General features: G+C 50.1%; 7 protein-coding genes across 18 annotated transcripts in view; 4 read left to right on the top strand and 3 right to left on the bottom strand.

Annotated features, from left to right (window-relative positions):
• The window catches only part of CRYBB1 (crystallin beta B1), a 31,637-nt gene extending 23,648 nt beyond the window's left edge, over nt 1-7,989 (top strand). For all 3 annotated transcript variants that reach the window (XM_084649007.1, XM_084649009.1, XM_084649008.1), the window contains 4 exons: nt 511-629; nt 5,717-5,849; nt 6,632-6,774; nt 7,643-7,989. In XM_084649007.1, coding sequence (XP_084505133.1) covers nt 511-629; nt 5,717-5,849; nt 6,632-6,774; nt 7,643-7,823 — 576 coding nt within the window. In that variant the 3' untranslated portion in view covers nt 7,824-7,989. The remainder of the gene's footprint in view (nt 1-510; nt 630-5,716; nt 5,850-6,631; nt 6,775-7,642) is intronic.
• A 3,373-nt stretch (nt 7,990-11,362) lies between these two features.
• TPST2 (tyrosylprotein sulfotransferase 2) lies at nt 11,363-58,330 on the top strand. Of its 5 annotated transcripts, none has more exons than XM_084648714.1 (7): nt 11,363-11,474; nt 44,449-44,516; nt 49,013-49,944; nt 53,394-53,592; nt 54,840-54,890; nt 56,494-56,540; nt 57,858-58,330. In XM_084648714.1, the coding sequence occupies exons 3-6, from the start codon at nt 49,097-49,099 to the stop codon at nt 56,521-56,523; spliced, it is 1,128 nt and encodes a 375-aa protein (XP_084504840.1). In that variant the 5' UTR covers nt 11,363-11,474; nt 44,449-44,516; nt 49,013-49,096; the 3' UTR covers nt 56,524-56,540; nt 57,858-58,330. The 5 variants fall into 5 exon arrangements, with proteins under 5 accessions (XP_084504840.1, XP_084504841.1, XP_084504839.1 ...); XM_084648715.1 differs by lacking the exon at nt 11,363-11,474 and adding an exon at nt 11,543-11,560; XM_084648713.1 differs by lacking the exon at nt 11,363-11,474 and adding an exon at nt 11,948-12,085.
• Nucleotides 58,331-58,911: 581 nt separating this feature from the next.
• On the top strand, nt 58,912-69,789 carry TFIP11 (tuftelin interacting protein 11). The gene is made up of 13 exons (XM_084648917.1): nt 58,912-59,040; nt 61,020-61,222; nt 61,942-62,095; nt 62,769-62,925; nt 63,474-63,601; nt 64,165-64,317; nt 65,080-65,589; nt 66,244-66,350; nt 66,579-66,747; nt 66,977-67,220; nt 67,577-67,719; nt 68,094-68,259; nt 69,322-69,789. The coding sequence occupies exons 2-13, from the start codon at nt 61,026-61,028 to the stop codon at nt 69,675-69,677; spliced, it is 2,484 nt and encodes an 827-aa protein (XP_084505043.1). The 5' UTR covers nt 58,912-59,040; nt 61,020-61,025; the 3' UTR covers nt 69,678-69,789.
• An 862-nt stretch (nt 69,790-70,651) lies between these two features.
• On the bottom strand, nt 70,652-76,650 carry SRRD (SRR1 domain containing). The gene is made up of 7 exons (XM_084648924.1): nt 76,481-76,650; nt 74,899-74,939; nt 73,647-73,909; nt 73,474-73,572; nt 72,867-73,018; nt 71,580-71,625; nt 70,652-71,134 (listed from the first exon to the last, which is right to left on the bottom strand). The coding sequence occupies exons 1-7, from the start codon at nt 76,606-76,608 to the stop codon at nt 70,952-70,954; spliced, it is 912 nt and encodes a 303-aa protein (XP_084505050.1). The 5' UTR covers nt 76,609-76,650; the 3' UTR covers nt 70,652-70,951.
• Nucleotides 76,651-76,686: 36 nt separating this feature from the next.
• HPS4 (HPS4 biogenesis of lysosomal organelles complex 3 subunit 2) lies at nt 76,687-98,482 on the top strand. 3 transcript variants are annotated; one of them, XM_084648920.1, is made up of 15 exons: nt 76,687-76,732; nt 77,677-78,403; nt 79,619-79,709; nt 80,591-80,734; nt 82,570-82,677; nt 83,778-83,894; nt 84,031-84,125; nt 87,016-87,088; nt 88,179-88,215; nt 88,984-89,080; nt 89,713-89,821; nt 89,963-90,652; nt 94,021-94,153; nt 94,642-94,750; nt 97,018-98,482. In XM_084648920.1, the coding sequence occupies exons 2-15, from the start codon at nt 78,363-78,365 to the stop codon at nt 97,187-97,189; spliced, it is 2,016 nt and encodes a 671-aa protein (XP_084505046.1). In that variant the 5' UTR covers nt 76,687-76,732; nt 77,677-78,362; the 3' UTR covers nt 97,190-98,482. The 3 variants fall into 3 exon arrangements, with proteins under 3 accessions (XP_084505046.1, XP_084505044.1, XP_084505045.1); XM_084648918.1 differs by having other exon boundaries at nt 89,713-90,652; XM_084648919.1 differs by lacking the exon at nt 76,687-76,732 and adding an exon at nt 76,794-77,273 and having other exon boundaries at nt 89,713-90,652.
• A 5,170-nt stretch (nt 98,483-103,652) lies between these two features.
• On the bottom strand, nt 103,653-118,510 carry ASPHD2 (aspartate beta-hydroxylase domain containing 2). 3 transcript variants are annotated; one of them, XM_084648923.1, is made up of 5 exons: nt 118,404-118,510; nt 111,752-112,891; nt 107,584-107,697; nt 106,967-107,062; nt 103,653-105,482 (listed from the first exon to the last, which is right to left on the bottom strand). In XM_084648923.1, the coding sequence occupies exons 2-4, from the start codon at nt 112,635-112,637 to the stop codon at nt 107,001-107,003; spliced, it is 1,062 nt and encodes a 353-aa protein (XP_084505049.1). In that variant the 5' UTR covers nt 112,638-112,891; nt 118,404-118,510; the 3' UTR covers nt 103,653-105,482; nt 106,967-107,000. The 3 variants fall into 3 exon arrangements, with proteins under 3 accessions (XP_084505049.1, XP_084505048.1, XP_084505047.1); XM_084648922.1 differs by lacking the exon at nt 106,967-107,062; XM_084648921.1 differs by lacking the exon at nt 106,967-107,062 and having other exon boundaries at nt 105,379-106,558.
• A 15,594-nt stretch (nt 118,511-134,104) lies between these two features.
• On the bottom strand, nt 134,105-281,696 carry SEZ6L (seizure related 6 homolog like). 2 transcript variants are annotated; one of them, XM_084649065.1, is made up of 17 exons: nt 281,552-281,696; nt 193,016-193,753; nt 190,796-190,929; nt 172,997-173,189; nt 171,539-171,724; nt 170,363-170,525; nt 168,590-168,756; nt 164,178-164,372; nt 162,742-162,880; nt 150,824-151,020; nt 148,815-149,009; nt 148,269-148,460; nt 145,982-146,176; nt 144,164-144,196; nt 143,419-143,533; nt 142,880-142,982; nt 134,105-139,391 (listed from the first exon to the last, which is right to left on the bottom strand). In XM_084649065.1, the coding sequence occupies exons 1-17, from the start codon at nt 281,646-281,648 to the stop codon at nt 139,362-139,364; spliced, it is 3,072 nt and encodes a 1,023-aa protein (XP_084505191.1). In that variant the 5' UTR covers nt 281,649-281,696; the 3' UTR covers nt 134,105-139,361. The 2 variants fall into 2 exon arrangements, with proteins under 2 accessions (XP_084505191.1, XP_084505192.1); XM_084649066.1 differs by having other exon boundaries at nt 143,419-143,530.
• Nucleotides 281,697-282,728: the final 1,032 nt, after the last annotated feature.

Raw genomic sequence — 282,728 nt, 5'->3', positions numbered from 1 at the left:
AGCTGGGGTGGGATGGGGCTTCCTAACTGAGACTCACTGGAAGTCCCACCACATCTCTTCAGGTCCCTGAAATATCACAGGGTTAAGCTGAATGGTTGTAAGTAGTCAGGGGAAAAAACAGAAGCCATAGCCCACCCTGCGGCAAGAGAGAGCAATTCAAAACAGGACTGACACGATAGAAAATCCTTAAGCCTCTGACAGCTGCCAAATGTTGCAGACACCATGCTGCTGAGCTTCTCGGGGCCGACCCGAGGGAGCGCAGTTAGGTAGTGGTGGCTTGCACCTGCTCCAGGGGCTCAGTGCACAAGCTCCATCCAGGTAGAACATGCGGGCCGTGCTGCAGCTGTTCCCGTATGTCCTGGCATTCGGCTGACGCCGGGGGGGAGCTGACGCTGATGGCCACGCAGCAGCTGTGGGAGAGCCAGCCAGAGACCGCTACCTGCCGCTAACCCCCAGTGGGCGGCTATTTCTCTTGCCAGTTCTGAACCCTTTTCCTCTGGCTCCCTGCAGATCGTCATCTTTGAGCAGGAGAATTTCCAGGGCAGGAAGATGGAGTTCACAAACGAGTGCCTGAACCTAGGCGACCGTGGGTTCGACCGGGTGCGCAGCGTCATTGTCAGCACTGGACCGTAAGTGACGCAGCCAGGGCAGGAGACACAAGAGAGGCTCTCAGAGGGGTCAGGCAGGCAGCGTTAATGGCAGGGTTCAAAAGGCAGCCACTGTGCTAGGAGGCACAGCTAAGTGCTCATAGCCCTGCCGCTGACTTCCATTCACGGGTATAAAGAGTCTACGCAGTGTTATCGTCCGCTGCTGGGAACTGAGCACCTGGGATCTTTGGAGTCAGACTGTATCCACTGCATCAAGCCACATTTAACATTGCCACAACCTGCCATTATAATTAACCTCTTAAATACAACACTATGCAGTTCCTGGAGCCAGATCAGGTAGCACAGGCCAAGGCAGGGCAGGACTTGGAGGCCAAGACTGTCAGAAGTGGCTGGTGATTTAGGATGCCTGGCCTGAAACAGCTTCCTAGGCCTGACTTTCAGAGGGTGGATGCTCAGCGCTTCCTGAAAAATCAGTCCCCCTGAAGGTGCCACCCAAAATGGAGGCTATTCAGCTTTTTAGGAAGTCAGATTTGCCCTAGTCTGTAGCAGTGGAACTGGGGGGCGTGTGGGTGTGTGCTGGGGTGTATTTTGCAGCTGCAAATCCTGGCTGTTCGCTCTGTGCTTTCATATAGTGAAAACGAGTGCTCCCCCAAGGAATCTTTTTTTTAAAATTACCTTTGAACCAGGAAATAATGTAGGAGACAGACCCTGGACTTGGGGGCTTTCAGACACATCTGTGTGTGTCTATAATCCAAACAGCTCTTGTGCAAAGAAATGAAGGCGTGCAGGGTCATCCCTGGGGAATGGAGTTCCTGACGGGCTCAGAGTCGTCTGGAGTGAGTCTCGGTCAGAAAAGGACAAAAAATGTACCCTGCAGAAAAGGGAAATGGTCCCTTCTACACAGAGAACTGTGCAACTCACCAGAGGTTGAAAGAAGCTATTCCAGAGAAAGGGGCAAGCATGCGGCCCAGACCCCCACGGCTTTACTACCATCCATTGTATTTTAGAGGGACAGTCATAGAATCATAGAATCAGAGAATATCAGGGTTGGAAGGGACCTCAGGAGGTCATCTAGTCCAACCCCCTGCTCAAAACAGGACCAATCCCCAATCCCCAAATCGTCCCAGCCAGGGCTTTGTCAAGCCTGACCTTAAAAACATCTAAGGAAGGAGATTCCACCACCTCCTTAGTCACATCCCTCTGCCAAAGGTTAACCAAGACTGCAGACTGCCTCTGCCCAGCGGCATTAGGTGGTGCTTAACTTGGGGGATTCAGGCATTCAGCACCACAGAGCCTTCCCTGCTGGCAGTTTTACAGCAGCACTAGTTGTCACCTGAAATGTGAGGAGTTAGGAGGGGACATTACTATGTCGTCATTTTTGTTATTAATACTGCATTACCCTTTAGTATCCCTGTGAACTCCAAGAGTATTATGAAGCTGGGTCAAGGCAAACCGCTCAGTGCCCACCAGGGAATGGTTTGGATTGATTCCTGCAAGTGACCTTGAGGGACAGCCTGAACAGGAAAGGTTGAGTTCCCTGGAGGCGCGTCTAGTTCGCGGTGACCCAGCACCTTTCTCATTTGGTAGCAGGTTACACTCACCAGGCAGGGGGAACTGATGACACCAGATGCAACGCAGGGGAGATCCAGGCATGGAACTGCTCCATCGCTGTGTCCTGGAGCTCTGCATGGCATGTGCTGGCCCTCTCGTCCTCTCTCCCAACAGGGAACTGGCCCCCTAGCCACGGGGACCAGATCCTCCTGCAAGCTCAGAGGGTGCCAGAAGCGTGGGATAACATTTCTGGGGTGAGAAGCACTGAGCCAGTAGAGAGTGGTGGTGCCAGGCTGTGCAGAGATGGTGAATTTAGCTGCCACATTGGCAGACATTAAAGCTGGCATCTTAAAGAGAGATATGAATGTGGAGTGGCCTTTGTCTATGATTCCTAATGACTAAGAAAAGGGAGTCCAACTGGTCGTCTGAGAAGCTATTAGGTTCCATTTGTAAAACAAAGAGCACTGGCAACAAAAAGAAAGCAAGGGGAACATTGCCATCAGGCGCTGGTACCATTAGCCATAAAATGAAAGAACGCTGTAAATGTAGGGTAAGCCAAGGCAAAACTACCCAAGTTCTTGGAATAGCTGCTCACCCAGCCTGTAAGAGAGGCAACACCAAGCTAGTGTGGGCGTGGAAGGGGAAGACCTCAGGGCAGCCCCACATGTAATGTTAAAAGCAGCAGTGAAGGAAGGATGAATAGGTGGAAGTCACGGGAATTGCAGTAACCTTTCGGTGAACGCCAGTCGCTAACTCTACAGATGGTTGATCTTGTTATTAAAGGAGCATAGGGACTTCAGCTGACACAGACTGTGATCACCCCAAGCAATGCCATTGGAAGGGTGTTTTGGTTTCAGTGAGGCAGTCTGGGATGTACAATATTGTACAGAGGAAGAGGAGACCCCAATAGGAGACAAGAGGCATTAGGAGTCGGTTTTTGGCTGACACTGGCATGACCTTTGATTCGCGTACTTTGATTGACAGATATAACACACATGATGAATTTATCCCTCCTCTGAAGATGTAAAGTGCTGTGTCAATGCTCAGTGTCGTTATTGTTGTACTGGACAAGCAGGGGAAGAAGCATTAAGATTAAGCTGTAACCTGAACACCATGGACATTTTGGAGGTTACAACACTCTAGGCTAAAGCAGGATTATGACTAGGCAGGATGCAAACCAGAGGTGGAAAAGCGGGTGCAGAGTGTCTGGTGCTTGTTTTGGAAAGGCAGGAGAGCCCCTGAACACCAGTATTTCATGAGAATAGCAAAGGAATGCATCACTGCCGATGTGCTTGGCATTTGCTTCAGACATGGCCTTAGGAACTACAGACCTGACCTACAGAGACTAGAGCCCACAGCCATATTGAGCAACACAAAGCAGATTAGTGTACCAGTGAAGCTGGCCCAGTATCTGTTTGGTTGTCATGAATGACTCGAGATTCAGACAGTATAAAAGCAACAGTCTGTAATGATGCCTGATGCTGTATTAAGCCTGCTCTTTATCAGCTCCCTGGAGCCACAAAACTCCCAGTGCCCCAGCACGACCCAACCCAGTGATTTCACCTGCACCAGTGCACAAACCATAGCTGCCACAGGTTCTGCGCGGCTGGGGGAGACATGCTGAGCTGGCATGGCCTCGGGGTGAAGATGGCTACATCACCCATGGACTGTGGCCAGCATCTCCCAGGTCTTTTGATGGAGTTCTGAGGAGCAGTTAATGAACGGACCGAAGTGTTGCAGCAGCTGTTATGTCTGGGCAGGAGCTGAGCAGCTCAGCAGATCTTCTGCAGGGGGCTTGTGGGGAGCAGGAGGAACTGGGGTGGGAGGAGCTGTGTGCCGTGCTAGGGAAGCTGTGGATAGCTCCTCAGGTAAAATGAAGAGAAAGTGAAACGCAATGGTGAAAGCCAAGATCCAGGAGAGTCAGCTGAGGAGGTACAGCCGGGCCCTGTGTATCACTAACCGATGAAGACAAAGTGCTTTGCAGACTCCAGTTAGATCCAGGAGAGTCAGCTGAGCGCGTACCAAGAGCACTTTCAATTGCAACCTGCGTCCCTGGGAAAGTGAAATGCAATGGTGAAAACCAAGCAGCCGGCCTGACCACGCACCATCCACCGTGGGGATGGAGCTGTCCCAGTGTGTGGGCCTCAGGAAGCAGACTGCACAGTGACAGCTTAAATGGTCCTTCCCAGCCTGCGAGGGGGGAATCAGCCTGGAAGGAAGAGCCCCAAATAGAACTGGGTGGGAATAAAGCAGAGCTAGGAAGGGTAAGATGGGACGTGCGGGGGAGCTGTAAGAAAGGTGTAAATGGAGCTGTTTGCAATTCAGCCCCCAAATCCATAGATAGGTGCCCGCGTACGAGCACTGTGAGCCTTGAGCCTTGGGATCACGAAATGTAGACGGCCAGTGGCAGTAACAGCCCTGGGCTGTTTCATGTTATTCAAAATGTGTTATGTCAGCGGAACAGGCCAGGAGCTGCTGTGTCCTGGCATCCAGACACGTGCCTGGTCTGATGGCCACTGGCACAGTAAATCACACAAGGCAGCCAGGATTACACAGCCCCTAGACCAGTGGTTTTCAGCCGTGGTCCACTGCTTGTTCAGGGAAAGCCCCTGGCGCGCCGGGCCGGTTTGTTTACCTGCCGCGTCCGCAGGTTTGGCCGATCGCGGCTCCCACTGACCACAGTTCACCGCTCCAGGCCAATGAGGGCTGAGGGACGGGCGGCCAGCACATCCCTTGGCCCGCGCCGCTTCCCGCAGCTCCCATTGGCCTGGAGCGGCGAACCGCGGCCAGTGGGAACCACTGCCTAGACACTTGGCCTCCCGTGCGGGACAGTGCAAGAGGGAGGGTGGGTAGAGACACTTGGGTCATTTATCAGCTCGCAATATGCTGATACTTCCTGCTGACTGACATGGACTGAGTTCCACCCTCCTGGGCCCGCAGAAGCAACGGCTGCTGACATCATGGAAGAGAGGCTGTAAAGTCCGTGCCTGTAACAAAGGCTAGGGAAGTGCCACCGTGGGCACCATCCCTGGCAGCGGGCCCTGCGGCAGTCCCTCCCAGTTCTATCGCAGCGTGCTGCGTGTCTCTGGCACCCTGGACATCCCACTGGGTGCATGGCTAGTTCTTGGTTATTTTGACACCTGTGTGAGCATAATGACAGGTTTCAGAGTAACAGCCGTGTTAGTCTGTATTCGCAAAAAGAAAAGGAGTACTTGTGGCACCTTAGAGACTAACCAATTTATTTGAGCATGAGCTTTCGTGAGCTACAGCTTATGCTCAAATAAATTGGTTAGTCTCTAAGGTGCCACAAGTACTCCTTTTCTTTGTGTGAGCATGTCCTTTAGGCACGCAGGCAAGAGAAGAGATGGAGGCAGGGAAGCGGGAAGATTAGGAATTCCCAGGCGAGCTCAGCTGCTGGCTGGCGATCGAGTCTGAACCCAGGACCCACTGCAGGAGACGAGACAGCACCATAGTTATTTCTAACCTGTCTCTTGTGTGTAGCTCTGGGCCTGCCCTCTGCTGCCTTCCTCATGTTCTTCCCCCACCCCTCTCCCCAGCTGGGTGGCCTTTGAGCAGTCCAACCTGCGCGGAGAGATGTTCATCTTGGAGCAGGGCGAGTATCCTCGCTGGGATACCTGGTCCAGCAGCTACAGGAGTGACTGCTTCAGGTCCATGCGTCCCATCAAGATGGTAAGAGAGACTCTGGAACTGGAGTCCAACTGGGCTGCTTTCAGGAGTGCAAAGAAAACATGCATGGGCTCTGGAGATGCCCTGTGGGGGTGGCTGGGTTCTCATGCTGGTGAGCGGGACCCCCTATCACAGCTGTGCCCCACAGCTGTCGGGGATAACGGCTCTGCCACTAGGAGGAAAGCTTAGCCTGTGCAACCCAGCAGCCCACCTCCTGGAGGTGCACAGCCTTGAAACGCACCTGGGCCAGTGAACCGTGCTGCAGGGCCGGGGAGCGGGAGGACTGCTCCTCGGCCCCTGTGGGTGATCAGCTGGCACCTGCGGCCAAACTGGCCTCTGGCACTTTCAGATCATTGTTGTTTGGTGTGGTCACGAAGCTGCTCACTTCATAACCTGTTCAATGCAGGCAGGGGCTAAAGCAAGGAGGTGTGGGGAGCACAGGTCCATCTTCTCTGCTACAAGTGAAGGTAGCTCCCCCTCTCCCCAGCTTGGGTAGCAGCGCTCCCCACAGCTCCCCTCCCCAGGGTGGATAGCCGTTCCCACCCGTCCCCCTCGGCTTTGGAGCAAGGAGGCTCCCCTTCCCATGACAAACCCCTGCGTGTTGGGCTTTGGACCATGTAAGTCATTTCTATGGCTGCTGCCTGGCTGCTAGTCCAGCTGCCCTATGCTGGGCTCTGAGCCCCCGTGGTTACGTCTGGGATCAGAAGGGCTTGAGGCCACTGGTGTTTTGGCAAGTGAGCGTGGATCAGCCTGGTGAGCTGGTTCTACCCTGCTGTATTCCCCAGGTGGCTGATGGCTATAAAATCTCCCTCTTTGAATCTGCTGACTTCAAGGGCAACAAGATGGAAATCCAGGAAGATGACGTGCCCAGCCTCTGGGCTCACGGCTTCTGTGACCGGGTGGGAAGTGTGAAAGTGTCCAGTGGAACGTAAGCAGACACACTCCCCCTCTGCCCCACACAGGCCCCAGGAGCGTGGCGTGGGGGATCCACATCCAATCTCTCAGCCTCTGTTTGCTCATCGTATGTTAGAACCAACAGAAGAATCCTTTGACGGGTTTCCCTGCTGCCAGGAAGGGCCAGTGACTCACACTGGGCCCCCGGCAGGCAAGCCTCTCCTCTTAGCTTTGGGGAAATCCCTGTACAGTCTGGAAAGGGATGTGGTGCCAAGAGCAGGCCTATATCCTCCCACAACCACCGGGAAGGCCAGGTGGGCAACTGGTTCCAGAGTCAATAAGCATTCCCAATCCTGCAAGGGGCAGGACCCTCAGTGCCAGGCCATGCTGAACGCAGGGCTTTCTGACCGCATAGCCCTGTCCGGGCACAGCTGAGCCAGGAGAGCAGAGGAGGCTGCTCAGGGCAGGGTGCACCGGGCACCCCTGCTCTGCATTACTGAGAGCATGACAGCCACGGTTCTCCTGCCTAGGAACAGGAGAGAGGCGTGTGAGGGGATCCTCTAGCAGAGGGCAGTGCCCTCACATGGGCAGTGCAGGACACTAGACTGTCACACAAGTGTGAGCAAAGCCCACTGGTGGGTGAAAATTCATATGTTCGAATGCTTCATGTGAAACACGTACCACATGTGGCCTTTGCTCACACTGGCTCTACAGCCTGGCGCTCCATGCTGCCCACCATGCAAGGGCCAGGGGGGCTAAGGCCCTGATATTTTGTGGCAATAGACCTACACCTGACGTCTTCTTATTTAAATACTGGCCCACTGATCCAGCTGAGCCCCAGCACCCGTGTGGCCTGTAATATCCTACATCTCTGAGATGCTTTATTTTGGCTTTCCCTAAAGCTGGGTTGGATACCAGTATCCTGGCTACCGAGGCTACCAGTATCTGTTTGAGAAAGGAGACTTCAGACACTGGAATGAATGGTCTGCCTTCCAGCCCCAGGTCCAGTCTATCCGTCGCATCAGGGACATGCAGTGGGATCAGAAAGGCTGCTTCACCCCCCCTGACGCTCCTTCGAACTGAGCATGCTCCCTGCTAGCTAACAATCCTCGGCCATGTAGCACCTCGACACCCCTGCTACTTTTTGTGAACAGCCCCCATCTCTCCTCTCTCTCGCATCCCCTTTCTCGGCACTTTCCTTGTATACTGCACATTTATTGGCTGTCCTGTACATTGTGATGCAAAATAAATCAATACAAAAAATCAGACAACTACTGCAGCCTCGGAGCCTGTTCTGCACTGGATTGTTGTCGGGGCACTTCCTAGCCCCTCTAACTTTCTCACCCTGTTTAAACTGCTCAATGCTGTGAGCTTCAGTGCTGGACGTTTGGGGAGGGAGGCGGTGGTTCTGCAGACGGTTGAGGTTTGAGGGTGGGGTTTGCTCTGTGCTGTGGGGAAAAGATGTGAACAAATTGGAAAAAGTCCAGAGAAGAGCAACAAAAATTATCAAAGGTCTAGAAAACATGAGCTGTGAGGGAAAATTGAAAAAAACTGGGTTTGTTTAGTCTGGAGAAGAAAAGACCGAGAGGGGACATGGTAACAGTTTTCAAGTACATAAAAGGTTGTTACAAGGAGGAGAGAGAAAAATTGTTCTTCTTAACCGCTGAGGAGAGGACAAGAAGCAATGGGCTTAAAATGCAGCAAGGGTGGTTTAGGTTGGACATTAGGAAACACTAGGGAGGTGGGGGAATCTCCATCGTTGGAGATGTTTAAGAGCAGGTTAGACAAAAACGTGTCAGAGATGGTCTAATACTGAGTCCTGCCGTGAGTGCAGGGGACTGGACTAGATCACCTCTCAAGGTCCCTTCCAGTCCTACGATTCTATGATTCTATGAAATGAGCAAAATCCCCCATAAAAACCTGAGTGTTGTAGATGTTATTGTAAGTGATAATGACAGTGCTGCCTGGCCTCTAGCGAGTGTTGTTTTTAATAGCAACAGGATTTCCTGTGTTTGCTAAAACAAACATGAAAGAATGGTTGGTCCAAAATCCTCCTCTCGGAATGGCAAGCGCTAAAGAGAGCTGCCTGGTGATATGCACCCTCTGAAAACGCTCACCAAGTCAAGTCAAACTCGCTGTGCTGTGCTGAGCGGCTGATGGCAACAAGCTGTTATCACTCTGCAGCTCTCTGGTCATGGCCAAATGCTGCCTGGAACGTACAATGGGGTGAACTTTTCTGGATCCCCCAACCTGATGTGTTAGCGAGTTTCTCCCTCTGTGCATCACCCACAGCTGTTCCCTTCCACTGCAGCAGCAAGAGCGCACTTGGTGTTCGTAGCTGGATCCTCAGCTGGTGTAAATCAGCATAGCTGTATTGACAACAGTGGAGTTATGCCACTTCACACCAGCTGAGCTTCTGGCCCACAACCTGCAGTAACTGGCTGGGCTGATTTCGACTGAAAACGATAAATAATTAACGGAACCACTAATCATTAGAGTTAGTCAGAAAGCATTCTGGTCTCCAAGGAGTTTTCCTCCTCTGCACTTTTTATTTCTTCTCCAAATGTTCCCCCCCGCCTTCTGGTGCCCCATTTCCCCTTTTCTAGGGAGCAGCAGACAGTTCCGGTTCCTCTTTTCTGGTGTTTATTCTCTTCTTCACCTTCCTCCTTAACTCATGTTTAGCTGGGACCCATTCTCCTACCAAGTCCCCATCCAATGCCTGGGTCTCTCACTTGGGTTTCTTCTGCTCAGCCAATCTATTGTTTCTTTGAGGCTAAGCTCTCTCCACTCCACCACCCCCTTGCATTTCTTTGGCTTTTCTTCCAGCTTGGGTCCCTTGTGTTTCTGCTTCTCATTTCTGGGGCTAATTTCTGCCCTAGCTTCTGCCCAGTGGTGGCTGTGCAGGCTGCCAGAGCAGGGTGTAGCCCTTCCTTTCCCTTGCTGCACAGCACCATGGGTTTGTGGCTACTGAGTCTGCTTTTCCAGCATCGCCTCCTCTCCCCTTTTGGTGTGCTTTGTGCAGTGACCTCTTCCTCTTCTCGCCGGGGGGCTTTGGAATCCCTGCTTACCACACTTCAGAGCACTGAGTTAGCTCACTAATCCCAGGGGAGGTAGGTGAGTAGCGTCACCCCCATTTTGTAGAGGACTGAAACACCGGCGCCGGTTGTGACTGGTTCGCGGTTACGTCGTGAGTCAGTGGCACAGCTGGGACTGTCACCATTTTCCCTTTTTTTCAGTTCCTAGGGGGCTTTGATCTCATCGGAGCCATACAGCGCTTTCCCCGCCTGTGCCCAAGCCCTCCTCAGCCGCTCACACGCTGCATGCCAGCCGCACAAGTCTGCTTTTCTGAGAGGTAATTGCTGTCGCCCCTAGTGCCAGCAGAGCACTTAGAAGTTCGACACTTGGAAGCAGGTGGCAAAGAGTGAATTTGTCCCCATGACACAAAAGGGACAAGTCTGCAGATGGGGAAAGGAAACCTTGTTAAATCGCTGCACTTACGGTGTACGAAACCCACTGGAGAGCGACAATCCTCAGGGCCGGTACTGATGGTACAGTACGCTCTGTGTCTTTGGCAACCACCACTTGGACAAGGGGATTTAGTTATCAGATGTCATTCCTCTTCCCTTTTGACTGTACGTTCCAAAGGCAAGATTTAAACAGTTGCGGTCTAGGTGGTTTGATACCAACCGAGGGCAATACCTGAGGCAGTTTTTATGTTAAACTGACTTCACTGTCTAGTGTAGACCAGGCCTAAAACTCCACTAAATGACACCTGGCTACAAGCTTCACTGATTACGTCTCAACCCATTCAGCTCCGCAAGGTCCGTCCCCAGGATGAACGTGGCGTAGAATCCAACCTGCGACGGACTGTCCGACATAGGCTACGGCTACACTAGACAGCGCACCGGGGTGCAGCTGTCTCTCTTTAAGTCTTCTCGTGGAGCCGCTTTAAGCCGACGGGAGAGAGCTCTCCCGCTGATTTAATTAATCCACCCCCCATGAGCAGCGGTAGCTAGGTGGTGTGGACACAGCGCTGTCCACCCCAGCGCCTAGGTCAGCGTAACTTATGTCGCTCGGGGCGGCGGGTTATTAGTGTAGTTCTCGCCGGAGTCTCTTCTTTGGTTGATCCGACGCCCTGGTCCGGCACCTGGGACACGATGCAACGCGGCGTGAAGGATGCCACGATCCCGCTGTCTGGGGAACGCCTGCGCTTCGAGCGGCTCGAGGAGGCCGCCCTACGCCAGCTCTGGTACGCCCAGCGCGTTAAAGATAACGGGCTAGCTGCCCTGACTACGATCCCGTCCCAGACGCTAGCCGCCTCCTTGGGGTGGCTGCCCGCTCCTGCTGCCCCCCCACCACAGCAGCTCCATCGCTAAGCGCCCCAGCTGGATCCGCCAGGGGGCTGCGTAGTCTCCGGCTGGAATTCACCCCGCCAGCAGGGGGGGCTGTGTGGGGGGCCCACCCCCGCGGGGAAGGGGCAGGCTGGCAGCAGGGGGCCGGGTGGGCCCTCCTGCGCCTGGCAACGGCTGGTTTGTAAATAGTGCCCTGGCCCTGGGCTGGGCGGAGCGGGGCCGCCCCTGCCACGGCCCCTTGCCCCTGGCCGGCCCCGGGCTCCGGCGGTAACCAAGCCCGCCTCCCCGCTGCGCCGTGCCCCGGAGGGGGGCTCAGAAAAGGTTAATTCGGCCCCGGACACCCCCATTGTTACGGGCCTGCTCTGTATCCGTTAGCTAAGGGGTAAGGGGTCAGTACGCGGCTCCCAGGAGCGGGAGCCTGGCTCCTGGCGGACCAGGAACACGTGCACCCGTCCCCGGCTCCCTCAGGTAGCTCCCCCCGCAGCGCTCCGCAGCCCCGCGGGCGGCGGCCCGGGGCAGGCAGCGGCGGCGGCCCGGGGCAGGCAGGGGAGGCGGCCCGGGGCACACGCCAACCCCTGACGGCCACAAGCCCGGTCCTGCTGGTCCGCGGGGCGGGGCGGGCGGCCGGGGCGGAGGGCTGCAGGGAGCTCCCCGCTGGCGCTTCTCCCGTCCGCGGTGCAGCCGGGCGGGGGGCACAGGGCCGACGTGCCGGTGCCGGTGCCGGTGCCGGGACGGGCGCAGCGCGGGGCAGGCTCGGGCCGGGCACACGCGCGCGCCCCCCCCCCGACCCCCCCGGCTCCCGGGAGCTGCACGCCCCGCCCCGCGCGCGCGCAGACACGGCGGCGGCGGCGGCCCCGGGCGCAGCCCCCGCCCCTGCGGGCCCGGCGGAGGCGGCTGCCCCGGGGATCCCGGCCCCTCGTGCGCGTGACGTCGCCGCGTCTCGCGCTGCTCCGGGACGGCGGCTGGAGGCTCCGGGAGCGGCCGGGCTGGGGGGTGAGTGAGGGAGGGGGAGCCCCCCCCGCGCCGCGCCCCCTGCCCTGCGCGGAGCCCCCCCTGCGCCGAGCCCCCCCGCGCCCCCTTCCCCTGCGCGGAGCCCCCCCCTGCGCCCCTTCCCCTGCGCGAGTCCCTGCGTCCCCTGTGCGGAACCCCCCCCCCCGCGCCGCGCCCCCTGCCCTGCGCGGAGCCCCCCCTGCGCCGAGCCCCCCGCGCCCCTTCCCCTGCGCGGAGCCACCCCCCCCGCGCCGCGCCCCTTCCCCTGCGCGGAGCCCCCCCCTGCGCCCCTTCCCCTGCGCGAGTCCCTGCGTCCCCTGCGCGGAGCCCCCCCCCACGCCGCACCCCTTCCCCTGCGCCCCCTTCCCCTGCGCCGAGCCCCCCCGCGCCCCCTGCCCTGCGCGCAGCTCCTATGCGCCCCCCTCTGCGCTTCCTCTCCTAGGTCCGTTTCAGTCCTGCCCGGGCCGGGGCAGCCCCTCCGCCTCCCCCTTCTCCCCGCCCGGCCGCAGGGGAGGTGCCCGGCGAGGGCTGTCCGCGCTCCGCCGCCTGGCGCTGCCCCCTGCTGCCCTGCCCTGGCAGGGACCCTGCCGGCTGCTGGGCTCGGGGTAGGGCCAGGGCCAGGGCCCGGCTGGCTCAGCCCCGGGGCTGGGTGGGTGCAGGTGTGGGGGTGGGTAAGCGCTCCCTGTGCCTGGCAGTCACTCCTGGGCAGCACTGGTATGGCCCAGCCTTAACACGCCCAGTTCATGTGCACGCAGATCCACAGCACCCGGAATGAGGGCTGGGAATGGGGAATGCTGCACAGTTCCCCTAAATCTCCTGTGCCACAGAGGCCATCTCCCCCTCCTCCCCAAACCAGCTACGTTCAGGGTTTGTCTGAAGTGCACAGAATCAAGGGCGCTGGCCATGCAGGCTGAAGTGTCTACGTGCCTCCCTATTCCGGGGCTTTCAGACCGCGGGAGAGCATACATCATGCATGCCTTTTAATACTTCGGCACGGGGAGGGAGGATGAAGGGGAGAGCCTGATTGGGAATTCACTTGGTTTTGGCTTTGAGGGTTTAAATCCGTACTGTAACGTTGGTATTTTTTCTGACTGACAAATTGTGGCATGCAGCAGTGTTCTCTTTGCTGCTTTTATTAACAGCTGATGCCTAGAGTGAGCAGAGGAAGGAGTGGCAAACGAGAGTAATGTAACCTCAAAATGTGACAACGCAGTTCCCATAATTCAGTTTTGGGCTGTTGTCCAGTGTTTCTCCATTGCCTTCCTAGTAGCATATAGACTGTGTCTATAGAAGCAAACGTGGTAGCCGTAACCCAGAACTGCTGGTAGCAACAACGGATACAGTAGTATAGACAAGCACAGGTGTTTTATCCGTTGTCTGACCTGACTCTTATGTAATACTCCCTTCAATTTCTTTACAATAAAAAACATGGGCGTATGTGCTTCTCTTTGAAGCCCTAACAGCGTTCCAGTACAAAATCCTGATTTGAACAGGAGGCGAGAGGCCACTTAATCTTTTGGTGTAAATGTATGTAAAAGTGCGGGTTGGTGCTGTGGTCACTTCTTTCTCAAATTAAGTTTGCAGCCCCAGCTTCACACATTCGCTGTGGGTCAGGTTGCAGACTGATGCATGTGCAAATGAGCAGAAAATGACTGACTAACTTTTTTAGAACAGGATGATCTATACTGGTTTACCAGGCCTCAGACCAGAAATCAGCAGTCTGCCATTCTCTCCCCACCTTCTGCTTTCTCAAAAGAGACTGAGATTCCTTACTGACTTAAGCTAAATTGGTATAAATTAACTTCAGTGTGTCCACACAAGGGTTTGCTCTGGTATAATTAAAATATTTTTTAAAAAATTAGCTTAACTGGTGTAACTTGTAATATAGAGCCAGGCCCGTACTCTCCAATCCTGCAAACATGCTTAACTTTACTTATCTGAGGTTTCAGAGTAGCAGCTGTGTTAGTCTGTATTTGCAAAAAAAAAAAAAAAGAAAAAAAAAAGGAGGACTTGTGGCTCACTTCATCGGATGCTCATGAAAGCTTATGCTCAAATAAATTGGTTAGTCTCTGAGGTGCCACAAGTCCTCCTTTTCTTTTTTACTTATCTCAGTAAAGACTGCCCACAGTGCAGTGAAAGCTCTTCCTCACTTCCATAGACACAGGGAACTCCCACGCCTCTTGGGATATGCTTCTAATATGGCAGGAACTGAGACGCTGTAAGACCTGTGCCAAAAAGCCTCAGCTTTTCCTTTTCCTCCTAAGTCTGTGTTTTGGCTTGGTTTCCTTCAGTGTTCCTCCTGTACTGAAGCTTCCTGTTCCAAAGAGCAGCAGGTCATCTCTGCCTAGAACAAGACTGGGCAGAGAGACTGGAGTTGTCTGAAACTGACCAGCATCTCAGGAGACAGTAGGTAGATTCAGCCAGTGCTTTACTTGGGCTCTTATTTAAATCTCAGTTTTATACCAGGTGTCTTTGCTTCCCTAATGTCCTTGGCTGGGGTATTGACAGATACCCCCTTGTGAGTCTTTGAACCTGATTGCCAGGGCCTGGCTGGAAATCCAGTGATGGTATATTTCTGAAAAAAGAAAAGGAGGACTGGTGGCACCTTAGAGACTAACCAATTTATTTGAGCATAAGCTTTCGTGAGCTACAGCTCACTTCATCGGATGCATATATTTCTGGAACATTTTACAATCTGTGATCTAAGTGGGGCCTATTAGAATTTCTGCAGAGAGGCTGGAAATTCTTACCTTATGACTCTAGTGTGCAGAGTGAGAGAGCCGAAAATGTGGGGTGTTACCCTCCAAATCACCCTTTCACTCTGCTGCCTCGGAGCATTGCCATTTTCCACTGGGAAAAATCTCTTTGGTTTTGTGTTAAAGCGTGTTGAAAAAGCGTGGTTTTGTGTTGAAGCGTGTAAAGCATTCACCTTCTGATTTGCCCTCGTGTGATGGATAGTGGCTTTCTAATTAACACTGCCTTGCAGTTTGCTTCTCCCATTCCCTCCCCTTCCCCCCGCACACATATGTCTGTGGACACTTCCCTCCTTTCTTGGTGGCTTTGCCACTTCAGAGAGGAGAGTGCTTGTGTACAAGCAGGCATGTTAATAGCTGCGGACTGGCAGATAGGAGTCTGAAGGGCACCATCGCCAATAACTCAGTCTCTGGTGCCCTTTACTATACAGGTTTCAGAGTAACAGCCGTGTTAGTCTGTTTTCGCAAAAAGAAAAGGAGGACTTGTGGCACCTTAGAGACTAACCAATTTATTAGAGCATAAGCTTTCGTGAGCTACAGCTCACTTCCTCAGATGCATATCGTGGAAACTGCAGTTTAATAAATTGGTTAGTCTCTAAGGTGCCACAAGTACTCCTTTTCTCTTTACTATACAGTTCAGCTAACTAACAAGCATAGCCAATTAATGAATATAGCCTGCTGCTGCTGCAAATGGGGAGGGGTGATTGGCTGGCTCTCTAGGACTTGGCAGTGAACATACGTACCTGTAGTGGGGTAGGAGGGTTCCTGGAACGTGTGTGATGTGGTAGCCCAACCAAAACTGCCTTGAGTAACTCAAGATTTTATGTAGAAAGATACTTAGTTTTGCAATTGATGACCTGCCGGTAACCCTCAAACTTCTGTTCAGTGAAGGTGGGATGGTGGTTTCTGAATCTCCGAAAGGTGAAGGAGTAACTCCCTTTCCCTTGTTGGGGGCAGGTTATTTCACATGCTGCTTTTTTCAGAGTATCAGTGCATCTTCTGACAGTGACTGTTCTAACTCTCTGCTCAAGAGGGACAGGGAGATGAAGTTTGACAACAGAAATTTGACTTGGTGGAAGTGCCTGGCCCATCTTTATCATCCTAAATCTGCAGGTACAGACCACATACCCACACTTGGAAAAATGGTTCTCTGTGTACTGAGCAGAGCAGCCCAAAGATGGCCCGGGTTTAAAAGACTGGATCTAGCAGATCTGTGGGACATCAGCTAACTCTCTCTCTCTCCTAGTACGAGTTTAAGAAGCTTCATGCTGAGAAGCTTTCTCTAGGTTTGGGCTGCGCTCAGTGCTATGGCCCATACTGAGTTGCTCCTGCGGAACAAAGCTTCTCAAATATTTGGTCTTTGTTTTTCCTCCTGCAGTGGAGGAATGCTCTGTCGTCTCTATTTCCCTCTTTCACACACAGACTGTTGACACAGGGCAGCTTGTGTGCTGTGCCTTCGCATGACTCAACAGTGAACATCTGAGAGGTGTTTTAACACTGAACATGCTGCTTCCCCCTCTGTTTGGAGCTCTTTCACCACCCCCAGCCACTTCCTCCCTAAACCTCTCACTAAAACTGTGCCTGCATCTGATGCTCGCTCTCTGTTTGGGCAGCATCTTGCAATGCTGTGTAGGAGGGAGGTAAGATACAAATTAAATATCTTCCCTCCACAACTTCAAGTTCCTGGTGTGTGTGGCGAGAATTACAGCCCTTCTGTGCCACATTCCCAGCTCTTTTCTCTGGTGATTGCCTGTTGGTCACGGGGAATATTCAGACCTATGGGCCTGCACTTTGTCACAACAGTCCCCTGTTGCTGTAGTCACTTTCCTGTCTAGTCTCTAAAAGCTGCTTCACAATTTGAGTTCCCTCTTCTTTTCTCCACTCTAAGCCGGTTACACATACTTTGTGCCATTTACTTGATTTACCCCTCCCCTTCACACAACGGAGTTTTGAAACTTGTCAGAAGGGGTTTCGCATGAGAGTGGTGACTTAGAATCATGTGGAAAGTCGAGGAAGACTTCTGATACCCTTTTACCAAATTCAAAAACAAATTTGTGGTCACTTTTCTGTGACTGATGCAGCAGTCTAGGTTAACTCATATGAATTCTCGCCCAGATGAAATGGTCCATGAAAAGCCAGCTTTGACTAGCATCTTTTGAATATAATTTGCATTCCTGTGGCTAGCTACATCTGTCATCCCACAAGGGAACAGAAATAATACCATATAGCCTGTGAAGGGGACCAATGTGGCCCTAATTTTGAAGTTCAGATATTGAATATTTGCAACAAACTGCTTGTGACCCATTCATATAGGAAAACAAGTGCCATGCACATTTGGGAGTGACTTCCCAGATAACTAATACTTAGGAGAATTTCACACTCTGCTCATGAACATTTTGTAAATGGAGGTGAAGTTCAGTTAACAAATGTGGTGGTCTGAATAATCCGCTCAGCCTGGATACTGCTAATGGCTGAACAGTTTTAAAGAGAAAATATTTAAATATTATGGTTTAGAATTTTTACTCTGTCACTTCTGATGCTCGGTAAGCTGCTGCCATTACCCCGGCACTAAGGGGTTTTTATATGCCATTGCGAGGAAGAATCTGATAAAATGCACTATCGGAGGGAACGGCTGGTAACTGCTCTTTGGCCCCTGAATCTTTTTGGGTGATTTTAGCACTAGTGCCATAGTCCTGTGGACTGGTACTGCTAGGGGATGATCTGGGGGAATTAGAAAAGGGCTGCAGCTTTCATTGTATTGTCTGCAAAATGTTGTTTTTGTTTTTTTTTAAAGTCTGTTCAGGGCCAATGTATGGAGAACAAGTAGTCCTCCTACATGATTGGTAACTGTGTTATTTTTGCCACACTGATGGTAAAGGGTGGGAAGAGCTATTATCCATTCCTGGGCTGACAGTTTCTTCAATAATCTCTTTTGCTGCACTGGCAAAGCCCAGATGGCCTTTGGAGCATGTGTGAGGCAAGTAGTCAGGGGGAACTTAGTTCCTGCTTGTTGCCCCATTGGTGCATTTCTCCGTCTTTGTTCACTTCACTTCTAAAGGGCTCAAGTCTCTACCAAGGAGCAAGGATTAATCCAAGAGCAGAGAGAAATGATCAGCTCTGTAAAGCAGTGGTTGCTCTTGCCCTCCTCCCATTTGGAAGGTAACCTGCTTCTCTCTAATGAATGGAGGAGGCTATTCCTGCCTTATCCACCCTTTACAAGGTGGTGGCCCTGTGTCGGGCCCTGCATTGCTGAAGAAGGACTTGTGCTGTGGGGACAGAGTTTTTCAGTTTTTTGTACAGAGCTGGACACGTGCTCTTGGCTCAACAATTTACGGCCCGGACTCTCTGGAAGTGCCTGGGGTAACTCCCAAGCTTGTGACAGCTCCTTTGTTCCCTTCTCAAAAAGAAAAGGAGTACCTGTGGCACCTTAGAGACTAACCAATTTATTTGAGCATGAGCTTTCGTGAGCTACAGCTCACTTCATCCCTTCTGTGTTCTCCAGCCCTCCAGGTGCAACGGCTGCATTTCCCCCGGGAAGTGGAGTTGAGGAGAGCTGAGTTCTGCTCCTCTTCTCTTTGAATTCCTCGGGGACCCAGTTTACTTGGGACCCATCCCCTCAGGCCCAGTGTCTAAGGGAGTGGATTCTCTTTAAGAGCCCGCTCGCTGGCTTGGTTTGAGGGCACTGAAAGGCAGCGTAACTGTCTGATTCTGCAGCTGTGACTGAGTCCACAGAGCTCCTTTGGCACCACCCTCACCAGGACTCGGACTGCGGGTCTTTCCGTATCCAGAAACTCCTGATTGCATTTTAATTCTTAAAAATCCCGTTGGTGGGAGCCAGGTCCAGGCGGGCCAGGCCGGAGACTAAAGTTCAGCAGCGTCCACGTGGGAAGTTGTGGAAGGGTCAAAACAGAACACGTGCCCTTGTTCTATAGACGCGGTGCTAGGGCTGGATTTCACGGAGCACTCCTAAGATGAAGTTTGAACCTCAGGGCACCTGAGCTCCTCTTTGCTTGAGGTCGCGTCTCCTTTTAAGCGTTGCCTATGTTTGTTTTGTGCCTCTCAGCTTCAGTATGTTTTTTGCCTCTCTCTCCCTCCCTGTAGCAAAGTGGGATTGTAACATCTTGAGGAACCCCGAGATAGCTGTTCTGGTGTGAAAACAAATCCCGCACCAGCATGCCGAGACTTAACACATGAGGCAGCTTTAGTGACAGCAGTTGTAATGAAGGGGGCAGGGATGGGTGGGGGACAGGATGTGGAGTTTCGCCACCTCCAGGTTCATCAAGAGACACTGATTGCTATCTGACAGGGGCTGTCTTCCTGAGTGTTCCTGCCGCACTGTTTCCTTTCAGGTCCCGGAACATATCTCTTGCTTGCATCTGAGTCGCTTCCTCTGCCATTATCGTTTTATGCTATAAACCATTTGCGGAGAAAATTTGGTATGAGACTGCATACTCAGCAGCTGCCTTACTGAGTGCGTAGGTGTTCGCGTCATGCTAGCGGCTGTCCTTGTCACCACCTCTGCTGGCATTTTCGGGGGAGATGCCCGGATTGAACTCCTGGCAACAGCCCCTGCAGCACAGGGCTTGAGATACTTCTGTGAGGAAGGTGTTGTGCAGCTTGCCTTGCTGCTGCCCATGCTGCACCTGACTGTCGGTTTAAAGCACTGGTTGTGTTTTAAGGAACAGGTGAGGCTAGAATAGCTTAGAATCAGAGAATATCAGGGTTGGAAGGGACCTCAGGAGGTCATCTAGTCCAACCCCCTGCTCAAAGCAGGACTGATCCCCGACTAAATCATCCCAGCCAGGGCTTGTTATGGACATGCTGAGTCTCTACGAAGTAGATGCAGGGTTACGTGAAACATGAGGAAATCCAATAACTATCCAGAACTTTTTTTTTTTTAGAGAAAGAAAATAAGCACTCAGCAGGCCGTTTTATTTGGCACTGCACAGATGAATCTTCAAATGGGCCCATTATTCCTTTAGGAAGCTTGTTGTCCACATTCAGGGCTTAATAGAATGTCTATTTGTGCACGGTCCCTATTTATTTTTTACTTTTAGGTTTTATAAGCCTTGAAATATAGGTAATTACCTACAATGCAGGGCCTTTCCAAGGAGCTGGCTATTCACTGCTCTGCATGTTTTGGCACCAGGAAAGCTTGCAAAATTGCACTCTGCACTTCTTTTAAACACCTGCCTTTGTTTAATGGTCTACCAGTTTGGAAACTCGCCTCCTCGAAGCCAAAAGAAGCATAGTTCATCTTGATTGCCAATTCTAGGACTTCTGTGCCAACCCTAACCTGTGCTTGCATAATGTGGAGTGGTTTACAGAAACTAGAGTTTTGTTGTATGATAAAGTGGAATAATAGCGCAGAGGTGAGGCTACATCTCCCTAGCCCTGGATTATGCAGAAGTGTATCCCTTCTCTGTGTGTATCCTTTGATCAGCTTGCTCCTTGTCCCAGGCTCTTACAACATGAATGACTGATAACAAAAGAAGATTTTGCTGCATTAAGCATTTGTGCCTAGCCCTGGGGTGCTAAAAACAAGCAGCTGGTGTCCAGGTTGTGTTCATGGCCAAGTGAGTTCAAAGGAAAACCTGAGAACCCACAAGTTGTTGTAGCACTGAGACATTTCTCAGTGGGGAGATAATTGCCAGCAATTTGGTTCAGATTTGGGTCCAGGAGAGTTACAGACCAATAACAACAGCACTGTAATCACAGCGACAGAAGGAGCTGGGATTTCTCAAGGGCTCCTGTTCTGCCGTGGCTCTGGAGATGAATCGTGCTGGCGAGAATGTAGCTGTGCCAGGAGCATGGGATGAAAGGGTTGGACTGGATTAGGACGTGTCCTGCCTTATTGTTTTTTCTGATAAATGCAAAAATGGCAGGGGTAGGAGTATGAAGATGGGCCCCTGTGGAATCCATAACTTAACTCCTCACCGTCTCTCTGCCTGGAGAGGAGGCCGTTCTGCACAGCAGGGTGGAGGCTCCTGGGTGAAACCTAACCCTGGGTTCTCAGACTTTTTCTTCCTGGGGCCCCCAACACGCGATAAAAATTCCTCGGCCCGCCTGTGCCCCAACAACTCTTTTTCCGCATATCCAGTAACTTCCTGTGTTAGGGGGTTAGCGAGCCGGGCCACTGCCCGGAGCCCCACGCCACAGGGGGCCCCAGGAAGATTTGTTGCTCAGACTGGCGCTTCAGCCCCGCGTGGTGAGGCTCGGGCTTCAGCTTTCTGCCTTGGGCCCCAGCGAGTCCAGTGCCGGCCCTGCTCTCTGGCTTATATCCCCTGAAACCTGCTCGCAGCTCCCCAGTGAGAACCACTGACCTAAACTGCAAGTTGTGAAACCCTTGGTGTGAATTTTTTTTCTTTCTCTTCCCTTGGAGGAGCAGAAAGCTGACATTGCCTTGCCTCAGAGGAGTTCGTGCCTGGGTGTTTAGAGCCCCCCGACTGGATTAGAAGGTCATGTGTACAAGTGGGACTGTCGTCCGTACACAGTGTTGCAGCACCCAGTTCTGGCATTTCGCTTTTTTCTTCCAGATATTTCAACTCTATCCTGACGCTGCTTCTGCAAATTTCCTGAAGCTGAGCCCGTAGGTAGGACGTTTAAACATCCTGCCATTATTCATCGTTTGGGTTCCTTTCAATGAATTCAGGGATGTTTTGATCTGAGATCATTGATGGCTAAAGCAGAGATCAGGACTGTTAATGAAAATTCAGTATATTTATTTCATAGCCTTTTGAGAAAACCAACAGTCGGTGTGTCTAACCACCACTGTTTTGCCTGAGTAACTGACAGCTCATTAAAACTGCGTTTGTGAAGACAAACCCCATTCAATAAAGGGAAATGGGTGTTGTGTTAAATGTCACTCCGTTCAGAGTTCAGTAAAATTGAACAGAATGCAACAATAATGTAAGGCCTAGAAGTAAGTACATCTTTGCTCATCTGTTCTGGTCACAAATCCAAATGCAGAGCTTCTGGCTGAATAGTATTTTGATAAATGATTATTTGAGCGCTTATTGTTCACTGTGCATTTCCAGTGTGCTTGGTGCTGCATAATGCTTAGAGGAGGGACAAGATCCTTTCCACAAGGGCCTTGAAGTCTAACTGGACACATAATGTCTCTGATATTTTTTTCCCCCCGGAGGTGCTAAGCGTCCACAGCTTCTGCTAGTGAATATCAGGCCAGGTGACCAGAGGAAGGTCTGCTGTGTGCATAGAGGTGTGTGGACACGTCTGTGAATTTCTGGTGGTGTTCCATGCCTGCCTGTTGGATTCCGGTGGTAAATGACACAGCAAAAGAGCCAGATGGCTCTCCCCACAATGACGCTTCAGCACATTCTCGCGGATGTTCATGACATTCCAAAAGCACTAAAACGTGACGGCGATTAGCTTTTACTAGGTAACCAAAGCTTAATTGAGCGCTAGAGTAAGGGCTCAGCCAGCTTCGCAAACTGTCCTGCAGAGGCTGGTTCTTTCCACTCCTTCTGCACATCAATGCAGCCACCTCTAAGGTGCTGATTAATAGCACCCAGGAGCACTGCAGCAATTTGGGGCAGACGCTGAAGAATAAATGTTTGCGCGCACAAGGAGGAGGAAGTCTTAAGGAGGCAGAATTCCCAAACTGCAGTTTGCCAGGACTTGCTGTGTGATGTCTCTGCGCAGCCTTAAAACGGAGATAATGATACTGACCTTTGTAAAAGGCTCTGCCGTCCATGGATTTGAGGGGTTTACACCCCAATACTGACGACAAATGTCAGGATTTTTTAAATGACCACAACTGTCATTGCCTTGTTTTTCCCTTTGGTTCAGTATCCGGCACCCTCGGTAACAGAGCGCCCCGACACTGGAGATGCTAATAGGGTTAGGTGCATTAGCAGATCTGCAGTTCCAGGCTGTACCAGTAGCTGACAAAGGGGTCTTTGAGCGGTTGCAGTTTGCTGCCTTGGGAAATAAAAGATTTTGTTGTTTTTCATTTAAATTTGTCTCTTTGGATTTTCTGTTACAAAAACAGCCCTTAATTTGCAATTGCCAGCTCCTGCGCGTACAGATAAGGGAGAGCTGGTTCTTAGCACTTGGAATGTGGATTTGAAAAAGCTTTTGGCAGAAATAAGTGGTTTTATCTAGCAGCCTCTTTGCCACACACAGGTGCAGAAGACAAACTTTAGCCTTCCATCTGTGTGGGGAATGTGTTGCGGTTAAACCACATTAAACCATGATTTGGGGACTTCAGTAGCTCAGACATAGGTTAGGGGTTTGTTACAGGAGTGGGTGGGTGAGATTCTGTTGCCTGCGTTGTGCAGGAGGTCAGACTGGACGATCATAGTGGTCCCTTCTGACCTTAAAGTCTATGATTCTATAAGGTTTTGGGGAGCAAGGTAGAATTTATACCAAAAAAAGCTAGTAAATGTGAAGACCCTTAATGCTGCGTATAAAGATGACTCAAATGAGGCTTGTCCCAGCAGCCAGAGGTGTGTGTGACAGGTGGTTCCTGTACTTCCAGTCATTTTTATTTTTAGTGTCACATACGTTATTGGCTCAGGCTTAGTGTAAGAAAACTGGTTGAGTCGTCGTCCTATGTTCTGTTTGTCCCACAGAGGATTTTTGACCTGTTGTGTTAGGCTATCCAGATGCACAACTCTTGCTGTTCAACCTGACGGACGTTTCCAGACTGCGTAGTGCACTCGTGGACTGTCCAGCATGTTTCTAGTGCTAGTCCTTGAGTCACTGCTACTTCATTTCTGTCTGCTGAGTGTTTTAGGGAAGGGGGCGGGAAAGGAGAATTTTAGTGGGGGAGATTGGTTTACCGTACTTTACTCTTGAGTATTTGTATACCATAGAATCATAGAATATCAGGGTTGGCAGGGACCTCAGGAGGTCATCTAGTCCGACCCCTGCTCAAAGCAGGACCAATCCCCAATTACCGTCACTCTTTTTCCCCTCACCCCGTAGTTACCATGTATAAACTATTTCCCATGTACTGGACTTGTGATTAAGTGCTTAATATGGGAACTGCAGAAACAGAATTGTCTGAGACTTTATTGCGGTCAGCATCTTTCTTCATTATTTGTTGGACAGTTTCCATTCCGCGAATCAAGAAGCTAGAAAAGCTGATGTATTTGTTTGAGGGGGAGGAAATGATCAAGTAGGAAAAAGTTTTAATTGGTATTACTGTGTATAGCTGTTCGTCAGTGCCCTAAACAGAGAGCTCAAATCCAGAACCCTGAATATTGTCAGACTGTGCTCAAAATGGTCCGACCGAGATAACTTTACCATTGATTGATTCCACCTTTCTTTGGTGCCCTAGAGTCTGCCCCAGTTTCATACACACTCTGTCAATTTCAGCATGGCCTCTCTTGGTGTGTTCTCATTAGGGAATGTAATTTGAACTGGTCAAAAGGTTTCCTGGCAGAGGTACTTGTCCGTCTTGGAGATGCTCTTGTTCTGGTCTGTTGGTTCTTGTCATGCCTTCATCAGTGTAGTACCTGAGCACCTTCCAGTCAGACATTGTGTTGTGGTGAACATCTGTTACGTGTGGTTTGCTGGGTCTGATGGAGAGGATTGTGTGTGCAATGGAGTGTTCCGTTTTGGTAGGATTTGGGGGGCTTATTTTTAATGGCCATGCTACTGTGTGTGTTAGCGAAGGCTGGTTGAAGCGATGCATCTTGCACTGGGAGAGGAGATGTTAGTTTTGTGATGGTCCTTAATTTCTCGAGGAGTTCATTCCAGTCTTGGCACGGCCCCTGAGCCCTGGTCTACACTAGGACTTTAGGTCGAATTTAGCAGCGTTAAATCGATGTAAACCTGCACCCGTCCACACAATGAAGCCCTTTATTTCGACTTAAAGGGCTCTTAAAATCGATTTCCTTACTACACCCCTGACAAGTGGATTAGCGCTTAAATCAACGTTGCCGGCTCGAATTTGGGGTACTGTGGACACAATTAGATGGTATTGGCCTCCGGGAGCTATCCCAGAGTGCTCCATTATGACCGCTCTGGACAGCACTCTCAACTCAGATGCACTGGCCAGGTAGACAGGAAAAGAACCACGAACTTTTGAATCTCATTTCCTGTTTGGCCAGCGTGGCAAGCTGCAGGTGACCATGCAGAGCTCATCAGCACAGGTGACCATGATGGAGTCCCAGAATTGCAAAAGAGCTCCAGCATGGACCGAACGGGAGGTACGGGATCTGATCGCTGTTTGGGGAGAGGAATCCGTGCTATCAGAACTCCGTTCCAGTTTTCGAAATGCCAAAACCTTTGTGAAAATCTCCCAGGGCATGAAGGACAGAGGCCATAACAGGGACCCGAAGCAGTGCCGCATGAAACTGAAGGAGCTGAGGCAAGCCTACCAGAAAACCAGAGAGGCGAACAGCCGCTCTGGGTCAGAGCCCCAAACATGCCACTTCTATGATGAGCTGCATGCCATTTTAGGGGGTTCAGCCACCACTACCCCAGCCGTGTTGTTTGACTCCTTCAATGGAGATGGAGGCAATACGGAAGCAGGTTTTGGGGACGAAGAAGATGATGATGAGGAGGAGGTTGTAGATAGCTCACAGCAAGCAAGCGGAGAAACCGGTTTTCCCGAAAGCCAGGAACTGTTTCTCACCCTAGACCTGGAGCCAGTACCCCCCGAACCCACCCAAGGCTGCCTCCTGGACCCAGCAGGCGGAGAAGGGACCTCTGGTGAGTGTACCTTTTAAAATACTATACATGGTTTAAAAGCAAGCATGTGAAAGGATTACTTTGCCCTGGCATTTGCGGTTCTCCTAGATGTAGTCCTAAAGCCTTTGCAAAAGGTTTCTGGGGAGGGCAGCCTTATTTCGTCCTTCATGGTAGGACACTTTACCACTCCAGGCCAGTAACACGTACTCGGGAATCATTGTAGAACAAAGCATTGCAGTGTATGTTTGCTGGCATTCAAACAACATCCGTTCTTTATCTCTCTGTGTTATCCTCAGGAGAGTGAGATATAATTCATGGTCACCTGGTTGAAATAGAGTGCTTTTCTTCAGGGGACACTCAGAGGAGCCCATTCCTGCTGGGCTGTTTGCCTGTGGCTAAACAGAAATGTTCCCCGCTGTTAGCCACGGGGAGGGGGGAGGTTTGAGGGGGTAGTCACGCGGTGGGAGGAGGCAAAATGCGACCTTGTAACGAAAGCACATGTGCTATGTATGTAATGTTAACTGCAAGGTTTACCCTGAAAGAGTGTAGCCACTGTTTTATAAAATGTGTCTTTTTAAATACTGCTGTCCCTTTTTTTTTCTCCACCAGCTGCATGTGTTTCAATGATCACAGGATCTTCTCCTTCCCAGAGGCTAGTGAAGCTTAGAAAGAAAAAAAAACGCACTCGCGATGAAATGTTCTCCGAGCTCATGCTGTTCTCCCACACTGACAGAGCACAGATGAATGCGTGGAGGCAAATAATGTCAGAGTGCAGGAAAGCACAAAATGACCGGGAGGAGAGGTGGCGGGCTGAAGAGAGTAAGTGGCGGGCTGAAGACAGGGCTGAAGCTCAAATGTGGCGGCAGCGTGATGAGAGGAGGCAGGATTCAATGCTGAGGCTGCTGCAGGACCAAACCAGAATGCTCCAGTGTATGGTTGAGCTGCAGCAAAGGCAGCTGGAGCACAGACTGCCGCTACAGCCCCTGTGTAACCAACCGCCCTCCTCCCCAAGTTCCATAGCCTCCACACCCAGACGCCCAAGAACGCGGTGGGGGGGCCTCCGGCCAACCAGCCACTCCACCACAGAGGATTGCCCAAAAAAAAGAAGGCTGTCATTCAATAAATTTTAAAGTTGTAAACTTTTAAAGTGCTGTGCTTAAAGTGCTGTGTGGCATTTTCCTTCCCTCCTCCACCACCCCTCCTGGGCTACCTTGGTAGTCATCCCCCTATTTGTGTGATGAATGAATAAAGAATGCATGAATGTGAAGCAACAATGACTTTATTGCCTCTGCAAGCGGTGATTGAAGGGAGGAGGGGCGGGTGGTTAGCTTACAGGGAAGTAGAGTGAACCAAGGGGCGGGGGGTTTCATCAAGGAGAAACAAACAGAACTTTCACACCGTAGCCTGGCCAGTCATGAAACTGGTTTTCAAAGCTTCTCTGATGCGTACCACACCCTCCTGTGCTCTTCTAACCGCCCTGGTGTCTGGCTGCACGTAACCAGCAGCCAGGCGATTTGCCTCAACCTCCCACCCCGCCATAAACGTCTCCCCCTTACTCTCACAGATATTGTGGAGCACACAGCAAGCAGTAATAACAGTGGGAATATTGGTTTCGCTGAGGTCTAAGCGAGTCAGTAAACTGCGCCAGCGCGCCTTTAAACGTCCAAATGCACATTCTACCACCATTCTGCACTTGCTCAGCCTGTAGTTGAACAGCTCCTGACTACTGTCCAGGCTGCCTGTGTACGGCTTCATGAGCCATGGCATTATGGGGTAGGCTGGGTCCCCAAGGATACATATAGGCATTTCAACATCCCCAACAGTTATTTTCTGGTCTGGGAAGAAAGTCCCTTCCTGCAGCTTTTGGAAGTTCCTGCAGAGTTCCTGAAGATGCGAGCATCATGCACCTTTCCCGGCCATCCCACGTTGATGTTGGTGAAACGTCCCTTGTGATCCACCAGAGCTTGCAGCACTATCGAAAAGTGCCCCTTGCGGTTTATGTACTCGCCGGCTTGGTGCTCCGGTGCCAAGATAGGGATATGGGTTCCGTCTATAGCCCCACCACAGTTAGGGAATCCCATTGCAGCAAAGCCATCCACTGTTACCTGCACATTTCCCAGGGTCACTACCCTTGATATCAGCAGATCTTTGATTGTGTGGGCTACTTGCATCACAGCAGCCCCCACAGTAGATTTGTCCACTCCAAATTGATTCCCAACTGACCGGTAGCTGTCTGGCGTTGCAAGCTTCCACAGGGCTATCGCCACTCGCTTCTCAACTGTGAGGGCTGCTCTCATCTTGGTATTCATGCGCTTCAGGGCAGGGGAAAGCAAGTCACAAAGTTCCATGAAAGTGCCCTTACGCATGCGAAAGTTTCGCAGCCACTGGGAATCGTCCCAGACCTGCAACACTATGCGGTCCCACCAGTCTGTGCTTGTTTCCCGAGCCCAGAATCGGCGTTCCACAGCATGAACCTGCCCCATTAGCACCATGATGCATGCATTGGCAGGGCCCATGCTTTCAGAGAAATCCGTGTCCATGTCCTGATCACTCACGTGACCGTGCTGACGTCGCCTCCTCGCCCGGTATCGCTTTGCCAGGTTCTGGTGCTGCATATACTGCTGGATAATGCGTGTGGTGTTTAATGTGCTCCTAATTGCCAAAGTGAGCTGAGCGGCCTCCATGCTTGCCTTGGTATGGCATCCGCACAGAAAAAAGGCGCGGAACGATTGTGTGCTGTTGCTCTGATGGAGGGAGGGGCGACTGACGACACGGCTTACAGGGTTGGCTTCAGGGAGCTAAAATCAACAAAGGGGGTGCCTGTACATCAAGGAGTATTTCAGGCAGGACTTCACGGAGGGTTCCAATAAGAAATGGTGCGCCTAAGTTATCGTTCTTATTGGAACAAGGAGGTTAGCCTGGTCTCTGATTGATACATGGCTAGATTTACCTCGCTGCACCTTCTCTGTGAGTGACTGCAGTGTGATCTAGAGGAATGAGTCCCCTAGACAGGGGAGGAGGCAAATGAGTACAAAACAAATCTGGTCTATTTCTTGTTCTGACCCACTCCATCTATCTTTTACATCTTTGGCTGGCAGCAGACGGTGCAGAAGGACTGCATGCCATCCACATCTCATGGCTGCTCGGCAGAAGATGGTACAGTACGACTGCTAGCCATCCTCATCTCTTGCCTGCCTGGCAGAAGATGGTACAATACGACTGCTAGCAATCCTCATCTCTTGCCTGCCTGGCAGAAGATGGTACAGTACGACTGCTAGCAGTCTGTATCGCCTGCCCGCTCACCATAAGACGGTTCAATAGGACTGACTGCAGGACTAAAGAGAATGACCTGGTCAAGTCACTCCAAATTTAGTCCCTGCGCCCATGTCTGCCCAGGCGCTCCCAGCCGACGTGGCCAGGAGCACCTCGGACACGACGAGGACGACTACCAGTCGTATTGCACCGTCTGCTGCCACAAGGCAAGGGGTTGCTGCTACGGTGTAGCAATGCCGTACCGCATCTGCCAGCACCCAGGAGACATAGGGTGACGGTTACCTGAGCGGGCTCCATGCTTGCCGTGGTATGGCGTCTGCACAGGTAACTCAGAAAAAAAGGCGCAAAATGATTGTCTGCCCTTGCTTTCACGGAGGGAGGGAGGGAGGGAACGGGGGCCTGACGATATGTACCCAGAACCACCCGTGACAATGTTTTAGCCCCATCAGGCATTGGGATCTCAACCCAGAATTCCAATGGGCAGCGGAGACTGCGGGAACTGTGGGATAGCTACCCACAGTGCAACGCTCCGGAAGTCGACTCTAGCTTCGGTACTGTGGAAGCGCTCCGCCGAGTTACTGCACTTAATGCACTTAGAGCATTTTCTGTGGGGACACACACACTCGAATATATAAAACCGATTTCTAAAAAACCGACTTCTATAAATTCGACCTTATTCCGTTGTGTAGACATACCCTGAGAAAGCTCTGTGTCCTGCCCCAAGAAGCTTTACCATGGGGCCAGAGGAACAAGAGTTGTCGACTATGGTCCTTATCCTAGAGTTGCCGGCTTGTTTATGTATCTTGGGCCCAGACCATTGAGCACCATGAAGATACGATCTGAGACCTTGAAGTTTACTTTTTGTGTCTTGTATTTCTCTGTGGTGTAGTCTATATTCTCCTTCATTATTAACAGCTCTTAATCATAGAGCTGTGAAATCTCCAGTAATTATACAGCATTAAAATAGAATGAAATTGGGCTCTTAGTTCTTTTCTTAAATGACTCTTGCCTCCGTCTCATCTTCCAGGGCAGAAACAGTACTGTAAGGAGTGAATGCTCTAGCTGAGTGCCATGCGGTGAACCTATTCCTAGCACGCTGTCCCTTTTCACCTTTCTTGATAGCTATGTATTCAGCACTTGCTAATCCTAGAAGCATAACTCTTAGAACTGTTAATCTGAAGCTTCCGTATTGGTTTGTATTTCTCATCCAGCTGACTGCACTTGAATGCATTGTTTTGGCAGCGTGGGTAAAGTCTCAACATAGTTAAAGGTGCAGCAGGACTTAAGAGTTGAGAAATTTCAGAGTAGCAGCCGTGTTAGTCTGTATCCGTAAAAAGAAAAGGAGGACTTGTGGCACCTTAGAGACTAACACATTTATTTGAGCATAAGCTTTCGTGAGCTTCATCGGATGCATGCAGTGGAAAATACAGTGGGGAGATGATATACACACAGAGAACATGAAACAATGGGTGTTACCGTACACACTGTAACAAGAGTGATTAGGTAATTCCCATCCCAGAAATAATTTGTTCTTGTGCCACTTTTGATCAGGCTGGTATCCAACCGCTAGGAAAGCGGATAATGGTTGCAGAAGAAAGGCTTTTGTATGCGACAGCAGCACATCTGTGGGGTTGCAGCTGTGTGTAGACACTTCCTGTAGCGACGGAAGGTTTTTTTTGTGGGGGGGGGGGTCAGTGTAGTTAATCCACCTTTGGCTAGGTCAGTGGAAGAATCCTTCCGTCGATCTAGCCTTGTCTATACTGGGCATTAGGTAACCTAACTACAGTGCTTAGGGCATGAAATTTTTCATGGTCGTGAGCAATGCAGTCTAATTTTTAGATGTAGACCAGGCTGAAGACAGAGTGAGCTCTGCAGGAGAACTGGATGAAGTGCAAAATCTGTCTTTCTGGGGAGATTAATTGGAGCAGATAGAGTAATCCAAGGGGAGGTAAAGGCAGGGAATGGAAAAGCAATGGTACGTGGAAACATCTGTTAAACCCTGTGTAGCCTGAAAACTCAACCTGGAGGGGAGTTTGAGCAGCTTCACCCTCACAGAGCAGAGGCTCATTAGCACTTTAAAGAAACTGCAGAAGAGGAGGAAGGAAATGGCTCAGATCAAAATAGAAGGAAACAGTTTCCCAAACCTTAGACCTAGTTTACACTTAAAATTAAGGAGTACTTGTGGCACCTTAGAGACTAACCAATTTATTTCAGCATAAGCTTTCGTGAGCTACAGCTCACTTCATCGGATGCAAGTGAGCTGTAGCTCACGAAAGCTCATGCTCAAATAAATTGGTTAGTCTCTCAGGTGCCACAAGTCCTCCTTTTCTTTTTGCGAATACAGACTAACACGGCTGCTACTCTGAAACTTAAAATTAAGATGGAGATCGCTCTGGTGCTCAAGAGGGTGAAAAGTCCACACCCCCAAGCACTGTAATTGTGCCGACCTACGGAAGAGTGTGCCGTGAAGTGGAGTTCCTATAGCAAAGCCAACCCCCTTCCATCGCTGTAGTCTGTATCACACTGTCTGGAGTGGTTCATGGCCGGGGCAGTGCCTACTTCAGGGAAAACACCCCAAACTGGGGGTATTTTCTACAATTAAATTTCACCAAACTACAAATGTGAATTCCTGGATTACTGTAACAGTCTCACCATGGAGTCACAGTCAGTCTCCTTGGGCACTGCATCTCTCTTGCCACCTAGGCAAGCTGGACTTATCGATAAATGGTCACTTACACCAAAAATTGCAAAATATTCAGGTTGTTCTGAGTCCCAAGAGACCAGTCACTTACCTAGATCAATGTGTACCTCAGCTGTCACACCAAAGACAACACTGGTAGCCAATCCTGTAATAAACCAGCAAAAAGTTTATTAACTAGGAAAAAGGAATCAGCGTTACTTACAGGTTAAAGCAGGTAACATCTGTGTACAAATGACTTCTGAAAGGTGGCAGAAATGCACTAATTTGTCAGCTGTCTTTTCAGGGCTAACCCATGACAAGCAGCCTGGCGGTCTCTTTGCTTATGTTTAGGAATCTTTGCCCCTCAGAGTCCAGGCAGCATGAAAGAGAGACAGTCTCTTCTTGTCAGGAATTTTTATCCTCTCCACATGAGTCCAAAACTGATTGGATGAGTTCATCGTAGGTCTCCCCTTCCTGGAGGGAGTTAGGAATGCAATCAACAGGGCCTCTCTCCTTTGATGCTACACAATGCCTCATCTGCCTGTCAGTGGGCCCTCTTGATCACTTTATCTTAATTAATGCTTCTTATCATGTTTGGTGAGTTACACAAATACTGAGATTTACAATGCAAACACTCAATACAGCTTGATACCCTTGCAGAGGTTATAAATGAGATCAATACATGCCGCATCCTACAAGCATTTTATAAAGTCTAAACACATTCCTATCAACTTAACATCTAATATCTGTGTTTAACAGTGCTAACACACAGGTGAGCCAGACTGGTTTCCAGCTATGAATTGGTCAGTGTTCAGAGAGGCCTAGGGGCCTTAGCCTGAGCCGGCACCTGGTCTGCCAGCATCACAGTCTCTGTGCTGTGGGGTTACAGTGGCATAGCTAAGCTCCATGGCTATGCCTCTGTAGCGCCAGTGTAAACAGGCCTTTGTTTCTTCATATGGAGTCGTTAGACTCCTACAGCTGTAACATGCACACACCAGCAACGCCTGCATTTCCCCAAAGTTCCCTTGAGCTCAGGTTGCCTGGGCAGATATAGTTTAAAACCTGATGAGAAAAATGGGGACAACGTAGGAATTACCATGTTACAGAAGAATGGCCACACTGGGTCAGATCAGTGGCCCATCCAACCCAGTACCCTGTCTTCCGACAGTAGCCGGGGCCTGATGCTTCAGAGGGGATGAACAGAACAGGGCAATTTATTGAGTGATCCATCCCCTGTCGTCCAGTCCCGGCCCCATCTTGTCCTGTCACACCAGGTATCACACAGGAAGGTACAAGACTCACATGAGATCCGAAGGATGGGCACACACAGCATTGTCCTTGGCTGAGGGGCAGAGTAAGGGGAGGGCCACCTGCAGTAGGTTTGTGCCTGTTTGTGTTAGTGGCTGCAGGTTCTGCTCTCTAACCCGGAGGGGTGCTGTGACAGCATGCCGTGCTATGACATGGCACGAAACCAAGACAGTGGGGAGCTGAATATGGGAGGGTGAAGAGAGAACGTGGTATTTGACTGTGCGGCATGCAGCTGCTGTAGGATAAAATGAGTATGTTCCCCCAGCCCTTCGATCGATGGGTGTGTTCCAGGAGGTGGTGTGACATCAGGTTTAGTCTCATGTATTAATGTTCTATTTTGTAATCGTTATTTGGAAAAAAAAACAAAAAAAAACCTAAATGATTTAAAATAGAAGAAAAGGGATCACTGGTAAGTCCTGGTTATTTGAAACCAGGGTTGACTGGAAGTCCTGAATTTCTCTCTAAAATCAGAGTGTCTTTTTTTTGTGTGTGCAAAATTCTGATTTTTGGAGATAGTCCCCCAGCCCACTTGGAGAACTGGGCTTGACTGTCACCAAAATGCAGCAGAGTCGGTAGTCCTCAGCTAATAGATACTTAGCTCCTGTAACTCAGGCATTTCTGTTTGTAAGAGGCCCCATTTCTGATCTGTAATCCTTGTTAGCCAAGGATAGCGCTTTACAGAACAGCTAGCGTACAGTAGCAATCCACGTGCCACAATTGGAGCTTTTATAGCAAGTACAGAATTGGATATTGTTGCATTTGGCAGATAAGATTTTATCCTCAGAGAATTTTGCTTGGCAATTTGGTGGAATTTTGCTTGGCAGTTAACTGAGCTGGAAGCTACATCTGGTAGGCAGGATACCGGGAACACGTCTGGAGAGGCAGGATTCATGGTTGTCCCCCCCACTAGCTGCTGCACAGATCAGTGACTTTTCTTGCAGCTTTTAATTCCTGCTCCAGGAGGCTCATTCATAGAAGATCAGGGTTGGAAGAGACCTCACAAGGTCATCTAGTCCAACCCCCTGCTCAAAGCAGGACCAACACCAACTAAATCATCCCAGCCAGGGCTTCCTCAGAGCCCATGCAGACTCCGTGGGAATCACAGGAGCACTTGAAACATTGTATGCAGCCTGGTTTGCACTTAACACTTATATTGTCCTGGTGACATTGGTCAGGGGTGTGAGAAAAACACCATTGTGCCTTCTAAAGCCCCAGTGTAGGCTCAGCTATATTGACAAGAGAGTCCTTCTGTCAGCATAGCTACCATCCACTGGGGAGCTGGTATCCTGACCAGACAGAAAAACTGCTTCTGCTGGCATGTACAAGGGTGCTATGTCAACCTAAGCATGCTGGTACAGGCTCCGTTATGTAGACCTAGCCTAAGCCTGTGTCTACACCATGGGGAATGTGGGAGCGTACCTATGCCAGCATAACCCTGTAGATGCAGCCTGTGCTAATGGGAGGGATTTTCCTTCTGGGTAGGAATACCACCTCCCCGAAGAAAATTAGCTACGTAGGCACAGCTGCGTCTGCACTGGGAACTAGGTCCGCGAGCTACATCGGTCAGAGGCGTTTTTCTATGTTGACCTCACTTTTAAGAGTTCACCAAGCCTAAGTTTTCATCACCATTGGAGCTGTGTGTGTTGGGAATGGACAGGGAGGGGAGTGGTCCCTCGCTCCGGATAACTAACCCACAAAGCCTTTAACTCCAGGGGGGCTGGGCTGTTGTTTTGACGTGCCAGTGGTTTTCTAAAGAGAGTTTCCTTGCAGGTTATTCTGATTCTGTCCATGTCAGCTGCTGGGTTTTTTTTTCAATAGGTTCCTTCTATAGGGAAGAGTTCCTTTTCTATTTTCTTTCTCTTCTGACTTTGGACTCCTCTCATAAGGTGTCCGTGCCTCCTGAAACCTTTCTTTGCAAAAGAGATGATATTTCTAAAGTTCTGGGCACAAGATTGTCACCTCTCTCCCCCTCCCCTCTCCCCCTTCCCTGACAGCTGTCCATTTCACAATTTGGTTGCTAGACCTTTCTAGGGGATTATGGGTCAGTAAGTGAATTTGTGTTCAAAGGGAATATGACAAACTTGAGGTTGGCATGTTGAAATCTTACTCAGTGCTACAAGGGATGGGGAATGCCTCAAAAAGAAAAAATGAACCTAACCCAAATTTCTGCTGCCTCACTCACTTTGAGTGCAAGGCCCTGGAAGTATTCCAGGGGAGCTGGCGGGGCGCAGGATGGGTGGAGAAATTTCCCTTTGTCTTGGGCACACGATTTCTGTAACTGCTGGGAGGTCACGCATGTTGGCATGCATGAAGTTGAGACAGTCTCCCCGAATTTCCTGCTCCAGGAGGTTTGTTCCTTGGATCCTGTCCATAGACTAAATGCTGGAATCTCAGAAGCAGTTGGATGGACGTTTTTAAGAGTCCGTGTGTGCTCCCCATCCACCAGAAGCTGGGAAAGGAAACGTTTGAGGGACCGATGCATCTTGGCCTCAATGGGGAAGGCAACGTTCTACTCTGAGGCTGGGAGTATTCATAACCATTTCCGTAGCATGCCTCCCCTGGTAGCTGAGTGTTTGTGGTGTCAGGTGTGAACAGCCAGATGTCCTAGCCATCTAGGACCAGCTGGGACCAGCCTGAGATGTACGTAGAAAGCTTAAAATAAAATAAAACCAAAACTTAGCTGTATGTCCTGCTTCTCACTATGTAGAAGGCACCCAGTGCCCAACATGAGGCAGAGCTGGCTCTTCTGGGAACGTTTAAAAAAGGAAAAAGAAAAGGAGGACTTGTGGCACCTTAGAGACTAACCAATTTATTTGAGCATGAGCTTTCGTGATGCATCCGATGAAGTGAGCTGTAGCTCAGGGAAGCTTATGCTCGAATAAATTGGTTAGTCTCTATGGAGCCACAAGTCCTCCTTTTCTTTTTGCAAATACAGACTAACACGGCTGCTGCTCTGAAACCTGTTAAAAAAGGAAGAGACCCCAGTGGCTGTGACCCGTGTTCATGCAAGAAACAAATTAAATCAAACCGCTGGTTAGGGGCCACATCTAGCTGTGCTAGTCAGTGCTTCTGTTCAAGCGACATTGCCTGAGAGATGCCGGGGCAGCGAGAACTGGAAGCTGTGCCACACTGACGAAGCACCTGTAAAAGAAGAAACGGGTGGGGGAGAGTTAAAGGACATCGTACACAAATGCAGTGTTTGGTTTTATTTCAGCAGAGCAGGGGATGACAGCTGATTCCAGCGGTTTGGCTCTGCTGCTCCAACAGCGGGTCTCCCATGGGCTTTTTTAACTTTAGGTACTTTAAAATGAATAACCTGGTTTGAAAGAAGCGCATGCTTACAGTCAGCATTCTGGAGGGCAAGTGGAAATCAGCATGCTGGAGCCATACTCTGAACACGCGTGATACATGATAAACTAGTGTCACTCTCTTCACTTGGAACAGGAGAAAATAAAGTGGAAAATGCTGCAAATTGGTGGGTTTTTTATTATTTCAAAAACGTTTTAGCATTGAGAAGGATAATAAAATGTTTTCTAATCACAGCAGCCCTGAGGCAATAAACAAACAGTACATTTGTGCTGTAAAATGTCTGTCAAATCTTTGTTGATTTGATTTAAAGCCTGTTACAGCAGCCTGGCTTTGTTTGTGCATCCCTGACCAGACTCTCTTGGGAGCTTGGATAATGCTCTAAGAGTACTCATCTGTGAACATTCTTCATGGCTCTGGGTTTTACCTCTCAATATTTCTTAGCAACAGACTCAAGTATTTGAAGCCTGTGCTCGCTCTTCTGTAATCTGTAGATCAAAGCCATCAAACCTGTTCTTGCAAAGTATTTAAAAATGGAGGTAAGCCCCTCCATATGTCCCAGTGTCAGAGGTTGTGCTTGAGGTTTGAGTTCCACAGAGAAACAATCCTAAAATCTAAAATACCTTGAGCCGCTGCAGTTATGAACCAATGCCTTCCACGTGCAGCAAGATGCAAGGCTGTTTCAGGTGTGAAGTTGATATTGAAAAGCTGCTCAAGTATAAATATGACCAAAGGGAAATAGAACACGAGAAATATCCTGAGGTTATTGCATTGTTTAACATCTTCTGTCCCAAAGTGTTCCAGAGCGCTTCACGGATTGTGGACCCAGTCCTGCAACTGGCTATGAACAGGGAGCCAGCGGCCTTTGTGCAGAGCATTTGAAGGATATGTGTGGCTCCAACCATCCCTGAATTGCAGCCATCTCTGGGCTGTAACTCTGCATTGGCTTGACTGCTGTATAGTGGTGTTATGCAGTTTAGGACAAGAATTGAAGAGGAATACCTCGTAATGGAAGTTAAAGGAGGCGTTTTAGGTAGCTGGAGTGTATTTACTTGAGTTGGAATTTGGCTAGGACATCTTTGAGCAATGCTTTAAAGGAAAAAAGATAGAAGAAATCAGAGCTGTATACTGTCAGCTGAAATCTGGTTAATTTTAAAGTTAGGCTGTTTCAGGGGCTAAACAGGCCCTTGAGCCTCCTGATGATTTTAATGGCTTTACGATCCGATTTTTCTCTCCAGTCTGTGGTGTGAAAGATGTACATGGAGAAGAACTGTCTATGCACAAACCAATGAGACTGACTAGCCACAAAATACTGTTGAAGGTGCAAAGAAGACAATCTGGGAAAATAAAAATGCTTTGTCAACTTAATGGGGACTTTTGAAGGTGAATAATACAGATAGGCAGCCAAATCCCATGAAAATTCTGTCCAATCTGGGCATCTAACTCCGTGAGGAGACTCAAGTGTTACATGTAGTACGATACACTTTTTGTTCAAGGAGATGGCCTGAAAGTAATTTTCTTTCTGGAATATTTGAACTTCGTGGGCTTTCCTCTTTGTAACTTGATTCTGTGTGTATGAAAGCAGCCTTGTGTCAGTGAGCGGCGTTCTTGCAGTCCCTGGGCTCAGTTAAATCAGAATGAAAAGCTTTGTACATCTCTCCGGCAGTCTGTAAGAAAGCGAAAACGTAGCTAGTTGAAGCATTTGTTGGGGGTGGGCCGCAAACATGCTCCTGGTCATTCGCTGTTGGGCAGTGGAGAATTCAGAGCTAACCTCTCTCCATGTGTGTGGAGAAGGGATTCTCCAATCTCAAAACCAAGGTCCCAGCCCTGCCATTGACTAGACAAGGGTGTGCTTCTGCGTACAATTTCACTGCTGTCATGGCGGGGGGGCCCAGTCAGTTGCAGGCGTCGGGCTGTAGCACCATTTTCTCAACCAAGAATAGACCAGGTAGGGTTCAGGGTATTATCAGCACAGCCAGGCGCCCCTGTGCCCAGAGTGGGGAGGGCAGGACAGGGCGTTGCTAGTTCGGCACTCCTCTGCCGGGCTCGCTGCATTTTGCATGCAGCATATGCAGGCGCCCTTGGTGAAGTTTTTCTGCTTTTCAAATCCCCTGTTGAGTGGTGTGGCCAGGACTCAGATGGCCCATTGAAATCAGCACAGAGATTTGAAAACAAAACATGCGTTTCTACTGCCTGCCTCCTGTGTCCCCCACTCCACCTGCACTTCACTCGGCTGCCTATGCCCCTCCCTCCTAACATCCTTTTGTCCCTTTTCTTGCTCACCTTTCCTCTCTTCTGCTCTGAAAACCTTTTCCTTGTTACAAAAACAACTTCTCTTTCTTCATTCAGGTCTCTTGAAACAAGCTTTATATGGTTAATCCACCAAAACGCGAAGGGGGCCAAGGGAACAAACCTATCTGCAGCAGTTCAAGATTAGACCTTTCACTTGCGTATTGTGTGGGTTCCCTGGGGTTGAAACAATAGATTGAGAGCTCCATGGGGCACAGACTAGTTTCCTCTGTGCTGCATGCAGATAGCCCTTAATGAATTTCCCAGCATCTGAGACACCCTTGAACAGGGCTAAACGATGTTTTAGGGGTAGTACTGCCCTTCAGAAGCAATTAAATTATGTTTAACAATAACTTCTCTGTGCACACAGTGGTGTTGTAGCCATGTCGGTTCCCAGAGCAGCTTTCAAGCTGTTCTTCAGGTCTGAGAAACTGTGAACTCGCAGGCTTGTCCCTCTCACCAACAGAAGTTGGTCCATTAAAAGATCTCGCCTCCCCCACCTTCTCTTTCTAATAACTTACCTAGTGCTTGTCATTTTCAAAGTGGTTTACAAACACTAAAATGATACATTATCTTTTCCAACCATACAAAACCAGATAAAATTAATAGGCACCAGGTTGAATACAAACAAGGGGAAGTAATTTTTCAAACAACACACCGTTAACCTGTGGAACTCATTGCCATTGGATGCTGTAATGGCCTAAGTATAACTGGGCTCAGAAAGAACTAGATGAGTTCATGAAGGATAGGTCCATCAATGGCAGTTAGCCAAGATGGTCAGGGAGGCAACAACAAGGTCACTGTGATCCTGAGCCTCTGACTGCCAGAAGTTGGGAGCAGAAGCCGGGTGGCTAACTCCAATTGCCCCGTTCTGTATGCTAGGCCTGAAGCTCTGGTACGGACCCCTGTCAGAGGCAGGACACTGGATTAGTTGGACCATTGGTCTGACCCAGGATGGTAGTTCTTATGTTCTTATAGGCAGTGCAGGCAGCAGTGTTTATAATTAAGGTTATCTGATGCTTTCCATTCTAAGACCCTGTTTTCAGTTGCTTGTAACTTTGTCAAACTATAACCGTTCAGACTGAAATTTTCCATTCTGGGTGTTTTCACAGTCTGAATTATTTGGGATGTTTCGGTTAAAATAGTTCAGCCTTTCCAGAGAACAAGGTTAGAGAAAAATACATTGTCCTGTCCATATTAAAAATAAGACTGGCTGTAAGATTTTGTTTTAAATTTTATTTTGAGAAGATCTAGCACTTCCATGCTACAGAGGAGGGACTTGACATTTGGCAGGGAGAGTCACCCTGGTGCCATCTCTATCCAAATTTGCCCAAAGGTCGGCCAAGTTCTGAGCTTCTGAGTAACCACAATTTGCACGCGCTTGGTAGGGATTTGTTTGACAGCGACAGTCCCTGAAAGTTCTCTCTGCACTGCACACGCTGGTGACTTTGAGAACTGTAATTCTGACTGGTCATAGCAACGGTGGGTGGCAGGGCATGTGAGTTTTGAGGTGGTGATAGCTATTCCTACTGGAGGTCCTGTCTTCACTACACCCTCCACCTCTAGTGGTCCCAGAGGAGCTGTGTTGCTGTTGAATCACGGTTATGATGTTTGTAGATTCAGCCTCATGGATTCGAACAGTTTTCGACTTTGTAAATGGATGTTTGTCCCCTTTATTTTTTTCTGGTTCTCTCTCTTCATCGTGCAACTCTCTAAACCTGAAGGCCTTTGCTGAGTGGTGGCTCTTGGAGTTCCCGGAAGAATGTCTGCAGTGCACCTGTTCACCGTCCCCTGCAGAAAGCTGCTCCTTGCAGCTCCGGGGGCCTTTCAGAGACAGGCTGCAGCTCCCTCCCCAGATCTGCCATGCCACTAACAGTGGCGGTGAGAGTTAATTACAGCCCATGAAAGCTGTAGGTTCCACTCCCAGTCCCAGATCTCTGCTGCTAATTTTTGTGGCTCATGCAAAGGAACGAAGGGGTTTAGCCTGGGTAGGTGTGGGGCAGGCCTCTGCACATCACTTTGCTGAACAGCCACCGCCCGGTCCTGGAGCCCCTGCTGCTATTCTAGTGCTGGGCTCCCGCTGTGAATCTGGGCCAATGCACCCTGAGCCACTGGAGTCTGGACGCTGACCCTTCTCAGTGACAGGCCTGAATCCTTGTCATGTGCCTTGGGACTGGAAATGCAGATAATTCTCTCCGCATCTCAGCCCTGCTCGGCCTCAGGCCCTCTTATTCTGTTTCTTTGTCAGCCAGAATGCACCCTACATTCAAACAGTTTTAACCAGAGTAGGTCTTAGGTCAGTTTATGGAAACCCAAACGTTAGCCCCTTATGTGCAATTTCTCTAGCTGGAATATCCTCTCTGGAGGGATTTTCTCTTTATTTGCACAGAATCTATAATAACAAGTTTCAGAGTAACAGCTGTGTTAGTCTGTATTCACAAAAAGAAAAGGAGGACTTGTGGCACCTTAGAGACTAACCAATTTATTTGAGCATGAGCTTTCGTGAGCTACAGTCTCTAAGGTGCCACAAGTCCTCCTTTTCTTTTTATAACAACAAGGTTTCCAAGAACAGTAGATGTGTGATCCACCTTGGCTGCAGATGTGTGGGGCTTGTCTACTACACAAACAATTCGTTCATGGCAAGCCCCCACTAGTCTGCTGTGCACTAACTGTCTGTGGACCCTGCTGATGCACATTGACAATGCGTTACACTTTGATCTAGTCCTCTTCGAAACAGATTAGATCAAAGTGCGTTAATGAACTGTTAAGGCAAGTCAGCAGGGTCCATGTGGACCAGTGATTCTCAACCAGGGGTACATGTACCCCTAGTGGTATGCAGGGGTCTTCCGGGGGGACATCAACTCATCTCGATACTTGTCTGATTTTACAACAGGCCACATAAAAAGCACTAGCGTAGTCAGTACTAACTAAAATTTTATACAGACCGTAACTTGTTTATGCTGCTGTATATACTATACACTGACATGTAAGTACAATATTTATATTCCAATCGATTTATTTTATAATTATATGGTAAAAATGAGAACATACGCAATTTTTCAGCAATAGTGTACTCTGATACTTTTGTATTTTTTATGTCTGATTTTTATAAGCAAGTAGTTTTTAAGTGAGGTGAAACTTGGGGGTATGCATGACAAATCAGACTCCTGAATGGGTACAGCAGTCTGGAAAGGTGGAGAGCCACTGATGTGGACCTCTGGTCTGTGGCAGGCTCTGGTGGTGAAGATTCATGCCCTAGCTTGCCGTGAGCTAATTGTTTGTGTGTGTCCCTCCGTTCTGTATTACTGATTCCATTTGTGTTGTGTAACAGCGCCTCGCGGGCAGGGTGGGGGCGTGTTTCATGCACTACGTCCCGTCACTGTCACTTATGAGCTATTGTGTGCATTTAGTCACAAGCCACTCAGAGTTCACCAAACTAGTTAGTTATATATAATATTAATAATGTACTCCAAAGCCTCTGCTGTTGGTTAGTAACTGTGACAATCAGCTTTCCCCAGACCTAGGAGTTATTTGCTGAAGTTGTCTGCCCTGTGTTATGCAGGAGGTCGGGATCCCAATGGTCCCATCTGGCCTTGGAATGTGTGACTACGATGATGGGGCACAATACTTGGAATTTGGAATCCTAGCACTCAGTTGCTGGAATAACTGCTCTCTGTGGCTGCTGTGTATCTGAAGGAGAAGTAATTAGGGACGGTGGTACCTGAAATTAACGAGGCAGTATAACAAATCCAATTTCCAGCACTAAGTACTTGCAAATCCATGTAGCCAGAAGAATAAACATCTCCTCTGGAGCATGAATAATCTAAAACTCCATCTAGTCACGATGTAAATAAAAATTGTGTAATCTTTAATAGCTGGGACGAGCCGCGTCTCGCGTTCTGGCAAGCTGTTTTTTAATAGACAGGACCTACAGTAGAGCTTACTCCTTTTATTTTAATTTTGTTCTCAGTGGATCAGTGCACCAGCTTGTCTCTTCTGGAGGGCTGGGTAAAAAGTAGATTGTCATATGTGGAGAGCGGCTCCACTCTTCATGGCTCGTTGTCCCCCTCACACGGCAAAACTGTCAGGCTCTTGCAGAGAGATCTGGGTGGAGTTCCCCTGCCAGGCTTTTAATTAGCCCTAGAGCAGAGGCAGAGCTGACTGCCTTGTTCCACTCACACATCCTACAAATCGTTAGCAGTAATCCAGCGCTTCTGTACTGGCCCAATGCTACAGATACCGTCAGTCCGTTCTGTGAAGCAAGGAATGAAATCCCTGGTGCACAGGGGAAACTGAGGCAAAGAAGTGCCTGCCTTTCAGTGATGCTGAGTGCCCAGAACTCCAGTTGAAGTTAATGGAGCTGTGGGTGCTCAGCACCTCTGACAGTCAAGCCCCAGATCTCGGGGGAACCTGTGTCAATGTCCAGTTGGGAAGGTGAGGTGCTGCACTCCGACCACGAGGACCTGCAGGGAGCTGTCTATGTGATGGGTCGGTGTGTAGTGTTACCAAGTGTGCTCACCAGCCTATGGATGAGTGCATCATCGCCACCAGCAGCAGAAACCGAGGCCTGTCGTGTACGTGGAGAGCTCTCCTGGCGTCCGTGCTTAGCTCTGCAGCAGAGGGTGCTCCAGAAATACTGTGGAGAGAATCCCGTCGGCGCTAATCCTGGAGCCAGGTGGAAATCCCCTTCCAGCCTAATAGGCCTGGTTGCTGTGTGCAGCCAAGTGGTATGTGCTGCTTTGTGCGTTTTTGCTCCCTTCTGTCTCTGCCCCTTCTCCACAGACCCTCCAGGCCCTTCACCCGAAAGGCGACTGGAGCCTGCCTTGCTGGTGGCCTGCAGAGGCACCAAACTTCTTGCAGCAGTTACGCTGGTATTGTTTTTATCCCTGGTTCAGAGCCATCTCCTGGAAACAGCATGTTGTTGTATGGTATGCAAAGAGGAAGCTAACAGTTGCAGATGCAGAAGACAGGGCTCCTTGGAAATCCAAGGGAGGGGTACGTGTGTGCCCCGCGTGGGTGCCTGTTTTGTTCCAATGTTAAGATCACTTCTTGTGGGTCTGCATGCTGCAGGTAGATTGTAAACGCTACTGGGCCGCAGGGAGTTTCCTGTGCTAAAATCAGTTTCACAGACAACAGGGTGAAGGAATCAACCTTGAGCAAAATGTGGAAGAGTTTGTCGTCGCCAGGGGAATCTTGAAGCTCGCTTTGTAGGGACCTTTGCTGATGTTTTATTTTGCTCTGGGGTTCACATTCCCTTGACTTCGCTTTGAGTGTTATGCTCAAAGGAGCCTAATTTTCAAAGCAGAGCTTTCTCAGAATTGCAGATGACCTCAGTCAAAGCCGAACACTGAGCGCAGGTTTGCCAGAAAGGCTTGTGAGCCTCCGCAGCACTTTGGCTCTTGCCTGATTTCAGAGTTTGTAATGAAATGGGAGAGCAGGTGCTGTGCAGTGTCCTCTGGAGCAGGTGGCATGGTTCTGTTTACCAGTTGGGACTCTAATATAGTCAGTCTGCCATCCTCTCTGGCCTCACACATCCTGCCTGCTTCTGCCTGGCTCTTGCTCTCTCCGTCTCAGGTCTTGGGAAGCCAGCCTCCTCCCTCATTTGAGAGAGATTTTCATTGCTTTTTGCTTCTCCCTCTGTCTGTGCTCCAAGACTCTCCCTGAGTTTTGTTGTAATTCACCCGATGGACTTTGCGAGGTTTCCTTTCCCTGGGATGAGAGGAATATGATGCCAATGTCGCTTCATGGGCTCAGGGTAGTGATGCCAGGTGCATAGTCTTATTTTTAAGCCTTGTCTGTAGCTGAGACAGCCAAGTGACACTGCCAGTGTTAAGATATTCAGGCTGGTTTCTGCCAGCCAGTTGCTAGGTTTGGTGGAGACAGTGAATGATGAACATAACAGTTGTATCTCGCGGCTGCATGTCTTTTGGCTTTCAGGTAGACGTTAAAAGATTACTGATCTGTGTGTTGATAGATGCTGTTAAAACTGCAATATGGAAAACTGCACCCTGAGAATGAGCATTTTATTTCTAACCATTCCGATGAATATCAGTTATCTGTAAACAAATCAGCATTGTGGGGTTTTTTCTCATTAGGTATTCATCGGCCATCTGTATTGCCGAGCAGAGATCGGCCCACGGCAAAATGAATTTACCAGGGAAAGGTAAGTGTATCAAAAGAGGATCTGTCAGAGCAGTGGGGCCCTGCGTGACGTATTGGGAGTGAGTTAATGAATATTTCATGTCTGTGTCTGCACAGCCACTTCTGTTTTATTAATATTTTACCACTCTCAAAAACTCCTAGAAGCGATTACTGATCTTGCTGTTATTAATACCTAATCAGAATGCAAAATAGGGGAGATTTTTAATTGCAGGGATTTTTTGTGAATTTGGGTTTGTATTGATCCTTATTGCTACATTGGCCACAGCTCAGCTGTTCCTCTGCATGCTGCATTTTGCTTCCTTTAAAGCCGTGACTAAATTCTCAGTCTGGTTGAAGATGGAGTTTCTGGCTCTCTGGATGGCACTCCATCTTCGTCAATGTGTCCCATGGGTCAGAGCACCAGCCGTAAGCGTGCTGGGGTTTTACTGAGCAGCTGAGCTCTGGTGAAGCCTTTAGCTCTTTGGTTTCTGTTGATGAACTTTTGTCCATAGGCTAGTAGGATTTTAAGTCCCTGGATCCTGTGTGGGAGGGAAGAAGCCGGGGAGAAGACAGTAACTGAGGACTTTTTCATGGATGTTAGGGCCAGCGGGGTTTGTGCCGTAATCATGTAATCTCACCATCTGCATGACACGGGCCATAGAATTTCATCCAGCAATGTCTGCAGTGGAGGGAATTGATCTTCCCGATGATGGACGTTCACACCAAGCCCTAGAACCTGTTGGTGAATGCTGCCGCAGAAGACTGCAGAAAGCAGCTCGAGCTTAGTTGCACCTTTGACCTCGCATTAGTGAGCAGGCTCACTTGTGTTTGTTTAGGAACTCTGAGTTTAGGGATGTTTTAGTGACCCCATCTACTAATAAAAAGAAAAGGAGTACTTGTGGCACCTTAGAGACTAACCAATTTATTTGAGCATAAGCTTTCGTGAGCTACAGCTCACTTCCGATGCATCCGATGAAGTGAGCTGTAGCTCACGAAAGCTTATGCTCAGATAAATTGGTTAGTTTCTAAGGTGCCACAAGTCCTCCTTTTCTTTTTGCGGATACAGACTAACACGGCTGTTACTCTGAAACCCATCTAATAATAGGTATTACTTGGGGTAGCAGTCTGGTCTTGGCAACACCCCTTTGGCTGCCCCACAGCAAGTGTACCCCTTGTTACCATTGGGGAAGGAGGGGGAGAGAGAAGTGACATGTTCCAGACACAGATGGAGTCAGCATCAGATCAGGGCTTAGAACCTATGGGTTCTTGTTCCCTAGTCATGTGCTCAGACAGCAGGCTGTCTGTATGTCTGTCACCCTGAAGCAGATAGATCCAGTATTTTAAGAGCTCTTTTTTCTTTTTAAATGGCTAGCAGGCAAGATTAGAGGCCAAACAGTCTCTGTAAATGCTGCATATTTGCCATCTGCCTTGGCAGTAGTTGAACAAGCACATGGATGGGCAGGAGGAGAGCTGAATAACATTTGAGATCACAGTCCCTGAAAGCAACTTCGTCCCGCACCCCTAGCCTGGCTCGCCATGCTGTCTGCACAGTGGAGGGCCAAGAACATACTCCGGGCTGTGCAGCAGGTTTCACTTCAGGATTCTGGCATGTGGCATGTTCTGGCTGGTCAGTTTTCCTGGAATCCCGTGTTTGTGGTGTCAGATTCACAGCACTCTACCCATTTCAGGTGCCCAAATGAGCCATGTCCTCACCTCTAAGTGACCTTGACGAGCCAGTGGGGCTACAAGGGAATCCTGGTAGGAAATGTTAACCATAAACCGTATTTGCCTGCCCCATTTAATACAAACTACCATCCTCCCTTTAAAATCATTTTTTTTTTACCTCTGCTTAGACTTTTGAACTACATCCCATTACAGTCCAGTTAGTCTGAATTTCTGTCCATTCCAGCTATAAAGGCGGTGGAGACGAGAGGCTAGTGGGCATTTTAAATTGCTTTTGGAGATGAAATATATTAAAAAGTCAAATGACCAATTCATCACTTCAGAGACATGTAACTCGATTGTAAAGTCCCTGGGCCCAGAACTGCTGCTCTTTGTACAGTACCATGCACAGTAAAGAGGAGCAGCGTGCCGGACACATAGAATCATAGAATCATAGAATATCAGGGTTGGAAGGGACCCCAGAAGGTCATCTAGTCCAACCCCCTGCTCAAAGCAGGACCAATTCCCAGTTAAATCATCCCAGCCAGGGCTTTGTCAAGCCTGACCTTAAAAACCTCTAAGGAAGGAGATTCTACTACCTCCCTAGGTAACGCATTCCAGTGTTTCACCACCCTCTTAGTGAAAAAGTTTTTCCTAATATCCAATCTAAACCTCCCCCACTGCAACTTGAGACCATTACTCCTCATTCTGTCATCTGCTACCATTGAGAACAGTCTAGAGCCATCCTCTTTGGAACCCCCTTTCAGGTAGTTGAAAGCAGCTATCAAATCCCCCCTCATTCTTCTCTTCTGCAGGCTAAACAATCCCAGCTCCCTCAGCCTCTCCTCATAACTCATGTGTTCCAGTCCCCTAATCGTTTTTGTTGCCCTTCGCTGGACTCTCTCCAATTTATCCACATATTTCTTGTAGTGTGGGGCCCAAAACTGGACACAGTACTCCAGATGAGGCCTCACCAATGTCGAATAGAGGGGAACGATCACGTCCCTCGATCTGCTGGCTATGCCCCTACTTATACATCCCAAAATGCCATTGGCCTTCTTGGCAACAAGGGCACACTGCTGACTCATATCCAGCTTCTCGTCCACTGTCACCCCTAGGTCCTTTTCTGCAGAACAGCTGCCTAGCTATTCAGTCCCTAGTCTGTAGTTGTGCATTGGGTTCTTCCATCCTAAGTGCAGGACCCTGCACTTATCCTTATTGAACCTCATCAGATTTCTTTTGGCCCAATCCTCCAATTTTCTAGGTCCTTCTGTATCCTATCCCTCCCCTCCAGCGTATCTACCACTCCTCCCAGTTTAGTATCATCCGCAAATTTGCACACAGCCAATGCCCTGCAGAGTGTGAAAATGGACTGCTCTGTGTGGTTACATGGGCCACTGTTACGTGCTTGCTTTCATTAAGAAATTTTTGAGGAGAAAATATTTTTCTTAGGCAGTGTTTTGGATTGGCAGTGAAATAAAATGCACAGCGATTCCCTTCCTCTCTCCCATGTTCAACTTCTGTCCAAATCCATGCATTGCAAGGAATTTACCCGAAAAGCCCTCTGTGACCTAGGGGTGGGATTGCAAAACCTGCACTAGTGGGTTCGGCCGGGAAAGGGGGAGGGATGGTTTGCCAGTTTTAACAGGAGCTTTGTGGAATCAGCAGAGCAAGAGACAGACTTGCAGGAGCAACAATCCTCCTGCCTGAATCTCCTGCAGAGAAGTCGGGTCTTCACGGCAGAGCCAAATGAAAGCTTCAGTGTTTCAAGGGGAAACTTTCTTTAAGGTCGGTTTCTGGCAGGGAGGTATTCATATTGGCAATGCTTGCTGCTAGTGTTTACACTAAACCTTCAAATAAGTAGTTTGTTTAATAATTAACCCAATTTGATGCTCATTAGCCATTGCTTCTGCTGAAGCAAACCCACCAACCTCCTGGAAATCAAATGGGAAGAGTTTTCTCATGTCATAGCTAATTTCTAATCAAAGTAAACAAATGTATACAGGAAACTTCTTGTTTATGGAACTGATAGAAGGGTTGTGTTGTGTACTTCAGTGAATATGTGTAATACAACAGAGGGAAAACTGCAAGAACGGATTGGGGACACATCTGGGATGGAGGGCAGTAAATCAGTCTGTCACCTTGGAGGTTGATGTTTTCTTGGCCTTCATGAGAAGGGAAAAGCCTAGCTAAGCCAAAATGCCCCCGTCCATAAATACAAAAGCTCTGCCATTGAGCTAGTAAAGAAAGGCTGGCGCTTTTGCTGCATTCCCACTCTTCCAGAATTGCTCGCATGGAATACCCAGGGCTTGGAGGGTTCTGTTCTGTTTTTACTTCAGTTCTTCTCTGTTTTGATTAAAATACTTGCTTCAGAGCAACACATATTTAATAGAAGGAAGTAAATGGGATGAAGATAAGCCAAGGAAATTTGTTCTGGATGTTTTGGAAATACTTCCCAAAGGGTTTCCTGGATATGTTATTCTTAATTTCCTCTGCTAAACTGCTGCACAGCATTGCTGGTAAACAGGTACCTTCCTCCCCAGCAGCAAGGAAAGATCTCTTTACGCACAATCTGAAAATCACTTTGCCATTCTTTTGGGGATGTAAGATGGTGATAAATCATGAGGTTGATTAGACCCTGAAATGGTCTCTCAGGAGTTGTGGTGGAAGCTGGAGTTAGTTCCAAGCAGACAAGACAAATGGCTTGGTCAGGGCCAAGTTGAGGTGATCAGTAGGTCTTTGTGTGATTGATTGGAGGCTGAGGCTCTCCTGGTGTCAGGTGGTTCAGTAGGAGACGGGCCAGGTAACCAGATGTGTGCCCCTGACTTCTTTGAACATGTGCTGTTTTCTTTGCAGACGCGCATGGGATTGGCTGCTTCCTAAGTGAAAGCTGAAGGCAGAGGACCCTTCGGTCTCCCAGCCTATGTGCAGAGGAACAGAATGCGGATCACCATGCGGCGGGTGTTGCTGGGGCTTGGCTTTGCTATTGCCCTGATGGTGACTGTGCACGTTGGCCAGCAGATGTTGGAGTGCCAGGAGCTACTGGGCAAGGGCTATGGCAAGCGGAAGCATGGGCTGATGAGACCAGAAAATGAAGAACTGGTCGTGGTGGACTCCAGTCGCGTCGAGTACCGGTACAGCAAGGAGATGCCTCTGATATTTATTGGTGGGGTCCCGCGGAGCGGCACGACTCTCATGAGAGCCATGCTGGATGCGCATCCAGAAATCCGCTGTGGAGAAGAGACTCGCATTATTCCCCGGGTGCTGGCAATGCGCCAGGCCTGGTCCAAATCTGGGCGTGAAAAGATGCGCTTGGATGAAGCAGGAGTGACGGACCAAGTCCTGGACGCTGCCATGCAGGCATTTATCCTGGAAGTCATAGCCAAGCATGGTGAGCCAGCCAGATATCTATGTAACAAGGACCCCTTCACGTTAAAATCCTCTGTCTACCTTTCCAGACTCTTTCCCAATTCCAAATTTCTGCTGATGGTTCGAGATGGCCGGGCTTCTGTCCATTCCATGATCACAAGGAAGGTAACGATTGCAGGCTTTGACTTGAACAGCTACCGAGACTGCCTTGCAAAGTGGAACAAAGCGATCGAGGTGATGTATTCCCAGTGCGTAGAGATTGGGCGGTCCAGGTGCCTGCCAGTCTACTATGAGCAGCTAGTGCTGCACCCCGAGCACTCCATGCGTGTCATCATGCAGTTCCTAGACATTTCCTGGAGCGACGCAGTGCTGCACCATGAAGAGTTAATAGGGAAACCAGGCGGAGTCTCTCTTTCCAAGTGAGTGTCTGTATGGCCGCTGCTTTCCAAAGAGACTCCTGCCTGGGCGGAGCGGGTTCTTGCCAAACCTTCTTGGGGCCCACCTTGTTGCTTATTTTCATGCCTGGTTTCCAGGAGCAGAGGGATCGATGCACCCAACTCTGCTGTAGCGTATTTGTGTGCGTCTAAGTAAAGAACTGCGTGAATGTCACAGTGGCGGTGTCCCTGACCGTGGTTAGCTGCGTAGGTGAGGAGTTTTGAGAATGGTGACATCTCAGTCGTCCGACTTATAAATAAGGGGATGATTTCAGGCTCTGCTTTGGCAGAGTCCTGTTGAAGGAGCTCCAGTTTTGGGGTAATCTGTGTCCCCTTTCTCTTTTTCTACCCATTCCCAAATATTTCTTTAAACATTGGATTACATTCCAGCGAGCACTGAATTGTTTTAGGTAGCATGCAGCTGAGTTTTCCTGACCTCCCACTGCCTCTTGCCCCACATAGTTCTGACGTGATCATGGGATAAAGAAGTGTGTACACACAACATGCGTGTTTAAAGCGATTTCATATTTTGAGCTTCTTGCTGCAGTTGTTTGTAGTGATCATTTTGGCTACTTGGTGACCTTAGACTAACCTAACCCAACCTCTAACTGTAAACACGGATATATAGGAACTAGCTAGACACGTCTGCCTTCTAACCGTCTTTTTCTGTTAGTTTTCTCCATCCAGAACGGGGAGGTGGAGGAGAAAGAACCCGCTGTATGGTTTTTCTCTTTCTCTGAGCAAGGGAAGGGGGGGACGTTGTCAGGCCATACTTTCCTCAACACTAAGGTTATGTCTGCACTGCAGTGAGACACCCGTGGCTGGACTGTGCCTGTGAACTCAGGCTAGTGGGGCTCCGGCTGCAGGGCGGTTTAATTGCGGTGTAGACATTCAGGATGTCCTGAGCGTTGGGACCCTCCCACCTCGCAGGATCCTAGAGCCTGTCCTCCAGCCCGAGCCCCAGAGATCTACACTGCAGTTACACAGCCCGTAGCCCGAGCCCCACGAGCCTGAGTCAGCTGGCACTGGCCAGCCGCAAGTGTCTCTTTGCCGTGTAGACTTACCCTAAAAAGTTCTTCCCAAAGAGAGAGTAGCAGTGGAAGCTGACTGCATGTGATTTGTGATTCAGTACCCTTGTAAAATGCTGTTTCACGCTAGTCAGTGTTTTACTGGGTGTAGTTCTCTGAGTCACAGTTGAACTGATGCCCCAGTATGCCCTGCTGTGTAACTGAGGGCCTAGCTACTTGAGGGAGGGAGGGGTGGGAAGAGTGATTAAAGTCCCATATTAGTTAAAGACCCCAGAGGGGCATTAGGGCCTCAAAGAGCACTTTATTTTCCAGAATTAGGGGCTCTAGCCCAGGTGATCAGTCCCAAGGCAAGTCACTACATTGCTGATGCTAGTGAATGGGGGGTGTTGGACCAGTGGCTGTTGTGAATCTGTAGAGCCTCTTCGAATCTGGCTTTCCGTGGTGTGTAAGGCGTGAACATTGCAGATGTACCATGCAGGAACTGAGCGCAGCTGAGCAGAGGGAGTGCAGAGGATGGGGAGCATGCAGTTCACTCAGGGCTAGAGCTTTTCTCCTTTACGGCCTTGTCTTTCCTTCGCTATAAACCCTCCCCAGCCAAGGAATTGTGGTTTGTGGTAGCAAGGGAAGGGGAGAGCAGCTACTGTAGTAGATGCAGGCTTATTTCTTAGGGGAACTGATGGCCTCTGTTGGGCTTCGTATCTTTAAAAATCTGCTGAGAGCAAATAGTCCATTAACTTACTAGCGAATAGCTCATTAATTTACTAATGCTGCCCAGTTCCCGGGGTCTCCTTTCCCATGACATCTGTGTGGCAGGTAGCCACAAATTCCTTTGATTTTTCTCCTGTAGTAACTGGGGTGAGAGGTTTGGGCCGTAGGAATGCCTGTCCCTTCCGAACAGTTTAGAAATCAGTGACTGATCTCCAAGGCCTGACGGGGAGACAGGTTGGGATTGGAGGCTTTATCTCGAGAGCCTTAGGCGCCCTGGATCCTTCATGGTCTGGTGGCACCTGCCGCACTCCAACTGCAGCTTCTTCTCGTGCCGTGCCAGAGATTTACGTGTCCTGAATAAACAGAACTGTCTCTGGGGAGGGCTCTAATTTTCATGCAAATTATGTAAATCTGCCTAATTACAGGACGTTAACTTTGCTGTCTCAAAATGTAAAGGGACAGTTTGTGCAGTGAGAGAGGCTGCTCTGCCTTTGACTGCAGGGGCAGACTGTCGCTGCGGAGGGCATAGCTCAGACTGGCAGCAATGCACCGATTGCAGTGGGGGACACGCTTTCCCTCGCTAGGGGAAACAGATGCAGATGATCTAACACAGAAGGCCCAGCAAGGTGGGCAGGACAAACAGGAGCGTCCCTAGGCCGGGAAGAGTGCCCAGGACTTCTTAGGCCACCTCAGCAGAGAGTGGGCAGCACAGCATTTCCCCTTCAACTTCTGTGGCAAGAGGTGGCACTTCGGGAAGGTTGAGGATGGGGATATATCAGTGACTCCGGTTCCCACACGGCTTTGCACTTGGGTATTGAAACACGTGGCGTGGTGTGTTAGTGTTGGGTCTTTGGCCCTGCAGCTTCACCATCCTAATGATGGCACTGGTGCTTTACCGATAGATAGCTTTGAAGCCTCATAGAATCATAGAATATCAGGGTTGGAAGGGACCCCAGAAGGTCATCTAGTCCAACCCCCTGCTCAAAGCAGGACCAATTCCCAGTTAAATCATCCCAGCCAGGGCTTTGTCAAGCCTGACCTTAAAAACCTCTAAGGAAGGAGATTCTACCACCTCCCTAGGTAACGCATTCCAGTGTTTCACCACCCTCTTAGTGAAAAAGTTTTTCCTAATATCCAATCTAAACCTCCCCCACTGCAACTTGAGACCATTACTCCTCGTTCTGTCATCTGCTACCATTGAGAACAGTCTAGAGCCATCCTCTTTGGAACCTCCTTTCAGGTAGTTGAAAGCAGCTATCAAATCCCCCCTCATTCTTCTCTTCTGCAGGCTAAACAATCCCAGCTCCCTCAGCCTCTCCTCATAACTCATGTGTTCCAGTCCCCTAATCATTTTTGTTGCCCTTCGCTGGACTCTCTCCAATTTATCCACATCCTTCTTGAAGTGTGGGGCCCAAAACTGGACACAGTACTCCAGATGAGGCCTCACCAATGTCGAATAGAGGGGAACGATCACGTCCCTCGATCTGCTCGCTATGCCCCTACTTATACATCCCAAAATGCCATTGGCCTCTGCTGTATGAGCTTTGTATCCTGAAGACGCTGAAAATATCTGAGCTACACGCGTCTCTCGGGCACTGAGAATGAGAATTCAAATGGCAATAACCCAGCTGCCGGCTCCTACGTATGAACACAACATACATCCAAAACCCAAGTGACTGATTTCTACTCTCTTTTCAGGATAGAAAGATCAACAGACCAGGTTATTAAGCCTGTAAACTTGGAAGCTTTGTCCAAATGGATCGGGCACATTCCAGGGGACGTATTGCAAGACATGGCCCAGATAGCACCAATGCTCTCTAGGCTTGGCTATGACCCATATGCAAATCCACCCAACTATGGGAACCCAGACCCCTTGGTAATCAACAACACCCACAGGGTGAGTATTTCTTCTGTCTGCTTAGCATGCTGAGCGTCACTGGATGATGGTGGGAGTGACACATGTTACAAATACGAAATAGCCACAGAAATGTGGATTTACTATATGTAATACTGACTTACATACCTCTGCATTTATGCAAAGCTGTTAGCGCTAGAAAACGCCAGTCTCTCCCTAGTGGAAGACCTAGAAATCGGTGCTTCATTCCGTAGCTCACCCCAGACTCACTCCAGTCAAGGGGAGGCTGGGTGCAGAAGGAATGCAAGGTCATGTTCTGGGACAGTGCTCCTACTGCAGCTGTGCTAAGGCCAAAGAGACATTCCCCAGAGGATTTGTGTGTGCTGCTCTGGAAATTACAGCCCCTGCTAGGTGGTGCTGCAGAGCCACGAGCTGGTTACTAAATGGAGGGAATCTTCTCATGTCCTTGTTTCTGCTTGGGCCCAGGTCAAACTCTCCTCCCCCTCAAAGGCAGGACTCCAGGAGGACCAGGCAAGTCCTGGACGAGGAGAACTAGCTCAGGGAGCTGCTATGAGGTGGTGCTGATGGTTTATTGCAGTAATACCCAGAGGCCACAGTCATGAATGGGGTCCTGTTATGAGATGCACAGAACCAAGGGCAGACTCTGTTTTCATGATCTAGGTGGTTTGGTACCATCTGTGTGCATGATGCATTGAAATACCAGCCCCTGGAGCTGGCTTGATTGGCTGCTCTGATTGTGGCACTGGCTTTGAGGACTGTTCCAGTCCCTGCAAGCCATGTTAACAGCAGTGGAAAGTGGGATGAGAGGCTCTCCCAGGATCCAGACCCTGCAGGATTCCTGAGTAAAGTGGAGCCCTTCAGTTTTTGTCAATGTGAACGTGGAAAATGGTCATTGTACAAAAGATCCCTTCTTAATGCAGTTTTTAAAAAATTCCCCCTTGGGTGAGAAGGGAGGGAGTGCAGCACAGCCCAGAGAAACCACTTTTAGCAGAAGTCCTGAGGACTGCACCGCAGCCACTGTCCGATGCCAAACGCCATCTCTGTGCTGAAATTGTACCTCGGCCCACAGCGCTAGCGATCTGCCCAGGAGGGCAGAACAAAATCACTTCACACACGATGCATACGCCAGGCTATTGCTCAGGCCTTTGAGGCTTGCTTCTGGTTCAGACACGCTATGACATGCCAGGCAGCTAATGAGGCAGAAGGGCTGCTTAAGCATCAGCTAGTCTGTACAAAGTGGAGTCACTCTGGTTTCATTCCTTCCATAGGTTATGAAGGGGGATTTTAAAACACCAGCCAATCTGAAAGGGCGTCTTCAGGTGAGAGCCCAGTGACTTCTCCAGGTTATACCTTCATTTCGGATGGATTCGTGGCATGTCTGGTCCCTCACATGAGTGCACAGAGTTGGGCAGCAGCTCTGTCCTTGGGATACCTGACTCACTTGCATCTCCTGCTTTAGCCCATCCAAATCTCCACTGCACAGTTGTTCCTCTCCCGTCGTGCTGATCATGTCACGCCAACCCTGGATCCTTTCACTGGTGTCCTGTCTGGTTGTATAAAATTTTAGCTGCTGGTCATCACTATCCAAGCCCTGCATACATTCATGCCCGCCCCTCCTTCCTGCTAACGTTATTTTCTCTCACTCTTGGCTTCTTGCTTTCTGTGGGGTGTCTGTGCATTCATCTGATCCAAACACTGCCGCTGCCTCTCGTCCCTCCGGACACGCTCTCTTCCCTGAGGCCCCTGACTCTTGACCTGCTGTTCTGTGTCTTGCCATGTGTGGAGTGGGAAGCGGGGGGAGGGGTGTCTAATCTAGAGAGTGTAAACGTTCCAGAACATGGCTTCTGGTTCTGATCGTCCTCTCAGTGTATAATTGTTTCATGTGTCACTAATCAAACTGCTCCCTTTGCACGGGTGTACAATCGGGAAGCACTTTACAATTTTGTGCAATCACACTGGCACTAGAGGTGAAGGTCAAAGAACTTTAAACCCTTTCCTCTATCCCCCTAGAAAATACTGCTTAAATAGATAGGACACAACAATATAAGGAAGGACTTTTTCACATAATGCACAACTGTGGAACTTGTTGCCAGCAGATGTTGTGCAGGCCAAAAGTAAAACTGGGTTTAAAAAAAAAATTAGACAAGTTCCTGGCGGATAGGTGCTGTTAGCAGAGGTGGTCAGGGACACAACCAGATGCTGTGTGTGTCCCTAAGCCTGTCACTGCCAGAAGCTGGGCCTGGACAATGGGATAGATCACTTGATAAATTACCCTGTTCTATTCATTCCCTCTGAAGCACCTGGCATTGGCCACTGTCAGAATACAGAATACTGGCCTAGAAAGACCATTGGTCTGACCCAGCACAGCCATTCTCATGTTCTTATGACACATGATAGCCTAATGGTCAATACACTAGGGCTGTGTCCAAGTAAGGGGCATGGGAAACCAAGACTCTGCCTGTTTAGTATGGGAACTGTTAAAGTAAGCAGTGATTTCGGCTGTCACAGTAGTATGTGAGGAGAAAGGCACCTCTCAGGTAGCCAGCATTAAAAGCATTTAGAGATTCACAAGTGAAAATCATTGCTTTGAATTGCCAGATTCAGAAACTAGTGCAGCCTGCCATGGATGGGTGTAACTGTGCTCCCTGCAGGAACCACCAGCTGCAGGTACTGAATGGCTGTCAGGTGTAGTCCCATGTAGAATGCATTGCAGTGATGAAGATCTGGGTCACTGGGGAAGCCAAAATATCACAGGAGAGGTGGTGATTTCCTGGCAAAAGTGCACTCTCAGCCACTTACGTTACAGCATTGCCTCTGTCTCTGAACTGAGCCATAATCAGCTCACTCTCAGAAGTGCGATGGGAGAGTCTGGGTTTTGTATGTGACTTAATACTAATCATTGCTTTTCTTGGATTATTTTAGGTGACTCAGAATACGTCTACTTCTCACTGAAAATTAATGATTTCCAGGTAGGTACTTGTGCTTCAATTGGAAATCCTGCAGATCTATTTACATTGCTCTGGGCCTGGGGTTTTGCCTGCATAATTTTTAGTGCCTGTTGCTCAAGGTGTGCTCCTGAGACATATCAACTCCATGTTCAGTTAATTGCTCCAATTTGTCAGAATAACGCTGGTACTCTGCCAGATGGGTTTCAAAACGTGACTTCTTGCGTTTCCTGTGAAAACAGGTTTATTTGCCCAAAGTGTAAATGACCTACTCGGTAACATCACCAGCCTGTAGCACTGCCGAGAACATGGAAATGTCCACATGAACTGAGCAGTAGTTCTGTGGTGCAGGAGGAAAAGCTCTGATAACCCTCTAGGATGTGCCATTGACCTCCTTGGATTAATTAGAAAAAAAAAAAAAAAGTCAGACTAGTTTGTAATTAAAAAACAAAACAAACAGAACACCCCTGTAGTTCTTGCTTTCCTCTCTTCCCCTGAAACAAAGCTTAAAGGTCTGTGTTTTTACACAATAATCCCTACGCTGTCTTGTAAACACAGTTGTGAGCACTTGTAAAATCTAAGGCCATCTCTACACTTACAAGTTGCCAGCAGCACGGCTGTACCAATTCCGCTTTGCCGCTGTACGAGCGCTCGTGTAGCTGTGTTATGCTGATGGGAGAGAGCTCTCCGGTCGGCATAATAAAACCAGCTCAACAAGCGGCGGTAGCTGTGTTGGGGGGAGAGCGTCTCCCATCTACGTAGCGCTGTGCAGTGAGCACTTATGCCATCAAAATATGTCACTCGGGGTGGGGGGGGCGTATTTTTTCACTCCCCTCAGCGACAAAAGTGTTGACATAAGTGCTGGTGTAGACATGGCCTGACATTTAGAATGTCCATTGAATTGGAAATGTTGTCTTGCTCTGAGTTTGAGACACAAATGAACATCACATTGATAATGATTGTGATAAAGACGACAAAAGCATTGAACAGGAACAGAGGGTATATTAGGCCTGGTCTACACTCACAGCTTATGCTGGCATAGCACTGTCAGTCAGGGGTTTGAACCCTCCCCCCTCAGAAACGGAGCTACGCTGACAACAGAAGCAGCAGTTTGAGGTGTTCCTACGATGGCGGCGCTCCTCCTGTCAGTATATGGTGCATCTACACTGAGGGAATAGGCTCTGCCGTGTAGATGTAGCACCAGTCTTGGTTCCTGATTGGGAGTTTGTAGGTCTCTCACAAAGTCATCTGTAAGAGCCCTGGGTACAAATGATCATAGATTTGCTGTATTAGGTATATAGCTCATCCCTCTGACTAAAATACCTTTCTTCCCCCCCGCAGGATGTTGCAAGTGTCCTTTCATTGCCCAGCAGAGAAGGAATTTGCAAATGCAAAAGTGGAAATCTGTTATCCAAGCATATTGCTTGCTAATAATATTGCCAAAACGTGACTGCTGTACAAGGAATGTATTTGCATTTATTTGCAAAGGTCAAACATTTCACACTTCAAGTACCAGTTGTCTACCTTTTCTGAACACTTTGTGAAAAAGAGAAAAATCTCTGGAAATGAATTTTCTGACTGAACCTTCGAAGTGCATTGGAAAGAGATTTTATATTCAGTTACTTGAGGACTTTTTAAAGTTACATTAAAATTGTCTTGTAATTTTGTTCTCTAATTTGAAACCAGAAATAGGTGTAATAACCGCGTCGAGCCTTTGTTGTACAAGTGACAATCGGAGACCTGCCTCCTATCATTCCTTCACTCGTAACGTACAGAATCTATTGCAGAGTTAATATATGAGGCCGTTCTGTTTCCGGCGTGGCTCAGTCTGCTTTATTTCCCGTGATGCGAGTGGTGTCCGGTGCAGAAGAACGGGTCCTAGGCGTGCGGGCCCGAGCCCCCGTACGGCAGCTCGCTCTCCTGGGGTGTCCCCGTCCTGTGGGCAGGGCTGGGGGCGCGCCGAGGGCAGGGGGCTGCCGGGCTGGCAGGGCCCAGCCGGGTTGCTGGATGCCTGGGGGGGGAGCTGGGCCTGTGGGACCAAGGGGGGCGGGCGGGGGGTGTTGGGGGGGGTGCAGGGCCTGGGGGACCCACCCTGGCGAGCAGCCGGGCGCCCCCCAGGCCTGAAGGTGCGAGACCACGTGCGGGGGCTGGGTGCCCCTGGCTGCCCATGGGGCCTGGCAACCCCCTTGCTGGGGAGTGAGGGGCCTGGATCCCTGGGGGCGGGGCAGAGGCCAGGGGCGGGGCCTGGGGCCAGGCTGCGCCGCCTCCCGCCGCAGTCAGCCACTACCAGCGAGAGGCGAGGCCATGACGGGCCGCTGTGTGGGCCGCTCTGCCGCCGTGTCTCTATGGTCAGGGGCGTGGCGTGGGCAGGCGCAGTCGCTGCGCGGCCCCGGAAGTAAAGGCCGCGGCTTCCTGTTTCCGGGTCAGCAGCGCGGGTCGCTTTGGAGCGTCGGGGCCGAGTGCCAGCGGCCCGAACCGGACTCGTCCGAGGCCTGTGCCACCGCGAGCGGAGCCCGCCCTCGGGGTAGGCGCGGTCCCTTTCCGCGCCCCTCCCCCTCCCGCTGGTGTTCTGTCCTCGCGCTGCCCCCTGCAAGGGCCCCTTGTCCCCCCGCGGCCCCTGCGCGTAACGGGGCGTCACGAGCGCCCTGCCCCCCCGCCCCGCTGTCACCGCCTCACGCCCGGCCCGGCCCCCTCCCCCGCTGTCACCGCCTCACGCCCGGCCCGGGCCCCTCCCCCCGTCACTGCCTCACGCCGGCCCTGCCCCCCCCCCTCCCCCGCTGTCACCGCCTCACGCCCGGCCCGGCCCTGCCTCCCCCCGTCACTGCCTCACGCCCGGCCCGGCCCGGCCCCCCTCACTCCCGGGTTACGCCGGCCCTGCTCCCCCGCCCCGCTGTCACCGCCTCACGCCCAGCCCGGCCCCCCCCACCGCTGTCACCGCCTCACGCCCGGCCCGGCCCTGCCTCCCCCCGTCACTGCCTCACGCCGGCCCTGCCCCCCCCCCCCCCCGCTGTCACCGCCTCACGCCCGGCCCGGGCCCCTCCCCCCGCTGTCACCGCCTCACGCCCGGCCCGGCCCTGCCTCCCCCCGTCACTGCCTCACGCCCGGCCCGGCCCGGCCCCCCTCACTCCCGGGTTACGCCGGCCCTGCTCCCCCGCCCCGCTGTCACCGCCTCACGCCCGGCCCGGGCCCCTCCCCCCGTCACTGCCTCACGCCGGCCCTGCCCCCCCCTCCCCCCGCTGTCACCGCCTCACGCCCGGCCCGGCCCCCTCCCCCGCTGTCACCGCCTCACGCCCGGCCCGGCCCTGCCTCCCCCCGTCACTGCCTCACGCCGGCCCTGCCCCCCCCCCCCCGCTGTCACCGCCTCACGCCCGGCCCGGGCCCCTCCCCCCGCTGTCACCGCCTCACGCCCGGCCCGGCCCTGCCTCCCCCCGTCACTGCCTCACGCCCGGCCCGGCCCGGCCCCCCTCACTCCCGGGTTACGCCGGCCCTGCTCCCCCGCCCCGCTGTCACCGCCTCACGCCCAGCCCGGCCCCTCCCCCCGCTGTCACCGCCTCACGCCCGGCCCGGGCCTGCCTCCCCCCGTCACTGCCTCACGCCCGGCCCGGCCCCCCTCACTCCCGGGTTACGCCGGCCCTGCTCCCCCGCCCCGCTGTCACCGCCTCACGCCCAGCCCGGCCCCTCCCCCCGCTGTCACCGCCTCACGCCCGGCCCGGGCCCCTCCCCCCGCTGTCACCGCCTCACGCCCGGCCCGGGCCTGCCTCCCCCCGTCACTGCCTCACGCCCGGCCCGGCCCCCCTCACTCCCGGGTTACGCCGGCCCTGCTCCCCCGCCCCGCTGTCACCGCCTCACGCCCAGCCCGGCCCCCCCCCGCTGTCACCGCCTCACGCCCAGCCCGGCCCCCCCCCCCCCCGCTGTCACCGCCTCACGCCCAGCCCGGGCCTGCCCCGCCGGCCCTGCCTCCCCCCTTCCCCCGTTATCGCCTCACGCCGGCCCTGCCCCCTGCCCCCCCAGCTGTCAGCGCCTCACGCCCGGCCCGGCCCTGCCTCCCCCAGTCACTGCCTCACGCCGGCCCTGCCCCCCCACCCCGCCGTCACCGCCTCACGCCCGGCCCGGCCCGGCCCCCCTCACTCCCGGGTTACGCCGGCCCTGCCCCCCCGCCCCGCTGTCAGCGCCTCACGCCCAGCCCGGCCCTGCCTCCCCCCGTCACTGCCTCACGCCGGCCCTGCCCCCGCCCCGCCGGCCCTGCCTCCCCCCTTCCCCCGTTACCGCCTCACGCCGGCCCTGCCCCCCCCCCCCCCCGCTGTCACTGCCTCACGCCCGTTTAACGCCGGCTGTGCTCTGCCCCCCTAGAGTGTCCGTCTCACGCCGGCTGTGGCCCCCCCGCCCCCGGTCACCGCTTCACGCCGGCCGTGCCCACCCCGGTTGTTGCCACCTCTCTCTGGACCCCCACCCTGTGAGCAGCTGCTCGCTCTGACTCTCCGGGCCTGTTGCTCTCTCTCCTAGGCCATCATGTCGATGTCCCATCTCTACGGCAAAGATGACGATGGTGATGTGGAGATGGAGAAATTTGAAATCACGGACTGGGACCTGCAGAACGAGTTCAACCCCAACCGGCAGCGCCACTGGCAGACCAAGGAGGAGGCCACCTATGGCGTGTGGGCTGAGCATGACTCCGACGACGAGAGGCCCAGCTTTGGAGGCAAACGGTACGGGCAGTTCCCAGTGCCCTGCAAACTCTGGCAGTACTGTGAACAGACAGAGTCTTCTCTTTGTTGTTAGCGTAGCTGATAAGCTACAATAACCGTCCAGATGAGATACTGATTCCTTTGTGTAGTGCCAATAGATTTCTCACTTTTAATTCGGGTCTTTTCTCTGTCAGTCTGCAAAGAACTCCTAGAGGAACTCCTTTATGAGTCCTATAGGGTATTTGATTTTGTAAGTTTTTCTATGAATGTAACTCAGTCACTTGATGCATAGAGCCTGATTCAGAAGGCAAAACTCTCTAGGAAACTGTGCTACTGTGGCCAGTTTGAGATTGTAATGGCTTTGGAGGGTATCTGTGTGAAGAGGGGAGAGGTTAGTATTTAGTTCAGTGTGTTATCAAATGGACTGAATTCTTCATATATAGTTTGGTTCCAAGATTTGTTTCCTTATTGCCCAGTTAGTAAGAGGTTTGTGAGGGAGATCACCAGTGTGCTAGGTTACAACTCAATAGAGAGAGCCTTGCACACGCAAAACCAACATTTTCCATAACTGAAATATCAGAAGTTTGAATTTAACAGCATTTAATGCTATTTCTTAACACTGAGTTTATTTTAAAATCAGGAAAAACTGCATCAAGGTGTTTCTGAGTGTGTGCACTTCAAGTTCTGATTCAATGGAACAGTATTACTGTTCATGACTGTGAAATCCCTTTTTTGTGCAGCTCTCGGGACTACTCGGCCCCGGTTAATTTCATCAGTGCAGGCCTAAGGAAAGCTGCAGCTGAGGAAGTGATAGAAGAAGATTCAGATGAGGATGAAAAGCCCGTTAAGCAGGAAGAATTCCCTAAAGAGTTTGTACCAAAGAAGTTAAAAACAGTGAGTTATTCATAAGAGTACCAGACCTCTTTAAGTTATTTACAGAGTGCCAGCCACGGTGTGGTCTAGGTACTGGCTCAGTAATACAGCAGCTGAGAAGGGAGAACAGTGGCTGAGTAAGATCACAGAGCCACTTGTGATACTGGTTTGCAGTGGAAGGAGAAGTTTCCCTTAGGTTTTACTTGTGTAGTTTGATGGATTGCATATGTTCTTGGGAGCTTCACTCCTCCCCAGGCCTCTTAAGCCCCTTCCCTTCATTGATACTCATTTTGAGATGAATGAGGTTGAAGTACATGAATGTCCAGATTTTGCTTCCACCCATCAATTAAATATTTTTGCAATTCTTTCTTTTCACAGTACTAAATGTGACTAGCATAAGCAAATTATCAATTAAATGGATTAAAAATAAAAATCCATTTTTCAACTGTTCAGATGCAAAATATCAGGAACCAATTTATTTCCACCCATGATAGAGCCTTATAGATCAGCCCATAATGGGAACAGGGCTACAAACCCTCAACTCTAGCAGTGAGCCTAGGGGCTTTCTCTCACAGATACTTAGAAGAGCAGCACAGAGTGCAGGCTGGTGAGGTTTCATCTTGAGACAGATGGCCAGGAGCTTGGTGATTATATCACTTATCTGGTATTGGTTTCTTTTCTTTTTTTTTAACAGGGTGGCAATTTCAAACCCAGCCAGAAAGGATTTATAGGAGGGACCAAATCTTTCATGGACTTTGGCAGCTGGGAGAGACACACCAAGGGAATAGGGCAGAAGCTTCTTCAGAAAATGGGTTATGTCCCTGGCAGAGGGCTTGGAAAGAACGCTCAAGGTACTGTGTGTGTTCCCCAAGAGTATGGGTCTGAGATGAGGATTCTGTAAGGAAATTGCAAACTTGGGTCTTGTTTGCCCACCTCTCCTTCAGACAAGTTGGATCTTCAAGATCAAATCCAGTTGTATTAGTTTTAAATAATTGCAGCAGTAATTAGATAAAATTGACGTATGGTGGGAAACTGCACAATCTCTGATTATTTAGCATGAGAAGGAGACAATAGGAGGGAGATTAAATTAAAAGGCAGTCAACTTGGAACCAATCAAAGGAAATGCTATTTTGTGCAGTGTTTAGAATTCGTTAGCATCGGTGGTCAGAGGAACATGCTACAGCAGGTTTTTAAAAGTGCCTGAAAATGTTAGGGCCACTAATAACAATGTGTAACTGTGCAAAATACTGGCACTACGGAAGACAGAATGCCAGGCTGGATGATCTGTGCCAGTTCGATAACTCTCTTTCCTATGGTAACCTAGTTACAGCTTTTCATGTTCCAATGGTTAGATTCCCCTTCCTAGCTGACATTCACTGACTCTTCTGTAACTCCCCAGGTATCATCAATCCGATTGAGGCCAAGCAGAGGAAAGGCAAAGGAGCCTTGGGAGCATATGGCTCCGAACGAACCAGTCAGTCCTTGCAGGACTTCCCTGTTGTTGACTCCGAGGAAGAAGCTGAAGAGGTATGACTCTTAGTCTGTCTGTTCCACAGGGGTAAGGGCTTACTGTGTGTTGCAGACCCCTATCGCAATGTTATGTGAAATCAGGCTGTAGTACCAGGGCATTCTCCCATGTTGGGGAAGCCATTCAGCTCAGTTGCGTGCAGGAAGCTGAAGTTACATATTCCATCCCTCTTGTCGTGTTTTTTTTCTCCCTATCCCTTGAAAGAGAGACCTACGCTAATGGCTTTGCCCTTGCTGCTGGAATCTCACTTGCTAATGCGCCAGGACTGTAAAGTCTGTTTGTTTGGCTGGGCTAATGGGAACATTTGAAGGTGTTTTTTCCCTCTGTCCTGGGAATAAGATCCAGAAATGTACTGGTTAGGACCATCTGTAATATGTTTGACTCAACCACAGAATTTCAACCAGTAACCTGCCATTCAGCTTTAATCTTTGCCCATTGTTTTTCTGTACTGCATTCTTTAAGGGACCTGAGCTGAAATATTCTTGTGTAAAGAATCCTGTGACAGACTTGCATGGCTGGCCAGCAACCTGCACCTCTGGTCTGACTTTGGCGTTTTATTTAGGAATTTCAGAAAGAGCTCAGTCAGTGGAGGAAGGATCCTAATGGAGGCAAGAAAAAACCCAAATATGCCTACAAGACAGTAGAAGAATTGAAGGCCAAGGGCAGGATTGGCAAGCAGCTCACAGCTCCTCAAAAAGAACTATCTCAAGTTAAGGTAAGACCAGTATCCAAAGCAATGATATGTTTAAGTCTCTGGGAAACCAGCATCTGCCTAAAGTGCATCATCCTCATTATCATCCACACAAGGCAGAACAAAGATACTCAGCAGAAAATCTACAGACCAGGTGGCAATGTCTTGCTGTCCCTCTTAGCACAAGTGCTGTTTCTGCTGGTACTTAAGAATCATTGGCAAACATAACAGAGGTGAGTCAGAAGCTTTGGTTATGGACAGGCTAATGAGAACCAAAGTCTCAGCCCTCTGAGGTACAGTGACTGGACTGGTCCTTGGTGTAGCCAGTGAACTTCTGCTTGTCTGAAATCACAGTTCTTGAGGTAATAAAGTTGCTTAAGACTTTCCTCCAGAGGCAGAGGGTTGAGAATTTGGTTCTCATTAGCCTGTATTTACAGTCTTGTGAAACGGTAGAGGGGAAAACATCATCCTTTCTCTCCAGATACAGGAAGATAGAAAAGGCCTTTTCTCTGCTCTTATTTCTGCCTCCCAGCTCCTAATTTCCTGCAACTCCAAATTCTTAGTGAAGCTATAACTGCATGGAGTTCAGTTGCTTTTGAGAGGGACCCAAACTGCTGCATCCCCAGTTTTAGTTTTCTCGCTCAAATAACTTGGTTATGTTAATAAGAACCGGAAGCTGCTGAATTATCAGGATAGCTTCCATTCTCAATCCTGGGTAATGGGTTTCCTTCTAATATTAATATGAACTATGGCTGTTTAGACCTATTTGTTTTTGTTTCTTGGAAGGTTATAGACATGACTGGCCGGGAACAAAGGGTTTATTACAGTTACAGTCAAATCAGCCATAAGCACAACATCCCAGATGACAATCCTCAGCAGCCGCTGGGCAAAGACTCCAAGCCCCAAGCATTTGCCTTGCCAGAACTGGAGCACAACCTGCAACTTCTCATCGACATCACAGAGCAGGAGATCATCCAGAACGACCGGCAGCTGCAGTACGAGAGGGACATGGTTGTCAACCTGACCCATGAGATACAGAAGATGTCTGAAGTCCTCTCGCATGAGGAGACAGCAATTAGCAACCTCAGTAAGGTGCTGGAATTGGTGGAGGAATGCGAGCGGCGAATGCAGCCCAACTGTGACAATCCACTTACCTTGGATGAATGTGCAAAGATTTTTGAGACCCTCCAAGATAAGTATTATGAGGAATACAGAATGTCCGATCGAGTGGACCTGGCAGTAGCTATCGTCTTTCCTCTCATGAAAGATTACTTCAAGAACTGGGATCCCCTCAAGGTGAGTGCTGGGTTTGGCTTCAGTATTTTATCAGTTAGGACTGAAAAGATTTTTGTAGTTTGCTTTGATTGAAAAGTTGACTAAATGACCATAGGAAATCTTTGTTCATGGTAAACGTATGCATACAAAATGTGGGGGTACTCTTAACCTGCTAATAAAAGGAAGGCTGCTGACCGTACTCGCTAAAGCTGAAGGCCAAGATTTTCTAAAGTGACTGGAGCTTGTGGGAGTCCCAGTGTTTGGGTGCCTACCTGGTGGTGCTCAGAAGAAACAGTAAATGGCAAGACAAGTCTTTCTTTTCACGGCATGGGAAGTCTGCCTAACTTGGCAATTAAAGGGTGTGCTGTTCAGAAGGTCATGCCATTTAGCACGTGATAGATAAAATGTATAGTATCGTATCTGTAGTATGTAGCTTTAGCTTTTAAAAATCTTATTTCTCCTTGCCTTGGTGTCTTTCGTTTATATTAAATCCACTGCAGGGTTATACCCTGGTGGGAGACTGTCTGCCACATCTGCCAGCTTGCTGTTTGTCTGGCAGAGGGGAGGCAGGGAAAAAGTCTCTCTCCCTCAGCACATTACCGCCCCATTGCTTTACATGCTCATGGGCAATCCATGAAAGAAGTAAATGCTGCCCTGGCTCATTTTTCTTTTCAGGATTGTATGTATGGCACAGAAATTATAGCCAAGTGGAAAAGGCTTTTAGAAAATGATCAGTTGTTATCACACAGTGGACAGGACCTAGCAACGGATGCTTTTCACAGGTAACCAATAAACCAATGGTACTTGTATGCAACACCCTCAAATGATAGTCTCTTGGGGATGGAGAAGAGTGGGTGGAAATGCACTTTCCAGATGATGCCCTTTAATGAGCTGAAGTGTCTGTTAAAATCCAGCTGTGAAATGTAAACAAAGTAGCCTTTTTAATTCCTTGAAGTCCTCTATAAAAGACAAACCAGGCTGTAGCTTAATCTTGACTTTGATTTTTCCAGGCTCATGTGGGAAATGTGGATGCCGTATGTAAGAAATATAATAACACAGTGGCAGCCGAGAAACTGTGGCCCAATGGTAGATTTCTTGGACAGCTGGGTGCATGTTATTCCTGTTTGGATATTGGATAATATTCTGGATCAGCTCATCTTCCCCAAGCTACAGAAGGAGGTAAGATGAGAGATCAGTTTACACTGAAGCCACGCTCTGAACCAATGTTCAAACCACAGTGAATTGCGAATATTTGATAACCTTTTCATTTTGGAGCCTCAGGACAGCATTAACAACAGTGGGATGCTTTCACTCTAATTTTGTGTGCATTTGGCAGAGAGAGGCTCAGCTGCTTAGGAGTCACTGGATAGATTTATTTCTATTGCAGTAACTTTTTATTTGTTTCAAGGTTGAAAACTGGAACCCTCTGACAGACACTGTCCCAATCCACTCTTGGATTCACCCCTGGCTTCCACTGATGCAGTCTCGATTAGAGCCATTATATTCTCCAATCCGAAACAAGTTGGCAAATGCACTGCAGAAATGGCACCCCAGTGACTCCTCAGCCAAACTGATCCTTCAGCCCTGGAAAGAAGTGTTTACACCAGGATCTTGGGAGGCTTTCATGGTCAAAAACATTGTGCCTAAACTAGGTGAGGCAAGCCAAAGAACAGAGTCTCACAGCCCCCCTGATGCCATCCAAACTGGTTTAAAGTCTCTCTAGCCTAAAGTAAAACTCAGTGTACTGTTTTAAGTTGTATGCTTCTAGCAGAGAGTAGCACCCAGTAGAGATTTTGCATACTTGACTTTTTGGATCCAAGGATGGCTTCTGTAGCTATTCAGATTAACCAGACAATTTAAAGAGTTTGAAACCTGTTAAGCAGCATCTTAAAGGCCTCTTTGACCACTTAAACTGCTAGCTGAATAGGTTGACTTACTTCCTGCAGTTTACAGCAGCCAATCTGCCAGCAGAGCAGTTCCAGTTCTGACTTCTCTCTTCTCTCCCCAGGGATGTGTCTCAATGAGCTCGTCATTAACCCTCACCAGCAGCATATGGATGCATTTTACTGGGTGATCGACTGGGAGGGGATGGTCTCTGTGTCCAGCCTTGTTGGACTTCTGGAGAAACACTTCTTCCCCAAATGGCTGCAGGTGTGTAGTTAAGAGACTAACCAGTGAACTGTTTGCTTTAAAGAACAAGCCAATGATAAGGTGGTGGTGAATGACTGTGAGGGACTTGGCTCTCTGGCTGTTGCCCAGTGAAATATTTTATTTGTTAAACTCAGAATTCCAACTCCTGCCCAGTGTATATTGCATGGCAGAAATGGCTTGAACGTTAAATGCAGACATTTCTTAGTGATGGCTCCGTGTACATCAGATGGAGACTGTGCTTCCTTAGCAGACACAGATTTACAGTCCCTTCTTGTTAGTATAAGCAAATTGAGAACCAAACTAGTTGATACCAGGGAGGCTTTGATCCATGTTTGTGCCACCCAGTTGAGGTGTGGTTTTTGATTTCTTTGCAGGTACTCTGCTCCTGGCTAAGTAATAGCCCCAATTACGAAGAGATCACCAAGTGGTACCTTGGTTGGAAGTCTATGTTCTCAGACCAGGTGTTAGCACATCCATCGATCAAGGACAAATTTAATGAAGCTCTTGATATCATGAACCGGGCTGTCTCTTCCAATGTCGGTAAGTAACTTGTTGCGAAGTCTTCACCGTTTCTATCCTATGTAGTGCTTCCCAATACAGCAGTACTTGAGTCTTGTGTGTGTGTGTGTCTATTCAGTCAGAACCCCTGCTAACTGGAATTTCCATAGATCCTGCCACCACTCATGCAAAAATGCTTTTGCTTGCTGTTTCAGAAGTGTGGCGCTAGACTGCAGTTCTGATATCTGCAGTACAGCTTGTTAGCAGCTGACAGGATTGTGGGGAGAGAACCAAACATATAAAAGGCGCAAAACTTGAGAGAGGAATAAACTGTCCCCTAAACCTACTTTCCTGTTGTGTGTGTGTCCTGCCCCAGCAGTGAATCGACTTCTTACCCTGCTTCTTTGAAAGTTTTATTGTACAGTGCTGTGGGCCCATGGCACAGTACAGAAGGTAGTCCACAGAGTCATTTTGATGGCTGCGTTCTATTCCTTTAGTAAAATGATGAACCAGATACACAGCCACAGGTGTACATTGCACCAGCCTGGGAATTCAACTACTCTGAGAAACTCCTAGCATAGTACTCAGAACTGCCACCAAGTGACATAAAGCCTCTCCCTTTGGGTGTGGAGTTGCTGATTGATGTTGAGCTCTTTAAGGCTACTGAACTGCCTGGCTTCTCAGCAGTCACTCTAACCTGCTACTAGACAGCTGGTCTGATTGCAGGGCTTGGGTTTGGACATAGCATGGCATGTTTGCCCAGATTCCCTCCGTTTCTAATGGCATTGCAGTGGAGCAGCTTCCTCCAAGTCTCCGTGTCCAACCTGTTCTATACACTCTAGTGAGGTTCAGTGACAAAGGATTGTTTTAAATCCTGCCATTTGTCATAGTTCAATAGAATTGAATCAGAGAATGTTTCACCTGAATATCCTGCTATCTCTTTAGCATCAAATACTGTAACAAATGTACAATAGCATTTAAGACTGCCCCACTGGAGTGGGTGTATGCTGCATCCCTAAAATTCAGCATTTAGGTTCATCATTGTATCATGTTCAAAAATGGATTGGAACCTTGCCTTCACCTATTTCACTCTTTCCCAAACAGGTGGCTACATGCAACCAGGTGCTCGGGAAAACATTGCCTATCTCACTCACACAGAGCGGAGGAAAGACTTCCAGTATGAAGCTATGCAGGAGCGGCGAGAGGCTGAGAACATGGCCCAACGGGGCATAGGCATGGCTGCTAGCTCTGTGCCAATGAATTTTAAGGACCTCATTCAAACAAAAGCAGAAGAACACAATATCGTCTTCATGCCTGTGATCGGGAAGCGGCATGAAGGAAAACAATTGTACACATTTGGACGAATTGTGATTTACATTGACAGGGGCGTTGTGTTTGTACAAGGAGAAAAGACATGGGTGCCAACCTCTCTTCAGAGTCTCATTGATATGGCTAAATAAGGATCCTGCTCTGTGCCAGGAACATTGTACATAGTAAGTATTGTCAAGATTCCCCATGCTAACAGATGTTTAGTGTGACTCTTACAATAAAGAGGTGACTTGACTTTGTAGATCTGATGGACTTTCAGCTCTTCTGTAGGATTTTTTTTTAACAGTCCTGTTCCGTCACAGCACATGTTGGTTAAGTTAGCGTTTAAAAGGTGCTGTTGAGTGAAAGATACAAGCAGTTGTCACCCTTTTAAACTAGACTAGCAATCTCATCAACTATGCAAAAAATGTATTAAGAGTTTCCCACAAGGTAACAACTGCACTGATAAAACCCTCAAGAAAAATGTTTCTGCAATTTGCTTGGCTGATGAGATCATGCTTCCTGAATTCCAATTCAATGTGTGGGTAACCCAGCCTTTCTTTCTGGTTTTAGCTTCACCCTTGCACTGGGAATTACACACGTCTGGAATCCTACAGGGAAAGACTTATGATTGGTAATGTCAAACACAGGCCTCAGAGTGGGTGGGTGATGATGCTTCAGGACATCTGCCTGGAAGAACTTGCTCAGTATCTCTATACTTGTATGTATCTCTATACATATTAGTGATGAGTTGTTTAAGGCCTGACTAGAGGTACTCAAGATCTGGATCATCATGCAAGAATGCAGTCAATAGCTGACTTTCCATGGCAGTGAAAGCCCCCCTGTAGTCCAGGGCTTCTTGATGCAGTATTTTTAACAGTGGTTGAGAACCCCTTAACCTATCAAATCCTTGAGAGAGCGAGCATCTCATTCTCTCTGTTCCGTAGTGGGTCAGACACAACTGAGAATAACTTGCTGATACAAAATACAGATCTAAACTTCTACCTCACTGAAGGCCAGGCTTGTTCTGGGGAGGTTACAGAAAGCAGGCCCAGTCTTCTAGGAACTGGTCAGTTGAACACAGACTGTCACTTTTTAAAGCACAAGACACAGGTGTTCAGCAAAATGAAAAAAAACTAGTATGACTTTATTTAGTGAATAATTAAGAGTGTAAGCTAAGGTACAGTTTTCACCTTTTAAAAAAAACCTGTCACATTAAGCTCTGTTTGCAGAGACTGCTGCTGCCTTCAAGATTTCTGGCTAAATATGTTAGCCAGCCCACACTTTATATTGATAGTTGTGGTAAGTGAGCTTAACATCTCCTTACTATAAGTGAATGCAGCCCTGTAAAAACAGGCACAAACTCCAGGGTGTAATTAAAGGATCCATTTCAGTCTGGTCCTAGCATGAAACAACTTCATTTGTCCTATTTCCTGATAATCTCCAGGTCATCGCATTCATGGTACATTGGCTCTTCCTGAAACTGCCAGGCTTCTGTTGGGAGCTCCTTGAGTTTTTGTAAAGGAAACCAGTGGATGGAGGTGTCGTTAAATATATCCATATACTGAGGATGAATTGGAAATGCAGCTTCCTCTGTCCCTTTTAAAACCTAGACATAGTTGAACAGCATAATTATGCAAGATACAATAGAACATAATCAATCTTGGTAAAATATGTGGAAACTAGAACAGTTGAAACTGTGGGAAGCCAAGCTAAGACCTTGCATTCAATGTGTCATCCAGCACTTAAACAGCTGAGCTAGGCTCCTGCCAGACCCCTTTAGCTCTAGCACAGTGGTTTTTTATCTTTTTTCCATTTACAGACCCCTAGACATTTTTGATGTGAGGTGTGAACCCCTTTGGAAACCTTAGACAGTCTGTGGACCACCACAGGTTGAAAACCACTGTTCTGGCATGCGAGAACCAACAAAAGGGACTATTACAAAAATCACATTTGCTTATGTAATTGTTCTCATTAATTTATCATCAATAGCTAGAGACTGAGGTGACTATCCACTACAATACATTCATGTTTCTTAAAATAGTAATCTGTACCTTTGCTATGTACAAATAATCTCGCTCTAATATTCTTGCCACCAACCTAGAAACAAAGACAAACATTAGTACTGGAACCAATTGACTTTACTGTTGATGTGTGTTTTGGAAGCATGTTGTATTAAGAGACAAAATGAAGTTCGTTAACACACAAGGCTGAAGTTGTACAGAACATACAAAATGTCTATTCCAAGGAAAGCACAGACGCAGCCCTTAGCATCAGGCTTAGATTTAGAAAGATGGAGTCTACCTCACTACTTATTTCTATGCACATGTAAAAACTAGAAAAAGCAACTGGGCTTGTACAAGGGGCAATTTCAACCACATTTAAATATTGGTTTTTAATGAACACAAGTTATTCTGAGGTCTGCTCAGGCATTACAGGAGTATGGAGAGAGAAAAAGGACAGCGTCACAGAGAAAGTCAGCAATACAGCAGAGGTTGGGTGTTCAGAAGTGACATGTCACAAGTTTACAAGAGCATGGTCTTGCTCTCCAGCAGGTGATCTTAGCCCATAACCTTTCCACTGTGAGGAGTAACAAAGGAGTGGTCTAGACATCTAGCAACTCCAATTGGGAAGGTTGAGGTAATGTAATAGTAGGATAAACAATTTCTTTATCTGCCTTTGAGATGCTGCTTGGATCTTGCAAAACTGTCTGTTCCGAGGTACAGTGTAGACACTCTGACTTCAATGGAGGAGCCTGTTCATGCACACACTGAAGCCTAGTTCTGTTCCAGTTGAATCAATGGCCATATCCCCTGAGCCAGAGGAGCAAGGTTTAGCTCTCTGTGGCTAAAACTGGTTTATAACAACACTTCTGGTTCTGGTTTCAATCACAGATACATATTAATCTTTCCCAGCTGTGCCTGTCCACAAGCAGAAAAGTGAAATGTATAAGCATTCAGATCTTCACCTAGCCCAGACTCAAGAACAGGAAGCTAGAAGCCTCCCAAATTGTCACTGCTCTACAGAAAAGAGCCTCTCACCTCAGCATTGCTGTAATCCGCAAAGCAATGTGCATGGAAATTTAATTGACACAATCTCATCTAAAAGGCCACAGACTTGGCAGCAAGTCAAAGCTTTGTTGATAGAGTGAACCTTAAAACTTTAAAGTGCAGAAGACATTTGTGCTGATGATTTTAAGTTCTGCATGAAAAGACAGCTCCTCCAGCATTCGTGAAGGTATCACAGAAGCAGGTAAGCATAAAAGATTACTGCTGTAGTGAGAGTTAGTGAATGAAATTCTGCCTTAGATGTGAGGACATTAATCATTTTTGGGTACCTACCTTTCCTCAATCCCTTTAAAACTGTTCCCAATAATGATCATTTTGGATAGCGCATCTACAGACCAGTTACTCCAGAGCAGATTGTTATACAAAGCTTTTCCACAGTGGATCATATAAAAGATGGTGAATTCATGAATGTGGTGTTTTCCCTCCTGCAGATAAACAGCATTCCTTAAGATTACTCACAATCAGCTTCCCTGGTTCTGTAAGCCCTAGGGCCCATGCCGTGGCACTCCAAAGGCCATTTAAAAGTGCCCAGCATTGTTTAAGCCCAGCACATTTCTTGGCTGGCTTAACGTTCCAACCCATCTCCCAGGGCAAAGTTGGTGCCATGGGAAACATGCCCGTTTCACAGAAGTGCTACAGCAGACTGCTGCATAACTAAAACGTGACACTTACTCCCTCTATCAGAGCCATAAAAGGGCTACACGAGAAACTCTGCGTTGACCAGACGAAAATTAAGTGAAAGGCAAAAACCCTGCAATACGTCCACAACAAAGGCACATGTAGGTTTGACTGTTTTGATTTCTCTGGAGTGCTCCTTTTTCTGTTCATGGGGTAAACATGTTACTTACATTTTAAAGATCCCAGCCTTAATCCACCTTACCTCATTCTCCAGGACAACTGTTACACCAAGCTCATTGAGAACTTCAATTTCCAATTCGGAAAATAAAGGATCAAAAATGTAGCACTGACTTTGGGGAACCTGCAAGAAAGAAAAAGTGTTAGAAGTTACAGGGACAAGTACCCAGCTATTTAAACATACGGTATAGTTCTTACCTGTAACTTCTCCAGTAACAGAAGCAAGAATGCTAACTGGTATCGAGAAATGACACAAGAGGAAAAGTTTCCAATGCCATAACATACACACCGCAAGTGGCCCCTTTTGCAAGCTGGCTCTCCTGAATGCGAACTGGCTTCCATAACTGACTGATGGGATGGTTCAAGTTGTAGGTTTTCAAATGAACACAGGACTTCTGACAGAGAGCCTGGTGTTTTTTCCCCTTGCTCTACGCATTTGCTGAGGGATTCTTGGATGGCTCCTAGAGAAAGTGAAGGTCAGGCAGGCATCAGAAATGCAGATGTCGGAGATGTGCTTATATGGTCTTCCTGTTCTACTGTACATCTTTCCTGTTCTACTGTACATCTTTCTGTACATCTTTCCTGTTCTAGTGTACATCTTTCAATCTCACATTTGCCGCAGAGGCAGCATACTCTGTTCCTGAAGGAAGCCCCACTCGCTGCTCTGCTGGGACCAGCCCAGTTCTCCCTGGTAGAAAGGATACTGGTGTGATTCGCTGTTCGGGAAGTAGGGCACAAAATAGATGGATGGGCAGCAAGTGGGGAAAACCCCTATAATTTCCCAACCCAAAACAGTTTGAATCAGTGGGTATGTTAGCACAGCTCTGAACATCCCTGTAAGAGCAGATGCAGAATAGAGCCACAAGCAATAACTTTAGAACAGAATATTTTGCAAATGGTGTTTAATCCCATTGGGGGGGCATTTATCATGCTTTTAGTCCCTTTGCTCATCTCCAGCTCTTTAAAATCATGTCTATGGTGAACCTTACGCTTGGGATAAAGGCGGTATCGCTTTGGCTTCTCAGTTGCGTCCATGTTTTATTATTACGGGGCAGCCAAAAGCACGGTAGGCACTTCACGCCAATGAGGCAAGTTACAGACCCTGGCCCGCAGAGCTTGTGGGCTAAATTCAGAAGTGACCCCACAGATGACAGAGTCACACAGGAAGGGCAGGGGCAAGGCAAAGCAGCAGTAAGTAGGGCCCGGGCTCAGTCACTCCGACTGGTCCTGCTTCCGCCCCGTGTCACCACCAGGCCAATCGCACCCGAGCCATCTCCCATGCTCCGGGGGCCACCCCATCAGAGCAGCCAGCGGCGGGCTTGGGGCGGGAGGGAGCCCTGGCCTGCTCTCCCCGTTCAGCCAGCAGTTCCCGCGGCAGCGTGTTCTCGCCAGCCAGCGAACCCCGCACCAGGCAGTGCGAGAGCCGGGCCAGCCAGCGGCTTCTACTTACTGTGACTGCGGGCCCAGAACGGGGAGCTCAGCAGCTCTTCGCTGGGGACGGGAAACGCAGCGGTCACCTCGCGGCGGGGGCAGGGGGCGGCCATGCGGGGCAGGGGGGCCAGGCCTGGGCCGCGGGGTGAAGGGAGATTCAGGCTGAGCTGGCGGGGACCCCCCTGTGTGCCTGGGGGCCGCTGTGTGGGGAGTGTGCGGAGGAGGGGGGTCCCCGCCGGGGGAGTCTGGGGTGGGGTCTGTCCCGGGGCACAGGAAGGGCTGCATGGCCCAGGGGCGGGGCCGGAGCCCGGGATGCGGGGGTGGTCGGCCCGGGATATTGGGGGGGGGGGGTCGGTCCGGGGACGGGGCCGGAGCCCGGGTTGCGGGGGGGGGGTCGGCCCGGAGCCCGGGATGGGGGGGCGGAGGGGGTTCGGCCCGGGGGCAGGGCAGCAGCCCGGGATGGGGGGGTCGGCTCGGGGGCGGGGCCGAAGCCCGGGATGCGGAGGGGGGGGATTGCCCCAGGATGGGGGGGCAGCAGCCCGGGATGGGGGGTCGGCCCGGGGGCGGGGCCGGAGCCCGGGATATTGGGGGGGGAGTCGGCCCGGGGGCGGAGCCCGGGATATTGGGGGGGGTTCGGCCCGGGGGCGGGGCCGGAGCCCGGGATATTGGGGGGGGGCCGGCCCGGGGGCGGGGCCGGAGCCCGGGATATTGGGGGGGGGTTCGGCCCGGGGGCGGGGCCGGAGCCCGGGATGTTGGGGGGGGGGGTCGGCCCGGGATATTGGGGGGGGAGTCGGCCCAGGGGCGGGGCCGGAGCCCGGATGGGGGGCGGAGGGGTCGGCCGGGGGGTGGGGCCGGAGCCCGGGATATTTGGGGGGGGGCCCGGCCCGGGGGCGGGGCCGGAGCCCGGATGGGGGGCGGGGGGGTCGGCCCAGGGGCGGGGGGGGCCGGAGCCCGGGATGGGGGGCGGGGGGGGCCGGCCCGGAGCCCGGGATATTTGGGGGGGGGGTCGGCCCGGGGGCGGGGCCGGAGCCCGGGATATTGGGGGGGGGCCGGAGCCCGGGATATTGGGGGGGGGCCGGAGCCCGGGGGCGGGGCCGGAGCCCGGGATATTGGGGGGGGTTCGGCCCGGGGGCGGGGCCGGAGCCCGGGATATTGGGGGGGGGTCGGCCCGGGGGCGGGGCCGGAGCCCGGGATGTTGGGGGGGGGGTCGGCCCGGGGGCGGGGCCGGAGCCCGGGATGTTGGGGGGGGGGTCGGCCCGGGGGCGGGGCCGGAGCCCGGGATGTTGGGGGCGGGGCCGGAGCCCGGGATATTGGGGGCGGGGCCGGAGCCCGGGATGGGGGGCGGGGGGGCCGGCCCGGAGCCCGGGATATTGGGGGGGGGGGTCGGCCCGGGGGCGGGGCCGGAGCCCGGGATATTGGGGGGGGGTCGGCCCGGGGGCGGGGGGGGCCGGAGCCCGGGATGTTGGGGGGGGGTTCGGCCCGGGGGCGGGGCCGGAGCCCGGGATATTGGGGGGGGGTCGGCCCGGGGGCGGGACACGCCACCCCACGGCGGGGGAAGGGTTCCGGGGCCGCTGATGACCCGGGTTCGGCCCCGCACTCACCGGGCCTCCCGGAGCCGGCGCTGCACCGCCCCGCTGTGCCCGGCCTCGCCCCCCGGCCACGCGCGCTGCCCGCGGGCCCGGCCTCGCCTTAGGCGGCCCGCGCAGCGCCAGGGCCCGGCCTTCTCCATGCCTGCGGGCCCGAGGGGGCGGGGCACAGCTGTCCCTGCCCGCGACCCGTAGGAGCGGGGCGGGGCGGTCACGTGCCGGCATCATGTGATCGGCGGGCCCAGCCCCGGAAGTGGCTTCGCTCAGGTAGGTGCTGGGCGCTGCGGGCGGCTCCGGGGGGTGGGGCCCGGCGCGGACCCCTGCGGGGCGGGAGAGCGGGACGCGGCGCGGAGACTGGAGCAGCAGCGGGGCTAATGCGGCCCGGGCCGGGGCCGGGTCAGCGCCCCCCCCACCCCCCTCTCGTTCCCTTGGGAACCCGGCGGCCTCGAGACTCGCTGTGACCGCGCGCCCCGGCTCTGCGGCGGCCGGGGGCCGGGCCCGGGGGGGCCTCGCGGGAGCGCCCGGGGCGTTCGCCCTGTCCCGGCCGGGTCCCCGTTCGGTGAACGCCGTTCCGCTCCCGGAGCGCCCTGCGCGGCTTGCGGGGCCGGGGACTGGTCGTCGGGGCGCCTGCGGGGGCAGGGTCCGGGCCGCGGCACTTCCCTTGCGCGCCTCGGGCACGAGGCCCGGCCCGGCCCGTGGCTGAGAGGCGGTAATGAGGGGCAGCCGCTAACTAACGGGAGTTGGGACGAACCTTCTCCTGTGAGCAGGCTTTGCTCTGAATCGGATCCTGGCTACTGCTGTACACAAGGTAGCAAGCCAGATGGGCCGTGATTGATCTGCTCTGCTCTGTCAAATCAATCCCTATGTTCCTGTTGTTAAGGTGGAAAATCAAATTTGGTTCAATTAAGTGACCAGTGAGTGCAGCCCTTAGATTAGCTGATCCATCGTTTTCCTAGCTCTTTGCATTTCTGTTAGGAGCTTTTCTGTCTGATTGTCAGCAACATGCATGATTAAGCCCGGAAATAACCAGAGGATATTCCAAGCATATTAAATGTAACTTTGCTGTTTAAATGGAAGGCTTGTTTCTGTCCCATGTCTCACTCATGCACAAGTTAGTTCTGTTGTTGAATGCTTGTCAGCTGCTGTCTGTAAGATCACGGGTCAGTCGAGCAAAGGCATCCAAGCATTAATCCATTCATTCTTTACTCTAGGATTAGAAGAGCAACAATCAACACTGGAGACCACAGAAAACCATTCAGCTTTGTATCACAAAAGCAAGGACTTAGTCAAGGAACTGTATCTTCAGCAGAAGATCCCTAAATGGGAGCTCCTGTGAGAGTAATTTCTGTGTAGTGATGACTTTTTGAACAGATAGCCACTTAAATACTAAATAATAAACTTGAAAGAACCAGTGTAGAGTCTTGAGATCTGCTTACTGTAGCTCTTTGTTTCTGATGACCATATTCATGCTTTCTGTAGCTTTCTGATTCATTGCAGGCACTAAGATGGTTTTCCTCATGTTTGGAAAATTTTCATAAGGTAGCTTTGTTGGTTCAGTCTCAGAATTGATTAACACAAGTTTTGCAGAGACTTTAATATTGCCTAGGCTCTGCAAAGTTTCCATGTAGCTGTTGTGGGATAAACCTCCAAAATGAAGGCACTTTGGTGGATTTACTCTTCATGAAAATAAGCCACGAGGATCACTACTGACATCAGTATTTGAACAAAATCTCCAGTATATTCATCACCTAAAGCCAAACCCCACTGAAGTCTCCACAGTCTGCGTTTGTGGAACAATACATTTACTGCTGAAAAAAATGAGCTGTTTGCATCACTTGCTTTGGAGGAGAAACCGCTCCTGAGGACGAGAAGACATGATTAAGATAATCTGATGTAAATGGCCAGCCCCATTTTATCAGAACCTAACTCAGCTTCTTGGTGAGTAGCACTCATTGTGCAGGTTCTAGAGCTGCAAGGGAATGTTGCATGACTGACACGGAGGACAGAATGGGCCTCTCAGCAACATGCCAACAGATGTGCATGCACATCATCTTAGCACGTTTGAGCCCTGTATAGTGCCCCCGTGGCATCGGAACTGGAGAGAGACTCCCTAAGGTGTTGGTACAAGAATCCCCCAGTCTCTGGCGAGTTGCTGCAGGGTTGCAAGCTATGAATTGTGGGCTCTAAGGTGCTTGTCCCAGTAATATGTGAATGCCACATAAACGTTGATTAATTTTATCCTCACAGGGACATAATTGTCCCCATTGTACAGGTGGGAAACTGAGGCAGAGAGATTAAATAACTGGCCTCAGGCGTCATAGGGCATCTGTGATAGAGGCAAAGATGGAATTGAGATTTGATTCCTAAGGCAATGCCCTACCAACTTTGCTATCTCACTGGTGGGGCATTCCAGAAATGCTCAGGAATGCTCTGAGAGCCCAAGTTTGGTGGAGAATAACTTGTGTCCTTTAGCTTCACCTTTTGAATTGTGCAGTCCTCTTGTTCCAGACTTCATGTGGTTTAGTTAGCACTCTTTGTAGCACTCCTGCTTGCGGTCTATTATGAACAAAGTTTATGACTGGAACATGCAGCCTACAATGAAAACAGTAGCTAAAAGTTGTCTAGTAAATCAGTAAGGACCCAAAACTGTTAAGACCATCACTGGTCAGGAGGAACCTCCCATTTTACATGCTTTTTTGCACATGTGGAGTAGGTTCAGCATGAACCAAGAGCCCATGAAGCTATTGGAAACCAGTCCAAGCTGCGTGTAGTTGAGAATTTTTCCCAAATACATAGTGATAAATGCTCTGTGCTATCAGACTTGGAAAATAGGCATGGATTTGTGATCCTTCTCCTCTAGGCTTAGCCACGGGTTTACTTTCATCTGTTTTAAACCCAGAAAGTTGGGAGAGTTTAATAGCCCAGATCCTTGGAGTCTTCCTTCTCCACCCTGATTCCATCTCCAAAATCAGTGCGTGAGGCTGCATGCAGGAATGATGTACGTCTGCCATTCCTGGTTCTTTAAACACTTGTGTATTGCACCATAAAGAGCAGAGCTCTGCTTGAGAGAATTGGGGGGTGGGAAGAAATATCATTTTGACTTGGCTGGGAACAGCAAACATTTTCCATTGTGTCAATACTTTGGTTTTGCAGGTGGAACTACTTTTTCCTTTATGATGGTTCAAAGGTAAAGGAAGAAGGGGATCCCACAAGAGCTGGCATTTGCTACTTTTATCCCGCTCAGGTAATGCCTGCTTTCCCCCTCAATTGTCTGTCTGCACACAATTTTATATATAAAGTACATGCAAAGCCAACCTTCTGTTCTTGGAATGGTGGGGCTTGCAAATAGCAGGATTTGGTTAAATTTGTTACTTTGATGTTTATAAAAGTGTCTATTTTTCTTTGTATTTTTAAGGCACCTAATTAGAGCCATGTATGGTTCAGCTCTGCCAACATATCTCAGTCTTGATCCACAGCACTCCTTGTTTTCCAGCCTTAGGCTCCCATGGGTGCACCTTCAGTGCAGTAACAGACCAGGACATGGCCGCAGCTGGCCTCGGTCAGCTGACTCGGGCTCATGGGGCTGAGGCGGGAGCCTGGGTTCCGAAACCCAGGGACCGGGGGGGGGGGGGGGGTCTCCGAGCCCAGGCTTCAGCCCGAGTGTCTACATGGCTGTTTTTAGCCCCGCAGTCCGAGCCAGCTCACTCAGGATCTAAGACTCAGAGCCACTGGATTTTATCGCAGTATAGATGTACCCTATATGGCTCTGTGCAGCCCACCTTATGCTGTTCTTTAGCACTCTGCTATTTTGGTTATGGGCCTCTCCATAATGCCACATTCTGTGGTGGTGATATGGACAAATATCCCCTAGGGATAAGACGGCTAATTCTTCTTGTTCTCTTGGTAGGGTTACTTGTGCTTAAATAAGACTTCAGTCTCAGTGACTGGGATGAAAAGTCAGCACATTGTGCATGGCATTATCAAGCCTTTGTTCCATATAGTGTAGTAAACACTGTCGGTTACTTTATCATCACCAGTTCCATCCTGCTGCCATGTAAATGTGGTGCCTTTCCAGCTTGCCAGGAATGCTGCAAAATTCACTCTTCCCTCCTCCTCCTCTCACAGACTCTCCTTGACCAGCAGGAACTGCTCTGTGGACAGATTGCTGGAGTGGTGCGTTGCATAACGGAGATCTCCAGTGCTCCCCCAAGTCTCATTCGGCTGAGAAAGCTCAAGTTTGCAGTAAGGGTGGATGGCGAGTATCTCTGGGTGAGTTGCAACAAACAGGAGGCACATGAGGAGCTCGAATAGTAAGAGAAAGTATCTACTATTGTATCAAACTAAATACTTGTATTGTTTGATAGGTCCAGCAATGGCTATTAGCCAGGATGGGCAGGGATGGTGTCTCTAGCCTCTTTGCCAGAAGCTGGGAATGGACAACAGGGAAGGGATCACTTGATGATAACCTGTTCTGTTCATTCCCTCTGGGGCACCTAGCAGTGGCCACTGTCGGAAGACAGGATATTGGGCTAGATGGACCTTTGGTCTGGCCCAGTATGGCCACTCTTATGTTCTTAGGGCAGGGGTGGGCAAACTTTTTGGGTCGAGGGCCACATCTGGGTGGGGAAATTGTATGCAGGGCCAGGACAGGGGGTTGGGTTGCGGGAGGGAGTGCAGGAGGGGGTACAGTGTGCAAGAGCGGGCTTGGGGCAAGGGATTGGGGCAGAGGAGGGGTGTGGGGTGTATGAGGGGGCTCAGGGAAGGGGGTTGGGGTGCAGGAGGGGTGCGGACTGCGGGAGGGAGCTCAGGGCAGCCTGTTAGGGTGCAGGAGGGGTGTGAGGTGCAGACAGGGGGCTTAAGGCAGGGAGTTGGGAGGCGGGCTGCAGGAGGGGTTCAGGCTCCGGCCTGGCGCCGCTTACCTAAAGTGGCTCCGGGGTGGCAGCGGTGCGCACGGGGGCCAGGGCAGGCTCCCTGCATGCCTTCCCTGGCCCCACATAGCGCCACTCTGGGAAGTGGCCAGCACCATGTCTCTGCACAATCCCTGGGGGGGCGTGGGGGCAGGGGCAGGCACAGGGCTCTGCGCACTGCCCTTGCCACACCTCCAGGTACCTCCCCCGAAGTTCCCATTGGCCACAGTTCCCCATTCTCAGCCAGTGGGAGCTGAGGGGGGTGGTGCCTTGAGGCAAGGGCAATGCACAGAGCCCTCTTCTTCTCCCCCCCCGCTGTCGTGCGCCCCTCCCCCCCCCGGCCTCCAGGGACGTGGTGTTGGCCACTTCTGAGAGCGGTGCAGGGCCTGCGGCACCATGGGGGGCAATCCCGTGGGCCGGATCCAAAGCCCTGACGGGCCAGATCCGGCCATGGGTCGTAGTTTCCCCACCCCTATCTTAGGGTGCTAGTGGCAATGACCTGGCAGCATTCAGCTGAGACCTGCAACTATAGGATTCAACAGCTAGAGAGGATTTGTGAACTAGCTGAAAACAGAGCTCTGTGGAATGTAGCTTGTAACAAAGCGCTGGGATGCTCGTTCCCTGCTGCAAAGCTCATTGGCAGTGATGGTGGACTTCTCGTTTTAGGGGCATATCTGGTTTCTCTGATGTGATGTGTTCACATGCTCTGAGAACTGGCTTGTTCTCAGCTCGTTCAGTGGGCAGTCCCACTCAGGTGGGGTAAAGCCCCGCTGCAGGAAGCTCTCCCGAACAGGCAGAACCCACCCCCCAAAGCCCCCCCAACAGTCTAGTTACTTTCATGGATTCTCAAAAGTTTGGTGCACTGCCTTGTTCCCTGGTGGAGGAAGTGGAAACCTTCTTCTCGAGTTCATTAACTAGCGAACTGAGCCTTGAAGTATTCCGTTTGGGGAAGATGTTCTCGGCCATTTTAAACATTAAACTAGAGGTCAGGCCCCTGAGATTGTGAGGGAATGGGTAGTATGTGTCTTCAGCTCTGGCTTTCTACCTCTGCTGACAGGGACCCCCCTTGCTTTCCCCAGACATATGGCTACTTATGGGGCTTCCCAAACTGAGTTTTGGGGAGTGCAGCAGCTGTTCACATCTCCCATCACCTGGCTGCTTCAGGAACCTTTTTTTCTGTAACCTTGTGTGTTGAAGGTGCTGGGCTGTACCATTGAACTCCCTGATGTCAGCTGTGGACAATTTCTGGATCTACTGATCGGACTCTTCAGATTTTACAATGGACCAGTGTGTCATGCTTACATGGTAATTGCTGATTAACTGTGTTGGGTGTCTCTCCCTGATCAGGATGAGGGCATGGACCTCTCTGGGAATGGCTGAGGCCTGCCCAGTTATGTGGAGGCTGGCATATTCCCTCTGGCCCGCCTGCCACCAGTGCAGCTCTGAGATCACAGGAACACGAGCTGGGAAAGTCCTTAGGTACCATCCCCACAAGGCAAGATCAGTGCCTAGAATCTCTTTCCTATGTTGTTGTCATCAGCGTCCCAAGTGATGAGGCTCCTCCCGCTTCCCTTGGGAGACGACCCCACATATGACCTCATGGGAAGATTCCTTGTGTTCAGCCTGAAGTCTCCTTCTCTTGTTCCCCCATTCTGTCTCCACCCCAGTGTACATCATTCCTATTGCTCCTTAGAACTCAGGCCTCTCAAATAACAGGTAGGTGGTTTCCATTCCCCTTAGCCTAGCTACGCAGATCTAACTCTTTGTTCCTCTAGTCTTGCTTCGCTTCTGCATATCTTTCTGGCTCTTAGATGCCTTCAGATTTGGGAATGGTGTTCCCAGACCTGAATGCAGTATTCCAGAGGCATGTAGAGAGAGTCTGGCAACTTCCTGCCCCAGGACAAACTGCTGCTGCATGCCAAGGTGCAACCGAAAGTCACGTGCAGTCCTCTTCCTGCCATCCATGTTGCACGCTGGACTGCGAGGGTGAGCTGGATGATGTCCGAGCTCTCTCTTCCCTCTGTCTGTCTAGTGAGGCTCTCAGCATCCCATCCCAGGTTGGAGGGGTCTTTCTCCACCTGGTCTCTGTTTTCAGTAATGTAGAGCACAGTGCAGACAATTGAGATTGAGGGCTAAGCTGCAGGGTTTCTATGGAATCTGGCCTGTGCTGTCTGCCCTCTCTCGTCCAGCAACATTAAACCCTCTGCAGGCTGGGCTTTTGCTGTTGGGCAGACTGGATTCTGTTCCTGATCTTCATTTAGTGTTTTGGCTGAAGCTTCATTGAAGAGTTGCTGCTTAGAAACACGCTTCCCTGAACTAGTCACACCTAACCAGCTTGAGCACTCTGGATCCTGTGTCCACTCCAGCCATGCGTTGTCTAACCATGGGGATTCTTTCTACTTCAGGTGTTTTCTTGGGAGGAGCTGAGCACACGGTGGGACAGGTACATTGAACATATTCAGAAAAACACCAGTGACCTGCACAAGATCTTCAATTCCCTTTGGAACTTGGACAAAACCAAGGTAACTCTCCTGATCTCTGCAGGCTTCAGCACTCAGTTAGTTTGTTATACTGAGAAGTGCCCTAGATAGTTCTGTTTGCTCCTTGGATTATTCCCTGGAGTTTGATGGTTTTGATTGTGTTCCTCTCCCTGCACAGGTGGACCCCCTGCTGTTACTGAAAGCAGCTCTCATCTTGCAGACCTGCCAGCGTTCACCTCAAGTGTTGGCAGGTTGCATCCTCTACAAAGGCCAGTGAGTAGTCAAGGACTTCCAAGCAGTCACTGTGATTGTCAGCTCTCAGACAGAGTCGACTGCAGGCAATCCCCTCCTTGGGCTGTACAGTCCAGTGCTGCTTTCCCAAGCTCCCTTGGGGAGAGGAAGCAGAGAAGGGTAGCGGCTGTACTTCCAGATCTGTCCTCCAGTTACTAACGGGGACATTACTTACTATATACACTCTCCATCTTCAGGTATTTTTCTAACTGGGTAGATTGTTATCCCCAAATATACTTGGGGAAGCAGAGGCCCTGAGGGGTTAAGCCTGGGGTTTCAACAGGCACCTAACTCCTAGTGAATTTCAATGAGATCTGAGTGCCCAACTCCCTTAGTCTCATTTGGACAGATATTCAGTGTTTCAGAGCAAGTGAGCTCTTTGAGGCAGGGACTTTCCCTATATGTTTGGACAGCATCTCGCACAATAAAGTTCTAACCCAGTTAACGTTTAGGTGTTACCACAATGTACATTTTAAATAATAAGCTAACAGTGGCATAGCTGGGAAAAGAATCCAGGTGTCCTGACTCCCTGGCATGCTCTGTCCACTTGATCTAGATGCCTGTTTTATTACAAACATCACGTGACAGAAATACCTTTCACGTGCCACTCAGGGTGGCTGGGGGACAGGCCCAACTAAAAGCCTTTGGGATGAACTGTTGCTGCTGTTCCCCTGCTCAGTAGGTGACATATCTCCGAGAGGCAATGCTTTCCAAATGCCACAGTCTGCAAGATGCTCATTTAAAAGCCTCTTACACCTGATTAAATGTACCAGCATTATCCTTTCCCCTTTCTTAGCCTGCTCATCCCCTGCCTTGCCAATAATGAGTGAGTTTGCTTAAAATGACTGCCTTGCTGGCCAGGCGACACTATCCACACTGACTGTAATGGATGCGGGAGAAGGGAGCCTGCATCCTCCAGGAGAAATGCTGGCTTTATTCAGCCAAAGATTATCTGTAGACAGTTGAAGACTCTACACCTGTGGCACTGTGCCAGAGCAAAGAGAGCCTCTGGGGAGAGAGGACATCCTGCAGAGCCAGGGGATTAGGGAGTTCCGGCATTTCCTTGTGACAGAAGTCAGTAGGTCCTTCGCCAGAAGCACTCAGTGTCGTATGTGTCAGTGACACATCTGGCAAGAGGTGGAGACTTGCTTTGCCGTGAGTGCATCTGACCAGGTCCGAGTGAATGATCTCGGAGCCAGGTCATCCTTTTTATAGGAGTGGTTTCACACACACAGCAAATCACACGGGGTGATGTTTTGTCTGTAGTTCTTAGCATCCAGGCAACTTGTTGCAAGTGCAAAACCCGTATGGGAGTGGAGGTCTGGCTTGAAACGGTCTTATGTTCATGTGATGTGTCCTGCAGGCATGTGTGAGTTGCACAGAGCCTGGGTGCCCTTGAACTCCCCATGGTGGTCCCATCACTGACGTGTGCCTCCGTCTTCTCCAGCATATTGATTTTTCTCATGGGCAGAAACTCTTTTCTTGTGCAAAACTCCTCTAACCAGAAAGACTCTGGGCCACTTGGCCACCAAGTTCCTTGCAACATCTTCTAGGAATCCCCAAAGAGACCCCTGGGAACTCGTAAGCCTCACCCCAATGCCACAGAGAGAGAGCCTTGTGTTTGAGTCAGACTATTCCCTCTGCAGAGTCTCTTGCAGAACCTGCATCTCTGTTGGGGATAAGTGAAGGGACCAGACTGATCCTTTCTCTGGACTTGCTTGTGTGCCTGCAGGAAAGGCCAGTGTCACGACTGCAGTAGTGCTGGTTTTCATGCTCCTTTCCTCTACCAATACCCAGCTCTGCGGTGGGAGTGGCGAGGGCTTTGCCTGCACTGGGTTTTATTTGCCTTGGATCACTGTTACTCTTCACTCACCAAAACCAGGCCCCCAATGAATGGTAAATACCCAGCAGGCAAGTTTGCTTTTGCTGATCTGGAGTGGAACTGACCCAATGTTCAGTAACAGCAGACTATCCCTAAAGGGCTGCCCTGCCCATCTGTCCATAGTACTTGACATTAAATACTCCATCCTCTCACCTGCCCACCAGACAAAATGTTCCCCAAGAGCAGGCAGCCCCTGCTCTATTGTCTTGTCTGGTTTTGTCCTGGAACCTCTGCCATGGCCTGTTAATCCACAGGGAGTTGTCTGGAACATCTGTGTGTCATGCGATGTGAGGAGGCCCTCAGTGCAGTGGACAAACAGACACGGGTTTGAAGCACAGGGGGTGCTGGGTAGGACTGTGTATGTAATTACCTAGAGTGCTCTGTCCGCTCACAGGCACATCCTAGCAGCACTGGGATCTGGGCCCTGCATGCAGACCTGTACAGGTGTTTGTGGGAATGCAATGAGTTCCTGTGTGCTTTGCCAGGGGAGCGTGGTTTCCCCTTACTCGTCTCCAGGAGGTGCCCTGGGACTGGCAGGAGTATCTAAGGGCCTCACAGATCCATGGGCCATTACTGCTGCCTGGAGGTGCTAGTCTGACCTCAGAACATACTTGTCAGTGTGTGATGCAGTTCCTCTTTTCAGTTCCATGAAACCCCTTGGGTTCAGCTGGGGTGTCTGTGTTTGGAACCTGCTGTCAGGGTGGGGCAAGAGCAGAGCATAGCTCCCCCCCACTGAGTGTACTGGGGCTGTGAGAGTGAGAACCACAGCCCTGGAGAGTTGATACAGTGTAGGCTTTGGATCCTACTGGGACTGCATGGGTATGAAACCGGTCTGAGCAGCACCTGGAACCCTGCTCTGAACATCTGTGGCTGCCCAGTTTGAGTGATATCCTGCATCTGCCTGCTCCATTGAACTAACAGGGAGGGGGTCCTGAACTTCAGCAAGTGACTCTGCTCATGGCTGGTTGTGTTTGTGTTCCACCCTGCTAGGATTGTGAGCACGCAGCTTCCACCTGCTCTCACTGCCAAGGTTCTCCTTCAAGGAACAGAAGCTGCAGAAAAGGTATGTTGTTAAATGCAAGCCCAGCAGCATCAGTACCCAGTCTGCGAGTTACTTGCACCATAGATCCAGCCAACACTTCATGCTGATGTTAAATGGTTCTACTGTGTAATGAAATTCAAAATTCCTGTTCACGCTCAGGAGTCAAGTCAGTGCTGCTGTTCTTGGGAGCTTTTTTCCTGTCAATATTTTGGCTATTGAATTCTCTTCAAGATGCCAAAAATGATCAATCACCCTGGGATTAATCTGGCCAAAGATTGCTGTTTAGCAGCATGCAGAATGAATGAACATAAAGATCACCTTTCACCACCACTTACATTTGCTGAAAAATTAAATGCTTATTATGTGATTTCAGTTCTTCTTCCCAAGAAACAAGGGGGAAATGCTCATTGCTAATTCCATACCCATTGTTCTTAAAATAATAATGGGAGCCTGGAAAATGTCCTTTGCTGAACTGTAAACATGTGGCCTAACACAATTTGATCTATAAAAATATATTCAATAAATAGACCTATTACTTGTTCTGTATAGTAACTTCTTAGGAGAGTATCCCAGCTCTTGCATCAAAATAACGCTTAACCTTACCCTGCATCTTATTGATCTGTTACACTGACTGTTTAGTTGTCTTTAGTGTTTGCTGTTCATGTGTAATCCCTTTGTTTACTTCTTCTGTTTGTTACTAACTTCATACTTTGTTCAAGAGGCGTTATGCTTGCAGATCTGTGTGCAGTTGCATTACGCCACTGGATTGGGAAAGCATCTGTTGCATCTGCTTTGACATTGGTTCCGGGAATGAACAAGGACTGTGCCCTGCCATATTTACGCAGAGACAGTCAGGGCTAGGTTGTGATACTTTTCTGCATCTTGTGTCATATTTTGCTCCCTGGGTAGCTCCACTGAGCTCAGCATGGCTCCCTGAGGAGTAAGTCACTGCAGAACATGAGTAGCCTTAGCACAGTATCAAGGCCTGATCCAGAGTTCACTGCAGTCAGTGGGAAGATCCCCCTGGGATTGGGCCTGTGTGAGCGCCTGGTGGCTAATGTTGAACACAGTCTTACTGTAGGCCAGTGATAACTGTGTGTTTTACTTTCAGAGCGTACCTGGAGGTGGGGAGGTGCTGCAGGAACATGGTAAGCCACACTAGTCGCACACTGTAAATGGGGAACTGCATCGCAGGAGAATACGGCCATTTCTGGGCCTGGTTTCCCTCAGCGAGCCCGATTTTACCCTCTACTGCCATTAAAACATCACGGGGCAGATCTTCATGCTGCTTCCATTGAAGCCACAGCTAAAGTTCCAGGTGTATCCATTTGGGTAGGACAGTTGCCCCACAAAGTGTGTTAAGTGGGTATCGTGAGGTGGATCTAGGCACTATTTCCTCATCTAGGGGCAGGTTCTCCCACAAATTTTGTGGACTCCTTAACAGCAGATGTTTGTAACTTCAGTCCCACACGGTGGTGTGTGTTGACTTGGTCAGTGACGAAAACATGAAAGCAGAGGGTGTGTAAAGGTTGGGGCATAAGGCAGGAGTTCAAGTTCTGAACAGCGACTCGTAACTTCTTGACTCTGTCCTTAGTCCCTTTGTTGAGTTAGACCTGAGAATGTCCAGCTCGTGTCAGACAGCTCTTCCTCTGCCCTCTCCTCGCATCCTCTGCTGTGTCTCTGGGACAGTCAGAAAAAGTAACAGGGTATTTAACTGTGCCTGGTGTTGTTTGCTAAAGTGATCAGGAAAAGGCTGCCTGGTTAGTCCTGTGCCATAGCCTGCACAACCAGGCTGCAGGCCTTGGCCAGAGGCCACCTTCCTCTCCTCCTCCAGGAGGTCTTTGCACTGATGGAATCTGGTGTCTGTACAAACATTTTAATTCTCGCTGGGTCTGTGTGTGGTTTTGCTCTCGCAGATCCCGCATTGCCTCAGGATGTCTGCATTCTCCCAGTTTCCCTAACGGACGGTGAAGCCACAGCACTCCGAGACTTTCCAGTAGAGTGGATGACTAGGTAGGAAGTGAATTTGTGATGCAGCAAAGGGTCTTCTCAGCAGCTGAGACCATCCTACTGCAGAGCCAGGGCTCACTAGCTTCTGCTGCCATCTTCCCTAAGAATAACAAGAGCCCCAAATAAGGGGGTACTGTCGAGTTGTTAAAACTACCATCGTCTGATGCTTGTTGGGCTGGATAGCTCTAACTGGCTGGACTCCACCCTCTGAGGAAAGGGCTTGAGCTGCTCTCTGCTGCTGTACTCTATGTAAAGCAAAACCACCTCCCCGCCTCAGACTGACTGGCTGGCTGTGCTGTCACCTCTCGGCCCACTGTGCTCTGAGTGAAGCCTCTGTGCTTTGTGCTTGAGTGTAAGGCAGCCGCATTCCCAGGGCAGGTGATGGGACTGTACTGCTCTGCAAGTCCCTCACTCTCCACCTAACCTTACAGTGAGGATCCTAGAGGTTCGAGGTGGGCACAGCCTATGAGATCAGCCAGCCCCTCCGTTACTGGGGCAGGATTTAATCTCCGACGGAGGGTGGATCAGGTTTTGAACAGGAGACGGTGGTTTGTTTTTCTGATCGTTCCTGGCCCGATTCCCCAAGTGACTGCTACTTACTGGTTAACCGAGTGTCTAATCTTGTCTCCTGTTAGGTTGCCCACATCTCCAGCAAACCCTAAAGGATCTAAGATCACCCTCCACTCACGGGCATTCTTGGATTCAGCCCGGGTTGATGAAGCCCGAGGCCAGCATGGCCTTGTGGTGAGAGAGCCCCCCCCACAGGCCTGGTGCGCTGCCAAAGCAAAAGATGCTCTGAATCCCCCAGATGGAGCACTGAGCAGCCCAGGCAGCAAAAGCCCGGTGTTGAGTTCTACCCCGCTGAAACCATCCCCTCTGTTGCAGAGAGAGCTGGGAGCCCTGCCCAGCAGTTCCAAACTGCCCGCTGCAGAGCACGCTCGAGACACAAGTGCGGCCCTGGGGTCCTCTGACTTTCCAAAGCCTTGTGCCCTGGGGCAGGAAGGTCGAAGCACTACGGAACCTGTAACCAGCTCTAACACTAGTGAGCGGATGAAGTCTGAATGCTGCAGCCTCCAGAGGCGTCACACAGCCAGTGGCAGCCACTCCACCTGCTGTCCTTCCAAAAAGATGACGACAAGCTGCTCAAGCAAACGTGACAATCTGTCGAGTGTAGACTGTCAAGACACTAGCAGCCAAAACAGAACCTTCAAAAGAGGAGATGGAGCAACCAGGGATGACGCTTCTGGGCAGGAGCCTCTGCCCGGTGCCGTACAGTTGGGGAAGAAGTTCCCTGCTGAAGATTGTGGTAGGAACCAGTTTCCTGTTGCTGAAGTCCAGGAGAGCCTACGCAGTGGCATTGCAGAAGGCCCAGGCTCTCCCAAGAGCAGAGAGAACAGTTTGCCTTCACAAGTAACTACTGGGATGGACTGTCTAGCAGCAGTAGATTGCACAGTGTCGGGCAATCAGGCCAAGCTGGTTAAGATGATCTTGTATATTCACAGAATTAAAGGGTTAGTGCTCTTGCTGCTGGCGGAGGAGCAGTTTAAGGATGACCAGGGGTCCATTGAAGATGTGGTAAGTAAGAAAAAGGTCGCCTTTTTAAATTAGGAAATGTTTCTTACACTTCCTGTCTTGTGGCAGTGTGGATGGTGGCCAGACCTGAAGAATGGGAGTTGGACTCCTGAATCCTGTTCCCAGCTCTCCCATCGGTTGCTCTGTGACCTTGGAGACGAGTCCCTTTACCTCCATGTGCTTCAGCTTCCTCCAGCCTACCTCACAAGGGTCTAGACCTTCGTTAATTAGTGTTTATAGATGAGCAAAGTATGAATGTTGCTGTGACTGAGTAGTTGTAACCTCTGACTAAATAGCCAGCCCTACTCCAGTGTCCCAAGCAGAGTTCACAGGGTGGCTCGTGCAGGATTCCTGGTCTGTGCTCCCCTGGAGGGTTTAACCACATGCCAAGTGCTCACGCAGGCAGAGCAGCAGCAGAGAGCTAGCCCTGCTTCTGAAGTTTAATTCCAACCTTCCACGTTACCGCTTGTGACTCCAGAGATACCAGTGAGTTGTGTGTCTGGCGGCAAGTCCATCGAAAAAGAAACAGTGTTTGAATGCGTGGCTGCTCACAGCCCCATGCAGCTGGCTTCCTTACCCATGGGGCCTGGCAGGTTGGTGTCATTCTACCGGGGAGCTGTGGCATGTGATCAGAGGGCATCATGAGGGCACTCGGCGTCACAAGGTGGGGTACCAGAACCCAGTGCTAATGCCTTTCTTGCTCCCTCTGCTGGCTTTGGTTAGTGTGCAGCGTCCAGTGGTGCTATGCAGTGAAATGCTCTGGGCTGCTGGGGAAGGACACACCAGCTGATGCCATTTCCCTAAGGCATTAGAGTTTGCAGAGCTAACATCCAGGCTGGGCTGCTCCCTTCCTCAGGGACCTTGCCCATGAGTAATACCCTCATTTCTTTAGCTATCAGACTCAAGCCCAGACTGTTAAGCCAGCTCCCAGCATCCACTGCTGTTTTCATTCTGAATTGGGCAGGACTCTGAGCTGTGCTCAGTAAGATGCAGGACTTGTGACCTTCTGGCTGTCACCTTGTAAACAGGGGTGCCCCCTCAGTGCAGTAAATGAGGAGTGACTCACTAAGAAAGGGACATGCTGGAAAACCAGCCAAGTGGTTGGCAAGTGCAGTGCTAGCTTTCTCTGTCTCAGGCCAATTCCACCCCACCCATGGCACCTGGGCCCCGCTTCTGATTCCCATTTGCCGGGGGTGCTGTGGCTCTGCAAGCTGGTACTGCGGTTCTGCAGATGGCTCTGAGGGAGTGTGTGTTCACCAGCTCTGCAATGCCTGATCATCTCCTGCTTGGCCACAACCCGGCTGGCTGGAGACCTCTGTCTGCTCCACCCTGCCTTCTGGTCTGTTTGTCTCGCTCTTCAGTGAGAGAACAGCTGAAAGGGAAATCTGGCCCAGCTAACCCTGCCAGTTTGTGCCTTGTTTTTAAATTGCCACTTGCTAGCTGAAGAGACACCTGGCCCACTTCTCCCCTTGGAGTCCATGCAAAAATTCCTAAAGCAAGAGATGGGGCCCATGTGGGGTCCAAAGTGCTTTACCCACAGCATTAGAGCCTGTGATTGAGTGGGAGGCATCGAATAATCAGTATCCCCATATGCACTGTTTAAGCTGGGTGGGTTGCATTTCTGTTGGGCAGTAAATACGGACGAGTCCCTTTCCCTTTCTGGCTCTCCTGCAGTACCGCACTGCTATTATGGTTGGGTGGCGGATGTTGTAGAGAGCTGTTCACCAAAGCTCTTCCTGTTGGAGTTGAATCTTTTAAACACTGGGTCTGATCTTAGGCTTTGCAGTTGCAAGAGCTTGTTTTTACACTGCCTAAATTTTGGGCCAGACCTGATGTGACGGAGTCCCTTTGGCTGGACACTTCCTCTAGGTGCAGGATACTTGTTGGTCCCTGATGGCAGACACACACCCTCCCAGCTGTTGTTTTAGGTGGGATTGTGGTCTAGCAGTTACAGCAGGGGACTGTCAGTCAGCACTCCTGGGTCCTAGCGTTGGCTCCATCACCCTCTCTGACCTTTGGCAAACCACTCAGCCTCTCTGTACTGTTTATCCATCTGTATAATAGACTAACCGCCAGCTCCCAGGGGCAGGAAGGCTGAATGAATGAATGCGTGTATAGCTCTGTGAGGCCTTTGAATGCAGACACCAGAGAAGGCCAGGGCATTCTAATCACGTAGCTTGAATAGGCACAGGAAGTGTGAACCATCCCATTTCAGTGGGAGGGTGTTTCTGTGACACAGACCCTCAGGGCAGAGCAGAAATTGTCATGCAAGGTCTGTCTCTGTGCAGACAATTGGAAGCATCTTTGGATTTATCCCTTCATTCTGTTGTACAGAAAAGAGAACCTGTTCTGAGACCAGCAGGGTCATGAGTAGAGTTGGTATCACCAGCATGGTGAATTGAGGCTTAATCCTCCCTGCAGCTGAGGAAAGAACAGGGATAGCCTTGGGGATTAGAAAACTAACCTTCCTAGCATTTGACAGGCAGCAGACTGCAGTGGGAGATCTTGTCCACCCGGCCTCATCCAGGCAGTTCAGCCTGTCTGGGCACCCCACTGTAGTAAGAGACAAAGAGGTCCTCCTGTGTCTTGTTGGGCAGCAGTCCCATCGGCTAATGCCCAGTCTGAGGCAGTGTGTTCTTGGGATCAATTGTAGCCTGTGAGTTATTTGTAGAGGATCTTCGTCTGGGGTGCTGTGGTTTGAATGGAGTCAGGGGCAGAAGGGCTGTTTCCACAAGCCCATCCAGCTCAGTGGGAGGAGGGTTAAAACCCCCTTTGAAGCTGTGAAAAGCTCCGTTGTCTGGAGGGAGAGTGGGGGCAGTGGGACACCCAGGGGCAGGGTGCATCTACCACCTGGCTTCTGCAATTAAACACAATTCAACTGTATTACACTGTAACCCACCTAACACTAATTTTCAGTTACAGAAGCAAGTGGCTTCTGCCATCCCAGTAATCAACAGGCTATTCGGTTACTGCTACAAAAAGTAGCAGACAGTGCCTTCTGAAAATGGGAGCCCCATAGAGAAGCACTGGAAGGTAGTAAAGTCACTGAGTCTTGCATCCTCCCATTGGTGAATTGCAATTGGTGCTTGAAAGGCCCTTTTCCCACAGTGGTGTCCTTTGCCAAACCCCTTGTGTCACTGACTTGTGGGCCAATGAATGGACGGAGATCCACCAATTAATACCAAACAGCCTTGAGGTGATAACGCTTCCAGGGGTTGGCAACCTGGGCTGGATTAGACCCAGCATTTCGGTCCTTCTCGCCATCCCTGGGGTCGTTTGCGTGTCATCCATGTTTGTTGTCCGGGCGGGTTACAGCCCTTGTTAAACAGGGAAATCCGCTCTGATGCACGTTTGTGTTGCACTGTTTGCAGTATCACAGCAGTCTGGCTTCTCTCAATGGCCTGGAGGTTCACCTGAAGGAGACTTTCCCGAAAGACCATTCCTCTGCAGCCAAAGCCACCTACAGCTTTACTCACTATGACTGCATTCAGAACGTACTCACAGGTGAGGGCTTGTCTTCTTGGTTCTAGGGCTTGCTGTTTTGCAGTATACCCAGAAGAGGAGTTAGACAGGAGAACGAGCTTTGCTTTAAGTTTCATGCGTTAAGATCTCATGCTCCAGACATTTGCCTGAAACACTGTTTGCAGTTAGCACAGCCCCGGCTCATCCATCCTTCCTTCAGAAACGGCCTGGGCTCCTGCTGGGTTTAAGATCCCGCTGGCAAAAGGCTCCACCCTGTCGAGCCTCTTGGATCATAGTCTCTTCAGGAAATTACTTTGGCTTTATATTTGTGCAGTGCTTGAGGACTCTGTGAGCCAATAACATACCTTCATCCCCATCATGCCAGCTTTGAGTCACACGGGGTGTTCCTTTGGCTCTATTCTCCGACCGCCCCAGCAGGGTGCAGAAATCCAGCATCCTCTCCTGCTGACCCAGCTGGGGCAAACTACCCTGCACAGGCAGCTTCCTAACCTATCCCTCCTCCTCTGCAGCAAACCTGCCCCAGGTACTGGGCGCTCAGGATCAGCACTTCCTGAGAGCTGCTAGTCTCATCCACTCTGACTTCAACCAGCTCCCGACTGCTTCTGAAATGACAATCAGGTAAGGGCTGCCTGGCACCCCCTCCTCTCTTCAGCCATGGGAGCCGCTCACTTCCAGAGGTGATAGGGTGAGGAGGAGAGTGGGGAGCACTTCAGAACCCGCTTGCATTTTAGATGAGGAGCTTGAAGCTACTTGTCTGCAAGAGGTACAGTCGTGCTGGTTGGAAATCCCGGCCGACGAGCTCTGTGTAGGACCCAGGAGAGCCAGGCAAGGGAACCTTACAAACTCTGTTCTAAGGCTCATTGTGTTCTGCACACTCTCTAATCCTAGAGCTGCCTCTCACCAAAGGCCAGTCAGCTCAACTCATTTCCTGATGTTCAGTAATTAAACACAGGCCATTTGATTTGCTGCCCACAAGTAGGGCTGGGTGCTGTGTATCTGGGCCTGATCTTCCTAGCAGAGTGAGTAGTGCCAAGGGTTTGGATGAAGACGTACTGCTAGAATGTTGCCAATTCCTGGCACCATAAGGTTCTAAGCTACAGCTTTAAATATAGCTCTTCCTAGTAAACTTGTGTCTTGGCTTAGAGCCAAAGGCGCCGGAAATTGGCAGTCTAGTTTTGTTTTCTTGCATGGCTTGTTGGGTTGGAAACAAGCTGTAATGTGTCTGACAAACTAAATTCTGATGCTGCAAGCCAGATGGTCTTATCGCAGTCAGAGCCTTTCCTATTGTCACGGTCACTGCCTCCACCCCGTTCCTTTAACTGATCCCAAGGAACTGGTTCCGTTTGTATCCACACCAGCTGCTTGGCCTTCACAGCCATGCCTGCACTTCCATGGCTACTCTGCTGCCTTATCATGTTAGCGTTCAGGCGTCCTGGGAAACTCTGAGCAGCTCTCCCTCGCTGCCGTGCCCAGAGGGGATGCACGCAGTGACAGCAGGAGCACACGTAGCAGGAAGGAGGAGAATCCAGGCTATCTGTTTACACAGGCCTGGGTCCACACTGCAACAAACCAACCCCTGTGTATTAGATGGTTTTAGGCAGCAAACTGTGAGCCAGCCTAAGCCTCTGACGGGGGACCTGCTGTGAGCTGCCATGGCTGCTACCAGTGTGGTCAGTGCGTTAAGTTGATACACTGGCGAGGGGTCAGAGAAGAGCCATGAGAATGATGAAAGGGTTAGAAAACCTGTCTTCTAGTGATGGACTCAAGGAGCTCAATCTGCTTATCTTAACAAAGAGAAGGTGAAGGGGTGATTTGATCAGTCTGTAAGTACCTCTGGGGGTACAACAATAAGACTCCTCAGTGTAACAGCGAAAGGTAACACAATCCAGTGGCTGGAAGTTGAAGCTAGACAAAATCAGGCTGGGACTAGGGTGTAAATGTTTAGCAGTGAGAGTAATTCCCCACTGAACAATTCACCAAGTGAGAGTAGAGTCTCCATCACTGACTATGTTTAAATCAAGATTGGATGTCATCCTAAACGCTCTGCTCTAGGAATGATTTGGGGGCAGGTCTCTGGCCTGTGCTGTACAGGAGGTCAGACTAGATGGTTCAATGCTCCCTTCTGGCCTCTGAATCCAGGACTCTATTATTGTGGGGACAGCATGCATAGAGAGAGACATCATTAGCTGGCTACAGACCCCATGGAGAGAGGGGCTGCCACCTAAAACTGGCTGGCTGAGCTGTCCTGCTAGAGTTTGACGTGCAGGTGTGAGTCAGATCAGCCTTGGGGCACAGTGTCCCCTGGAACAGCTGCTCGACATCTTCATGCTGGCAGCTCCCTGCTTCACGGGTACTGTGGGGGGAGCCACTCCCAGCCAGCAATAGGGACTCTGCCTCCTCCAAAGTAGGAGGCTGATACATGTGCAGAGTGTTTATCCATCAGCCCTTGGTGTCCTAGGTTTGCCTACCAGCTAGCCAAGTGAATGCTTAGGAGGGTGAATATCTGGTGTAGCTGTGGCAGTGGAAGGGTTAATCCCAGCTGACTGGGTGGGTTGGGGAGGGGAGGTGGGTCTTTTCTGGGAGGAGATCAAGACCTGTCTGATGGTGGGGCACCTTGTCAGCCTTTTGTTTTCCCAGGGTTTAGTACATGACATTTGTTGCTCACGCTGTCAGACATAGGTGCACCCTGCTCTTATGAAGTGGTCCAGCAGGAGGAGAGCCAGTTGGGGTGCCCATGCCTCTGAGAGCACCCTTTATTCTAGTCCTTGGAGCTGGCAGTTTAGTGTCACGCTCCCATGTGTTCTAATGGAACTTGCGAAGACCATCAGGGTGCTTATTTCTGTCTCCCAGAGCCCTGACCTTTGCTTTCCTTCCTGCCCCAATAGGAACGCTTCCACTGCCGTCTATGCCTGCCAGAACCTGGTCCAGGAAACGTACTTCCAGCAGCTGGCTGCTCCACTGCGCAACTCAGGGGTTCCCAACCCTCATGACAGTGCGTTCAGCTTACCAGGCAAGGCCAAACAAAAGCTGCTGAAGCACGGGGTGAATCTACTCTGAGCGTGGTTTGACCACCTGGAATGGCCTGTCCAAATCCAAGGCAGAAGAAGCTCTGTCTCTAATAAGCTAAAATGCCAGGACTTTTATTCCATGCCAGCTGCTCTTTAAAGAACCTGGGGGCACAAAGCTTTATTTGCGTGTCGTATCCTTGGTTGGTTAAACAGTGCATAACCTGGAGCCGCTGAGTGCTTTGCCCTTGGGATGGTGTTCTGTATTGCCAGGTAACCCAGCATGCTGTGTGCTTGCTATGGGGCCACTTTGCATTGTCGAGGTCTAGTATGGTAGGAAATGGTGACTGTTTCCAAAGAATCAAGGAGGCAGATTTCACTGGCACAGTGCTGCTCAGGACTCACTGCTGATGCACCTGGCGTGCCTTGACTGAAAGCGAACAATTTGCTTGCTCTCAGTTGCACAGGGTGACGGGTTGCTGTGCAAAACCTGCTTTGTGAGCGGTCTGTCGCTGATTCTCGCTGTGGAATTCCTGTGCCTACGCTCCTAGTCAGTCAGACTTCGAATTATTTACACCTCTGGAGCTACAGAAATGATCCCATCACCAGGTAGTGCCTCACCTTGAATTAACAGTGCTCTGCATATTGTCAGACTAACAGGAATAGAAGGAGAACTAACAACTGTCTTGCAGTAATACGAAGCACTTAGGTTTTTATCACAGCAATGTCTGGGAGGTCTCCTAGTCCCTCCATCTGTCTACAGCATTCCTTACTTTGGTGAGCTGCTTAACACTGGCCTTCCAAACTGCCCACCAAGAGCAGAAAACCACTGTAACCTGTTGTCTCCCCGCAGCATCCCTGCCTTTCATGAGTGCCATTACGATATCCATATACAGGCCTGAATACACTGTGCTCACAGCCTGTGGTGCAGGGCCCGGGCCTGTGCTGTATCTGCACCCAGATCTTCGGTCTGTCTCCCACTCCTCCTATGGAGACACTTTTACTGCCAAAGCTGACCTTACCTCCTTGCTTTCTTGCTACCCTGGATTCAGCTCTACTGTATTTGCAGAGCCCATTAGCTGATCACACAAAAAAGCTTTACAGCTCCTCACAGCTGCCATCTTTGCTGAAACAAACTGAATTTCATTTTTGGCAACTTTATGGATTGCATCAGATTAGCAATTAAGGCAGCGTAGACCTGAGCCAGGTGATTGATACCTGTCATCTCTCTGAGACCATTTTGTGTATTTCACAGATTGCAGCTGCTCTGTGTATGACCATCTATGTGGCAGTTGAAATAAAGTAAAATAAAGAGGAGTCCACAGGACTCATCCATTCACTACTAGTCAGAAATGATAGAGTCCTATTTATTGCACGATCCTCTCACTTGTGACTTCTAACACTGGGGGCTGGCTGGCTGGCTGACCAGTGGGCTCCCACAGTACCATGTGTATCCAGCGCTGCTCTCCCGTTCTGTGCAAGTTAATTAGGTGCAGTTCAGTGGCGTGTCTCCACTGCTTAGACACCACCCAAAATCACCCTTTGGTGGCCTTTCCTCTTGAAGGCGTGGCAGAGGAGTGTGGGCAGCCCAGCACTGTATGGCAGTGGGAGAGGACAGAGGTGTTACTGGCCTGGTGTGGGCTGCAGGGCAGGACTGAGGTGCAGGAGCAGAGCTGTGCTGGGAACCTTGCTCTGGCCAGTGCTGTTTGCTGTCTTCCCCCTCTGAGCTGGGTAGGTAAATGCTGCCCTAGTGACTCTCATCCCAGGCTCTGGCTCTGCTAGAACACTCATGGTTTCCAGTGGGGTCCCCACCCCATTTTCATTGTTGTCTGTTTACAGGGCATCTTTGTGCAGGCCTTAGCGGGGTGGCTCAGTGAGCTCAAGGAAGATTCAGCTCCTGGCTTGCTGGGTGTGGTGGAGTCTGGCCCCCACTTTGTCAGCAGAAAAGCATTTCAGCAGACAGGAGGGCAGCCAGCTAAGTGTGGCCAGGCTTCTCTGCTCCAAACGCTGCCAAGCTCCCCACGAATGCTGGTCCAGTAGCTGAGAGTTGTAGTGGTAAGTGCCCTGTGTAGAAATGTAAGCAGCAGCTAGTCTGCTGTGGTTCCTGGCATGGGCTGAAAAGCTGATCTTCCGCATGCAGCGACAACTGATGTGAAAAATCGGCACAGTGCCACGGCACTGCTCCCTGCACTGCAACCAGCTTGCATATTGTTCATGTCCTGGAGCCAGAAAGAGCACACTCCACCCTGCAGGTGAGCAAGGAATCCTGTCCCTGTCTCTGCCCTAGTGCAGTGGGCAGTGTTCTCGGACATTCTGGCCCAGGGGCTGCTGCCTGTACTTAGCCAGATGGTGTCCTGACGCCATGCAGACATTGGTTGCTGTGGGTCTTTCCACAGCCTTGCTGCTCCCCAGCAAAGTAGCCAGATTTTCTCTGAGGCAGGGAAGTCTCGGAGTCTGGCCGAAGCAGCTGTGTGACAACAAGCTGAGCTGCTAGGGGCTGCCGGAATACTCCCTCGTGCCCCCAGCGTGTTACAGGGAGATTATGCAGCCTCCCACCCTGGGAGCTTTGATCAGTGGGTGATTGAGATCTGTGAAGAGCAAGGGAACGACGCCCCCGTGAGGGGCTGTGTAAAAGGCCTGAGTAGGGACAGACGCTAGGTAGCTCTTCGTAGACTCATAGACTTTAAGGTCAGAAGGGACCATTATGATCATCGAGTCTGACCTCCTGCACAACGCAGGCAACAGAATCTCACCCACCCACTCCTGCGATAAACCTGTCACCTATGTCTGAGCTACTGAAGTCCTCAACTTGTGGTTTAAAGACTTTGTGGTGCAGAGAATCCTCTAGCAAGTGACCTATGCCCCATGCTACAGAGGAAAGTGGAAAAACCCCCAGGGCCTCTGCCAATCTGCCCTGGAGGAAAATTCCTTCCCGACCCCAAATATGGTGATCAGCTGAACCCTGAGCATGTGGGCAAGACTCACCAGCCAGACACCTGGGAAAGAATTCTCTGTAGTAACTCAGATCCCACCCCATCGAACATCCCATCACAGGCCATTGGACACATCTAATAGAATCCTAGACTTTACGGTCCGAAGGTCATTATGATCATCTAGTAATGAAGCAGAAAGTAAATACACAAATTTGCTGTCTTCAGAAATCGTCTGCTACAAGCTGCTGTGCCATCTGTCAGCCACGCTCCCAGCTGCGATGCCCTTGTTTTCCGTTACTCCTTACGTCTGGACAGTGAGGCCCATCCCAGGCATGTGATTATGGAGAGGGCATTTGTCTCAGGAGCAGCCCAAGGCTGGGTCGTGTCGTGTTGGAGTTTGTTGTGCTTCGAGAGAACAGTGGTGTTAAAAAGAACCCCTAAAAAGCGGCCGCTGTGAGGGCAGAGCGGGTCCGAGTGCATCGCAGCCTGGGAGCCCTGCTACCACGCCTGGCGCCTCCGGAGCCAAGTGACGTGTGGGACTAGTTGCCTATGTGCTTTTGATCATTTACTCTTCAGTCGCAGATGCTTGACCAGCAATGCGGCGAGCTGCTTCCTCAGACTTCCCCTACCCAAGGCCACTGATGGACTTGGAGCAGGGGGCTGGACATGCTTCCCCAGATCGTTTTGGGAAACCCTTCCCTGCAAGCTGGTGGCCCTTTCTCTGAGCGGGGAGAACAGAAATCGGGGCAGCTGGCAAGTTTCCCCCATCTTCTAGCTCTGCATCTGCAGCTGACTGCGCTTGTGGCTGTCGCTGAGATGCTCCGCTCCGCTTCAGGCACGTGCCCTGGTGTTGCTGTAAGTCATGGGCTGTGGCATCTGGGTCCTACCCAAATGGGAGCTGACTAGCTACACACCACAGTGGCTTGGCCTTCAGAAGAGGCTGTGAGAGGGTACGTCGCTCTGGGTGTCATGTGGCAGGGTGAGGCAAGCCATGGGCTCTTGGCTCTCCGAATGGTAATATGCAGTGCCCAGGGGTCAGGCACTGTATAAATGAGTGTGACGTGCTCTTGGTAGAATGAGATGGGCTTGGTTTGGGTCCTTGCCCCTTGGGGAGTGGGCTCAGTCTGCAGGCTTTCTCCTGGCCCGCTCTGCAGCTCAGACACAAGGAGCAGTGGAACCTGTCTAGGGAGCTAGGCCCGTCCCTTGCCTAGAGAACTAAAATGCATGTCCCGGGTGGCTTCAGTGGGTCAAGTGGTCAGTGATGCAGTGAGGGGATGTGACTTTCCACAGTCACACAGCAGGTGAGTGGAAGTCAGGAGATTTGGCATTCACTCTAACCACTGGATCTCAGTGCCTCTCTGAGCCATCTTCTTGCTCTGCCAGTTCACAGCACAGTACCTGGGCTACAGTTTACATCGACTTCAGGGCCTGTGGACTTCACGGCTGGTTTCCAACAGGCATGGTGTTGGGTCTAGTCTGTGCAATTGACAGGACAGCCAGGGCTGGTGCACATCTGAGTTATTAAATTTAACAGGCACAGGCAGACTTGCCAGTGATGTCTCTGAGTGTGCATCAGCCCTGCTGGATTCCAGTTGGGTAACTGCGTTCTGCCTCCCTCTGCTCTTCCTGCGGTGTCAGGTGGATACTGGTACTTGTATTGGTGGTGAATAGCTCGATATAGTGGATGCTGTGGAAATACCCAGGGAATCCTGAATAGTCTCATCCGATGTGGTGGTGTGCTGCTCTGTGTTCTACCCTAGAGCTGCCTGCATTTTGGATTACAACGATTCTCGTGTCTGTTCAGACCTTTTGGGGCACAGGCGTTGGGTGACTGTTGAAGCAGAGCTGCTGTTCACCCTCACTGTACTGCTGGTTAAGCTTCCCTGTACCTGGCCATTTTCAGCCTTGAGTGTGTATCGCCATAGTTCTGCCAGGGTCTCATTCCAGCTGGGCGTAATAGCTCTCTGAGCTGGGGGGTTGGGGGGTAGCAGGGGGTGCTGGACTGTACCATGGCTGCCCAGGGAGCTCACACAGCTCTAAGTGGGCACTGCTGATGTGGCACTTTTAGCTGTGGCAGCCACGTACAGGTGGGCCCTCCACACGGGCAGCTCTGTCCTGAGCCCCAGGTCCTGGCACAGGCTGCCCAGCCAGCGCAAACACGAGACCTGTGAAAGCGAATACTGGGTGCTCACGGCTGCCCAGCTAGGCACGAATGACCAGGTTCGAGCTGAGCTGTGGATAGTGCCCAGTCGTGTCAAGCTGATTACAAGCTTCCCCAGCAATCTGAGGGCCTTGGGGCAGCTGACTGTGGGTGGAGCCCACTCATGCTCCTCCATCACGCACAGGGCGGGGTAACGGCTTGCATTTGGGGAATAAGTGCTGTGGGGGGTAGTAGGGAGGGGAGCAGGGCAGCCTCCCTGCAGCACATGCTCCCCAGCAGAAGATTCTGGGGTCTCCCAGCATTTGCTCCTGAGAGTCACTGTGGCTCGCAGTGCTGGTTTGGGGAAGGCTGAGGCAGCCCCAGCTCCAGGAGTTCAGAGGGCGACACGCTCTGAGTGTGTCTGGGCTGGTGCGCGGGGGGTGTCCTGCCAGAGGATAACCAGGTGCAAATGAGCTCCGATGAGCTGGGGCAGAAGCAGTGAAACAAGATTTATTTACTGCAATACACTGAATTACAGAGCAATAAATCTGCTTCTTGCCCTGGGCCCTGCTGCCATTTCCCACAGCCCCCCGAGGGAATTCCGGGGGCAGGCTGCGTTGGTGCTGTCCTGCTTCACACGCACATGCCTGTCCTGGCACTTAACTAGCATCGCACTGGGCTTCACGGCCGCGGGGTGCTGGCAGCGGGATCTGACGCTGCATGTGGTGGTCTTGCGCCACAGCATGTCGAGGAGGGGAGCTGCGCTGGCCCTGCCAGGAACAGCAACCCCCCCTTGTGACTGCCCCTACGGCCATGTTCTTACCCTTGCCGACATCCTGCATGTGGAAGGGTTGCAGTCAAACATCAGCTCTCTTCTGCACTGATGGGGTGGGGCGGTTGGAGATTTTCTGGCTCTTCCAAAAACCAACTTCTCTGAAACAATTGGTGCTAATCTGAACAGTTCTGTGCCAATCATTGGCATCTGGTCTTAGAACCAGCATGCTGAAGGGTGTCTGCTCTCACCTGGCACACCTCCCATGGAGCTGCAGCGTTGGCCCTGCCCTGTGCTTTACAGCCCATGCTCCTCTTAGCAGTGTTCGGTATTTGAACTAAACCAGTCTGTTTCTTCTGTCCTCTGCCTGACAGCTGCTCTGTCCTCTTTACAGCCTCTCAGTATAGGTCTAGCCCTGCATGGTGGCCTTTTCTCAGTCCTAGCCACACCTGCTTCCCTGTAGTCTTTCCTCCTAGAGCTTCTGCTCCAAAGCTGGTCTTGCTGCTCTCCTTAGTACATTACCTCCCACCTGCCAGCCCTGCATGTAATGGGTGTCTTAGCAGGCCCAAGCTGGCAACATAGCAAGGATCCAAAGTCCCAGGTCTTTACTGCAAACCAGCCATCTCAGTGGCAAGTGGAGGAAATCCCCTACCCACACACACACAGCCTGTTCCATTTTTCACCACAACTGTTTATTGATAATCTTCCTTATGTACTGGTACAAATGGCACCAAACTGTAACACAGTTACTGTGTCAGCCTGCTTCCTTTGTAATTCTATCACAAAGTACTCAATGTGCGTAGAAATCATGCACGTTATGTATTCTTTTAAGAAGATATTTGTGTAAAAATACTTCATGTATTTGAAACTTCTGCCTTATCTTGCAATTTAATCACTGAAAAATCTGTGTAGAAAACTCATTTGAACTCCTCCAGCAGTTTCCCTTGTACATCATTCAGTAGTGAGTAATCCAGGGACCCTCATGGACTCATTTTCCTCCTCCAGCAGTTACCCATTATCACATTTGCTTTCTAGTCAGAACAGTAAGTACATTTGGCTGTATACATGACATGCTGTGTTACACATTATACACCTGACATTAGCTCTGTACTGAGACACACAGACAATTAGATACTCTCCAAGAAAAACACAGTTTAGCTGGTGGACACGACTCTTACAGGTAGGCAGATGGCTATTTCCCTTCTGCTCTAGAACTAGGCTAAGTTATTAAATACCACCTGCAGAGGGCAGTTTGACGCTCTACCATTCCATGCACTGAGAGAGAAGACTGAGAACCGGACACAGACCAACTTCCTTGGGTGCTTGGGCAACTCATGCGGTTACTCTCTACTTTCATACAACTCATCCCTTTGCCCCACTGCTGAGGCCCCAGTAGCTGGTGTGTATATCCCAGCCCAGGGCTCTGAAAGTGTAAGGTAACAGCTCTATGAGGGGTTTAGGCCAATTAACAAAAACCTTTGGTCAAACGTAAGGTTCAGGTTTTCTGTGTAACTCTCCTTAACAGCGTCTGCCTGGGGCTGAGCCCCTTGGTCACTAACAGCTCAGCTGAAAGCACCAGAAATGCTGTTTTGTGTGTTCACAGCCAATCTGACCAAGCAAGGGCTTGCGGCAGCAGCCTGAGGGACAGACACCTTCTGCTCAAATGCACTGGAGCCGTCATCCCAGCCCTAAGCATCCACCTGCCGTGCTATTCGCACACAGAAGGAAAATGTTTTTAAAAGCCTCTAGCCCCACAGCCCCAATGCCATGTGCTAGCACAGAGCTTGTGTTTGCAAAGCACCATCATGCTCTTCAGCTTCAGGTTTGCAACGGGTCTGAATGCTCTCTGCCCCAGAGCAGTTATTCTGCACAAAGGAGCAGGGAGACCACCATGCTCCTCGGCCATTTCCATCTGGCTGTCTGAGTTGTCCACACGGTGACCGTAAACAGTGACAAAGACAGGCTGAGCACAGCACTTAGCTGACTTTTTTGTTTTTTTGGTGACCACAAGAAACGTTACAGTATTACATTCAAACAAACACCCTTGATTTTGTTACTCTAATTCTGAACGCTGTAAACACAGTAGCAACATAACACATAGTACAGTGGCACCGCATCTATATCACAGAGTGAAAATAATGCACTCTCATGGCAGAAAGAAATCCCTGAAGCAATGATGGAAAGAAAGAGACTGTAAGTTAATGCAAGTTGGAAGCTTCCATTTACAATAACCCCGGAAAGGGGAAAACCCAACACTGTATGTGCTATGAGAAAGGTTTCCAGTGAGGCAGGCTTCCATGGGTGGAGATGGAACAGCAGCGGGGCTGCATGAGGCAAAGCCCGGTAGGCCAGCCACCTGCCCTCAAACCCACTATGGCAAAGAAGCACAATCATCGTCCTGGAGCAAAGATAAAATCAAGGGCTTGGCGCTCGGCAGCTGCAACATTCGGGTGCCACAAATCCACCATAAAGATCACACGAGGGCCCTCTTCGGGGGAACCTACACAGAATACAAGAGCCCCAGCCATGAGGCACGAGCAGGGTCCCTGTGCTGGCTTCAGGAACCCCCATGCACACATCTCCCTTCTCATGTGCTCAGAACAGCGACCTGGCAGGCAGCGGGGCTCTGCTCTTCTGACTAAGGCTGTCAGCACGCTGCCCTGCCCTGGGACAGAAACGAGCCTGGAGCCCGCCTGGGAAGTACTGCAGTGGCATTCACAGTGCAACAAGGAGGGCTCTGCCCCTGCCCCACAAGTCTGTACCACAGGGCCCCTAGCCCTGCCCGCCACCCCAGACCTTTGAGAGGGTCTTTCAGCCAGACGGAGCCCCAGAGCTTCAGGCTGATGGTTGTACAACGCCCTCCCCCCCCCCACTCCGCAGGGGTAGGTACGTCAGCCACTTGTACAATGTCCAACGGTGCCACAGAACCATTGGGAACAGGACGTGAAACTCTGCCTGTCCATGGAACTACATAAGGCATGAATGAGGCAGCATGTAATGACCCCCTCTAGACTGTGGCCAGAACGCTGGGGAGAGGGGGGTGTCTATTCCATGGAGGCTTCTAGCACTGGGCCCCACTGTGTCCAACCCACAGGGACAGGAGTTATTTACTGACAGTTGGCCAGGCTCTCATCTGAAACAGAGCCCTGCCCGCAGCACAGTGCCCCCGCTCCTGCCCCAGGTGGTGGAGTGGTTCAGCATTTTCCCATAGCTGCAGGAGAGTTTATATGGGGAGCAGCACCCACTTTCCCCAAAGTACTCCCTGTGTAAAACAGCATGGCAGCTGTTCCTATGCCATCAACCACTCATACATGTTAATTCAGCAGAGCTCCCCTAAGTGAACCAGTAATGAGAAGCAGCTCTACCCAAGTGAAGGGAAAGGGACATAAAACAGGTACAGGGCTCCTATCCCTTCCCCTGGGGCTGTGAGCAGCATGAGCACGAACCAGGCCCGAGCAAGGGGAAGACAGTTGCAGCAGCAGACCCAGCCGTATTTCCTGCTGCACCAGCCCAAAGTCAGAGGGGAGGAGTCAGAGGGCATCTGACCCGAGGAGGAGATGGATTCAGCAGGAACACCTGTGCCAGAAGCAGGAGTCAGACCAGACCAGACCCGACCCAATCCACAAGGAAACTCTGCTTCCTGCTACCAAGCGTGAGTACTTGGGAAATGCCAGAAGATCTGGGTAACTGGTTGGGGCAGAGCGTTCACTGAGGCTGGGTGGGAGGTAGCAGATAGAGTCTGAGCTTCCCTCCCTGTATTGAGGCAAAGAGACTACCTGGCACAAAGCATATCAAACACTTCCCAGCATTTGTCACAGCCTAACTTGTCGGTGATGCTGTCTGTTACTGTTAGTTGCCATAAAACTGGCTTGTGTGGCACTGGGTGGCTCCCAGGCAAGGAACCTTGCTCTGGGGAAGTGGGGAATCAGGAGACAGTTGCCCTTTGCATTTATATTGTAGCAGCTTTGCAAAATGTCTGCCCACCTGCGGAGCAACATGCTGGTTTTCATGCTCCCCATCACCATGGGAAAGGCAGCGAAGGAGGCCTCAGGCTTGGGCTAGCAAATGCTTGTGACAATTCTGCAAGGTTGAAATAAAGTCACAAACGCCACAAAATCGAAGCAAACACAAGTCAGGCCAAGCAGCTGACTGCCAAGGTGGAGTGGGCCAAGGGCTCTTTGGAAGCTGCGTGTGCTGTCTCTCCAGGAGCAGCTGGGGGTTAGTGATGTGTAAGCCACAAAAGGCTTGGGTTGGATAAGTACCTAACGCCTCTCTGAGGGAGGGGGCTGGGTGCAGAATCTGGAAGGAAGAGGCCTCATTGAGATTCCTAGCCCCTTCTGGTTATTGGCTGGGACCGACCTCCTGCCTTTTTCAGTGTTTTGAGTGCTAGGAGTACAGGGAAACAAAGGGAAAGCCAAACCATTGACCCAACCCTTTCCAGGCCTTGGAGGAGGTTCTACTGTACCTGCCCCAGCTTATCCCTCCCTTACTGGGGTTGGAGGAGCCTGAATGTAAAGGCTGCGGATAGCCGAGCGAGGTGAGGTGGCAGGGGCGTGTCTAGAAGCAGTGAGCCTGGCAGGAGCTGGGCATGCTGTACTTGCCTTCGTGAAATGCAGTGTGCAGAAAGGAATCGTCAAACAGGAGGCATCGGCCTTCAGCCCAGCACTGGGGCTCGCCGCCCACCACCAGCTCGCAGTTGCCGGGAGTCTTCAGACCTTCAGGTACAAAACACGGGAGAGAAAAGAGGACACCTGTGGGTCAGGGGAGCTGTGTCTAGGTGGTTAAACCATCCCTTTTCTTTAGGGACCAGGTGAACCCTTTGTCTGAGCTGTGGGCCAAGCCCTGGAGTACAGCTTTCTCCCAGCCCCATTGTAACCCTGCTACCAGGCAGCTGTGGTTTGCATCTCCAACCCCCCTATTGCATCACTCTCCCATCATGCTGAGCTTCACCAGCCTGAAGCCAGAGCTGCAAGGTGCAGTACATTGTCACAAGCAGCTGCCCAGCGCAGCCTGCCCCTGGCGTTTAATGGCCATGTTAGCAAACCGCGTTTCAGGAGAGCTTGTGATGTTCTTAAGGAGGGAACTGACTCCCAGGGATGAAATCCGAGCAGCGAGCTGCATGTGGGTGGTGAATGGTGATGTGGCTTGTACTGCAGGAAGGGCTGGAGAGTAAGGAGCCGCTTCCTTCTGTGTCCCAAATGTGTATGGCTCTTAGCAGGGCTGGAGCTGAGCCAGAATTCTGACAGCAGTAAATGTTGACAGAAATGCTGCACTCGATCTGCAGTGCTTGGAACTCGGGCAGGTGCTCAGGGCACACGGGGCTTCCACATCATATTCCAGGTCTGGCTCCCCACCCAGCTCAGCCAATGCACTTCAGTCCTGGCCTGCACCCACACCCAGCTCCGCAAGGGCACCCCTCAATCCAGGGCCTGACAGCCATACAACCCTGTGTGGTAACTGCAGGCTCGTTGTATATTCAGTGCCTGCCATGAATTAGCTTGATACCACAGACTCATTTCTTTGTGGGGACCTGGGGGGATCCTTGAGGCTGCACGGTGCCCAAAGGCACAGGAATCCTGGTGCATTTCTCTGGCTTTGGATCTGAAGTCTGAGGGAAGCAGAGATGTTCTGCACTGGACTGGGACTCTCGAGAGACCTGGGTTCAATTTCTGGCTCAACCACAGACTCCCTGTGTGCCTTTGGCCAAGTCATTTAATCTGCCTGGTGGCTCGGATCCCCTCTGTACCATGCGGCTAGCAGTGCCTCACCTCCCGGGGTGCCGAGAGGACAACATCCAGCAATGCTTGCCAGGTGCTCAGATACTATGGGGACAGTGGCCTTACATATACCTAGATGGTAGAAATACAGGCCGCCCCAGCTACAATGGATGTTATGGACTGACCAATGCCACTGAGAAAACTGTACTTTTATGGAGACATTAATACACCAAGGACGCCCAGCAAGCAGCTGACTCCTTGTGATTTGTGAAGGGAACGTTCCTCATTCCAGACTGGGGATCAAGCTGCTACAAGGGGGCCAATAGACTGTGTATAACTGGGGGGAGACAGAGGGTTCAGGACACTCACGATTCTCAAATGGGAACATATGGCATGTGTCCGCTGCTGCTCGGAGCCCCAGGCATCCCGCACACCCACAGCAGGAGACTGACTTTGGTGCCAAAAACATGTGGGTACAGCAGGGGCTCCCAGCCGCCCAGGAGCATGTTTATGTTTCTTTGATGTATGTTTCAGAGACTGCAAAACAAACCCTGGCTCCCTCCACACATACTGTCCTGAGCTGCAGAAGCTCCATCCAAATCCTCTCTGCAGCAGAAGCTCCATCCTAGAAGATGGGCGAGGAGGAGAGTTGATCATTGCATGCGCACTGGGTTAGCAATGTCTAGCTGACACCCTCGGGGCTGGAGGGGACAGGCTGAAGCAGTGCTTGAAGCCTGAAGAAAGCCCTGCTCCTGGACTTGGGCATCCAGGGACGAGAGCCAGGGAACCTGTGCCTAGAGATGGTGCAATAAGGCAGTTCAGCAACAAGCTCACAGTAAACAGAGGTTTAGCTACTCCAAGGGCAGGCTCCTTGAGGCAGGGCACACCGGGGTGCTGCAGCAAGGGTCTCATAGAGGGCTTTCAATACACCAAAGTCTCTGCTCTCCACTGGGGGAGCTGGGACCTTAGCACTAAGGCAGGGAAAGAGCACTCCGGGGTGCCCTGCCGGGCTACCCCCCTTCCCTGAGAGGTTCTGGGCAGACCAGCTTACACTGCAAATGGCCCTGGACTTGTGCACAAGTCAGATGAGCTAAAGTTGAGAAGCCTGGAGGCCAGCCCAAGGCAATGCTGGGCATGTGGCTCCCGCCCTGGGGGCGCAATGAGGCATGGAGTCCACGGGCGAGGCCTGACAAAGGAAGGTTCTGTATTGGCAGTAGCCAGGCCCCTCGCTGTGACTCCACCTAGGACGCTGCTGCTCTGACTTTATGGGAGGGGATAAACAGCCAGCAAGGCTGAGCAGGTGGGAGCCTTGGCGGGTGGTGTCGAATAGGTGCATTGCTCCTTCTGTCCCGCTCCTAGGTGCCTCGGCCAGGCCTGTCCAAAGGAGAGGAGATGGGGACGTTGATGGAGAGCTCTGCTTGTTCCTCCTCCCCAGGCCAGACTCAGCCAGCTCCACGGCTAGCCGGGGGAAGGGGAGCATGGCTCTAGCTGACCTGGTGAAGCTCTGGGGCTAGAGAGCTGCTTCAAAGCTTGCCTCTAGCTTAAAAACAACAAGCAAGTGCCAGCGAGTGTGTGCCTTGCGGAGGTGGCTGGCCAGTCGTGTAGGGTGTGCCAGCAGGGCCACAAGCAGATTCTTCCCCCACCACAAACATTATTGTTTTCTATGTTCCAGAATCCTGGCTATGCGCAGCAGGGACACTTTCCCAGCCAGGCTCTCCCAAGGGCTAGAGGGCTCCCAAGAACTGACAGGAATCCAGGCTTTCAGCTCCTTGAGGTGTAGGTACTGGGCTCTGCTTGGAGACCAATCTGCAGAGGCCAAATGGTGTCTGAGCCTCTCCTCCCCTTGCTTTTCAAAGGGATGGCTGATGTGCACAAAAACAGGCTCCTGCAGCTTCAGTTAGAGCTGCCCCTCCTGAGGCTGCTGCTTGGAGGCAGACCCTTCTGCATGACAGTCATCTCACAGCAGCAAAACCTGAGTCACTGACAGCAGCCCGCCTCCAGATCATAGAGCTGAGGGAGGAGGGGCACAGACTCCAAAGCGACTAAGATTCTGTTCTCCTGGCTCAGGAGGGATGGTATCTAAAGCAATGCTTCGCCGGTTTCCATGCCAGTTCAGAGTCCCCTCATGGTTCAGGTGGAAGCAGCTGCAGTGTCTGGGGCAGCCCAGAAAGGCCCCGTCACTTCAGAGTGTCCCAGGCAGTGAGCGCGTCCCGCCTGCCGAGCTTGCAATCAAGCTAAGTGTTGTCTGCCCATGCCATTTTAAAAGGTCTGGGAAAAAATGTGGTATGGGGAGAGGAGGAGAAATCCCCTTGGCTGCTGAGCTAGAGGTCATGGAGAGCTCCCAGCAGAGTGAGGTGGCTGGAGCCCTTCCTGCATTTTGCAGGGAAGGTGCAGCACCCAGTGGGAGCTCTGGCGTAATGTTCCTATTGTGCTTAAAAAAAAAAAAACAAAAAAAAACAGCAAAACACCAGGATCAGCTCCTGGAGAGACAAATACCAATGTCTGGCTCCTCGGTGGCTCTGGGTGTCGTGTGCAATCTGAGACCAGGCTCAGAGCTAGCAGACAGAGAGAAGCCGTGCCTCGTGCAGGACCTTCCATCCATCCTTACAGTTGCTCTCACTGGTTCAGGAGTGTTTGCAGGGACACTCCTCACCCAGAGTCGCTTCTTTATTGCCCAGGTTCTCTGACTCCAGTTTCCTAAAATCTGAGCGTACGTTCCCTTCCTTAGCTCAAGGCCACTGTGCCCTGAGCTGCATCTTCTGAGACTGAATGATTCCCTCCTTTCCCTTTCGACTGCGATCATGACCCTTCTGACTATCCTAGCTTAGGATAATCCTTATATAATTTTTTTACCCTTCATAGGATGGTCTCTAAATCCTCCTTAAACTTTGATGAGAACAGACTAAACCTGTCAGGATTTGAACTCAGTACCTTGAAAATACAGCAGACTCTTCACTAAATTCCACAGCCTTGGGAGAACTAACATCAGTTTTAGCAACAAAGGAGGAAGAAAAATACCTGTAACTCTTCTCTGCTTCTGCTGGATACATACCTAAATGGCATCGTATGCGGATGTTGGTTGGTCCATAGTGCTCCCCAATGACCGTGCCAGGGGTCAGCACAGAGATGCACACGTTCCCAAAGACATTGTTGCCAATGCAGGTGCGGAGGCTCCCAAGTAAGCGATACGTCCGTGGGCATTTCCTGCAGTTCTTGGGAACGCACGTGCCCTGGTTCACCAGGTAAAAGGTGAACCACTCCCCGCTGGGCGTGCTGTTCATCTTCCATCCTTGCGGGAGGCTGCAGTTTGAGAAAGCTTTGTAGAGGGTCTCAAATTCACACAGGATGGTCTGGAAGTTGCGTTCCAGTAACTCCACGTCGTGTTTTTGAGCATCCCGTGAGAAGTAGGGCATTGTCGGTAAGTCTGGTAAGAAGAAGACTTCTGGCTTCTGGATGGATGGTCGGCTGTTTAGGTAGCGCCCTTGCTCTCGGATGCCCTTGTGGATCCTGCCCATGCCGGACCAGGAGTAGCGCTTGGCATATTCCTGCAGATTGTGATAGAGTTTCTGGTTAAGCCCGTCGTTACGTGTGCAGCGCACGCACTCGGGGGAGTGGCAGTAAGCGTACCCATTCTGTAAGCTATTGGCATCGGAGCTCTGCATGAGGGAATTCACAGTGACATATGTGCGGGGCTGCTCCCTGCCAACGTGGTAACAGTACCAAACAAACAGGACCAAGAGGCAAGCAACAGCAGTGAGTGCACTGGTGTCACAGTCCCGGAAGGACTGGATCCCTGTAGCTATGAACTCCCGGAGTCCATCCAGTGACCAGCTCCAGTCCATCAGCCACTCCAAAGACATTTTTGTGAAGCTGTTCTTAGAGGTGTATAAAAGGGCCAGGTGATCCGTCCTCACGGTTCTTAAAGGCACCCACACCATGCAGGTTAGTAGGGGCACGGAGGGAAGGGCTTGCCATGGGGAAGCATAGTTGTACCTGTTCCCTGGACGCTTGTAAGCACTGCATTAGTGAGTGGCAGGTTGTTAGTGTTCACATCTACATGTTTGACAAGGCCTGTGCCTCAGAGTATCAGGAAGCCCTACAGTGCTGCTATCGTTAGTGATGCATCAGCTGTGGCATCCCTGCCAAGGTTCTGAGGTTATTCATTCTCAAACGCAGCGCAGACAGGCAGGGTCTGAAAAAACAAGAACCCAGATGGGCATTAGGGCTTTTTCAGTCTGGAATTACTCACTGTATTTCAGATTCAGCATCTGCTTGCTGTTCTGAGGAGATCCGCATCCCATTCCAAAAGCTGTAGGAACTCAGCAAAGGGGAGTCATTTAAGTGAAAGTATTTGGACCAATAAAGATTGAACAGGAAACGAGGCCCTTCCCCAACCCTGCCGAGTATCTTAATCAGAAGATGGACACTGTCTTATGCTGTGTTTCCTCCATCCCTCCCACCCCCATTTTATTCCATGAATCTCAAACAGGATGTACACCCGGTTGGGGGAGCATCAAGTGATTACCCAGCCAAGCCTCTGTCCCTTCTCTCCTTGCTACTCGTGCACATTCTTCCATTCTCTCCTAGAGCCCTGTGCACTAGCCAGTGCTGCTCCCCCTGATCCTTGCCTCCTGCCTGCTACAGCATCACTTCTAAAATCTGGTCCATTCATAGCCAGGGGAAAAGCTGGGAATGTTCTTTTAACAGATGTATCTCATACCACATCACAGACTACACTTCAATCAAAAGGCTCTGAAATGACTCTCCTTCCAGGGAATAGAGTGCTTTCCACTGAGAACAGATACCACCACTCGGGTTGTTACTAACATCAGAATCCATCTTGGTGGAAGGCCAGCTTTTCTCATTTTAGACACACACAGTGGAAATGAGTGCCCCCTGCAGGGCAGCAGGGTGAGGGACGCCCTGGAGCATACAGCGCTCCTTGGCTCTGTATAGCAAAGCAGTGGATTGAAGTTACTAGAGAGGGGAGCTCCTCCAGGACCAGAGGGTCTGTTCAGACAAGGCCCCGGACGTCTGTGCTCTTGAGGAAGTATCCAAAGCTGTAATCTGCAGAAGTCCTGAGGGTCTTTCACAGGATCCCAATACTGCCTGCTTTGGGCAGGCTCAGAAATGCCACGGGAACAGTTCCTCTCTGACAGCTGGGCACTGCCGTGACTAGCAGACACCAGAAAGGGCAGACGCATAAATTGGTGAGTGTGGATGGGTGTGAGGGGTGGAGGGTTTTTTTTCCCCCTATCTAATTAACCAAATTTATTTAAGTCCCAACAAGGTATGGGGTTCGCTGTGCACTCTGGGCAAGGGTTCACACCAGCTCTTGTTCTACCAGAACTGGGTCATAGGAACCTCATTCCCACCTGCGTGGTAATCAGACTTGAGACCTATTTTGTTTATATCTTATTTGAAAAATCTCAATTTCATTCAATTTCTCTGAAGCCATCCTGTGTGTGTGCCCATAGCAAGTCTGTGCAGCCATCTATTCTTACCCCCATTCTTCCTTCCCCATTTTCTCTGTTATTCACTTGTTGCATTGTCTTTAATTAGACTGTAGGCTCTTTGTGGCAGGAACTGTCTTATTATACACAATATTTTATATAGCACCCCACACTGTGAGGTGGTGATCTTTACTGGAGCCTCTGGGAGTTGCCACAATATACATAATCCTGGACTGGGGTTCTCTCCACTTCAGGGTTAGAGCAAATCCAGGGCCCACTGTGCCAGACTTCCCCCAAAGTCCAACCATTCCGCCAAGCAGAAGGTACTATTCCACTCTGTAACTCTCTCCACCATAACACACAGTTACTGGCTTAGGCAGGCCGATCACCGATAAAGCAAATCACAGTTCCCTGCCCTTTCAACAGCAGCTCCTGTTCAGTAAATGGAAGCTGAAAAGGTGCAGAGGTGCATTCATGGAAGGCCATGCTCCTTCATACTATTAGACCAAGGTAGAGGGGCAGCTGAGAATTATTTTGGCAAACCAACAAAGAACCAATGTTTTTAAAGGTCAATACCTACAAAGTTCCAGTCCAGATGGCTGCTCTGTTCCTGCACTTTTGTCAAGGATCTTTTGAAAGCACCTGACAGGAAAATGGAATGGAGAATTTACAAAGTGGATTTGAGTGTAAGTGTTCCTTTAACAGGAGAGAGCTTCTCTGACTATCGCATTGGTTTGCTCTGAATTCTCTCCCTGGGAATCTTGGAGCAGGAAGGGGAGGGGGGGAATGAAGGCAAAAGCTCAGCTGGGGTTTTTAAATATGTGGACGTTTTCAAAAATGTAACTCCTATTAGTGGAAAGGAAGTGCGCTAGCAGAGCAGAGAATGGACATGTGTATCCACTGCAGTTAGCCATTTAGATGCCATAAAGCAGTTGGAGGATAAAGTGGCTGATAACTTTACTCAACTATACAGAGATGATTTATCTTGTAATAGTATTTTCTGTACAAACTATGTCCCCCAAAAGCTTCAAATGTAATAGCTACCAGTAGAGGTACAGAATGAGAAAGAGAGAGAGAGAGATGGGCTGTCTGAAAATATTTTAAAGTAGATGGAGAGAGAGTCTGGCAAAAGCTGCAGGGGAGAAGGTTCTTGCACAGCAGTGGTGAGACAGCACAAACACCCTCCTGGTCCTCTGTACTGTTCTGTGCAGAGCAAGTTCTATGTAAAGCACAAACTGCTTAGTCCTTGGTGAAATGGCCTAGCAGGCTAAGTGCTTTGGCTGTGCAGTGATGCCGTTGCTGTGGTCCTGGCAGGTCGGGGCATAAGGCGGAGGCAGCTCTCTACCAAACTAGAAAAGGGCACTTTTAGAACAAGTACATTTGCAAAACTAACTTTTCCTCCCATTCTGTTCCCCAGTTTTCACACTGCTGTGTGCAGCCATGGGGCTTTAATGGGAATTCCTCAAAGTGCATACGGCACCTTCCGTAGTGTCTGCAAAGGAACGGTGAATTGTGATGGGCTGGAGAGGCACTTGTTGTATCCCTTTGAAATACTGACTCCTTGAACACAGGTCTTGGCTTTAAATCAGTAATTGTGTTATGGGGCTCCCTGGGGTGTGTGGTGAGCCGGTGCACTTGGCAAAGGAGGGATTTGTACTGAAAGTATTTTTATGTTTCAAGGCGACTTCTGCAGAAGTTGCTGGTTCAAGGTGACTGCAAAGCAATTCTTTAATACATGGATTGATAAAGTTAATATCCCAAAGGAGGCAAAGGGAGGAGGTGTCCATCTGACTGCTCCAGGGTGATCACCTGGCATACTCATGCCCATGGCCCATGGCAGCATACCCCACCCACACCAGCTAATGTCACAGTCTGATCAAATGGGGAAGGTCAACAGAGTTAAAAACACGTCTCTACCTGGACTGATACAAGTGCCTGCTCCATCCATCAGAGAGCACTACCCCAGTGCGGACATCACCCAAACCAGAACCCACGGGCATCACTCTCACCACAGAGAAAAGTCATCCGTAGCCCTGCCCCTCAAGGATAACTCTTCAGCCACACCCCAACAAGCATCCGGCTCAGCAGGAAATGCCTTCAGAACCATTTCCCAGAAGCGTGTGTGCCACTGGCAGGCCAGGAGAAACCCCCTTTCCACTTCAGACCAGGGCTTGGGACCACTGAAGCAGAGTGACCACACAGGAACTATTGCTTAAGGGGCAGGTCTGTTTGCAACGGTTTAGCCAGTTTGGCTGGATGCATTCAATGAAACTGAAACTCTTTACCTTAATACTGAGTCTCAGTCTATTAATTAAAGGCATCTGGTGGCCTGGAATCCAGCAGCTTCAGCATCAGTTACTAATAAACTGCAGAATCAGTTCAAAATAGAGACAATCAATTTAAAATTACATGGAAGCTGCACACGTTGTAAAATGTAGCTTTGCTGTCGTAGATGATGCGCAGCAAAGATGTTACATAACGAATCAAGGCAGGATTAGAGGCTGCAGAAAGTTAAACTAAAGGATTCTTACTCGAGCACTGGGCAGTTTTTAAACAACAGACTGACCTTTGCACCACGCATGGTCCCAACCTTGTTGGGTTCTGGATCTGATCGCCACGGAGCAAAGAGAGCGTTTTGTTGTCATTTGCTGTACGGTCCCAGGCCCCGCATTTGAGGAATCTTCTGTTCTCACTGCAGGGAGGGAAGCTCCTCACCATAAACAAGTGTTGGGGAGAGGCAGGGAAGGCTGTCTGTTACCACAATGTTGGAAACACCAGGGTTGTTTTTCAAAATGTCTCTATTGTGCTGGTGTCATGAAGTGCCCAGCCAAGCATGGGATGATGGGCCTCAACAAGACATATGCGGATGGCAGACACATTCACAACTCTCCAGTCTCAAGAACAACAGCTCAAAGGAACTCTCTTCTGGGCTTTCCTCTGATTTACACCCGCAGGGCCTGTATTAAGGCCCCATTAGCATCCTGCATCTACTGCAGAGAAGCAGACTGACACCTGTCTTGTGAGCTGCCAGTCTCAGGCACCCACAGCTCTGAGGGAGGAATGCATGACACGGATTCACGAGCATCACGCCCAGTCCCAGGCATGAAACTGCTCTGGTACAATGCAGGGTTACAGCAGCCACCTGCATTCGTGGGGCTGCGTGCCATGAGGCGGGTCACGACCCTGCCCGGGTGCCCTGTTAGCAGACATTGCAGCCTTCCTCACCATGGGAATCTGAACTCGCAGCCTGGGTGTGAGCGTCCGCCTCCTCCTTTGCTCCCTAGCATTTGTCGGCCAACCTGCTGCCCCACTTGCCTGCATCTCTCGCTGGAGGCACAGGGGCTAAGTAGGCAAACAACCAGGGCAGCCCCAGCTCCCCGCTTCTCCCTCTGCCTCGGGCAGAGCACTGGACCCCCCCGGTTAACACCCGAACAGGGCAAGCCACCCCTTGGCGCTGCCGGGTATCCCTCGGCAGCCCTGACCGGCAGGGCTCCCTGCCCTAGGCACCATGCCAGAGACCCTGGGGGCACAAGCACCCCCTCCAGCCAGGGTCCCTGCCCTAGGCCAGGGACCCTGGGGGGCATGGACACCTTCCTCCAGCCAGTGCCCCCCATCCTAGACATTGTGTTGGGGGGTCCTGGCAGGCATGGGCACCCCCCTCCTGCCAGCGCCCCCTATCCTAGGCCCTGTGTTGGGGGGCACAGCCCCCCCTCCAGCCAGCGCCCCCTGCCTAGGCCCTGTGCCAAAGGGTTCTGGGGGGGCTGACACACGCCCCTCCAGCCAGCGCCCCCGGCCCTAGGCCCTGTGTTGGGGGGCAGCCCCCCCTCTCCCGCCACCGGCCCTAGGCCCTGTGTTGGGGGGCAGCCCCCCCCTCCCGGCAGCGCCCCCGGCCCTAGGCCCTGTGTTGGGGGGCAGCCCCCCCCTCTCCCGCCACCGGCCCTAGGCCCTGTGTTGGGGGGCAGCCCCCCCTCCCGGCAGTGCCCCCGGCCCTAGGCCCTGTGTTGGGGGGCAGCCCCCCCCTCTCCCGCCCCCGGCCCTAGGCCCTGTGTTGGGGGGCAGCCCCCCCTCCCGGCAGCGCCCCCGGCCCTAGGCCCTGTGTTGGGGGGCAGCCCCCCCTCCCGGCAGCGCCCCGAGCCGGCCAGGCCGCGGGCCGGGGTGACGGGGGACGCTGCCCCGAGCCCTACAGCCGCGGGGCCGGGGCCGGCTCCCCGCCACCCCCCGGGCTCCCCGCGCCGCGGGGCCGCTACCAACCTGCCGCCCGCGGCCGCTCGGCTCGGCTCGGCCCCGGCCCCGGCCCGCTCCGCCGCCAGCGCGGACCACAACTCCCGGCAGCCCGAGCGGGCGGGGCCCCGCCGCCGCCACCGCCCCGGCCCGGCCCCGCCTCCCCCCGGGGCAGAGCCCCTCGGCCCCCCCGTTGCCCCTAATCCCCCCCCGCCGGGGCAGAGCCCCTCGGCCCCCCCGTTGCCCCTAATCCCCCCCCCGCCGGGGCAGAGCCCCTCGGCCCCCCCGTTGCCCCTAATCCCCCCCCCGCCGGGGCAGAGCCCCTCGGCCCCCCCGTTGCCCCTAATCCCCCCCCCGCCGGGGCAGAGCCCCTCGGCCCCCCCGTTGCCCCTAATCCCCCCCCGCCGGGGCAGAGCCCCTAATCCCCCCCCCGCCGGGGCAGAGCCCCTCGGCCCCCCCGTTGCCCCTAATCCCCCCCCCGCCGGGGCAGAGCCCCTCGGCCCCCCCGTTGCCCCTAATCCCCCCCCGCCGGGGCAGAGCCCCTCGGCCCCCCCGTTGCCCCTAATCCCCCCCCCCGCCGGGGCAGAGCCCTTTGGCCCCCCGTTGCCCCTATTGCCCCCCCCCCGGTGCAGAGCCCCTCAGCCCCCCCGGTGCTCCCCCCCGGGGCAGAGCCCCTCGGCCCCCCCGTTGCCCCTATTCCCCCCTCGGGACAGAGCTCGGGCCCCCCCGTTGCCCCTTATCTCCCCCCAGGGACAGAGCTCGGCCCCCCCGTTGCCCCTTATCTCCCCCCAGGGACAGAGCTCGGCCCCTCCATTGCCCCTATTCCCCCCCCCCCCGGGACAGAGCTCGGCCCCCGCATTGCCCCTATTCCTTCCCTCCCTCCGGGGCAGAGCTCGGCCCCCGCATTGCCCCTATTCCTTCCCTCCCTCCGGGGCAGAGCTCGGCCCCCGCATTGCCCCTATTCCTTCCCTCCCTCCGGGGCAGAGCTCGGCCCCTATTGCCCCCAGGCCTCCCCAGCTCCCCCAGGGACAGAGCTCGGCCACCCCTTTGCCCCTGTTCCCCCCCAGCAGAGCTCGCCCCCCCCCATTCCCTCCATCCCACCCTCTGGGGGCAGAGCTCGCCCCCCCATCCCCTCCCCGTGGGCAGAGCTGGGTTCGCATCCACCCAGTCACCTTCAGGGTAGAGATCAGCCACGTTTCCCTATTCTCCTACCCTCCCATGGTACAGGCCAAGCTGCTGGGCTCCCCCTGTGACGCTCCTTGCCCATGATAGCGAGTCCCCCAGAGGAGCAGGAGCCCAGCCCCGTGTAGGGGGCCCCCCACAATGGCTTTTCCACTGAGTGGGCCCCCTTCCCTCAGGGACACAACCCCAGCCTCCTGGCTCCCAGCCCATCCCCTGGCTGCAAGGCGCTGTCCCCTCTGGGGCTGCAGGGAGCCATGGGGTGGAAGCACCACAGCATCCAGGGAGGAGTCGCTGTAGGAATCCCCAACTCATACCTATGCTAGGAATGAAGCTCCAGCAGGGCCTGGGCATGTGGCTTGGCAGGTCTGGGCAGAACAGTGCACAGCAGCCATGTCCTGTATCAACCATGGCCTGAGCCCCAGGCTGTAAATGGACAGGAACAGGGTCCCGCACAAGGGGACCTGAGCGATGGGCACTGGGAGCCAGATGGCCAGAGTGGTTACTAGGCCCTTGGTGTCACCACATCATGGGCAGCATTTGATATTCCTGAGAGTCTGTGGGGCCTAGCCTGGGACTACACTTGCCCTGCACATGTAATGCACTGGAGAGGTCTTTCTAGTGCCTGCCCCATGTAGCATGTAAGAGCTGGCAGGGGATGTTCAGTTGAACTAAAAGGCAGCAAATTCAAAACTGATGAAAGGAAATACTTTCACTGTGTGTGTGATTCCACTGTGGAACTCACTGCCACAGGACGTAGTCAAGGTCAAGAACTTTGCTAGATTCAAAGAGGGACTGAAGGCTATCAAGAATATTCAGCATTGTAACAGTTAATTCTAACAACAGAGTTTTAAAAGGGATATAAATCCTGCTTTAGGGTGTAAGCCTATTTCTAATTCTTAGGGGCTAGAAGGGGACTTCCCTAGTGAGTAAATAATCCCACATGTATCTACTGCAGGGTTCCTTTCTCCTTCCTAGAAAGCACTTCATGCCAGTCACTGTTGGAGACAAGATACAAGAGTATATGGATGATAGGTCTGATCCATTCTGGCAATTTTTATGTTCCTGCTAGCTAATGTGCTTCCTCCTTTATGTCAGTTCTCAGGTGACAGAGGTCTGTGCTGAAAGGCCTGAGTTCAAACCCAGTGGATGATGCCTGGTGGGTGGGGGATGTCATGCATTCACTGACAATCTAGCAATATTCTAACTTTTGAGTCCTTCACTTATGGGAAATTCTTGCTCTGAATAGACTCCTAAGGGTACGATTCCAAACCCAAGTACCTGTCAGAATCTAGTGCTTCAGCATGGGACCAGCCAAGCCAGTCCATACAGGAGCTGACCCTTCTCTGACAATTGGGGAACACGTGGTAGGAAAAAGGTGAAGGACAGGGTGTTGCCTGAAGCATGAATGGACAATCCTGGTACTTTTCTAGTTGAGCTTTCCCCAGACATGCCAATCCCCACCTGTCCCAGTTATGGAGCTAGCTGCCCCTCTGCCCCTCTCTGGTCTCTGAGTGCACCCCTCAGGTGTCGGGCCTGGTGCCTTCACCTCTCCTGGGCTGGAATTTTGGAATTCTCCCACCCTTAGACCAGGCCCGGGGTCAGCACCCTGTAGATCCAGCATGCTTACCCAGCCCTCCCACGGAGTTCTGGCACCTGCGGTTCTGGGTGGCTGTGCCTAGTGGTGTTGATGGTCAGTAGACAGCTGTCTGACACCAGAGCACTGTATATTTTAGCAACAGAACCAAAGCACTAGAGAAAAAAGGATTTTAAAACCAACTATAGGCAGGTCTATCGTACGTAATGCTTTACCTTCCCCCGACGTAACCTAGCTTCTTCAGACGTGCCAGCAGATGCTTGCATCCTACTCTGGTTCTCCCAAACAACTCCCCTGGAACAGCTTCCTTCTTAAACTGCCATAGTCCTTTTGATCTCAACTGTTCCTAGGCTTTGGCCCTTCTGGAAAAATTAGTTTTGCAGGTTGGCTAGGGAGGAGGTAAAATCATCACACAGCTAATGGTCTGGGCACTGTTGCTTGACAGCCCTCAAGAGTTTGTGGAGAAGTGGCCTTTCTTTGTCCTTGTTTTTCCTTACAGCCGCCATTAAACTAAACCACTGTGCTTATCCCGCAGGAAACACCCCAATCGCCAGCACAGCAGACAGTCTTCATACATCACAGAGCAGACCGAAGTCTGGGGCACCCACTCGCCGCGAGCCACCTGAAGGACACTCGTGACATTTCCACTGGCAGTACAATCCACAGCCTTGCTCCGCGCAGGGACTCACGCCGGCCAAGGGAGACAGGGCGTGGGGAGCATCTCGCTGCAGCCTGAGAACGCCCTGGCTCTGTGGCGCGCTGATGGTGCCCTCTAGTGAGCCGGCCAGAGAGGACAAGGAACTTGCTACTAGCACCTGTAAAGGAGCCTGACTGCAGCTCGAGGGGTGGCAGCAGCCTGTGGTTTTCAGAGCTAGGGTCTCAGCTCAGCGCCCTGGGCGTGATGTGTTAGTACTTAGGAGGCTGTTGTTTGCATTGCATGGCTTTGCTACAGCACACCCCCTCTTTCTTTCAAAGGAGTTTACCATGACGTAGCCAGGAGTTAAACCCTCCTCAGCCCCAGCTCTTGTTCAGTCACTGCCCCAGTGCACCTCACCTCCACCGGCTGCTGTTTTCGGCCCTGTTTGTGGGTGGCTGTTATCCATTAAGCTGCTGGGGAAGTATGGGGGAACAAGTTCTCCCCATGAGGCACATACACAGCCACTGTCTGAAAGGCAGCCCCAGGGTTTGGGGCCTCTGTTTTGGGCAACCCAACTTGAGACCCCTTGGACCTGCTCTTCAGCAGTGCTGAGCACCCATAACTCCTGCTAAAGTCAGGGAGAGCCACAGGTGCTCACTGCAGCACCTTGAAGAAACAGGCCTAGCACCAAGGTGAATCCCGGCCTCTCTCGGTGGCTGGGAGCAGTACTGGCCCCTGCCCTGCTGAAAGTGGCTGGCAGCTGAGTTCAGTTAGTAACTGGTGGCTGCTAGGTCACTCAGGTGCACTTGGTTAGCCTGAGCAGCACTGCCAGCCATTCAGGCTCCAGTTGCTGCAGCTGAGAAGGGGCTGGGAAAGCAGATCCAATTCCTACAGTGCAGAACGTAGCTATGAGAGGGTGGCTGGGCCACCTGAGACTTCCTTCTTTTAGCTAGAAATGGAGCTAGCCCTGCCCTCTGGGTACCACCTATGCAATGCTTGCTGAGGAACGAGCTGATTGGGGAGGAATGGGGGGAGGAGCCTAATCATGGGGGCTGGCAGTCACAGGGCTGGTTGCACCTTCTCCCCTATGCCTGGGCTGTGGGGATTACTTTGGGTCTACGGGGTTGTACTTTTATTTGCATTTGGGGTTGCTGGGCAGAAGGGGAAATAATTAAATGCTTCAGGGGCTGCGTTAGAGAGAATGACTGGAAACGCGAAATAGATATCACTGGGCTGGATGATGCCGAGGGAAAGCATATGACAGTCCAAGTTATGCTACTGAGGGGGTGGTGGGATTGCTGACTATGGCAATGCATTGGGGGAGAGTAGTGGATGAATATAACGGCGGGGAACGACCTTTAGGCAGTCTTATCAGGAAAAGCTTTGTGAGCACGCAAAAGAGTGAGTGCAAGATTATTCCATAGACTGATCTCCCGGTGGAGTGGTGGAGTCCCATGCTTGGCTCATACTCATCCCCCTCATTACAAGAAGTGGGGTTTTCAAAGTACCTCTGCTAAAGACAGCAATAGCTGCTGCTCTTCTGCAGAGAGCTGCCCAAGCCCCAGGCAGTCTATCCAGGACACCCAGCCTCTTGCATGGCAAGATCTAGTTTTCAGTCAGGAGGCAAGCAGCTGCCAAAGATTAATAAGGGGTAAAACCACAAGGTGTCCAACGTGCAGGAGACAATGAACTGTCCTCAGCCCCGGCTGAGGGGGACCTGGTTAAAGCAAAGGAATTGTACAGGGGAAGCATCTGCTGAATGCCTCTCTGCAGTCAACAAGGAAGGTGTCCTCCTAAGCTAAGGCTTTTGCTGACACGGTTGACAAAACCAGCCACCTGTCACTCGGGTCTCTTTACTCGTTCCCTTTCCCTCAGCTCCCCACAAAGAGTCCCCCCCCCCCCCGGTGGCTCTCGGGGGAGTGGGGAAGGATTCAGCTGGGTGTCTCTGTGGGCCAGCGTCTTGCTGTTTCTATGCCAGGTTCTGCTTTTTCGGTGGAGACCCCAGGCAAGGAGGAAGACGGGTACCACTTGCTCTAGGTAGAGCAGCTGGGTCCAGCCTGGTGCAACCGAATTCCAGGGGTTATAAGCAGTTAGTTATCAGTTGCCATAGGTATGCAGGGCACATATAGCTGAGACCTTACATAGCTTACCATGATCTCTGTACTAATGCAACACAACCCTTTTGGAGGACAAAAGGTCCCAGGAGATCTCCCATCAGCACCAGGCCTGTGGGGGACTCCTGTAGTCATGCAGTCACTGCTCCTGGACCCAGCACAGAGCCCTATCACCTACAAGATTGCTGGCAGATAAATGCTCTGAGATTCTCCGCTTCAGGTGAAGTGTGATAGAGACGGAGAATCCAGAGGCCAATCCCCCTTTTTGCTGGTGTCAGAACAAAGGCTAAGCCATGGCGCAAAGCAGGAGGCAAGAGATTACCTCCTGTGTCACGTCACCCAGGAGAAGTGAGAACATAGATATTTTTTTCCTTATTCCCCTCCACCCCAACCTGTGAGTAAAAATAACCCTAATTTGCCTCCCCAGGGAGCGTTCCATGTTGAGCATCGGTTTCATTTCCCACTCCAGCACATTAGTCTGACAGCTGTTAAATGAGGTTATCATCTCATTTCACATTACAGCCTACTTTAAATGCCCAGCTCCAGCACGCAGGATTATTGTATTAGACTCGTGTGTGGGAGGCGCAGGGGGATGCAGGCAGCCTCAGGTTCGCTTGGCAGTTTCACTGCCAGCACTTGCCACTGTTCTGTGCCCGTCTGGTGTTGGCCCCTTGGCTGTGACCAGAGCCTGGAGTGCTCTGTGGTTCAAGTTCCCTGCCTGTTCTTCCCTGGGCAGCCCGGGGTGGGCAGGGGCTGAGAGAAGGACCCACAAATGGGTCAGTGTGCAGGCCTGGGGCCTGTCCCTTGGTCAGTAACCTAGCCCCTTCTCTTCTGTGGCAGTGAAAGAGGCCAGACTGGGCCAGCTCGCCTCCCGCCCGTCCCCAGCACTTCGGGAAATCAGGCCCCAAAGCTTTCCCTCGGAAAGAGGCTTATCGTGTCACCACGGACACCAGCAAAGCTGGGACGGGCAGCATGTGGCAGAGCTGTGCACGCCCTTGCCTACCCCGTTCCGGTGCCAGCGAGTGGGAGCCGGCATGTGGTGGTCTCAGCCTGGCCTTTGTGGAGTGACAAACGCAGGGCGGGCACAGAGCCACACTTTCCCTTCTTCTGGCCTATGGGAGGGGAGTGGGGTTTAGTGGTTAGAGCACAGCTACTGCCTGGGCTCTCTGCGCTGACTCCCTGTGTCCTCGGACAGGTTGCCTGGGATTGCTTGTTTCTATGCTAGGGATGCTAAAGATATCCTGGCTCTGCCAGCCTGAACGCTGGTCGGAAAGGGCACTGGAATCCTGCCACTGGCACCTGCTGGGTTACGTGTCTCACTGGGTGGTGCCGAGGAGGCATTACTGGGTCCCAAGGCTTTCTGCTTGGAATGTCCCATCCTTTGCACTCGGCTGGGGACCTGTCTGGGCTTGGGGTGACTGTGGATTGTGCTCTCACTGCGCGGGGATCCTGGTTCTGTGCTGCACTTCGTCAGGGTGTGCGGGGGAAGTGACACTGCCTCCTCCTGTCACATACGTAGCCCCAGATCCCACCTGGAGCTCTGCTGGTGTTTAGCAAACAAGCCCGTTTTGCTCTCAGACTTTTCCAACATCCACAAACTCCTTTCCTCTGCCTGACTCACCTTCTGAGTCAGTGGCAACAGCATCAGGCCCTTTCCCCTCCCAGCAACTGGGTGTCACCTGCCATCCCAGAGAGCGTCCTGCAAGGCCCCATGCTGCTCACAGGGCTCTGGAGCGGGGGCTGCTGGTGGCTTTGCAGCTCTGCAAGCACAATCAAGGTTGCTAACCCGTAAGGTGTCAGGCTTCTTGCCCCAGCCACAGAGGGTGGATTTCAGGTTACAGTTTAAAAGTCACTAACTCCTGAATTTCCTAGGACACATTGCCAGGGCCCAGCCATTCTCTGAGGTGCCATCTCAGAAGGTAATTGACTGAGCACCAGGGAATTTTCTGAATTAGTGACAGCAGACAAAGAAATTAACCTATACCAGAGCTTCTGAACTGCATGCAGACTCTTCCAGCGGCATCTGGTGTTTTACCCACCTCTTGCCCCTCCCAGGTTGTCTTGTACGGTCTAGTCTAGGCCTGGTGGGATACGGAATTGTAGAATTCATTGTCCAGTCTGCTAGTCAGATCTAGATCAGCTCATTATTTGTTTTCAAGTAGCATTCATGGGGCTCCAACCTGGATCAGGACCCCGCTGGGTACTGTATAGATCAAGGTTCTCAACCTATTTATCATTGTGGGCTGCAGATGCAGCTCTCTCTGTGTTATGCAGGCCGCATCCACACTATAGCTATACTGCCTGTATGGCCCTGAGGATGTCACACAGGCCACAGCTGTGTGCTGATTGGGCCGCAAGTGGCCCAGGGGTTGAGAACCACTGGTATAGATATGTAAGCAGTGTCAGGATGAGCTCCACCCTGACATCTGGTGGTGAGGTGTGGCAAGTTGTGGAAAAGAACTTCAGGGGCAGATCTCATTTGCATAGGCACACCCACCACGCCTAGAATGAGACCATAGCTGCCCAAATGGTCACTTTGGCCCCTGTGGGATCCCCAGTGTCTCTGTTATTGGGGCAGGAAGAATAAATTGTTATTACCCTGATTATGGGAACTGTGCTTGGAACTGTACGTGGCCTTTTGTTACGATGGAGGGATTCACCATCATCTAAGTAGCACTCGCTAGGCAAGGGTCATGGGTTCCAAAACTGTGTGAATGGAGAGAGGCTGGGGACAAGTATTAATACTTGGTGGCATGGGCCCCTTGGTGAGGGCCTTACATGCTGATTGTACTTCCTCCTCTCTCCACTGTGGAATATCAGAGCTAATTTTGATTTCATTAGAAGTCTAGTTATAGGCTGCTGAGCTCACTTTGGGCTGACAGTGCACCAGCACTGGGGCTCCCCTACTATAAGCTGAATTCACCTAAGAGCTGAAATCACTGAGTGTTGTGTTAAGTAGTGGGGGAGCCTGAAGATATATTGTGGAGCAGTTTGCGGGACGGCTGGTGAAGCAGTTCGACGCGGAGCAGTGTGTGGATGGCAGGAGCTGCTTGTGGGCCGTGGAGCTGAGTGAAGGAGTTCGTGGGGCGGCTGGCGGAGCGGAGCGCAGCTGAGCGAAGGAGTTCGTGGGGCGGCTGGTGGAGCGGAGTGCAGCTGCGCGAAGGAGTTGTGTGGGGCGGCTGGCGGAGCGGAGCGCCGCTATGGAGCTATGGGGCGGTCAGCTTCAGATCACGTAAGGTGCCTCTTACCCCCGTCCCATTTCCACCCAGGTTGGGAGGTAAAGCTCCGCCGATAAACTTTCGAACTCTGGGGCTGCCCTGACCAGGGACAGAGACTTTTGGGGCATTGGACTTTTGGGGTTGCTGGACTCAAGAACCAAAGGGAAAAGGGCATGCCCCAATTTGCCTGGGGTGGGGTTGTTTTTGCTCATGGGTTGTGTTATGAATCCGGTTGGTGGTGTTTCCCCAACATAATGCCACATTGTTTCTCTCTGTTATTAAAAGACTTTTGCTACACTCAGACTATGTGCTTGCGAGAGGGGAAGTATTGCCTCTTGGAGGCGCCCAGCGGGGGTGGTATATATTTGTCCCAGGTCACTGGGTGGGGGCTCGAGCCGGTTTGCATTGTGTTATTGGAATGGAACCCCTAGATATTGAACCCGGCCCTTGTTGCTGCCAACTCTGACGGGCAGAAGGGTTACAGATACATGGGAAGACACTGATCCTGAAGACCTTACGATCTTATTTAAGCCAAGACACAACAAGTAGTCTTAAAAAACAAAAGGAGAGGTGGGCTGGGTAGCGGTGATAAGGACACATGGGGGCAAACGTTGGATGCGACCTGATGAGTCTGAGCCAATTTATGCTGCTTTGTAGCTACAGCATATAAACAAGTACACCTTGTCAAAGCCCCACGCAGCCTGATCTTCCCAAGTGGCCTTCATGCCTCATGGGAATGTCCTGGATGGTCTCACCATCATAGACTTTGGGGCCATCCACCCCAGGTATCCATAGGGCCCGGGGGACTCAGCTGTGGATCTCGGCACTGCTGCATGGAAGAGGAGCAAAGGACAGGTTGCAGAATTGGTAGCTAATGATGCTACGTCCTTCCAGCACCATCATCAGAGCAGGGAGAGGAGGAAATAGGTCTCTGCCATCATTTTGTAAATTCCAGATAAAATGTGCAGATTGTGTTATCTGTAAGTATCTGTTCCCAGCTCAGGAGATTGCTGGGGGGTCAGCAGCAGAGCCGTGGGCAGGGGATCCAAGACTGGAATAGCAGGGGGGCTGTGGTTTGGGATTGAGGTGCATTGGCAGAATGGTGTGTGGGAGCCGAGGGCTGGAACAGGGAGAGGTTTGCAGAACGTGTGAGTTGGGATTGAGATGCATCTGCAGAGCTCTGTGTGGGAGGCTCCTGACTGGAATAGTGGGGACTGTGTATTAGGATGGTGATGCATCAGCAAAGCTGTGGGTGGGGGAGCCCCAGGACGGGAATAGTAGGGACGGCCCTGCCTGGGGAATGAGCTGCATCATCAGGGCTGTGGGTGGGAGCCCATCTCTGGCATGGCAGTGGGGGCTGTGGGTCAGGACTGAGATGCACTGACACAGATGGACTCTTGCAGCTGATGGGTCAGCACGTTAGAGCTGAGGGGCTGGGTGAGCAGAGAAATGGGCCTTGGACCAGAGCAATATGCTGCCCCTTTGCAGATTAGCACTAAATACCCAACAACTCGGAGGGTTGTAAACGCTGGAAGAGGATTATGAGTAATTATAAATGAACTTATTTGGCCAGTACTGCTTTAATGCTGTATGTAAATCCAAATAAATAATGCTCTTGCCAAGCAGCTCTGACTTGGCGTCAGCCCCTCTCGCTGGCTGGGAAGCACAGCCCAGCCAAGGCTGTGATTTCTTAGGCCCTACTGATGTAAGAATCCCATCTACTCAGCTACACTCACTGCTGGGCCCTGCACACAGATCCTTCCCCCATCTTCCTGGCTTGCAGCACGCAAAATGCAAGGAGCCCAAGCCTGAGAGCTTGCTCACAGACACCCCTGGATGCAGGGGGAGTATCCAGCCGCTTCATATGGCCAGGGCCCGGGTCATGACCTGGCATGAAAAGGAGCAGGAAAGCAGTTAGCTAGAAGGTAAAGGCAGGAATCTGGGCAAAAATGGGCCAGCAATGCTTTAAGCCCCTTAGTGAAAAGGGGGAGAACCTGCGAGCTGGCTGAGGACTAATGGGGGTGAGCAGTGAGCTCCCTGCGGTGTGGGGCACTGGGAGGAGTAGCACTCTTGGGTTAGATCCAGGTTCTCAATTCATGGGGCCCTGTGCAGCACCCAGCAGACGATGGGGGCTAGGGGACAATCCGCTCATCAGGCAGGAGCAGCGTGTGGTCCCAGGGTGAGCAGAACACCTGCGTTCTCAATCCCTCCGCCTCCCGCAAGGGGCTGCAGAGCCGTGCAGAGGTGGCTGCAGGAGCCGGTGTGTCGGCCCCCTCCCCATGATGGCCACACGGCCTCCGCCAGCCTGGGCTCGTTTGCACCAGTGATAAGGTCAATCGATTTCCATCTGAGTCTCAGTCACTCCCAGCAGAAAGTCGCTCCGCAGGCTCTAATGTGGCAACTCAAGCCAGCAGGCGACCAACGTGAGCTGCCTGACAATCCGATCACACGGCCGGGGAGCACGGGCTGTGCGCACTCGGCACTGCAGTATTGGCAGGCAGCTCTCCAGCCTGGAGGTGGGGCGGCCACTCCCTGCTCGACCCAGGCATGCAGCTGCTCTCCTCACCCTCCCCAGCCACGGGCAGCGGGCCGCCAGACCTCCAGCACCTGCTCAGCCTGCACCCAGCTTGCTGCAGGAACATCTGCCCTTCCTGCACACACACGGTCCATGTAATCAACTCCACAGAGTCTGGGGCAGCTCCGGGCAGGGGGAGCCAGCTCTGGGGGCAGGAAGCCAGGGCTGCTGCTCTGGGGCTGAACCTACACATCACACACCTGTAACTCCCCGGTGTGCCCTGCCTCAGGGCTCTCCAGAGAGGTAGACAGGCAGGAGCCCAGCTGGTGCCCCACTCTGCACTAGGAACAGTGGCCTGTGTTTCTGTGACTGGTACGTTGGGGCACTTTGTGCAGGGGGGAGAAATAACAGCAACGCCCTCACTTCCCCGCTACAGTACTGACCCAGGGAGCTGGAGACTGAGCGGGAGAGCTGCTCGCTTGGCTGTATGGGGCCGGATGGGAATCACAGGCAGGAGGAATTTTAGTGCCACTCCAAAATGGGGGGGAAGGCACTTCTGCAGCACGTGGGGGAGAGTCAACGTGGGCAGCATGTGCTGTCCAAGCTGTGCATCAGAGAGCAGTGGCTTCGTAGCCAGGCCCTTGGGTCACCTCAGTGCCTCCAGACACTGACCTCAAGAGCCGGATTTGGGAGTCAGAGCGATACCTGGAATTCTGCCATGTGCAGCTGTTGCCCCAACAGATCACTCAGCTAAAGCCTGCTGAGGAGCGGTAGGGGCTAGGCCGGGGCTCTGGCAAGATGAGGTGACGCTGAGGTGTAATGGAGAAACTGGCTGCCATTGTTCTGGCTGCCTCGAAGCCTCCGAGCCCGGCTGCTTTTCTGGTGGGGAAGGGGAAGAGTCCCTGCAGTTGAGACACCCACACCCCTTCTCCAGGTGCGATGGGATTTCCCTCCCCCTCCAAAGAGCCTCTCTGCCTGACCAGGCCCTGCCCCTCGTTCTGTGGCTATGTTCAATAGCGCCTTCCCCCCGGGGGCCAACCAGCCATTGCGGAGCCTGGTACCACTCAGCCTGGGGGAAGGTGGCAGGCTCTGGCCAGCAGTGACTGGCAGAAATTACGGACCGTGCCAGATTTGGGAGAGACCCAGCCTGTGAGAAGGAATCCTAGCCCTAGGGCCACCGGAGCGGGAGGAATCGAGCCACACAGCCCTGGAATCCCACTCACGCTGGCGGGACGGGCCAGGGCTCAGGGCCAGCGCTAGGCTGAGCTGCTGAGGACATTTGGTGGCTGTAAGGACAGCGCTTGCTGGGTTCCCTCATCCCTCGTGTGGGTTCTGTGTGCTTGAGAGCCCCCCACCCCTCCTAGTTATCAGAGCCGTAGCCACCCATTGCTGGGGGAGGGGGTCGAATGGGAGGCCCCCTCCTGCTGGGGAGGGACGTGCGCATCTGACTAGGCCCATTTGTTCTCGTTCGTCTGAGATCCCGGGACCCAAACGCTGCTGCCCCATCGATTTCCCTTGATGGTCTCACTGACAGGACACAGCGGCTCCCTGCGGTCCAGCCGACGTTGAGATCCACCTGATGTCGTGATCCTTGGGACCAGCACAGCAGCCTGGCCTGTGGCGTGCTGCACTGGGGATGAACGCTCTGCCTTCCCCCAGCAGGAATCACCCTTCGGCCGCCTCGTCGGAAGCCAAGCCCCCTCCCGCTGCCCCGCACTGAGTGCTGGGACATGTTCACTGTCTGGGGCTGGGCGTTCCCTGACATCAGCCAAGCTTCCCTGCTCTCCTCCAGCCCCGGTGCCCAAGGCACCCACCTCCCTCCACTGGCTGGGAGATTGTGACAGGCCACAAGCCCTGTGGGAGCTCAGGCCAGGGGCTGAGGGGGGAACCCCAAGAAAGAGCATCCAGAAACCCTCCCTGGCCTGGCTCCCTGGCAGCCTCCACCAAATCCTCAGCCTTTGGCCAGGCCCCAGATATCCTTGGCCTGGGAATTAGCCAGGGTCCAGAGAGCCAAGGGGCAGAGTTCTCCTCCCCGGCACCCTGATTGCTCTAATCCTGCTCTTGTGAGTGTGAGGACTCTGGAACCCAACTACCAACATTACCAGTCAAATCCCAAACTCCTCCCCAACCCCCCGTTCCTCGCAAACCATGCCAAGCACTGTGGGGCAAGGGCTGTCCGTATTCGGTCCTGTACTGTGTCAAGCACATCCGTGTGTAACGAACACTAATAACTTTCAGCTGCACAACATCCCTTTCCTCTGTCCCAATCCCCTGGGCCTCCTGCCTTCCCACACTGGTAATTCAGCCAGGCTAGTGATGATGTACAGTCTGGGTGCAATGCAGTCAGACATGTCACGTTTGGGGGATAGATTACAAAGCCAGAAGGGATCACTGTGATCACCTAAATCTGACCTGCATAACCCAGGCCATAGGACTTCCCTGGGCTCATTCCTGTTTGAACTAGAGCAGATCTTTTAGAAAAACAGCCAATCTGGCTTTGAGAAATTGCCAGTGTTGGAGACTCTACCATAAACCTTGGTAGCCGGAGCCAATGGTTAATTACACACAGGTCACCGTATTTCTAATCTCAGTGTGTCTACATTCAACTTCCAGTCATTGGATCTTGTTATACCTGTATCTGCTGGATTAAGACCACTCTATTTTTAAATTTCAGTTCCCTGTGTAGGTACTTATAGATCAAGCCACCCCTTAACCTTCTGTTCGGTAAACTAAATCGACTGAGCTGTTTGAGTCTATAAGAGTGGTCAGTTTGGATGAGCTATTACCAGCAGGAGAGTGAGTTTGTGTGTGTATGGGGGTGGGGGGGATGTGAGAAAACCTGGATTTGTGCAGGAAATAGCCCAGCTTGATTGTCATGCACATTGTGTAAAGAGTTGTCACTTTGGATGGGCTATCACCAGCAGGAGAGTGAATTTGTGTGGGGGGGTGGAGGGTGAGAAAACCTGGATTTGTGCTGGAAATGGCCCACCTGATGATCACTTTAGATAAGCTATTACCAGCAGGACAGTGGGGTGGGAATAGGTATTGTTTCATATTCTCTGTGTATATATAAAGCCTGCTGCAGTTTCCACGGTATGCATCCGATGAAGTGAGCTGTAGCTCACGAAAGCTTATGCTCTAATAAATTGGTTAGTCTCTAAGGTGCCACAAGTCCTCCTTTTCTTTTCACTATAAGGCAGGTTTTCTAATCCTTTAATCATTCTTGTGACCTTTCTCTGAACCCTGTTCCAATTTATCTGCATCCTCCTTGAACTGCCAACGCTAGAACTGGACACAGTCTTCCAGCAGCAGTCTCACCAGTGCCATATAGAGAGTTAATATAACTGTCCTACTACTCAGGATTCCCCTGTTTATCCGTCCAAGGGTCGCATTAGCCCTTTTGGCCACAAACTCGCACTGGGAGCTCATGCTCAGCTGATTCTCCACCATGACCCCCAAGTCCTTTCAGAGTCCCTGCTTCCCAGGAGAGAGTCCCCCGTCCTGTAAGTATGGTGTACATTCTTAGTTCCAGATTAAAACACAAACTTTATTTGCTTGTGCCCAGTTTACCAGCCGAGCCAGATTGCTCTGTATCCATGAGCTGTTCTCTTCATTATTTGTCATTGTGCCGATGTTTTGTGTCATCTGCAAACATTACTATGGAGAAAAGCGTTAACCAGTGGAGGGCCAAGAGTCAATCCCTGTGGGACCCCATTTGATGATGATTTCCCATTTACAATTACATTTTGAGGCCTATAAATTAGCCAGTTTTTAAACCATTTCACATGTGCCAGGTGGATTTTGTATTGTTCTAGTTTAGTAATCAAAATGCCATGTGGTACCAAGTCAAATCCTTACAGAACTCTATTGCATCAACACTATTATCTTTATCAACCAAGCTTTGTCAACTCATTAAAAAAGATATCAGATTAGATTGACAAGATCTCTTTTCCATAAGCCCATTAACTATATTATCCTCCTTTAATTCTTTGTTACTCAAGTCCCGTATCAGCTATTCCATTATTCTGCCTGCCAAGTTGCAGGGCCATCTCCCACAAGGCTCATTATGTTTCAGGGTGTAGGGCTGAGTATTTTTACCAAACCTGGAAGCCAGCCGACAATAAAGAAGTCACAAAGCACGAACTTACAAAAGCAGCGACAACACTCCCATTGTCCACACTTATTAGAAGCTATAGGATGGATTCCAGTGCCTAGTTATCAGAGCCCGGAACTAGGAGACAGATCACGTGAATTCTATTCCCAGCTGGGTGATCTTGAGTAAGATGCTTAACGTGTCCGTGCCTTAGTTTCCCTATCTGTGAAACATGGGATAGCAAAGTAGCTACTAACAGGGGTTGTACGACTTAATTCATTAATATTCATCCAGCACTTTGAGATCCTCAGATGAAAGAGGCATGAGAAGGGCAAATGGTTATTCTCAACAGTTGTACAAATGAGGAGAGGTCAGACCTGACGCAAAATGAGGAATTTATTGCACTCAGAGTACAGTACCACAGACAGAGCTGAAGGACGTTTGTACATTAATATGGAGGGAGAGTTATGACTGCGGGAATGCTTCTCTTAACACAGTAAATTCATCCATATTCAGATTTAAGAATAAGATTTAAGATTTAAGAAATTGTAGTTTACCTTCAAGAAAATAGCATGAAAAATATACAGTATGTCGCCCTACAAATCCATTATTGTTCATGTGAACACAAGGAGGATATTCTGATGGCTGGGATGAAAAAAGCCAGGAGGCATTGTAGCCAGGTGAACAGCTGTGATACAGCTGTACTGCATGCAAACCACTTGTAAAGATGTGCACGAGTAGCGACAACGCTACGTAAACCTGTGGCACAGTTCGGGTTCGGCCTGTCCCTGCTGGCGTGCAGGGAATGTTGTGAGCTGTGCATTAGAACTCCCCTGTTCTGCATATGCGCCTCTTCTCCCTTTAAAGCCCCCTGAGCAACAAAAAACAATTATATAAGAAAATGTTTTCCTTTTTCCATCCAGTCCCACATTGGGTTTTGTTTTTGAAACTGTGAACATACGAAATGGGGACCAACGTGAATACAGCAAAAAAATCTAGACTGGTGGAATTTGCCTTAGACACTTTGCTATCCCTCCCTAGTCAACATTATGCTTTAAGGGCCTGATCCAAAACTCTGTGAAGTTGGTGGGAGTCTTTCCATTGACTTGGACGGACTTTGGCTCAGGTGGCAGAGTATCCTACGTCATTCTGCCCTTAGGAGAACAGTTGTGTTGAACGTACTGCTTGCCACATGCTTACTCCTCATGTTTCCAGCTTTCAGGGCCAATTTTACAAAGCTGAAAACAATTCTGAGCCAAATCACCTAGAAGATGATAATCCGGAAAATGTGAATGATAATTAGGAACTTTGTAGGAGCATTTTACCGGATGCCCACAAAGCTACACCTGAGAGAAAGGACTGCACTGTTTAAAAAACAAACAAGCCTGGGTTAGAGAGACGGTGAACGCAGCTATAATTTTTTAAAAACACATAAATTAGAAATGGCAAAAAGGAAGCTGATTGTGATGAATATAAAATTAAAAGCTAGAAATTGTAGAAATTGATACGGGAAGCAAAAGAACACAAGGAGAACTCTATGGCAGAGTTGAGGGCAATAAGAAGGGATTCTATCAGTAACTCAGCCAGAGGTTAGGGGTCTATTACAGGAGTGGGTGGGTGAGGTTCTGTGGCTTGCAATGTGCAACAGGTCAGACCAGATGATCATGATGGTCCCTTCTGGCCTTAAAATTTATGAGTAAACTCCTCAGGACAGTCAATCTCCTTTATCTCCACTAAAAGAAAAGGAGGACTTGTGGCACCTTAGAGACTAACAAATTTATTTGAGCATAAGCTTTCGTGAGCATCCGATGAAGTGAGCTGTAGCTCATGAAAGCTTATGCTCAAATAAATTTGTTAGTCTCTAAGGTGCCACAAATACTCCTTTTCTTTTTGCAAATACAGACTAACAAGGCTGCTACTCTGAAATTTTTCTCCTCTGACCCTTCTGGTCTTCCTGTGGAGTTGTCTCCAGAATGGCTCCTTGGCATTGTTCCCAGTCAGTGATCTCTATCCTGTATGTTCAGACAGAGTCTGGAACCTGACCGCTGACAGCGGAAACACAGACCTCATGGAGTATGTGCTCCACCGGCAGATGTTCTGAGCTCTGCACCCAGACCAGAGTCTCAGCTCAACTGAGAAGAAAGTCCTGGACTCTGCCAGGGCTAGTGCAAATCTCTGATCCCACGGGGTTGGATGGTTTTGGTCATACTGACTCCCAGACGGAGCCAGTCTCCACGGTTGAGGGGTGTTTCCCTGACCCTGTCCCATGGGGCAGGACGTTGTGATGTTCAACAGAAATGCTAGTGAGGAGACCGGAGAAAGTCTGTTGTTTTCATCCATGAATAAGGCAAGGGCGTTTGCCTCATTTCCCACTTGCTTTCATTCTGCCCTGGGACAAAGTGCAAATGCCTCTTAGGTAATGGCACCAGCAGTAAAAGATCCACGGCCAAACCAGCCCAGGAAGCAGATGTGTCCCCCCTTCTCTTCCCTGCGAGTGGGGCCTGTTTACTGCAGGGTTGAAATTTCTCCCCAGTCTTCAGCCCATGAAAACTGCATCCAGATGAGCCCAGACCGCCAATGCAGAGGCTCTGTGCCCCAGAAAACAGATGCGTCTGGTAGGGTCTCTTGCTCGGAAGGCTTGGTTTAATAATATGCTAAATAATGCACTAAAGTAACACAGCAGGAGGCAAGGGAAGGCATTTTAAAGTGAGCAGCCATGAGGCCTTCCACCTCTCCATCCTATCATATTTATGTATGTATAGAAAGGAAATAGTAACTAAATTAGGAATCACTTCCATTCCTGGTTACCCGCCATCCATCCGCCTGCCCTGTCGCACAGCAGGCTTGTTCTAAAGAGGACAGCACATTGCCCTGATCATGTGGTAATACACAGGAGCTCATGAGAGTGAAAATCGAAGGAGCAGTTGCTCCTGTATTTCTTCTCAAGGGGAAATGAGGAGATTTGCGTCTCAATAGTTTGTAAAACCAAATCTAAAGGAAACTAAAGACCCACTGGGGCTGGGCAGGCTTTGGAGAACACAGAGAGCCAACTCTCATCCCAGCGACTTCTGAGGGACTCGAATCTAGCCCTTAGGCGCCCCAGAGAGCCACCAGGTTCATATGCTGCAGGGGATAACCTGTGCCCATTTTCTGGAGAAAAACTCCACAGCGAAAATACGGTGAGATGGACCCAACACATCAATCTTCACAGCTTCGGGCCAGGGGGAATCTTCTGCACCATTCACGCATTTCCGATCCGACTCATTCAAGAAGGTGACGATGTAAGGGCCTGTGTGTGTAACCATGGAGACCTGCAGACCACATGGCAGATAGCACTGAAGTGTACGCAGCACGTAATACAGGCTGAAACACAGGCATATTCTGTGGCTCAAATTTCTGTTAAACTTATTTTCAACCTTTAAAAAATATAGTACAATTTGTATTAAGGTTACACTAAATTCCAGAGCTTCCCAGGGAAGTCCTGTATCATGTTCAAAAATATTTAATTCCAACCATTTTCACATTGTTCTTATAAAAACAGACGTGTATGAACAGAAATGAACGCCTGGTACCTTTCTGGCACCTTTTTTTTTCTTTTTTTTTTTCTTTTTTTTTTTTAACCTTTGCAAGTTACAAAAACACATTCCGCTGATTGTTTTCTTCAAAGGAAAAAAAATCGAATGTCTCAGTCGTACAACTGCAGAGATGCCCTAACCGTCTCTAAACTAAAACGGACTTGAAAACACCCTCCTGGTTATAACTGCCATTCCACAAAGACAGAAAAAAGACACCAGCAGCCAAAGAGACCTCAACGGCGCTGTTCCTCCGATGGTAGCAGGAATGGCCCGGTGTGACCGCCAATTCTGTGAAAGGGAAGTACTGGTAACTTGTCAATGGCACCTTGTGTGAATCTTTATGTTTCCATGACAAGAAAACATTTGAGCATTCGTTTTGTTAAGTGCGAACACGTTATTCTCCAGAACCAAAGAATAGGAATGTGGTGATTGAAGTCCAGTTGTCACAGGGTTAGATCAAGATGGAAGTGGCTACTAAAGGCTCTATTTTGCCTGCTATGCTCCTCCAGTGATTGGGCTCCTATGCTGCAGTCAGGGAAGGTTTGCTACCTGACTTTCTTCCCTACAATGACCCCACTGCTCCCTTCTCTCTTCTCCAGGTGGGGTTTGCCCAATGCCTGACTCACAAGCGGAGTGCAAATCTAGGTGATTTCCCATCCTTAGCTCCAAGCTGGACAGTGCAGCTCTTAGTGGACAATGCTGACTGGACCCTGTTTTCTGCCACGAACCCTGGACTAGGTTTGGAATGACAGGAACATGGTGGTTTGGTTGCTGCCATAAAGTCTTCCCATGGTGCTGAGATCCGATCTAATGCACTCTGCCGGTTCTGCATGCTCCGGGAAGATGGGAGGAAGGACTGACTCTGGCTCTTCCCATGCAGAGTTGTGGCTAACTGATCACCCCACCGGCCCTTTCGAGAGCAGCTATTCCAGAAGAACAGTGGACTCTTCCAGTTGCATGAGGGCACTGTAATCTTGAAGGGCGAATGCTCCAAAATTAACCAGAGCATGTGATAGGATCCTGTATTCCATCGTTATTACCCTGAGATACTTACTGTAAAGTGGGCAAAAGGTGAACTCAGACTTTGAGAGAGACTGGATATTCCTCACAATGGCCACAGTAAATGTTATTAAAGAGCAATACCAGGTGTGAGCAGAAGACATGCAAGCCTGTTTGTTCCCAGTGTAGTGGTAACACTGCCCTAGAAGATTTTACCCATGTCCCCTTGCAATGCTGCTAAGGTCTCTCAGACCGGGGTTGATATGCTCAGCAATCGTTGGTTGCACATGTTAAGGCTTCTCTGCAGCAGCTCACATGTTCTTGTATGTGCCTCTGCAGGGTTAAAAACAAACTGGGCCAAGCAAGTAGCATGTAACTTGCTTGTTTGGTCTCTGCTTCCCCTTTCTCCCCAGACACCGGAGGGCATCATGCAGTACCTGCCTGGCAACTTTCCTGAGATGGGCCCCAGGAGAGAGGCTGCTCCCTCTGCTCACTGCTCTTTCAGTCGGAGAGAGCATAGCACCAGATGCCTGATCAAACTCTAGGAGAACCGGAAATGTGTGGGCAGTAGTTAAGCTTAGTACAGTGCTCAGGAAGACTCTCTATGTATAATACCAAGGAATCAAGCTCTGTGTCTATCCCAGCTCTTGGCAGTTAGCTGCAGGATCTCGCATAAAGACATTTTAATTTTTAACAACACAAAAACCGTAAAATCCCTTTGCATGTGGCCGGTGCAGAGTTGGAGGCTGTCGCTGCTGTGGGATGGGGCACCCTCCCCACCTTCATGTGTGGACTGGTAGCTCTGCACTGGTCCTTAGAGCTCTGGGTACACCCAGGGAGCGGAGCACAGCCTGCTGGTAACACTTTGAACACACCTATCTCAAGTTAAATAGAATAAATACAGTGAAGAAAACAGTTAAATCATCAATAAAGAGGCAAAAGGACAGACAACAGTAGGTCCAGGATTCCAATTAAACTCCACATGGTCTCTGGATTAGTTACTGAGGAAGTTCTATTGGAGTGAATTAAGTTCACATCTGGAGACTCTCGTATCACTGTCTTTATATTGAAACTTCATATTCTCTTGTTTCCTAAAAAGAAGAAAACACACTTTTAAGGGAATGGCTGGGTTTCCACCCAGATTAATCAGCCCTGGTCTATGTGAGATCAGATCCAGGTGACATCTAGGCCTTGTCAACGCAAGAAAACTGTCTTGATTTAATTAAATTGGTTTAGAAGCTAATGTAGTTAAAGGGTTCAAAGCCCCTGGTGTCTACCTTTGATTTCTATTGAAGAGTGCCCATGCGAGAGGGCTATGTCAATTTAACCAGAACCACTTCTAAACCAATTTGTTGTTTGGTACAGTTTTCTCATGGAGACAAAAGTGTGGCCAACCCTGGACATTCAGAAATCATAAATCAGGTTCCCAAAATCACAAGATCGGTTTAAAAATCGTGAGGTTTAAACAAATAATACATTGGGGGTCTTTTACTCTGCCTTCCGGTTTCCGAGCCTTTGGGTCACACGTGGGCCACATTTCCCAGCTTTTGTTCACAACCACAGGGGCTGGAAGCTGGCTTTTTAAAATAAAAGCTGAGATTCTTACCCAATCTGCTGCCTGTGGGAGCCGGGGCTCTGAGTCAAACACCAAATATTGTGAGGCTCGTGATAAAACTGAGAGCAGGCAACACGGATTTGAAGACCTAACTCACGCCAAGGCACTGCCTTATTTCTCATGCCCCCAGACACTCACACCTGGCTGCTCAAACATGCCTATTGTCCTAGCATGGAACTCAGAGCTTAGGCATGAGACATGCTGAGCACCCTCAACTCTCACCCCACTTCCCTTGCACGTAACGGGAGCTGGGGTGCTCAGCACCTGGTAGGATCTGGCCCTCTCCCAGTTAGAAGTTAGACAGAAGCCATTGTGTAAAGCAGCGGCAGGAGGTGAGGATGGTACTTCCAGCAGGCCCCGCAGTTTCCCCCGGCACTGGGCTTAGCTCAGAGGCACCTTGGGGGGCACTCGTTCAGTGTAACTGCTGTACCTGCCCCACAGCCTGCATGTCATGTCACTGCAGACTCCACAGAGCCACTCGCACCCCCCGCTTTACACCTCAGCTCTGAGTGGGGTCGGGGGTCCTAGCTGCGCCCGAGGGAGTCTCACACACCAAAGGGCCAGGAGAGGGGAGGTCAGCAGGAGGGTATTAGTTACATTAAGGCAAACCCCCTGCGTTAAGCCAGCACCTCTTCTGGCCCCTGGGTGGATAACTTGTAGCCTCTAGCTCCCTCGCACTAGACAGCAGGGTCCTGATGTGCTCCTCAAGCTGCCCGGAGGGCAGGGAGAGGAGCAGGGGATGCTGCACTGAACAGAACTTCTGTGAGCCCCTCTCTCCTGGTGTGAGTCAATGTGGTGGCCCAGGGGCTCGCATAGAGCCATGCTGTCTCTGGATGACACACTGCGGGAGGCTTTCAGGACTCCCTGAGACTTCATTCCATGGCAGAGTGGCTTCCCCTTCCCAGCTCTGCAAGGCCAAGCAGCCCCACTGCAATGGGTTCATCATCATTTCCAAATGGCTTCCTCTGCATCTTCCTTTGCCAGGCTCCGCTGGACAGCAGCTGGACCAGCACTCTGATCACTGCATCACCAGTTCCATTGCCCCAGAGCAAACCTGCAAGGCAGAGCTGGGCCTGATGGATTGGGATTGGACTGGAGAGAGGTCGGTCCTGGGGCTGGTTTTGTTCAACATCTTCATTAATAATCTGGATGATGGGATGGACTGCACTTCCACCCACAGCAAGTTTGCAGATGACACTAAGCTGGGGGGAGAGGGTAGGGTCCAGAGTGACCTAGACAAATTGGAGGACTGAGCTAAAAGAAATCTGATGAGGTTCAACAAGGACAAGTGCAGAGTCCTGCACTTAGGACGGAAGAATCCCATGCACCGCTATAGGCTGGGGACCAACTGGCTAAGCAGCAGTTCTGCAGAAAAGGACCTTGGGATTACAGTGGATAAGAAACTGGATATGAGTCAGCAGTGTGCCCTTGTTGCCAAGAAGGCTAACAGCATATTGGGCTGCATTAGTAGGAGCATTGCCAGCAAATCGAGGGAAGTGATTATTCCCCTCTATTCAGCACTGGTGAGGCCACATCTGGAGTATTGCATCCAGTTTTGGTCCCCCCACTACAACAAGGATGAAGACAAATTGGAGAGAGGCCAGCGGAGGGCAACGAAAATTATTAGGGGCCTGGGGCACATGACTTACGAGGAGAGGCTGAGGGAACTGGGGTTATTTAGTCTGCAGAAGAGAAGAATTGGGGGGGGATTTGATAGCAGCCTTCAACTACCTGAAGGAGGTTCCAAAGAGGATGGAGCTCGGCTGTTTTCATGGTGGCAGATGACAGAACAAGGAGCAATGGTCTCAAGTTGCAGTGGGGGAGGTCTAGGAAAACTATTTCACTTGGAGGGTGGTGAAGCACTGGAATGGGTTACCTAGGGAGGTGGTGGAATCTCCATCCTTAGAGGTTTTAAGGCCCAGCTTGACAAAGCCCTGTCTGGGATAATTTAGTTGGGGTTGGTCCTGCTTTGAGCAGGGGGTTGGACTAGATGACCTCCTGAGGTCTCTTCCAACCCTAATCTTCTATGATACATGGCTAATTAACCCATCAGCCCAGCAGGTAGAAAAGGTACAGGAAGGACATGCCTGGGGGGAAGAGATGGACAGGCAGGCTTTTGGGAGTCAGAGCCAGGAAAGAGCTTTCAGGGGGAAGGTGCCATCTGTCTCTCCCCTCCTTTGCTGAGTGAGCTAAGAAGTGTCTGCTATTGTAAATACAGAGTCGCACACATTTGGATGGAACACTGTAAATAAACTGCACAGAGGGAGTGACCAGGAGAAGGTCTCCGAGGGTTTGTGGTGAGAAAAGAGACCGGAGCAGGGCGACCCCTGGCAGACCCTCCTTGGCTAAACTCTAATGCCCCGCGCTCTGATGGTCTGGCTCACCGTGTCCCCAGGGTGGGGTGGAAATGCTGGTGCCATTGAAACTCCCGTAAAGGCTGATTTTTCTGGCTGACCTGCTGCATCATCTGCCCACCGTGACAGGGAGGGAGATAAGCAGAGATGGTCTCTCATGGGGAGTCTTGAGGGGGGTTCGTAACCTTCCCTCTTGCTAAAAGAAAAGGAGTACTTGTGACACTGAGACCAAGAAATGGCCCACCTTGATTATCACTACAAAAGGTTTTCTTTTCTCTCCTGCTGGTAATAGCTCACCTTACCTGATCACTCGCGTTACAATCTGTATGGTAACACCCATTGTTTCATGTTCTCTGTGTATATAAATCTCCCCACTGTATTTTCCACTGAATGCATCTGATGAAGTGAGCTGTAGCTCACGAAAGCTTATGCTCAAATAAAATTTGTTAGTCTCTAACGTGCCACAAGCCCTCCTTTTCTTTTTTGCGGATACAGACAAACACGGCTGCTACTCTAAATCCCTCTTGCTGTGAGTCTGTGCCAGGCCTTCACCTTCAATGTAATGTAATGTACAGATGGAGAGAACTGAGGCACTGAAAGGCCAACTCACCCCTGTCTCGTAAATTGGGTTGTCAAACTCCGTCTCCACTGTGATCTGGCTGTACGGGTGGGAGTACATGAGGGGCAAGCGCAAGTTGGAGTAGTACCGACATCTGAGAAAAAGAAAAGCAAGTGAGAGACGTCACCTCACTGGGTCAGAACCACGCAGGCCCCAGCGGCTCGCGCACGTGGGCTGGTGAAGCCAGTGGGGTCACTTGGTGACATGCACCGAGCAAGGCAGCCCACGCTCACGCTCCCAAATTGCCCATTCCCCTTTGCTCTCCCTCCTGCATTCACCGCTTAGCACCGAGATCACTCACTCCTGGCAGCAAACCCTGCAAGGTCAGGGCCTGATTCTCGGAGCTGCCTGGCTCCCTCAGCACCCACAGGTTCTGGGGGTAGCTGCTGGGTGCTCCCTCTCATGAGGGGCACAGCACTGCCTCAGCGGGCACGGGGAGGCTTGTGAGCTGCTCTTTGCCCAGCGCTCTGAGATCCCTGGCGTCAAGGCCCTGGAGAAGTGCCCCGTGTTGCTGTGACAGTGGTCCCCACCTTGTGATATAGATATATGCACCGCCCAGCAGTAGTGAGATGAGCAGCACCGGGATGAATATGGCTAGCGCCATGTTTCCCCCTTCGAGCGACGTCTCTGCGGCAGCTTCCGCTACTGAAAACACAGTATTCATTATGTTCCCATAGGCCAAACGTTTGAGATTCCCCCCCCTCGGGCTTTCTTCCCTCCTAACCTTTCCCTCCCCGCACGGTGCTGCCTTGTCTCTGCGGCCAGCTGCAGAATGCTGCTTGTTTGAAATGTAACCGCAAAAGCCAGGTTTCTTCACAAGCCCAAACCAACCCCATCTGTTGTCTAATGTCCCACTGTCAGCTGGGAGCACAAAGAGGGGCCTCGAAATGCCCTGTAGGAGACGGGCAGGTGAAAGAGAGATTTTACTGTCTGAAATGCAATTGCTATACAGTGGTCCCAGCTGCAGTACCATTGGGTACCACAAGTACTCAAAACCTCAGATCAAGCCCTTCTGCCCAGAGGACCTCCCCAAATATTCCATCCCTCTGAAGAGTCCTGTACTGAGGGCACGTGACACCCTCCCATGCAGAGTGGTCAGCCCAGCCACATTCCATTGTCTCTAATTTCTGAACTGAAGAGCAAGGGCAATGCTACAATGCATACTTGTTGCAAATTGGTTTGCGTTGTGTGATCAAATGCAGGTGCTGCACTCTCCAGAGAGAGGTGCCAGACATCTGCCTGACTGGGATTTTCCAACAAATGCATTTCACTCACCTTGTAAAGCGTGTTCAAAACTGTCTTGATTCACTGCAAGAGAAATTGGGAATTGTTGGCAGGGTTTAAGATGGTCATGGGGGCTGGCAGCCTCGTGTGAAACATGAAAAATACCCACATTTCCCTCAGCTGGATTTACTGTTTTTCCTCTTTGTGAAAACTCTAGTGCCCCAGGCCAGAAATTAGAACTAGCCAGAAGGTCATTCCCAGCAGCATAAGAAAACCCCCTGGATCTCCTCCTTCAGGGGACACTTGCTGAGCACTTTCATAGGAACATCTGATGGGCCATCTCGTCTGCTCTCTTTTCTCCAAGAGTGGGTTGTTTCAAATGCTTCCAAGAAAGGTGCCGGAAAGCCCACAGTGGGTGATTATGGAATAACTTGCCCTTTGGGGACATTTCCTGAAACCCCGTCAAAAGCAGTTGCCTTATGCCCTGAGCGTGAGAGTTTATAACCTTCGTTAATATTTTCAGCCCTATCTAATTTAACTGTGGCCGCTCTCATTATTCATATCAGTGTCTGTTTCTTTCTTGAATCCTGCTCTGCTCTTGGTCTCAATGGCATCTTGTGACAGTGAGTTCCAAAGGCTAATCCCATGCTGAGTAAAAGGAGATTTCCTTGCATCAGTTTTAAATGTGCTGCCTTTCAATTGCATTGAATATCCTCTTGTCCTTGTTTTAGGAGAGAGAGGAAATAAAGTTCTGGTGGGCATCCCAGGTGAGTGTCCTTGTGTCTGTGCATCCTTCTCAACTTTCCCTCCCATTCACACCCATGCCCCTGCCCTGTGCAGTGACACATCCCAGAGGTCTCTTCCATCAGCATGTGGGCATGGGGAGTCCCCCAATTTGGGGTCTCTGCTTCTCTCCACAGACCCCAAACCGTGTCACCAACCCTGAGCCCTTTGGATGCTTTTGGCCTTTCTACACCCATTTAAGGCATTCTCGGACTGGCCTCACAGCAAGCACCATATCACCTCAGGGCAAATCAGCTGCACACTGAAGCCTGGGGCCCAGGGGAATTACATTACCCTCTCCTGAGCAATCTGCAAAAGCCCGGGAATACGCTGCTGTTCCAGGGACACTGTTATTGTGCAATTTACAAGTGGTATTTATTCCCTGCCGTTTAAAGTGTTACCAGGAGGTCCCTCCTTGTGTCTATGAAATAGACTCCAACTGAAAACTGGCCAGTTTATCAAGCAGGGCTTTCTTTGGGCCAAGGGTCATGGCCATTGTCATCAACTAGTAACCCAAGGCAGAATCACTAAGGTACACATAGAGAAATGTAGAACAAAGCGTTCACAGGACTTGGGACAGAATCCAGACCCCTCTGGAAACTCTGAGGACCATTCCTGCTTTCCCCAGCCCTGTCTGCACATGTGCTAGGCAATGGCTGCTAGTTAACAGCTTCCAACACAGTTCACGAGAAAGGTGTTGAGATGGATTCCCTCCCCCGGGCAGGCAGAACCTCTTAATGATAAATCTGTAACAACCACCAAAAGCTCGGCTATCCGTGGCTGGAACCCTGGCGACACCAATGTGCCAAGAGCCTGGGTGACAGCCGGAGAGCCTTTTGTTTTCAGGGCTTCTGGTAAAACAAAAGAAGGAGCTCTTAAGGAGGGGCTGCAGCTGCAGTGACATGCTCTGCTGCCTTTTAATGGCGGTGAGAATGGGGACAAATCTCCATGCTGGAGGAGGTCGCTGCTCAAAGCTAATTCTCTGGTGTGGTGGGAACTAGCTGAGGACACCTGCAAATCCCTGTCGATTCCAGCCCCTTCCCAAAGTGTGGTCTTGTTTTCCAGGTGTCTCGGAAAGCTCGTTACCTTTGCAGATGGGCAGGGGTCCGCTCCAATGGGACGGCTGGCCCAGAATGCATTTGATAGTAACCTCGCCCATTAGCTCAAAGCCTTCATAACACATGAACGTCAAGGATTCGCCTGGCAAGTAAAGTCGTTTGTAGAGTATTTGGTAGCCATTTTCAGGTAATCCTGGATTATCACAGGCAAGGGACTCTTCAGCTGAAAAGAAACATTCCCAGTGTGAGTCATGCTTTCCCTGCCTGTCCCGCGCTTTTACCTAGCCGTCAGCCCAGGACTGTGCAGATCTAAGCCACAGCCACAGTAATGACTGGATTTATTTTTTCCTCACCTTCATCAACTAGATTTGGTTAAAGAGTCACAGGATGTCAGGCAGTAGCCTGGTATATTAATCTCTTCAACAGCAGTTAAGTGTCCCAGAAGGTGAACTTTTGCGCTGTGCTCCCTTGAATGCTCTAGGGGGACTTGTGGCACCTTAGAGACTAACAAATTTATTTGGGCGTAAGCTTTCGTGGGCTAAAACCCACTTCATTGGATGCATGCAGTGGAAAATACAGTAGGAAGACATATATATTGTGCTAGACCCAGGCCAGTTGGGTTCAGCAGAGTAGCAGAAGGCAGATCTACTGACCACTGGATTAACAGTTTTCTGTTCCTGACCGACCAGAGCAGGGGCTGCTCCAGGCTAATGAGAACACCTGACTCCAATTAACCTGCAAAGAGTCAGGTGAGGCCATTAAGATAATGTGACCACCTGACTCTAATTAAGGCCCCTCTGATACTATAAAAGGGCTCACCCCAGTCAAGCAGAGGAGAGCCAGGGAGCCAGAAGAGAGGAAGTGTGGATGAAGGGCTAGTTAATGAAGACACCCTCAAGTCATTGGTAAGGGAGCCCTAAGGTAAGGGTGAAGCAGGGAGAAGCAGGAGAGCTGTGGGGAAGTGGCCCAGGGAAATGTAGCAACTCTGGCAGTGAAAGGTTGGCTGCCAACAGCTGCTACCATTAGGGTCCCTGAGCCGGAACCCAGGGTAGAGGGCGGGCCCGGGTTCCCCCCAACCTGCCACTACAGAAACACCTCCTGGGAGGGGAAGACAGGTCCCTGTCAGGACAGGAGGCTAAACTGTTTTGGCATGAGGCCGTAGGAGCAACAGAGACTGTGGGAGTTCTCTCACCAACCTCCATTGCTGGCTTATGATGAAAAGGGCTCAGCAGACTGTATCCCTGGCCCTCGAGAGAGAAGGGCTAGGTGGAGGGTTGCAGTGAGCCTCTGAAGCTAGCATAAACTGCCTGCAAGTGCGGGACCCACAGGGACAAGATCAGAACATGAAACAATGGGTGTTGCCATACCCACTATAAGGAGAGTGATCAGTTAAGGTGAGCTATTATCAGCAGGAGAAAAAAAACCTTTTGTAGTGATAATCAGGATGTGAAAAATGAAATCAAGGCAGCTCTTTCTCGCAATAATAGGGATTTGACCAGCTTTGCTGATGTTAACAGCCAGCGTACAGCTGGGGTGGCCTTTGCTCTGGATCAGGAGCTGGGGGGCAAAGTGGCAGCAGCTGCTGAGCAGGAAAGATACTGTGTTTCTTCACCTTTCCTGCGCCAGTCAGTGTTGCCTTCCGCTCTGGCAGTATCTGAACTCATCAGCAGGCAGGGTCAGGAGCTGGTAGCACCCCTCCAGGGAGATGGGGTGACACAGGTCTCCAGGTGAGCTCCTGCAAATGAGATGGGAGGCCACAGAACAAAACCCACAGAGCGATTTCAGCAGCAGGGGCTGCTGCAGAGAGACCTGCCATCAGGGGTGTTTCTATTACACTGCTGCTCATCAGCCTCTTTAATGAGCTTTTACTTATCCTCTTATTCTAGACCCTGGTTATTTGAATTGTTATTAACTGCTTTGAATTGCTGGTGTGGAGGAAGGGATGCTTCAAAGTTCCGGCAACAAAGAAAAGGCCTCCTGGATGGATGGGACCAGTGCAGCCCACATGGTATCTGCTGTACAGCATCTGTGGCTATTGTGGGGAGAACGTCCCTAAAGATCTAGCTGTTGAAAGGAGGAAAAAGCCTGGAGGAAACGAAGTGAAAGAATAGGAACGATTGTTTCTGATGACTGGCTCAGTATGTTTGGTACTGACTGTCTGCTGGGACGCTGGGCACATTCGCTGCTTGCTCCAGGGGGTTCTGAATTTCCAATGGGAAACTTGCAAATCAATTCAGATAACAAGGAGTAAAGTAAAACTGCAGTCGCGAGAAGAGAAATAATTGCAAAACCATAGAGAACTGAGCCCAACTTACAGACACAGTGCGGTAGCCTGGATGTCCAGATTGGAGTTCCTGTTTCACGGCTGTAACATGTCAGAAGGGAACTTCCTTCCAGTACAAAGCCTGGGTTACACGTGTATTGAATGGTGGTTCCAACCAGCAGCACTGGATCAGAAATTAAACGGATCGAGTGGTCCACTTCCCCAGGGTCTGTGCAGTACATAACTAGAGACAAACAGGTTCTGTAACTCCTCACAGGAACATGACATAGGACAAGCAGCAAAATAGAAGGCAGGCAGGGGGGGCAGATAAACAGATCAGTAGCCCTGAAATGCACTGGTGTGGAGTCCACTGCAAAGTCATGTGAAGGATGTTGGAAAACGTTTTATTCGGCATGTGTTCAGCACCACCGGGTCCCATTTTACATGCACCCTGACGTTTAATGGGTCTGGTCCAGAGTCCAGAGATGTCAAAGGAAAGCTCCCCATTGATCTGAATGGGCTTTGGACTTGGCTGACTGTGTGCATGAACCCAGCAATACTAAGCAATGTGTGTGTGTGGTGGGGGATGTTGTCTTACTTTTTTCACAAAACGGAGGGTCGCTGCTCCAGGTGAGGTCCCACTGGCAGGTGAGCGTGTCACTTCCGACAATGTCATATCCTGGATCACACTGGTAGGTGATCTTGGCCCCCCTCACTAGCGCTGCGTGTGATGTGGTCTTCCACCCATTCTGAATTTCAGGCAGGTCTGAACATGAGTCGTTCCTTGAGACCTCTGGAACCACAGAAAGATGTTGGCTAGTACTGAACAATCGGTGCAGATCGCCCCTGGCCTGCCTGCTTGCTTCCTCGCCAACCGTGGGCGACCTTTCTAGGTGCTGCACAGGGTGCCTGGAGCAGGGTTATTTGATTTACAAAGTGAAGCTGGTGACTCAGAAGCCTTCCAGCTCTGAATGTGAAAAGCACACAGCCGGCCACTTCCTAGCCCTGGCTGGGCTGGTGCCACGCAGTCCACATCCCAGTCTGCAGCAGGAGCGTCACAGCACAGTGTGATCTGCACAGCACCGGCTTAGGGCTGGGTTTAGAGGCTTCAAAAATCCTGCTAGACCCTCACCATTTTCAGAAATGGGTGGCGCTTCCTAAACATCCCTTCGCTGCCCAGGCAAGCGGTGTGCATGGGCCATTACACCTGACTGTTGCTGCCCGAAAGCATCCTTCGGTCGGGGTTAGAAACTAAATCTGTCCTATCGTTAACGAGGAGTTTAAATACCCTCCTGGGCCCAGATCCCAAAGGACGGGAAGTATAATGCCCTGGGCTGGCCATGGGGAATTCCTGACTAACCAAAGCCTCCTGGGACATTTGCCTTGATTTGGATGCTAAACACAGTTTGTCCGCATTAGAATCATTTTAGCAGGAGCCATTTGCAGGTTTAATTTTTTACACATCCTATTAAAGCAGCGATGTCTGAGCACAGTACTTACAGTTCAGGGCTAATTTGCTCCAGCATATTTTTTCCTGCCCTCTACATTTCTAAAGTCTGACTTTAAAACACTCATAAACTGATAGCTCTGTCCACAGATGCAGGGTGGCGCTTTACAGAAGCGGCCCTGCAGATCACAGATGACCTGCACTGCATCTCATTCTCTGACTGCTCTAATAGCGCATGCAGTACATGCGGGTGGGAAGGAGAAATGCTCCCTGGGCACCACTGCCAACTCCTGGGGCGGTGCCAGGCTCTCTGCCTGCATGCAAGCCAGGTGTGTGCAAGCCGGGTGCTCTGCGTGTGCACAAACTGGGCTCCGGATGCAGCTGGAGCATTGCAATGCACATGTTGTACAGGGTAGCCCAGCACCAGTCTGGGTCAGTGTTGAGGGACCAACGGATGAGTCTGACCAAAGCTCTCCTACAGCCATGCTAATGCAACCCACCCCTGTGCAGTGGGTCAGCCCCAGGCCATGCATCGGGGAAGCCAGGAGGACACTAGGTGGCGTGTGCAGAATGAGTGAGTTAGAGGGATCCTGTCCCACGGTGCCTTTTAAACAGAAGGTGGGATGCGTGACCTGCCCCAGCTAAGGCTCAGAGGCCAGGCTATCCCCACGGAGCTGTCAGTCAGCATCAAGCACCTCCCACCCCCAATCCCAAGGCAGCGAGCATCACTCTGGCCTTTCCCCATGGCCCTTGGTAGCACTGTCTGGTCCAGCCCAGGGGGGCCTGGAGGATGCTGCAAGGGCTGGCAGAAGTCCAGGGACAGTAGCCACAGAGGGCTGTAGCAGGTGGCCATTGCCTGAGGGATGTAGGTAATAGTGGCTACTGGTTTCAGAGGAGCACAGGGAACCTCTGCTGCTCTAACAGCCTGCCCAGGGCTAGTGCATGGCATCGGCTGAGCTGAACCGGAGCCTTGGGGCCCATTGGCTGCGCTGGGTGAGGTAGCTCAGCATCGGAAAACCTGCATCCCCTCACTCACAGCCCCAGATTCTGGGTTAGAATTCACCGAGTTGCGGCCCCGGCAGATGCCACACCCAGATGCAACGTGTCCAGCCTCACTGCCCCGAGAACAGATCGCAGTGCAGGCCCTGCGGTGCACCTACCTATGTAGTTCATGATGAATCCCTGCCCCTTCCCAAAGATGAGGCCCGCGGGGTCAGAGTGGAACTGGATGGTGAGGTCGGGGGTGGAGGAGTAGAGCTTCTGGGGGCCACTGCTGCCGACGTACTGCCCCAGGATACGGGCCGTGAGCTCGTCCCCATCATAAATGGTCAGGATGTCACTGTTGCTCAGGTTCAGGCTGGCAAGGGAAGCGCAGAGAGGAGCCTGGTCAGACCGGGCGCACAGGGGAATCCAGCCAGCATGTTACTGAGTCAGACTCAAGGGACGTGGGTAATGGACCCTGCCAGTTCCAGGCCATGACCCCACCAAACATGTCCACGAGGCCTGTAGCCACCCCCCAGCAGACTCACCTCACTGTTCCACGCCCAGGACGTGGGTATGGAAGTGAAGTGTGCGGACCCAATGTTCTGATGAGTGCCCGGAGACATCTCTGCTTCTGGAGGACTCCGCAGACAGAGAGAAATGGCTTGTACAGGGGCCTGCTATCATCTGAATCAACATAGGGGCCGATCCGGGGCTAGTGAGCAGGGCGTGGGACAGGGAGCGATGCTCTTTGTATTGCAGAGCTGCGGTGGACCTGAAAGCCTGCAGCCTGTGCCCGTGGCTGTATGGTGCACGGACAGCAAGAGGGGGCTGATTTCTGACTGGACGAAGCATAGAACACGTCTGTGTCTTCGGGCTCTTCCATAGTGGTGCCATGAGCAACCGTCACCCCTCTTCACCCATTGCCGGCGTTGGCTGCCTTCTGACAGCACGGCTGGATTTCCCACAACTTAATTGAACTGAATTCTTTGTTCCTTTTGTACGGCAGAAAGCTCAGTGCTATGGAACACGGAAATTAGATAACTGGCTCCTTCTCTGAAGCCGAATGAGGTGTCTGTGCTCGGCATTCCCGTTATCATGTCACAACATACCATACCTCTGACGTTCCCGCTGGAACTGAAGCCTCACAGGCGGCTCTGGGACCAGTAGGGAGCCAGGGCTGAAACGAGGTGTGCAATAGGCAGTGTTCAGCACCACCAGGTCCCATTTCACATGCACCCTGACGTTTAATGGGTCTGCTTGCTTGCTAGCTAGCGGTGGCTTGCTGCAGGCCTGCATCGGGGCCTCCTCTCAGCCTTCTTCTGGGTCAGTGTGTGCCTAGCTCTCACCCTGCTCCTGGGACATTGCTCCCGCTCTCACTGCTGCCTCCCTCCCTTCGCACAGCCAGCATCTGCTCCACCGCCCGCCCTCTGACCGCTCTGAATGTCCAGTTTTCCGGTGAGGAGAAGGAGAATCACTAGGAGGAGCCCGGGGCATGGTGGTTCTGACAGGCTGGTGCTGGTCTGGCCCTGGAACCAAGTGGCAGTGATGGCCAGGGGTCACAGCCTGAGCTGGTGTAAATCAATGCAGCTCCACTGAATTCAGGGGCAATTTAAATCTGGTCCAGAAAGCGTGAGAGCAGGCCTGGCCACCTGGAAAGATGCGCCGAGACCGCTGCACGCATCACCGAGCAAACAGGAAGGGGACTTTCAAAATTCCCAAGGAATTTAAGGGGTGGGGCTGACGGTTGGTCACCCGAGGGCAGGGCAGTAGAGTTCAAACCGATGACCAGAGGCGAGAACAGGCCTTGTGGGACGCCTCCCGGAGGCTGTCATCGACCAGGGTGTCTACACTGGCACCGTGGCACCGTAGCCCTGGCACAGAAAGCTGCACACCTCTCACTGGGGCAGTTTTTTTACAGTGTCTGCGTGCGCAGTGGCTTGGCAGTGCACGCGCCTCGGGAGTTACAGCACAGAACGCTGCTTTACTGCGCAGAAACGGGCCAGTGTAGACAAGGCTTTATTCCCGGGGCTCAGGCAAGGGTTTCTGAAGGACAAGCCTGTAAAATGGGCCGGAACGCACCACATAGCAGGTATTTTCCAAACCTCTCCCCAGGGCAGGAGACCCCCAGCTTTTCCTTCCCCTCTCCAAATCACACAAGCGGAGCAGGGTGCTCTGGGGGGCTTTCAGTGGCGAAGTCTCCGTGTCTCTAGAGAAGTCCATTGACAGACAGTCATTTGCCACACAGGGTGCCTCCCTCTCAGGGCTGTGAGAAAACCATAGCTTGGCCAGACTTTCCTCCCTGTCCCCCTTGGAGAGCACATGCCCCCCCCCCCAGGACAAAAGAGGGGGCTGTCAGGGCTGGTGGGAGAAATATTTGGAGTAGCCCCATGTTAGGATATCAGCAGCACATCGCTGCGTAGCTCAGAAGCATGTCTCTCTCACCAAGGGAAGCTGGTCCAGTGAAAGATATCACCTCACCCACCTCGTCCTGCTAATATCCTGGGACAGACCCAGCCACAACTACACTGCACCCAGAGATATAACAGGCACACAATCTGGCTGGCTAATGGGGTAGCTGGCCTATGGTACATGTGGCATGTAGTGGACATGAAATGATGAAAACTAATAACAAAAGTCAAAAGTCAAAAGACAAACTGTTATTTGTCTCCTACCAGCGATAATCGCCTCACTGCCTGAAATGGCTTGGAGTGACTGGCCATTGGTAAACTCACAGCCCGTCAAAAACACAAGAAATGCAGCATAGCTCGATCCTTTTTCACTAAAGAGATCACAGCTGTGTGGGGGGCATGTTCATTCTGTGTCTGATGCATTCCAGCACTTCACAACTGGTGTGACGCTTCGCCAGCTTGGGATTATGAATGGAGGGAGACCCAGTTCAAGCAATTTCATATAGCCCTTTGGTGAGGATGGGGATGAATTTCTGAGTAAAGTCCATCCGACACAGGGTTCCACTGGAAAAGATACATTTGATCATTTCTCCCTCGTGTTTTACATATAAAATGGCTGAGGTACCAAAGTGAGAAAACTCTCACCAAATGATCACATTCTGCAGAGGGTACAGGAGCACGCCCCAGGATCAGCAGGCCTGGCTCTTCCCAGGTAAAGGCTCCCACTTGGCTTTGAACAGACGGTGCACATTGCTGCATCCAAACAACCTTTTGGTCAGTTCATTGCAGCATCTAGTTTTTCCTTGCCAGCAGAGTGCACTGCTCTTCCAGAGACTGAAATCTACTGGGGGGAAACAGGCTCTTGGAGGATGAGAAATCTGTGATGAACGTCACCAGCTAGGAGAAATTAAAATTCCGCAGACTCCTCTGCAGAGAACAACAGGTCACCTGGCTACACTCAGGGTCGCACCTAAATCCTTGCAAGCTCCTGTGTCTCCGAAGGTCCTTTGCTGGTCTGGCTCTCTTCTTGGCTTATCACTCAGCAGTCAACCTAGTATAACTGCCCAATCCTGTCTTCAGGTTAACAAGGGGTGTGTGCGTCTGTATTCCTGCCAATCACACTACCTGCAAGGGAGACCAACACGAGGCCTGCCAAGCCCTCCTCCCAAAGACAGCCCAGTACCTCAGGGACCTGAGTGCAGGAGGACCAGGGAAATCAGCAGATAGCAGGGTTCCTTGGCCTCTCAATCTCTGCTAATCGAGTGCTGCTCTGGATGGGGCAAAGCAGAGCTGCTGTCTGTGGGATGCAGGGGCTGGGATTGCAGGGGAAATCAGAGGAACACACATCGCTGATGGGGGATCTCCGGCCACCTCCTCATTTGGTGGCAGAGGCTCATGACTGATTGGCACCTGGAGGCCAAAGTCCCTCTCCTCTCCCTCTCCCCCGGCTCCAGGGCAAACGGGTGGGGAAGAAGGGAGCGCAGCTGTATCTGGGGATGAACAGAGACAACTCGTCTCCCAAGCGGTCAGCCCAGGGCTGGGAAATCTCCTGCCAGGACCAGCCTGAACAGAGATGAGCTGAGACACACTAAGTGACAAATCAACCCGGAAGAAACTGATAAATAAATAGCAGCTTCTGCCTCCTCTGCCATGCTGTCAAAGCTTCAGATCAGTACCAACCGATTCTAGCTCTCTTCCACGGGGCAGCCGGATCTCTTCAGAGAGACACTCCCTGCTGTGCCTGGCTGGTATTTTCAACAGGACTTTGCTTTTCCAGCTCCCATCTTTGGCACTGGTTCCCCAGGCACATGCAAGCCCTTTGTCCCAGTGGGACAGACTGAACCGGAAATGGAAGCTGCTGCTGCAAATGCCTAGTGGGTCTGTCCAGCTGGTGCCAGTTTTAAATGCCCAGCTATGGCTTAAGAGTTTGCTAAGCCATTCGCGATTCTCTTGGGGAACTCATGGAGCATGGGAGAGAGCCCAGAGGACTGGAACGGGGCGAGTATAGCACCGCTCTATGAAAAGGGGAATAAGGACAATCCAGGGAATTACAGACCAGTCAGCTTCACTTCGGTACCAGAAAGATAATGGAGCAGATAATCAAACAATGGCTTTGTAAGCACCTAGCAGATAATAGGGCGATAAATAACAGTCAACATGGATTTGTCAAGAACAGATTGTGTCAAACCAGCCTGACATCCTTCTTTGCCAGGGTAACAAGCCTGGTGGGCAGTGGGGAAGGAGGAGATGTGCTGTCTCTCAACTTTAGTAAGTCTTTTGATAGTGTCTCACAGCACGGACACCTCCAGGGAGTGGGGTGCCCAGGCAGGGTCAGGACATGGCAGTGCTGACAGGGGAGAGAGAAGCTGCCCCTTTGCTAAGGTGGGGCAAAGGCTGTTGGGGAGTGCCCTGGTTTTACGACGCTTTCTCTTGCCCTATGCAGGCAGTGTCCCATCACGGCTGCCACTCAGTTGGGGCACTTGCCCCACACCCACCCCAGTCTAGTGCAGCTTTGCTTCGAGATGCAAATGCAAATGTCTGAGTAACGTTCTTCGGGGAAGGCAACCAGCCAATCCCTGCAGAACCCTGGCACTCGGGGCAAACCTCTGCTTTCCAGCAAACACCATTGCCACGGTGACATTTCTGTTTGATTACTTCAAATTGTCTGGCCCCCAGTTCTGCCCTGCCCCAGTGCCCACAAAGCTGGGAAGGTGCATCGGGAACCTTGCCTTGGGATTTTCACTGAAAGCTTTAAAACCGTTTTGACTCTAAGATAGCACTTGGTCTTCTGTGGGACCGTCTCCGGGAATCCCCAAGTAGCATCACAAGAGCGTCTCTCTGCGTTGGCAGTATCCCCGTGGCCGCGGCTCTCAGCACAGGCTGCGCTTGCAGAGGAATCCCACCCTACTGTCTAGCCACCTGCACCTGCAGTGAGGCTGCTGGCTTGTTTGAGCGCCACATGAGGCCGCGGGGGCCCAATCCTACTTCACGTCTCTGTGTCTCCGGTGGCCACGGAATCCAGTCCGGGTCTGGTGGAATCAGGCAGGAGAGTGGATGCATTTCATGCAGCTGTGTTGATCCCACAAAAGAAAGAAAAGCCAGGACAAGGGAATTGGAGCTGGTTCCCACAGCTGAGCCTAGGAGGGACACAGGAGGAGAGTGTCCTTCCATCCTCTGGTACCTTTCCCAGTTGCATCATTTCAACAGATCCTCCAAAGACAATGTCTCCTTGGGGTCCGTCCTCTCCCTCTCACTTCTCCAAGCAGGTGGAGGTTTCTCTCACTATTAATTTTTCTTCCTTTTAGCACCATAGCTACCACTGTGGGCAAGCGACAGCGAGGAGATGGGATGTGCCTTTTGCCTCAGAGGTCACTATGGCTTGTGGTCCTCCATCGCCCTGCCAGCAGCTGTGAAGCTCCGAGTCACAGCCCTGTCTGTGGCAAGGTTATTCTGGCAGCCTGAGAAGGTGCCAGGTGCCCACCGTGCGCTCTGTCGGCAGCACATGGCGGCTGTGGGAAAAATAACTTGTGAGGGGAAATTCCGGACTGGTCCCCACACGCGCACTGACGGAGAGAGACCAGGGGAGCTCAGTGCCAGGTGCAGCTCACGCTGTGCTCTTATCAGTCGTGTTAGTGAAAGGGCCCAGGGACCCACATGAGACAGCAGCCCCTTGGCAAAGCGGCGTGCAGCCCTCCTGCCATGCTGAAACAGGCCTGCCACTCAGAGAGCTGCTGAGCACCCACAGTGCAGCACCTCCCAGGGGCAGGGTGCTGGGGTTCTCAGGCAGCCAGACACATGGAATCCAGGGGCCAATCAGGAAAGGGGCTGGGAGCTATTAGGAGAAAGTTAATTAGTGAGGGCCTGTCCCCAAACCCATCGAAGGCAATGGGAGTCTTTCCATTGACTTCAACAGACTTTGGATCAGGTACATGACATCTGCACGGTGCTTTGAACATGTGAAGTCCAGTGTGAATACACACGTATGTGTATATGCACACACACCCACGCACACAATAATAATAATTTCTGTTTTCCTGTAGACTCCCTTTCAATAGCCTCATCCGTCTTATCTGGGGCAATGTTTCTATGTGGCCTGCACCTGCCAAGCGCAGCCCACGTACAAGTTCAAACAATCCCACGGATTTAGCGTGTCACAAAAACTTGCCTGTCTCATTAACTGAGACTGGCCAGTTAGGCGCCCTAAGTCCCGAGGCAGCAAAAAGTGGCTGCGCTCAGACTGTCAGCACAAACTGGCGAGCAGCCATGAGGAGAGAATTCCTCTATTACCCGCCTGAGAGCCCGGGGTGGGTGCTGTGTAACTCTGGGCGAGGCAATGCTGGGGACACAGCTCCCTCGGAACCAGACTGGTAGCCTGGTCATCAGTGCAGCCCCAGCCCCACCCGTGGGTCCCTGCATCCAAATAGCAACTAGGCCTCTTTGTCAAGCGGGCAGAATCCCTTAGATTTTCCTCTGCATTCCACTGTCTATTAATTAGAGTCAGTGATTACAGATGACTCTAATTTTAGGCCTGGCTTGACAAAGCCCTGGCTGGGATGATTTAGTTGGGGCTGGTCCTGCCTCGAGCAGGGGGTGGGACTAGATGACCTCCTGAGGTCCCTCCCAACCCTGATCGTCTAGGATTGTATGATTCTATGACATGCCCACTAGTGAGTGACCAGCACTAAAACTATTCCACGACTAGCAGCCAGGCCCCATTAACTGGGCCACACTGGGTGACACTAGCTGCTGTCCCTGGCTCTGAGGCTGCCTGCCCGCCCAGCTCTGCATGGCCTCACAAGGTAGGACCCCGTCCAGAGCATGTGCGTGTGTGTCACTGTGTGTACAAAAGCTCAGGAAAGCTCATGCTCAGATAAATGGGTTAGTCTCTAAGGTGCCACACGTCCTCCTGCTCTTTGTGTGTACAAAGAGCGCCACCTAGTGGCGCAGCTGTTAGGGTGTAGGGCTGATCAGTGGCTAGTTTTAGCAAAGCTGTGGTCCCATTACAAATGGCCTCCTGCCTGAGCAGCCCTTAACAGGGCAAGCAAACCCAGCAACGACATTAAGCCAGGCAGGAAAGGCAGGAAAAATCCCTCTGATGCCTCCCCCTGAAACCCTGTCTTCCCAACCGTCTCCTTCACGCACAATCCAGATTTGCTCCGGGCTTCCACTCCTTAAACCCGAGAGGGTCCCACTGTGACGATTTCCTGACAAAGACATTCACACCAATGCGTGCCTCTCTAGTGTGTGTTCAGCCCCAGAAACAATCCCTGTAACAATGGTGCATAGGGCAAGCAAACTGAAAAGCAAACCCACCCGCACACTGAGGTTCATGCACGTTGGACGCCTCCATTGATTCTGACTCTACTTGCTCTGACTTAGCTGTGAACCAGGCCAAGGGATTTGTAGGCAGTGTGACGAGTGTGAGTCTGTCCTGGCACTTAGCTTAATAGCAGAGCTCTCATCTAGAAATGCTGGGAGCCCAGTTTCTAGTCCAGAGCTCTGTACTGAGCCTGGAAATTGATGTAGTTATTGGCACACGCACTTGTTTGCTTATTGAAACATGTCACGCTCTGCTGAAGTGTGCATGCCACACAACACTGTCTCGTCGGCTCTGTCAGTTGAGTGATCGAGTGGGAGTCACGCCACAGCTCAGGGGCTCAGACTTGGTGGCTTTTAAAGCCTCAAACACAATTCCTTACAGAGCGGGAGCTGTGCGGAACATCCCCACGAGGCATGCAGCATCACCGCTGCCTCACGGGCTCTGGCACTGTGCCCTTGCCAGCTGGGGCAGCCATGGGGTGGGGAGCTGTGTAGACAGGATGCCGTGTGTAGGCTGTAGGCTGTGCTCTGCCTCACAAAGTTACACAGAGTTCTCGGAAGTGTCCGAGACAATAAGCACCTTAAGAAAATATTAGCTGCCATGGAATTATGCTGTTTCTATTGCCTGGACCTCATCAAGTTCCCATGCAAAGAGAATGTCCTGGGGTTTAACTACAGCCACAGGTGGGAGTGCCCGTGACGGCAGCCCTACTAACTAGGGCTACCATCAAACTACCTGTCTGAGGGTCAGAGCTGGTGGGGGGCCTCAGAGCACATTGGGGAGAAGAATGCAGGAAATAATGCAAGTTAGTGTGTAGCTCTGGACTGCCCTGGACAAGCATGTTAACATGGGATTCATTCATGGCAGAGACTGGCTTCAGTCCCCAGCTCATCTGTCTTTAATAAAACCTTTCCCCTGTTTTGGGGAACACTTCCTGGGTCCGCCTGAAAGAGAAGTAAAAGCTGTTTGCAAACAGGATGGAAGGGATCATTATATCAGTGAATGGCCATGCAGGCTTCTAAATCCGGAAGCAGGTTTGCAGAAAGACAGACTGAACCGGGCCATTCTCCACACAATAAACACACCTGTGTGTGTACGTGCATGCGTGTACGCATGAGAAGTTTTATTACATATTCCCACTTCACTCTTTTGCTCTCTTTTTCCTCTGTTAAGTTCCCATCAAAGGCTTGGTTGTCTCTGAGATAAGTGACCTACTGCACGGAGCCAAGGAACGACTTGCGGAACAGGCACATACAAAGATATCCAGCCCAGTCCCACTTTCTCACAGGCTAGAGTAGACCATTGAGCAACTGAATGACAGAGGAGGGAGGACGTCAAGTGCAATTTGTGACCTGAAATGAGTCATGTTTGTCAAGGGCAAGGCTTGTCAAAGGGACACTCAGCCCGCCTGCTTTCCAACCTGTGTCAGTCTCCCTCTGCTCCCAGGAACCATCCAGTACGTTCCCACCTGCTGCCAAACGTTATGGCCATGGTGAAATGTTTGCAGAATGCAAGGGGAGCTCTCAGCACCTCTTAGGGCACTAGCAGGTCACCACAGTGAAGAAGTGGCTTTGCCTTATGTGAGGTGTTATCCAGACAGGAGCATCACAGGAGTGTTTGCCCTCCTGCAAAGCATCAGGCTGCTGGAGGCAGGAGATCACACTGGATAGCCCATGGGCCCCATATGCTGTACAATTCCTATCAATACTCCAGGGAAATTGTGATTGGCACTCACTTGCATGATTACCAGAGTGTAGGTAAGTCATTATTTATTGCCTGTCTCCATCTGCTGGACACTTGACTGAGTTAAAAGTACCAGGTGAGAGGAGGATGCTGTGTTTACACGCTGCCTTTTGCAGCCCCTCTGCACCTCATGCCTATGGAAAGGTCACTCACTCAGAAGCTATCTAAGCCCTTGTAAATACAACATCTGCCCTAACAGTCCATTTTTACTGCAGTTGTTTCCAGGTTCTCAGTTCTGTGCCAAAAACACTGAAGTAGGAATTAAAGGGTGCATGAAAACGACCAGGGAACAGCGGCTGGTGACGTGTTTATGGCCGTTCTCGGAACGTTTTTTGCAGAACCAGATTTGTAGAGGGCACTGCTTGGGATTGGCGTCTTGTGTTTATTTGCTCTGAATTTTGATTCGCAACAGATACACTCAAACACCTGCATATATTTTCGAACTGTCTCACCTATGGGCATTCTGGGCCAGTAACGATCCAGGCCATGCCTGAAAGGATGTCACAGAATTGGCCCACCAGCCTTCCCTGGGGCTGTGACCACATTTCGGAAAGCAGACTTTTACCGCTGGTAATTTGGGGAATGACGACGTCTTAAATTCCACCAGCATTTAATAGTTTCAAAGGGAGAAAGAACTGCAAGAAAATTCATCCTCATTCCTCAGCTTCCCAGCCAACCTGCCTCTACTCTCAGGGCTAAACAGGCCCAAACCCTCTTTGAACTGTAATACACTGTGTGCCAGCAACGACTGAGAAAACCCTGATGCACTACAGCCTGCAGCCAAGTATCTGCTGTTTCCTGTACATGGTTCCCCAGCCAGCCTTGCTACATAGAAAAGTCTGAGGCCCAGGTGGAGAGTGTGAGACCTTGCTTTGGAGTCTGATGCATAGACCCAGCGAATTACTGCAGTGACAGTGGGCTCTGCCCGTAGCCCAGCTTGCCTGGAGAACTGGTGTCAGCTCCTAAAACATGGCCATAGACGTGAGTTTGGGATACTTTCACTCCTTCTGATAGGGGCTGAGTTGTACAGAACAAAAGGCCAGGCCCCCGAAAGGCTATTTTAGACGGAAGCTATTCCATCCGTGGACAGCAAGTTCCCTTGATATCCAAGATTGCATGAACTGCAGAGGTGACGGCGAGGTCTTCACAAAACAGCATTCTACCTGCTCCGGAGCCCTTTTCTGAGCACTCTTCTAGACTGGCTCATTAGCAGCAAAACGCCCAGAGCTCTGGAGCTCAGGATGCTCCCCGAAAACAGCTCTTTCGGTTGGCTCTACCAGGCCCTCAAGCTGAGACTGTTGCATGGTTCTTTCGGACACTGTCTGAATGCCAGTGAGCCACGGGGGAGTCGGGAAATGCTTTTCTGCAGGGTTAAGTGAGGGAGCAAGTTAATATAGCATAATAATGGCACTGCAGAGCTGGGCTGGAATACGATCCAGTCCCTGATTTTCAACTAACTATGGCGCTGATTGTTGCCAAAATGATTCCTTGCTGAGGCTGATCTTCTGCAGCCCTGGTATTGCTCCCTCCAGCATTAGGACTTGCAAGCACAACAGCCATCTCAAGAACAATTAGCTAGTGAAATGAAGAGAAGAGCATGTTTCCCTTCTGGAGCAGCCCTCCTCATTACCCGAGCAGCGAGCCCAGAGTGTGTCACAAATTATTTCATGCTGTGCTAGTGAAAAGAGCTTAAAAGAACCCAGCCAAGAAGGAGCCTAGGCCAGAGCCGGCCAGTAGGGTCCCAGCTAGAGCCCAGCTGGGGCTGGGACTAAAAGAGAAAGTTTCAGAGAGGGCGAGGCTGGGTGGTGGAGAGAACCCCACAGCAGCAGGAGTTTCATCTGCCTTCTCCCTATGCGTGCTGGGGTAGCCCTTTGCCAGGATCAGGGAGCACACACCTCCCTTAAAGGGCTTTCTCGCCCACCCACATGATCTAGAGCAGGCACGCGGTGCCATGCTGCAGATCGAGTGGCACCATATTGGCATGGGGACCCTTGTCAAAATGGGCCACAAGCTTCACTGTTTAAAACTGCAGATTCTGCAAAAGGAGGCAGAATCTGTGCTAAGAACCTTCATCCATGAGTCCAGCAGATTTCCACGCAATGTGATCTAGGGTTATAAATCAAATGACACTTGTGTAATATTTTTCATCTTCAGATTGTTTTGCAGTTTCTCGTCCTTTTAGCACCTCTTCCTGGCTGGGCCGGGGAGATCATTGTCCCTGTCCGATCTGCATCTAAAATTATGGCATAGTTCATTTTGCTCCCATTAATATCCCAGACCCTCCAATGGGTGGGACAACCGAGGCACGGAGGTTCGGTGACTTCTGAAGATGACCCGCCGTTTCAGAGACAGAAGCAGGATTAGAACTTTTGGGCCCAGACTTGCTTCCCTCTGTGATGGAGGCAGCTAGTAACGGTGGCCTGTCTTTGCACAGTGCTATCTGTGGTCACTTTGTGCGTAGCCCACCTGCTGAGGTCTAAGCACAGCAAAGGGCAGCACGTCCCACCAACACACCCAGGCCTTGTAACAGTTTCTGGTGTCAGCAGAGCAATCACACCTGGTAAACCAGCTGTTGGAGGAAAAGGATCAGCCCAGCCCATGTCAGGCCCTGTGAAGTACTCACAGCTGGACGTCCAAGAAAAGCCGCTTTTCCTCCCCAACGTGTACCCTCCAGATGCAGTCCTCTCCCTCAGCATAGGGCTCTGGCCAGTTAGGGGACAGGATGACTCCTGCCATGGCAGAGAGCTCCCCTCCACACATTGCTGAAATAAAGAGAGACAGAGAGAGGTGACTCATAAGAACATAAGAGTGGCCATACGGGGTCAGAGCAAAGGTCCATCTAGCCCAGTATCCTGTCTTCTGACAGTGGCCAATGCCAGGTGCCCCAGAGGGAATGAACAGAACAGGGAATCATCAAGTGATCCATCCCCTGTCGCCCATTCCCAGCTTCTGGCAAACAGAGGCTAGGGACACCATCCCTGCCCATCCTGGCTAATAGTCGTTGATGGACCTATCCTCCATGAATTTATCTAGTTCTTTTTTGAACCCTGTTATAGTCGTGGCCTTCACAACATCCTCTGGCAAGGAGTTCCACAGGTTGACTGTGCGTTGTGTGAAAAAATACTTCCTTTTGTTTGTTTTCAAACCTGCTACCTATTAATTTCATTTGGTGGCCCCTAGTTCTTGTGTTATGAGAAGGAATAAATAACACTTCCTTATTTACTTTCTCCATACCAACCATGATTTTATAGATCTCTGTCATATCCCCCTTTAGTCATTTCTTTTCCAAGCTGACAAATCCCAGTCTTATTAATCTCTCCTCATAAGGCAGCTGTTCCATACCCCTAATAATTTTTGTTGCCCTTTTCTGAACCTTTTCCAATTCCAACATATCTTTTTTGAGATGGGGCAACCACATCTGCACGCAGTATTCAAGATGTGGGCGTACCATGGATTTATACAGAGGCAATATGATATTTTCTGTCTTATTATCTCTCCCTTTCTTAATGATTCCCAACATTCTGTTTGCTTTTTTGACTGCCGCGGCACACTGAGTGGATGTGTTCAGAGAACTATCCACCATGACTCCAAGATCTCTTTTTTGAGTGGCCACAGCTAATTTAGACCCCAGTCAAGAAAGAGATCCTGGAGTCGTTATGGATAGTTCTCTGAAAACATCCACTCAGTGTTGTACAGGACCCGTCCTGGGGGCAGAGGGAACACTGCCTGCAGTGCGGTGGGGAGCTCTCCCTACTCTGCCTGGCACAGTGGGAGCTCTGGCAGCCGACTTTGAGAAAGGCCAAGCCCCCCACTCTTCCAGTGCAGTCAACAGGCCCCTTGGGGGCTAAGGCCCTCTCTACATTTGCTGTCCTGTCTCTGAATGCTTTGCAAGGGCTCACAGACATATGCCTTAACTTAGCTACGTTATCCTCACTCACGTGCAGTCACGTTCTCTGGCAACGTGGTCACTAACACTGGAGAGTTTTTATTTGTGCATGTTCTCCTGCGTGCAGTACCGGGACAAGGCGTAGTGACCCCAGCTGGCGGAGGGTAACTGACCTCTGCACAGGGGCTCGGTGTCATTCCAGTAGGGGTCCCTAACATTGATACACTCGATTATGGCGGGTCCCTGCTCCAGGGAATGGCCAGGGTCACAGGTGAACTCCACCGTCGTTCCCAGGTTGTAGGTAGGATCGGAGGTGGTAAAATTCCCATTCTGAATGTAGGGTTCGTAGCAATGGCCTCGCTCGAAAGCTTGAAGAGAAACACATGTTAATTGGACAGGTGCAACACGGACCCTGCTCTGGAGAGGAGACAGCACCTGTCACTGTCTCCTTTTCCAGTTCTTGTGCAACTGTAACAACTCTCACCACAGGGAATCAACAGAGTCTGCACTCTGGGCCATCAGCTCCAAAGCACCAGCTGAGCTAAGGGGTGAGTCCATTAGCAGTACTAGGCTGTTATCCATTGTACAAACCAGTGTTACATAACCTCTCTGTAGCAGAGCTAGGGATCAGTAAGCTGCTCTAGGAAGAATAAGAACCAGCCCGAGTCAGTGCTTATCTCCCTGGCAGGGCCTCACCTGGGGTCAGGACTGGTACGTCCCTGCTGTATTTGTGGCACCCAGCAGCAGTGAGCCTGAATGCCAGTCTAGCTCGTGCCACGCTCGGGAATTCCATTGGGCTCCCCAGCGCTGTGCCATCCGTCGGGGCATGTGGGAGGGAGAAAGCTGCCTGTCAAACTAAATTCCATTCCAATCACATTTGGTTTACATTTACTTTACAAACGAGAGTGGCATTTGTGTTTAAAGGCCCCCCTGGCCAGCCCAATCCCCAGCCAGCGCTGAGCAAACAGAGATAGTGCCCAGTGATTGTAAGCTGGAAACCAGCGTGCGGAGGCCAAAATTGAAAGCTGTCAATTGACTGTGACTGAGCAAGTTCTAGTCAGGGCTGGTCAGGACGTTTTTATCACTTAACATGAAACTCGACAAAGAGTTCAGGCCTGAGGTGGCACATTCTGGGCAAGCGCTCTCCTAGAAACCCTTCCCAAACTGCCGGTGCATGGCGTCTGTTTCAGAGCGTGGCCACCGGATGGGATTGCTGCTGAACTGGGCTCTTGTACGGGGATGCTGCAGCCCTGTTCTTTGGCTTATTTTACAGGCAATTAGGATTAATAATGGTTTATCTGGTCTGAGCTTTTAAGGCTGAGCCAAACCCCACTTCTTTTGTGTATTATCAACAGTACTATACACGCCATGCTGCCAGTTTACATATTTACTGAGCAACCTTCTTTCCTGGGATTATTGCATGTTATCGAGTCTGGTCAGAGACCCGAGGTCTTAGACTGATCCTGTCAGCAGAACGTATTTAAATGACAATTGTGGCAAATCTCCTGGAGTTCCCTGGGATTCACCTGGCGTGTCCCTGAACCTCTCGTTCTCCAAAGGAGAAGCTCTTGGATATTAACTGGTTCACAAATGCAGGCCATTCCTCAGTCAGATTTACAGCTGCTCTGCCTGCTCCATGAGACTTCGCAGGCAGAAGGCAAATGACTGGAGTAAGATTACTTCTCTGTAATCTTGGAGAGGTTCCCAGTTAGGCATTTTCTGCAGTCACCAGGAGCTATATTGTGTGGATCTGCACAGGAAGTTTAACTGGGGGACATATCATCCCCTACTGTAGCAGCTCTCAAACTGTGGGCTGGGACCCCAAAGTGGGTCGCAACCCCATTTCAATGGGGTCACCAGCACTGGCTGGGGCCCAGGGCAAAAGCCAAAGCCCAAGCCCCGTCCTCAGGTTACATGCCCCCTGCCCAGGGTGGTGGGGCTCGGGCTTTGGCCCCCCTGCCCGGAGCAGCAGGGCTTGGGTGGGCTCGGGTCGGCTCTGGCTTCAGTCCCCCCCTCTTGGGGCCGTGTAGTAATTTTTGTTGTCAGAAGAGGGTCCGGTGCAATGAAGTTTGAGAACCCCTGCCCTATTCTTTGGGATAGAGGATGCCAGTTAGACCACCCTGGCCAGATCACCACCCCAACCTGTAAGTAAGGCTCAGTCCTCTTCACCCATGCACCTGGACACTTGTGACTCATTCCACCATATATAGCACTCTCACCCACACAAATCCTCTCTGGGAGAATCTGCTTCTGACTTGAACAACCCAAGTCAATTATGACTTTATTACTCTGCCTTCCAAGTCAGGGAGGCCTGGATTTTGTTAGGTGAGTGTAACAGAACTGGAGAGCCAGGGCCTAAGCCAGCCCTGATCACCGGACAGGCCCCACCTGGGTTGAATCACGGTGATCCCAGGGTAAAAGGCAGCAGGAAGCTGCAGAAGGGGGCTCCTACAGTGAGGGACTGGCAGAGTGGAGCTGCAGGGAAAGGGAGTCTCTTGCCATGGTCCTGGAGAAAGGGCCAGTTCCTCAGGGAGAAGGGGCCATGCCCACGGTAAGCCTGGGTGGAAGATTGCTTTTCTGTTTGTCTGAGAACTTTGTTAATGTAATAAACCCCCCAGATGCTAAGCAGGGCTGTGGCTGACAGAGACGGTGGAGTCTGGTGAAGGGGAAAACAGGGGCAGGAGATAGTAGGGGTGTCCAGGCCCTGAGGGGCATTGGGTGGCAGCCCCCTCCCCCGTTACAGCGATGTCTAGTTAGTGCTTTCTGGTACTTAACATCCCCAATTCCTCAGACCAGCCCGGACAGCAATGCAGTGATGCAGGACAGAGCTCTTGTAGGGCTGTCCATCCCAGGTTTCCTATGTACATACCTCAAGGGAGGGGAGCTGCACCATTCCGTCTTCGACGGGTGGGAGCAGGGAGGAAGGGTTTGGGTTTGATTGAACCACCAGCAGGTCTGATGAAGGGAGACTGTGCTAACCCTCAAAGGCTCAGACATACCTGGTCTATTAGAACTCTCAGCTGCTGACTAAACAGTCACTGAACTGCGAAATGTGGAGAGCAGGGCCAGATCCCCAGCTCGTGCAAACAGGGATAGCGCCACTGAAGTCAGTTCTGGTGATGTCAGTGCAGCCTCCCTGACTTACACCAGTTGCTCAGGATCTGGCCCTCTGTATTTCCAATGCGCTTCTTAGTTAAAGTGAACAGGGGTTATTTGTGGGTAGCACAGACCCTCTTTGTATAATATAGTTTAATTATGCGTCAGGGCACTTTTCAAATGTAAAGAAATTGCTCTTAACTCTGAGCACAGATGATTAGGCCTGGGGTAAGTGGGACTTAAATAGCAGGCAGGTGAGTGACACAGGCCGGATTATTATAGCTTCTAACAGTCACCACGGAGCTTTGGCACCAAATGCCACAAAAGCTTTTGAAAGAAAAAAGCCTATAAAAATAGAACAGCTGTACGGGAAAGCTGGGATTGTAGGGAAGTATTTAAAGTGCAGAACTAGGGGACAAGGCAGAAAACTGAATGTTCAGTGTCTTTGCAGCCCCAGTAAGGAAACCGATTCTGAGGGAGGATGGTGCCAGGGCAGGGGGAAGCAAAAGGGAAACTAGGAGCAAACGGGAGGTTTGATTTTCAGTTTTCAATGGCATTGGAGGAACTGTGATTTCTCCCCCCCCTCCTTTAAAAAAAATGTAGATCCAAACTGCCACTGCTCTAATCTGACTGCAACTGGTATGTCTGTCTAGCAGAATGTATCTGCAGTGCTGGCCGGCATCCCGGGTACAGGCTGGCTTTTTCCTGATTCCTCTGGACAGTAACACCCCAGCTCGCCTCTGAAGTAGTTACTAGTCCAACTCAAAGCTAAACCAAAGTAAATCCGAAGCTACGGGAGGAGGTAGTGTCCTGTTGCCAGTCTAACATTTCTGGCTTGACTCTCCCCCTGGTGTCTGGGAATGCTCTCTGGTTTGTAGCCATTTGTCCGATTTGCCCCTCACAACGAACAAAGGGAAAAGAAAACTCCACTTCCCAGACTATCTGTACTGCAGAAATGAGCACTCATTTCTTTTGCCTTGATTCCTGTTTGCTGGAACAGGTCTTTGGGGAGAACTAGAAGCTGCAGCCGACTGTGCATCACCAGTGACACGTTCGCAGCCAGGAGGTGAATCCTCCCAGCAGGGCTTATGCAGTTGTCACATTTGCAGCAGCCAGGCTGGGAGGGGAGAGGAACTGCCGCGACTTGCCTTCTGTAATTCGTGGGAGCCTCATGTGCAGATGGTCGCCTGTCTGTGCTGGTCTAGAGATATTAGCGAGTTGACTACCAGTCCGCTGGCAGGCCTGGCAGACTCAGCACCAGGTACCAATCGATGCCTCCAATAAGGCAGGGACAAGGGGAGGGGTGGCTGTTGGATTCTCCTGGTTCAGGGGCAATCAGCTTCCTATTGCTACGAAGGGTAACCCCTGCTAGAGTAATTGCAATCAGTACCTCTGTTAATTGCCTGATTCCACGGAGCACAAGCAGCATTAGCGAGTGTCTGCCTGCTGCTACCCACCAGCCAGATCCAAAATTAAAGGGGGAAGTCACCTTCAAATCGAATGTTGAAAGCTGTGGTGGCCCTCGCCTCATCCGCCATGAAGTCAACGCGGATGGTGGTACCGTCGCTGATCACGCCTTCAAAGGGGACGCTCTCTGTCCGGAGGGAATCATAGAGGACGGCTGAGTGGTTTGTCTCTCCGCTGTACACCACCATTCTGTTCAGAAAGGGCACGGCATGTCAGCAAAGGGCTAGTGGCTCCTCCACTGGCCACCTTTCTGTCTGGGCAGGGACCGAGCGAGCACAGGCTGGTAATCGCTCACTCCACACACCCCGACCCCTGTTCATTTACCAGCACAGGCCAGGATCAGGTGAGGAGCTGGAAGCCCAGGAAGGAAGAGGATGAAATGTGTATGTGGCAACAGCGTGAGACATTTCTGAACAGGGAGCTGCTCCTTCCTCGTCACCAGGCCCCTGGCAGAGTGAAAAGGCCTCTAACTTGCCACTAAAAATAGGGAAGCAGGGGAAGTAACGCCTCTGCCTTTCAGCACTGTGGATTCTCAACAAGCCAGCATGGCAGGGGCCGTGCCAGTCGTTCCTCACCCAGGCAGGGGCCCGTTCGGGCATGCATTCGGAGGGCAGTGTTTGAAAGAAATGATGCAAACACCAATTCACAAAGCAGATACGTCTATTTTATCGTGTGGTAAACAGGTGCTTTATTCTCTGCTTTTACTACAAGCCATAAACTGGCTTTATTGCCTGTTACCAGACTGAATTTTTAATGACACTTAAACACAAACATCAGCCCCATAAATGTGTGCTCTGTGTTATGGATGCCAACAGACTGTGATTTGTCACTTTGTGTTTGTGGGTGAGATGCAGCCATGGGCATGTGGGGGTTTTTTGGGAGCCCAAGGGGGCAGTTTGTGGATTGGGCTACTGATTATGAGACCCAGTGTCATTACACAAACCACATGCTAAGTCACACAATGGGTGGGGGTAACTGTAGATGTTTAAGGCCAGAAGGGACTATCGTGACCATCTGCAGGTGATCCAGTTCCCATCTGGGGCAGCGGGGCCCATTAGCTCTCCTGCCCCTCCCATCACTTTCTGTTTAAAAGTTACTCGGGGGAGTCCTGCCCGAGAACAAGGGATCTTTGACTCTTCTGTGCCAGCAAGACTCACCTCCTCCCATGATGCCCTCCCATCTCGTTGGGCACCCTTCCCATTCAGCAACACGTGCAGGGCAGGATGGTTGTGACCCCCCTGCACACTGGAGACTCCTGCCCTAGAGAATGCTGGCCTGTGATGAAATCCCCAAAGGGGCGATGCTCCCTACCCCCTCCCATGCACATGAGACTCGCAAGAGGAGGGCGCCTGAACCCCTGGTGTGGGAATTACACTTCACCACCCAGGGCCATCGAAATCCCCAGCCAACTCGCTGGCTCTCGCTATAACGAGACGGGAAGTGCCCTGGTCCCGGCACGCCCTGGAGACAGTAGATCGCAGTCTGAAAGGTGGCGGGGTAAGGCCCACTCAGGTTGGAGTGAGGGAATACACTGCCCAGTCAGTCCTGAGGAAAACCCCTTGCGAGACCCTTGAGCCTCCTCTGGGTGGGGCAGGAGGCTGCCAGGTCTTCCTCACGCTGATGGCATAGGGTGGAAAGAGCAGCGTGCTGAGACCTGAGTGGGGGCGCCCCTGAACCCCGGCAGTCACCCTGGCAGCAATGGCAAAGCTAACCTCTCTGCACAGGTCAGCTCAGATTCTGGCTCTCGGGTCAGCATGCCTGTGTTCCACGAGCGACTCATTGCAGGGCCCCTCACCTGTCCTTTTCGCTCAGCAGAAGCCTCTCAAAGTGCAGGTGCAGCTTCTGGCCCTGGGGAGCTTCGATGGTCCACACGCAGTGCATGTTGCTACGGTTCCCGGGGTAGCTCGGCGAGAGAACTCGTCCAATGGTGGCATTATGCACTGTCCCTCCGCAGGGTGCTGGCAAGGAGATCACAGAGACAGTGAGACTGGAGCACACAGCCACTCAGAGCTTCAGCCCCAGCCAAATAAAGCGGGCCATGCACTCTGTACTGACAAATGAGTGTGTGCTAAGGAAGGGCCTCTTCACCAAGAAATGGGCTGCCAAATCAGGGCAGGTTCTGCTCTCAACTGCACCAGGGTAAACTGGAATGGCTCCACTGACTCCAAAGATGTGGATTTACACCAGTATAACTCGGAGCAGAATCCACTCTTGTTATGAGTCCCCAAAGCATTTAAATCTTCCCTGGTTTTGCGTTTCCTTCCCAGGGTGGCACAGTGCGCTGGAAGGATATTAGGTTGATTTATTGCAGATCCAGGTTCAAACCATGTGAAGCTCGTGGCTTTGCGTGGGTTTGACCCCAGATCAGGGGATGCTCTGCTTTCCACTGGTTTCTCTTTGACATTTTAGGTTCATTTAACTTGGGAAAGGAAAGTTAGGAGTGAGGGGTTGACCCCCAATGTCACCTGAACCCAATGTCAACTGAAACTGCCCCATCCTGCACAGCAAATGTGCAGCTGTGTGCAGCTCTGCATGGTGGAGACAGGGAAACCCTGCAAGCCTGGGAGAGTGGGATTATGTAGGAAGGAGGCTGTATAAGGTAGTGAGGGAGGCTGGGCTCTGTATGAGTGATTCTCACACACAAGCTGGGTGGCTCTGAACACAACTGGAAGCAGCTTAACGCCGAGGAGTGGTAGAGGCAGGAGGAAAAGCTTTTTGAGAAGAGCTGAGCAGATATATTGTCTCCCAGGGGATTTGCATTCTACCTCTGCCAGAAGCCACTGATGTTGTGTTCCTCACGCTTTACTCACATGAAGTGTCACTCCACTGAACTGCATGGATGCCTGCTGATGTAAATGGGAGCAGAATTTGGTAGTTTCCCCCTCTCCCAGGCTCACATTCAACTTCTAACACTAAATTATTCTAGAGTCAGGCTTGTCTTAGCATCTGTGTTAATGATCAGTTGCTGTACCCGAACAGACAGGTTCTGGGCTGCTCCAGTGAGGTCTAGATGCATTGATGCATGTAAGCACTTTGGGGCCTTGGAGTTCATATCCCAGGTAACAGTGGAAATGGGCGACTCCACCAGAATGCAGATCCATTACAGTGACATCTCCAAAGTCAGGTCTCCGTGGAAAGTTGCAGCTCAGCATGAACACTAGAACAAACACACAGTGAGATTTTAAGCATCACCACTGTCTTCTCTGAGTAATTCTGCAATAAGAAGAGTGGGTGAAAGCTGAAGAGGTAATGGAACCTGGTCACACTAGCCCAAACACACCATTGTTGGAGACTTGTGTGTTTGTGCCATTGATTACTTTTCACCTGTTCATTCTTTCAATTAGACGTCCTTTCTAATTCTTGTTTCCAACAAGAATTCACTTGTAGTCGTTTATTTTTCTGTAGCTGTTCAAGGGAAAAATAAATATTCTGTACGTATCCCTGTAGGATGGGCTTCAATATGAGAACAGAAACAGATGCAGTGGGCCTAGGGGAAAATAAAATCGCTGGAAATGTGCCAGAAAGGCTAGACCTGTCAAGGTCCATATAAATAAGTAACCTGTGTCTGTACGGCAAGTGTCAGAGAATAGAGACGTCTGCTCACTCTGGCCCTGATCCAGCAAAGCAGTCAAGCATGAGCCTAACTCTAAGAACATGAGGACAATGGGTTTACTTACATGCCTACCTGCTTTGCTGGAGCAGATCCTCTGAGCACAGTTCCACAAAACAGAGCCACATCCCCCAAGGGGCAGAAGCCCCTGCAAAACTTGGGAGTGAAGCCTGCAGTTAGTGTTTGATTATTTATTCCTCTCCTAAGCAGGCAATGGCTTGTGCAGGGGGCAGACTGTGTTCAGCTACAATGGATACAAACCGGTTTTATTCAGAGACCTTAGGCAGCTCGGGGGCTGGGGTATTTCACCTCTCAGTCCCTGGTTTCACCCTCAGCTTGAGAGCTACCAAAAAATGTCAAGCAAATGTGCTTCTGCCCATGCTTGTAATGACTGCACTTGTGGCCCAACAGCCATTCAGGATACAGAGCCAGTGCCAGAGGGATTGGCACGGTAGATGGGGAAGGACATTTCGTCTTCTAACAATTCCCACTCACGTAGCATCTTTATCCAGGGCTCTGAAAGGATTCTGCAAAGAGGACACCCAGGGTCTGATCCCCCCTCCCCCCATCTCCCGACTGCAGTGGGAGCAGCCCCATGGCACGGGAGAGGTGAAGTGGCTTGCCCAAGGTCGCCCAGCAAATCAGTGAGAGAGTCAGGAATAAAACCCAAGTCTCCTGGGTTGCAGCCCACTGCCCCAGCCACTCGACCATGCTGCTGGCCTGGTTGTGCCGGGGGGGCCTGGAGGGCGAGGCCCCCCGCTGGGTTCTCCGCCCCAGGGCTAGGGAGGGGCTGGCTGGGTTTGGCTAATAAACACCTACCCTGGTAATGAAGCTGAAAAGTCCCGACCACATCGTCTCGGAACGTCCGGAAGTAAACGGAAATGGAGTTGGTGGGGCTGCGAATCACCTGCCCCTCCACCAGAAGCGTCTGATTGGCTAAGACCACCAAGCTGTCATCGCCCACTCCACGAATGGCGAGCACCTCGCCCTCTGACAGGTTCACACTCTTCACCTGAAGGGCAGACAGACACCACCCTGGGAGCTTTGCCCTGGCCTGGCGCTCGATGCGCGAAGGCGCCGCACCAAGGCTCCCAGGCCACCCGCGCAATGCGGACACCTCCCGTCTGGGCTGATTAGCACGGTCCCTGTCCTGCACTGACAGGGCCTGAGTCGCTCGAAGTGCTGCACCGAGCCTGGAAAGCGCTATCCCCACTTCACAGCGGGGGGACGCCCAGGTGATCCGCCACAGGGAGCTGCTGGCTGAGTCAGTCGCAGAACGCAGGTCCCCTGCCTCCCCGTTCCCCGATGGAACCCCACTGTGCTTCTTAGTTGGTCCTTGTCCTGCATGGAGAGCTGCCGGGGGGGGCGGTATTGTGAGTTACACGGCACCCTGGAGTACATAGTGCTTTAGACGTACCCTCAGTCGGGAACTGGACCCTTGTGCCAACATGAATTTACTGCACTGTTAAATTATGCTGCTATTATCGGGGTCATACTGGGGGAAGAAGAAGGTGGAGGGCACGGGGGTACTCTTCCAAGCCCCACCCATAAAATAAGCTCCGCCCATGCGAGTCATCAGAATGACAGTAGATTGTGGAGACGTTCAGAATCGGATCCTGCTGCTCCCCCTAGTGCCACTGGGCTCCCCCTTAATTGGGGGGAGAATAAGCAGTGGCACCTACCAACCTCCACCCACCTGTGGCTCCGAATGAGCCAGCACTCAGCATCAGTTGTGCACATCTGTGACCCTCCCTCTCTTTTCTTACCCGAAGAATGAAATAGTTAGTGACGCTGGCCTTTAAATGATCATCACCATCATCATCATAAGCACCTAGATAATAGGACTATAAATAGTAGCCAACATGGATTTGTCAAGACTAGTCATGCCAAACCAATCTAATTTCCTTCTTTGACAGGGTTACTGGCCTAGTGGGTGGGGAGGGGGAGCAGTAGAGGTGACATAGCTTGATTTTTAGTATGGCTTTTGACACAGTCCCACATGGGATTCTTAGGAGCAAACAAGGGAAATGTGGTCTAGATGAGCCTACTATGAGGTGGGTGAAAAACTGGTTGAGAGACTTAGTCTCTAAGGTACTATAAGTACTCCTTGGTTTTTCTTTTTTTACTCAAAGAGTAGTTATCAATGGTTCACTATCAGACTGAGAAGGCATCTCTAGGGGGTCCATCCTGGGTCTGGTACTATTCAATATTTTCATCAATACTTAGGTAATGGAGTGGAGAGTGTGTTTATAAAATCTGTGGATGACACCAAGCAGGGAGGGGTTGAAAGCTCTTTGGAAGACAGAATTTGAATCCAAAATGACCTTGACAAATTGGAGAATTGGTCTGAAATCAACAAGATGAAATTCAGTACAGACAAGTGCAAAGTGCTATACTTAGGAAGAAAAAAAATCAAACACACAACTACAAAATGGGGACTCCCTCGCTAGACGGAATAGCACTGCTGAAAAAGACCTGGGGGTTAGAATGAATCACAAATTGAATAGGAGTCAACAATGTGATGCATTTGCAAAAAAGGCTAATATCATTCTGGGGAGTATTAACAGGAGTGTTGAATGTGAGACACAGGAAGGAATAGTCCTGCGTTACTCAGCGTTGGTGAGACCTCAGCTGGGTACTGTGTCCAGTTCTGGGCACCACACTTGAAGAATGATATGGACACATTGGAGAGAGTCCAGAGGAGAGCAACAAAAATGATCAAAGGTTTAGAAAACCTGACCTGTGAGGGAAGGTTAAAAAGAACTGGCCGTGTTTAGTGTTGAGAAAAGAAGACTGAGGAGGAACCGGATAACAGTCTTCAAATACATTAAGTCCTGTTATAAAGAGGAGGGTGGTCAATTGTTCTCCAGGTCCACTGAAGGTGGAACAAGAAGTCATGGGCTTAATCTGCAGCAAGGGAGATTTAGATCAGATATTAGGAAAATCTTTCTAACTGTCAGGACAGTTAAGCTCTGGAACAACCAAGGGAGGTTGTGAATCCCCATCACTGGAGGTTTTTAAGAACAGGTTAGAGACTGTCATAAATATAAAGGGAAGGGTAAACACCTTTAAATCCCTCCTGGCCAGAGGAAAAACCCTTTCACCTGTAAAGGGTTAAGAAGCTAGGATAACCTCACTGGCACCTGACCAAACTGACCAGTGAGGAGACAAGATACTTTCAAAGCTGGAGAGGGGGAGAAACAAAGGCAAAACACAGAGAGAGCTTTTGTTTCTCCCCCATTCCAGCTTTGAAAGTATCTTGTCTCCTCATTGGTCAGCTTAGGGGTTTTTCATGTCCAAGTTCCTTCCCCACTCTGAACTCTAGGGTACAGATGTGGGGACCTGCATGAAAACCCCCCTAAGCTTATTCTTACCAGCTTAGGTTAAAACTTCCCCAAGGTACAAACTATTTTACCCTTTGCCCTTGGACTTTATTGCTGCCACCACCAAGCGTTTAACAAATATATAACAGGGAAAGAGCCCGCTTGGAAACGTCTTCCCCCCCCCCAAAAAAAATCCTCCCAAACCCTACACCCCCTTTCCTGGGGAAGGCTTGATAAAAATCCTCACCAATTTGCATAGGTGAACACAGACCCAAACCCTTGGATCTTAAGAACAATGAAAAAGCAATCAGGTTCTTAAAAGAAGAATTTTAATTGAAGAAAAAGTAAAAGAATCACCTCTGTAAAATCAGGATGGTAAATACCTTACAGGGTAATCAGATTCAAAACATAGAGAATCCCTCTAGGCAAAACCTTAAGTTACAAAAAGACACAAAAACAGGAATATACATTCCATTCAGCACAGCTTATTTTATCAGCCATTTAAACAAAACAGAATCTAACGCATCTCTAACTAGATTGCTTATTAGCCCTTTACAGGAGTTCTGACCTGCATTCCTGCTCTGGTCCCAGCAAAGGCAACACAGAGAGAGAGAGCTTTTGTTTCTCCCCCCCTCCAGCTTTGAAAGCATCTTGTCTCCTCATTGGTCATTTTGGTCAGGTGCCAGCGAGGTTATCCTAGCTTCTTAACCCTTTACGGATGAAAGGGTTTTTCCTCTGGCCAGGAAGGATTTAAAGGTGTTTACTCTTCCCTTTATATTTATGACAGAGACAGACAGACATCTGTCAGGATGAAAAAGATTTGCTTGTTCCTGCCTCAATGCAGGGGACTGGACTAGATGACATCTTGAGGTCCCTTCCAGCCTTACACTTCTGTGATTCTGTGGCTGTATGGTCACAGGGCATCTGAGTTACCCGCTTGCTGAGATAACTGGAGGAATGTGTAGTGCTCAGGGAGAGTTCCAGCTGACTCTGTTGCACCCAGGGCTAAGGTTTTCTTCATCATCAGAACAGCTATGGACTCCAAGCAAGCAAGCTGAGATTTTGGAGAGGAGGACAGCTGCTTCAGAGAGGTGCCCGTATGGTGAATGGGAGTGTGTTATACTTTAAGGCTATTAATTATTTGAGTGACAGAAGAGGACAAATTTGATAATGTGACTGGAAGTTAGTAGGCAGAATAGCACATCACCCCTAAGCAATGCACATGATCTCATCACTGCACTCCCAGTCAGCTCCTGCTTTCAGAAGGTGCATTTTGTTACGTTTCCAGAGTAACTCGCTGTGCTTTGACTTCCCTCCATGGGGTTAGCCTGAGCTTGGTGGATGTTCTCGGACAGGTTCTGTCTCAGCCAGCCCCTTTGCTCTCCATGCACATCCCTCCTCTTCTACAGCCCTGCCTACAGAAAGCTTTCATCACGTTGTGACAGGATCTGCCCCGGGATGAAGTGCCATTGCATTGGTTCGGGCAAACCTGCTGTAACCTGAAGCTGCACCCCAGGGGCCTTTAAATAACAGGGCCACATTTTCAAGGGAAGGAACCTGAACTTTGCCAGAGCACTGTGTGACATTGCCCCATGCAGAGGGCTGCGTTGAGACTAGTGTCTGCTCTTTGCACCAGATGGCTTTGATGCAATGCAAAGAACTCCTACATTTGTAGATGCCAATGGCTGACCAGTGCCCACAGGGTACCTGCCAGTAATTACACCATTGCCCTGGGCATCTGGGCTGTTGTGTCTCCTCTGGAAAGTGCCCACAGCACAAACATTACAGAGCCAACTGCAACAGTCATGGAGCTCTTACAAGCCCCCCCCCGGCTCCTTAAAGGTCACTGTCCCTGCAACCAAGCCAAGGCGAACTAGGCCGGGCTCACTAGAGACCTGTCAGTGCAGCCCCTGGTTCCATTCCTGCAGTGATCACTGCTGAATGATACAACAGTCTCCCTCGCCTCCTGGTGTGGTTTGCTACTACAACAGGAAAAATGTGGCTTATTATTTAATCTTGCTGGAATCACTGCAATGCTGCTAGCAGGAAGTGACTTCCTCCAGCAATGGCCTTGGTTATAGAGGAAGCCCGAAGGAGTTAAAAGTCAGTGACAGAGAATTCTGAAAATGCAAACTGCACTGCGTGAATGTAGCATAAGAAGGTCTAGCTTCTACCCGGGGAAGAAAGTGCAAAAGCAACAGCACTAGGACTGAAATAGGTGGCCCAGAAAAGCTGAGAGAAAAGCAGGTTTCTTTGTAAGCTAAATTGTTGTTTACAATTAGCTGTTTGCACAAGGCATCTGCTTGTAGGTACCTCTGCTTCCATAGATGGCTATTTACAGAAAATAAAGCAGCTAATATTTTCAATGAGCAGTAGAAAGGCCTTTTAATTAGTGCTTGGAACCTGGTAGCTAACAAGTAACCGCACTTTTGTTTTCCATGTTCTTTTAGCATAATAAAGAGGCTGGTATTTCAGCAGTGAGATACCCACAGCTGCCATTTGTTTTCTTAAGGATGTGAAGACCAAGGCCCTATATTTAGCACTTCCCAAAACATTAGCTTCTAATTGCATGGGCTTGTGAGGATGTGGTGACTAGAAGAATTTGTTGTTGTTGTTATAAAATTTGCTTGATTTCTCATCGCATAAGAATGATCATCTTCACAGCACCAGCAGATGGGCTGTAACAGCCAGGGCAAGAGCCCCAGCAGCCCTTGGATAGCACATTGATAGGAGCCTCATAAAGCAATTTGCAGCACTTTGAGTCTTTTGATCTCTGGGCTGCAAGGAGCTAGATTTCCTCAGAAGAAATGACACCAAACCTGATTAACAATGAAACCACTTCCCTTCCCCAAACCCATAAACCCTTTCCTAATTCAGTTCCAAGAAAGTGCCAAATCCTCACCCTCTTCAGGACCACAGGATTGGGCCTGAAGGATGCAAAGCACTTCTTCACCTGTTACCTCCCCTCTAAACAATCACCAGCAGGCCAGTGAGTCCACACAGCACTTTGGGCAGATCTGAGTTGCAGATATTCGACTTAAGAACACAGCCCTTTGCCTGATTAGCCATAAGAGCAACTGCTGAATAGGAGCAGACGGTGACGTACACTGTATTATGGATACATATTTTGGCCAGTAGAGAGAGGGCAGTACACATTCTAAAACTCTCACCATGTGGCTTCCTTGGCCCCAAGCAGAAGTATCTGTTTCCTGCCTTGCTGCCCTGGGGGGAGATTTGCAAAGGCACCGGTAGAGTGAGGTGACCAATTCCCACTGACTTTGAAAAAGAGCCAGTCACTTGTGCCATTAAAAATCTGCCTTTGTTGTCTAAGGCCCCCAATCAACTCCTGCTGCCGTGCGTGGGCACCTTTCCATTGACTTTGATAGATGCTGGAGAAGACCTTGCGTGAGAAAACAACCATTTCTGACCAGAAAGAAACCTTGTCAGCTATTGGTTGCCAGGAGAAGTTTTGGTTTAATTTTTAAAAACAAAGATGGGTTTCATGTAATGTGACAATGCAAGCTGGTGCATAGACTGTACAGCTGTCCTGGCATAAGCAAGGTTAACAGATCCAGTCTCAGGGGGTATATGTGCAAATCAAGCTCAGAACAGAGCCTTGTTTTTTTCTCACTGGACCCCTTAAACACAGGAGGAAAATATGCCTTGAGGCCCTGATCCAGGTAATCCCTGTGCTTAGCATGTGCTTACCTTTCAGCAGGTGAGTAGTCAACTTGATTATTCACCTGCTTAATATTAAGCATATGCTTAAGAGCATGGCTGGATGGGGACCCTGAAGTTTACATATTTTATGTAATTTTCCAGATGCCTTTCAACCCCTCTCGTGTATTCACAATGTTCCCTCATTGAAGCCCTAACGCTGGCAAAGCGAGAGCTGTAGAAAATCAATGTTCCTCTTTTCTCCTTGCTCCCTTATTGTCATTCTGAACAGACTTGTCTGCAGTACAGAGGCTCTCCAAGAGCTTGTGTCCAGTGTAGTTTGTAGCTGCCAGGCTCTTCGGCTGTACCAGGTTACTAAAGATTTCCTGATTATGATGCATGAGCAGCAACCTCCCAGCGTAAGTCCTAAGTTTCAAGGCTGTGCGCTGAGTGAACGAGTGCCGCTGGAACCCCTGGGAGGCGGGAGGGACTGGAGGGTAAAGTGAGGAGAGCAGGAGTTTAGTTTAGAAGGGGTCCCATTTTAGAGGAAGCAAGTGAGGAAGTAGGCAAGGCAATTGTGAGAAAGGCCAAGGGCAGAAAGTTTTCAGCAGACATTAAATGAGGAGAAACAGGAGCTTTTCTTCTAGCATTTTAAGTTGGGAGTACAGTTATGAACTCAGCTGAAACGTCAAGCTTGGGCTATGCTCTAGCTCAGAGAGAATTGATGGGCTTCATGGAGACAACAGTAGGTGAGGTTCTCTGGCCTGCATTATGCAGGTGGTCAGAGGATATGACATAACAATGTCTTCTATCAATGTCTTCTACACCTCAGCTGGTGTAGACTGTCACAGCTCCAGTGAAGTCAATGTCACCAGTGGGGGATCTGCCCCTGTGAATCTGTGAACCTAACTACCTGCCCAGGAATGATGAAATTCACCAAGGCCTCGCTGCCACTTCTGTCCCCGTTCAGACCAGAAGTGGGAGATCAGTTTGGGTGCTGAGCTGTTGCACAGGGGTAAATTTAACCAGCAGTGAATAGGCAAGAATTATATGCAGAAAACGGCCAACTTACTCCTAGTCTTCCTGATGCGAGTAGCCCTTTTGCAGTCAATAGGTTAATCTGTTTCAGTAAGGCAAGGAGAATTTGGGCCACTGACTTCCAAGGGTGTTCCATGTGAGATGGGACTCCAGCACAGAAAAGAGAGGCCTACTATAAAAAAGAGCAGCATTTGCCTTCACTGAATGCCAGTGGATGTGGGTATAGTCCGAGTGTCCACATCCATGCAACGCACATTGTACCCAGGGGAGAAAATGGTGCAATAACCCCAGCTGGGGGTGGGAAGGGAGCGATTAAAGGAAGAAGCACAACTGGGGTCATGGTTCTTGCGACCAGGTAGCTTGAGAAATGGATTCCTAATAGCCAGGGCTTGGATGTGCCAGTGAAGGTCCTTTAAGGGGAGGGGTCAACGGTACAAAGGGCAGTTAGATGCTCCAGTCCCACTGAGCGTCAACAGGCGTTAAACTGCCCTTTGTGCCCTTGCAAATCATCCCTTTGGGTGCCGCCTGGGTTAGCACCGGAGGAGCCCCATGCTAGAGAGAAGGGACAAAGGCCAGAGCCACTTTGCTTTGCTATAAGGGCTCTGCAAGCTGCCCACTGCCCTCAGCGATGGCACCAGTCTGATCGCTGCAGCCAGGCATTGCACACCGGCCCTGCTGTCAACAGCCACATTGCTCCCTGTGAAGGCTGAGGAGACAATGCCCTTAGTCTGCTGGTTCTGAGCAATACTGCACTTTATAGGACTAGTCACAAACTCCGTCCAGGGCTGCTTTCAGCTCTAATTTTTCAAAGAAAAACAAATTGGTGGCTCACTTTTTCAGCCTGGAAACAGAACAACAAAAGCAACTGTACTGGCCTGAGAGAGGCTGTGATCCCTATCCAAGTCACCTTCAGCATCATTCAGCACTTCAGACCCCGCTGGCAAGCTGGCTCTCCCAGTGCCTGGCCAGCGTTGGGAGCACCAGCTACTTGAGGTCAAGTCCTAGCCAGCCAGCGGGAGGCAAAGCTGCTTGGTTGGAGAAGGATCCCTGACTCCCCTGCAGCACTTCTCATCTGTAGATGTGAAAGCACTTTGCAATCTGGCCTGTGTTTATAGATGGGGAAACCGAGGCATAGAGGCTAAGTAACTTGCCCAGGGTTATACAGGAAGTCTGAGGCAGAGTAGGGAGTTGAACCTGGGTCTCCTGAGTCTTATCACCTTAGCCACTGGACCAGCGTGGCAATGAGGGCCTGTCCCCTCTGCTCACAATATGGTGGTGATATTGGCTCTCTCCTTCCCAAACTGCTTCTGCAGGCCTAGTAGGCATGGCTGACCAAATGGGCCCCGGCTAGGTCTTTGCGGAGTTCTCTTTAGGCTCCAGATCTGGCCAAAGTGAGCCCTGCCTGGGTGATGTCTCAATTGGAGACACCCCGGGGTGCTGTTGGCCCCTGGTGCACTCCCTCTGGTCACATTAGCTGCAGGGAATGCATGGCCCCCAGTGGTTCCACTTCCCTTCCAGACTCAGGCCAATGGGTTGGCTTTGATTTACTGAGGCTGTGATGGGTTGGGTCCTGGCTCCCTGACATGCTCCCTGGAGGGCTCCTCTCCCTGACCCCAGTGTAAATCAGGGGGCACCTCATTGAAACCATTGTGAAATTGGTGGGAGAGGAGACTTGAATCCAGGGGGCTCTCAGAAGGGAGGGAGCAACATTAGGGTTCTGTGCCAGGCATTGGCGTGTGTGTGTGTGGGGGGGAGTGGTTTGGAGATTCCTGCATGTGTGCTTGTTGTGGGGGACAATTAACGTTTTCTTGGGCTTCCTAGACGAGAGGCAAGAACTGAGAGCGCAATTCCTACACAAGCCAGGCGCACATGAGCATGCAAGAAATACATGCCTAACTTGTACACATCATTGCCTTGTTTGTTCCAGTCTCCAGCGCCAAACGCCCCAATGAAAAGCACAGCACAAAAAACCCTCTAGGCAGATAGAGACCTGTGCTCAGATTTAAACATTAATTCATTCTTGATTAGGGGTGAATTAATTGGAATAGCTGATACGAACACAGCCAAACTCAGCCTTTGCATAAGTTAATGCAACGCCACTGACTTCTGTTGGGTTTTCACCTGGTCTGGATTTAGCTCATTGTGTCTGTTCTAAATCACTGAAAAAATCCAGAGTCTTCCTGCCGTGTATTGTGCTGAAATGACTCAAGGATGGTTCTGTTTCCAAACCAGGTTTGTCAGGTGAAGGCCAGCCCCAAAGTCATGTTGACAAATTAAGAAGGGAAATATTAAAGGAACAGTCATTGGAGCAGCATGAGAATTGAGCTACTCTGCTTTATGGCTGCTTTCCCAGTTTTCAGGGCCTGTCTGCAGAGGAGAAATTTCAGACTGGTATTTAGGGGGGAAGGTGAAAGAAAGAGCCAGGGGGGTTTATTGCTCTCTTGAAGCAGATTTCTCCTTTATCACTGGGAGATAGGTAAACCGCATCTGTCCTTGGGACTCCCCTCTGTGCCTGGGATAACTTTCAGCAACATATTGATACAGTGGCCTTGTGCCAGAGATCATCAGCCAGGAAGAAAGGTACCATATGTGCAGCTTCCTGCCAGGAACTGCAAAGGGAAATCAAAGAGTGAACTAATTTAAGCTCCTGGAACATCTGCCATTAAGACAGGGAAGCGGAGGGGTGTGGCGGGAAGAATCCTTCCAACATAAACTAACAGGCTTGTTCGCCCCCCTAGAAAACACCCAAACACCATTACATTTCAGCTGAAATCTCTTTAAGGAAATGATGTTTCTTGCCAAGAAATGTCAAGAGTTTTTTAGAAATGTAAGGTTTCAGAGTAACAGCCGTGTTAGTCTGTATTCGCAAAAAGAAAAGGAGGACTTGTAGCACCTTAGAGACTAACCAATTTCATCGGATGAAGTGAGCTGTAGCTCACGAAAGCTTATGCTCAAATAAATTGGTTAGTCTCTAAGGTGCCACAAGTCCTCCTTTTCTTTTTATAAATGTAATTTTATTATAATTAGCTGCTCTGTCCTTATCACTGCAATGCTGGGAGCTAATTTGCAGCATGTCATGGCTCAGGGCTTGATGTGCTGGGCTGCTTGCAGTGGGCTCGGTAGGAGGACTGGGGTCTGAAACGTCTAATAAGGTGAGATTCACGCCTGGGCAGAGCACCAGCACAAAGCCTAGTTAGGTGCCACTTATATTCTGCAAGGCCGGGTACCACTTAAATCCTGCTTCAGTCCCGTGTGTGGTACCTAGCCCTCATGCTGACTCTCTGCACAGAGGGGAATTTCCCCTCTAATTCATTAAGGGCCGGATTCACAGGGCACGGAAGTCAATGGGAAAGTTTGCATTGACATCAATGGGATCAGGATGGAGGAAGGCCAGGATGACAGAGCGGCTGAGGTGTGCAGAGGGGTTCTCCATTCAGGGGCACGTGCAGGAGCAAATTGCTCGAGAGAAGTTATTAGAACTCGCCAGGGACTTTCATTTTCTTTCTCTTTTTTTAACTTCAGCACAGAGACATGGTAATTAGCTTTTCTCTTTTACGCTGCTCTTTGTCTCTTAATCTATATTACAAGATGCTATTAATGTAGTAATGAATCTTTACTCTTCGGGATTTTTTTCCTTCTGCCAACCCATTTAACGAGTTATACTCTATCCAAAGGCAGCACAGAGAAGGGCTTTTGTTTAAATTCAGCTTCAGTTTTTCTGCCTTCTCAACTGCTGCCGCTGTGGTGCCATTAAAAGGCTTAACCAGGGAGATCTTTTCCTGTGTGTTTCTGAACTGGACACTCCCCTGTCAATGCTACCGCTCCAGCAGAGCTAATGAGGGGCAAAGGGCAGTGTTTTGTTCTGTGATCTGCCCAGGCCATTGCTCCAGAGCGCAGAACACAGCAGTGTGCGATGGGCCAGGGGCTGTGCTGTTCAGTAACCCCGCCGGGCCCCAGGTGCTGGGAAGAGATCCCCTTTATTCAGTGATGTAGTCCCCAAGTGCCTCCGCAGAACAGAACACAGGCTTCGGCAGCACCCGCCCCCCCCAGCCTTCCTGTCTGGGCCGCTAAACCACTTAAAGGTACAGTTCCCAATGCCGTTGGGGCCCACTGTCAGAAATGAGGGCCTGCGGCGAGGCCTGGGATCAGCTGGCTAACCGCAGCACCAGCGTGGCTGAGCGGCATCGCCAGGACGGCGCACGTGGCCTGTGGCTGCCCAGCACTGACTCCCGCACCCAGGATCGCTCCTTTGCCTGCCATGTTCCCTGCCCTGCTCCAGCCCGGCTTGGTTTCTGACTCCTGACTCTGGCTCTTGGCTCTGACCACTAGGCCTGACCATTGTCTCTGGTGTGGGCTGGACCAGGCCCTAAATCCTCTGGACTGTCCATAGGGGTTCGGCTGAGGAATCCAGTCCTAAATATGGACCACAGCTCTGCTGCATTGGCGAGGTGTGCGCGTGTGTCCCTGCCACAAAGCCTCTGCCGCAACTCGCAGTGCCTGGTCTCTCCACGGACGCGCTCAGGAAGGCTGCCAAAGCTGGCAGTGGGCAGGGAACTAAGGCCTGGTCTACACCTAAAACATAGGTCAACCGAGGGACTTCGCTCAGGGCTATGGAAACGCCTGTGCTCTGAGTGCTGTCGTCAGGTTGACCTAAGTCCCGCTGTAGATGCAGCTAGATCAACGGAAGAGTTCTTCTGCCGACCCAGCTCCTGCCTCTTGGAGAGGTGGATCACCTACCTCGACGGAGAAAACCCTTCCGCAATGCAGGGAGCGTCCCCACTACAGCATCTGCCACGTCTAGCAGCTGCCGTGCAGACGTACGCTCCGCTCTTCTGTCGCCCGGCGATCCTTCCAGGCCGGGGGAGGGAGTTTGTACGGCTGCTGCCCACGCTCTGGCTGTGCAGTCTCCAGCCCAGGGAACCCAGCAGCAGCACAAAAGCCACTTAGAAACCAAACCAGGAGCCACGGCCGAGTTGCTTAACATGAATGGGGGCTGCCTGGTTTAGCGGATGCAGCCCTTATGGTGTTATAGAATCATAGAAGATCAGGGTTGGAAGAGACCTCAGGAAGCCATCTAGTCCAACCCCCTGCTCAAAGCAGGACCAACCCCAACTAAATCATCCCAGCCAGGGCTTTGTCAAGCCTGACCTTAAAAACCTCTAAGGAAGGAGATTCCACCACCTCCCTAGGTAACGCATTGCAGTGCTTCACCACCCTCCTAGTGAAACAGTGTTTCCTAATATCCAATATCCTAGGTGGGGTTCTCTGTCTCTCTCCCCTGCCACTCCACCGCTGTGATCATTTTCAGCAAGGCCTCTTCTGCTTCTCTCCGTTACAGGAGTCAGGAATTCAATCAAAATCACTTTAAATGCCAGCAATTACCAGCACGAGTGACTGCATGGTGGGGGGAAAAATGACATTGCACTATTTCTGCACCTGACTCATGTAATTAGCTTTGTAGCCGGTGAAGCTGGGAGCATCTGTACATGTAAAATAATTAAAAGAGGATGGAAGGGATTCTAAATGACAGGCTGGCAAAACAAGAGGGAGCAGCAGGAAAGCCATTAATCTTTTCATTGGGCCGTCACGCTGGGCTGTGCTCTCCTCCTTCAGACTAGATGTGTGAGGCTGGGATCCCTCAGGGATGGGTACAGATAATCATCATGAGTGCTTTGATCAGCCATTCAAGCCATCCTAAAATCCCATGTTATTTCTCTTCCATGACTAGTGTGTGGCTAAACAACCCCGTCCTCAACAGCTTCTGATAAGGGCTGTGCAAATAATAAATGATGCTTAGTTGGCACTTTCCATCTGCTGATCACTTTAAAACACTGGATAATTAATCCTCAAAATACCAGTACAAGGGAGGCATTTAAATAGACAATGGTCCTCATTTTACAGATGGGGAAACTGAGGCATGGAGCAGGGAAATGACACACTCTGGGCTATGGGGAGTTGGTGTGAGAGCTGGGATTAGAGTTCAGGATCTCCTGTGCTTGTATCATTAGACCACAGTGCTCCCCTAAGAGTGGAGGGGCTGTGGGCCAGGGACAGCCCAAACACTGACATCTCACCATGGAGCTGACAGCCTGCTTCCTCCTATACATCTTTAATCATGATTAGCCCTTGGATGGCATCTCTACCCATGAAAGCACTTGGGACATATTTTCAGCCCCATTAGCCCTGTCTCAAAAGCCCTTGGTTTGGAGGTTAATCAAAGGCGTCTCATAGTCTGAGTGTTTGTTTATTTGTGCATTCAAACCTAGTGACTGATTTGCTTTACATTCAGAGACCTGCAGTGGCTTAGCAGATCTGGGTGTACTTGTGTGCCATGCAGCCATGACTCCTGACCTGTGCACAGCTTGGTGAGAAATGAAGGCTGTCTGTGCAGAGCAGATATATGACCGGAGCCAGGCAAGGCTATGCTCAGCAAACGAAGATCTGCTTTTGTAATGTAATGGCTAAGAGCCTCAGAAGTATCAGCAAAGTGAAAAGTGGAGTTCTGAAGGTGGAGAGGCTAATTTTATGCTCCTTTAAAACCCTGACCTACAATGGAGCAAGGTCAGGAAATGATGTCACTGGATGGACTACAATGGGAGGCAAATTTACAGCAGAACAGTTTGTCTTTAGCACCTTCTCGATTCAGAAAACAGAGTTATTGTTATAGAAAAGTTTTTAAAATATGCATAAAATGCCAGCGTTTCAGTGTTTGCCCTGATGCTCGCTCCACTTAATGACCGTGCTACACTTAATTCCATGAACACCTTTTCCATCACGCATTCATTTTGCGCCATCAGGCTGCAACAAGGTCAGCCCTCTCATTCAGTCCAGCCACACATAACGATGGGAACAGGCTCTCCCGTTCCTTTGAATGCACTTTGCTAATTACAGAGATTAAAAGTGGATGTAGTTTAATAAGAAACAAATTGTAACACTGAAAAACTGAAGAAGAAAAAGGTCCCGAGGAGAACTCTAGTCTAGTGCACAGACTATGCTGATGTTGTTTTAATCACGTTTCAAGGACAAGTATGGACTGCTTGTCTCCTTATGGGGCTTATTTATCAGTTACCTGGCCAGGCTTCCAGGATGGTTCTAACTCAGGGAAACATTAGCATCGTTTTCCCTGGAACAGCTCATTTCAGCTGCACACGCTAAGCAAGGAGAGCTGTGTCCATGCAGCGTCAGTGACGCTGTTCTGCGGCTGATCCCAGTGGGATGGCCCCTAATCAGAGCACCTGGGCTAAATATATTTCTCCAGTGCCTTAATTGTGCCTGCAGGAACTTCCATAATTGGCCAGACAGGGGCCCCAATCCAACAAGCTACTTAAGTGTATGCCTAATTTAAACCACACGAGTAGTCCCTAAGCACCACGCTGGATGTAGGCCTGGGTTTAGGGAAACGTGCCGTGCAAACAGTGGGCCTGACACATCTGTCACATGACCAACATTCTTTGGGGCAGGCACTGGCCTTTACTATGTTTGTACAGCATGCAGCGCAATGGGGTGGTTGTGACTGTTAATGCTAAATCATAATAACGCTACTATGTCTGCAGACTCCATGGTCTGCAAACCCGTCAGGGCAGGTGTGTCTCTTTTCTGTGCCCGTACAGCAGCCAGCACCATGGCGTCCAGATCCCAATCAGGGCCTTTGGGTGTATACTACACATAGTTACCATAACTATCTTGTCAAGTGTGGCCTACACGTTTATTTCTTCTGCTCCTGAGGATTAAGGGCCACGCTGGTGAATGTGATTACCCCTTGTGACCGCTATCAGAGACGCTCCAGTACTGCACGTGATCAAAAGGTGTGTTGCCCTTTGAGGCACACATGTTCTTACTTGGAAATAGTGCATTTTCCTGGTACTGGATTTTTGTCACAGACATAATAGGGGGATTTTTAGGGCGTCATCTCTGCACCTAAGAATAGCAGAACTGTTGGGTTCTCTTGACACATGGGAGCTGCCATTCACAGCCCATCCCATTAAGAGTTGGGGAACAAAGGAAGAGCAATCAGTCAGTTTGGAGAGAATGCGTTTTATTTTTCTCCTAGCTACCAAGGCAGGATTGTCTGTTTGGGAAATAAATTGCTTGCCATAGTCCCCGTGTTAAAGTTAATTGGATGGTATTTTAAAGCTTTGATCTATCCGGGGATAAAACTGTACCAGCTCCCTTCTGTAGTTTATTTGTGACATGGATTAGGAAGAATCTGGAGTTTTTGCTATGTCAGACTCATTTGTAGTAGCAGCTGCACCAGGCAAAATAATCTATATGACCATAAGGCAGGTGAGAAATAGGGAAGTGGCACATACAGCTGGCCAGAATTGGTGGTCAATAAATGGTAAACACTAGCCAACTCCTGATGAACATTATGTGTAGTTGCAGCTGGAGTTGTGTATATTGTTCACCTTGCACGTTAGGCAGGAGTTTATTCTACTAGTCTGCTTCTGTTTGCCTAGGGCAAGGAAGCTTCTTTGGAATGCAAGGGTGATAATTTACAAGAGTTTGAAACTTAGGTCCAGTGCTCTTGATGGTTTGATCCTCCCTCCCAGCTAGCACATAGTGAGTGAGCCTGGGGGCTATAAGGCAGGGAGCGAGGTGGGGGGGTGAGGGGAATTGATGGACACAGTAAGAATGTCAGGTTTCAGAGTAACAGCCGTGTTAGTCTGTATTCGCAAAAAGAAAAGGAGTACTTGTGGCACCTTAGAGACTAACCAATTTATTTGAGCATGAGAATGAAAGGAATTTGTTCTTTTCTCCAATCTGCATGGAATGGCCAGTGTAAGTGAAAATTACCCGAAGCAGGAACGATAGAAACTAGGGATAGTTGACATTTGCCTATCAAGATTCTTCTTGGACTTTTCAACTAGGCCAAACTTTTTTCAAAAAGTATTTACTTTTCAGGGAAAATTGTGACTTTTCATGAAAAAAACAAACAAACCCCCAAATCAAAAAGATTTGGCCAAACCCCCAACATTTTGATTTGGAAACACTGCAGGGCAGTACCTCACCCCGTTCTCCCCTATGGGCGGGGCTCCTTGGTCAGGCTCTATCTCCTGTGATGCACCACAGCCATGGGACTCCCATGATGCACTGCAGCAGATCAGCAACAGGGGAAACTGTCGAGGATCCTTGGGAGATATAGTCTGGCCAAGGATCCTGGCCAGTAGATGAGCACAGGAGCACAAGGTGCCTGACCTACGACTCCCATCAGGCACTGCAGCAGCATTCCAAATCAGGCTTTGGATGGAAACATTTGGGTTTGATTTTTTTGCCAAAAAGTTTAAATTTTCTGGGAAAACTTTGACAAAACCAAAGCCCGTGTAAACGTGTCCCGAGTCAGGGCCATTGACTTCAGCGGGAGCACGCTTCATTTACACCAGGGCACGTGACAGTGCAGGCACCCTGAGCCACTGGTTTGCACAGTGCCCTCGTCTTTGCTAAAGCTTTGATTTACTTGCAGGCTGCGGCGTGTGAAACCTTCACACGATTATGATGTGTGTGCTCACCCGGGACTGGGGTTAGTGGTTAAGGCACTGGGACTCTGGCACTGACTTGCTGTGTGACTCTGGGCAAGTCACTTCACTGCTCCATGCCTCAGTTTTCCCATCTGTAAATTGGGAATGAGGCAGAGCTGGTTCTCAGCAGGGTGGGAAGGCAAATGAGCTGGTAGCTGTGCAGTGCATGGAGAAGTCTGGCTGCAGGGTGCTCTGGAGGACAAGGTATTTGTTCACTTGTTCTGGCTTATTAAATACTCCGAGCTCCGTGGATGGCAGCTGTGGAAGTGACAGCGACACCGTATCTGGGGCTGACTGGCTGGTGTTGGATGAGCTGCGGGCCCCTTCGCTTTGACAAGCCCCTTGCCTTCCGGGGCAGGATTTCAGCCCTGCGTCTATGCCCCTGCTTGCCAGGATCTGTGTTAATGTGCACGTGTTCAGTTACAAGTGTCGCCCTTCCTCCATGCTCTGTGTGTGTGTTCCTCTCCTTGCTGCCCCAAAGAACAAGCGCAGCGGCTGCTGGGTAGAACCCTAGAAAAACCCTTCTGCAGAGCGGGGAGTTTCCTGCAGCTTGGAACTGACATACTGAGTCTGAGATTCCAGTATCAGACCCAGGCTGACCCAACACTGCTACCTCAGGCAGGGGGAACTGGGTGATTTCTCCCTGTGCATCTCTGCCTCTGCTCCCCCTCTCTTTGCCTGCCACTGATTCGCATGCTTGAGATGACACTGTTTCTTTTGTCCTAGCCTACATGGATCAAAGCGGCCAGACGGCTGCCCTATGGGACGGGTGGGGAATCCCTGGTGCTGGAGTGGGGCTATGGGGTGCATACAGCTAATGCTGGCCTGCTGTGGAGGGACGAATTTCACCCTAGGTGACCATGTGTGCAGTGAAGAGCTGCAGTTCGGGGGCTCTGTGTCCAGCGCCAACCAGCCGAGCAGATTCTGTCACAGGCTGCTCTCTGCACAGGTAAGGAGAGCGAAACTCGTTTTACGGGTACAAGATGGGAAGACAAGAACAACAACATCTTTTAATTCCATGATGGCAGCTTCACGTCCTGGCTCACTGAGGAAACAGCAGCCCCGAAGTGCCACCGTGTTCTTACCTGGAGCTCAACTCCGTAGCCCGTGTAGACTGTCACGTTATAGGTGCACTCCAGGAAGTTGGGCACAGGAAGTGGGGGATAGTCTGTCGAGTCAATGTAGCCTTCTGGGTCGTAGAAGCTCACGCTGCAGATAACTGGAGGCAAAGCCACATGCATTAATAATGAAGTGTGGGTAGCTTACCACTGGCTGAGGAACAAGCCTTGCGGGCAGTCCCACTTTGGGTTTTGGATGGGAAAAGAGCTAAGAAAAAATTTCGTTTCCCTCTTTTTTCTTTCTTTAAAAGAGATCTCTGACCAAAAAAGCCCAGACCATTCCTGCAGGTTCCCTTCTGCAGGTGAATTGCCAGCGACAGGGAAACAGAGAATGAGACAGTATCAAAGTCTATTCTGGACTCAGATTCCGGCAGTCACTCCTGTTTCATTTCTGCATATGAACAAACAGTGACCCTGTCTGAGGTGGTTCACTGCAGGCCACGACGCCGTGTTTCTTGCCAGAGAGACCGTGCCAACCATCCAAATGCTTCTGGAATGAGCACAGCACCCGCACCTTTCAAATGCACCTCACACCATGGCTCATTCAGACACCTGGTCCAAAGCCACTGGCGGTCAACGGAACGACTCCCAGCGAAGGGCTTTGGATCAGGCCCACAGACCTTAGCTTGCAAAGCTTTTTCTAATAGCCTACCTGGAAGTTTGGTTATTATTTGACTGGCAGTAGCTTGAACCTGAGGGAGGACAGCAGGCTAGTAACATCCTAACAGCAGTGAGGTGTGTGAGGAAGGTTCGGTACAGGTGCGCAATGAAGTGTCTCTGCCTGCCGCCCCTACGCAACACGACTCTCACTAGTGCCAGGGACTGTTCATTGTGGGGAAGGGCCTCAGAACAGCCCTGCTGATGGTGTGATGGGTGCACCCCCACACTGGCCCTGCAAGAGCTCAAGCGGGCCCAATCAGCCAATTAGGATGGAAAAGGGGAGAATTAAGGCTGGGAGGAAAGCCCTGGGGAAAGCTCACCTGTGCGGGGACAGGCAGGAAGTTGGCAGCAGAGGCGCTGCTGGGAGGTAGTCTGCAGTCACTCCCCAGGAGGAAGGAGAAGTGTTTGGGGGGCTATAGAGACAAGCAGCCCAGGGCTCCTCCCTGGGAGGGAGCTGTGAGTCTGGCAAATCCGGAGGAGTGGGGAGGGCCAGGAGGTGAGGAAGAGGCTCAGGGAAAGGCAGCAGGGTGCAGGAGGGAACCACACCTGGGCTGCTGTTTAGAGGGCCCTGAGCCAGAACCCGGAGTAGAGAACAGGCCTGGGTTCCCCTGCCAGCCACTGAGGGAGCGGCCCCTGCGGCAGTGAACGGGAAGACTGACAGAGACAGCGGGTGAGCAGGGACTTTGATACACGTCCCCGGAAGGGGAAACCATGTACGTAGGGACCTGGCCGGAGAGCTGATCACAGAAGATGCTGCAGTTCCTGCAGCGAGATGAGGTGCAGATTCAGAGAGTAACTGCTGGCAGGGGTGTCAACCGACTGAGCAATTCCCCAGAGTGACAGGAGGTGGCGCTGTCCCTGCGCTGAGTTGACCCCCCCCATGACAGATGGAAAAATCTCTGGTTTTAGAAACAAACCTATTTCCCTGTGGGCTACCCCTGATATCACCATGTGGGTCCCTGCTGGCAGCCCATGGCCTCTGGCTCCTGGGCCCCTTTCACACAGCAGAGACGAGCGCTAACCCCAGGGAGCTGGAGCAACTCTGTTCGCTCTATGGATGGGGGTGGCGCATGCCAGGCGCTTCCTGGCGAGCAGAGACTTCCTCCTTGGCTTTAGCCTGGGTTATTCTAAACCCTCAGTTTCCTGCTCCACATTCACTAAGTTCTGCTGGTCCCACTAGAGCAGCCTTCCTGATCCCCAAGGACACCTTCAAGACTTGACCTTGGGTTACAATCTCTGTGTCTAGGCCATTGCATTGCTCGCTGGCTCCCTCTCCATCTCCTGCATTACACTCCAGGCTGCCTTTCGTACCAGAGCCAGGTGCAGCTTGCTCCTGTCAGTGGCCACGCCAACGGACTGGTGCAGATTTTTGACACCAGTAACGCGAAGGGGCAGCTCCAAAAGCGCATGCTGCATTTGCAGACACAGGACGTGTGTCCTCTCTCGCTTCACGGCCTGGCAACTCCACCCGCCTCTCCTGCGGCTCGGGGCTTGGGGGGCTGTGGCCGTGCAGAGAGTGGGGCTTACCTGGCGTGTGCTCGGTGGTGATGACTGTGGTGGTGATGATGGTGGAAGTGGTTGTTTCTTGACTTTCTTCAGAAGCAGATCCATTCACCTCGTTCTCTGCGCTGCTTGTCTTGTTAGCGCTGGGGCTGATGGGATCGCCTTCTACAGCAGCCGCAGCAGCCACAGGCTGCTTTACTGTCTCGGGGCTTTGGGAAGTGGGCTGGCGGATTAAAGGCCATAACGTAAAAGGAGATATCTGCAGTGGAGACTGACTGGTCATGCCACTGCGTCCTTTACTGCCACCCCACAATGGCAGCTCGGGGGCTGCTTGCTTGGCTTCCGTAGCCATAGTCATCCCATTCCCCAGTGCAGGAGGCTCTTCAGCAGAGGTGAAGGACCTGGGCCCTGACAGCTCTGGCTGAGAGGCAGCTCTCTGAAGCATTGATGGGGTAGTTTGGGGTCTCAGATGCTTCCTTGCTGTGTTTACTTGCTTTAGAGAAGGTGGCTTCTTCTTGGAGGAGAAAGTTTGTTTTGTGTGGGCTTCAGGGGCAGAAGCTGGCTCTTGTAGAACATCTCTGTGAGGCAACGGAGTCGTCTTCTCAGTCACAGAATCGAAGAAGTCTTCTCCTGACTGAACGAGGTTGTGAGCTGTGGTGTGGGGGGGCTCGCCCTTCTCTTTGCCAGTCGTGTTGTTTGGGAGTTCATCGGAGTCGAGTGGGTAGGAACTTGAAGGAGCATTCTTCCCCTCTGAGTTAATGTCTGCAAGAGAGGGAGGGGAAAGAGATGCATTGAAAATTCTGGGCATGAAATTAGGCACTGTACCTGACAGCATTAAATCAACCCCCGGGAGAACAGCAGCTGACTGAGCACACCACCGCTCTCACAAACATTCTGATCATGGCAGAGCGATAAGGACCCTGCACTGATGGACTGACACTGAGATTTTTGCCAAACTCGAAGAGCCTCATCTCACAGCTCAGTTCAGTGCTTCTCTTTGAGTCTATTTCGCTAAAAATGTGGTTTGAAAGGTTCTTTGCTCATGCTGAGTGTATTGCTGTAGCTCAATCTCTGTGAACTGCTACAATTTTACAATCCACATCAGCGAATATGTGTACTTGGAAGAGATTGATTCTGCTGTTTTTCCTTGCTATTGTCATGCATGTACTGTACTGCGTGCCCAATGGCAGACAGAAGCCGAACCAAGCTGATCTCCTACCTTCTGATCACATAAAACCACTGTTTCGTTTAGAAAATGCAACCAGTACACTCTTGTGCTAAGAACATCAGAACAGCCAGACTGGGCCAGACCAATGGCCGCAGTGGTCAGTGCCAGGTTCCCTAGAGGGAATGAACAGAACAGGTGAGCCATCCCCTCTCACCCATTCCTAGCTTCTGGCAAAAGTTATGCAAACGAAAAGACAGAAAAGATTAGACAAAGCTACATCCCCACAGTTTGGCTGTGGAGATGGGTCATAAATAAATCTCTATTTCAGACACTGTGTCTGATTCTGCTGCAATCCTCAGGGTAAAATGGCCTGTGGCAGAACAGCTACATAAAATGGAGGGTAAAGTAAAATCAAACAGGAAACCACGTCCCACGAAAGCTGTGATTGCTCGGGAAGGTACTTAATACGCTTCACTTGAGAAATGTAATGCAAACGCCGCTCCTATCTCACAAGCACATTTGGAGCCCAAATCCTCCAAACTTAAGGTTAACCACAGTACAGATGAGATCTTTTCTAGTGTTAGAACTGGGGAATGCGGCTGACTCCTTCACAACTGCAGACATCAGCCACATCGGATATGCAAGTGCTTGCGCTCCCTTGTTTGGCCCTCAAGTATCTACACGCTGCTCAGCAGTTACCAAAGTGCAGCTTCGACACTGGTCTCAAGGATACCGACAGACTGACTCACTCATCTCATGGTGTCACTGAGCTCCTTGCAGAGATTTTTCTTGTGCTTTCTAGCTCCCACCATGTCAACTGCAGTCACGTTTGATTGCACGGCACCCACAATATCACTGATCATTGGAAAAGCCAGGGTTTATGAGCATGAATCCTCGAAGGGTGAAATCCACCCCTGTGCTAAGAGCCAGCCAGAGGCCCATCTAGGTCCACAGAAGTCCTGCTTCCCCTTCTGACCGTCAGTGGAACGAGTGGTGCATAGAACTCAAGTGGGCTCTTTACAATTTCACACAGAGGTGAGCGTCAGTAAAGAAAGGATCTGTCAGACAAAGCTCAGGTCACAGTCAGATCTGCACTGCTGTAGAACACAAATAGGATTTTGTAAAGCATCAAGGATTTGAGTACACAAAACCTCCTCACCCACTATACTGCATCAGGCTAAACTGAGTCGTGATGGACAGAGGTGAGCATGGATGGATGTAAAGCTACTTCCAGGTTCATTTTTATAATCAGAATTAAAGTGAATGAAAAATGGTGTGAAATCAGCCATGCAAAGTTATCGCTGAAGTTCACCATGCCAAGCACAGGACTTGTATCACAGTGATAGCTGAGGGGAGGGGACAGAAGTGCCTTTTGCAGCACCCTGTTCCTGCAGCTTCCCAGGATCTGGGGTAAATTAGAGCCACCGAAGCTTTCAATAGAGTAATGGCAGATTTTGCCCAGATATAGATCTTCTTTTTATAAGGGTTAAATATATTCAAATCCATCACAACCAATGCCTCCTTGAAATTTAAAGGACAGTAAATTCCAAACAAATACAAGGAAATTCCACTTTATGCAATTTATAATCAACACATGCAATCTACGACTACTGGAGGTCAGTCAGAGGAAAACGGCCTGGATGAATTAGGCAATGGGGTATGGGATTTTATTACCATTTGACTAGACAGGGGTGAATAACAATTTCTCTGACACATTCAGTGTCTATTTCTGCTCACAGAATATCCCGGATCCAAATGTAGTTCCTTGCATTTGCATTATTCTAGATCAGACAGGAAAAATTTGTTGTTTGCACACCCTAACGCACTAGCAAAGCGCTGAGCAGTTGTTCACCGAGCTGTACTGGCTAGATAAGTCACACGGTATTGTTTCTGAGCCGCATTTGCCCAGAAGGGCTTGAATTTGCCTTCACTGACTCTGAAACTCTGGTAAGATCAATTGAATGGGGGTAAACTGGTTGTTTCAGGGCCCACAAAGACATTTCCCTAACACTGCACAGCCAGGCCAAATGCACTGCGGGAGAGAGAGGTTCTTTTGACCTCCTGAGTGGTCTGATCTGCCCAGGCAGCTCCTGGGATTTAATGAAATTTCACAGAACAGCCCTCTGTCTGTGGCAAGTGGCTTGAAGCCCTAAATTACCCTGAACTTTTCATCCAAATTAAGATTAATGGCACTTAAAATAAAAGCACAATAGTTATTTTTACATCTGACTTTATCTCCTGCCCTTGAGTTTCCAGGAAATAATCCAGGATCAGAGTAAAAGGGAACAAAGGGACTCTCTGATGTGAAATCTGAAATGTAGGCACAGTTCAGGGTTATTAGGATAGGTGAGTACAACCTCTCTGGAATTAAACCATTATTTATAATAATCCATGATTTTAAGGCCTTTGAACTTCTTGCTTCTGACGTTTTAGCATTAGTTTTGCTACTAGAGAGTCTTTGAACTAGGCATAAGAAGTTACAAGCTCTGAACGCAATCAAAACAGCCCATTAGCAGTGTAGCTGGAATGTAGAAATGCAGCGAACAGGGACAGTAATTTAAGGGAAACACTGTAACAGGGTCTGCTGCCTCCAGAGCGCCCTTTCACAGACTCCACCTGCTTTTTCAGTGGTCAAAATACCCCATCCTTGGGGTCTGGGTTTATTCACCAAAAATAAACTCAAAGTCCCAAGTTAAAGTCCAAGAAGCCAGCGTTGCTCTTCCTGATTTCAGGTCTTGCTGCCTATAGAACTCTGCAGTCTCTCCCCTGCTTGCTAAGGGTCTCTCCTATCTTAGCAGGCTACTCCTAGCCCTTCCTAGCTTGAGTCTTAATTGTCCTAAATCCCAGGACTCTGCTGGAATCTGCTCACTCCTAGTAGGCTTGGCTTGGCCTTGCCTTTCCCTTCTCCTCACCCCTCATTGCAGTTTCCAGCTTCCCTCTATAGGGGGATCACCTGATCTCTCTCAGGTGTGCCTCTTTCAGGACTCAGGGTTGGCTACCCCCAGGCTCTCCTGCCCTTAGAGGGCAGGCCACCCTGTTACAAAGGTTACAGGACAAGTGCCAGAAATCTACCATGTACAATAGTTTTCACCTGTTCAGTGAGTACTGATATCCTGAGTGCATTGATGGGGACCCGAGCAGATAATCCTATAACAATCTAGACAGAGCAGGAGATCAGGCTTCCAGTGATGTTCAAGTGGCAATGAAAATCACTTGTATTTACAGTGCACTTTCCTGCCTCCATATCCCATCAGAGAAAATGGTGCTAATTTGCCATTACACTTTGGAAGATAGTGTTACCTTCAAGCAAGTAGAGAGATCCCTGCAGAGTTCCTAGCACCACTCCACAGAGAGAGCATTTCATCATCTGTGCTGGCATCCCAAGTAATTTAAACTGAAAAGGGGCAGGAGTGAGTACAGATATTTAAATAAATATACCAACTTGCTTCTAGATTGCCCTTACATTGAGACAAAATCAGTTCCTTCTCCATTCCCTGGGGATACAGGAAAGTGCGAGAGTCAGCACAAGGCAGCAACATGCTGAAATGTGGGTTTTGTGTGTTTAATATACACATTCTTCAGGGGAGGGGACAGAATGCAGGCCTTGAGGATACAGGCTGATCTGATATTTGATTTTGCCTAGACTGAACTGGCCTTCACACCATATTTTAAAAAACCAAATATTTAGCACAGCAGTACTTTGATAGCTGTGTAAAAAGGACCTAGGGAAAGGCTAGGAACTTCTAACCAGGGACGGAGGGGGAAGCACGGGGGTGGCCGGTGCTGTCCAGCTGACCAAGCCTTTGGAGCACTAGGGTGTGCAGCCCACGCTGTAGGGGGCTCTCCCTGTGGCTGAGAAAAGAAGATGGGCATTGAGGAGAAGTTCACAAAACAGAACCCATTTATTGCTCTCCAACCTGAATCCCATATTTGTGTGAGTGTGATTATAACACAATGCCTCGTTCCATACAGCAATCTGTACTACAGAAACCCTAAACACCGAGGAGAAAGGCCTGGTTAGTTACTGGTCATTGTCCGGTACTTGGCCAGCAGGCAGCAGAAGGAGGGGTGATGGACAGATGGGTGAAAGACTGGGCAGGCTAAAACACTGATCTGCCAGTCCTGGACTCTGCAGTGTAGCTGGTAATGATGGAGAAGGTGCAATGTAATTAATTAGAGAAGAAGAGGTGTAGGGAGTTTTGTCCTGTGTTTGCTTTAACGTCTCATCCATACTCACCCTGCATGGTGCCCGGGGGATTATTTATGTCTTTGGCTGGTGCACTAAAAACAGCTGACTCCATATTTGAAATAAGCAAAACTAAGACACACCCAGCGCCATATCCCCAGGCTAACCTCCAGCAACATCCATCCAAATGCGCCCTCTGGTGGGTCAGCCCATGGCTGTGGAGAATGGACCTCACCTGCCCTATGGCCACATAACTGCTGGGGTGAAACTATGCTCCCAGGGTGACAATCACCTCTGCACAAGGTTCACACACCACTCTGAACCCTCATAGGATTTAAGTGGTGCAGAAACTTTGTACAGTCTGCAGAGGCTGTTTCACCTTGGGTACACTCATCTAGCCAGTGGAATAGGAACAACTAGGGTAAAACTCGGGGCAGCGGGATGGAGACTGATGACTTTCATAGCTGATGGAATGTCAGATAACAGTTAAAACTCTGATACGTTTCAGAGCTGATGGTGAATCCAGCAATTAATGCAACAGCTCCTGAATTATACAATGGGGGATACGCGTCTTTATCCAGGGCCTGATCTCTATATACAGCCTCCTCAGACACAGTCTCCCACCTGCCACGTACACCAGCCCACAGCGACCAAGTGCTCAGCTAGTTAATCTTCCCATACACCATCTGATCAACAGATGGAGCAGCAGGGGATGTCAGACACTTAGCTTCCCAGCCCGAGAGAGACAGGTTCCTAGGGAAACTGGGGGCGAGTGAACTTGGACTTGAATGCCTAGTTAGCAGCATTCTGTGTTCCTAGATATGTTCATTTGAACAGGCTCTTGAAGCGCTAAACTCCCTCAACTCCCCTTGGGCAGCACTCAGCACCTTGCAGGATCGAACCCTCAGGCCTTGATGCTGCCAAGACTTAGTGCAGAACATTAAGACCTGCCTCTGAGTAGTTCTATGGACTTCAGTTGCACTGTTCACTACAAAAGGGTTTTTTTCTCTCCTGCTGGTAATAGCTCACCTTACCTGTAAAAAGAAAAGGAGGACTTGTGGCACCTTAGAGACTAACAAATTTATTTGAGCATAAGCTTTCGTGAGCTACAGCTCACTTCATCGGATGCATTCATCTTACCTGATCACTCTCTTTACAGTGTGTACGGTAACACCCATTGTTTCATGTTCTCTGTGTTTATACAATCTCCCCCCTGTATTTTCCACTGCATGCATCCGATGCAGTGAGCTGTAGCTCACGAAAGCTTATGCTCAGATAAATGTGTTAGTCTCTAAGGTGCCACAAGTCCTCCTTTTCTTTTTGCGGATACAGACTAACACAGCTGCTACTCTGAAACCTGTTCACCCTGTGTCATGTTAACCACGTCTGCAAGTTATTGCACGACTGGGGTCTTAGCTTGGTCTCTAACTTAGGGCAGGCAGAATTAAATTTTTTTCTAATTTCGATGATTAATATTGATTGTTATTTAAGAATATTTTTGATTTTTAACTATTTTTATTTTTACAGATGCTGGAAATTAAGGAGGGGGGTAGGTTTGGGTCTGGGTTTAGGGCAGCGCTGGCAGTGGGGTTGCAGAGGGCTCTGAACACTGATAGCGGGGCGGTACGGGTCCTCTGCCCCAGACGCTGGGGTGCAAGGTGCACAGAAGGCTATGGTCCTGGCCCAGTGAAGCAGAGACCCCCCAGCCAGGACTGCAAGAAGGATGAGCCCCACTGGCTGTGTGGTGCTGCTGACCAGGTCTTGCCTGGGAAGGGCTCACACACTCCTGGATGATGAGTGGGACCCTGACTGAGGGGCTGCAGAGGACTCCCTGCAGTGACACCTGATTTGCTCCAGTATGCGGGGGGAGGCTGCTTTCCCTCTGACTGTTACTGATCAATGTGTCTTTTTTTTAATTTCACCGTGGCAGCTGAAATTGACGTTTACCGATATCTGTTGCTTTAAATCAAAAGCTGCCAACCCTGTTCTGATTGACAGCAGTTTTAGGTTTCTGTTACTGTGAAAGGTACGAGACGGCTGATAACTGCAGGAGTGTTTGCTGGAGATGTGTCACCTTCTTTTCTTTCCATCTATTAACAGGGATTTGAAATATAACATCGTTGTTTTTGTTTCCAAAGGCTTGGAGTGAGCAAAATCACGGACGACAGGAAATGAAATGTAATTCTTCGTGACTTGTTCGGTTTTCATACTGAAGAGCATGCATGTAATTATGACTATTTGTGGTCCTTAAAGACCCCCTGGCACTTTTGAAAGACCCGGGGAGCTATCTGTGGTGTCTTGGCTAGGTTTCAGCTGCCTTAAAGATTTTCTGTTGACCTAGATTCCCTCTGCATTGTGTTAGTGGACCCAGTGCTGTTTTTGGGGGGTTTTTGCTATACAGAGTTGTTGATAATCAGTGAGCGAAGTTTGTAAAGCAATTTGTGACCTATTTCAATGAGAGGGGCCATCAAAACACAAGAGCATTAAGGGCTCTAAGGGTGCATCCACACAAGGCTTTTACAACATGGCACTGTGGTAAATGCCTAGTGTGGACAAGGCTGCCCCTGATACTACATGAAAACTGCAGACTGCCCCGTCTTCATGAGGACTTTCCCGTGTGTTCACTAATGTGGTAAAACCCACCTTTTTGTCTTAGTGAAGACATGGCCTGTATTCCTCCTCTGCCCCCAGGCTGTACTGCTGCAGGCGAGATCAGTGGAGGTTCCCAAGAGAGACACCCCCCCCACTCCAAACACAGTGTAAGAGCTAGGGGGCTTCAGGCAGCACATTGGCTGCAAGGGCTGCTCTTTCTAACTCTCCTGACCCTGACGCAGCCCCGATCTGTTGCATGCTGGAGGAGCTCAACTGTTTGAGCAGGCATTTGGGGAGGGCCGAGGCAGCTGGCGTGGGATTTCTGTTTCTGCTGGGTGGGAGATTCGGACCCATGTGCTGCCATCTGGAAGTCATTGCATGGGGGGCAGAGAAACATGCTTTCTGAACTGTGGCTTTTGCTCAAGGACAGGGTGTCTGTAGTGTCGGAGGGATGCACTTTTATGCTGTATTTAAATCCAAAGACATAGAATACTTGTTCTGGTACATCATGTTCTCACTCACTAACAAGTTATCCTGCTGCGCATGCCGACTTTGGTGGGATATTCTTTAGGATTCTTCTGGATCTGGTTAAATCTCCACTGCTCCTGGCCTCTCTTCTCTGCCCATCATCTCAGTGGAGGCACGAGTCTCCTCTGCATATATTTAACAATCTGATTAAGTGAGGATGGCAGCAGCTCCCCCCGTCAGCACTTTAAGCTCCTCTCTCTCCTCTCATCCGAGGTGGGAGAGTGACTGATTGCACAGCAGTGGCGTGGGAGAGCTACACAACAAGCCTTATTGGTATACTGGAAAATCAACCCTTGTGTGGGGTGAGTCACTCATGAGCAACCCCGAAAAGGTCCCAAGTAAATAACAGGCTGACAGCTCCGGAAGGAAAACACCAGCTCTGCAGTTTGGCCAGATGAACAGACGTGGTTCCAGAATGGATTCAGACGCATTCCCAGATTTCATAGCGTCACATATTATTGAACCATTTGCCTTGCCGTGAAATTGGCCTGGAATCTTTTTGCCAATTCAGAGGGACCCGCCTATCAAGACAATCCACCAGACTGGGGGATGTTATGGGTGGAGGAGAACTGTCAATTCACATCTGTTTGAATATCAGCTAGCTTGGTGCTTACAGCCCATGGTCGTGACCTCCTAAGGCTGACACAGTCAGATAGACAGAAGTAGAGGAACCGTGGAGCAGCGATCACGTGAGGACTGTGTCTTCTACACTGTACAGAGGACAGAGAATATGATGACGTTTTCTCAGGGCGTGAGAGAACGGGGAGATCATTTTCAAGTGCTGGTCTCTTTAAGGCCAATTTTATAGCAGAGAAGGACTGGAGCCAATGTCACCCACATCTGCCAGGCGGAGAACTGCAGTGGCTAGACGGCCCTCGGAAGTAACCTAATGGTTTCAGAGGAGAGTCTCTGCAGTTACAGCAGGTTGATTAACACAAGTGCATCTGTGGGCACAAGGAAGCTGGGAGGCCATGTCCTGTAAGGTAGCTAAGGGAGAGCCGGTGGATAACAACTCCCTATGGGGAGGAGAGGGGTGAGGCAGCCCATTACTTGGCAGGGGAGGAATGAACAGACAGGGACAGACAGGAAAGGAAAGGATGACACTGACTGTATAAATCACATCCTTCCGAATGGTCCCAGAGGGGTTGGAGCTGCTGTAGGGCTAACGCAAAAGCTCTGAGGAAGGGGCTGGATGAGAAGCTGGGTGCTCCATGCTAACAGCTGTGCTCTTCCTTCCGTTTTCCCCAGCTTGCTGTCCGTTCTGTTCCCCTGGATGCTGGTTGCGATCACTTCCAAGGTTAGCCCTGTGGATTTCTACACGGAACTAAAGATGCTGCCTGCACAATCAAAATTGGCAGAAGACAAAGGCAAGAAATTGGCAGGGTCTGATGGTATCGACAGCCCGAGAAAACCAGCTGAAAGGCTTTCTAACTAGCTGGGTAGCGCAGTGGCCAGAAATGTGTGACAACTGTTAGCCTATGATGATGATAAATAACAACAACATCAGGAGCATGGATAAAAGATTGCAAAAACCTCATGACAAGATTCCATATCAAGGTCATGCTCCCCTGGGGAGACCGAGCTCGGAGACACTCATGTGTTCTGACCTCTTCCATAGCATGGGCCAGAGACTTCACCCAGGGATTCCTGCCAGTATTGAGCTATTCCATATCTTCTGGAAAGACATCCACTCTCGATTTAAACACCCCAAGTGCTGGAGAACCCTCCCCACACCCCTCGGTGAGTTGATCCATTAGTTAACTACCCCTCACTGTTAGAAATTTGCACCTTATTTCCAGGATAAATTTTTAAGCAGCTTCAGCTTCCAACCACTGGCTCTTGCTCTGCCTTTGTCTGCTAGGTTAGAGACCCCTCCATTCTGAGAAATCTTCTCCCCACGTAGGTGCTTATGGACTGCGATCAAATCACCTCTAAACTTTCTCTAGGATAAACTACACACATGGAGCTTTGTTAGCCTCTCACTGTAAGGCAGTTTTTCCCAACTGTGACTCGTTCTCATGGCTCTCTTTTGAACTTTTTAGTTTGCCAACATCTGTTTCCCTGCTTATACACTGTATTAGCCCTCTTAGCCACCACATCTGACTGGGAGCTCATGATTGGTCGATTTCCACAGGACCCTAAAGTCCTTTTCAGAGTCACTGCATTCCAGGATACAGTCCTGTGTCATGTGAGTGTGACTGGTTACATTCACGGCACACATGCAGAGATATTAAATAAAAAACATAAATACTCTTGCTGGAAGGTTGCAGTGTCACACTAGTTCTAAAAATTCAGAGCCACAACATATAAAATGCCAGAAACAGAGAGTGAGAAAACAGGCTGCTCCCTAAGGCAATGGGGCACAACTCACCCCATCTTGCTGTAAGCTGGGTCTTTCCAGATTGGCCCTGCTCTGCCCCACAGCCCCCTAGCCTGCAAGCAGGACCACTAAGAACCAAGAAAAGGGAACTCAGGTGGTTTCAAGGCACATGACTGTTTACATCCAAGGCCTAAACTTAACCATTGATCTCACTGTCATACATGATTTTAAGCATCATGCAAATTTAGGCTGTAGACAACAAAAAGGCAATTTTGGCTCCATGAAATTTTCTGCCATGCATTTTGTACACACTTCTATAAAACTGCAGGTGCTCTGGATCTACCCACTGGGAGCAGAAGGGAGACTTTGCTGTTTGCTCTGTAAAGGCTGCTTTATCGCATTACTCTTAAGCACTAAATCATAATCTATCTTGCTGTTTATGCAATTAGTTGCAATGAGAATTGGACAGATCATCAGAATCCAGGCAAATGTTGACAAGATTGGCAGCCCAGCTTTTAGGCAGTGTAGTTAAGGATTTATTTGGCATTAAAGACCAGGACTACAATTAAACTTCTTCCCCTCCAAAGTCCTGCCGGAGTGTATTTGCATGCTGAGATGTAGAATGTGCTTCACTGAATTTTTTTTGAACAAGGACAAGCCCTGACATCAAGAGAAGTTTTGGAGAAACTGAACTTTAAAATGCCCCTCTGTGATGCCCACAGAACAATCAACAATGGCTAAGATGCTGGTGTGCTGTGAGTGCTGTTACACTGCTCAGGATCTTCTTGCTGTTATTTCTGCTCCCCCTCTCTATTTGTCATATCCATCTGTTGTCTCCCATTGGATGTGTAGGACCTGATCCTGGAAAGAGTCATGCATGTGCTTAGATTTCTGCAAGCAAATGGCCCCATTTGGAGATTAACTGCATGTGTAAAGTTAAGCCGGTGCACAATGGTTTGCAGGCTCAGGGCCTTGGACTGGAAGAGGCAGTGGACATCCCTTAAGCTCTGCCAGAGTTCAAATGACAATGACATTAGCGCTGGGAAGTAGGCTTAGCTGACATGCTCGGGGAAACAGGGTCCGGAGCCACCCAGCACTAGGGACAGATGGAAGAGTTCCCTTCTAGCCAAGGCTTTTGGGGTTCAAGGTAGTCGTTGCTCTCTGACTCACATTTTATTAAGCTGGAGATAGGGGAGCCATGCTTCAAGCAATCACTCAGTTAAAAATGTGTTACCATGCACATAATAACCACCCAACAGCAAGAATATCACTGGAAAAGAAGGTGTGAAAAGGCAAAGCAGATGGCAGGTGCCTCCTGGCTCATAGAGACAAGGGCTGAATATCCCACTGCACAGGGGAAATAAAGGGCTTGCACTCCTTACTCATCTGAGTCCTCTGGGAAGTCTCAGCAGAACCAGAGACCGTACGACACAAAGGCAAGGCCCAGGTGACCGAGCCAGAGGAGAGAGTTACATGCAACTGCCTTTCTGAAACTGAACAGGCTCTTAGGAATGTAATAAATCTTTGTCAGTTAAAACTTCTTTACCTCCAATATTTATTGCAGTAAATGTCTTTCATGTACTCAGGACAAACTTCGGTTCTGCTATATTTTGACCTGATCTTTCAGTAAGAAAACTACAATCTGGGCTGGCACTGCGGTGAGATTGTTGCTGTTTGTTTTCTTTGCAACGTATTTGAATAGCTAATGTGAAAAAATGAATTTATTCCAGCTTTAGATGAGATTAATCTAAACAGAGATTTTTCTCATTTACATTCAAGCTGCAGAGAATGTTAAATTGCTTTTCCTGAGCCACATAGCTGCTGTTCCCTTGGGCTGAGCAAACGCACTGGCTCTATTCAAGAGTAACTTGAGGCAGCTCCGATGCTAAGAACAATTGTGGTACATACCTCTCTGCGGCATTAACTGAGTAACTATGTGAACTGAGAGCTGAATTTCTCATCTAAAGATCTGTCTCTAAGTATTTCTGATGTTCCCACCACAGTCGGGCCATAGGTTCATAGAATCATAGAAGATCAGGGTTGGAAGGGACCTCAGGAGGTCATCTAGTCCAACCCCCTGCTCAAAGCAGGACCAATCCCCAAGGTTCTGCTTTCCTTACTTATACTGAGCAGTGCCTTACTCTAAGAGGAGTCAAACTGAAATCAGAATACGGTACCACTCAGTGTGAGTAAGGCAGGAGCGTTGTGCATTGGGGTGAGATCAAGTTGCAGGATGACACCTTTGTTGAGTTGTGTCATGTTAGAGCAGTGACACATTTGCTGTCCATTCAAGTCACTTTGTGAAGATTGAAAACCCACTGCTCTTATTGCCTTTTCATATGGGAAAAAAATGGAAAAGTTTTGAAATTGTTGAAATGTTTCATCTTTCAGTTGAAATGACTTTCCCTTCACAATCTAAGTTAATTTTAGGTGTTTTGTTTTTTTAAGGGTTGAAATGGAAATGCTTTGGCTGACTCGATCTTCACAAAGAGGTTTCAACTTTTGCCCCGATTTGGGATGGGACAAATCTTGAATTCTCACAGGATGGGACAACCATTTCCTCGCCAGCTCTATGCAGAGCAGCCAAATTCTGGGACTGCTGACCAGGACAGGTCACTGAAGTGCCAACTAGCAGCAGACTAAACAGCCAGTCCCTATACTGTGGAGAGGTCATTGGGGTCAAATTAGCATCACATGTTAGTTTTCCATGACGTTTCAAGATGAATCCCTGAATTAGCTACGGTTCAGTAAATTCGTTAACCAATTCCCTTAGCACATTTCACACACGTCATCTGGATGCAGTAATTTGCGTCAATCTCCGTTTTCCAAATGTTCTTTCCTGCTTCTTCACAGCAGGGTCACCATCGCCTCCTGGCTGCTCTGGACTTGTTTCTTGTTGAGACACATTAGGAAAAAGTGGCTCAGTAGCTCAGCTCGTGGATTTATCACTGATTTTAATCTCACACTCGTTTTATTAATGGCTCTACTTGCTCTTTAAGGCCCCTCTTACGGGGCCAAATCCGGGGCCCATTGATGTCACTGGGAATTTTGCCTTTGACTTGAATGGAATGAGGATTCAGCCCCTTTCCCTCCAACAGCTGCTCTTCAGTCTGAGTTGCAAAATTTCACTGGCTCTTTGCCTGCTAACTTGTTTCCTCCTCCGTTCCCAGGACAGGTTCGTGGCAGTCTCACTCCCACTCAACCTGCCAATGACTAGGCACCTGCTTATTTGATCTATTTTAAAGTTCTACACGGGTTTCTCCTTTAGGGAACAAAATAAAAATAAGAGACAGTAACGTCCAGGGAGGAAGAAAAGACCTGCTACCCCGTTACCTCTGTATTTGTTGTTCATTAGGGATGGCTAGGAAATTAGTATAGAGAATCTAGCATTTAAATGTAGTATATTAAAAAGGAACGTCCCAAGGTTATTTGTATTGTAATGTATACCTCAATTTTTAAAATGGTTGTTGCTATTAAACTACATTTTATGCTTCCAGAAAGTTGACTAGTTTCCCATTAGATCCTCCATGAGGATGCATTGAAACGCTTCTTTTCTTAACAAAGCATGAAATGAAACACACAGTATTGTGACTCTGTAATGAGATATTTAAAATGCCTTAATGTCTAAAGGGCAAATGGTTACCTCAGTGAAATGCAAATTGCCCAGGTCTGGGCTGGGAGATACAGGCTCAGTACTAACTCCGGCTGCTATGATCAACAAGGGAATTTTCTACCATTTAAAAAGTGATTAATGATCTGAGCTCAGAACAGAATCAACCACCCAGCAAACTGGTGCCCTGATACGGCAAGCCCACAAAGTCATGCCAGAAGCACTGAGCAATGGTCACGCTGCTGTTTCTGACATGTTGCCAGGAAAGCAATTTCCACATCCCTCTGTGGACTTCTTGTCCTGCCTCGATGACAGTGCATCAGGGCAAGTTCTGCATCCCCTCTGTACTAGAGAGATCTCAGGTGTAGGGGGCAGCAAAGAATGGAAGCCAGAAATTCTTGAGTTCTATGCCAGCTCTGTCACTGCCATGTTATGTGCCCATAAACATGCCTCTCTGCCTCAGTTTCCCTATCTGTGAAAAAGGATAGCAAGGCTTCCCTCAGAGGTGCACGGTAGTTAATTAGCCAGTGTGTGCATAGAGCTTTCAGCACACAAAGTGCAATCGAAGATTATTGCTTTATGTATTATTTGTAGTGCATAGAGGACCCACTGAACTGGGCATTATACTAACATATCTATGATTCCATGATACTATATAGTAGGAGACAGTCCCTACCCCAGAAAGCTCTCAAAGAGCGTGAGGGGGGTGGGGAGGAACCCAAGCTAAAGGCAGGACAGCGATGGTTTTTTATTGGATGGCAGTAACCTGGGAGGACTGTGCGTGTGCACCCCTAGGGCTGAAGCAGTACTGATGTAGTGTCTAGGCCTTTTGCCGGGTCTCTGCACAGAAATGCATTTCACCCTGCATGCATCTGATCTGTACATTGAGTAGGGCATTTAAAAATAAATAAAAAACAAGGCTAAACCAAATGCAGCCGATTCTTCATTGCAAAAAGATTTTCACAGATTTCAATAGTGGTGTCAGGATAATGACGGCTTTCAAAGACATTTTTTCCGAGTACTCTGAATCCAAGCACCAATTCTGTCATCTCCGAGCTGCATGGGGCAGTGGCTGGCTGTTGCTGACAAACCTAAATACGCCTGGATCTGGGGTTTGAAATTTCAAGACTGCACATGGAACATTTCATCAAGGAGGTAAAACGGGAGCTGGGGGATTTTCACAGCTTGCGTTTGTCAATTAAAAATTCTGAAAGGCTCCCCTGTGTCCTCCGAGAATGGCCATACAGCGCACCGGGCTAGCACCCGTGGAGCACTACATTCACCATGAATTATTTATACCCCGTTTTGGAGATATACTTCGAATTGTACTGGTAAAAATATTACTACATGGGGCTGCAGTGTTAGCAGAGCTGGAGAATTGCTTGGGGACATATTTATAGCCAGACCCCAGAGTATCTGAGATCACTTTGATGGCATGCCACTGACAGCACATAACCGCTCTGCTCTGCGGAGAGACTGACTTTCTTGTGCTGGGCAGTAAGGAATCTTTCCAGGCACTTGGCTGTTAACAGTGGGGATGAGTGAGCAATGGACGACAGGGATAACTGGGCGAGGTTCTCTCTAGCCTGTGCTCTGCAGGAGGTCAGGCGAGGTGATCTGATGGTAACATCTCTCAGTCTATGTCTACACCGGCCCAGGTAGAGGGATCGCACTGAGGGCTGGGGCTCAAGTACTGACCCCGGGAGCTGGGGCTCTGAAGTGCGCTGGGTCAGGGTGAGCACACACTGGCCCTTGCTTTGTTGTCATATGGCTGAGAGTTTGTCTGAAAAAGACTTTTCAAAAATTGGGCTTGTGCCCTTTGCAGCTTCTCTCTGCAGACCTGACAGAGTCTTTAGGAGTATGCGGGGGCAGCGGGGATATAAGTTACCTTCCTGCTCGTTTTTATCCTCCTCAGGAATGTCACCGCTGCTCTGGTCTACTTTTGCTGGAGTTCTCATCCCTTAACCGAAGAGATGCGGAGGGGGAGTCTTTAACAAAACTGTCCCCCTCCAAACTGTTAATTGGTTGCTGAGATTGAAGTCATAGGAATGAAAACGGACTTTGGAACGGTCTGAGGGGCAGTTCTGTCCCCTCTGCCACTGCTGTGACCTCACTATTGCCTCTTGTGATGTCACCATGTCACTACTCACCTGTCACCTGGGGCAGGAACAACCTGGGCTTTGCGGTTTGAAAAAAAAAGGGAGACACAGAAAAAAATCTCTTTTAAAAAAATCCTAGGAACATAAAAACACAGGAAGTGCCAGACTGGATCAGAGCCCGGGTCTGTCTAGCCCAGTGTCCGGTCTCAGACAGTGGCCAGTGCCAGGTGCTTTAGAGGCAGGTGTAAGAACCTCCTGGTCAGCTGAGATTGGATCATCTCCCCCGCATAGGTCTCATCCTGGTCTCTGACCTCCAGTCTTGAGGATTTTTCTTAGCATTAGCTGTTTTGCTTTGGTTTACCCCGATGCTGATAAGCACCTTTATCAGGAGTTTGGCAACTGGTATCAAAATGCATCAGGAGACCAAGCTGTGGCCCAGTAATTCCCAGAGACCCCAAACCAGAACGGGGGACCCCAACCCTGAACTGGATGTAGTCCTAATCCGTGGACATGAAAACTGAGCTTGGTCCCAGGCACTGAGCTGTAGCCATCGAGGGATACAAGGGTTTAGTTCATTTGCGGAACACATTCAACAAGGCATGTGTGTTGCTGTGCAGATTTGTGTTTATCACAGGGAAACACAGAGAGCCCGCTGCAAGGATCCGTGTCACCCAGTGAGCCAGTTACTCCTTAGGGAACTCCGAGATGTCTTTATAATCAGTAGCAGTAATGGCCTTTGATTTGTAATGAGCAAAATCACAACAGGGAACTTTTCAAGGCTGAGTGGGGTTTTGGGGAGATGTGTTAGTGGCTGGGAAGAAAATACAAAGCGCAGAAGAGAATGGCATGAAGGTGGAAGTAAACAAATTATTAAAAGCCACTTGCATTTTAATGGAGCAAGGCTGGATTAGACAGCAAGTCCAGCGTCCTGTGTCTGGCGGTGGAAGGAGCCTGGCAGCAGGCAGTTGTTGAACCACCTGCCACGGGGCCTGCACCTGGAACAAATCAGGGCACTCTATGTCCCTAAGCGTCTACCAGTGACAGGCTGGAATGTCCTTCTGTCAGCAAGGTGAACTGATGTAGATAAAATCCTGCCCAGACCTCTGCCTAATGTTAGAACCAAATCTCAGCCTTGCTTGGGGTTCGCTGACATTTTCTCTCTCCCAAAGCGCCGCGAGTTCCATCGTTCCAACAGGAAGCAGAAGAAGGACACAAATGACACAACCAAATAGGTGTGAAGGCACCTCCGGCTCAGACACAGCTGGAAAATCCTCTCTTGCCTCTCTGAGAGATCCCAGAGCCAGCTCTGTTCCTTGTCCGCTAATGAAAGGAAGAGTAACGCCGAGGCCCGTTGTCCAGGCAAACAGCGTCTGCAGTGGGTTATCTGACAGATGATGAGATACCAGGGATCCTGGTTTTATGATCACACTATGTTTCAGAAGATTTTCCCATCACAGGCTGGGCAATTTTAGCATCAAGACATATTTTGGTGCAAACAACGCCGGTTAAGGAATAAGTGAAAAATAAAGTCTACACTAGAGCCTGGCAGATCAGAGATCAAAGTTAACCTCAATTTGCCAAAGTCACACTGTACAAACAATGAATGTGCACAGTAGAAAGCAATGTGCAGCGCTAATTTCAACGGACTGAAAAGCTCACTAGCAATGTACATTGTTACTCGCGCGCCCATCCAGCCACACTTCCTGGGTGATTGGATTTTTAGCTTGACAGTGCACTAACAACGCAAGGGAAAGACATTCACAGAGGACTTGGCAGTGAAGCAGTATCCTTCAGAAGAGCATGTCCCCGATTGATTGAGGACAAAGGGGATTCAGACAGGATTTTGTTTCTTGCAAGCATTTGTGACATTCTTAGGGGCTCATTGAGGCCTCAGGCCTGCACAATTGTGGGGGTTCCAAGGTCCAGCCCATGTAGGAGGCACTTGTAGAACTGGGTACCTGTTAGCTATTGAACGTGTTCGAATTTTGTCCCTGTATTCTCAGACTAGACAGGGGAGAGGAATAACCTTGCTCAATAACATAACAAGCCAAGATGGGCCATGCTAGGTGTGAAAGGCTCCTTGCAGAATTATGCTAGAGGCACATGTAAAGTGTTCGGCAATCATGAAGCAAAGACATGACTCAGTCTCACCCTCTCCTTAAATCTCTGAGCAATTTTTAGAGGTCTATCATGAGGGGGATGGTAAAAATCACTCATAGGGCAAAGTTGTCTTTCCAGTGAAGAAAGGGACATTCTCCCCAAAGAGAAGAGCCAGATAGATCAGCCAGTATGTTTATGCCAGAATGTGCCAGGCAGAGCTGTTTTCATCACATTCTCTCCAGCACAGGGCACTCTCCCAAAGCCCTGTGTGCTGAAGATGTAAAGTATCCGGTGTCAAATCAGAAATGACACGAAAGATGTTGGAACAGCAAGGTACAGTAAAGACAAAAGCAGCTGAGCCCATCAAATATCACCCTAGAGTGTAGCAAACCTAGGGACACGAGAGCTTGTTACTATACTGCACCCCGTACCCACGAGTGCTTTGTGGTGACAGCAGAAGACTCGGGATCTCTTGCTCCAAAAGCACCCCGCTCCTACCATTTGTGCTCCTTACCTGTTAGCACTATAAGACTCAGGACACATGACCGAGCAGTTCTGAGTCCATCCAAAGGAGGGCTGTGATGAGATCAATGGAGTATCCACATAATTAAAATATCTGTATCCTATTCCACTAAGCTACATTTCTGCAAGGTCTCATTTCATTATTTCAGGTTTCAGAGTAGCAGCCGTGTTAGTCTGTATCCGCAAAAAGAACAGGAGGACTTGTGGCACCTTAGAGACTAACCAATTTATTTGAGCACAAGCTTTCGTGAGCTACAGCTCCATTTCAAGTGCTCCATTTCATTATTTGTTTACAGGGATTATCTAGATACATTTCATAGGGTCAAATGTGTTGCACTGGTTGTTTGTCCCATCAGCAGATGGAAAAGCATATGTGTCACTCAGTCTGTTTTGGAGAGTGATTAGCCATTAACCCAGCACTGGATCATTCTCTGACCCCTTTGCCAGGGAGACCAGGTGTGCAAGGGAATGTCTTTATTTATTGGAGCAACTTCTGTTGGTGAGAGACACACTTTTGAGCTTACACGGAGCTCTTCAACTCTGGGAAACTTACTCAGAGGGTCACAACCAAATACAAGGTGGAACAGATTGTTTAGCATAAGTAGTTAACATCTATTTCAAGGGACCATACAGGATGAAGTGGCCCATTAATATCCCTCCAGTCATAGGGAGGAAAGGGAGGGGGCTGTTTGTGGGTTACAGATTGTTGAAATAAGCCATAAATCCAGTGTCTCTGTTCAGTCTAGGATTTTCAGTGTCTAGCAAAGTTGTGAATTTAAGCTCCCAGGCTCGTCTTTGGAAAGTGGTGTGCAGGTTTCCTTTGAGGATGAGGACTGAGAGGTCAGATACAGAGTGATCGTTTTGTGAAAAACGTTTGCCCACAGGTGATAGGGTGTTTTTTCCATGTGAGTTCATTCGAGAGCGCAGTGATTGTCTGGTTTCACCCATACAGTTGTTGGAGCATTTAGTGCACTGGACGAGGTACACCACATGTTGTGATAGGCATGTGTAGGACCCATGGATCTTGAAAGGTGTGTTGTGGGAGGTGTTGATCATAGTAGCAGTGGAGATATGGCTGCAGGTTTTGCATCTGTTGTTCTGCCAGGGTCTGGTGGCGCTTTGGTTGGTGGGTCCTGGTCTGTGGGAAGCCTGCTTCTATGATGAGCTTGGAGGAGTGGGGGGATTGTTGGAGGGCCAGAGGAGAAGGTTCAAGAAATATTTATTTCAGGATGGGGACAAGGAAAAGAAACCATAGGAATACATAGTTAACAATGGCGGCTGATTTGAACCCTTCGATAGAAGTTCATTAGGCCAAATGGAGTTTTTTGTGTTGTTACATATAATTAGCTCCAGAAAGCTTTCCCCCCCACCCAGTAAAATCCTCTAAGCACAAGGGCAGCTGTGGGCTACACACTGTTCATATGCACAGAGATGGCTCAGGCAGCAATCCTTCCCGGCAGGCTTTGCACTAGCTTCACAACTTGAAGCAGTTTTCACTGAATCCAGTAATTTGCACGAGTCCTTTGGCAAATCTTTCAAAATCTCAGGTGCTCAGAGCAACTTGGTAAAGTTTCGGGCTGATTCAGAACCTGGGATGGTACACTCTGAATGTGGCCCACTAAGGAGCCGAAGGTCTGACCACTTGAACATGAAAAACGTTTCTCTTTCTAACTGCGGGAAAAGAACGTCCTTAGGAAAGCAATTGCGCCTCATCAGCTAACCCATCTCCTGCACCTAGAGGCCTTAAATCATCATTCACCCGCCAGTAAGGCGTCAGACTGTCTGGTGCTTTTTGAAGAAAACAATCTCTTTGGAGTCCAAGTCACTGGTGAGCCAAAGCTTCGTCGAGGTTTGGAGCATCCGGGGCATCAGAATGATGAGAGCTAAGTGCAGACAAAAGGGGCTGTGGGTAGAGAGTCACACCACAATATGTCCAAGAGTCAAGGTCAGTGACTACTGCAGGGCTGGTGAAGGGGGAAGTTTCCCCAATATCCACCCCCATTTTTCACCAGCTTCATTTTGCCCTTTGGGGTTCACTCTCCAGGGCTATTCCAGCAAGTGCAGGAATAGTCACTCAAACAGTGACTTTTAAGCAACGGTTGGAGAATACTTGCAGAAAGCAAATTTTGTATGTCCTGCTAATGCAGGACACCTGATCCCTCCCAGAAGGGAATATAATGGATCCCTTCCCGGGAAGCGTAGGTATGTCCCCTGGAACAATGCATGTAAATGTTTGTGTAAGACGCTGATTATTGGGCTCTGTCAATGAGTTGGTGTCATTGAGGGAATGGAAGGGTCAGGGGGCAGCGTGATAAGGGGCTAGAGTAGCCCTAGGGTGTTGCAGAGCTGTCACGGGCATTGCAGGGGCAAACCAGTAGCTTGACTTTGATAAATAATAACTGGATTCAGAATCTGATTTCAGATCAAGCCCCTTGAACAGTCTTCCAGCTGTCCCTAGTTTTCTAACACAGGGGATCTGCCATTCAGATAAGCAACATGGAGAATGGAAGTTTCTGTTCACTCAGACCATCCACAGTTGCCTTGTGCATTTCACACTCTCTCTTCCTCTTTAAAGGAAGACAGCAGTATGGGCAACTTACAGAAGCCTTCATTCATGGGCTGATGTATGAAGCTGTGGGTATTCTCACTCTCAGTGGACTCAAGGTTACTTTAGGGGACACACATTATTTGTTGTAGGAAAAGGTGGTGGGCAATATAGAGAGTGAAATCTGATAGGAAGGTTTTAATTATCCCCAGATTCTGCTCCTTTATCTGACTGGTTACGCATGAGAACTGGGGCAGATACCAGAACCGCTTGTGCCTATCTTCCCTGCACAATAAAGAGCTCTGCCCCAGGGACCCTCCACAACTGCCATCCCATGGGTGTTGTGTAGTTAAAAAGAAAAAAACAGAAGCCTCCTTCCAGGGGCTGAATACACAGATTTTGAATTAACTTGTTCTTCTAACAGCTGGGCCCTTGGCTGATCTTACATTAAATCATCAGCGGCTTCGTGTGGTTTACAACTCACCAGACCAATTTACGAGCTACTTTAACTTCACAGGCAAACGCAGTGACAATGAAGCAGTGTAAGGCCCTGATTGTGGTACCCTGGCTCCAGGCAACCCTTGCACGAGTAGTCCCATTGAAATCCCCAGGGCATTGTGCTGTCTCTGTGCACAGAGCTGTCCCCCTTTCTGACTAGGGACGGCAAAACTGAGACATGAGGGAGGGGGATTCTTTTTCTTCTGAGGCTGGTGCTGTTTATTGACATTACAGTCTATAATGCTACCACCTGGGCAGGTTTCCTACCGTCTCTTTTGGCCACATTATGACACCCCCACAGTGGTGTGTGAGGGGCTAGGGTGGGGGAAACGAGCTAGGAGGAATAAAAATGTTTTTACTTTGTTAAAACTCTGTTCCCCTGAATTGGTTAAGAGACACTGAACAAAAGGAAGAGAAAGATCAAGCTCTAGTCTGACCCTATCTGCTAAACTAGCTCTGGGTAAAGTATAGTAAATGTCATCAAGATGCTACGATCAATTTATCTTGTAACTGGATCAGTTACATCTGTTACACATGTTTGGCTACTAATGGGATTATTGGAATTCGTGGAAGTGTGCACAGACAACTCATTGGTAACCTAGCGGATCGCTTAGCAGTGACATACAGCAATTAAACCAATGGGAAATCATCAGGTTCTCTACTCAAAATGTAACACATTTCATTTTGTGCAGACGACAGAAAATGCATTAACTCTCTCTGTGTTGGCTACATTCCAGCTGTAAACTTCCCTGCTGAGCTGATACAAAGCAGGCAGGCCATTTATCAAACCCTAGTAAGAGGAAATGCTCACATAAGACATTCATTACTGTGGGCTGGAAATTTTAGGGCAAGATCAGAGCAGAAGTGAGCCTATTACACGCACACACACCCCTCCCCCTCTTCCATCCATCCATGCTGAGATCTATTATTTGAAGCTGCCTGGCTAACCTCTCCGCAAACAGACAAGGAGAGCTAGGTGCCGGGGAGGAAGACTCTAAAGAGCTGTCACTCCCCCACATCTTATGCTGCTTAGGTACAATCAGACAGCGCTATCTCTCCTCCAGGCTCATTAATGTGAAGTATGCAAAGAGCAGATGACACTTACTGTATGCCCCCGGCAGCCTAGTGACAGAGGACGAGCTACTAGGGTGAGTAAAGGCCATTGATGATGAATTGGCTCTGGCAGCCAGTTAGCAATAATATTCCTAGGCATTGTGTACTAGCTGAAATATAGGCCTTCCCTCTGGGAGGCTGCAAGGATGGACTGCACAGACCTATGGTTCTCTCCAGCCACACTTTTCTGTTTCTAATTTAGGTTTGCTTGAAAGACCATTAATCATGTGTTTGTCTCAGTTTTTTATTGTTATTCCAGGTCTGCTGCTGGGAACTGCCAGAGCCCATTGTGTTCAGTGCCGGCCTGTACACTTATTTCCATCTCTGCTGTAAGTTTCCAGAAAACTTCCAAAACTGGGTTGGGAGAAATGCCCTGCAGTCTCCTAATTAATAACCATTTGATCAGAAAGAAAAGGAGTACTTGTGGCACCTCAGAGACTAACCAATTTATTTGAGCATAAGCTTTCGTGAGCTACAGCTCATTTCAGGGTTAGGGTTAGGTTTAGGGTTAGGGTTAGGGACAGGGTTTGATCAGCACTCACTGTCTGAATGCAGAAGAGTATGTCACAGAATTAGTGACTGAGAAAGTTCTGAAGTCATGTGCAGACTGCAAAAAAGCCCAAACAAATAAATATTGTCCCTCCTGAACTCCTCAGCAGAACTTTTACTTTCATGCAGTTGTCTTTAGCCACAAACACCTCTAAAGTTGCCCCAGACAACACAGGATTCATGCAGAGAGCGGTGCAGAATGGACATCTGTGCAGAAAGCATCTACTCAGAGCAGAGCAGGAAATGCTTTTCCTCTCCCACAAGACGTGTTCAGACTCTCAGCATTGTCCCTGTCCCAAATCAGGATGAAAAGTTGAAAAAAAAATCAACTCCGGTCAATCAAACCATTTTCTTTTGATAATTTTGAAACTTTTCATTTCGATATTGACCTTTTTTCCCTTTTAAACACATTTTCAGTATAAATTACATTAAATGTCTGAACAAAAAATCATTTTGAACTGCAAAACCAAAACTTTCCCTTTCCAAAATGTCAAGACAGGCATTAAAAAATTACATTAATTAATTATTTTTTTTAAAAAAATTTCAAACATTTCTTGAGTTGGGAAATTCATCAAAACTGACCCTCTCCCACAAACAGTTTTGCTTTTGACAAATCAGCGTTTTGGTGACATTTTTTTCTAAAATATTTCCCAACTAGCTCAACATCTAAGTGCTCATCTTCACAGAGAAAATCACTGGAGTAGCTCCCCACATGGACACTGTGTTCCAGAATAGAAGTCACCTAATGTGTTTCCAAAGCAGAGTAATTATTGTGGACTAAAATTACTTTTGTTCTGAAATAGAGTGTCCACACTGGGAGGTATTTCAGAATAGTTATTCTGGTCAGTTTCATCATGTAGACAAGATCTTTCGTAATGAGGGCCTGAGACGATCTGTTTGGTTGATTCTGAGTTTTGAAGATGTAACATCCTTATTGTCCCCAACCCACTAATCTTCTGAGCTGCAGTGGTGGTTTATAAATAATTTTACAGAACCGCTTATCTTCATTAACGACCAGCATTAGCACCCCTCTACACTTCTCAAGGACATGTTTGATAGGCAGTTCCATTCTGAGAGATTAAATAGCATGTTTTAAGCAGTCTGATGATTCCCCAAAGAGAGCATATTTTCCAACCATTAATGTGCATCATAGATTGTATTCAGATGGACAATTGGTGCTCTGGTGAATTTAAAGTACAATAGATGTTTTCCAACTGATTTCTGCTGGTTTCTACAATTCTCCCTCTGTTTCACTCTGGCCCCCTTTCCCATTTTGAAGAAATGCAATAGGAATCTCAGTGAGCAGGAGAACAAGACTCAGAATGAAGAGAGCTGCTTTCCATGCAAATTGTTCCCTATGCCTGGGACAATGAGATTTCTCTGTTGTGGTTCTTGAGTATGCAGCGATGGCCAGTTTCAACAATTTAGAAACCAAATGTTAGCAAGAGGGAGTCTGATACTCAGCAAATCCAGAGCAGCCAGAGCAGAAAAGGTAGCTTAAAACTGTGTCTATAAGATGGATTCAGACACTGTGCTGAGAACCCAAAGGTCAGAGGGGAGCCAATCAAGGGCTTTTGAAGGTAATTCCTGTGCACTGAGTGTCAGACTGCAAATACCATTGATCAATAAGTATTCATTCAGACTGGGTCAAGTCACCAGGCTGAATTACCTTGTTCTTTTTGTGCCAAGGGATCTTTCACCTCGATCCCTCTGTCTCTGACATGATGAGTAACACTGTATATTGTTAAAAGAACGAGGAGGACTTGTGGCACCTTAGAGACTAACACATTTATTTATGTATTTATTTTTTGTATATTGTAATGCCCTGGCCCAAATGCCATTGACCTCAGTGGGAGGAGGACTGGACTCATGATGGATCTGGACATAATGGAGCTCAGGACAAAATATATTTTTATTGTGTCTTTCATCCTGTGTTCTGGCATCTCAATAAGCAGGTTGTTTTGAAGCCATAAGGAGTGAGGCATAGGAATGGCCTCCTTTCTGCAGGAAAGACCTGAAAAGAAGCACATGGGGGCGGGGTGGAGGAGAATGCGAATGCCTTTCACTTTGGGGCTCCGTGGTGGGCTGAGATCAGCTGCTGAGATGGCAGGTAGGCAATGGCTGAGCGTGTGGGTGTGAGGGAAGAAATCACCAGCCAGCCAGCCCTAGACCAGTTCCGGAGCATTCATAAAGGAAACACAAGAAAAGGAAAAATCCCAGCCCGGAACAATCTTTGCAGTTTATGGTCTGATAAGTACATATTTAGCCCAGTTTAGGTTCTGTTATTACCTTACTTGGTTGGTGATGGTTCCTATCCCTGCTGGGTCTGAGCACCTCAGAATCATTAATTCATTAATTCAACCTTGCAGCACCCAATGTGGTATAGGGCAGAATTACTATTCCCATTTTACAGCTGGGAAAACTGAGTCATGGAGCCATTAAGCGACTTTCCCCAGCTCACACAGTGAATCAGTGGTAGAGATGGGAAATGACCAGAATCTCTGCCTGTGTCTTAACAACACGACCATCCTTTCTCTCAGTGCCTCGTAAAAACAAAATCCTTTGTGCACCTGTTAAAGAGGGGAAATGTTGCTACTTACAAGAATAATTGAAAATCTCTTCTTGAGGGAACTCTGTACATAAAAAGAATGAAACGAAATCCTGTGGCCTCATGTTCTTTAGGCAGAGTTTTTGCCTAACAACAAATGAGAAGATCTTGGGCTTTTTCTCTGAGGAATCTGCGTGTGGTGTCTACCTTCTGTGCGCGCAGCAACAATTTTCGGGTTATGACCTGGAATTTTTGGTTATGATACCAACGTATTAACTTTGTGAAATTAAACCTATAAAGCGGAGCGACTGAAAGAGAACTAATTAAATGGGAGCAAACGCTGCCCTCTTTGCCACAAGTCAACCCTCTCATTCTCAGTAACAAGGCAACAGGCTTTCATTTATAGTCTCGCAGAAAAAAACAACTCAGGGGTTCCCCCCCTTTCAACACAAAACACTAAAAACCAGGGAAATCCTAAATTAAAGCACTTGTTACACCAACCCCTTACCAATGTCCAAGCATTTGCCCCCTGACCTCCATGACATGCAATGAGACCAACACCTGAATACTTTCTAACATGCTCACTTTAATGCAGCCTCCTCAGCACCCACGTCACAGACCACAAAATCACAAAGCTTAGATTCTGGAGCTTCTATCTGATGACAGAGCTACTCACCAGTGATCACTGTGACATAGAAATTCTCAATCAACAGTGTTACTAGATCATAAATGAACATGTCAGCACTTAAAAAACATAGTCTCTGCCTCCAATCTGGAATTGTGTCAATTTTCATGTATAGCTAAACAAACGGAGGATGTTATATGTTAGTGGGAGCTGAAAAAGACGGTTAGAGATAGGAGGGGTCCTCTAGTAGACCCATTTTAAAATTATTGCAACTTACAAACTAACATATTTACTTGAAAATGCTTAGAAAATTAATTCTGAACTCAGAGTAAATGCTGTCAGGTGAGGAGACACTGAATTATTCACACCTACAAGAGTGATTTCATCCCTCCTTTACGTGCAAATGTCAACACAACATTAACTAAGGAGCTGCTGTACCACCTTTATAATATTCCAGAGGCAGCAAGGAGTCTCAGGTATCAATAACAGGCTTTTATTTAACGGTCAGATGACAAACTTAGTGAAAGTCCTACTGCCAAATCTCTTTATCCCTCACTTTCTCTCTAGCCTACTTCATTTTAGATTCCCCCTGGATCCACAAGAGGGCACCGTGTCATGCTCTCCATTGTAATATCTAAAACTGGTTGAAATTTCCTGGATTTTGAGTTTTTATTTCCCCCCTCCCTGCCCCAACATTTTGATTTAGCACCTCCCCACCCCAAGAATTTCCACTGAAAATCAGGTTTCCAGCCAACCATTGAACGGTCAAACTTTTCCATCAACTATAAAAAAAAGACAGGTTTCAGAGTAACAGCCGTGTTAGTCTGTATTCGCAAAAAGAAAAGGAGGACTTGTGGCACCTTAGAGACTAACCAATTTATTAGAGCATAAGCTTTCGTGAGCTACAGCTCACTTAATCAGATGCATATCGTGGAAACTGCAGCAGAGACTTGGAGTGGCTAAGTCATTATGCAAGGTAGCCTGTTTCCTCTTGTTTTTTCCTACCCCCCCCCCCCCCCCCAGATGTTCTAGTTTAACTTGGATTTAAACTTGAAGAGTGGTCAGTTTGGATGAGCTATTACCAGCAGGAGAGTGAGTTTGTGTGTGTATGGGGGTGGGGGGATGTGAGAAAACCTGGATTTGTGCAGGAAATAGCCCAACTTGATTGTCATGCACATTGTGTAAAGAGTTGTCACTTTGGATGGGCTATCACCAGCAGGAGAGTGAATTTGTGTGTGGGGGGTGGAGGGTGAGAAAACCTGGATTTGTGCTGGAAATGGCCCACCTGATGATCACTTTAGATAAGCTATTACCAGCAGGACAGTGGGGTGGGAGGAGGTATTGGTTCATATTCTCTGTGTATATATAAAGTCTGCTGCAGTTTCCACGATATGCATCTGATGAAGTGAGCTGTAGCTCACGAAAGCTTATGCTCTAATAAATTGGTTAGTCTCTAAGGTGCCACAAGTACTCCTTTTCTTTTTATAAAAAAAGAAATTCAATGAAATTTCAACATTTTTCAAAACTTTGACATTTTGAAAAGCTGGTAAAGAATCTGTCTCTCAATCAATCAATCAATCAATCAATAAATCCCTGCACCGTATTTTCCCAACCAGTTCTAATGATCTCTTAGTGTTATGGAAAAAATCATTTTCTGAAATGCCCTCTCCTGCCCTGATGCTCTGCTCCCAGCATGCCCCTGCCTGGGAGCGCTGTGAACTCTTAGGCCTTGCCCAGGTGTTGACGTTTAGACATGTGACTAGGATGGCGTGCGTGTGTAAAGCTGAGTAGGTGCATTGCTGGACTGGGGACCCCAGGACATGATCCTACAGACACAACTTCCCAGGCGCAGTGACTGCTGGGAGCAGGCTCAATAAACTGCAGGCGACAGTGGGTGGGAGCCGCGAAGGGACTCGGGCTTTGCACTGGTGAGCGTCCTGCTGCCTTGACAATCCCAGGAACAGCGCTGCGATTCCCAGTGCTGAGGTAGGTGGCAAGGCTCCCTGCGCTGTGCACGGGGGGAGAGATGGGTGCTAAGAGTGAGATCCCCAAAAGCCAGCATGCTAGGCGGGGAGCTGCCTGAGCTAGCCCGTGGGAGACATTGACCTCAGGGGTGTGTGCGAATCCCCGCCCCGCTCTCGGAGCCAAGTGCCCGAATCCGTGACTGATCCATGAATGGCCACCTGCTGCTGGGAGCCAGGTGCCTGAGCCCCCTTTGGAGGAATGAATCTGGTGCCCGCCTCGCTTCACCCAGAACGGCCAGAGGAGGGGGAGGTCTCACTTCTATCTCTGGCCCAGTGCCTGAGCAGTCCCTGGGCTGTGGGAGAGTGGCTGGGGCACTGGCCGCCAGTGGGCGCCCTGAGCACTGGACTAGAGTCATGGGTCCCATCTAGAGTGGCCTAGAGGAGGATTCCTGGCTCAGCTACTAGCCTGCTAGGTGACCAAGGGCAAATCACTGCCCCACTTTGTGCCTTAGTTTCCCCCTCTGCAGCATGGAGACAATGGTACTATCCTCCTTTGCAAAGTGCTTTGAGGGCTAAGGCCGACAAGGGTTGTATCAGAGCAAGGGATTAGTATTACTCACAGGATCCAAGTGCTCGTGTTTGCTTGGCCCATAGCGTGGCCTACTTTGCTGCCTTTGTTGTGGCGATGGGCATGAGGGATGCAAATAACACCACTGCACCTTTCCACGGGCTTTCAAAAGACAATGGGACAAATTCTCAGCTGGCGTCAATCAGTGTAGCTCCACATAGATACTGCTGTACACCAGCTGAGCCTCTGGCCCTGCAATCCCAACAGCAAAGCAGTGCCTAGCACTGGGGCCTGATCCTTTCAAACACTTACACCTGAGGGTGACTATATGCACACGTGCATCTCCGTTGATCTCACATGTGCCAGGGTTTGCAGGAACAGGGCCTCCAAGGGATGGATGCCAACCCCAAATCCTGGACCAGTCTGGGATTTCCTTTGAGGTCTCCCCCGTCCAGGTGCTAGAACAGAATCAAACCTGCAGAACTGGTGAGAGCTTGCTGGTGCCCTGGCCAGGTGAGGCAACGCCCGGCACATGCAAGGCATGTTATTCCTTGGTAGCCTAGTCGTTGATAATGACAGTTTGTTATTTTTGCATATTCTTCAGGTGAAGAACCCTCTTCACTCCGTGGCATTTCAGGTATGCTGGAGCCAGCATGGTCTGAAATCCCCACTGCCACGGATGCAGAGGGTAATTCCAGCCGTGCAGCTGCCTTGAACAGCAGTGCACGTGACTGACACATTGCTCTGTGTTACCGTGGAACGAGATCACTGTGGCATGGCGGGCTCGGCAAGGGCAATGCATCGATACAATCCGTCTCCCCGTCCGACTCATCACCACCCCCAGAAAGTGTCGGCAATGGAGCTGACGTCTCTCCTTTAACCACCACGCTGAACATTATCAGCACAAGGAGACGGTGTCCCTGACAGTTAATCATAGCTTTGTTATCCTTTCTGTCTGACTCACTGTGCCAGATTCTACATGATATCTCTACTGGATTTCAACCCCCCTGCTCCTCACAGTCTCTGACACAGCCTGAACTTCCTGTTATTGCTTATTTGTTTCTGGCAACGCTCCCACGTGCCAGGCACGGTACAAACTGGCCCTGATCCTGAACGTTATATTCAGCCCCTGCAGCCAAAGGGGGCCCTCTCCCCTGTGTGGAATAGCTTGCAAAACGGAAGGTGCCATTTCTCACCTGTGTGTGATGTCGCTGTGCAAACAGTTCCACTTCACAGAGAAAAGTACCAAAATGTTTCACATCTTCTCTGAGAGATGCCACCAAGATATTTAATTCTCCTTTCTAGCACGTCTGGTGCTGGAGTGTTCCTTGTATCTAAGGAAGTTATTGAAGGACTGAACCCTTAGCAAGTAGGACAACTTTTGAATTAAGTGTGCAATGAAGAGCTTGTTTTATCTCAGAAATTCTTTGAGGAGCAGCACAAGGGCTAAGAGGAAAGTATTTAAAGCACTGGAACAAAACCATTCCCATAACTGCTGGTTATAACCCTGTGATTATACTGTTTGCCTCGGATCTATTTTCTAACATGCTGATGCACAACTTGAAAAAAGTCTCGCCCAGTCTCCCATTGATGTCACTGAGTTCACCCTAAGGTTCTTGTTTTGTTTTTTCCCAAAGGATTGGGCATTTTGGGATGTATAAGTAGGGGCATTGCCAGCAGATCGAGGGACGTGATCGTTCCCCTCTATTCGACATTGGTGAGGCCTCATCTGGAGTACTGTGTCCAGTTTTGGGCCCCGCACTACAAGAAGGATGTGGATAAATTGGAGAGAGTCCAGCGAAGGGCAACAAAAATGATTAGGGGTCTGGAACGCATGATTTATGAGGAGAGGTTGAGGGAGCTGGGATTGTTTAGTCTGCAGAAGAGAAGAATGAGGGGGGATTTGATAGCTGCTTTCAACTACCTGAGAGGTGGTTCCAAAGAGGATGGTTCTAGACTATTCTCAGTGGTAGAAGAGGACAGGACAAGGAGTAATGGTCTCAAGTTGCAGTGGGGGAGATTTAGGTTGGATATTAGGAAAAACTTTTTCACTAGGAGGGTGGTGAAACATTGGAATGCGTTACCTAGGGAGGTGGTGGAATCTCCTTCCTTAGAAGTTTTTAAGGTCAGGCTTGACAAGGCCCTGGCTGGGATGATTTAACTGGGGATTGGTCCTGCTTTGAGCAGGGGTTTGGACTAGATGACCTCCTGAGGTCCCTTCCAACCCTGATATTCTATGATTCGATGATTCTATGATTCTGAGTTTAACTAGCGTTAGGAACACATCCAGAATCAGCTGGTCCCATGCAGAGGAGTAACAGGGCTGGCCACCCACAGTGTGAAACTTGGGGGTTAAACAGGCTTTTCTCTTTCACCTGCCAATCTTGCTGCTTCGAACCACAGCCAGGAAAGAAAAGTGCAGTGAATGGCAGACAGCGAAAGTGCTGGGACACAACAAGCCGAGCCTGCCGCACAATCGAATACACACATGAGAAGGGCACTGGAGAAATGCACGTAACAGACTTTAACGGTGACCAAATGGTGCCCACGTGTACACATGAATGACACCCAGCCGCTTTCATGGGAGCTGAGCAGAGCCTGGCTCTGTTTGTACAGGGAAGGTTCCAGTTCCCAAGGCTTGGGCTGGCACCTGGGAACAGAATCTGCAGCTGTTAATGGGAGATGGGATAATCCTGCTGCTACTTGGCCTCACTACAGTGAGCAGCCTGGCTTCTCCCAGCTGAGCCGAACGAGCCAGCCTGACGGGCTCTGGGGAAGGGGCGAGTTAATGAGAGAGGAGCTGCTTGGTTTAAAAGGGAGGGCTGGAAGCAGGGCTAACTAGCTCTGTGCAGTTGGGGATTTAACAGGAGGGGAAAAGCATTAGCAGGGAGTGAAAGCAAACGGTGCGGGGTGATGCTTTAGCAGCACTTATGGGTGTCCCCTGCCTTGGTGCAGAGCAGAAGTGTTGTTTGTGGGGGGATTGAAACTAAATTTGAGACTAGAGGAAAGGGCTGGTGGGTTTGGAAAGAGCTGGGACAGGAAAGCAGGAGCAGGCATGTGAGCTCTGGCTGCCTGTGGGAAGGGCTGTGGCTACCCAGGGTCACTGCTGCAATTGTTGCAGGATATTCAGGTGAAAGGCACGTCGGTCAGTGACCTGGGTCAGGACCTGCCTAGAGGGCAGGGCCGGCTCTAGGTTTTTTGCTGCCCCAAGCTCCGAGAGCGCAACTGCCCAAGCAGAAAAAAAGAGAGAAAAAAGAGGGGGGCCGGAACGCTGCCCCTGGAATTGTGCCACCCCAAGCAGGTGCTTGCTTTGCTGGTGCCTAGAGCCGGTCCTGGTGTCGGGGGAGGGGGTCCTGTGAGGTGTCCTCCATTGGAGAGCACCAGGGACCCAGTCAGGGAAGGCTGGAGCTGCTCCCCAGGGGGCTGGAGCTGGGAGAGACTTTTACTTTCATCTCCGCACGCCCTGGACTATGGGGAGGAAGGTGCTGGGGTGGCAGCTACAACGTGCTAGAGTAGTGGGGTGCAGAGGAGAGGCACATGCTGAGTTGCTGTGGCCCATGGGACAGTCACTGCAGAGCAGGGAGCTCGGCCAGATCAGCTTCTCTCTGCCCCCCCCAACGCAGCCCCGACATTGGGCACAGGTGTGGCAAGGAGCCCTTACTCCACTTCTACACCAAGCGGGGAGCCTAGGTGCAACAGGTGTTGGCAGAGGGCCATTTCCACTCACTCTAAGACCCCCTACCTTCCCAGAGCCACATAAAGGGGACCTGGTGTAACTGAAGCTCGACCCCTGTATCATTACCTGAGACTGGGTTAACTAGCCTGGAACCTGAGTGTGGTTCGGCTGGGTCACTATCGCTGGGCACTAGTTCCTTATTGCAGCCCCTCCAGGTGCCCAAACCCTCACCACCCAAAGCCGCAGAGGAGCTGGAGGATGGACTAGTGCAGGGAACGCTTCAGCTTGGGGCTCAGTAAACGGATCCTGAGGCTGGCCTGGGCCCCACCACTACTGTAGAGTTAGGGGAGAGAGGTGGTTGGGGGGTGTAAGGAATCCAAACTGCACCCCAAGCCCACCTAGCTTGGCTTGTTATCCCCCGAGTCCCTAAAACACCTCTCTGCGTGCCTAGAAATTAGCCACGTTTTCTGGTACTTTATTTGACTCACTGTGGCACTGTCCACGTTGGCTGCCTTTTGGCAGGCAGCAGCATACGTATCACCGTAGTGATGAGTCCTCATTTATAACCACCAATCTCCTTAGATCGTCTGGGGAGGGGATGATGTCACGTTACACCTGTCTGCACCTCACCACTTTGCCCCGCGAAGGCAAGCGATGGTGCAAGATGTTGACAGAACGAGGAGTAATGGTCTCAAGTTGCAGTGGGGGCGGTCTAGACTGGATATTAGGAAACACTATTTCACCAGGAGGGTGGTGAAGCACTGGAATGGGTTACCTAGGGAGGTGGTGGAATCTCCTTCCTTAGAAGTTTTTAAGGCCTGGCTTGACAAAGCCCAGAGTGGGATGATTTAGTTGGGGTTGGTCCTGCATTGAGCAGGGGATTGGACTAGATGACCTCCTGAGGTCTCTTCCAACCCTGATCATCTATGATTCTAAGCTGGTAGCTTCTCAAGAAGCATCCCGGCATTTTTGCAATGTTACCCTCCCTACACAGGAGTATTAGATACACTTATTTTAATTATTGGGCTGGGACAGGACGGAGTGCTCTGTGCAGCACATCCTTCCGCATCGGAGCGTGGTGTTTTCAGGAACCAAGGTGACATGACGAGTTAATGCACTGCTGTACATGTATGATGCATTCTCTTTGGAGGTCCACTTGCTAATTAATGATGGTGGCTTCTCTCATTCACAATGATGGAAATAGATTATTCTGCACTGCAAGCAGAAAAATGCATAATTTAGCTACTGTCTTATACTTAAGCTCTGGGGTATTAATGTTATGAGTGGTGAAAGTTAAAGACCCAATGAAACCTGGTCCTCACATCCTCTGTGACCGTTAGCCAGGTGTGATGCACAAAAGGATAAATTTCCACACACACAGCCTCAAATCAGACCTGAAGCAACCACCGGCGCTAGGAAATAACAAATCTTTCCTTCCCCAGATGTTCAGAAGAAAGGCCTTGGGCAACTCGACAGCCCAACAGATTGTAAAGCAGAATTGGCTGGGAAACATTCCCAACCAATAGGTTTGACCCCTGGTTATTTTAGTCTTGAAAGACTAAAGGTGGGAGGGTCATTCCCAGAGTAAGTGTCATCCTCCCATTTTGCAGCCTACTCCAAAGGCACTGGCCTGGGGGAGAGCGACGTAATTCGGATTGCTGCAGAGATCTGCCTAGATGAATGTGCAGAAATTACAAAGAAATAGAGCTGCAAGCTCTTGATAAAAGGGTAGTGACAGCATCATAAAGCATTCATTCCAAGCCGTCGTCCTGAAAGAACTAAATCTAATTAAGTAGCCACCTTGCTGGATTCCCATTACTAATATAGATGCTATCAAGTTCCTAGGCACTAACAAATGTCTCCATGGCTGCTACAGGATTCTGGATGTGCTGGTCCGAGTTAAATGGCTACAATTCTTTTTAGCAGTTTCATTCAGAGCTTGCGATGCCTAAATCTTGCTTAAATGTGTGACACTTAATGGCAAAGTTTAGCCCTGTGGTGGGGGCCTACGCTTTAGCGGGATGGCTGGTTTATGTGCTGCATTTCAGATGGATCAGCCTGGCGTCATGCTGCACACCCAGCTAGACCTGTCATTCTGATGATGATTGTTATGACTCTTTGCTGTTCGTTAGAGTGGCCTTGATGTCTGTTCTAGGAGACTGACTCTCAGTAAATGCTGCGGGACCATTTTTCTGCACAGCTTCTGCACCCTTCCATTTAGAATTCTTCATTCCCGACATGTAGCTGACCCTTCGGTGGCCACCGGCAGAGACACGTTCCAGGATTTTCACAGTTTCCATGGGAAGGAGGGGAATGTTGAATGGCTTCAAAACTGCTCCTGTTTCCTAAGATCAATGGGCACATGAAGCCAATTGCATGCTGAAGTACCACATCTGGGAGACACCGCCACTAAGAGGTGGTTCTCTGAGCTTGCACATTACATCCCATCGTCTGCCTGGTCTCGTTACATTGTAAGCTCATGGGGGCAGGGCACTGTCTCTTACCGTGGGTTTCCGTGGTGCCCAGTGCTCTGTGGGTTCTGATCTCAAACAGTGCCCGTGTGGGCACAGATAATCATCAGAAAGCATGCTGTGCTATGAACAATGCTCCATTCCCTCCCACTCCCTGCTCCCGATGCACACTGGCTGCATCTGTTCAGCCTGGCACTCGGGTCAGAATCACAAAAACAATGCCCTGAAAATGCTCTGAAAGATCATGAAACTTTTCCCAGAGTCCACACTACAAACAGTAGACAACAAAGAAGACACCCGGGTTATATGCATCGTTAACGCGAAGTGAGCCTCTGCGTCTGTCATGAACGAAAGGGAGGCTGCAGAAAAAAACATATAACCCCACAGTTTCCTTGGGCGGTTCTGAGGGCTACACACAGAATACTGTCCCATGAGCCCCACGCTGCTTTTAACATGGGATTCCCCACAGCTGTTGTTTTGGTTGGACGGCAACACCCCACCCCGCACTCTTCCTAGCACTGTTCTGAAAGGGGCGGCACCATGGGCCAGTGTTACAGAAGCCCATTTCCAGAATCCTGAGCAGACTTGGACTGAGCCGAGTGTCTCTGGGCCTTCTCTCCATCCCAGCTGCCCCCTGAGTGCGAGAAAGGGAGAAAGGTCTCGCTGGGGGTGCTGTCAGGAACTCAGCTGTGTGTTGCTGTGTGCAAAGTTCCCCTGGAGAAGTCCAGCCGAGCTACGTGAGCCTTTTGCACTGGCAGGGCCAGTCGGGGGGAGGGATAGCTCAGTGGTTGGAGCATTGGCCTGCTAAACCCAGGGTTGTGAGTTCAATCCTTGAGGGGGCCATTTAGGGATCTGGGGAAAAAATTGGGGATTGGTCCTGCTTTGAGCAGGGGGTTGGACTAGATGACCTCCTGAGGTCCCTTCCAACCCTGATATTCTATGATTCTATGATTGCAGCTGCGCAGGGACCCAAAATAAATGGATGGTCTGACTGGGATGGGGATTTGATTTAATTATTATTGCAATAGACCCTAAGGGCCTCCCACCCGTTCGTCCCCAAGTGCTGTACAGACACAGAGCAGCTGCCAGACCCTGCTCCCACATATTTACAGGCTAAAAGAGCAGATGTCCCTGGTGGAGTTGGGGAGAGGATGGTCAGTCGCAAAACTACCAGCTGAGCCTAGCTGTGTGCAGCACTGGCAGGGGGAACACAGGAATCTATCGCAGCAATGCCAGTGACGGGCTCCTTGGGCTGGGTGCAGGGTGCTGTCTAGACAGAGACAATATCCAGGACCAGGAACTGGAGGCTGATGGCTATGTGAATGTTAGTCCAGGCCAGTTCAATGATGGTTCATCTTTATGCATTACAACAGTCTTCCTCCGCATGAAGCCACGAAATGACATAATAAGAAATGACCCTCTGAGCTTTCCCCCTGCTGTCCTGCATGTGTGACTTGAGGGAGGTGGGAGGTGTTAGTTCAAAGCCACGGATTTATTAAATTTAAATACTGTCAGCATTCTAAGCTGACCTCAGCTGTTCCCGTATGTCACAGTTGCATTATTACCAGCCCCCTCCACAGCCATTTTCAGCGGTTACTATAATTCTCATTGAGAGCCTGACGACAGGAGCTGAAAAAGACCAAACGACCTCAGGAGAGGCCTGGCTTGTTGGAATACTGCGGCCACTTTTAATAAGACTGACTCACTCTTTTCAAAGACAGTGTTTTCTTTCCTTATCTCCTCAAAGCCTCCAGGGTGTCCGGACACAGAGGTAATTTAAAGTCTGCAATAACATTAGAGCAGATGAATGCTTGGGCTGACGGCACAGAATTACCAGTTACTGCCAGGGCAATGAATGAGTGTACACGCACACCGTCATTTACAGCAATGGAAGAGATCGGCTCATACGTGCATGGGGAGACGTCAGTCCTTGCACACGGAGTGCTGTGCATTGCTACAATACATAACCAACCGTAAACAGAGATGGTTAACAAGGATATTCTGTTTCCTATCTAAAAACTGAATTAGTGGCCTGTTGACGCTATCACTCCAGGAGCACGTGGGATGCTCTTTGCTCCGTTGCTGAAATGCGTCGTCTGGTAAGCAGAGTTCTCCCTGGCTCCCTGCGCTCCACAGCACGTCAGTAGTGAGATTAACACCACAGACGTACCCCACTGACGCCGAGAACCACACCAAAATGCCTCCACACAGATTAGGATCTCTGGAATCTTTTTCATTTATTTTAGGTTTTTAACCTTAAAAATTTTCAAAACAAAAAGTTAGTTTGAGCCAAAAAAAAAAAAAAAAAAGAAAATAAAAGGGGGGGGGGACGGACTTCTTCCTTTTGAAAATGTCAGAACAAGGCATTCAGAACCTTTTTTCAAAATGTTTTTGAAATGGGAAATTTGTTGAAACTGGCCCTTTCCTGCAAATAGTTTTGGTTTTGATAAGTCAGCATCCTCGGATGAAAAAACATTTTGTTTAACGTTCCTGACCAGCTCTCATTTTGAACAGGTAAAACAGTGTTTCTGCAGGTACTGATTATGTTCCCAATCTGCACACATGGGGCACACAGAGAAACTCAGCCGGGTGGATGTCTGCCCCCTGGGTTCTTGAATTTGTGACCCACCGTCACCTAGGAAGGTTTCTCCTGCAGCCAGCATGGGAGGTACAGTAGGTTTCTTTGCTGAAGGAGGAGGCAGTGTCTCCATGTCCAACACTAGGCGCTCCATTAGGGCTAATAGATAATAATTCTCCTACAGTATATTTTACAGCCAAGGAAAATCTCTGCACAGAAGCGTGGCCGAGAAGAGCCTGTGTAGTGCTGGCGGTGTGTGAAGAGGGCTAACCACAAGGAAGCTTACTCGATAATCAACATTTAATGGAATAAAAGAGCAGGATCTTGTGTTCTCCACTCTCTCTCTCTCCCTCTTCTCCCTCCAACTTCCCCATGAATTTTCAAATGGCACAAAGACCTACATTGCCTCTGGGGAGTCTATCTGAAATATTTTTGAATGCTGTTAAATTGGCCAGGTGCAGGGTTTTCATGTTCCAACTATTGTGGCCTGAATATTTTATTTTAAAATTTACATCTGTGTCACTAGCAACTCTCAGATAAGGTTGCCATAGTAACCCCTCATTACATGGCAAGGATACTAGCAGCAAGTGCAGTGATGTGTAGAAGGAGAAGCCCCTTGACTAGTGGGAGACAAATGTATGTTCTTTCCCCACAGCCCGGCAGGCGTGGCTGAGACACCTGTGGTAAAACCTCACCTGTCTCGCTCTGGGCAATCAGCCTAATGTGTCTGTGACATTCCCCAGGGTACAATCGGGACCGCTGAACAGCTGTGTCCCCTCAATTCTGTAGCCTGGGGTGCCGTTTACACTGCTTTGCTGCGATAGCAGCCACTCCTGGTCTGCTCACACCCAGCCTCCACCATGTAAATCTCTCCCAGCTATACGATATGAGTGCCATGGCCAGCCCCCCATGAGTTAACACTGCAGGGCAAGACCAGCAAAATTCCAGTCCCAGACTTCCCCCAGAAACGTACATCTTTTACTGCCCAGCACCTTCCTGGACAATACAAGCTCATAGAAAGTCCGTCACTTCAGTAATAGAAAATGATATGCACAAATCTTATTACCCCGATTGAAGCTTACCAAACACTTCAGTCCGAACACACTGGTTTAGATCAAACAAATTTATGAACTGCGAAAAGATCGATTTTAAGCGATTACAAGTAATAAAGCGTAAGAGTCAGAATTGGTTACAAGAAAATAAAAGGTAAATCACAATTCATATCGGAGGGCATGTCTTCACTAGCAGTGTTAAAGCGCTGCCGTGGCTATGAAAAGACCACGAGGGGAAGAGCAACCAGCGCTGGGGCACTGTCTACTCTGGTGCTTTACAGGGCTGAAACTCGCAGCGCTCAAGGGGGTGTTTTTTCACACCCCTGAGCGAGACTGTTGCAGCGCTGTAAAGTGCCCGTGTAGACAAGCCCTAACTTAACAAGCTAAATGAATTTAAAGCAAAAGGTCTCTCTGGCCACATGTTCTAGCAGTCTGGCGTGCTGAATCTTTCAGCCAGGATCCCTCCCCAGTCCAATGGTGTTTCCTTTGTCCTTCAAGTGTTTTCAAGGCCGTGAGTAGAGGTGATGGGAGATACGCTTTGGGGCATCTGTTCCTCATTTTTATCACTTTTCCTCTTCTTTGAGAATCATCTCCAGCTGGGGTTCAGAGGACTGAAAGGCTGTGGGGATGGGACCCTCCAGCTGTTTCTTTGCTGGCGTGTATGTTTCTTGCTTACACCCTTTTTCCTGACAAAGAATGGCCACTTAACCCTATGATAGTCCATTTGATTTTGTTGACACCTGGCTGAGATGTCAGTTTGCCTTTTGTTTCTGAGGAATTGGTTTGTGTCTGTTTTTGCAGACTTGGAATATGTCATACAATAGAAGCTTATAACTTTACATACAATGTTGCCATACATTTTTACCAGGACAATAATGAAAACAAATTATGAGTTTTTGGATGATACCCCAGAAGGCACACTTTGTAAAAAATCTATTATAGTCTTGTATAAAGGGTGAACATAGGGATGGATACAGACTGTCACAGTCTCCACCAATGATTGTTAAAGAATACGTTTACACTATGCACAAAGCAGGCCATTGTCTTACCCTCAGTAGTGATATCAAGTTTACAAGGGTTAGAGCCAGCCACACATGAAAGGACTGAGATGGACAACGGCAAGGCAAGAGAGAATAAATGTTCCCTGAAGATCATCCTCCTGCCCTCTGTCTAGTGACCTCTGCTGTCATCAGGATAATCTGAGTACAGGCTAGCATTTATCTACAGGGCAGAGGGCCATAGTAAGGGAAATGTCTAGCAGAGAAGAAGAGAGGCATAGTCATAGTGCCTCTCCAGGCATTTCTCCCATTGACATGTTGATATCCTGATCTTCTGGTTAAAGGGCTGGGACCTGTTTGTATAAGGCCAGTAATGTGGATCTGTTAATGGGGTCCTAACACACACAATGGGATTAATGTTCATTATAGAAAGTAGGTTTTCTGGGGCCTGAGCACCAGTAGTTTCCATTGTTTTCCTCTGGAGTTGAGTGCCTGGCATTTCGGGAAACCTGCTCCCTTGCGTTTGTTTCCTATTAACAGTGATAAAGCATTGTGTAATTACTATGTATTAAGGCGGTTACATCAAACACTATGTATAGGAGCAGTATGTAATGTGGGTTGGGTTTTATCTGATCTGTATCTCTTGTTTCTAGTTATCTGCAGAGAAAAACAAGAGGAAATAAATTTTCTCCGATATCTTCTGCACTTCATCAGAGATGTTTCAGAGTAACAGCCGTGTTAGTCTGTATTCGCAAAAAGAAAAGGAGTACTTGTGGCACCTTAGAGACTAACCAATTTATTAGAGCATAAGCTTTCGTGAGCTACAGCTCACTTCCTCAGATGCATATCGTGGAAACGGCTCCTTGGTGAGATTGCCAACGCTATTACTAGTGAGACAAATGCATTTATATCCTTAGAGAAGGAGGAAGTATGAAAAGATAGCCATTTTCACAACATCCTTCCTTGCTACCCTGTCCTGGAAAAAGAGCAGAATCCCAACATCTTTGCACATCTCAGATCCACTTTCCTTGTGGCACCCAGAAATAATAACTGGAATGCGTTAGCGGCATCTAACTAGCAAGCACATCATTTGGAATGGATAATTCAAAAAGAGAGTGATGCTGTGTGGAGTAAAATCACCTGGGCTTGTGATTGGTGGGGAAAGACTTAGCTAGAGGAGAAACGGATAGCATTTAAAAGCAAATACATTACGTGTCCTGGCTGAATGCATGGCTGCTTCATGATTAAAGGTGGCATTTTCCTGTAATTATGGGACATCAGGAAGGAAGAAAAACAGATAAAAATGGGAACATGTTTACAAGTTAAAAGGCTAACAATAGAAAGAGCCTCGGAACGAATCAGAATGCATTATAGAGTTTAGGAGGCGTATGCAGTCTAGGAGAGGGTATAAAACAATGGGGCAGGCAAGGAGTCACTGGAGCCATTAAAAAGAAAGCAGTGGGAAGAAAGTGACAGAGGAGATGAATGAATTCTTGGCTTCTGTGCTCAAAGAGAAGCTGAAGGTCATATCCTAAAGACTGGGCTACATTTTCCTAGGCGGGGAGTGAAATGCTTCATGATCACAGCAGAGCAGAGAGTGAGAAAGCTGGAACACTTCAAAGCCAGCAGAGCGCCAGGCACAGATAAATGACATCCGAGGAGTTTCAAGAAGAAAACTGTGGAAGGAGGGGTGTTACTGGCCGAAGTTTTTGAGAGCTGATGCTGAGAATAAGTGAAGATGTGAAAGAACTGGAGGGGAGCATACCTCTTCACAAGGGATTATAGAAATTACAGACCCAGACTGGAAATTGAAACCACTAGTCTAGGAGAGACTAGTGAAATGGTCTTAAAGGAAGAGGTTAGCTCTCTCGAATGGTCTGTGCCAAACATGCACACCTCAGAGACTGAAATGTGCAGCCAGGCTCCTTTCTATCCCTAGTCTTACCTCTAACTTGAGTAAATATTCGCTGTGCACCCCCCTTCATGCCACTTTGCTGTTGTTTGGTGTAAGCTGCAGAGTTAGTGTTGCCCTCCTGAGATGCAGGAGAAGTTTTCAGGAACTCAGGAACCTTCCAGTCCTCATCTTCGTGGAATGCTCTCGGATACACTTGTCTCAGGTCTGTGTTCCACAGCTGGGCTGTAGCCTGACAGATGCCTAAAAATGATACACTTCTCTCCCAGTTCTCCTCCCCCACCACCACTGCAATTGGGAACATAGATTCTTTCCCCCGGTGTTGCTAAGTGGAGCCCAGATGCACGTGCCTCTGACTCTTTCTTTCTCATGGATTCACATCAGCCATGTCAGCCCAACTCTGGCAAAAGCCAGCCTGGCCGGCAGCAGCTCCCGCAGCTTTAGGGGTGTTTGCTGGGGCTCCGGGTCATGGATTTGTCAATGTATGTGGCCGGAGAGCAGCAGACAGCTACACTTGTGTTTCTAACCCACTTTGCTCCAGTTATTGTAGAGGTCTCAGCTCTGAGCGTGATCTAACACATATCTGTGCTTCCGTACTACAACCCCCGGCCGGGTGTAATGGACGGTGACAGAAGGTGCTGTAATATCCAACCTACACCTTGCTGACACATCGTATTCAAATGGAGTCCAGCCACAACAGCAAAGACCTCCAGATCGCTGTGAGATGAACCATCCAGTTCCTTCAGTGTCCATCTCCCTACGAGACATTTCCCCAACTGATCTCCAGTGAAATTAATTATCGTGATATTTCTGTGAAAATGCAATAAGCTGCTCCAGATCACAGAGCGGGTAAGTGACTCTGTGACATAGATAATGTTCCATTGACACAGACATATCCACTTCATCTCAGCATGGCCTATTATTTTTATTTCAGGGATATAAACAGGATATGTTTCTACCATATGAGGATCAGATAAGCCCCTTCTGGAAAAATTAACACTGTGACCTTGAAAATACCTCGGGGTTTTGCCAGCCAACCTTGAAAATCCAGCTTCAATTGGATGCAAAACCAGCGCATACATGTTAGTCTGTTTTCCTTCGTAAACTACAAAACATGAACCAAACAGACCCCACAGACCCCACATTTGGGATTGGGCCCAACAGACCCCACATTCCCACGTTATGCAAGTACGAGACACTAGATACCTGCATAAACAAGGTGCTGAAGGCTGTGGCCTTCCTTTTGCCCACTGCCCAAACCGCCTGTGAAATCTGCATGCTCGAGAATAGTCTTATGCCCAGTCTTCTGCCATCCCGATCCTGGCCCCTACAACCTTTACTTCGGAAAACATAAACTACTCATGTGTAGGGTTAGAGTTTTTACTGTCAACCAGGGCAATACAGTAAAGGAGAAACAGTTCTTATCCCTGTATGCCTCTGCCCATCATGGTTACTCTCCACCTCGCTGACGTGTAATCCTGCCTTGATACAGGAGATTGAATGTTTTGGCAGCTTTTCAGGATACAAATTGAACTGGGGGTAGCAGAAGCGCCTTACTTCTCAGCCAATCATTTGACCCAGTCATCTATACTGGGCTACAAAATTCCATGGAGAGTATGTCTGTGTCTACACTGCAAGAGAGGGGTGAGATTCCCAGCTCATGTACACCTACTCGCAGCATCTCGATGAGCGCTAGCATGATAGCAGTACAGCCAGGGTAGTGGCAATGGTCGCATAGCTCAGTAGTGCCGAGTATGTCCCCACAGGGTTCAGGTAGGTTTACACTCCGCATAGCTGCTCATGGACTGCGGCTGCACTGCTGTTTATACTCACAGTGGCGTGAGTGTGTCTATGTGAGCTGGGACTCAGCCCCTAGCTCATAATGGAGATGTAGCCGATATTTAGATATTAAAAGCCTGTTCTAGGCAGCCGTCTGAGATTAAAATAATTAATCTCCCTGTAACAGTCTGTACTCTTGTGGTCGCCCTTTTCTCAAGGCTATGATAAATCTTGTACAAAGTATGCCTTGACACGTATCACTTGAAAAGTCATAATCTGCTGAACATTACTGTCCTGGTAAAATGTGTGTGGTAACATTGTATGTTGAGTTATAAGATTCTACTGTATGGCATTACTAAGCTTAGAAAAGCAGGCACAGACGAGTTCCTTAGCCCTGGTCTACACTGGGGTAGGTGAATAACGTAGCTGAAGTTGACGTACTTAGATCGACGTACCGTGGCCTCTGACCACGGTGAGTCAACTGCTACCGCTCCCCCGTCGACTCCGCCTGCACCTCTCGCGGTGGTGGAGTACAGGAGTCGACGGGAGAGTGCTTAGGGATCGATTTATCGTGTCTAGACTAGACACGATAAATCAACCCCCGCTGGATCGATCGCTGCCCACCGATCTGGCGGGTAGTGTAGACACACCCTTAGAAACAACAGGCAAACTGACGCTTCAGCCAGGTGTCAACATCATCAAGTGGGCTATCACCTGGGTAAGCGGCCTTTCTTTGGCAGGAAGAAGGGTATAAGCAAGAAATTTACATTTTGGCAAAGACACCGCTGGGGGTTCCCATCCCACAGACCTTTATGTCACCTGAATCCCCACAGGACATGACCCTCAATGAGGAGAGAAAGGTATAAGAATAGAGAACAATATTCCTTGAGTCGGAGATATCAAAAGTAGGATTCCAGGTCACTGCAGAACTGCGTCATGTTCGTGGGGGTGGAGGGGCAGAAGGAGAGGAGAGTAAATCATCGGAGTTTCCTCCATTGTCTTCTGCGCATGGGCACATTCGGTTGTTCTTATCTGCACAGTGGTAGGTGCTGTTGAGACACATAGGAAGACGTGGACCCTGCCACAGAGCCATCCAGACAGACGATGTGAGAGCACAGGAATGCCGAAGGAAGCACAAACGCAGCCTGAATTTTAGCAGCCTCATGTGTAGCTGAGGAGCGATGTCATTTTTGTATCGCTGGCTTCGCCTGCTTTGGGTAAAGATTCCCCACTGTTGAGTTGGATAAAGCTCCCCTTAGGAGAGGAAGTCAAGTGTTAATACATCTCATTGAAGAGGTGTTTGATGAGGGATGGGGAAATGGGGGACAATACAGGTCAGAGAGTGAGGAAGAAGCTTGGCAGCATGTGGCATGTGATGAAGTGAGTTTGCCCGTGTGACGGCTCACGTGAAAGTGCCAGGAGAAGGTCAGACTTGTGTCTCAGTCTTGCTGTCCTTCCTCGGGCAACCTCCCCTTACTTCAATGGGGCTGGGCCCTTCTCCAGCAGGACCCTCTATGGAGACATCACAGCTGTGTTTTCACATCTCGCTCACCCTGAGATTAGAGGGCTCTAATGCACCCCTATGTGGGGCTACACCTTAAATCCAGAAACTCCAGCTGCTGCAGTGCCTTACATATGGTGTGGCTCCCGGAAGTGTGTGACCCCAGTGCCCTGGGACCTGCGCTGGCTGCCTGTCTACTTCTGGGTGGAGCTAAAGATATTGGTTGTGACAGGTGATGCCCTACATGGCTTGGGACCTGTCTATTTGGGAAACACGTCTCTCCTGCCGACACGTGGCCGGAGTGGAGACTGGGAGAAGTGCTTGAGCGGGGCTCCCTTGGGTGTGAATGTGAAGGAGCTGTTTGCCCCAGGGGCCCATGGGGGGGATCTGGAATGCACAACTCTCCAGGGTCCTGAAGAACCCAAATCTGTTGACCCTCAGGCCCTGCTGCAGAGCTCCTTGGCGTGCGCTGCTCCAGCGGCAGGAGTCCTGAGGCTCTGGGAGGGCAGTTCTGTTTCATTGCTTGTATTGTTGCAGGACGTGGAGACCGGCAGCTGGAGTCGTAGCTATGGCTTGTGGTTCTGCATGGCTGGCCAGGGCACCCAGAGCACAGGACAGCTGAGATTTTGTTCTCTATGTCTCAAAATAAAATAAATAAATGTTAACTGAGCTGCCGCAGGCTGCTTCTAGGGGGATGCTGGAGAGCCATGACAAGGGGAAACCCTCTAAAACAGCCCATGGAAATGTAATGGATGAGTGTTTCCTTGCCCAGCTATAAATCATTCCTGTCCTCACTTCCAGACAGTCAGATCCCTGGTTTATCTGACTATTCCAAATCTCCCGAGTTTGCTCTGACTGTCTGGAGTGTGTTTTGCTGCTTGGTTTGATTTGATTTCTGTTTTGGAATTGAAAATATGGAATTACAATATTGCATTGAAGTGCAGTGTGACCCGCGTGCGGATATGGCTTTCCGTGCAGCTGTGTGTGTCACAGTGCTAGATTTCGGCCCCAGCCGGCTGCACAGCCGCTACAGTTTGTTTAACACCTTGTTGCCATGGGCCAAGTAGAGACATTAAAACGCCTCTGGGGGATGCCGTGTAATCTCCTCTGCAGTCGGTGTAGGAAGCAATGCGTGGTTTCTAGGCCTTTCTTCTAAGGCAGCGAAGAGTGCCGCACTGAGCAGCGTGACTGCATGAGAAACGAGCTCGGCGGCCAGCTGGACGCTAGCAGGATTAAGATAAAGGGCTCCTAGGCACTGCCCTGGTGTCTAGAGACGGTGGGAGCCACGAGTCTTGACAATTATTTGCTGCTTCTGCTCCTGTGCTGCGTCTCAGAACAGTCACCGAAGCCTCCAAGTCAGTCCTAGGGAGTCTGGGCCTGCCGCTGGCCAGGCAGCGCTGGCTGGCTACACGGGCAGTGACAGGAGCAGTGACGGGGCATCTGGGAAGGCCAGGAGGTCACGTGAAGGAATGAGAGACCTAGCCCAGACAACCCTGGCCTCCCAGCCTCGCCACGGGGAAGGAGCAGCCGTGGTGCCGCAGCCGGTGGGCTGGTCTGTGCTCCAGTGACAGGCTAAAGGGCACCTTTGCCATTAAAGTCCCCTAGGCTGGCACCATCAGAGCAAGGCAGAGCTCTCCCCAGGGCTCCCGGGTGACACTCTTGCAGAAAGTGGTTCTTCCGCTCCTCCTTGTCCGCGGCCGCTCCTCTCTGAGCTCTGCCCATGCTCCTCAGCTCGGCCTTTGGAACAGGACGGTGAGGGAGGAGCGACAGATTCGGATGCGCTGCAGGGCTTTGCCCAGGAAACCCAGATAACTGCAGCCCTCTTGTCTATCGTACCACCCGCTCCCGCCAGTGGGTGGAGGAGGAAAGACCTGCCCAAGGCAACAAATCTGGGCCCTGAGAGCAGGTCTGAAAAATGAAACCATGGTGGATTTCCTGTCATAGAGTAAACTAAACCTATTCCAGGGATAGCCCAGCTGCTCAGACTGGCTCAGTCATCGGGCAGTGTCTTTCATGGGCGCTGCACAACATGCCAGAGATACCAGCTCCACCTTGAAGTCCCATAACCCTGCTGCACACGATCAGTGGCTTGGTGTAAAATATACTGTACTCCACGGCCTCTCCAAGTTTGCGTTCGGTGCTGGACTGACAGCAGTGGTGGGAAGAGTCCTCCGTGTAACCACCCGGCAGGTAAACACGCAGGCCGCAGCCGTGCAAACGTCTCCTATGCCGCTCTGTGAGCGGGATTCCATCCTGCCCAGAGAGACCAGTCTGGGGTGGAGAGTTCAGTCCCTCCGGGGGGAGCAGAGAGCTGGTCTCCATCCTTTCATTGTGGGAGTGGGTTTCCTGGACAGTCGCTCAGGTCGCTTTCCTTTACTTTCAGGTTCTTGTGGTAGAAGGGGAAGGTTCACCAGAGTGTGTCCCACTCAGAGCAGCCACGTGTCCTGGGTGCAGGGAGTCCAGGACACAGTCGCATTGCACCATGCAGTGCAAGAGAACATGTCCTCTGCTGCAGGCTGCACCAGGCCTAACCCCTTTCAGCCACCCATGCCACTAGGAGACAGCGATCACTGAGGCAGTGAGAAGAGAACCTTCCCTTAAAGGAACAGGCACCCCCAAAGGTTATATTCACAACATGCCTCACTCAGTCAGTCCTCTGCCTCTCTGCTGAGACGGCCAATCAGCACGGTGTGACTGGAACCCGGCACCCTGGCAGAGACAGCCTCCACCTCCCCCTTCTATCCCTGTGACCCCCTCTCCCCCATCTTCATTTTGCCACCTGCTGTGCTTTCAGTTCCGGCACTTTGCTGACACCGCTCCATGCCCCGCGCCGAGAACAGCAGGCACGAGAATCCCAGAGCCACAGAGGGGCCTATTAAAGTAATCAAAGGCCATTATTCCCTTGGCATCTGCTAAGGGTTTACATGGCACTGCATGAAGCGGAGTGGAGAAGAACAAAGACGCTGCAGATAAAGCCTCGTGCTATGGAGCTGCAGCATCTTCCGTTACTATTTTCTGCTGCTCCCCAGCTAAGACTGCCCAACAATACAGGGAACAGCAAGGGGGAAATGAATCCAGAATCTGTGACGGGGCAAGCTTGGGGTGGGCAGGAGTGGGAGAATGAGAAGGGCCGGGGGGGGGGGGGGGAAGAAAAGAGGATGGAGGGAACTTATCAATTAAACCAAACTGTAATTGTGGATCACGTCTGGGGGAAGGAGTTTGTTCTAAGGCAGATACACACTCACAAGCTCATAGCCAGCACCACCCATTCCAGCACCGCGCTGGAGTGTGTCTATACACGTGTAGCCTCTATACACGTTAGAGTTTGCTGTTGAACTTATACAGACAAACGTATTTTACACCACCATGGAGGAGTATTTCCATGGCATTTGATAATTAAAAACTCTTCCCGCTAATGCAGCAGCAATTCGTTGGTACTACCATAAATCCCTATCCTAAAACACTAGCCATGAGGGGCCAGAGTCTCTGCTGGTGCAAAAGGGAGCAGCTTCATTGAATTTGCTCTGCTGATGGGTTGCTGGTTAAATTCCATCGACTGTATGTCCCAATTAAATACATAATTTGCCACCACATCCTGTTCCTCTGTACTCTGTCCCTAGGATTTCTGCATCCAATTTCTGCATCCGATGAAGTGAGCTGTAGCTCACGAAAGCTGATGCTCAAATAAATTGGTTAATCTCTAAGGTGCCACAAGTCCTCCTTTTCTTTTTGCGAATACAGACTAACACGGCTGCTACTCTGAAACCTAGGATTTCTGAGGCTGTGCCCCTTATTTAATGGGTAATGTAGGTAACATTCTATCTTTTTTAGTTTGTTGCATTACCATAATTTTTTTGAAAATAAAACATTAAAATCACACGTGAGACATTCCGCATCCCTCTGCAGTAACAGGAATGAAATCTTGAGCTCTCCAAAAGGACTGAAGCAGCCAGTTTGCTGTACCTAAGGGCTATTAGGGAGACATGGCACCTCCAGTTGTTCCACTTCTGACTTGCTGCCTGCTTCCTCTGTCCATAATCACCATGTCCACGAGTTCTACCTGGGCACCTTGGTTCTGTCTGTCTGTTCAGGAGGCAGGACGTGAGTCTGTCTCCGAGATGCATCCAGGAGGAGAGGACCAGAGCAGCTCTTTGTGTTACATTAAACTGTATGTGCCTACGCTATTAAAAACATTTCATTCGTCTTAGAGGTTAACGGACTTGTCTCAACAAAGGGCAGGTCCTTCTCAACACAAGTGCCGGGTCGGCAGGGGACAAAGGTGTTTTTCTTCCTTCCAGTGACCAACCCATCATCCGTGAAGTGTCCCCTGCACAGCATAAGTAAATCCTCTTTTCCGGAGAAGTCGATAGCTCCAGATGACGCACAGAAGTTTGTTAACGTAATTTGCCCTATTCACTCTGAGTTTGCCCCCGGGAAGAGCAAGGAATGGTTTATTGCCCAAACCCCACTGATGGTTTTGGGTCTAACAGGACACTAAAATGTGGATGATTAGATTCAGAGACCCAAACAACTCTGGGGAGTTTGACGACTGATTCCAGTGGAAATAGTGTTAGGCCAATGCTAAGTGCTTTTGAAAACCAGGCCCTTCGTTCATTGTTTGGTATCTAGTAGCTGCGTTACTGTGTGTTCCTCCCTCTCATTAAGCCTTGTTCATCCCAGCAATATTTACCTTTTACTTCCCTGAGAGCTGTGGATGAAAAGCACGCGGTAAGAGCAAGGCATTGGTATTGTTTGATACCCTCCAGCATCCCACTCTTTGGTCAGTTCTGTTGCTTTGCTCTAAACTCCCTTCAACTAGTCAACCTCTTTCAGGAGCTCAGGCATATGGGGTATATTCGATGAAATCTCACCTGTGCCATATACAGTCCCCTCACTGCTATGACCTCAGTGCCCTTCTGTCAGCAGCTTCAGACTACAGGGGCTTTTAACATTCCTCCTCCCATCACACATTTCCAGCTCCCATTTGGTTTGCTCTCTGCTTCCACCCGTTGGTCCTATCAGCACTGCTGCTCCCCAAGCACCTCTGTGTTTCAGATGATCTTCCCTCCAGTTAATTAGCTTGCATTTTTTCAGGCTGAATCTCATGTTAGGTATTTCCTGCCCACGTTTCCAACTGCACTGGATAGATTTTACCATACGCTTTTCCCCGAATGCTTTTCTCAAAAAGCGTTTTCCTTCACGCTTTCCTCTGGCACTGAGACTGGGCAGAAAACTCCTCGCCCACTCTCTTGGACAAGTTTGTCCTTCAAAAGCCCCCTGTTGTACCTCTCTCAAATGATGTAGCTCTGGAGTCTGATGATTTCTGACGGAGTGGAATGGTCCTGCTGCTAGCAATGAGAAAGCGAGGGAAGTGTTGATTGCTGATATTTGGGGCTAGTACGGTTATTGGACACCTTTGATGGGGGGGGGAATGGCTGCTCTTGATGACCCGGCCAAGGCCTGCCATTCCCTGGTTACGTGTTGGCTACCTGCATGTTCGGCAAACTCTCAGCAAAGCAGGGAAATTTGAATTGCATGTGGCTTGAGGCTAGAAGACGGTCTGTTCCCAAACATCATTTAATTGTCTCAAATACTGCTACCAAGCTGTGACCAAACACCTTTTAATCGTCTCAAATACCGCTCGACTGTGATTCCCTTCGGCAGAACGACTCCTTTGTTACGTAATATTTCCCTTCAGAAGAAAGTAAAGACCCTGCTCCAGCTGCCTGAGCCTCATTATGTCAAACCAGCGTCGGATTTGTCAGCACAACAATTTCCTTGTGCCGCACAGGACAGCCCATTACTACACTCGTTGCAGGAAACGCAGCACCAATATGACACTTGTGTGAGCCCAGCTCTGCCCTATGCAGCTGTGCAATGAGATTAACAGATGCAACATGTTCTTGTTTCAACCTCAACCTGTGAAAGCTCTTGAAAGTTCCTGAGAGCTTTAGCAAAGCTGGAGCTCGGCTAGACGAGGATGGAGAGAATTCTAGTTTCCATGGAAAGCAAAAAGCTCTCCAAGGTTTGGGCCGTGAAAAACATCCTTTGTCTCCAGCTTCATGTGGGCGCATGCACGCTAAGGGCTATAAAGGCAGGAAGGGAGCTGAGTGGGAATTTTTCACCAGCAGATTTTCCATTCAAAAATGGCCATTTGTCAAAACGGAAGTGGTTCATTGGACAGGGTTGGTTTCAATAAAATTCTCAGTTTGAAAAATGCTTGAGGAAAAAGTTTCAGAAATGTCAGAATGGGACACTCATAACTAAAACATTCCATTATTTTGGTTTGCTCCTAGATTTGATTTCAACATTTAAGCTACTTGTAGTAATAATAATAATTAATAGGTCAAAATAAAAATGAAACATTTGGAAAATCTTGAAACAAAATGTTTCAGTTGGACCCAGCTTGAACTTTTTTGGATTGTTGGTTCATGAAAATTTTTGAGATTTCAACTCTTTGCCCCAAACTGGGAAAGGAAATTTTTTTTGAAATCTGAAAACCATTTCCCACCCAGCTCTAGGCAGGAGGTGTAAACTGCTGTGTGAGCTTCCCCATGTGAGATGGATTGCTCCCCCCGATCCAGAGAGTCTAAAACTAGCAGGAGTCTATCCACCCTCCACAGGACAGAATGGATCCCTTTGCATTGTCCTCTGGGACAGCACACTGGAGGATGCACTCACAGAGTGGTCAACAGCTAACTCTCCCCTCAGTCACTGAGTCTGCTGGTAGCGAGCTCATTTGGTAAGCTAGGGATGGAAAAGTATGCATCCGATGAAGTGAGCTGTAGCTCACGAAAGCTCACGCTCAAATAAATTGGTTAGTCTCTAAGGTGCCACAAGTCCTCCTGTTCTTTTTGCGAATACAGACTAACACGGCTGCTACTCTGAAACCTAAAAAAAAATAGATTTTTCTGCTTGACAATTATAGCCTCAGCAGGCTTTTCTTTTTGTTTTAGTTTTTAATCCAAAACCTAGCTTGTGTGAGCCTGCTCATGTGTGTAGTATACAGCACTGCCCTGGGTGCACAGCCATGTCTGTACAATCTTTGTCCTGGTGGAAATTTCACAGAAATTTCAAAATTTCACCTTTTATTTTCGCCATATGAGAAATCCAGTCTTTCTCTAGAACAGCATCCCTCAGCTACCTATAGGTTTGGAAGGGCTGGGTTTTCATCATTAAATGTTGTTTAATGTCTATTTCCCCGCACACACACAAAGTGACACAAATATTTCCGACACTTTCCACTGTACCTAGCATTATATAGCCCTTTACAGGTTCAGAGCACAGCTCCCAGTGGCCTCAGTTGTGCCTGTGAGTGCTCACCATTACTGCAAGTCCAGGTCTCAAGTCAGGCACCCAGAAAACGGGGGATACACAGTTATGGGCCACCTGTCAACATTTTGGCCTAAGTGTCCTGCCCTGTGTCACACAGGAAATCTGTGGCAGAGGCAGGGATAGAATCCAGTTCTCCAGCCTGGCATTCAACTGCCTTAGTCCTGAGCCCGGCCTTTCTCTTCTTGCTATCCCTGGCTCCATTCATTACGCAACTTCCAACCTCTGCACCAATGAGCTCGGGGTTCTACAGACAACAGCATCCTTCACTACGCCTGGCTGTCCTGAAATCACCGGGGCTACTGGATAGTCAAAGAGAACAGTTTGTGAACCGTCCCTGGGCTGAACCCCATTTGCATCAGCTGCACAAAACATTTTGAATAAGGAGTCCACAAAAATCTGTTTATGGATAACCCTCAAACAGAAAGAAGAGCTCAATGTCATCGTGTAAATTACAAAATATAAATTGCTCACCTAGCTCCAGAGCATGTGTGTGGAACGTTGCCCTCTAGCAATCTCCCACTGGGAGCATATGAAAACTACTCATCCTGACTGCTGTCCACAATCTCCTTTTGCTTAAGTGGCAGAGGCCTGTGTTTTGGGCGCTGATACACACAGGGTGTGGACACGTGAGCATTCTAGTCCTGGCTTTCCAGCAGTGGAGAACAGTCTGTTGACCCTGTTCCCTGCAGCATACAGGTTTGTTTCTTTCAGTCACTATTATTGGCTATATCCCATTTTATGGCCATCATGCAACTCTGGGATGTGTACAGGGATCAGTGTTATGGGACAGACTGACTCTAGCGTGGCATTTCTACCATTCCTCATCCAATTTATAAAGACGCCGCTTTTTCTAATTAATTGTCAACAGTGTCAATCATCAGCGATTTGTGTGTTGAATCTAGGCTGGCAGAAGTAATTCCATTTCTGCAGTGTCTTGCTAGATAACGATCACCTCGGTACCATTTATCCCAGAGAACATAATGATGAGTCACTGCACTTGATTTTATTTAACATGGATAGTGAATGTACTGTCATTAATCACCCCAATATCATGTGAGCTGCAGAGGCAACTCTGAATTGCGAAACAGAGGCAGCAGAATCCCTCCAGCCTTTTGGTTGCAACATGGTCTAGTTAATCCTCACGCTCCTCCATGACCTGGCATATGTCAGTGGGCCCCATGCCAATTATGTCTCTTCCGTTTGATGGAGGAATTAATGTTTCCAGGTTTTCAAGTTGCAAAGGGTGGGGAGGTTGGGGCTGGGGGAAACGTGGAACAATAACTGTCAATGAGAAACTCGTACAGTACAGTTCTGCGCTGAAGAGTGACTGTAGAAGTGCACAGTGGGGTGCCATGTGTATTGCTTCACAGGGACTGCCTTGCAAATCTGCTCAGTTTCCAAGAATGACACAGATTTGCTAGAAATGTGGCCAGTAACCCAAGAGATTCTCTCCAGGAGATCCCAGACAAAGATGGCAGCTTCACAGAGCCAGCCGTGTCTGAAGCCCTACAGGAGCCAACAAAGAATTTAAACATATCTTCATGGCAGATTGCAGAAATTACCATACAGTTTGTGCTTTCAAGTCTAGTCTTTAAAAGCTCCTTTTCCAAAAGGCAAATAACCCTTGGACTTCCTTCTGGAGCAGCATTAAACAACCAGAGGACTGTGAATCTACACTTTCCCTGAGAGTCAGGTGCATAGTTATGTCTACACTGAGATAAAAACCTGCGGTAGGCCCCAGCAGGGAGAGGGCCGCAGAGTCTGGGCTTCAGCCCGAGTGTCTACACAGCAATTTTTAGCCCTGCAGCCCAAGCCAGCTGACAGACCAGCTGCAGCCACGGCACGTGGCTTTTATCCACGTGTAGACATATCCTCAGGGCTCAATGTGACGTGCAGAGCGGATGGTTAGAACAGCCCCTGGTGTCTTTCCTGTAAACGAAGCAGATTTGCAACGGCAGCGCCTGCGAAGCAGTATGCCTGGGGCACCACTGTGCCATTCTGCAGTCACTCTTCAGCGTAGAGCTGTGCTGTCAACACTTAGCAACATGGTGCAACCGCTTTCTCCTCCCCTCCCTACGAGCAAGAGGCCATCGACTTCCATTCATTGCTCTGCCAAGTGCTTTTAAAGCAAAGGGAGAGACTATCGAAATGGGCCATGTGCCTGAGAGAGTCCGTTTTCTCAGAGACTGGCAGCGAAGGAGGGTTGCACCCCTGCTTTAGCCTGAGTTGTGCCCCGAGGCCTTGCGTTCTAGAGCCCGGGAGGATCGGTTCCTTGGAACGAAGCCGCGGATTCACCTACCACTGCAGCTTTGCCATAGTAACCGTTTCCGGTGTCGTGCATGAGCTTAGAGGTGCTGCGGGAGTTCACTCAGCGCAGTCAGTCTGAGCTGGCTCCTGTGATCAACGTGCTCAAAAAACCCAGGTCCTGGATCTGGGACTCGAAAGTGACAGTTATGTAAAGCAAAAGATTTCTCACTAGACCTCTTTGTTAAGACTCAGAAACCCAGATACAATTATCAGCCATGCTAGTAATTTCTGAAAGTTAAAATAATTAAACCAGCTCCCTGTTATTTCTCTGATGAATGCAGCCCCATATTCCCGTGGATATAATAGCCTTTATGACCTACGCTTTATTATTCCATTCATCTGATCTTAATTATACTAGAAAGGATAATGACAGGTCTTTATGGGGTACAAGAACATTTGGAATGAAAGTGACGAAGACTCTTTGTTGAGCATAGCCAGTAAAATGAAAGGGGCTATAATGCCAAAAACAGGCTAAATAGCTCATTTCTGGTAACATACAGCTTCTCTGCATGTTGCTATTCATTAGATGGTAGGAATGAACAAACTTTACTGCTTTCATTTTGTGAATACTTACAATCGCTTCTTTTCACGTGATAGGAGATGTGTGTGCATGTGTGTGTGCGTGCGTGTGGGCGTGCGTCTGTGTGTGCACACATCGGTGCGTGCACCCCCACTTCCACGTTGGGTGACATTCACTTCTCTGCAGAGGGCTGGCACAAGGCCTGTGCATCGTTACACCTGTCTAACAGACAATAGGGGTTTAAATCTGGGCTATGCTAATATGACCCAGCATAGGTGGTATTTTGCATGGCCTCTGCAAGCTATTTGTAGGATATCCAGAGTTAATGATACCAAGTGTTTCTGGGAATTAACTTCAGAGGAAAAACCCACCCCCACCAAGGCATGCAGCTCTACCGGTATGACACGTTTAATGCACAGTGGGCTAATCTGAACAATCTGCAGGCATGGCCCTATTCAATTCACCATGCTGCCTTTAACGCAACGGCAACACATTGGCAAGGAGCATCCTCCAAACTCAAATTCTCTATCCCCCTGGAAATCAGATGGCCTGTGAAGATGTCTAAATGGCAGAGGATAAAATACAGATAATAAAGCAAGCAAAGGGAATTTGGGCTGCCCAATCTGACGCATGCAGATAGCAGGACTTTTGCCTCCACTGCTCATGAACATCTGCAGTAATAACGCCTCTGTTTTCCTTCAGTCGTTTTCACACGCTGCCTAGCCAGGCTAGTACAGCAACTTACTGAGCCCTCCCACAGGGCTGCAGGATTTGGTCCCTAGCTTCCACCCTCAGTTTGTCTCTTTAGTAATACGCCCAGTATATCTGGATGCATGCTGAATTTGTGTTTCACCAAAATCCCTTTAAGCAACATTACAGGTGTGCTTGACAACCTTCTAGGCTGGCAGGGGATTTGGCTGTGCATACGAACTAGTGTCGGGTGCAGGTGAATGGGAGCAGTACTTAAGAAAAGGAGTTTGTGCTTATGCATGAATATTTTACTGTGCTGTATCAGGGTCTTAGACTCTGCACTCTGCCTCCTACCTTCACTGCGGCCTCCCAGAAGCAAAAGGGAGTTTTAGACGGAAGGGAATTCACCTTTGGGCAGGGCCGCCCGGAGGATTCAGGGGACCTGGGGTCTTCGCCAAAGACATGGAGTGGAAGGACCCCGGCCGCCGAATTGCCGCTGAAATTGCCCCACTTGCCCCCCCTCCCCGCCCTGGGGCAACCCCGCCTTTGGACTCACTGTAGCCAGAAGAGCTGTCACATCCAATGTCATTAATCTCCCCTCAGACACGTCCCCTTAATGCACTTCCTCAGTGCAGCCACAGAGCCGAGCTATCATCACAGGACAACTCTTTTTCTTTCTTTTAGTCTTCAGCACTAGCTGATCAGCGGCTGTACGGGATCTGAGAGACAGCAGGGGGGAGGTTCTAGTGAACAGAGGAAACCCTACTCTCAAAACACCTTTCCCTTTGCTCCCTTTAACGTTGGTAATGCTTTGTACCTCCGGTTTGCCCTCAGCCGACACTGAGCCTCTGGATTACCTAATCTGGTCCTGTCCCTGTGCGAATCTGGAACAGCACATGTCTGTTGACTCACAAGCAGCGATGCACATTAAACACCCCTTTTCACCAGGGTGTCGCTGTTTCAGAATTGTTAATATCAGACTCAGGATTATCTGATCATTTCTTGATCTGACTTAATATTCCCTCTGCCAGAAATAACCACCCCCATCCCTTCTCCCTCTCTCGTCCTGTTACATACACATGCCAGGCAGCAAAGTGCTTTTGCTTGTAAAATAACACTAGTAGCCAGGATGCAACTGTTTCTCCCCGGGGGTCGATCCTGCACCATTTAAGTCAATGGGAGTCTTGCCATTGACTGCAGTGGGAACAGAAGTAGGCTCTCAAGTAGTTTTCTGGTTCATTTGTAGCTAGTTTTTAGCAGGCCTCTAGGTAACTAATATAATTTTATACCCAGTTTGATAAAAGTTCAGTACAATAGTGCACTTCTCTTTTGTAAAAACAAAAGTAAAAATTACACCTGGACCAAGAAACAGGTGCAAGCTAGGAGCATTTGACACCCAGGAAAACCAGCGTGTTTATGACGGCACCTCTGGTCTGATGCATTGCACATGGTTAAGACTGGCAGGGGGACACAATTCACCTTAGAATACTCCACAGGATTTAGAAGCATTTCCCCTCTCAAAAAAAGTCTCATCACCACACATGGCACTAGGGAGACCTCTCTCCTCCTGCCATGGCGTTGCACGGCTCGGTGTATTATTGAGAGGCTTTTGCCTGCTTCTGAAGGGCTTAATAAAGCTATTTCCCCTGCGGAAGGATACTGGACTAGCTAGGCCATGAGTCTGGTCTGCTGTGGCATGGGGAAGGTCCAGCTCAATAAGACTAAACTTGTTAGAAGTTTGTCTTTGTCTTGACACATCTCTACTGGTTTCTGTTCCATGCACAGGCACTGTGTAGGTTTTATCCACTGTCCTGGGCTTTTTTGTTTACGTCTCTTTGTGATGGAAATAAAGAATCTCACCAATCTTCAGGGATTGGCTGAGCCACTGTTCTTCCCCAGGGGGGACGGCCACATTTCCCGGTGGCTTTCCCAACCGCTGCACTCTGGGCGGACATTGTCTGCAAGGGTCCCACAGTGGATTGGCTGATTCTTGGCTCTGAAATGAAGCATTTATAGGAATGGCCTTTCAGAGGAATGATGTCCCAGGCCAGCAGACTTTATGGACCAGAGTCAGACTTCATTCTGCACTGAGGCAGAGACAGGCATTCATTAACTGAGAAGGAGATTCAGCTTGATTTCATGAGAAATGAGCAGTAAAATGGCAGTAAATTCAGGCTCATGGGTAGGAATCCTTTTATTCATGTGTACTGTCCTTGCCTGTCAGCACCCTGGGCAGCTGTAGGAAAGCACCAGGGGCAGAACAGGGTACCATTTTTTCCTGTTGACTGTAAAGGAATTACTCTGGATTCACACCAGTGCCCCTGAGCAGAGTTTTGCCTATAGTGATGTTTCAGTTTTAAGATGGTTAAATCGAGAACTCATGGCCATATAATTTGAGAGGGCCTCAACCTGTGTGTGTGGTGTGATGCACGTGGAGAAAAATGTGGAAAAATACTAACATTGCTCATTTAAGATAGCTGGGATAATCTGAATCACTAGAGTAGATGATATTTGCCATTACTGAAATTCAGTTTGTATGGTCCACTGATGCTCTACCTATGAGCGATAATTAATTGCAGTCACCCTTGCTTCCCTCCTGTCAGCGAGAAGTCAGAATAGGTTCAGAATACAGAAAGCTGTAGCATCTTGTTATGCATTTAGCTACTGTCTTCTGGCAGATGTCAGCTGATTAGATGAGAAGCACTCAGCATTAGCTCTGATCTCACCCTCTTGTCATCAAAATGTCCACTCTTCTGCTACACTTCTTTTATCACACCTCATTCACAAGAGGCTGATGGTAAGAACCAGGAATTTGTAGGACAGTCTTTCAGCTTACCTAGCTTGTCCATTTCACCCACGCAGCATTTAGCACTAATTTTATACGACCCACAAGTTAGAAGACCTCTTCCAAAAGACCAACAAAGATGAACTAGTTTCTGGCAAACTCCTATTAAATCTTCTGGAACTTTATATATCTGATGTACACTTGTTGGTAGGGTTTTACAGAACATACATCCCTATCTGTGCATGAGCTCTATTGTTCACAGCAACAGAGCTCAGTCAAATGCAATTCCAAGTAGGCAGCCTAAAGATTAATAAAAGCATATTCCTTTACTTGGGGAGGGGGGGGGTGGACGGAGGAGAAAGGGTGCTAGGAGCCTGGAAGAAAATCTATAGAAGCCAGGCCTTTAGTTCTTGGAGCAGAAGGTGAGATTTTCGGCAGCACTGAGCACTGGCCTAATTCCACTCGCACTGAAGTCAAGGGGAGATTTAGCGCTTGACTTCAGTGCAACAGGGTAAGGGCAATACTGAGCACTGTTTGAAATCCCATCCCTAAGGGTCCAATGCTCATTGAACTCAGTCGGAGTCAGAAGTTCACTGTCAAATAGTTTAGGTCCGTGGTTTGACCTTCCTAGTTACAGTTTGGAGGGAATGACATTGTCATTGTAAATACGTGGGGATTTGATTTTGATCCGGGATATCCCCAGTGATGCTGGAACTAGGAGTGGTGGGGTGCTGATGTACCACCTGGCTTGCAGCAGTAATAACAAACACCCAATTCATGCTTTCCATCAGCAGCACCCCCACTTTGAGAATTGTTCCAGCACTCCTGGGTATTCCAGGATAAATCCAGAATAGGAAGACAGTAGAGTTGGTCTGGATGTACACCAGTGTAAATGAGAGCAGGATTTGACTCCAGTCTACTTCAGAGTCTGCCAGCTGAGCCCAGTGGGCTGGTCTGAGTCAGTGCTGCTCACGTGGTATTACGGAATGTGCAATTTTCATTTCATAGAATCATAGAATATCAGGGTTGGAAGGGACCCCTGAAGGTCATCTAGTCCAACCCCCTGCTCGAAGCAGGACCAATTCCCAGTTAAATCATCCCAGCCAGGGCTTTGTCAAGCCTGACCTTAAAAACCTCTAAGGAAGGAGATTCTACCACCTCCCTAGGTAACGCATTCCAGTGTTTCACCACCCTCTTAGTGAAAAAGTTTTTCCTAATATCCAATCTAAACCTCCCCCACTGCAACTTGAGACCATTACTCCTCGTTCTGTCATCTGCTACCATTGAGAACAGTCTAGAGCCATCCTCTTTGGAACCCCCTTTCAGGTAGTTGAAAGCAGCTATCAAATCCCCCCTCATTCTTCTCTTCTGCAGGCTAAACAATACCAGCTCCCTCAGCCTCTCCTCATAACTCATGTGTTCCAGTCCCCTAATCATTTTTGTTGCCCTTCGCTGGACTCTCTCCAATTTATCCACATCCTTCTTGTAGTGTGGGTCCAAAACTGGACACAGTACTCCAGATGAGGCCTCACCAATGCCGAATAGAGGGGAACGATCACGTCCCTCGATCTGCTCGCGCTATTTGCCCCCAGATATTCTGTTGGTGTGTCATGGCGACATGAGGCATCATGTGCGCCTCACTCCTGAATGCAGGTGGAGGTGTGTGAGCGAGGGCTGGTGGAAAGCAAGCAGGTGAGGCTGAGGAGGGGTCCTGACAAGTAGAGTGTGGATAGGGTGTTAAATGACTCTACTGCTCATTTCCCTCATTTTTACACCTCACATCTATGCAGCCTAGCAACCTCAACTCAAAGTTAACAGACGTCCGTGTGCGTGTCGTGTGTGTGGGTACACGCGCATGTGACAGAGAAAGAATCTTTCAGATGTCAGTACGGGCCCTAGCGAGATAGAGCAGATCCCTTCAAAAGCCTTACAGCAGACAAATCGTAACTAGAAGGGAAGATGGATTCCACACATGATGCAAAACAAAGCCATCCAGGGAGAGCAAGTCTCTGCATTACTGGCTGTAGCAACTTGTCCTTCACTTCCTCAGACACTTTCGATAGGCCGAGTCACAGAGATGGAAAATAATTTTGACATTAGAGCCTGTAAAAGCCATTGTGTGCTGGAAATAGCGAAACACAAAGGACTGCCTCCAGGGAAATGGGCTAATCCTCCCATGTGTCGCTGTCATAAGAAGGACATTAAATTGCAGCTGTAAGGGCTTCTTGTTTTGTTGTTCATTGCACTCCTAAGTTTCCTAATGAATTCCAAGAAAGCCTGAGTGTGTTCTTAAAAGGAAAACACAATGTAACGTCCTTCACAGTCATCAACACAATAGAGACAGCCATTTCACCCCTGGCAGCCATGGTCTCCCCTCTGTGCAGAGAACAAAGACACAAGAGAAGCCTTTATGTTTTTGATTAGATAGCTGGAAGAGTTTATTTTTAATTCAAATTGGCTCACTGATTTTAGCTAAGTGTGCACTATAAAACCCCCACATGGGTAGCAGCTCTGGCTTATCACAAATGAGACCGGCTGCTAAAGATGAAGGCCCAGATTTGGCTTTGTAGTCTCTGGAGATGCAACTCCCGGGGGATGGGGAAAAGGTGGTTTATGTGCCCCTGGCACTGCCAGGATTCTGGGCTCAGTTGGGGATGAGCAAAGGGCTTTGCCTTCATGCAGTGAGCACTGTTATCGCCCATCACACTGACAAAATCCAGGAGTTAAAGATGAATGTCTGTGTATAGCTTCTTGCCACCAATTTGCATCACAGATTAGCAGTGGGAGTCCAATAACTAATCTGTCCAGGACAGGACCAGACTCCACTGGGTTGAGGACCTGGCCAGGTCCTCATTGTATTGTCACTCTCCTGACACTTGGATATTCCGCAGTCCCTACCAGCAGATGTAATTACACACGTTATGAAATGAGACTTATCTCATTCCCAAAACCAGTTCAACAACGTGTTGGCCATGGCTTGGTCATTGACACCCACTCCGTTCTGGAGTGAGTTCTGGACGCACTCATGTTTACAAAACGAGACTGAAGTCCAAAGGAGGAATGAGTCGACCATGACCACCCTGTGTGAAGAGGGGGTTTAATGCTAATGTCACTCAGCACATGGAAACTAAAGGCAGGATACGTTCAGGTGTGGTTTGATCCACAGAACACAGTACGTGGCACATCCTACGCTACCCAAGGAACACCCCAAGCCTATCCCAAAGTGCTTCCCTGCTGACCTGTTGACCCCCCACCCCCCCGCCAACTGAACATATACCCCACTTTTCCCTATTAGCTCATTCCTGCCTGTTCATGCCTTGATCCCAGTCCTACAGTGGCAGTCAAATAAAATATGCACGTAAACCCCAGCACCAAGGATCATTTCAATTGGTCGTGTCAGTAGAGAAGCTAAGGATGTAGCACCCTTCCAAAACCACTGAACTCAGTGGAAAGATTCCCACTTACTTGGATGGGCTTTGGATCAGGCCCTAGATGGGCTTGACAGTGACCAGATTCTCATCTGCCATCCAGTGGGCTGGTGTTCAGAAGAAGCTTGTGCTGCACCTGCTGCCCTTGTATCTATTCTGAGCACTCCAAGAAACTAGATTTAGTGTTTCTGGAAGAAAGAACTAGGAATGAAGATTATGGACAAAACTTTATCCTGGGGAAAGTTCAACTGTGATCGTAAACATGTGTTTAAGTGTTTTACTGTAACAACACAAGTTAGGGGACTGTGAAACAAAAATTAAACGGGGTGCCAAAACATCTGTCCACTTACATTAGTTCCAGTCCTCTCCCTGATCCTGTTTGGAATGGTACAGCTGTTTAGTAGACACTATCCAAAAGCATTATAAGAAGTTACATTTTCTTTTGCTATAAAATGTCTTCAGAGGTACACTGTATGCCCAAGGCAGTAGATTAATTCCAGACTGTCACCTTGTTTTTTGTTGGGTTTGTAAATTCTGCTCCGCTGATTTGTACTCTCAGTAAATTGATTAAAATCCTCTCTCCCCAATCTAATACGCCACTTAGAACTCACCAGGGCTTTAGACCTCTTTGGTTCACGTTGTCCAACAGCAATTTAAAAAGTGCTACATGAATGGGCTGGGGGGGGGTGGGAATAAGAAACGAGGGGAACTAATTTATCTGACTCAGGCTTGTATTTTAAAGCAAGCGGGTTTTCCATCTGACATATTTTCGTATTTTGAGGTCTCGGTGACATTTACAGAGGAACACAGAATCCTTTCAAAACCTCATGCTGCACCACTGGTTTTACAAATGTATCATAAAGATGAGCTCCTGAATGCCAGTCTGTTCATTGTCTAAGTGCACGTCCCTGGCTCTCTAATGTCAGAAGAGGGACTCAAGGTGGGATGTTCTCAGAGCTGCGCAGAGCAGGATCTGCACCATGTTTTGGTTGTCCAAGCAGTTTTGGATTTCCCTGCACCACTAAGCATCCAAACATCTGAGTTCTCCTAGAATCCGGAGCAAGGGGAAAAAGACTCAGTGGAACAGTGGATGTGCTGTGACTATCCATGTGGATAATGAAACACTGCAAAACTGCTTGGCCAATCTAATGAACAACCTTGTGAAAAAAAATGTCATTTCATTTATTTGTAGACTGTGAATGGCTTTAATCAGACCTGACTTCTCTGAGCTCGTTGTTCAGATGGCATTGTCTCAACAAACCACTAAGTGCCTCTGCCTGCTTGAGGCAGAATGGAGGGAGACGAGGCTCAGAGAAGTGTAGCTGTGGCTTGCAGGCAGTGTTGTAGCCCTCAGGGAGCTGTGGAAAGGAAGGAGGAACCCAAGCAATCCCCTAAGTTGCTCAGAACCTAGAGAATGCATCAGAAACAGGGCCTGCTCATTTAAATGTGTATCCTGCAACCCTCCCCATAGAACGATCTGGGCCCCTCCCCATCGTGCTCCCTCCCTTGACAAATTCCTCCCTGAGAAGGAACAGCCTGACCCTAGGGTCCCCATCAGAGACAGACCCGATGGAGATACAGGGGTTGCTGTGCACAACACCCGGCCAGCTCCTCAGCGGGTGCAGATAGGCATAGCTATTGCAATCAATGGATCGATGCCGGTTTACACCACCTGGGATTTGGGGCCATCAGCTGACTTTGCTCCCGCATCATCTTAAAGCTAGAGAGAGAAGTGACAACTGAGCTGCCCTACTGCAGAACAGGGAACTGCAAATGGCCCTGCTGCATCCCACAGAGAGCAGCTCTCCTGGGCCTGGGGGCTTTCTCTAATTTATGCAGAGAGCTGGAAATGGAATTCGTTCATTACAGAGGGTTGAGTGGTGCAGTGATCCTCAACTCCAAGAAACCACTTTTTCTGCCCGTTGCCGCGATCCTGCAGAAAGAAAGGGCCAAGGCCTGACCTGGCTGTTTGCTGTCCCCAGCGTCAGCCAGACCAGGCCTATCTGCCCTGTGGGTGCAGGGGGCCTGAAAGGAACGTAGACACTCGGCATGAAATTCAGTTCTGGGCAGAGGGCCAGCCCCACTTACTGCCCCGTTGAACCTGAGGGTAGGGTGAGGAAGCTGGGGCATTGCCAGGCTGCAGGGGTCTTGCTGCTTTGGTCAGAGTGGTTTTTTGGTGAGGTCTATAGGCGTTAAATGGCCCTATGTGCCGGGCCTGCCTGTAACCCAGCAGGACTTGCTGGTCTCTCAGCGGGCATGGTCTGCCAAGCACAAGCTCCTTGCACGCAGTTTTACCAGCTTGCTGCAGTGGTGTTTTTAAATCATTCTTTGGTCACTTCCATGCACACAGTGGCTAGGGGCTGCCGGATGGGTAAGCCCAGGGCGTCTTTGTGCCAAACCTGGCCCCAGCACAAGCAGATCTGTCTCCATTGAATCACTGCAGTTTTGCCTACTTGTGGGGAAGCAGAATCAGCCCTTTGTAACCTGAGGGGGAGCGACAGTCAGCCCCTTGTGCACCTGGCTGCCCTAGAGAAAATGACCAGAACCCCAGGGACTCCCTGGACCTGCCTTCTCTGGGAGCTCTCTTCCTGCCTTGTCTTTTGGGGCTGGCTGTGCCCTTGTTAGGGTCTCAGCCTGCCAGAGCACTCGGCCGAGTCATCTGCCCTCGGAGATAAAACGCAGTCTGCACCTCAGAGCAGGAGAGTGACATTCGGCTGGGGGCTTCAGACGATTCACCTTGAGAGGCAGCCAAGGAAGCCAACTAATCCCTGAGTGGGAGGGAGACAATAGCATTTCTTCCTCCTCTCTGGCTGCCCGTTCTCTGATCAATACCTCTTCCTCCGGAAAGGGGGGACAGGCACATGTGAGTGTGGGCGCACACACACACGTTTTGGGGGAAAACCCCTCAGATGCTTGTAATATGGTTTGGGTTCTTATTTTAATTGGGAAGGGGCGTCTGTGGTGCCTGTGGTTTTGAAGGTTCTTTCCTCCCCCTAGTGTGACATCGCTTGAGATACCCAGGGCCTGAATTCTAGAGGCACTGAGCTCTCAAAGCTCCCCTTCACTTCCTTTGGGGGTGGCAGGCACCCCTGAAACATTGGCCTTCCAGCTAGTGGTTCATCTGGTGTCTGTCCTTTATGACCAGACCGTCTCCTTGCTTGTAATGCTTGTCTCGTTTGCCCACTCCATTCTGAATCAAGCTGATCCCATCCACCAGACCTAATGGAGGCTGGCTGATTTCTGTAAGTCATAGAGGACCCGATTCTGATCCCTTTATTCATGTTGGATAGAGAGAATGCTCCCCATTTGAAACTATGGATAGAATTTCAGATGGGCAGAACGTAAGGCGCTAAAATTTTACAAGGCCACCGAAGCCAGCCCTTCTTCTCTTGTGAGCAGCTCAATCTGGGATCTTTAATGACCATTAGAAGTCAGGAGCATAGTTTCAAACCTCAGCTGAAAACTGGCCTGGACGGATCACTGTAGAATTATTTAACAGAGAACAAGCCTGCACTGACAGTGGAGTGGGCAAAATAGCCCACTAAGTGTAAATTCCATTGCCAGTGTCTGCCAGAAGCTGGGATTAGATGACAGCGGATGGATCACTTGATTATTGCCCTTTTCTTTTCATTCCCTCTGAAGCAAGTAGCACTGGCCATTGTCAGAGAGAATTTAATGGCAACGAGGAAAGGATTTAGATGCAATAATATTAATAATCACAGCTTGATTTCTTTTTTTTTAAAGCCAGCTGACCTTTTCCAAAGCAAGGAAATATCTCATTGACCTGAAACATGACAGAAGAAATTGGTTAGTCTCTAAGGTGCCACAAGTCCTCCTTTTCTTTTTGCGAATACAGACTAACACGGCTGCTACTCTGAAACCACACAGAAGAACTTGTTTACAATAAGTTGTAAAACCAGTTTCCACCTATCTGGAGTGTGAGTCCAGCTACGCAGCACTTGTCTGGCTCTCCTAGGGCTGTGCAGAGTTAATATACACAGGGATATATCACTTCTGTGTGTTAAAGAAGAAACACATTGCTCACATTCTCAAAGGGTTGAAAGGGCAATTTGCATTGTTTTAAACCCTCCTCTATTTTGTACCCCTGTTTATTTGGAAACATATTGGGCTGATATAGCCAACCAGAGAGATCTGGTACTTACTGGTTCCAAGGTACTAGAGACGCTTCTGACTGCAGTCAGTCCTTATTCTAATTTATAGGAAGAGTTCTGAAAGGCCTTTATCATTCATACGGGATTGTTCTTTCCATTTAGGGTTTTAATATCTTTAAAAATGGTAATGGAGCATTCAGTGGGGAGCAGATTGATTTTTGTTAAGATTTCATTTAAATTCCCATCGGAAAATATGCTTATTTTAATTCTCTCTCTGTTGACATTTAGAGAGATGATGAGTGGAGAAACTCACCGACCTTAGAGAATGAGAAAACTCAGAAATCCTAGATCCCATCCCCCACAGACATGATTCCACAGGGTATAAATGACCCTCACTTAATTATCTGTTGAACTGGTTGAAAAAGAAAAAGGAAGAAACGTTGAAATGTTTCCTTTCCATTTGTTATTGAAATTTTGATGCAAATGTTCATTGAAATTTAAAAATGCTAGAGCATTCTGACCAGCTCAAATAGTCTGGAATTATCCTTTTCCTGAGCACAGTCCGAATCTATCTAGATCCTTCTGGATTATTTCTCTGTCCTCAGTGGTATTTAGCAACTCTGCCCAATTTAGAATCACAAACAAATGTCATCAACTTGCTGGTTTACTAGCTCATTGACAGCAAGGGTTAGACTGGGCCTAATACTGATTTCTGTGGGACCCCATTTGACAGCTCCCCCTCCAAAGCCAGGCCCTTGCGGTTCACCTTTGGTCTGCAGCTAGTTTCAAACCCACCTAGAATTCCAAAAATATTGCATCTGCGGTGTTCCCTTCGTCCATCGTTTTGTAATTATAGATTGAAAAAGCAGCTCAGTTTGTCTGGGATCTGCATCCCGATGGCTGCCCACCAACCAGCCAAGCAGCTTAGGGTTCAGTCCTGCAAGGTGCTGAGCTCGCTGGCCCGATCCAGCTATGGGATGGGACTAGTCATGGCATGTGCTTTTGTTCCTGTATTGGGGTGTGATACACAGTGGAGTGGATCTAACGTACATTCCGACCAGCAAGGGGCACGAGACGTATGCAGCATTCACAGATTGTTCCACAAAACCCAGCCCTGCGCTATTCTATTGCAATTTGTCATGCAAATCAGCACCACGCCCCACCCATCCAGCTGCCTTCTGGGCCAGACACAGTGGCTGGCTGTTTTCAAGGACTGGATAATGACCATTAGGAACATCCTCAGCTCTGCGAATTAGGATGACATGGGAATTACCTGTCGGATCCTCTCTCCCATCACCACTCCTTGGCCAGGTGCATGATGGGCTTTTCCTTCCCTTCCTTGTGCAGTGGTTGTTAGCTATAGCTGGGGGCAGGACGCTGGGCTGGCTGGAAGAGCAATAAGACCTAGACTAGATTTTGCTGAAAGAGCTCGGGTCTGATCCTGAAGTTTTTACTCAGCCCCACGTGCAACCCTCCCTTTACGGGGTTCTTCTTCTGCAAAAGCCCCTTCAGACAGAACTCCTCTTACATTTCCTTAGTGATCTCACATAAACGACCCTCTGTCCTGAGCAGCAGCAGGCTGTCGGTAGGAAATACCCAACTCTGACCTAGCCATCCCCTTTCCTCTGTACACTCCAACAGCCCCCACAGACCTGGTAGGATTCACACTAGAGCTCCACAGTGAAAGTTCTTTTCTCCATTTTAACATTTTCTTCCTTTGGCTCCTCCCTCAGTGACTCACACCTCCTGCCCATGCCCAGATGATATTGTTTCTGAACCCCATCATCCAAACTGATGAGTTTTACTCTCTGAAATCAGAGAGGTGTCAACACATGGTGCCATTTTATGAGCGATAACGGGGCTATCAGTAGTGACAATGATGGGAGTACCAGAGAGAACTTAATGAGAGCATGGTGTGACAGATGCAATGCTTTGGAAATATGGACTATTCAAAGAATACTATACTGACTTTATAAATATGATCTGTATCTTTATGGGCAGGCTAGTGATTGTATGCCTGGCTCAGTGGAGGAGCTAAGGGTATCCGGCAGGAATTCAATTCACCAGGGGGGAGAGCAGAAGAGAGTAATTAATGCGAATTCCTAATCCTGAAACAAGGCAGGTAACAAGTCTATGGAAGTTTCACCTCTGGGGAAATAGCATGTGTTGGTTACACCTGGTTTAAGAAACCTGACAAAGAACCAGAAACTAAAACTGTATAAATTGACTTCCCTGACCTAGGAAGAGAGGTCATTCATACTCACTACAAGAACTGACATGAAACTGTGACCAAAAGAGACAGACCTGCAGAAAGGGCCTGAAGTATTTTAGCCCAGTCAGGGTCTCCATGTGGAAGATGGGTGACTGCTGGTAAACTAGACATAAGTATAAGCTGTTTATTGTTTTCCTGATATGGTTTTGCGGTCGTGCTTTTTTCCCTCACACAGGGGGGTGAGGGAGTGAGAGAACCTGGATTTATGCAGGAAATGGCCCACCTTGATTATCATACATATTGTGAAGAGAGTGGTCACTTTGGATGGGCTATTACCAGCAGGAGAGTGAGTTTGTGTGTGGGGGGGGGGGCGGAGGGTGAGAAAACCTGGATTTGTGCTGGAAATGGCCCAACTTGATGATCACTTTAGATAAGCTATTACCAGCAGGACAGTGGGGTGGGAGGGGGTATTGTTTCATGGTCTCTGTGTGTATATAATGTCTTCTGCAGTTTCCACGGTATGCATCCGATGAAGTGAGCTGTAGCTCACGGAAGCTCATGCTCAAATAAATTGGTTCGTCTCTAAGGTGCCACAAGTACTCCTTTTCTGTCTGCTCTCAGTTTCTGTGTTTTCTCTCTCTCCTGCACCTACACCCTCACCTGGTCACAACAGCCAAGGAAACACTCCACCCACGGGATGCTAATTTTTGGGCATACTCTGTGGGCCTTTGTTTTAGGTGTGGCCCCTTAACTGTCTCTTACAACTGTCTTAAATGTTGTGTGCAGTGTAGTTGTAGCCGTGTCGGTCCCAGGATATTAGCAAGATAAGCTGGGTGAGGTCATATCGTTTACTGAACCAACTGTTGTTGGTGGAAGAGACTCTAGACACTAGATTTACTCTGCTAAACACTAAAAATCATGGATTGAATAGAGACACTGGATTCATGGTTTATTACAACCACCTCTAACCCAGTAACCCCCTCCTATGGCTGCAGAGGTGTTAACAGGCCTCAGTGGACCCTTACAATATGTGCTAACTACTTATGCTAAACAATCTGTTCTACTTTGCATTTTGGTGTGACCCCCGGGAGTATCTTTCCCAGACCTGAGAGGAGCTCTGTGTGGCTGGAAAGCTTGTCTCTCTCACTAACGGAAGCTGGTCAAATAAGAGAGATTATCCCATCCACCGTGTCGCTCTTCAACGAAGGACTTGTTCTCATAGCAGTTTGAAGGAAGTTTCAACTCAGCCCATAACAAGGGTTCACCCAGCTCATAACAACTCCCCCGACCTCAGCTTTGCCCATCTCCCTGATGAGGCCCAAAGCCCATCCCAGACAGGAAGAAAAGAAATAATGTAAGAAATTAGAAATGATATAAGTGTAACTATTTACATACGAACAGTGCCTGTCCATCAGGATAGCTTCACATCACCAACATACAATAATTTTATCCCCAACCAAGTCTCTCTGGGGCTTTTTTCTCCCTGAATTTCCTGTCAATGTGTTCCTGGGATGGGTCTGTTGTTTCTCTGGCACTTGCTGGCTGGGACCGTTCCTGCCCATTAGGTTTGAATGGGGGATTCATTACTGTCACAACTTTCCCAGCCTCAGCATCCACAGCAGCATTCTCAGATTTGGGGAGCAGCCATGCTAAAATCCTGTCCTCCTGATACGGCTGCAGATGGACCTTATGGATAACTTTTGGTTTAGTCCTAGGACCCAACTTTACCCTGTACACTGCTTCACTGCTTCGGGTCAGTACCATACAGGGTCCCTCCCAAGGTTTATCCAGCCTAGGGCTCCTACCCTTCTTTCTCCTCGAATTGTGGAACCAGACGAGGTCCCTCTTTAAAAGTTTCCCTGTCTGACCTTACATCTGAGAGTCTTTTCATTTTATCAGAGGCTATCCTCACATAGTCCAAAACGGTTCATACCCCTTTGTTCCTTTTCAGGAATTGCATGCAAGAGGGTTGCTGGGGTCTTAGCTCATAACCAACCATGAGGGGTGCTGGGATGCACGTTGTGCTCTCATTGGCTGCTGTTCTATAAGCCATCAAGGACAATGGGATATGCTGGTCCCCTTTGTAGTAGGAAGGGGGCCTGAAACATAAGCCCATGTATCAGAGGTGCGGCCTGGGCTAAAGTAGTCAAAACCTTGCTAATATAAAGCAAAGTTAAGTTGTGAGCAAGAGGCAAGCTCTGCTCACAGAATTTGGCAAGAACAGGGCTGATATTGTAAAAACACATATTGCTAAGAGGTGCTAGGCAAAAACACTCACGCAAGCACATTCCAGAAGATGGTACCAGATAAACACACCCTGATAAACACATTCCCCAAAGGTAACAGGAACATGCTGACCCATCTTAAGGATAAGGTCAGGATGACAGCATGATGAATAGAGATGTTTTGATCAAGTCCCCAGATACAAGGCGATGGGTGGCGCCCTGATACGTCAAGGGTGATATGTCTCTTGTTTGTACTGGTGTATAAAGATGTATCTCAGAGGGAGTGCTTTGTCCAGCCGAGGGGACAGTGGAAAGTCCCACCACTGACTGAGCTGCATCCATTGTCACGGGCATCCGGGTGCTAGTGTAGCTGTAGACATTGATCCAGGGAGCTAGGACCGTGCTTTGCTAACAATAAACCTGACCAAGCGCCTTCGCACATTAACGGATTTTGTGGTCATTGGGCCGTTCGCTCGAGATCTGCTGTGCCGGCTATGTGCGCAGAGCTGGGACAACACACAGGGAGAACATACACACACACACACAGCCGAACATCTGACAACACCCATCCCTTTGGTGCTGTTCTACAAAGGGAGCCAGCTGAACCCTCAAAAGTCCTACCGAAGCTTTCCCCCACCCTGCCAGACTGTGGGTGTGCTGGTATGAGGAGTTTTTTGTGAATCTCTAGAATCTCACAAACTTGTTGAAACACTTTGGATTCAAAGGTTTCAGAGTAACAGCCGTGTTAGTCTGTATTCGCAAAAAGAAAAGGAGTACTTGTGGCACCTTAGAGACTAACCAATTTATTTGAGCATAAGCTTTCGTGATGCATCCGATGCAGTGAGCTGTAGCTCACGAAAGCTTATGCTCAAATAAATTGGTTAGTCGCTAAGGTGCCACAAGTACTCCTTTTCTTTTTGGATTCAAAGTTTCTCCCTTGATCTGTGTGTAACTTACCTGGAACCCCAGATCTGGAGAAGAGTTAAAGTCAGACCTGCTGAGGTAATCACAGTGAATTGCAGAAGTCTGTAGCCTAGTCCCTAGTCTGGAGGGAGAGGGATGCGAGTTCCTGCTCTGAGAAAGGTGACAGCTAGAGCCCAAGACCTGAGTGAGATGCCTTCAAGGAGGCCATGAAGGGGTCAGAGGTTGCCTTGGAAATTGTGACATGAGAATTTGATGTTGTTACCCCAACATTCCACTGTTCGCACTTCTTTGGGCCCCCTGATGGCCTTGCAATATTTAAAGGCCTCGCTACCAATTTAGGGCCAGGTTCTGCCACCCTTATCCACAACAAGCAGTTATTTATTCTGCAAGTAACCCGGTTATAATCAATGCCACTACTTGCAAGGTCTCAGTCCTGTGTTCTTTGACTTCAGTGGCAAAACACCCACTGACGTCCATGGTGCCAGCTCAGGTTCTTAGTTACAGCTCACGGTGATTATTCCAACGCTGGTCCCTGCCACGTAAGCTTGGGCTCTTCTCTGCCCTTGAAAAGACTCCCCATCTGGGAAGGGCAGAGTTCTTTATGTGAAATGGCCAGTCTTCCTTGCAGTGCCCATGTTCTAGATAACATGGCAGGAATGGCACTGCCTAAGCACTGCCTACGTAGAGAGAATTCCTCCTGGGGCTCTCGCTTCCTAAATTCTGGGCCTAAGTGGCACGATCGAGTCCTTTAATAGGTTTGTTAATCCATAGGCCTAAATCCTGTACTGACACCCTCCTGAAGCGTCATGGTACTTGCTCGTACATTTACTGTGAAATAACGTGAGGCAGGGTGATAGGAATTGGAAAATGAAAATCTTTTCTTGCTGAGCTGCTTATGGTTCTCAGGTGTTCAGTGCCACTCGTTTTCCTTCCAACAGCATGGTGTCAACAGTGTGTCCTTGTTGCCAAGAAGGCCAATGGCATTTTGGGATGTATAAGTAGGGGCATAGCCAGCAGATCGAGGGACGTGATCGTTCCCCTCTATTCGGCACTGGTGAGGCCTCATCTGGAGTACTGTGTCCAGTTTTGGGCTCCACACTACAGGAAGGATGTAGAAAAATTGGAAAACATCCAACGGAGGGCAACAAAATGATTAGGGGCCTGGAACACATGACTTATGGGAGAGGCTGAGGGAACTGGGATTGTTTAGTCTGTGGAAGAGAAGAGTGAGGGGGGATTTGATAGCTGCTTTCAACTACCTGAAAGGGGGTTCCAAAGAGGATGGCTCTAGACTGTTCTCAGTGGTAGCGGATGACAGAATGAGGAGTAATGGCCTCAAGTTGCAGTGGGGGAGGTTTAGGTTGGATAGTAGGAAAAACTTTTTCACTAGGAGGGTGGTAAAGCACTGGAACGGGTTACCTAGGGAGGTGGTGGAATCTCCTTCCTTTGAGGATTTTAAGGTCATGCTTGACAAAGCCCTGGCTGGGATAATTTAGTTGGGGATCGGTCCTGCTTTGAGCAGGGGGTTGGACTAGCTGACCTCCTGAGGTCCCTCCCAACCCTGATATTCTATGATTCTATGAAAACCACTCAAATTTTAATTGTTTTGGGTGCTTTAAATGTGGATCCAAAGTTCTCTTCATGGCTATGACTCTGTGGTAAATAACACCCCAGAGCCAGTTTTAATAGGTAGTCGATGTTAGAAATGCTTTTAGTTCTGATTTCAGATGGGAATGCTGACTACCACTGTCATATATTTGCTCTTTTCACACTGCCGGGAGTATGGCTTTCCTTACTCAGGCTTTAATCCTACCTTGCCAGCTTTGCCTTCCTTTCTGGCTGGTTAGGGCTTGCTTTGCTTTCTTCTTTACTTTTTCTCTTGGAAAATGCAATAAGGCAAGTACCTGAGCCCACTTTCACTAAAGTCCGTGGGAATCTTTTCACTGACTTCATGAGACTTTGGATCAGGCCCTTACTCACTGCAGACACGGGGAGCGCTGGAGTCAGTTGAGATTAGGAGTTGGGGCAATATATGCTTTTCTTTATGGGATGCAAAACCGCTCAAAGGATCAGCTTAGTACTGTTTCTGGTGCTCTTTCTCTGCTGCTAGTGGCTCTGCTTTTCTGATTTATGCCAAGCAAACAAGGGATTTATAAACTCTGGGCTCTGATGTCTCGCCTACATACTGAATATCTCAGTTTAAAGTGTGCTGCATTTTGGGCTGATTATGCAAATGCAGCTGGAGAGCAAGGATGAGCTCAGGTTAGACATGAAAATGTCTATTTTTATCGTTTGCACTGTGGTAATCCCCAGAGGTTAGAGTCAGGTTCAGAGCCACATTGTACTCGGTGATTCATGAACACAGGCCCTGCCCTGAGGAGTCTACAAACTAATTTATCATCTAGGTGTTGGCCCCAGTCCTTAGCTGCATAGGGCAACTTTGCACCAGAGTTGTGTCCACACCAGCATAGCCCACCATGGGAGGATCGCTCCATGGTGCAGGTCTCCTCGGGTGGCACAGAGTTGGTACAACCACTCTTACATCACCCCCCCCCAACCCTTTGTGACCAGTGTAGGGAACATGGCCAGCCCTTCTCTGCACCTCAGCAATCCCCACCTGCCATAATGGATCCCTGAGGCCATTGGCAGCCAGTGGAATTTAGAGCTGCTTTTAGGTGGCTCTAACTTATACCGAGCGACCATCCCAGTGCACAACTGGCCCAGGATCTTGGGAGTACAGCGGTAACTTAAAGCCACTTTTGTGATTATCTGGTGATTTGGGCTGTGAGCTCTTTGGTCACGGCCACGGTTTGGGGCCACTGGGCCAAATCCTTAGCTGGTGTCAATCAGTATAGCTCTATCTACTTTAATGGTGCGATGCCAATTTACACCATCTAAGAACCTGGCCTGCTGTGCTCCAAGCAGTTTGGGAAGAGATTTAGGGCAAAGGATGGAGTAATGCATGAAATATCTGTAAGAACAATCTCCCTCTACATTCTGTGCTAGCTGAGAAATAAGGATTTAGTAAACTGAGGAGGATTTAGTAGGTTTCTTTCAGGTCACCCTAATATCCAATTTCCTAGTATCCTCTGGGCACCTCTGAGGCAGAACACAAATTAAATTGTATGCAGAGCACAAAACAGCTCTGGCATGTGGAAAGGCTATTTCAGTGAGAGAGGAGGAAGGAGCGTAAGGAACGCTGTGTTCCAGAAGCAACATGGGGAGTGTGTTCCTAGGGGCATGATGTTCTGAGAAGACTTGATAGAATAGTTCTCAAGGATCAAATACATTGAATGCAGTTGCTAGGTCTTAGAAATTATACATATGTTTAAACCCTAAGGTAAATAAATAAACACTCGTACCTGAGATCAGACCCAAATTCTAAACTCTCTTAAAAACCTGCCGTGTTTTACCTCGGCCCTTGGAAATTAGCATATGCTCATTCTCTAACAGCTTTCCAAGTGTGTTGTTGTTTCTCTCTCTCTCTCTCTCTCTCTCTCTGTGCAGGTTTCTTTAGCTAATCTCCCCATCTTCCTGCTTTTCTGGCCCTCCTAGTCATCTGAACAATGCACCCAGGCACTGGGATACAGGCCATGTTTAGTTCAGTGGCAGAGGATTCTGCATAAAGTTTGAGGGTGAGCAAGCAGCCCAGAGGCATAGATAGAGAAGGTCCATTCGGATGCTGAAAAGCTCAGACTTTTGCTACACTGAACAGCACTCACTAACATACATACACCTGTAGCTTCTTCTCCTCTTTGTCTGTGGGAACTATTTTATTATTGGAGTAGGGAAACTTAATTGCTATGGACAATTCCTCAGCACGGAAACCGTGGACAACGCGACCCTGCCCAGTTTTTCCCTTTGGAAAAAATAAACAGGCAGAGTCACTAGAAAACAGAGGCGCGCTGACAGGCCACGGGCAAGGTGAGCAATAATGCAGGGACGTGCGGCCCGGCTGCCCTGCAGAAAGTCCAGACGGTGCAGTTTACATGTTATCTGAGGCTGCACATTTCTTTCTCCTCAGTTACAAGTTCTTAGGAAGCAGCACGGCAGAAAGCTCACCGGCTGTGACGCAGACACCGAGGAGAAGGACATTCACAGATGCCAGTGCTTCAGACAGCATAGCTACCTTCCAGTTGGCTTTTTCTTCTCTCATTTCCAGGCACCTCATTTATTAGGATTATGTCTCTCTTCAGAATCACATTCACATCTTTATCCAGCTGTTGGACTATCATGAACGGGCTGACATGCAAATTATAGTGGGCAAAGTTAGACTCAGAGGCATGTCTCTTCTCTCTGCGGGGACACGCAGCCTCCAGAGGATGTCAGACCCTTTCTGCTTTATGAGACCGAGAGAAATGAAAGATGGGTTAGCAATAGGGCTGGATGAAAAATTTCAAATGAAACGTTCTCCTGATGGAAAATGGGATGTCATCAGAGCCAAACATTTTCTCGGAAAAGGCTGATTTCATCTCAATTTTCCATTGTGAAGGTCTAAACAAAACATTTCACTTCAAACTGACAGAAAGCTCTGCATCCACTTGCATCCATGGTGCCTCGTGGAATTTGTAGTTCCTGGTCCTTCATGCCCCCGTGGCCCATCTCCTGGCCAGACTCCATTTCTCATGGTATACCACAGTCTCTCCCACTAGTTGAGTCACTGTAGTGCCTCATGGGACAGGAAACTACAGCTCCCATGAGGCATCACAGTGGCTCAGCCTCAGGGAAAGACCACGGTGCATCATGGGAGATGAAGTGCAGGCCAAAGGGTAGCATGGAAGTGGGAAGGACATGGAACTACAATTTTCCGTGGGGCAACCCAGCCGTTCAGATGGATGCACAGATCAAAGACAACCCAGCCTGCAATGGAACATTTTGATATTTTGACTTCGTCTGAAATTAGGATGCATAACCAAATGCTGAAATATCAGAATTTCTCATGGGACAGAAATCTGATTTTTCAATTGGTTCTAGTTATTAAACTGGGGGGGGGGAGGGTGGAGAAGGGAACCATGGGTTGGAGTTCCAGTGTCACTTCGTTTTTCCAGAGAGGCTAGTTGGGTGAGGTCATATCTTTTATCAGACCAACTTCTGATGGTGAAACAGAGAAGCTTCCGTGTTCCACAGAGCTGTTCTTCAGGGCTGATGATTCAGACTATCAGGTCTGGGGAAGAGCTCTGTGGAACTCAAAAGCTTGTCTCTTTCACCAGCAGAAGTTGGTCCAATAAAAGATATTACCTCACCCTTTTTGTCTCTCATACCCTGGGCCCAACACGGCTGCAGCACGACTCCATGCTTCCCAGCAGTTTATTCAAAAATTCCCCTCGACTGTCAGTCAGACGATTCACTTTTTATTATTACCCCACTGCAACCTCCAATGCAGATGAACTGAGTGACTCTGAATGGGGCTGTCACAGACCTTAAAAAATGAGGTTTTGTCTGCTCCACATAGACATTAAACATCTTATGGCACTTTTTGTAAGGGCATTCGAGTTGTGCTCTTGTCCTGGGCTTTTATAATCCTTGCAATGCTGAGTGTGGTCCTTTACCTAAAGGGCCATCTCAACAACTTTGTAATATGTCAGACCAAATTCTGCACCCCAATGCTTCCAAAATTGCCACCAACTTCCTAGGGATGCAGGGTCAGACTCTGGGAGATGTAGTCTCAGTGTGTAGTCTCTGTGGGATGCACTGGGATTCTCCAGGGTGGAAGGTGCTGATATTCTATAAACATAAGACAATAGTAATGATGACAAGGCCTCATTCTCTGGTTTATAACACGCCGCTTGCTTAGCGCCCTGCCATCCCTGACTGCTTAACATTGTAGGTCTTGTCAAATTTCTAAAATCCTTATGATTAAAGTGTGCGAGGGCAGGGAAGGATGGTGGGCTGGGAGAGAAGGGGATCTGAGTAACAGAATTATTTATACCTTATCTTAATCATCCCTAGGATGCAGTCCAGTAGCAAACACCCCAGAGAAACGGCTTCGTATTTTTGAACCAGCCTGATGGAGTAGGCTCTGCTTACTTAACATGAGAAGTTAAAACGAATGGCTCAGCCCCCAGAAGTAAAAGCCACTTGAGTAAAAGAGGGAGTTTGTATCCTGAACTCTCCTTACTTGTCATGGCAAGGTTGCAGGAGGCAGATTTTTAGCAAACAAGAATGTAGATGAGAGTGGAGTGGCCCCAAGGGGCTTTACAAGACCATTTTAAACAACTTACTTGTGAAAGCTGTGAAAGGACAGAGGCATTTTGGGGATGTTTCCACGTTTACTAGCACGGAAGTGGAAAAGAGCCATATTCAGGAAAGCATTTTAATGAATTGTTTTTATACAGGAATGTGCAAAGCACCCGTTATGTGGCTGCTGAGTCCGACCTCAGGGTGGCACAGACACCAGGTGAATGGAGAGTCTTGGGGCTTGCTCACTCAGTCACAGCAGTGGAACAGGCTGGGTGGTTCCAGGATAGTTACATCACTACAGCGGTCCCTAACACAGACCACCCCTTACTAGAGACTGGGAGTGGAGCCTTCCTTTATTCTCTCCAGACAGCAGTTACTAGCCATTCCTCCTCAAAGACTCAAATGCAGATCACTTACCAAAGGAAGTGCTAATGAGGATGAAAACCTTGACACTCAGGAAGTGCTGGTCACTGAAAGCAATGGGTGAACTTTTTCAAAGCCGTATAAGATGGATGTAAATAGTAGAAAGGTTCTTGGCCCTGGATTCATACTGGGTTTTAAATCCTCCCTGCCTCCAGCCTCTCCTGTGGCATTTATTCCTCTATTCTCCACCCCAATGCACCGCCCAGCTCTCCCTCCTGTCTGCAATCTCTGCTGAAAGCACCCCTCCTTCCCCTGGTTTACAGCCCTTCCTTTCTCTCTGCCCCAGCCATTGGTTTCTGTAGCTCTGTAATTGTATTAATAGAATCATAGAATATCAGGGTTGGAAGGGACCTCAGGGGGTCATCTAGTCCAACCCCCTGCTCAAAGCAGGACCCATCCCCAACTAAATATCCCAGCCGGGGCTTTGTATTATACACAGTTGCTCCCTCTACAACAAAAAGAAAAGGAGGACTTGTGGCACCTTAGAGACTAACCAATTTATTTGAGCATGAGCTTTCGTGAGCTACAGTCCTCCTTTTCTTTTTGCAAATACAGACTAACACGGCTGTTACTCTGAATCCCTCTACAACATTTTCGGACACAAATATGCATTACGAACTAGTGACACTGTGCTGAGAATTCCTGTTGCCATTATGATAGACCATTATTGAAATAGTAAAGGTTTGCTAAACTACTGCAGTGTGCTAAAGCCGATGGTGGGACCTCAGGGCTTGAAATGGTGGGAAAATTGAGTTAAAAGCTTTCCTGCTCACACGCCTAGTCTCTGCTGCCTCAGAATGACAGGCTGGATCCTGGGATGGGGTTTAGCTGCTTTGCTGCACCGCCACCAGAATGTGACTCTCCAGGCTGGCATACTGGGTCTGGGAGGATCACCCCAGTGCTTGAGGTAGAGCCAAGGCAGGAGCTTCTATGCCACACACCCAGTGCAGAGGTTTGACGGGGACATCACTACGCCCCATCATTCCCCCGCTGTGGTTTCAGCCCAGTGGGATGGTTTGAGCTGGTGTAAGTTAGAGCAGCCCATAGGCTGCTCTTTCACAGCATTGTGGGACCAGTCCTGCACAAAGTGGACCACGGGACTGAAAATGTAAGCTTTCCACAACTTCTGTCCCTGACATGTGCTGTGTGCTCCTTCGCTTTTGCAGGGATCTCACCACCATGTCCTCTAGATAGTTGTTTTCATCGGTGCTACATCTGATAATACACAACGATTGAGCTATTCAATTCAAAAAAGATTTGGTGTGGGAATGACGATGACAACAAGGCTTTGCATTTCTGGCACCAGTGCTGGTGTGTGTCAGCCAACAGCTTTCTTGTTTCTGACTCAGAAAACTCTCAGTGCTGGAATAAACCGGGCTGTGGTACTGCTCCATGAGCTCAGCAGAAAACTCAGTATCCTACCCTAGCATGGCAGCAAGACCGAACCCTCAACGGCCCCACCCCTCTTTTGGGATTGTAGAGTGACTCCTCTCTGAATGACTACAGGGTTTGTCCTCCACCCTCTTTACAGAGTCGTGTTTGGCAGGGCCACTTCAGTCCTAGTCAGCAGAAATGAGACATGATCCTTCCACATACAGAACCTGCCTGAGGCCACAAAGTAGGGTTCATTGCCCCTTTCATCTACTTGGCAGCAATCTGACTGTCACACCGAATTTGTTTTAGCCAGTTCAAGGTCAGAGGTGTGAACTTCCTCTGAAAGCAGAAGTGGAGAAAAGCCTCCACTGGAATCCTTCTCTTCATGCCCAGAGGGACCCAGTCCTAGCTCATCAGAGCCAGAACCAGGGCTCGCACATTACTATTCTCTGTCTGCGGCCACAGCTGAAGTAGCAGGGGTACATTGTCTTAACTGGAGAAGAGCAAGCTCTGGACAGACGCCTGTTTGGACATCCCTGGCTCGGAACTCAACTCTGAAGAACATGCATGGTGCTCTTACGCACTCCTCCCTGCCTGCGTGCGCTCTGGCCACCATGGGAGGGCACGATTCCCAAGATGGCCCGGTGGCTCCAGTTAGACAGGTGTATGTGTGCCCGTGTGCATGCGTGTTGGCTGAGCAAATATGGGTTTAGAACAGAGACATCGCTTGCTGCAAGTGTTTGCCCTTCTGTCAGGCCCCATTGTTTTCACCCATTAACACCTCTGAGCCAAAAATGAAGGATGCTGGCAATCGTGCATGACTGTGTCACTGCCAGAAAGGCAAGTTATGTTGCTAAAGGTGCCTGGGAAACCCGTCACAAACTCTACGCTGCGCAAAGGGTTGGCCAGCAAGCACCTGGCATGGAAGCGCTGCTGGGGGGAAGTGAGGGGCTGACACGCTTAACCACAGAGATGCTCAGGTCAAAGTGGCAAAGGCGCACGTCACACCCCTGCCCTTTACAGTGTGTCGCTGGACGGAGGGGTATGTAAGCCTGGCCAGTGCTGAATGCCTTTCCTGGTTGAGAAAAGGGGATTTGTGTTTTCTGAATGAGTACACGGGACCCCTGCGAGGGAGCAAGCCCAGAAGGGAGGGTCTTTCCTGAAAAATGACAGTGTAAAACTGGTGCTGTCTTCCTCAGCAGACCTGTTCCCTCCCTGCGGAGGCATTAAGATGTGCTGTTCAGCAAGACAAACATGCATCTGAGTGGTTTTTTCCCTCCTGCTAATGCTGCAGGGCCAGCAGAGCTAAGAGAGAGTGAACTGGATTCTATTTCGGCTGGTACCTCAGGAACAGCATGGTTAGCAGAATGCCAATCAGTTACGCAGCAGTGCCAACTCCGACTTCTGAAGGCAACGGTGTAGGCACAAGTGTCACTGAGCACTTAATTTGCAGACAATGGGCTGCACAAGTGTCGCACTGGACCTCATTTGGCCTGGAGGACCTTTTGGGTGATGTGTACAACAGAAAGTCTATCTTAGCTTTCAGATCCTAGGCTGAGTTTGCAAGGCCGGCAGTTAGAAAACACATCTTTGCACTTGTAAACAAACCACATTTGGTTTGAAAGTTATGGCAAGGCTGCAAACCTGGCATCTCCCTTTCAGGAATACTGGCATTAAAGTGCAGTCCTATTCCAGTCAATGAGACAAAACACCAGAAAAATTCAAGCGACCACCCTCGTGGCCACAGCTTGGAGAGCTCAGTTATTATTTAACCCCAATGTTATGCAATTCATGGCAGCAACTTTCCATATAGGAACATGGGCAATATGTAATATTCAAGTATCTCATCTTGGTGTCTGGCTGCATGGTTGACAAAATGGCCCTAGAGTTATATGGAATCAATTTAACGCTGTGCCCCCTGGGAACAGCCTCCGTAAATTGCTAGTCCAGTGTGTTAGCTTCATCGGTCATGCACCTGGAAAGGTTAATGCATCTCTCTCTTCAGGCTTGTCTTTGTCTTCTTTCCAATCTCATAAGTACAAACATTGTGTTCAGATACACCATGGAATTTCTGTCTCTGAAGAACTGCCACCCCTTAGGCTTTGGCTGCACACACAATGCTACTGGTTAGTACTAATGTGTAAAGTTATCTTCGAGGGGGATTTTGCTCCAGAGGTGTTGCAGTGTGGTTTACATCACACACTAGTACATTTTATGCAATCCCTGGCCCACTGACAAAGCTACTTGTTTTGCAGACGCTCAGAAGAAAAGCGGGAGGCTAGTGTCCACATTTGCATGCTAGTATCCAGTCTGCTATTCTGACTTTCTACAGAGACATGCTGGGGATTTTGGATCAGTCAGATGTGTTTGTGATGCACAGAAGCTTTCAGCTGCTATGTCTTGCAATTCAAGCAGTTAAACATGGAGAACTATGTCACTCCTCAAATCAACAATTTCTGACTCTTGTAAATTTGTAAATCTAACCAGATAGACTGGAGAATTGGAAGGTTGCCGACTCTGTCACTTACACAATATTTTCTTTTCTTTAAACATACATCTAAATCCCACAAAGATACTTTACTGGCAGTTTTCACCCCCAGACACGATCTGCACATTGTCAATAAGAATATAGCTGGTATTTTGTAACAGTATTGTCCTGATATTTTTCCCTTTACTGTTCAATAATAAATCTCATTTATACATTAGACAAATACAAACACATTGGTAAACAACTTTTGGATTGTGAATGCAACATAATTGAAAAAAGCCACTGGAACTGAAAATCCTTATTGCCATGGCACAAGGAGGAAAATAAACTGATATCTGAAGCTGTAGCCATTCTCGTTTGAAAGTTACACAATATTTAACCACATAGCTAAAATTAACTTTTCAAAATTCTCTGTTTTGTAAAAAAGAACTGCAAAAAATGACCCACGCAAATCCCACAACCTGGGCCCTGAACTGAAATCTCTACACAAACAATTCTGCCCTTCCAGAAAACCTGACGTAGCCACAACAAACGTGTTTTGTGCCTGTTCCTGAAGAATGATGCTGCACCACACTCTCCATGCAAACCAGCTCACTTGCTATTTGTTTACATATTGATTTATTGCACCCAACAGCCGCTTGACTTTCAACTACCAGCGTAACAGTGGATGGATAACATATCTATGCATCTTCCTTGCTTACATCATTTGTCTCTATAAGAACTTAATTCGTCTTCTTCTGCAGCTAATTTTACAACATTTGTGCGTATAGCCTCATTCAGGTATATACAAGGCATATTCTAACTGCATATTCAGTTGTGTAGCTTCCTATAACACAGCCCTTTGGAACACAAATAAGCAGGGGTAAAGAAAGAAGCAACATCAACGTCATGTGAAGTTGAAATGTCAGCTACCATATTTGTACATTGTGAGGCAATAATTTAAAAGAAGTAGGGTGTCTGCACAGCGCCTAGCACAGTGGAACCCTGGGCATGACTGGAGCTCCTGGGCACGATGTAAACACAAATAATAACAATAATAATGTGTTGCTCATTTCATTGTATACTTTCTGAACATGGTCCGACTGGTTCTTTCTATGAAGGAGAAAAATAGATGTTTAATGTGGCCTCTGATCTCTTTTGATAAGGCAAATTCCATCCCATCCTGTTATCCCAGGCTGCACTGCCCGCTGACAAATGAAGCACATATGCTGATCGAATTTCTTGAGATGATCCCACTGGGATTGTTGCTGATTCCAGAGGGGACACAATGGTAACATTTTGCATATCTTGCTTAGTTCATACACAGTTTTGCCTTTTGGGTGACACACTTGATTTATTTAAAAAAAATTCTTCTATAGTCTTATGTGTGGAGCATTCCCTATGACATATTACACAGCTCGAACAAGTCACCAGGGTAAATATACACACACCAAAATACGAGATTTCTGATTAAATGCAGAGTCAGGCTAGGAGTCAGTCTGCGTTGGCGTTCCGGAGTCATGAGGCTTCCAGCAGTATTTAGTGGTCTCATCACAACCTCTAGTGGACAACAGTCCGCATCGCCACAGAGGTTCAACATGTGATGTATTTACTCATCTCGTTTTCGGTGGGCCCAGGCCTTTGAGGTGCCATTGACTAAAAGGGGTGCTGAGGGTGCTCACCCACTTGTAGGATTTCTCTGCCCAAAACAGAATGACGTCTCTGACTCACTGTTAGTTCCCACTGTACCACTACAGGGAATAGAGCAGGGGTGGCCAAACCGCAGCCCCTTTACAGTTAAAATGTGGCTGGCAGAGCCCCCCATCCCTGTCCCATTCTCCGTCAGATGTGTGTGGGGGAGCTCGGGGCTTCTGCCCTGTGTCGGGGCGCTGGGGCTAGGGGCTTCTGCCAGAGATGACTGGTGCCTGCTTAGGGTGGGGGAGGCAAAATGTAAGGGTTCGCCCCGCCCCCCAACAGCTTGAGTCACCCCCCACACACACACACACGCAGCAGTCCCTCCCTGCAGCTCCCAGGTATTAGCTCCGCCTGGAGAGGCAGCGGCAAACTGCTGGGAGCTGCAGGGAGGGGTCACTGCTTTAGCTCCCTGGGGAGAAGCAGCAGCAAAAGCAATGACTCTTCCTGCAGCTCCCAGCTTGCTGGCTCCAGCAGCTGCTGTGCTGGGAGGGGGCCCAGCAGCACCATGTGACCAAGTGAGGCCAGCAACCCCTGGCTGAAGCCCCGAGCCCCGGCAGGCACGCCCCGCTTCTTGAACTTCTGAAGAGTATTGTATGTGGCTCGGATAGTCAGTAAATTTGGCCATCCCTGGAATAGATGCATGTGGGCACCACAAGGACCAACTGCAGTGGGAGCTCTGCAGGTGGAAAGACCACAAGATAAGGCCCCAAGCGCTGACAGTCTTCTTGGACTGAACATTATTACTGCTAACAAGACCTGTCACTGTTGTCTTGTCTCATTATTTGCATACCAGGCACACAATGCTGCAATGAACTGGATTTTTGATTCACATGCTCTTTGCATTCTGGCACCCAGAGTTTTCTCATGGAAGTTTTTCAAAACAGAAGACATGATTCTCCATTGCCCTGCACCTTGTACAGGTGCCTTAGGAACAGAACTGTTCCTACAAATCCGCATGGTAGAACTTCACACTCATTCTGCCTTGGTGTAAATTACACCAGAAGGGGCAAAGCTACGGAAACTTACATGCAGACAAGTGATTGGTTGGTGCAGCTGACTTTAAACTAGCCGTTACTTTGCAAAAGTGAACTGAAAACTGAGGCAGACAGAAGAAAACACATGATCTTTGTGTGTGGTCCAGTCCTGCTGCCTCTCATAGATTAAGGCCAGAAGGGTCTGTTATGATCATCATCTAGTCTGGCCCCATGCGTGACACATGACAAAGAGCCTCATCCTATAAAACAATGGAAACTGCCAAACTGCCCCTGGCTCCATGGCTCTGTGCGCACAACTTTGGGATTTTACAGCAATAATTCACTGAGCCTTGTAAAGGGTCAACTAATTATCAGCTCCCACTCTGCCAACCAAAAGGCGTTCCGTACAGTGTGTTCCCTCTCTTGATTTATTACCTGTCACTCTTGCACTGAGGGCTAAATCCTGATCCTGAGTAAATGGGCTGCACACCAGGGCTCCCTAGTGGGGCTGGGGATGGAGCAAGTTGTTTCCCAGGCAGTGGGGAGGCCAGCAGAACTCCAGTGGTCCCTGCATCCCACTCCACAGGGTGGGTTTGGCCAGTGTCTTCCCACAGTTATGGATCCACTGGCCATGTCCTCCAAACCCATCTGTACAGGGACATGGAGAACACAGAACACAGTCATGGCTGACTTTGGCCCTTCCACAGGTCCCATGGTATGGATAGCCAATAAGCAGAATAGGTGATAGTCGATTGCACAATACAGTGAAGGAATGGAAGCAACTTCCTCTTGACATGTTATGCCTGATGCTGAAGTTACGTTTAGTCATCTGCCCATGGAGACCTCATCAATACATCTTCTTTTATTATGCTCATCCCCGTGTGTATACACATGACACAAACACACTAATATGTGTGTGTGTGTGTGTGTATTAGATTTCCTTTACAAAGAGAAAAGAACAGTGTACTCTCTCTCTCATATATCCGTGGCTATATAGATCCACTCTCCTTTTCTCTTTATAAAGGAAATCTTACCCTTCTTGCTGTGGAAAAAACCCCAACTGTCTAAGACATGGATTTGAATTTAAAATGTAAAACAAGATTCTTTAATGCAGAATTTCTCCAGGAATATGGGCAGAAGGAAGTATCAAGAGTGCAGCTACGAGCTTATTTTCCCATTATACCACTGTCCTGCCATCAATAGCTGTTAATCTTTGTTAAAAATACAAGGGCAGTATTGAAGGTCAATTTTCCAAACCCATCCCTTTTACAGCCGTCACAACAGAAACACCTATGGGCCACTCCTGTTCTCTCCCTGATGAGTCTGTGTCTGTACAGCATGGCTATTAACAAATCTTAAGTCGGGGGGCAAATCCCGACTGCCTTGCCCACAAGGGATTTCCCATTACAATCTCTGGGACACTTGCTAGAGTTCAGAGAGTGGCTTTTGGCCCTAACGATATTAATGTGCTACGACTTTGTTACATCACCCTCAAATAATTCCGAAGAGCATTATTCACGATGGTATGACTGTGATGAGAAAAGAAGACAGAGCCGTTCAGTGTGAAAATGTGAAACAAACAGACACAATTAAAACGGAGCCTTCTGGTAAATCGCAACAACTGTAATTTCAGCCCATGTCCCATGCCTGAGCCAGCCACACCGAATGATCATCAGTCTGGCACTGTTCAGGTCCTCAGTGGAATTCCAGCATCTGACATGCTGTAGCCTTGTACCGCTTTCCTTTGCCATGTGTGTACACCAGAAAAACAATCTACGGGACGCCAGGGACCCTCCCGGGGTATTAAACGTGTATTTTTAAGGGAGGATAACTAAGAAAGGGCCGGACGAAGGAAGGAGCCATTCATTTAAATACTGGTTTTCATTATTTTGTCCAGGTTAGATGTCAATGGGGAACATTACTGACTCTTTAAGCTCACCGTTTAATGCTAAGCGTTGTTAAACAGAGGGTGGGAAGTGATTTTCTTTACTCTGACGCTCCAGCTATAAAATAAAGGGTCTGATTCCTACAAACGTCCCCGGAGTAAACTGAGCAGGATTGGGCCCTCCCTTTGCGAGTGGGCTTGTACCCAGAGGGGCATTAACAATGCAGTCTGGAGACCCACAAAAGGGGCAAGGACCAGAAGGCAGGAGACCTCTTTGCTGCTCCGGGAGCTGTTCCCAGAGTCAGTGCTGAAATGGCGAGCCTGGCACTGCCCAGGGGGCTGGCAGCGGGCTCTGGCCGGGCCGCTAGGCTGCCCCAACACAAAGAGGTGATTTTGGAAAGGGTCCGCGTGTGTGCGCCCCCGCCTTAGGCTGTGTCGGCGGCCCTCATGTCCGCGCTGCAGCCCGCACCCCCTCTCCGGCCGGCCGCTCCGGGGCTGGGGCTTCCCGCACACTCCATGCGCTTTGCGGGTGCGTCATACAGAGTAAGAGGCGCCTCAGGCCAGGAGCGGAGGGGGCGCAGGTAAGCGAGGCAGGTGCATATCCGGGGGGCTGCTGAAGGAGCCCTGCCTCTCCCCGCTTGCGTCAAACTACTTCAGGTTCACAAGCGAAGTTTGAGGAGCGGATGGGAACGGCTGCTTAGCCCGGGAATGCGCGGCTACGAGCGCACAGACTCAGCCCCGTGCCTCCCCCGGGTCCCTGCTGGCGGGGCGGCTGGAACAATGGGCATAAAGCGGGCGCCCAGAGCCACTGACCCTGGATCTCACCCCCGCCCGCTGTCCGCACCGCCACATGCCGGCACCGGGCTCCCGGGGCCACACGCGGCACACGGACACTATTGCCTCCCGCCTCGGGCTTTGCAGCCCCCCGCTCCCCGGCGAGGCAGGCGCAGCCCCGGGCACAAGGGGAAGGGCGCAGCCGGCCCGAAACCCGCTGGTTCCCCCGCGCCCCGCACCTTCCCCCACGGCCCCGAGCGGCAGAGAACAAAGGCGCCCGGGAGGCAGGGCCGGGACCTGGACCCGCCCCGGCCCCACTGGGCAGAGCAGAGGCCCTGTCCCGCAGCCCCCGACCACGGCTGGGCTCAGGCTGGGGGCCCCACGCCAGGGGCCAGTCCCCCGGCTGCCCCGCGAGCCTGTGCCCGAGCGCTCAGCGGGGGGCTGCGCTCGCAAAGGCAGGGCCCCTGGGTGCCCAAGTGTGTGTGTGGGGGGGGGCAGCGCCCCATCGCCCCCCAGCCCGGGCCCTGCGGGCAGCGCCCCATCGCCCCCCAGCCCGGCTTCCCAGCGCATCCAACTCAGCCAAAGCTCCGGGACCCCAGCCCGCCCGGGCGGGGGCAGCGCCCCGGGGCGAGACGAGCCCGGGCTGGGGAGGGGTCCGCGACCGGCCGCTGGGGGCAGAGCGAGCGGGGTCCCGGCCCCCCGAGACCGCGGCGCCCCCCGGCCCCCCGCCGCCGCCGCCCGCTCCTACCTGGGCGCCGCGCCGCCTGGCTGCCCAGCAGCAGGACCAGCAGCGAGAGTCCCCGGAGCCCGGCGGGCGGCGCGGGCAGAGCGCGGGGCCCCGCCATGGCGCGGCGGGCAGAGTCCGTCCCCGGTGCGGCCAGCCCGGCCCTGGCGCGGCGGCGAGTCCGTCCCCGGCGGTGCAGCGAGCGGGGCTGGGCGGGCGCCAGCGAGGGCGGGGCGGGGAGCGGGCTGCGGGGGAGGGAGCCAGACACCGCCACCGCCGGCTGCGGGCCCCGGCCCCCCCAGCCCTGCCCCCCCGGCCCCCCACCGCCCCGGCCCCCCCAGCCCTGCCCCCCCGCCACCCCGGCCCCCCACCGCCCCGGCCCCCCCAGCCCTGCCCCCCCGCCGCCCTGGCCCCTCCGCCGCCCCGGCCCCCCCAGCCCTGCCCCCCGGCCCCTCCGCCGCCCCGGCCCCCCCAGCCCTGCCCCCCCGCCACCCCGGCCCCCCACCGCCCCAGCCCCCCCAGCCCTGCCCCCCCGGCCCCTCCGCCTCCCCGGCCCCCCCAGCCCGGCCCCCCCGCCGCCCCGGCCCCTCCGCCGCCCCGGCCCCCCCAGCCCTGCCCCCCCGGCCCCTCCGCCGCCCTGGCCCCTCCGCCGCCCCGGCCCCCCCAGCCCTGCCCCCCCGGCCCCTCCGCCGCCCCGGCCCCCCCAGCCCTGCCCCCCCGGCCCCTCCGCCGCCCCGGCCCCCCCAGCCCGGCCCCCCCGCCGCCCTGGCCCCTCCGCCGCCCCGGCCCCCCCACCGCCCTGGCCCCCCCCAGCCCTGCCCCCCGGCCCCTCCGCCGCCCCGGCCCCCCCAGCCCTGCCGCCCGCCGCCCCGGCCCCCCCCCGCCCTGCCCCCCCGGCCCCTCCGCCGCCCCGGCCCCCCCAGCCCTGCCCCCCCGCCGCCCTGGCCTCTCCGCCGCCCCGGCCCCCCCAGCCCTGCCCCCCCGGCCCCTCCGCCGCCCCGGCCCCCCCAGCCCTGCCCCCCCGCCGCCCCGGCCCCCCACCGCCTCGGCCCCCCAGCCCTGCCCCCCCGGCCCCCCCAGCCCTGCCGCCCGCCGCCCTGGCCCCCCACCGCCTCGGCCCCCCCAGCCCTGCCGCCCCGCCCTGCCCCCCAGCTCCGGAGCCCGCCACCCTGCCCCGCTCCCACCCCAGCCCCCCAGCCCT

Source organism: Lepidochelys olivacea, assembly GCF_965140295.1.
Source record: "Lepidochelys olivacea isolate rLepOli2 genome assembly, chromosome: 15".
NCBI lineage: Eukaryota > Metazoa > Chordata > Testudines > Cheloniidae > Lepidochelys > Lepidochelys olivacea.
Note: the sequence above shows the minus strand (reverse complement) of the source record. Positions and strands in the feature narration are given on the sequence as shown.

Excerpts from the sequence above, each read along its gene's own strand:
- ASPHD2 (XM_084648921.1), bottom strand. The coding sequence starts at position 112,637 with ATGGTGTGGGTGCCTTTAAGAACCGTGAGGACGGATCACCTGGCCCTT. Across the intron at positions 107,698-111,751 it reads CCGCATACGATGCCATTTAG|GTCTGAAGACTCCCGGCAAC; the intron begins GTATGTATCCAG and ends TTGTACCTGAAG. Across the intron at positions 106,559-107,583 it reads GCACACTGCATTTCACGAAG|GTGTTCCTGCTGAATCCATC; the intron begins GCAAGTACAGCA and ends CTTCTGGCACAG.
- SEZ6L (XM_084649065.1), bottom strand. The coding sequence starts at position 281,648 with ATGGCGGGGCCCCGCGCTCTGCCCGCGCCGCCCGCCGGGCTCCGGGGA. Across the intron at positions 173,190-190,795 it reads GCTACGGAGTTGAGCTCCAG|GTGAAGAGTGTGAACCTGTC; the intron begins GTAAGAACACGG and ends TCTGCCCTTCAG. Across the intron at positions 151,021-162,741 it reads CTTTTCTTGGACGTCCAGCT|CCTGAACCTGAGCAACAGTG; the intron begins GTGAGTACTTCA and ends TTCCCTTGCCAG.
- HPS4 (XM_084648918.1), top strand. The coding sequence starts at position 78,363 with ATGGCCAGCCCCATTTTATCAGAACCTAACTCAGCTTCTTG. Across the intron at positions 87,089-88,178 it reads GAACAGAAGCTGCAGAAAAG|AGCGTACCTGGAGGTGGGGA; the intron begins GTATGTTGTTAA and ends TTTTACTTTCAG. Across the intron at positions 89,081-89,712 it reads CCAGTAGAGTGGATGACTAG|GTTGCCCACATCTCCAGCAA; the intron begins GTAGGAAGTGAA and ends GTCTCCTGTTAG.
- TFIP11 (XM_084648917.1), top strand. The coding sequence starts at position 61,026 with ATGTCGATGTCCCATCTCTACGGCAAAGATGACGATGGTGATGTGGAG. Across the intron at positions 62,096-62,768 it reads TACCAAAGAAGTTAAAAACA|GGTGGCAATTTCAAACCCAG; the intron begins GTGAGTTATTCA and ends TTTTTTTAACAG. Across the intron at positions 68,260-69,321 it reads GGCTGTCTCTTCCAATGTCG|GTGGCTACATGCAACCAGGT; the intron begins GTAAGTAACTTG and ends TTTCCCAAACAG.
- SRRD (XM_084648924.1), bottom strand. The coding sequence starts at position 76,608 with ATGGAGAAGGCCGGGCCCTGGCGCTGCGCGGGCCGCCTAAGGCGAGGC. Across the intron at positions 71,626-72,866 it reads TTTAAAGGGATTGAGGAAAG|GTTGGTGGCAAGAATATTAG; the intron begins GTAGGTACCCAA and ends CTTTGTTTCTAG. Across the intron at positions 71,135-71,579 it reads ATTATTTGTACATAGCAAAG|GTTTTAAAAGGGACAGAGGA; the intron begins GTACAGATTACT and ends AACTATGTCTAG.
- TPST2 (XM_084648714.1), top strand. The coding sequence starts at position 49,097 with ATGCGGATCACCATGCGGCGGGTGTTGCTGGGGCTTGGCTTTGCTATT. Across the intron at positions 49,945-53,393 it reads GGCGGAGTCTCTCTTTCCAA|GATAGAAAGATCAACAGACC; the intron begins GTGAGTGTCTGT and ends CTCTCTTTTCAG. Across the intron at positions 54,891-56,493 it reads ATCTGAAAGGGCGTCTTCAG|GTGACTCAGAATACGTCTAC; the intron begins GTGAGAGCCCAG and ends GGATTATTTTAG.